Source organism: Garra rufa, chromosome 25, assembly GCF_049309525.1.
Source record: "Garra rufa chromosome 25, GarRuf1.0, whole genome shotgun sequence".
Classification (NCBI taxonomy): Eukaryota; Metazoa; Chordata; class Actinopteri; order Cypriniformes; family Cyprinidae; genus Garra; species Garra rufa.
In genome coordinates this window covers 39,560,916-39,843,409 of record NC_133385.1, presented here as the reverse complement: position 1 = coordinate 39,843,409, position 282,494 = coordinate 39,560,916, and the positions used below count along the sequence as shown (strand labels likewise).

At 43.3% G+C, this 282,494-nt stretch overlaps 76 non-coding genes across 76 annotated transcripts; 30 read left to right on the top strand and 46 right to left on the bottom strand.

Annotated features, from left to right (window-relative positions):
- The first annotated feature begins 2,187 nt into the window (after positions 1 to 2,187).
- Positions 2,188 to 2,269, top strand: trnal-aag (transfer RNA leucine (anticodon AAG)). Its single transcript has one exon. It is a non-coding gene; the product is annotated as a tRNA-Leu (tRNA).
- A 559-nt stretch (positions 2,270 to 2,828) lies between these two features.
- On the top strand, positions 2,829 to 2,913 carry trnal-uag (transfer RNA leucine (anticodon UAG)). The gene has a single exon. It is a non-coding gene; the product is annotated as a tRNA-Leu (tRNA).
- A 90,879-nt stretch (positions 2,914 to 93,792) lies between these two features.
- Positions 93,793 to 93,865, bottom strand: trnar-ccu (transfer RNA arginine (anticodon CCU)). Its single transcript has one exon. It is a non-coding gene; the product is annotated as a tRNA-Arg (tRNA).
- A 1,357-nt stretch (positions 93,866 to 95,222) lies between these two features.
- On the bottom strand, positions 95,223 to 95,295 carry trnar-ccu (transfer RNA arginine (anticodon CCU)). The gene has a single exon. It is a non-coding gene; the product is annotated as a tRNA-Arg (tRNA).
- A 702-nt stretch (positions 95,296 to 95,997) lies between these two features.
- trnar-ccu (transfer RNA arginine (anticodon CCU)) lies at positions 95,998 to 96,070 on the bottom strand. The gene has a single exon. It is a non-coding gene; the product is annotated as a tRNA-Arg (tRNA).
- A 3,680-nt stretch (positions 96,071 to 99,750) lies between these two features.
- On the bottom strand, positions 99,751 to 99,822 carry trnat-cgu (transfer RNA threonine (anticodon CGU)). The gene has a single exon. It is a non-coding gene; the product is annotated as a tRNA-Thr (tRNA).
- A 366-nt stretch (positions 99,823 to 100,188) lies between these two features.
- trnar-ccu (transfer RNA arginine (anticodon CCU)) lies at positions 100,189 to 100,261 on the bottom strand. Its single transcript has one exon. It is a non-coding gene; the product is annotated as a tRNA-Arg (tRNA).
- An 18,663-nt stretch (positions 100,262 to 118,924) lies between these two features.
- On the bottom strand, positions 118,925 to 118,997 carry trnak-uuu (transfer RNA lysine (anticodon UUU)). The gene has a single exon. It is a non-coding gene; the product is annotated as a tRNA-Lys (tRNA).
- A 2,382-nt stretch (positions 118,998 to 121,379) lies between these two features.
- Positions 121,380 to 121,494, top strand: LOC141302246 (U5 spliceosomal RNA). Its single transcript, XR_012342354.1, has one exon. It is a non-coding gene; the product is annotated as a U5 spliceosomal RNA (small nuclear RNA).
- A 338-nt stretch (positions 121,495 to 121,832) lies between these two features.
- trnah-gug (transfer RNA histidin (anticodon GUG)) lies at positions 121,833 to 121,904 on the bottom strand. Its single transcript has one exon. It is a non-coding gene; the product is annotated as a tRNA-His (tRNA).
- Positions 121,905 to 122,392: 488 nt separating this feature from the next.
- trnak-uuu (transfer RNA lysine (anticodon UUU)) lies at positions 122,393 to 122,465 on the bottom strand. The gene has a single exon. It is a non-coding gene; the product is annotated as a tRNA-Lys (tRNA).
- A 2,498-nt stretch (positions 122,466 to 124,963) lies between these two features.
- Positions 124,964 to 125,078, top strand: LOC141302245 (U5 spliceosomal RNA). The gene has a single exon (XR_012342353.1). It is a non-coding gene; the product is annotated as a U5 spliceosomal RNA (small nuclear RNA).
- Positions 125,079 to 125,416: 338 nt separating this feature from the next.
- On the bottom strand, positions 125,417 to 125,488 carry trnah-gug (transfer RNA histidin (anticodon GUG)). Its single transcript has one exon. It is a non-coding gene; the product is annotated as a tRNA-His (tRNA).
- Positions 125,489 to 125,976: 488 nt separating this feature from the next.
- Positions 125,977 to 126,049, bottom strand: trnak-uuu (transfer RNA lysine (anticodon UUU)). The gene has a single exon. It is a non-coding gene; the product is annotated as a tRNA-Lys (tRNA).
- Positions 126,050 to 128,551: 2,502 nt separating this feature from the next.
- LOC141302244 (U5 spliceosomal RNA) lies at positions 128,552 to 128,666 on the top strand. Its single transcript, XR_012342351.1, has one exon. It is a non-coding gene; the product is annotated as a U5 spliceosomal RNA (small nuclear RNA).
- Positions 128,667 to 129,004: 338 nt separating this feature from the next.
- On the bottom strand, positions 129,005 to 129,076 carry trnah-gug (transfer RNA histidin (anticodon GUG)). Its single transcript has one exon. It is a non-coding gene; the product is annotated as a tRNA-His (tRNA).
- A 488-nt stretch (positions 129,077 to 129,564) lies between these two features.
- On the bottom strand, positions 129,565 to 129,637 carry trnak-uuu (transfer RNA lysine (anticodon UUU)). The gene has a single exon. It is a non-coding gene; the product is annotated as a tRNA-Lys (tRNA).
- Positions 129,638 to 132,139: 2,502 nt separating this feature from the next.
- LOC141302243 (U5 spliceosomal RNA) lies at positions 132,140 to 132,254 on the top strand. Its single transcript, XR_012342350.1, has one exon. It is a non-coding gene; the product is annotated as a U5 spliceosomal RNA (small nuclear RNA).
- Positions 132,255 to 133,152: 898 nt separating this feature from the next.
- trnak-uuu (transfer RNA lysine (anticodon UUU)) lies at positions 133,153 to 133,225 on the bottom strand. The gene has a single exon. It is a non-coding gene; the product is annotated as a tRNA-Lys (tRNA).
- A 2,498-nt stretch (positions 133,226 to 135,723) lies between these two features.
- On the top strand, positions 135,724 to 135,838 carry LOC141302242 (U5 spliceosomal RNA). Its single transcript, XR_012342349.1, has one exon. It is a non-coding gene; the product is annotated as a U5 spliceosomal RNA (small nuclear RNA).
- A 338-nt stretch (positions 135,839 to 136,176) lies between these two features.
- trnah-gug (transfer RNA histidin (anticodon GUG)) lies at positions 136,177 to 136,248 on the bottom strand. The gene has a single exon. It is a non-coding gene; the product is annotated as a tRNA-His (tRNA).
- Positions 136,249 to 136,736: 488 nt separating this feature from the next.
- On the bottom strand, positions 136,737 to 136,809 carry trnak-uuu (transfer RNA lysine (anticodon UUU)). Its single transcript has one exon. It is a non-coding gene; the product is annotated as a tRNA-Lys (tRNA).
- Positions 136,810 to 139,314: 2,505 nt separating this feature from the next.
- LOC141302241 (U5 spliceosomal RNA) lies at positions 139,315 to 139,429 on the top strand. Its single transcript, XR_012342348.1, has one exon. It is a non-coding gene; the product is annotated as a U5 spliceosomal RNA (small nuclear RNA).
- Positions 139,430 to 139,767: 338 nt separating this feature from the next.
- On the bottom strand, positions 139,768 to 139,839 carry trnah-gug (transfer RNA histidin (anticodon GUG)). Its single transcript has one exon. It is a non-coding gene; the product is annotated as a tRNA-His (tRNA).
- A 488-nt stretch (positions 139,840 to 140,327) lies between these two features.
- On the bottom strand, positions 140,328 to 140,400 carry trnak-uuu (transfer RNA lysine (anticodon UUU)). Its single transcript has one exon. It is a non-coding gene; the product is annotated as a tRNA-Lys (tRNA).
- A 2,736-nt stretch (positions 140,401 to 143,136) lies between these two features.
- On the top strand, positions 143,137 to 143,251 carry LOC141302232 (U5 spliceosomal RNA). Its single transcript, XR_012342339.1, has one exon. It is a non-coding gene; the product is annotated as a U5 spliceosomal RNA (small nuclear RNA).
- Positions 143,252 to 143,589: 338 nt separating this feature from the next.
- trnah-gug (transfer RNA histidin (anticodon GUG)) lies at positions 143,590 to 143,661 on the bottom strand. The gene has a single exon. It is a non-coding gene; the product is annotated as a tRNA-His (tRNA).
- Positions 143,662 to 144,149: 488 nt separating this feature from the next.
- trnak-uuu (transfer RNA lysine (anticodon UUU)) lies at positions 144,150 to 144,222 on the bottom strand. The gene has a single exon. It is a non-coding gene; the product is annotated as a tRNA-Lys (tRNA).
- A 2,498-nt stretch (positions 144,223 to 146,720) lies between these two features.
- LOC141302236 (U5 spliceosomal RNA) lies at positions 146,721 to 146,835 on the top strand. Its single transcript, XR_012342344.1, has one exon. It is a non-coding gene; the product is annotated as a U5 spliceosomal RNA (small nuclear RNA).
- An 895-nt stretch (positions 146,836 to 147,730) lies between these two features.
- trnak-uuu (transfer RNA lysine (anticodon UUU)) lies at positions 147,731 to 147,803 on the bottom strand. Its single transcript has one exon. It is a non-coding gene; the product is annotated as a tRNA-Lys (tRNA).
- A 2,621-nt stretch (positions 147,804 to 150,424) lies between these two features.
- Positions 150,425 to 150,539, top strand: LOC141302210 (U5 spliceosomal RNA). Its single transcript, XR_012342318.1, has one exon. It is a non-coding gene; the product is annotated as a U5 spliceosomal RNA (small nuclear RNA).
- Positions 150,540 to 150,877: 338 nt separating this feature from the next.
- Positions 150,878 to 150,949, bottom strand: trnah-gug (transfer RNA histidin (anticodon GUG)). Its single transcript has one exon. It is a non-coding gene; the product is annotated as a tRNA-His (tRNA).
- Positions 150,950 to 151,437: 488 nt separating this feature from the next.
- Positions 151,438 to 151,510, bottom strand: trnak-uuu (transfer RNA lysine (anticodon UUU)). The gene has a single exon. It is a non-coding gene; the product is annotated as a tRNA-Lys (tRNA).
- A 2,505-nt stretch (positions 151,511 to 154,015) lies between these two features.
- LOC141302231 (U5 spliceosomal RNA) lies at positions 154,016 to 154,130 on the top strand. Its single transcript, XR_012342338.1, has one exon. It is a non-coding gene; the product is annotated as a U5 spliceosomal RNA (small nuclear RNA).
- Positions 154,131 to 155,028: 898 nt separating this feature from the next.
- Positions 155,029 to 155,101, bottom strand: trnak-uuu (transfer RNA lysine (anticodon UUU)). Its single transcript has one exon. It is a non-coding gene; the product is annotated as a tRNA-Lys (tRNA).
- Positions 155,102 to 157,601: 2,500 nt separating this feature from the next.
- LOC141302235 (U5 spliceosomal RNA) lies at positions 157,602 to 157,716 on the top strand. Its single transcript, XR_012342343.1, has one exon. It is a non-coding gene; the product is annotated as a U5 spliceosomal RNA (small nuclear RNA).
- An 896-nt stretch (positions 157,717 to 158,612) lies between these two features.
- On the bottom strand, positions 158,613 to 158,685 carry trnak-uuu (transfer RNA lysine (anticodon UUU)). Its single transcript has one exon. It is a non-coding gene; the product is annotated as a tRNA-Lys (tRNA).
- Positions 158,686 to 161,311: 2,626 nt separating this feature from the next.
- On the top strand, positions 161,312 to 161,427 carry LOC141302211 (U5 spliceosomal RNA). The gene has a single exon (XR_012342319.1). It is a non-coding gene; the product is annotated as a U5 spliceosomal RNA (small nuclear RNA).
- A 338-nt stretch (positions 161,428 to 161,765) lies between these two features.
- trnah-gug (transfer RNA histidin (anticodon GUG)) lies at positions 161,766 to 161,837 on the bottom strand. The gene has a single exon. It is a non-coding gene; the product is annotated as a tRNA-His (tRNA).
- Positions 161,838 to 163,523: 1,686 nt separating this feature from the next.
- On the top strand, positions 163,524 to 163,638 carry LOC141302239 (U5 spliceosomal RNA). Its single transcript, XR_012342347.1, has one exon. It is a non-coding gene; the product is annotated as a U5 spliceosomal RNA (small nuclear RNA).
- Positions 163,639 to 164,536: 898 nt separating this feature from the next.
- On the bottom strand, positions 164,537 to 164,609 carry trnak-uuu (transfer RNA lysine (anticodon UUU)). Its single transcript has one exon. It is a non-coding gene; the product is annotated as a tRNA-Lys (tRNA).
- A 2,501-nt stretch (positions 164,610 to 167,110) lies between these two features.
- Positions 167,111 to 167,225, top strand: LOC141302230 (U5 spliceosomal RNA). The gene has a single exon (XR_012342337.1). It is a non-coding gene; the product is annotated as a U5 spliceosomal RNA (small nuclear RNA).
- Positions 167,226 to 168,123: 898 nt separating this feature from the next.
- trnak-uuu (transfer RNA lysine (anticodon UUU)) lies at positions 168,124 to 168,196 on the bottom strand. The gene has a single exon. It is a non-coding gene; the product is annotated as a tRNA-Lys (tRNA).
- Positions 168,197 to 170,692: 2,496 nt separating this feature from the next.
- LOC141302234 (U5 spliceosomal RNA) lies at positions 170,693 to 170,807 on the top strand. The gene has a single exon (XR_012342342.1). It is a non-coding gene; the product is annotated as a U5 spliceosomal RNA (small nuclear RNA).
- Positions 170,808 to 171,703: 896 nt separating this feature from the next.
- Positions 171,704 to 171,776, bottom strand: trnak-uuu (transfer RNA lysine (anticodon UUU)). The gene has a single exon. It is a non-coding gene; the product is annotated as a tRNA-Lys (tRNA).
- Positions 171,777 to 174,402: 2,626 nt separating this feature from the next.
- On the top strand, positions 174,403 to 174,517 carry LOC141302226 (U5 spliceosomal RNA). The gene has a single exon (XR_012342334.1). It is a non-coding gene; the product is annotated as a U5 spliceosomal RNA (small nuclear RNA).
- Positions 174,518 to 174,855: 338 nt separating this feature from the next.
- Positions 174,856 to 174,927, bottom strand: trnah-gug (transfer RNA histidin (anticodon GUG)). The gene has a single exon. It is a non-coding gene; the product is annotated as a tRNA-His (tRNA).
- Positions 174,928 to 175,417: 490 nt separating this feature from the next.
- trnak-uuu (transfer RNA lysine (anticodon UUU)) lies at positions 175,418 to 175,490 on the bottom strand. The gene has a single exon. It is a non-coding gene; the product is annotated as a tRNA-Lys (tRNA).
- Positions 175,491 to 178,024: 2,534 nt separating this feature from the next.
- LOC141302228 (U5 spliceosomal RNA) lies at positions 178,025 to 178,139 on the top strand. Its single transcript, XR_012342336.1, has one exon. It is a non-coding gene; the product is annotated as a U5 spliceosomal RNA (small nuclear RNA).
- Positions 178,140 to 178,477: 338 nt separating this feature from the next.
- On the bottom strand, positions 178,478 to 178,549 carry trnah-gug (transfer RNA histidin (anticodon GUG)). Its single transcript has one exon. It is a non-coding gene; the product is annotated as a tRNA-His (tRNA).
- A 488-nt stretch (positions 178,550 to 179,037) lies between these two features.
- On the bottom strand, positions 179,038 to 179,110 carry trnak-uuu (transfer RNA lysine (anticodon UUU)). Its single transcript has one exon. It is a non-coding gene; the product is annotated as a tRNA-Lys (tRNA).
- Positions 179,111 to 181,610: 2,500 nt separating this feature from the next.
- LOC141302227 (U5 spliceosomal RNA) lies at positions 181,611 to 181,725 on the top strand. Its single transcript, XR_012342335.1, has one exon. It is a non-coding gene; the product is annotated as a U5 spliceosomal RNA (small nuclear RNA).
- A 337-nt stretch (positions 181,726 to 182,062) lies between these two features.
- Positions 182,063 to 182,134, bottom strand: trnah-gug (transfer RNA histidin (anticodon GUG)). Its single transcript has one exon. It is a non-coding gene; the product is annotated as a tRNA-His (tRNA).
- A 488-nt stretch (positions 182,135 to 182,622) lies between these two features.
- On the bottom strand, positions 182,623 to 182,695 carry trnak-uuu (transfer RNA lysine (anticodon UUU)). Its single transcript has one exon. It is a non-coding gene; the product is annotated as a tRNA-Lys (tRNA).
- Positions 182,696 to 185,196: 2,501 nt separating this feature from the next.
- Positions 185,197 to 185,311, top strand: LOC141302233 (U5 spliceosomal RNA). Its single transcript, XR_012342340.1, has one exon. It is a non-coding gene; the product is annotated as a U5 spliceosomal RNA (small nuclear RNA).
- Positions 185,312 to 186,207: 896 nt separating this feature from the next.
- On the bottom strand, positions 186,208 to 186,280 carry trnak-uuu (transfer RNA lysine (anticodon UUU)). The gene has a single exon. It is a non-coding gene; the product is annotated as a tRNA-Lys (tRNA).
- Positions 186,281 to 188,893: 2,613 nt separating this feature from the next.
- On the top strand, positions 188,894 to 189,008 carry LOC141302225 (U5 spliceosomal RNA). The gene has a single exon (XR_012342333.1). It is a non-coding gene; the product is annotated as a U5 spliceosomal RNA (small nuclear RNA).
- Positions 189,009 to 189,346: 338 nt separating this feature from the next.
- trnah-gug (transfer RNA histidin (anticodon GUG)) lies at positions 189,347 to 189,418 on the bottom strand. The gene has a single exon. It is a non-coding gene; the product is annotated as a tRNA-His (tRNA).
- A 477-nt stretch (positions 189,419 to 189,895) lies between these two features.
- trnak-uuu (transfer RNA lysine (anticodon UUU)) lies at positions 189,896 to 189,968 on the bottom strand. The gene has a single exon. It is a non-coding gene; the product is annotated as a tRNA-Lys (tRNA).
- Positions 189,969 to 192,593: 2,625 nt separating this feature from the next.
- LOC141302238 (U5 spliceosomal RNA) lies at positions 192,594 to 192,708 on the top strand. The gene has a single exon (XR_012342346.1). It is a non-coding gene; the product is annotated as a U5 spliceosomal RNA (small nuclear RNA).
- A 338-nt stretch (positions 192,709 to 193,046) lies between these two features.
- On the bottom strand, positions 193,047 to 193,118 carry trnah-gug (transfer RNA histidin (anticodon GUG)). Its single transcript has one exon. It is a non-coding gene; the product is annotated as a tRNA-His (tRNA).
- A 1,699-nt stretch (positions 193,119 to 194,817) lies between these two features.
- LOC141302237 (U5 spliceosomal RNA) lies at positions 194,818 to 194,932 on the top strand. Its single transcript, XR_012342345.1, has one exon. It is a non-coding gene; the product is annotated as a U5 spliceosomal RNA (small nuclear RNA).
- Positions 194,933 to 195,270: 338 nt separating this feature from the next.
- On the bottom strand, positions 195,271 to 195,342 carry trnah-gug (transfer RNA histidin (anticodon GUG)). Its single transcript has one exon. It is a non-coding gene; the product is annotated as a tRNA-His (tRNA).
- A 1,699-nt stretch (positions 195,343 to 197,041) lies between these two features.
- On the top strand, positions 197,042 to 197,156 carry LOC141302224 (U5 spliceosomal RNA). The gene has a single exon (XR_012342332.1). It is a non-coding gene; the product is annotated as a U5 spliceosomal RNA (small nuclear RNA).
- Positions 197,157 to 197,494: 338 nt separating this feature from the next.
- Positions 197,495 to 197,566, bottom strand: trnah-gug (transfer RNA histidin (anticodon GUG)). The gene has a single exon. It is a non-coding gene; the product is annotated as a tRNA-His (tRNA).
- Positions 197,567 to 198,054: 488 nt separating this feature from the next.
- trnak-uuu (transfer RNA lysine (anticodon UUU)) lies at positions 198,055 to 198,127 on the bottom strand. The gene has a single exon. It is a non-coding gene; the product is annotated as a tRNA-Lys (tRNA).
- A 2,521-nt stretch (positions 198,128 to 200,648) lies between these two features.
- Positions 200,649 to 200,763, top strand: LOC141302223 (U5 spliceosomal RNA). The gene has a single exon (XR_012342331.1). It is a non-coding gene; the product is annotated as a U5 spliceosomal RNA (small nuclear RNA).
- Positions 200,764 to 201,100: 337 nt separating this feature from the next.
- trnah-gug (transfer RNA histidin (anticodon GUG)) lies at positions 201,101 to 201,172 on the bottom strand. The gene has a single exon. It is a non-coding gene; the product is annotated as a tRNA-His (tRNA).
- Positions 201,173 to 203,698: 2,526 nt separating this feature from the next.
- LOC141302222 (U5 spliceosomal RNA) lies at positions 203,699 to 203,813 on the top strand. The gene has a single exon (XR_012342329.1). It is a non-coding gene; the product is annotated as a U5 spliceosomal RNA (small nuclear RNA).
- Positions 203,814 to 206,748: 2,935 nt separating this feature from the next.
- Positions 206,749 to 206,863, top strand: LOC141302221 (U5 spliceosomal RNA). Its single transcript, XR_012342328.1, has one exon. It is a non-coding gene; the product is annotated as a U5 spliceosomal RNA (small nuclear RNA).
- A 337-nt stretch (positions 206,864 to 207,200) lies between these two features.
- On the bottom strand, positions 207,201 to 207,272 carry trnah-gug (transfer RNA histidin (anticodon GUG)). Its single transcript has one exon. It is a non-coding gene; the product is annotated as a tRNA-His (tRNA).
- A 2,527-nt stretch (positions 207,273 to 209,799) lies between these two features.
- Positions 209,800 to 209,914, top strand: LOC141302247 (U5 spliceosomal RNA). Its single transcript, XR_012342355.1, has one exon. It is a non-coding gene; the product is annotated as a U5 spliceosomal RNA (small nuclear RNA).
- Positions 209,915 to 210,252: 338 nt separating this feature from the next.
- On the bottom strand, positions 210,253 to 210,324 carry trnah-gug (transfer RNA histidin (anticodon GUG)). The gene has a single exon. It is a non-coding gene; the product is annotated as a tRNA-His (tRNA).
- A 488-nt stretch (positions 210,325 to 210,812) lies between these two features.
- On the bottom strand, positions 210,813 to 210,885 carry trnak-uuu (transfer RNA lysine (anticodon UUU)). Its single transcript has one exon. It is a non-coding gene; the product is annotated as a tRNA-Lys (tRNA).
- Positions 210,886 to 213,496: 2,611 nt separating this feature from the next.
- LOC141302220 (U5 spliceosomal RNA) lies at positions 213,497 to 213,611 on the top strand. The gene has a single exon (XR_012342327.1). It is a non-coding gene; the product is annotated as a U5 spliceosomal RNA (small nuclear RNA).
- A 338-nt stretch (positions 213,612 to 213,949) lies between these two features.
- Positions 213,950 to 214,021, bottom strand: trnah-gug (transfer RNA histidin (anticodon GUG)). Its single transcript has one exon. It is a non-coding gene; the product is annotated as a tRNA-His (tRNA).
- Between the last annotated feature and the right edge of the window lie 68,473 nt (positions 214,022 to 282,494).

Genomic DNA, 282,494 nt, shown 5'->3' with positions numbered 1-282,494 from the left:
CCCCTGTGCAGAGGTAGTACAGGGGGTATTTGACAGAAAGGGGAGGGGGAAAATCTTCAATGATAGACTTACTGAAATGTTACAGTAAAACCCACAGTATTAGATTTACATGGGAGGCCTTAATTGCAGCTCCTTTTTCTGCAGCTAACCCTTTTTCTTATTTTATGTAATATTCCTCAAAATAAGGATTATACTGATAATTGCATCATATAGTAAGCCGCAGTTTTTAGGCAAAATGTTGAAGTCAGATAAATCAAATACTTTCATCCTGGATGACCTGGATACACAAATCAGGTAAAGTGGGTACTTAAGCCAAAAAAGTTTGGGAACCACTGCTTAATTGTAAAAAGGTTATAATGATGGACAACCAGTAACTGAGATGTGTGAAACTCCTCCTTCATTAGTCAAGTTCTAGTTTCACCTGACTGTCAATTGCTGTAATAATTTGTAATCAAATGTTCCAATGATTCAACTACTGTATGGTATTCATAGTATTATGGTCTTGACTAATTTTGACAATTGAACAGACTATTGTGCATGTAATGACTTATACAATGAAATGATGCTGACACATTTTTGAGAGAACAACCATTAGACTGAGAATTAACAATCAGTTTCAATCGACAAGATCTATTCACTTGGAAATTGTGCTAAATGTAGGCTATCTGTACTTAATAATGTGCAAAGATGTACTTAGACATTTGCAATTTGATGAAATGAATGAGAAATTCAATTCTGTTGTGAACAATTGCCAAGTGGTTTGGAGGTTTGTCCATGTTGTTTTGAGAATGTAATTTCTGTTTCAAGAAATGAGCCAACCCAATGGAGAAAAACTGTAAAGCATATTAAGCATTTTAATTGATCAGTTAAAAAAAAAAAGACTACAATAAACAATAAACACACTACCAGTCAAAAGTTTGTGATATGGTTTATAAATTTGTTTACAGTTTTTTACAGACGCTAGGACACATTTCTCAATACTTAGGTCACTTTTGCAAAGCTCTTCACACAATTCTCCTAACCGACTTTCAGTTTGGCAAAGCAGTTCATTTCACATTCAAAATGCACTACAACTACCAAAACACTTTATTCAGGTCTCAAATAAACTCATTCTTTTAGAACACTAGCAAAGTTTGACAGCCGACAAACACACTTTGTCACCCACAAAACAATGACCTAAAAAACACTAACAACATGTAGCATTACACAGTGTTTTCTTGTGTAAAACAAGGACACATCTCTGTTTATAATTGCAATATATATTGTTTATAACTGCAATATCTGTTACTGGAATGAATCAGACATGATGCAGAATTCATCAATATTTTATGTCGTTTATTTATTTTTTATTTTTTTGCACTAAGTAATTCCAAAATACAAGAATTTGTATAGACACCATCCACTAATACAGATACAATAGTAATGCTCATCTACTGCATTTTTAGATTTGAAATATGTTTCAATAAAATATTGCTGTTGATTTTGCTGTCTTATTCAGTTTTGCATTATGTTATTGTTTTGAACATAAGTTTAACAGTTTTGAAAACAGTATGTAAACACGTGCAAAATGTCCTGTACGTACAAAGATTTTTGGCAGTTGTTGTGTCTGAGTGAGAAAAGAATTCATGAAATTTGAGAGATGTAGTCATTGAATGCATTTTGTGCCAAAACAATGATAATTGATGCTCAGTTTAGCCCACATAGACTTCTGTTGTGCTCACTGTGTGAAGAGTTTTGCAAAAGTGACCTAAGTATTGAGAAATGTGTCCTAGCGTCTGTAAAAAAAACTGTAATACATGACAAAATAGCAATTAAATTAACAGAAAGCATCTAATTGTTATGAAAGTAATTACAAGGCATCAGCTTGTGGCGAAGCGCGACCCAAATACGGCGGCGATGATCCCTACACCGCTGTTCTGCTCTCCAGAGCAAATACAGAGTGGTGACACTCTCGATAAATGACCGATCAACAACAGACATCTTGTAAAAAGATGGCCGCCAACGGGGGAGTGGGTTCAAATCCCATCGCTGCCAGCAGCCATTTTAACCAAGGCAGGGAGGCCCTCTAAGCCGCTTGGGAGCGGGTTTGTTTCATGCAAACAGGATTAGACTGCAGCCGTTCAGCAGAGTCAGTATTAGGGAGGCCGTTTGACCTGTCGAAAAGACCCGTGGAACACAACACGAAGAGGTAGTGTGGCCGAGCGGTCTAAGGCGCTGGATTAAGGCTCCAGTCTTTTCGGGGGCATGGGTTCGAATCCCACCGCTGCCAGGGAAGCCTTTTGGAAAGCTCCTGAGGCTGCGAAGCGACTGGAGAAGTGACGCTGCATGCTCATCCAAACTTAGCCGCTTTCGCATTCTTTGCTATTTAGCAAAGTCAGTGCTGGAAGCTTGTCCCAGCCTCTGCTCCATTCCAACAGAGGCACACCAATAATTTACAAACATAGGAGAGGTGCAATAAAAAACAAACAAACAATTCAACAAATTTGAAAATTATATTAATGACAAACAATGAGCAGTCTACAAGAATGGAGACAGCCAATGTCACTCATGGTGACAAGTTTTGGGTGAAATAACAGCTGCCTGATCATTTTGATTTTAAATGCAACACAGCTGGCTATCATTTTCACATAAGCCCCAAAGGCCTTGATTAGCGGATTCAGGTGTGCTTGATCAGAGATGGACCTCCACTCCACAGGAAGGGGGCCACCAGGAGTAGGACTGCATACCCCTGTGTAATAGATTCCTTTACGGCGGCGAATTACAAGGCATCAGCTTGTGGCGAAGCGCGACAAGAAAAAAATAAGGGCCCACGAAGGTGAAAGTGCCAGGGTAGCATGGCCGAGTGGTCTAAGGCGCTGGATTTAGGCTCCAGTCTCTTCGGGGGCGTGGGTTCGAATCCCATCACTGCCAGCAGCCATTTTAACCAAGGCAGGGAGGCTCTCTTACCCGCTTGGGAGGGGGATTATTTCACGCAAAGAGGATAAGACTGCAGCCGTTCTGCAGAGTCAGTATTAGGGAGGCCGTTCCACCTGTCGAAGAGACCCTTGGAGCGTAACCCGACGAGGTAGCATGGCCGAGCGGTCTAATGCTACGTTCACACCAAACGCGAATATGCCTGGAGTTCTTGCGGCGCGAATGAGGCGTTTTGCGCAGCGTGTATTGTGCTTTTTTGTGCATCACGCGTTTGACGCGAATTCGCGTCTGCTGCCCGAGATGAAAAATCTGAACTTCTGCGTCAATTCGTGCCGTGTTAACCAATCAGAAGCCTGCTTGATGCTGTGGCGGCAGGCCCGCCCGGAGTCACTCATTCAAATATGAAATATGACTAAATGCCTAGTGCGGTTCTAATGCACAACAAAGCAAGTGTTTTATCGCATATATGACACATTTTCATTTTGTATTGAATGCTATTTATTCCTAGCCTGACAAGCCAGACCCACATAAATGTAGGGTCTGGGCACTCTCCATAGACAGAGCTCAACCAGAGGGGTGGGATAAACGGTTGTCTTTCAAACTCCCTCTCCACGCAATAGGATAGCGCTACAACCAATCAGAGCAACGAAGAAGGTGACGTACTACGTAGTCAGAGCGACGGAAAAGCGAGTTCCTTGCATGTGTGTTGTGGAAAAGCTTAACATCAAGTCCTTCAAAGTGGCGGCCAAAGCCCATTCGAAAGAACGTTGTTCGCTAGCAGCAGCCATCGCTCTATCTCTCACGCGTTATTCACGGAACCAGAGAATGTCTGACGCCTGTTTCACACATACTCCGTCTACAGTGCGTCTGCAGTCCGTGCGTTATGTATGCGGTTCAAAAGCAGCACGGACTCGTTTTGCTTTCACACAGCGTCCGTAACTGATCCGCGGCTCTTTACCACAAACACAACATTTATCCGTTATTTTGATTTAAAATCCAAACATGCTTTTTCAGCATTGTGATCCTCTTTTATCACAGTACACTAATACAATAATACTAGACATATTCACGTTTAAACTCAGTAAATATAAACAACGTATTATTCATCCATTCATCCTCAATAGAGCCATCGCTCTATTGCTCACACATAATTCACAGAACCAGAGAATGTCTGATGGAATTTATCGCACGTCAGTCGTTATCATGTTAAACCCGCCCACCGACTCGTGATTGGCCCGGTCGATTTTGGATTTTTAGAAATCTCAAGTGAACGGAGAGTAACTAGACTGCCCTTAGAAGCAAATGTAATTTGCTGCCGCTAGGGGCGCGTCTAGATTCTAGGCTAATTTATTCCATATCTAAATCTTAATTATATGAAACATTATTATAGTGTAGTGTGTCTACTACAGTATAATAACAGAAGAATAATAACTATAATAGTGTGTATACTTTAGTGTGTCTGGACAGTGTTGTGTGAGGAAAACAAAGAAATCACAGGACAGGTTAAATACTTTTGGCTGGCTCCATTTATCATGAAAACAAAAATAAATAACAGATTTTACAGTAATAACCTGAACAAAGAAATGGCACAGACCAATAGAATTATTATACATGAAAGGAGGAATGTGTCACGTATCTGGTCTATCCTGTCTTCATGAACTCTTGCACCACACTTCATGGACTTCATTCCCCACAAGCCACTGCACTAATCACTGCATTCACCTGCTCTCACTTTACTGATTACCGCTCACAGCTGCACCTCATCACAATGACTGCATTTAAGCTTCTCACACACACAGCCACTCTGCGAAGTCTTATTGTTCCCTATGGTCGTAATTCTAAGCGTTTTCCCTTGTGTTGGATTTCCCGTGTATGACCCTGGACTGTGTATCTCATTTGATTCTCGCTGCCAGCCCCGACCTTTCTGCCTGTTTTGACCACGATTTCTGCCTGTCTCTTAGTGTTTGTTTGGTGTTTGTTTATTCTCATTAAATGCTGCAAATGGATCCGCACGTCTCTGACCCTCCTTGTGACAGAAGACTTCGCCGCACCAGGATCCAGCAGCCTTATCCCACCACCAGCGCAAACATGGACCCAGTCAACCAGCTACTTAATCTGCGACAGGGAGATCTACCCATTGATGAATATGTTCACCAGTTTTGTGAGTTGTCCAAGGAACTACCATTTTACGATGAAGCGTGGCTTAGGGGCCTATTTCATTATGGACTTAATGAACCTGCCAAATCAATGCTGCCTGGAGGGGAATTTAACTGCTCGCTACAGGACTGTATGCAGTATGCGCTGTTGCTATGTGGCTCACCGTTAACTGTGGGTGTTTTAGAGGAGCCACAGCACAAGATGTCTGCCCTTCCAGAGCCTGTACGCAAGGTGGCTGCCGCCACGCCCAAATTTGCACCCAAGACTTATCAAAGATTAATGTCTAGCGTGGAGGACCCACCGCTGCTGTCGGCTCGAGCAGCTGGTCTCCCAACCAGCCTTCCAGAGCCTCCGCTGTTTCAGCCCAGCCTTCCAGAGCCTCCGCTGGTTCAGCCCAGCCTTCCAGATCCTCCGCTGGTTCCGCCCGGCCTTCCAGAGCCTCCGCTGGTTCCGCCCGGCCTTCCAGAGCCTCCGCTGGTCCCGCCCGGCCTTCCAGAGTCTCCGCTGGTTCCGCCCGGCCCTCCAGAGCCTCCGCTGGTCCCGCCCGGCCCTCCAGAGTCTCCGCTGGTCCCGCCCGGCCCTCCAGAGTCTCCGCTGGTTCCGCCCGGCCCTCCAGAGTCTCCGCTGGTCCCGCCTGGCCTTCCAGAGTCTCCGCTGGTCCTGCCCAACCTTCCAGAGTCTCCGCTGGTCCCGCCCGGCCTTCCAGAGCCTCCGCTGGTTCCGCCCAGCCTTCCAGAGCCTCCGCTGGTTCCATCCAGTCGTCCTGAGATTCCTGTCTGCCCGGTTCTGGTCACGGAGCTCATGCATGGACTGTTCCCACCCACCCTCCCTGCTGCTCCAGTCCCGCCACCTCGGTCTCCTGACAGTCCCTCTGCTCACCCACATCCCACCTTCAGTGCAGAGGACTTGCCGTGGGACTGTCAGTCTCCATCGGTGTCCAGACTGAAGGATCCCTCACCATCACCTCCAGTCTCAGAGTCCTGGACTCCACCTCGGCCCTCCGACCCTGCGGCTCCACCCCGGCTCTGTGCTCCCTCGTCTCCGTTGTCAGCCGTCGGCCCACCAGCTCCTCCGGGCTCCATCGTCTCTCCGGCTCCGCCCCGGTCAGTCGTCGCCCCACCTTCGCCTCTGGACTCTACTCCTCCGGCTGCGCCTCGTCACTCCGTCCTGCCGGCTCTGTGGACCTCCTCCCTCCCGTTGGCACAGCCTCGATCCTCTGTCACTCCGGCTCCGCTGCGTACCTCCGGACCTCCATCTCCGCCGGGGTCGCCAGAGCCTTGGGTTCCGCCTTGGTCCTCCAGATCCTCTGTGTCGCCCAGGACCATCGACTCTCCAGTTTCGCCTCGGGCTCCACCGGCTCCACCTCCGTCGGTTGGCCCCAGGCAGGAGCCAACCCTTCCTCCACCATGGCTTCTCCCTCCGTCGGCTCCGCCTCAGTTCGTGGTTCCAGTACCCCTACATGGACCTGGCCCTCCATCCCTCCCCCTGTTCCGCCTCCGCTCCACCCCCCTCCAGGTTGTATTAGGTGGTTAGAGCGTCTGGAAGCCGCTCCTTGGGGAGGGGCTCTGTCACGTATCTGGTCTATCCTGTCTTCATGAACTCTTGCACCACACTTCATGGACTTCATTCCCCACAAGCCACTGCACTAATCACTGCATTCACCTGCTCTCACTTTACTGATTACCGCTCACAGCTGCACCTCATCACACTGACTGCATTTAAGCTTCTCACACACACAGCCACTCTGCGAAGTCTTATTGTTCCTTATGGTCGTAATTCTAAGCGTTTTCCCTTGTGTTGGATTTCCCGTGTATGACCCTGGACTGTGTATCTCGTTTTTGATTCTCGCTGCCAGCCCCGACCTTTCTGCCTGTTTTGACCACGATTTCTGCCTGCCTCTTAGTGTTTGTTTGGTGTTTGTCTCATTAAATGCTGCAAATGGATCCGCACGTCTCTGACCCTCCTTGTGACAGAATGACATTGTTAAAGGAGTAGTTCACTTTTAAAATGAAAATTCTGTCATCATATACCGCTCCAATGCACAGAGGGAAGTTCCACCGCTCCTGAAATCCCTTTGCGATGGACCTCCAGTCTTTGGTGGTGGGCACGGCCATGTAGTCCTCCACAAGGCAGTCACTACCTGGGTGATGATCTGGCACACAGTGGAGACACCAACCCGGTAGCTGGACGCTATCGTCCTGAATGAGTCCCCTGTGGCAAGAAACCTAGAAAACATTTTTATAAATATTATTACAAGTACACTTGTAGTTACATATTCAACTATACAATCAACAGATATACTATTAAATGGTTTATGGTATATTACAATGCCAATAATCAAGCACTACATATTGCATACAGATAGAGATATTTAATTTCTAGGTTAATCTCTAGGTTATAGCTAACTCAGTATCACTAGAAAGATCACTGTGTTTATACAGAGAAACATGACAGTATCACGTCTGCCAAGAGAATAATTTCTAGGTTAATGTCTAGGTTATAGCAGTTAACTCAGTATCACTAGAAAGAGCGCCAACAGTGGTATCTGTACCACAGTAAAAAAAAAAAAAAACATTGATAGCATATGTTAGCATATTGAATATACTGTATTTAAAATATCATATACATTTACTAACCGAAGACAGATGGACAGGCGCTCCGCAGCCGGGATAGAGCGCCTGTAGTGTCCTGGAGGGTGATCCTCACTCCGATGCGGGACAGCAGGTCATCGAACTGGGCGCGGGACAGGCGGAAGTACCGCTGGAAGCTTGTCCCAGCCTCTGCTCCATTACAACAGAGGCACACCAATAATTTACAATCATAGGAGAGGTGCAATAAAAAACAAACAAACAATTCAACAAATTTGAAAATTATATTAATGAAAAACAATGAGTAGTCTACAAGAATGGAGACAGCCAATATCACTCATGGAAAGTTTTGGGTGAAATAACAGCTGCCTGATCATTTTGATTTTAAATGCAACACAGCTGGCTATCGTTTTCACATAAGCCCCAAAGGCCTTGATTAGCGGATTCAGGTGTGCTTGATCAGAGATGGACCTCCATTCCACAGGAAGGGGGCCACCAGGAGTAGGACTGCATACCCCTGTATAAAGGATGCCTTTACGGCGGCGAATTACAAGGCATCAGCTTGTGGCGAAGCGCGACCCAAATACGGCGACGATGATCCCTACACCGCTGTTCTGCTCTCCAGAGCAAATACAGAGCGGTGACACTCTCGATAAATGACCGATCAACAACAGACATCTTGTAAAAAGATGGCCGCCAACGGGGTTCGAAACTTTTTGAAACTTTCCCCTCTGACGCGCGTAAATTTCGCTTCAAACTTTTGTTTTTGTGCGCGTCGATTTCGCTCTTGACGCGCGAATGAACACAAAGTGGTCACGCATATAAATAGAAGCGGCAGGCGGTAATGTAGGCGCGTATTCGCGTTTGGTGTGAACGTAGCATAAGGCGCTGGATTAAGGCTCCAGTCTCTTCGGGGGCGTGGGTTTGAATCCCACTGCTCCCAAGACAGAGTTTTGGAAGGCTATTGTGCGTACACAAAAAAAAAACCTTCTTTGCCCGCATTCCAGAGGCTTTGCAAAGTAGGTCCAGCGGCCGATGTTCTCTCTACACCGTGTTCCAAATTATTATGCAAATTGGATGTAAGTGTCATAAACATTACAATTTTTTGTTTTTCAATTAAACTCATGGATGGTATTGTGTCTCATGGCTCTTTGGATCACTGAAATGAATTTCAGACACCTGTGATAAATAGTTTGCCAAATGAGCCCAATTAAAGGAAAATTACTTAAGAAGTATGTTCCACAATATTAAGCAGGCCACAGGTTTCAAGCAATATGGGAAAGAAAAAAGATCTCTCTGCTGCTGAAAAGCGTCAAATAGTGCAATGCCTTGGACAAGGTATGAAAACATTAGATATTTCACAAAAACTTAAATGTGATCATTGTACTGTGAAGAGATTTGTGGCTGATTCAGAGCACAGACTGGTTCGTACAGAAAAAGGCAGAATGAGGAAGGTTTCTGCCAGACAAATTAATCAGATTAAGAGAGCAGCTGCTAAAATGCCATTACAAAGTAGAAAACAGGTATTTGAAGCTGCTGGTGCCTCTGGAGTCCCGCGAACATCAAGGTGTAGGATCCTTCAGAGACTTGCAGTTGAGCATAAACCTACTATTCGGCCACTCCTAACTAATGCTCACAAGCAGAAATGGTTGCAGTGGGCCCAGACATACATGAAGACTAATTTTCAAACAGTCTTGTTTACTGATGAGTGTTGTGCATCTTTGGATGGTCCAGATGGATGGAGTAGTCAATGGAACATGTCCCAACAAGGCTGCAACGTTAACAAGGAGGTGGCGTTTTGGGCCGGAATCATAGGGAGAGAGCTGGTAGGTTCCTTTAGGGTCCCTGAAGGTGTGAAAATGTATGTAGAGTTTTTGACTGACCACTTTCTTTCATGGTACTGTGACGAGCTTCCACAGAGGGATCAGCGTCGCCCTGGCAACCAACCACATGCACCTGCACGCACTCACCACCGGCTGATCGGTCACAGCTGCACCTCATCAGCCACGGCCTATTTAAGCAGCACATGCTGAAGCAAACAGATTGACTTTGGTCTCGAGTCGAATGCAACGTGGTCTTACCTTTTCTCTCTTGTTCTCCGACACAGCAGCGAGTGACCGATCAGCCCACACGTTTGGAGCACGTTGGACACCCTGTTGTCACTCGGATTGAGCACTTGGAGCACAGAAAGCACCGATCACGCCAGCACTTTTCACCGGCTCACCTACTTTCATCCACCTTTTATTTATTGTAAATAAATCCACCCTCCGGGGCCTTGTTTTCACTAAGCCTGCCTTGTCGAGTGGTTCTTCCCCCGTCACAGTGGTGGAGAATGCGGGCAGATTTGTGAAGAACCACCGGCAAGTTCACCGCCCAGCCCCTAATTTTTTTTCTGTTTGTTTGTGCACCTCAGGATCTGGAAAGCGGCACGCTCGTCCCCAACATGGAGGAAGTGCTGCAGCGCCTCGCTGAAGTCAGCATCCGCCAGCAGCAAATCGTGGAACACCTCGCCACTCGCATGGGCCGGACGGAGGAAGAAATCACCGCCATCCGCGTCTCCGCCGCCCAGCGTGTTTCGCTACCTGACGCCCGCGCCCAGGCCACCCGTCTACTGCCAAAGATGACAGCCGACGATGATGTGGAAGCTTTCCTCCAGGTATTTGAAAACACGGCCCGACGCGAAGCCTGGCCCGAAGAGGAGTGGGCACGCGCGCTGGCACCCCTCCTCACAGGGGAAGCTTATTTTGCACTTCCCTTGACCACAGCGGACGATTATGGCGAAGTCAAGCGGGAGATCCTAGCGAGGCTCGGCCTCTCACCCATCTGCGCTGCACAACAGTTCCACGAATGGGAATTCAAGCCCCGGGTGCCAGCCCGTGCCCAAGCCGCTGAGCTCAGCCGCATGGCTCAACATTGGCTGCTGGAAGGGAACCCCACGGCAGCTCAGGTAGCGGAACGAGTGGTCGTCGATCGCCTCCTCCGCGCACTTCCCTGCGCCCACCGGCAAGCCGTCGGGATGAGGAACCCCACCACCACCCTGGAGCTCGTGGAGGCGATCGAGCTGGCGGATGCTGTCCACCACCGCGAGGCAGGGGATCGAGTGTCGCCGTTTCCCCGGAGGGTGGTCCAGGAGCGGCGCCCGCTCGAAGGCACCCAGCGGCCAGTCAGCAGGCCGACGGTTTCCCCACCACGTGATGAACCGATGCCCAGCGCTGAACCACCGTCACCCCCACGTGCGTGGCTGGCAGGTTGTATCGTACATCAGCGCCTTCCCTCGGGAGCCCCCGAAGCAGACGTGACGATGGAGGGGAAACGGTTCCGGGCCCTGTTAGACTCAGGCAGTGCGGTCACCCTGGTCCAGTCCCGGCTGTGTGAGCGCCGCAACAACCAGAAAACGTACCTCCCCATTACTTGTGTGCACGGGGACACTCGCCAAGTGCCAGCCCAACCGGTCACCATCTCAGCTCCTCAAGGCACCTGGACGGTGGAAGCTGGCCTCGTGGAGGACCTGCCGGTGGCCGTACTGCTTGGGAGGGATTGGCCCGGCTTCGACCGACTGCTCACCGCCGCTACTCAGCCTGCCAGCCAAAAGGGGAACCGTCGAAGACGGCGGCGGCCACGTGGATCTCGTCGCCGCCCAGCCCTGCTCGCCTCCGACAGCGGGAGAGATGGTGAGTCCCCCTCCCAAAATACTAACCTTTTCTATGACGTTTACCAACAGGCTGCTAGAGGGGGCTCTTTCGCCAAGGAACAGCGGGAGGACGACCGTCTCAAGCACTGTTGGTCCCAAGTGCGAGTCATCGACGGGAAGGACGTCCTCCCACGGCCCCATCCTCTCCCGCACTTTGTCGTTGAGAATGGCCTGTTGTACTGTGCCGCTCAGCGGAGGGGGGAGGAGAAGAAATTACTGGTGGTACCGAGAGGGAAAACCGAAACCATCCTGGAGCTGGCGCACTCCCATCCTATGGCAGGTCACCTCGGAGCAGCCAACACCACCCAGCGCATCCGCGACCGCTTCCACTGGCCGGGCCTGGAGGCCGAGGTGAAGCGGTTTTGCCAAGCCTGCCCGACCTGCCAAGCCACGTCGCCCAGGACTCCTCCCCCCAGCCCGCTCATACCGTTGCCCATCATCGAGGTGCCCTTCGAGCGGATTGGAATGGACATCGTGGGGCCGTTGCCAAAGTCTGCCCGTGGCCATGAACACATCCTGGTCATCGTCGACTATGCCACCCGGTACCCAGAGGCAGTCCCCCTGAGGAAAGCTACTGCCAAGTCCATCGCCCAGGAACTGTTTCTGCTGGCCAGCCGAGTCGGCCTCCCCGCGGAGATACTGACTGACCAGGGAACTCCATTCATGTCCCGGCTGATGGCGGATCTCTGCAGGCTGCTGCGGGTGAAGCAGTTGAGGACCACAGTCTACCACCCACAAACAGACGGCCTCGTGGAGAGATTCAATCAGACCCTCAAGCAAATGCTTCGACGTGTCGCCGCGGAGGATAAGCGGGATTGGGATCTCATACTTCCCTACGTGCTCTTCGGAATCCGCGAGGTCCCCCAGGCCTCAACTGGCTTCACCCCCTTTAAGCTCCTGTTTGGCCGGCGACCGCGCGGCCTCCTGGACGTCGCCAAGGAAGCTTGGGAGCAGCAGCTTGCCCCTCATCGGACCATCGTCGAGCACGTCAGACAGATGAGGGAACGGATCGACCGAGTGATGCCGTTAGTCCGGGAACACCTGAGTAAGGCCCAACAAGCGCAGCAACGCCACTACAACAGGGCAGCCCAGCCACGGGAGTTCCAGCCTGGAGACCGCGTCATGGTCCTGGTCCCTAGCTCCGCCTGCAAGTTCCTGGCCTCCTGGCAGGGACCCTACACAGTTGTGGAGAGAATCGGTCCAGTCACCTACCGGTTGAGGCAACCCGGTCGACCGCAGGCGGAGCAACTCTATCACATCAACCTCTTGAAGAAGTGGGTAGTGGCCAAGTGGCCGCCCTCAGTCTCATCGATCCCGTGGTTGTAGACGTCAACCCCCATCTCTCGGCTGCCCAGAAGGCGGAGCTGCAGCACCTGGTCAGTCAGTTCCAGGATGTGTTCTCCTCTCAGCCCGGGCAGACCAATGTGGTGCACCACGACATCAGGACGCCCCCAGGAGTGATCGTCAGGCAACGGCCCTACCGAGTCCCAGAAGCTCGTCGGCAGGCTATTGAGGAGTAAATTCAACAGATGCTAAAGTTGGGGGTAATAGAACCATCCCGGAGTCCATGGTCCAGCCCCGTCGTGATGGTCCCTAAGCCGGATGGCACCCTCCGCTTCTGTAATGACTTCCGCCGCCTGAACGAAGTCTCCGAGTTCGACGGGTACCCCATGCCTCGGGTCGACGAGCTGTTGGACCGCCTGGGAAGGGCCCGGTATATCAGCACCCTCGACCTCACCAAGGGCTATTGGCAGGTACCCCTCACTGAATCAGCTAAACCTAAAACTGCCTTTTCTACCCCCAGTGGCCACTGGCAGTACCGGACCCTTCCCTTCGGCTTGCACGGGGCCCCCGCGACGTTCCAGCGTATGATGGACATCCTCCTGCGGCCCCACCAGGCATACGCGGCCGCCTACCTGGACGACGTGGTGGTCCATTCCGAGGCATGGGGAGAACATCTGGATCGTCTGCGGAGGGTGCTCTCGGAGCTCCGGCGGGCTGGACTCACCGCCAACCCCCGCAAATGCCACCTAGCCCTCTCAGAAGCCAAGTACCTGGGTTTTCAAGTCGGTCGCGGACTCATCCGGCCTCAAGAGAAGAAGGTAGAGGCCGTCCACTCCGCCCCGAGGCCGGAGACCAAAACCCAGGTACGAGCCTTTTTGGGGTTGGCGGGGTATTACCGATGTTTTATCCCCAACTTCTCTTTAGCCGCCCCCCTGACAGACCTGACCAGGAAGGGGCAGCCGGAGAAGGTGTGTTGGACCCCATCTGTCGGAGGAGGCCTTTACCCGGATCAAGACAGCGCTCACGTCCTCGCCGGTACTCCGTGCCCCCGACTTTAGCTGCCCCTTCCTGCTGCAGACGGATGCCTCCGACACAGGACTGGGATCCGTCCTGTCCCAAATCCAGGAGGGTGAGGAGCATCCGATCATTTATATCAGCAGGAAGCTGTCCCCGGCCGAGAGGAAGTACGCCGCCGTGGAGAAGGAAGCCCTGGCCATCAAGTGGGCAGTCCTGGAGCTCAGGTACTATCTCCTAGGCCGCAAGTTCACCCTGGTTACTGACCACACGCCCCTCCAGTGGATGGCCCGCGCCAAGGATACCAACGCCAGGGTGACTCGCTGGTTCCTAGCGCTCCAGGACTTCCACTTCGAGGTGCGACATCGAGCCGGGGCTGCCAACGCGAACGCCGATGGCCTCTCACGGATCTGGACAGCTTATGCAGGTCTGTCGGGGGTCATTCCCCACCCTCCCCTCATTTCACCCCTACTATCTCCGTTTGTTCATAGGACCAGGACGACGCATGGGGGGGGGAGTGTGACGAGCTTCCACAGAGGGATCAGCGTCGCCCTGGCAACCAACCACGTGCACCTGCACGCACTCACCACCGGCTGATCGGTCACAGCTGCACCTCATCAGCCACGACCTATTTAAGCAGCACATGCTGAAGCAAACAGATAGACTTTGGTCTCGAGTCGAATGCAACGTGGTCTTACCTTTTCTCTCTTGTTCTCCGACAGACAGCAGCGTGTGACCGATCAGCCCACACGTTTGGAGCACGTTGGACACCCTCTTCTCACTCGGATTGAGCACTTGGAGCACAGAAATCACCGATCACGCCAGCACTTTTCACCGGCTCACCTACTTTCATCCACCTTTTATTTATTGTAAATAAATCCACCCTCCGGGGCCTTGTTTTCACTAAGCCTGCCTTGTCGAGTGGTTCTTCCCCCGTCACAGTACAAAAAGAAGAACCGTGCCTTCTGTAGCAAAATCATCTTCATGCATGACAATGCACCATCTCATGCTGCAAATAATACCTCTGTGTCATTGGCTGCTATCTGCATAAAAGATGAGAAACTCATTGTGTGGCCACCATCCTCCCCTGACCTCAACCAGATTGAGAACCTTTGGAGCATCCTCAAGCAAAAGATCTATTAGGGTGGGAGGCAGTTCACATCAAAACAGCAGCTGTGGGAGGCTATTCTGACATCCTGCAAACAAATTCAATCAGAAACTTTCCAAAAACTCACAAGTTCAATGGATGCAAGAATTGTGATATCAAAGCAGGGGTCCTATGTTAAGATGTAACTTGCCCTGTTAGGATGTTTTTGATTGAAATTTCAATCTTTTGATTTCAGTAAATATGACCACCTAATGCTGCAAATTCAGCAAATGCCAATTTTCAGTTCTTTACAACCTATAAAATGTTTTAACTCTGTTGTGCATAATAATTCGGAACAGTGCATTATCAGTTTTTTATTTTTGAAATAAATACTGTTATCATTAGGAGGTTTGTTCAATAAAATTCTAATTATACCCTAATGGTTGATGACTTAAAAATTATACTGACTGTCATTTGCATTGACTAATTATGAAAATCAGAGAAAGATATAATTTGCATAATAATTTGGAACACGGTGTATTTCCACCCAGTTGGTGACTACCTGGAGATCGAAGTCCTTATGCTGTTCAATGGCCCATGCTACATTTGAATCAGGCAGCACTTCACAACAGGATGCCTCTGTCTGCATTTTCTTGTCAGCCAGTTTGTGCCCTGTATAACCAGTGAGCCACTCATGCTGTGGCAAATTACCCTACAGATGTTTTTAGTTCTTGTCTTGAAAATATGAATATGAAGTGTGCAGTTATTTTTTCTGTCTCTCTTGGTATGAACTGAGTTTTAAATGTTTATTTCAGAAACATCAAGGGCTTCAACTGGCCACAGCATGGATGTGTTTCCAATGCCCATGTCCAGTAAGTAATTACATTGTCTTAAGTGTAGATAGGCATAAAGCAAACTTTTATCTGCATATGTTGAGACAGCTATATAAAGGTGCAAGTACAAATCAGAATCCACACACCTTATTAATTCATTTTTTATACCTGTAATGACATTTTGATGCCTTTTCAAATGTATTTTTTAATACCTGTAAATGTAATTATTTGATTTTGATTTCTTTTTTTTTTTTTTCTTTTTTGGTTTTGATTTCTTTTTGTGTATGCATAATAAAAAGTTCTTCTGAATATAAAAAGGAGGAAGGTACCAATAGCCTACTGTGTAGAAGCTATAACAGATATAAACTCACAATTAAATTTTCTCCTTAGAGTTTATATTTTACAATTCTGAGAATTAAAGTCAGAATTGCGAGATACAAAGTTTTAATTGTGAAAAAAAGTCTGAATTGCAAGTTTATATCTCACAAAACTAACTTTATATCTAGCAATTCTGGCTTTATAACTCGCAATTGTGCATTTATATGTCACAGTTTATATCTTTCTTTTATTTTTTACATTTTAGATTTTCAGAAATGTGTCCTTAAAAAGCTGGTGGAGATCATGCAGGAGGTCAAAAGAATTGGAACCACAGAACCTAGTAATTCAACATACCACATAAGACAATTGGAGAGGATAGAAGAGCTGAATGCCTTGGAAGAGAAGCTTCAAAATAACGAAGAGAGACATGTTTTGGTATAAAATATAAGTATTTACATATAGCTTAGCATAATGAAGTCCAAACACTTAGGTACTGATGTATGTATGTTGGTATGTATGTAATATTGAAATTGTGTTCCTGGTCCCTCAGTGGTGACAATAGTATAGAAATACTGCTGAAAATACAGAACTGTTTACTTTAGCACTGTTTACACACATTTGGACTTTTTCTGACCAATCATTCACTATGATAAACTACCATGCAAATACTAAAGATGTTTGTTACCAGTATTGTATAGCGATAATAGTATGATATTTACATTTTTCTTCTTAGATCACCCAGTTAAGTAAAGTAGGAGGCAAAAATATCAGGGACTGCACAACAAAGATTCTGGACAGGCATGCCTTGTTAACAAATACACTAAAAAATAAAATAAATACCTGTTGCCTTGACTCATCACTTCTCAAATCTCATCTTTGCCCGCTTTACTGTTTTCTGTTGTTGGTGGGGCTATGTTAGTAGAGGTGGTGACTAGAGGAATCCAGAATACAAAATAATTGGATGGGAGGCAATGTATTCCTCCATTTATCACTGCATCTCTCTGCCTACCCATCTTAACAACCTTTTCCCCTTATATCCATCTCCCCTACCCCCTATTTCTTCCCCTCTCTTCCTGACTGATGACCAACAATCTGATGTCACAGCTCAACATAAAGGGCCATGGCTCAAAAAAAGGCTTTCAATCAACAGGACTGTACACCACTGTGATAGGTATATTCTGAAATTCATATTAGTGATGTAAACAAACCATTCAGAATATAGACATTTTCCATCACCCTGTTTGTATGTGTATTTTGAAGTATAGCAGCAGAAATGAGCGATAGAAACTCCAATTTTTAAATCCCTTAATTCAAACAAAAAGAAAGGTTTTACACTCGCTTGAGGTGTAATTTTGATTTTGCGTGAAAGAGTTTTAATGGGATTGAATAAATTCCTCCATGCCTACTCAAAAAATTGCTTGACTATGGAAGCCCGTTCCCACCAGCTGAGAAAAAAAAAATCCGTAAATCATAATAATGAGAAACTTTTTCGTAATATTGAGTTAAAAAGTAATAATATTCAGAAAAAAATATTTTAATAACAAGAAGCTTTCTCGTAATAATGACAGTTTCTCAATATTACAAGAAAGTTTTTCATTATTATGAGAAAATTTCTCATAATGATACAGTTTCTCGTAATAATGACTTTGATTCTCGTAATAACGAGAAATTTTCTTATAATGAATTGGTATCTCGTAATAACGAGACATTTTCTCATAATAATGAGAAACTCTCAAGATAATGACTTAGTTTCCATTATGACTTACTTCTTCTAATATTGATAAACTTTCTCATAATAATGATTTACTTTCTCGTAATAATGAGAAACTTTCTTATTATAATGAATTAGTATCTCGTAATAATGAGAAGCTTTCTCGCAATAATGACGTTTACTTTTCTGGTTACTACACTTTCACTATAATAAAACCATGGTTAATTTAAAACTAAATGAAACAACAATTGTAATGTCATCAGTGCCATAGCAAATCAGCTCCGAGCCCATATGCAAAAAAATGTTATGGGCCCCGCCAAACGTTATGGGCTCTAACTCGTTTAATTTAACATATTGTTGATTTTTCTGAAGTAAATAACCTTACGTGACTATTTACAAGCTGTTTTATTTACAGTATAAATGGTAAAAAATTCATATTTAACATTTTGAAGTCCATTATTTGTATAATAATTTGCATTATTTTATTGTAACACAAAATCTCAGGCTATAAATTCTGTCAATTTTATGATAAAATACAAACAATAAATGTTTTTTACGCTCTTTAAATTGTAGTGAGATAACTATTCGCCTCAAATTGTTCATTATGTATTTTAACAGTGTTATTCAATGAAACCAAACTTATGATTAATTAACCAGTCGTAATTGCCTCATTCTTTTCATACAATGCATTTTAAGTAATGGAAAGTTGAATAGGGCTGGGTTCTCCGAAACCACCTTAACGCTACGTCGTTCTTAAGTTGTACCTTAAGAAGTACCTTATCGTTAATATGTGTTTTCCGAAAGTTTCTTAGTTAAGTATACCTTCTGTAAGTCATACGTTCGTAAGGTTGGTCTGGAGCGCTCTTAGCTATACCTTACCGCTGCTGACGGTTCATACCGCTAGTGGGAACCACGCAAAAAGCTTTTTTACATCGCAGTTTAATTACAAATAGAAAATTTTATATGAACATTTAATATAAAATCTGATTTAGTATTAAAATTGCATTTTTTACTTTACTTTAAAATTTTACACATAAAATACTTAAGTTGTTATAGCCTACACCCAGTGTCAAGTCAAGTCACCTTTATTTATATAGCGATCATCTTTTATATCATCTATATAAAAGATGATGCGTGGTATTTATACGCATCCTCTCTCCATTGAAGTTAATTGGAAGGATTGGCGTATCATATGCACGCAAAATTGGACTTTGGCTTATGCATTACACGCTATTGCAAAGTCGTGTTATTCTTACGCAAAATGATGAGAATAAGTTGAAACACACACATGTATTTCTGCATGTACATATTTCAATGAGCCCCGATAAATGCAGTTTGTACTATTTCTAAAACGCTTCTTTATAAAAAAAACAAAACAAAAAAAAAACCATTGTTTTCTCAATACTTTACCTATACCGCTGTGAAGGAAAGAGCGCACAATCGATCACCGAGGCATCGATATCAACCTATTCAGCACCTCCACCATGGACAGCACCTGCTAAGGTCGCACTTAAGAAGGTTTACCTTAAGCAATATCCTAAGGTATAGTTTGGAGAACACACGTAGGAAAGGTATACCTGTAGTTAAGGTGTACCTTTTGAGTCTTCGTAGCACGCTAAGAGACAACGTTATCGGAGAACGCAGCCCAGGTTAAATTCAAGTCTGAAATTTTTAGAATAAGGTCGACTTGTTATTATAGATGTCTTTGTAACCACCTGAAAAGGACGTCTTTTAAACTTTCACTTTACAACCTCATTTAGACATAATTTGGACGTCTTTTTACAGACGTCTTTTCGACGACCTGAAAAGGACGTCTTTTCAACTTTCACTTTTCAACCAAATTTTAACGTTGTTTAGACGTCTAGCATTGTCGTCTATTCGACGTCTTTTCGACCTGTTTTTGCTGGGTGGGAAAGGACTAGCGCGTAATGTATGACACATCGGAGTCTAGGCACGCTATTCCGCTATTAGTCCGCTATTGATTCACAAACTCTGATCCTTATATTTTAGCCTGAAATTTCAAAATATTTGCATAGTTGTCAAAATGAATGTCCTGTGAGTGTTTTATGATGGATGCTCACCCATAGAGGTGGATCTTGTAAGGCTCAGTGGTGTTTATGCACATATGAGCACCAGCATCAACAGATTCAGAATGGATTTGCTGTATTTTTCATTTGTATGTATATTTTATAATGGATACAAACAGTAGATATTCAGTCAATCCAGTTCAAACGGACAGGTTTAGTGAGTGGAATCTTGGCATCTCCCTGTTGTTCTGTTTGGCAGGTTCACTTACTTAAGAAAAAGTACTCTGAAGTTGTAAAGAATGTCTGAATTAAACAATTCAGGAGCTTTAAACCTGTATATGTATATTTATGTTAAAAAGTTAGAACTGAACAGAGGGTTTTCTTTTAAATTCAGCTTTGATTAAAGTTTGTTTGTTTGAGTTTTTTTTTATAACATGCAGTAGAAGAATAAGGCAAAACAAATGTTTTGGTTATTAAAAAAAGGTTTAAAAAAATGAAATGAGGAAATGTCAGGCATAGGAGTGCCTTGCAAAATTGACCCGAGAAGGAGGTGGGCCCCGGCGCAAAAAAGGTTGAGAACCCCTGCCCTAGAGTACCCTGATTTGTCATGGCTCCCCAGGCTCACTGATCTGCCATGGCTCTTTGAGGTCCTTGATTTGCCCTAGAGACCTTCTATGTCTCCCTCAGTCAGCAGCCTCCAGGGGGCCAATCCCCCTCCCCAGTTGATTATGATACTGCGTCAGATGTACCCTCTGGGAAAGAGGAGTTATATCAAGTTTACAGACTGATTTTGCCTTATTTTTCACCTTTTTTTGTTTCTGTTTGTCTTAAATGTCTTTAGATTGTATTGGATATATGTTCCCCTGATTACCTGTGTGGATTACCCTTTGTGGATTTTATTGAAGAACTTTCATTTACTGTACTGAGATTGTAGAGGCTGAAAGTGCAAAGAGTGAAAAGTTTTACACACTGTGTGAACAGTGTATGACCGAACTGTGTAATTTGGCAACAGAAAAAATGCTGTGCAAATGAGAATGAAGTGTTTGAAGTATGTGCTTAAAGTGATGAGTTGTAAAATGTAGCTTAGCTGGGTAGCCATAAGAAAATAATATAATGGGCTGATGACAAGCTATTTGTGCATATATGGAGGAGGGGTATGAAAATGTGTTACTGCTGAATACAACTGGTTAATCAATTTTAAAAAGAATACTTTCTTTAATGTATAATTAACAAGAAAATGAATGAAGGCCAACTGCTTAGGATTGTTTATTGTAGCAAATGAATTAGAAAGTAAACAGTACGTATATCTACTGTAAATACAGGCTACTGGAAGCACAACAAAGAATGAACTGCAGATTAAAAAACAGACCTGCACAAACCTAGTATAATATTTCAATGCTTCTCCTGATAAAGTCCATAAATGTAAACAGATATAACAACATTAAATTGAGATTAACTAAACAATAAGCTAAAATACACTTTAAATCAATTTTGTTTAGTTTATGTCAATATATAATGTTCCAGTTACATTGCTTTTCCCAGCAAGGTAAAAGTTTGACTAATATTTTATACAGAGAAATCAACACATGGAATTGAGTGACATACTCGTCATAGTCACACTTTGAGGGAATCTACTGTAATCACTTAATATTTGAAACTACAGTAACGCAGATGATAAGGTATGGCCACAGTTTAAAAAAAAAAAAAAAGAGATGAAGGATGCATGAAAGTGATCAAATGTATCCCACATTTAGCTTCGGTGTGAACATCCTTGATTTCACACAGCTTTTTTCTCATTACACTCTTGAACAAGGAACACAGACAAAGTCTGACATTTGCATGTTTTTTCACATATCTGTAAGTGTGATGGAAAATGTTTTTATTACTTTGACTACACTTGAATGTCTTTCAAAATGAATGTACAGATGATTCTAGAAATTGCTCCTCTTTCTAAACCTCTTCTTGCATTGAAGAAAACAGCAGTTTCTTTCCAGAATGAGTTTGCAAATGACGTTTCATGTTGCTCTGACATGTGAAACTCTTCTCACACTGAAGACACTTGTACGGTTTCTCTCCAGTGTGAACTGTCATGTGAACCTTAAGGTTTACTTTATGCGTGAAAGTCTTTCCACACTGTTCACAGGTGTAAGGTTTCTCTCCAGTGTGAATGCTCAAGTGAACACCAAGACTTGTTTTATGCTTGAAACTCTTTCCACACTGAGGGCAGGTGAAAGGTTTCTCTCCAGTGTGAATTCTCATGTGGTTATCAAGCGTACCTTTCAGTGTAAAACACTTTCCACACTCAGGACATATGAATGTCTTCTTATCGGTGTGAATTATCATGTGAGTCTTAAGAACTCCTTTTCGTGAGAAACTCTTCCCACACAGTTTGCAGATGAAAGGCTTGTCTCCAGTGTGAATACTCATGTGGACAGTAAGGTATTGTTTCTGTGTAAAACTATTTCCACACAGTTTACAGATGAAAGGCTTTTCTCCAGAGTGAGTTTTCATGTGGACATCAAGGTATTTTTTCTTTGTGAAACTCTTTCCGCACTGAGGGCATATTACCGGCTTCTTTTCAATGTGAATTTTCATGTGACTGTTAAGATGTCCACTTAAGATGAAACTTTTCCCACACTGTTGGCAGCTGTAAGGTCTCTCTCCAGTGTGAATTCTCATGTTAGAATTAAGATTTGTACTTTGTGTTTTTTTATTTATTTCTGGTGAGGAAGTTTTTTTATTCTGTGAGCAACTAATTGATTTTTCTTCAGTTTTGAAATCATGTTTCTCATTTTGATCTTTCTCTTCTGTTTCATTGAGTTCTTGACTCTCCTCTATCAGTGCCATCAGGTCTGAGGTCAAATAAGAAAAATGTAAGTTAACAGCAGTTTAATGGCACAAAGCAAAATCACACATTTCCTTCCAATTTTAGCCATTAATACAAAACATAAACATATAAAACAATTATTTGTAACATATATTGCTGTGCTTTTATCACAACTACCATATAATTATAAATAAAAACACTAGCTCCTTAAAAAACAGACCTGCAAACTCATCAGAGGAAAAAAGGTGACAGTGTCCGCGGGGGTGGGGTGGGGAATGGGGGAGTTCAGTATAAATTATATTATACTGAAAAACATTATTTTTTCCTTCTTAGCCTGGACAAGGGTTTCACAAACACACGCACGCAAACGCCATGGAGAGAAACTGAAATACATTCACAAACTATTTAATATATTTTACAGTTCAAGATAAAACTTAAAAGATGTAGTTATTAAATTATATGAAATATTTAAATATATAGGAATTATAGATTCATATTGAGTGCATTATTTAATTTTCATACCATCAATATTTTACGTATTTGTAGTGAACTATATATGTAAGTATTTATAGGCTGTTTGTGTGTGAGCTTAATGTCTTTCTGCACTTGCTATAATATATATATATATATATATATATTAGTGGTGGGCCGTTATTGGCGTTAACGTGCTGCGTTAACGTGAGACTCTTATCGTGCGATAAAAAAAATATCGCCGTTAATCTATTCTCAAATTTGGGTTGGGAGCTGGGTCTAAACTACGCAAGCTATGATGACTTTCACCTTGATAGTTTAACGCGGATGTATACCGAAGACTATAGAATATGGTCGCGCGTTTAAGTCTCCTCCGCCAAAACACAGACGGGGTCGCGTCGTCCTCCATTCATAAAAACCGAATCTACTATAGCGAAATGCCACGTAAATTCGTAGTTTTTTGGATTCATAAATCAAATGTTGGTCAGTCACTTAATTCAAATCGCGATATGGACTATTGTATGTGAAACCTGAAATGCAAAAAGACCGTTTTAATATGAATCCGGTATGTTCCGTTTGCCTAGCTGTACGTATGCATTGCGGAGACGAGCTTTTACTACACGCATACTGAAACACACGTGACGCTCTCGGTAATTTTTGGCATTTTCATCTCACATGAACAGATAAACTCAATCTCCCAAACTGCTGTGAGTGTCACTTTTACCGTTTCATTTGAGAAAACTAGCATCATATCATACTGTATGACACAGAAACTTCACGGCAACCTGTCAAAATAAAAGTACGGTGTAACATGAACGTAGAAGTAGTGGAAACGTAGGGGAAACACTGGCTACCATAGATATACATACGTAGATGTATATTTTTATCACACTGTACAACAATAATACTGTTTTTTTTTTATTACAGTAAGGGCTAAATTTAGGGTTGGGTAGGTGTTGACGTTAAAAAATTACAATCTAATAGGTAGAAAAAATAATTTCATTGTTAGTTAGTTAGTAAACAGTACATCTTATTGAACATAATTTATTTTCATCAACAAATTATCATAGAACAGCTTTATGAGCTTTATGATCCATTCTCAAAGACTTACTTTTAGTCATTATTTGGGTAGCACACATATTCTGAATGCCTTCAGCAGAATTCAAATTAGCCATTTTAATCTAGATTAATCTAGATTAATTCCAAGATTTAATCTAGATTAATCTAGATTAAAAAAATTAATCTATGCCCACCCCTAATATATATATATATATATATATATACACTTAAGGGCGGTAAAAGTACTACAATTTATTATACTTGATATTGTATAATAAATAAAAAAGAAGGCCGTCTTGAACAATATAGGGAGTTTAAAAGGCAGCTGCATAATAAATAATCCTCTGCTGCCATCTATTGGTTATATGGGTCATTCCAGATTATTTTTAAAAAAAGACGTTTTCTGCAAAAAGTCATTTTGTCCGATGCAGTTTTTTATGAATGAAAAATGCGTCCTTGAAGTACATTTTATTTCACAGCTGTAGAGTTGGAAAATAATAAAGGCTTTAAAATATTGTGATAAGATTTTAAAAATGTGTTCATGACTTTGAAGGCAAGTTAGTGATTATCAAGAATATGATTAAGATGTCCTTGGAAGGGAAGTATGGCTTGCTAGCTAACGTTAGCCTTAACACCTTATGATAGTGTTTAGCTGTCAGCATTTAAATGTACAACTGTGCAGATACGGAGAGTACGGGATTACCAGGCTCCGCATTTAAATGATATGTTGTTAAATAATAAGAAAATGGATGATCACGCCGCTAACATAGTTTATTTATAATGTTGCAATTATCATTTTTCTCAGTTTCTGATAAGAACGAGGCAGTAAATCAGTCTCAAGAGTGTCCACCTAATATAAAGCACATATAAAACGAGCTGCTTATCTTTATGCAGAAGTCCTAAAGAACGCTCCGTGCATACGGTCATTTCAATTTCCATCAGAGTTTCCACATTAGGTCAGGTGTCTCTTGACAGGCGCGAACACAGATGGCAGTGTGTTTCAAGATACTGAAGCAAGCGCTGAGATTGGTCCAGGAAAAATGTCATTTATAAGAATTGTCCAATAATGGCCTACATGGCACGCAAGCCCACCCCCACCTCCCTCTCTTGACAGGCGCGAGCTCAGTTGAGATTCCGATCGGCCCAGATGTCAATTAACGCAAGCCCACCCCCCCCCCCCCAAAAAAAAAAACCTCTCCGGTTCTACATGATTCACGTGAATGACCCAATTGACAATGAAAACGACGATTGTCGCCGAAAAGCGACAAGTTTGCAGGTATGAAAAAAACACACACACATAATCTGCCATGTTTATCTTCATGCTAGAGAATTTAAAAGCAGCATTCAAGTAAAAAATATTTTCTAATTAAACCCAGAGAAGTTACGATGAGTTATTTTCAGTTTCTATTTTATTGTTTGGCTCCAGATTTGGAGAGTAACAAAGTACATGTAACATCATTTCATATTTAAAATACAAAATGAGTAACTATTACGGTACATGTTACCAGTTTCAGATGCAGAACAGTTATTTGATGCATTCATGACGTCTAGACTGGACTATTGTAATGCACTACTGGTGGCTCTCCTGCATCTCCAGTTAACAAGCTACAAGCTGGTGTTTCTGAAATATGACTATTTATTGCTTGTTGTAATGAACATTCACTGCTATTTCCGTTTTAATATCACACTTTTGATGACAGCAGAAAAAAATCACTTACAATAAAACAAATGTCAAGTTAAAAAGTGTCAAAAAGTGAAGTGTCATTGTTTGCTTCTAGCTAAGTAAAGTTTTTTGTCAGTTACCGCTTTTATTGTTTTCTAATCAAAAGTAGATACTGTGTTTAATGTTACACTAAATATGTTTTTTTTCTATAGAGCTGTACATTTTAATAAGGATCAAATGAGTGAGTCCAGCTTAGAGATTGAAAACCAACCTGTTTGTTCCTCAGTATCTTCATGTTTGACTCTGAATGTTTCTAAAATCTTAATGTCTTCACTCTCCTCTTTAATAAACGACATCTTTGTTTGTTCCTCAGTATCTTGTTTGATGAATGTTTCTTCAATCTTCATGTCTTCACTCTCCTCTTTAATAAATGCCATCTTTATAATAGTGTGTCACATGGATCTCTGTTGTTTCTCCAGGAGTTTTTCTGTGTGTTTGTCCTGTTTAAGATGAGAATAATTAATAGAAAGAAAAATCTATGCAAACTAGATCTCTATCTGCTTGTCATTCAGCTCCTAGTTCAGTAGTCAGTGCACTGGAAAGACAGTCAGAGAGTTAATAGACTTATATATAACAGGGCTCTCAAGTTTTGGAAAAAGTTTGGAGTGAGATTTATCTGTTAGGGGAGGAGCCACTCAAATATTTGCAGCAGCGGCCCCTCGCACCCCCCACTCCCCCCCCCCCCCCCGCAATTCTCTATTAAAAGTTCAACTATCTATTGTTCATAATTAACCTGCACAAAATAAAAAATATAACAACGGGTAGATCTGATAAGTCAAATTCATGTATCAAAAGTAAAAAAAAGAAATTTGGCCCCAAACGAGCAAACTAAACAGCAGAGCTCAATGTAAACATACAGGAGGATTGCAGAATTTGCTCATAGCATGTATGTCAATCTGTGTGTGTGTGTGTGTGTGTGTGTATGTGTGTGTGTTTGTGAAAGAGAGAGGGTATATTTCAGCTTACTAATGTCATTTTGTATTTCAAGTGTTTATTGCACACTTTGATGCCTTGATGACAGTGGTAGGGGCTTGAACTTAGCTAGAGTAATTAGTTACATGTAATTAGGGCCCGAGCACCGATGGTGTGAGGACCCTATTGGATCTGCTCCGTTTCTTATTATTATTATTCTTCTTCTCCGGAATGAATCGCATTTTTGAGGGCCTAAACATACCCGAAAACTCATGAAACTTTGCACACACATCAAACCTGGCGAAAATGGACATCTGATATGGGTTGCAGAAATGGGTGTGGCAAAATGGCTCAATAGCGCCACCTTTACACGTTCCGCGGTGTGCGCATTCAGCTGTGATTCACGTACATGCACGCAAATCGGTACACACATGTAACTCACCAATACCTACAAAAAAGCCTCCTGGGACAAAATCCGAAACCCAACAGGAAGTCGGTTATTATTAATTTTCTTAGCAAAATTTGTGTCATTTTTGCCATTTTCAGGCGTCATACTTGAACGAACTCCTCCTAGAGATTTATTCGGATCAACACCAAATTTGGTGAGTTTAATCTAAAGCCCTTTGTGACGTTAAATTGCGAAGATCTAGAGTTTTCATCAGAGGGCGTGTCCGTGGCGGCCTCGCAAATTTCGATGTTTCGCCATGAAAAAGGAAGCTGCTATAACTCAGGCATAAAATGCCCGATCTGCCCCAAACTTCACATGTGTGATAACACTCCTGACCTGAAGACATTTACATGCTCATATTCAGTTTTACTCATAGCGCCACCTGCAGGCACCAGGAAGTGTCATGCTGTACTCTGCAACAAATTCCTCCTGGAGATTTAATCAGATCAACACCAAAATCGGTCAGTCTAATAAAAAGGCTTTAGCGATGTTAAATTGCGAAGATCTTGAGTTTTCGTTGAAGGGCGTGTCCGTGGCGGCCTGGCAAATTTCGTGGTCTCGCCATGGATATAAATCTTGTTATAACTCAGCCATAAAATGTCCGATTTGCCTCAAACTTCACATGTTCGATAAGAGTCCTGGCCTGAACCAATCTGAAGGCCTATATTCTATTATAATCACAGCGCCACCTGTTGGCAACAGGAAATGACTTGTACCAAACTCCTCCTAGAGATTTAATGATATCAACATTATATTTGGTCAGTCTGATCTCGAGGCCTTAGAGATGTTAAATTGTGAAGATCTTGAGTTTGCGTTAAAGGGCGTGTCCGTGGCGGCCTGACAAAGTTTGATGTTTCGCCATGGACATAAAAGTTGTTATAACTCAGCCATAAAATGTCCGATCTGCCTCAAACTTCACATGTTTGGTAAGAGTCCTGGCCTGAAGACATCTAAAGGCCAATATAAAGATATTATTATAGTGCCACCTATTGGCAGCAGGATATATCATATCTTGCACTAACTCACACATACCAAGGTCAATCTGCACCAAACTTCATATGTTTGATGAAAGTGCTGGCCTGAACACATCTACATGCCAATAATCAGTTATAGGCATAGCGCCACCAGCTGGCAGCAGGAAGTTTGGCATATTTAAGTGACTTTGATCTATTTTTCCTACATTTACTGTATTAAAAGCATACTGCCCACCGTTTGCTGTGTTCCTAAAGCCACCGGTCGGCGGTGAGCCTGTGTGCGAGGGCCCGTTCATCGCTGCTTGCAGCTTTAATTGAATTATGTAATTTAATTATAAATGACAATTAACTAATCTGTTACAGTTACTGAGAGTTAAATTACAGTTACTTTTAAAAATGTTTACAATTACAAAGGGGGTTACTTGTAAATATTTTGATTTATTTCCCAAATCACATTGACTGCTTTAAAATAAGAGACACCAATGTTTCAGGAGTTAAACAGAGGTGCTAAAGATTTTGTGGTGGCTGTGTTTTAAAATTAAATGATTATAATCTTAATTCAAGTGATGAAGGATTTTGTCAAATTGACAGTTATAAGTGTTGAGTGCTACTGTAAGGTAAACCCGCCTTACAAACGTTTTTAAAAGGATTAACAGTTGAAAACATTCCTTAAAAATTTAGTAATCAAATGTAAGTTACATTACCTCTAAAGCAATTGAAATAGTTACACTACTTTTAAATTACATTTTAAATAGGGAAATTTAATCTGTAGCCTATTACAGCCTATTTCCAAAATAACCTTCCCAACAATGTTGATACATTTGTGTATTGAAATATATAAAACAATTTATTTTATTTGGATGAATTTGTCTGTCTTTTTTAGCAAATTTACCAATTATCTTGTCTTTACCTTAATTTCAGGCCCACAATTAGTTAAAGCTGTTGAAGAACTAATACTTTTGCACAAATTTGGCTGTAATCCCCAACATCAGTTCTCACTATCTTTGATCACAGGCAAGTGATTTTGTCTAGGAATCGTAAAATGGAAAAAATAAATACATAAATAAAAATAAATATGAAAAATGCTGCATTTATTTAGTTTCTAGTAAATACAAATGGCAACGTCCGCTCCGAGACCGCAACGCGACCACCTCCTCAACTGTAGTAAACGCTTTCACTGCGAGAGAAAGCCGCAGCCCCGCAACGATTCCACCGCTGGCCTTGTCCCGTGTGTGCGCGTCTACGTTGCCTAGTGACGAACGTGATTGTAGCGGGAACCACGTAATATACCAGAAAACGTACTCGGTTACTAACGTAACCTCGGTTCTCTCGCGGAAAGGATTTTCCCCAAGCGTAAGCTTAGCTTACGCAGTACGAGAGACCTCTCGTAAGAGAACAGCAAATTCTAATTTTATGGCTGGTAGGTGCCATTTAACTCTCAAGACAGCTATGAGCTTGGCAGATTACTTCTCTCTGCAAAGCCTGCACCTCGTCCATTTACACCATATAGCGAGACAAGTTATCCCTTACTTTTCAGCGTGAGAAATACAAAGTGTGGCGTGAGAGCGTGTGAACTGGTTGAAATGCGTGAGTCTCACGGTGAATGCGTGAGACTTGAGAGCCCTGGAAAGTATAAAATATATACAAATAACACGTGTTATTGTTGTCGTTTGTAGTCCGCGTGCCGCTGATTCGAATCACTGAATCATTTCACAAATGATTCGATTCAAATGATTTGGATTCTCAGTTTCTCTCACCACTTCTCATCATCACACGATTGATTCATGATATAGAGAGAGAAATGAAACTGGATTCACAAATGTGTTGAATTTGAGACGTGTCCTCAATCTCCCCTCTTAACAGCATCAAACACAACAATTACTGCATGTTCTTTCTATACATATAATAAAGTGCATTATTTTACATTATAAAAGCCTATATGTTTCGAAATAGCTTACGCTCAATCTCCGTTCGATAAGGCTCAAATCCCCTCCCCCACCGGAGATCTCTCGCATGCAGCAGCAAAACACTTAGATGCAAAACGAATGCATTCGTCCATATAATCATGAATTATATCCAATTGACAGTTTTATTAACTATTTTCTCCTCTCTTGTAGCTGCTGCTTCTTCTACTAGGGCTCTCTCCGAATCTCACTCTCGTGCATACACTTAAACTCTTAAAGGGGACAGCACAAGTAACTGCATCACGGAGAAATCTTAAAGGGGAAAATCACCAGGATAATTAAATATTGGGCTACTCCTGCCCCGGTTACATTAATACCTTTAGAAAAGCATCATCATAAGGGTACGAAATTCTATTCTATGTGCAACATTTTTATGATATATTTGTGATTCTAGAGAGCAGTGCACGAACGGGACTTTTATTTTGGTCCGGTGCTGTGACGTCATAAAGATGCGCTGCGCTCCTCATCTGTTGTGAGTCACCTGAAGAAAGGTTTGTGGTTTCAACATTTTTGTATCAGTGCACACTGTTACATCATTTAATGCATTTACAAGCTATGTAAAATTAATAAATGCATCATTGTTAAATTTGATGTTGTAATGTTTTATTTAATGTTACTTAAAAGTTAGCCTTTGGTAACAGAGAAGGTGCGTTCTGTTTTGCCCCTATATCATGAATCAATCGAGTGATGATAAAAAGTGATGAGAAAGACTCGAATCATTTGATTCAAATCATTTGTGAAATGATTCAGTGATTCGAAACGGTCGATTCAGTGGCACACGGACTACAAACGACAACAACAAACACAATCGAGTGAATGACAACCGAGAACGATTTCATGAACGTGTAATATACAAATAATATACAAATAATTAAATACCAAATATAAATCAAAATAGCATACGTACATAACGTTCTAATTAACTGTAATTTATTTATATTTTATACATTTTATATATAAGTCTATTAACTCTGTGATTGTCTTACTAGTGCACTGACTAGTGAACTAGGAGCTGATTGAGACTCACACAGAGATTCAGTTTGCATAGATTTTTCTTTCTATTATTTATTCTCATCTTAAACAGGACAAAGTGTACAAACACACAGAAAAACTCCTGGAGAATCAACAGAGATCCACGTAACACACTATTATAGAGATGGCATTTATTAAAGAGGAGAGTGAAGACGTGAAGATTGAAGAAACATTGAAACACGAAGATACTGAGGAACAAACAAAGATGGAGTTTATTAAAGAGAAGAGGGAAGAAGCATTTAAAGTCACACAAGAAGATACTGAGGAACAAACAGGTTGGTTTTTATTCTCAAAGCTGAAATTAAAGATATTAATGAATAATGTCAAACAAGTGTAGAAATGTTGAGACATTCAACAGAAAAAAAGCAAACCTTGAAATGTGAGTAGTCATATTTGCCTAATGCATGCTGTCTATGAACAGAACAAAATAGGAGAAAACAGCGCTGTGAATATAAAGCAAGTCTTACATTAAAAAAAGCACAAAGAAGCAAGAAGCTACATTTACTTGTAATTATGTGAGGTGTAAGATTGTAATGTATAAGTTGTACACCTCTATATCTTGTGTGCGTGTGTGTGTGTGTGTGTGTGTGTGTGTGTGTGTGTGTGTGTGTGTGTGTGTGTATATTTTTTAAAGGAGAGAATAAGGGGGGTGAAGGAGCAAAATATAAAAGAAATAAAGAGATAAAGAGAAGAAATTAAGAAAATAATTCAAATAATATCAATACAATTAAGTAGAAAAAATAGATGACCGCTTTTCAGGAGCATCAGAGGGGAGCAGTAGGTCATACTTATAAAGAAGGTACTGTATTTTACCATGAGAACGGTATAAACCAGTGGTTCTCAAACTGATGCAGGGGTACGTGAACAAAATGCTGAGCTTTATTTCTACCCCAACGTAAAGTAACATTAAAGCAAGTATTTCTGACATGCAAAATGCCACTTTTATTATAAAAACAGTTAAAAGTGAGTAAATGGTCAAATGACATTAAGTTACCTTTGTGCTGGTAAAAGTTTCGTTTGTACTTCTTCGGTTTTTAAATTATTAGATATTACATTATAGGCGATGTCATCACCAAAACTGACCCAAAATATGCTCAATCGCTAGTCGGTGAGTACTTGAACCTACGTACCAATCCGATACCATTTTCTTAAACAAGATATAAGTTATTCCCGCTAGTAAATCAGAATCCAGTTCTTCTTCGCTGCTCAAAAAAAAAAATACAAACATGCTAGCAGTATGTCCGCTGTTTAGCAGTAAGACTAAGACTGGACCAACCAGCCAGTAAAATGGTGACATGTCTCATATGTTACGCAGTGCGGAAAACACAGAAGGAATTGCGGAATCCAGTCATTAAACGGAATTTACAGTTTAACGCGGAATGTCCCAGAATTTGTCAAAGTTTGGATGCATTAATCAAAGGTAGGTCATTACACTCATTATCAAATCGCGATATGGACTAATACTAATCTGCAAACAGAATGTTTAAATATGAATTATGTGTGGCTCTGTGTTAATGATTTCAGATAAGAAACATCAAACGGCATGCAAAACTAACACGATACGTTTGAGCATCTCAGCACATACCGTTTATCAACATGGACCGCAACGCAAACAAACTTCCACGAACCCCGAACAGCTTTATTCGGGAGCTAATGTTGATTTTGCGACACTGTTACTGCTGCGAGATCCAGTGAGAAGTGTTTTAAATTGCCGCACAATGAATAAGGTTGCTGTGAGATCTAGTGAGAATCTTTCAAATTAGTGATGGGAAGTTCGGATCATTTTACCGACTCGGATCTTTGAGTCTCGTTCAGCAAAATGAATGAATCTTTTTTCAAGTCATTTCATTCATTTTACCAAAATATAGTTAAAAAGCTTCCATAACACACGTACTGCTTACACAAACGTTGATCACACTACAAACAAGACAAAACTATAACGCTATTAGAAACAGAAAAGATTAATTCATTGTTAACCTGGATCTTCGGTCTATGATTAGCTCCCTCACCTCTGTCCGGGTTTGAGTCATTCGTTCATCACGTGACAGCCCCATAAGCTTAACCTATGCTGCCTGAGCCGGAAACAGAATTGATTAGTTCATCTCTCGAGTCTCGGGTTCGAGTCGTTTGTTCATCACGTGACAGCCCCATACGCTTAACCTATGCTGCCTGAGCCAGAAACAGAATTGATTAGTTCATCTCTCGAGTCTCGGGTTCGAGTCGTTTGTTCATCACGTGACAGCTCCATAAGCTTAACCTATGCTGCCTGAGCCGGAAACAGAATTGATTAGTTCATCTCTCGAGTCTTTCGGGTTCGAGTCGTTCGTTCATCACGTGACAGCCCCATAAGCTTAACCTATGCTGCCTGAGCCGGAAACAGAATTGATTAGTTCATCTCTCGAATCTTCGGGTTCGAGTCGTTTGTTCATCACGTGACAGCTCCATAAGCTTAACCTATGCTGCCTGAGCCGGAAACAGAATTGATTAGTTCATCTCTCGAATCTTCGGGTTCGAGTCGTTTGTTCATCACGTGACAGCCCCATAAGCTTAACCTATGCTGCCTGAGCCGGAAACAGAATTGATTAGTTCATCTCTCGAGTCTCGGGTTTGAGTCGTTTGTTCATCACGTGACAGCCCCATAAGCTTAACCTATGCTGCCTGAGCCGGAAACAGAATTGATTAGTTCATCTCTCGAATCTTCGGGTTTGAGTCGTTTGTTCATCACGTGACAGCCCCATAAGCTTAACCTATGCTGCCTGAGCCGGAAACAGAATTGATTAGTTCATCTCTCGAATCTTCGGGTTCGAGTCGTTTGTTCATCACGTGACAGCCCCATAAGCTTAACCTATGCTGCCTGAGCCGGAAACAGAATTGATTAGTTCATCTCTCGAGTCTCGGGTTCGAGTCGATTGTTCATCACGTGACAGCCCCATAAGCTTAACCTATGCTGCCTGAGCCGGAAACAGAATTGATTAGTTCATCTCTCGAATCTTCGGGTTTGAGTCGTTTGTTCATCACGTGACAGCCCCATAAGCTTAACCTATGCTGCCTGAGCCGGAAACAGAATTGATTAGTTCATCTCTCGAGTCTCGGGTTCGAGTCGTTTGTTCATCACGTGACAGCCCCATAAGCTTAACCTATGCTGCCTGAGCCGGAAACAGAATTGATTAGTTCATCTCTCGAATCTTCGGGTTTGAGTCGTTTGTTCATCACGTGACAGCCCCATAAGCTTAACCTATGCTGCCTGAGCCGGAAACAGAATTGATTAGTTCATCTCTCGAATCTTCGGGTTTGAGTCGTTTGTTCATCACGTGACAGCTCCATAAGCTTAACCTATGCTGCCTGAGCCGGAAACAGAATTGATTAGTTCATCTCTCGAATCTTCGGGTTTGAGTCGTTTGTTCATCACGTGACAGCTCCATAAGTTTAACCTATGCTGCCTGAGCCGGAAACAGAATTGATTGGTTCATCTCTCGAGTCTCGGGTTCGAGTCGTTTGTTCATCACGTGACAGCCCCATAAGCTTAACCTATGCTGCCTGAGCCGGAAACAGAATTGATTAGTTCATCTCTCGAGTCTTTCGGGTTCGAGTCGTTCGTTCATCACGTGACAGCCCCATAAGCTTAACCTATGCTGCCTGAGCCGGAAACAGAATTGATTAGTTCATCTCTCGAATCTTCGGGTTCGAGTCGTTTGTTCATCACGTGACAGCCCCATAAGCTTAACCTATGCTGCCTGAGCCGGAAACAGAATTGATTAGTTCATCTCTCGAGTCTCGGGTTCGAGTCGTTTGTTCATCACGTGACAGCCCCATACGCTTAACCTATGCTGCCTGAGCCGGAAACAGAATTGATTAGTTCATCTCTCGAGTCTCGGGTTCGAGTCGTTTGTTCATCACGTGACAGCTCCATAAGCTTAACCTATGCTGCCTGAGCCGGAAACAGAATTGATTAGTTCATCTCTCGAGTCTTTCGGGTTCGAGTCGTTCGTTCATCACGTGACAGCCCCATAAGCTTAACCTATGCTGCCTGAGCCGGAAACAGAATTGATTAGTTCATCTCTCGAATCTTCGGGTTCGAGTCGTTTGTTCATCACGTGACAGCTCCATAAGCTTAACCTATGCTGCCTGAGCTGGAAACAGAATTGATTAGTTCATCTCTCGAATCTTCGGGTTCGAGTCGTTTGTTCATCACGTGACAGCCCCATACGCTTAACCTATGCTGCCTGAGCCAGAAACAGAATTGATAAGTTCATCTCTCGAGTCTCGGGTTCGAGTCGTTTGTTCATCACGTGACAGCCCCATAAGCTTAACCTATGCTGCCTGAGCCGGAAACAGAATTGATTAGTTCATCTCTCGAGTCTCGGGTTCGAGTCGTTTGTTCATCACGTGACAGCCCCATACGCTTAACCTATGCTGCCTGAGCCGGAAACGGAATTGATTAGTTCATCTCTCGAGTCTCGGGTTCGAGTCGTTTGTTCATCACGTGACAGCCCCATACGCTTAACCTATGCTGCCTGAGCCGGAAACGGAATTGATTAGTTCATCTCTCGAGTCTCGGGTTCGAGTCGTTTGTTCATCACGTGACAGCTCCATAAGTTTAACCTATGCTGCCTGAGCCGGAAACAGAATTGATTGGTTCATCTCTCGAGTCTCGGGTTCGAGTCGTTTGTTCATCACGTGACAGCCCCATAAGCTTAACCTATGCTGCCTGAGCCGGAAACAGAATTGATTAGTTCATCTCTCGAGTCTCGGGTTCGAGTCGTTTGTTCATCACGTGACAGCCCCATACGCTTAACCTATGCTGCCTGAGCCGGAAACAGAATTGATTAGTTCATCTCTCGAGTCTCGGGTTCGAGTCGTTTGTTCATCACGTGACAGCCCCATAAGCTTAACCTATGCTGCCTGAGCCGGAAACAGAATTGATTAGTTCATCTCTCGAGTCTCGGGTTCGAGTCGTTTGTTCATCACGTGACAGCCCCATACGCTTAACCTATGCTGCCTGAGCCGGAAACGGAATTGATTAGTTCATCTCTCGAGTCTCGGGTTCGAGTCGTTTGTTCATCACGTGACAGCCCCATACGCTTAACCTATGCTGCCTGAGCCGGAAACGGAATTGATTAGTTCATCTCTCGAGTCTCGGGTTCGAGTCGTTTGTTCATCACGTGACAGCTCCATAAGCTTAACCTATGCTGCCTGAGCCGGAAACAGAATTGATTAGTTCATCTCTCGAGTCTCCGGTTTGAGTCGTTTGTTCATCACGTGACAGCCCCATAAGCTTAACCTATGCTGCCTGAGCCGGAAACAGAATTGATTAGTTCATCTCTCGAGTCTCCGGTTCGAGTCGTTTGTTCATCACGTGACAGCTCCATAAGCTTAACCTATGCTGCCTGAGCCGGAAACAGAATTGATTAGTTCATCTCTCAAGTCTCGGGTTCGAGTCGTTTGTTCATCACGTGACAGCTCCATAAGCTTAACCTATGCTGCCTGAGCCGGAAACGGAATTGATTAGTTCATCTCTCGAGTCTCGGGTTCGAGTCGTTTGTTCATCACGTGACAGCTCCATAAGTTTAACCTATGCTGCCTGAGCCGGAAACAGAATTGATTGGTTCATCTCTCGAGTCTCGGGTTCGAGTCGTTTGTTCATCACGTGACAGCCCCATAAGCTTAACCTATGCTGCCTGAGCCGGAAACAGAATTGATTAGTTCATCTCTCGAGTCTCGGGTTCGAGTCGTTTGTTCATCACGTGACAGCCCCATACGCTTAACCTATGCTGCCTGAGCCGGAAACAGAATTGATTAGTTCATCTCTCGAGTCTCGGGTTCGAGTCGTTTGTTCATCACGTGACAGCCCCATAAGCTTAACCTATGCTGCCTGAGCCGGAAACAGAATTGATTAGTTCATCTCTCGAGTCTCGGGTTCGAGTCGTTTGTTCATCACGTGACAGCTCCATAAGCTTAACCTATGCTGCCTGAGCCGGAAACAGAATTGATTAGTTCATCTCTCGAGTCTCCGGTTTGAGTCGTTTGTTCATCACGTGACAGCCCCATAAGCTTAACCTATGCTGCCTGAGCCGGAAACAGAATTGATTAGTTCATCTCTCGAGTCTCCGGTTCGAGTCGTTTGTTCATCACGTGACAGCTCCATAAGCTTAACCTATGCTGCCTGAGCCGGAAACAGAATTGATTAGTTCATCTCTCAAGTCTCGGGTTCGAGTCGTTTGTTCATCACGTGACAGCTCCATAAGCTTAACCTATGCTGCCTGAGCCGGAAACAGAATTGATTAGTTCATCTCTCGAGTCTCGGGTTCGAGTCGTTTGTTCATCACGTGACAGCCCCATAAGCTTAACCTATGCTGCCTGAGCCGGAAACAGAATTGATTAGTTCATCTCTCGAATCTTCGGGTTTGAGTCGTTTGTTCATCACGTGACAGCTCCATAAGTTTAACCTATGCTGCCTGAGCCGGAAACAGAATTGATTAGTTCATCTCTCGAATCTTCGGGTTTGAGTCGTTTGTTCATCACGTGACAGCCCCATAAGCTTAACCTATGCTGCCTGAGCCGGAAACAGAATTGATTAGTTCATCTCTCGAATCTTCGGGTTTGAGTCGTTTGTTCATCACGTGACAGCTCCATAAGTTTAACCTATGCTGCCTGAGCCGGAAACAGAATTGATTGGTTCATCTCTCGAGTCTCAGGTTCGAGTCGTTTGTTCATCACGTGACAGCCCCATACGCTTAACCTATGCTGCCTGAGCCGGAAACAGAATTGATTAGTTCATCTCTTGAATCTTCGGGTTTGAGTCGTTTGTTCATCACGTGACAGCCCCATAAGCTTAACCTATGCTGCCTGAGCCGGAAACAGAATTGATTAGTTCATCTCTCGAGTCTCGGGTTCGAGTCGTTTGTTCATCATGTGACAGCCCCATACGCTTAACCTATGCTGCCTGAGCCGGAAACAGAATTGATTAGTTCATCTCTTGAATCTTCGGGTTTGAGTCGTTTGTTCATCACGTGACAGCCCCATAAGCTTAACCTATGCTGCCTGAGCCGGAAACAGAATTGATTAGTTCATCTCTCGAGTCTCGGGTTCGAGTCGTTTGTTCATCACGTGACAGCCCCATAAGCTTAACCTATGCTGTCTGAGCCGGAAACAGAATTGATTAGTTCATCTCTCGAATCTTCGGGTTTGAGTCGTTTGTTCATCACGTGACAGCCCCATAAGCTTAACCTATGCTGCCTGAGCCGGAAACAGAGTTGATTAGTTCATCTCTCGAGTCTCGGGTTCGAGTCGTTTGTTCATCACGTGACAGCCCCATACGCTTAACCTATGCTGCCTGAGCCGGAAACAGAATTGATTAGTTCATCTCTCGAGTCTCGGGTTCGAGTCGTTTGTTCATCACGTGACAGCCCCATACGCTTAACCTATGCTGCCTGAGCCGGAAACAGAATTGATTAGTTCATCTCTCGAGTCTCGGGTTCGAGTCGTTTGTTCATCACGTGACAGCCCCATAAGCTTAACCTATGCTGCCTGAGCCGGAAACAGAATTGATTAGTTCATCTCTCGAATCTTCGGGTTTGAGTCGTTTGTTCATCACGTGACAGCTCCATAAGCTTAACCTATGCTGCCTGAGCTGGAAACAGAATTGATTAGTTCATCTCTCGAGTCTCGGGTTCGAGTCGTTTGTTCATCACGTGACAGCCCCATACGCTTAACCTATGCTGCCTGAGCCGGAAACAGAATTGATTAGTTCATCTCTCGAGTCTCGGGTTCGAGTCGTTTGTTCATCACGTGACAGCCCCATACGCTTAACCTATGCTGCCTGAGCCGGAAACAGAATTGATTAGTTCATCTCTCGAGTCTCGGGTTCGAGTCGTTTGTTCATCACGTGACAGCCCCATAAGCTTAACCTATGCTGCCTGAGCCGGAAACAGAATTGATTAGTTCATCTCTCGAGTCTCGGGTTCGAGTCGTTTGTTCATCACGTGACAGCCCCATAAGCTTAACCTATGCTGCCTGAGCCGGAAACAGAATTGATTAGTTCATCTCTCGAGTCTCGGGTTCGAGTCGTTTGTTCATCACGTGACAGCCCCATACGCTTAACCTATGCTGCCTGAGCCGGAAACAGAATTGATTAGTTCATCTCTCGAGTCTCGGGTTCGAGTCGTTTGTTCATCACGTGACAGCCCCATAAGCTTAACCTATGCTGCCTGAGCCGGAAACAGAATTGATTAGTTCATCTCTCGAGTCTCGGGTTCGAGTCGTTTGTTCATCACGTGACAGCCCCATACGCTTAACCTATGCTGCCTGAGCCGGAAACAGAATTGATTAGTTCATCTCTCGAGTCTCGGGTTCGAGTCGTTTGTTCATCACGTGACAGCCCCATACGCTTAACCTATGCTGCCTGAGCCGGAAACAGAATTGATTAGTTCATCTCTCGAGTCTCGGGTTCGAGTCGTTTGTTCATCACGTGACAGCCCCATAAGCTTAACCTATGCTGCCTGAGCCGGAAACAGAATTGATTAGTTCATCTCTCGAGTCTCGGGTTCGAGTCGTTTGTTCATCACGTGACAGCCCCATAAGCTTAACCTATGCTGCCTGAGCCGGAAACAGAATTGATTAGTTCATCTCTCGAATCTTCGGGTTTGAGTCGTTTGTTCATCACGTGACAGCCCCATAAGCTTAACCTATGCTGCCTGAGCCGGAAACAGAATTGATTAGTTCATCTCTCGAGTCTCGGGTTCGAGTCGTTTGTTCATCACGTGACAGCCCCATAAGCTTAACCTATGCTGCCTGAGCCGGAAACAGAATTGATTAGTTCATCTCTCGAGTCTCGGGTTCGAGTCGTTTGTTCATCACGTGACAGCCCCATACGCTTAACCTATGCTGCCTGAGCCGGAAACAGAATTGATTAGTTCATCTCTCGAGTCTCGGGTTCGAGTCGTTTGTTCATCACGTGACAGCCCCATACGCTTAACCTATGCTGCCTGAGCCGGAAACAGAATTGATTAGTTCATCTCTCGAGTCTCGGGTTCGAGTCGTTTGTTCATCACGTGACAGCCCCATACGCTTAACCTATGCTGCCTGAGCCGGAAACAGAATTGATTAGTTCATCTCTCGAGTCTCGGGTTCGAGTCGTTTGTTCATCACGTGACAGCCCCATAAGCTTAACCTATGCTGCCTGAGCCGGAAACAGAATTGATTAGTTCATCTCTCGAGTCTCGGGTTCGAGTCGTTTGTTCATCACGTGACAGCCCCATAAGCTTAACCTATGCTGCCTGAGCCGGAAACAGAATTGATTAGTTCATCTCTCGAGTCTCGGGTTCGAGTCGTTTGTTCATCACGTGACAGCCCCATACGCTTAACCTATGCTGCCTGAGCCGGAAACAGAATTGATTAGTTCATCTCTCGAGTCTCGGGTTCGAGTCGTTTGTTCATCACGTGACAGCCCCATACGCTTAACCTATGCTGCCTGAGCCGGAAACAGAATTGATTAGTTCATCTCTCGAGTCTCGGGTTCGAGTCGTTTGTTCATCACGTGACAGCCCCATAAGCTTAACCTATGCTGCCTGAGCTGGAAACAGAATTGATTAGTTCATCTCTCGAGTCTCGGGTTCGAGTCGTTTGTTCATCACGTGACAGCCCCATAAGCTTAACCTATGCTGCCTGAGCCGGAAACAGAATTGATTAGTTCATCTCTCGAATCTTCGGGTTTGAGTCGTTTGTTCATCACGTGACAGCTCCATAAGCTTAACCTATGCTGCCTGAGCCGGAAACAGAATTGATTAGTTGTTCATCACGTGACAGCTCCATAAGCTTAACCTATGCTGCCAGAGCCGGAAACAGAATTGGCACAATTGTTCATCACGTGACAGCCCCATACGCTTAACCTATGCTGCCTGAGCCGGAAACAGAGTTGATTAGTTCATCTCTCGAGTCTTGGGTTCGAGTCGTTTGTTCATCACGTTACAGCCCCATACGCTTAACCTATGCTGCCTGAGCCGGAAACAGAATTGGCACAATTGTTCATCACGTGACAGCCCCATAAGCTTAACCTATGCTGCCTGAGCCGGAAACAGAATTGATTAGTTCATCTCTCGAGTCTCGGGTTCGAGTCGTTTGTTCATCACGTTACAGCCCCATACGCTTAACCTATGCTGCCTGAGCCGGAAACAGAATTGATTAGTTCATCTCTCGAGTCTCGGGTTCGAGTCGTTTGTTCATCACGTTACAGCCCCATAAGCTTAACCTATGCTGCCTGAGCTGGAAACGGAATTGATTAGCAGAGGTGGGTAGTAACGAATTACATTTACTTCGTTACATTTACTTGAGTAAATTTTTGGGGTAACTAGTTCTTTTAGAGTATATTTAAAGATTTGTACTTTTACTCTTACTCAAGTACATTTATAGTGAAAAAACTTTACTTTTACTTCACTACATTTGATGGCGTTCCTCCGTTACTGTCCTCAGAAACGTGTCGTTGGAATTTTCATTTCATGTCTGATAAAACTGCGTTAATACTGCTGTGTATTCAGCTGTTACTATGGAAAGCATAATATTTCAGCGCTCCAAAAATACTATTTTATTAATAAATAATTTGAATATCTCAAACTTTTCCCCTCACATTCATGGTAATTACTTTAGCTGGGGCTTTGCGGCCAGTTTAAGCTTACTGCGTGCATTAGAACGCGGAACTCTGCTGAAGGCACTTGAGCTTGCTGCTGCTGTTAGCGGGACACTAAACACCTCCACGGCGGAATAAATAGCAGAAACACTGTATTTTATGCTTGTTAGTGTGTTTTTCTTCAGATATTTGTATTTTCTCTTTATTACGACAGGTGAATTGTTGTAAATTGTTAAGCACTGTGTTTTCATAGCATTCAAAATGTGGAGTCGTGTGATTTAAAAAATAAATTTTGCGAAATTAGTGGTGTTAGCGCCTTTTGATAGCACTGCTCTGTAGCAACTCTTACATATTGACTTGATTGTGTACTTCGGCTTTCCATGTTCATTTGTTTCATATCCTAAATATTTCCAGATAGCACTCCTGCTGTGTTCTTTATCAAACAAAGGCGGTCGCGGGGCGCCGTGCTCGCCTTTCTGTTCGCTTCACTTGAATAAGAGACAGGCACTGCGGTCACGTGTGGTGTAGAAGTGAAAGTGACATCTCGGCAGAGCCGTTTGAAGGAATTTGGGGGCCCCAAGCAAAATGGACATGGAGGCCCCCCCGCACGCATGCAAAGGAACCACAGCATAGCCATACAGTTTAAATTCACTCACACTTTATGCATATAAAAAAGGTTTACAGTGCAAATACTGCTGTTGCATATACTGTGCATAAATAAAAAAAATTTAGAGTGCAAATACTGCTGTTGCATATAAAGTGCAATTTGAACATTTTCAACAATTGAAAATTTGCAAAAAACACCACTGTACCATAAAATCATATATACATTAAAAAGTGCACAATAACTAAATCCATTTTTATTATTTTAATTTATCTTATGTAAAGCACTTTGAATTGCCATTGTGTATGAAATGTGCTATATAAATACACCTTTTAAATTAATGAAATTATAATTAAATGTTTACTAATTATTAGTAGGGGTGGGAGAAAAAATCGATGCATCGATGCATCGCGATTCTCTCTTCAACGATTCTGAATCGATTCCTAATATTTCAGAATCGATTCTGAGCTTTTTTTTTCTTCTGCATATGGCACGTGTGCGCGCTAGAGACGCGGCTGGCTACAGCGCACAGAATCTGCACTGTGAGACACGTGCGCATTGCTTGACAGTGTGCTTCCATCCGCCGTGTTTTACTTTAGATATGCGTTCATTTCTGCCGTCTGGAACGCAAGAAACTGTTGCACTGACAGACTCACGTGCGCTTTGTGTTTGTTCGTCCTAAAGCTCGATTGCGGACGCGGTTAAATGCACTTGCATTTTGGAATAGTTTTAAACGAAACTGTACATACAGTCAGTTATGTTTTCAGAGCAGGACAAAACATCTGATATATTGAAATAGATCTGTGCATCATTGGCGTTCCGTCCATATACAGTAAGCTGCTAATGCTCTGCATATCCAGGCTGTCAGAGAGAATGCGTTCACGTGTTAAATAATATAAACATGCTTATAAATGAATCCCTTATTTGAATCTTCTGGGCAAGCAGATTCTCCGCATCTTCCTTGACTCCTCAGAATGAATGCGCATTCTGTTTTGCTGTCGTGCGCGTGATTACATTCGTGGGGTAAGCTGTCCGCGAAGCGCTCGCCCAAGCGGAAAAACGCGATGTTGCTGCTAGATCCTGATTGCCAAAAATGTATTGTATTTTTGTATATTATATATAATATGTATATTTTCATAATTTCTCAACAATTCAAAAGTTTAAAGTCCACAGAAAAAAATAACCTATATAAAATGGATATATATTTTTTTTAAAAAATAATAATAAACAGGAAAAAGAGGAAATATTAAAATATGATTTCGTCTCTGATTTTATTGGTGTCTAAATAATGTAAAGATATTATTATTTTTGGTATTACTGGTGGTTTTAGCACTCAGCATACCTGGTAAATAAAAGTGTCACCTCTCGCCACTGCTGTGCATTAGTTTGAATGCAGCCTGTTAAAGTTCCCTTTCTATGATCTCATCAGTAATAATAAAATGGCAGTAATGCTAAGGAAAAAAGAAAAACTATTGTCTGTAAACTTTCGGATACCTGAAGAAAACTTATTTTAAATAAGTAATTGTTTTAAAAAGTACCTTGCTTACATAATTTAAAAAATAAAGTAAAGTTGGCCCAAATTAAATTTGATATAAAACAAATATGAAAATGTAGCCATGTGCAGTATTGAAAACTGAGAATGTGACCATCGTGATATTTAGTTGTTAATGAAAACAGTAATTAAATTAAATTGAATCTTGAAACCAGTGAAGATTGACACACCTACTTTTACAGAGATTCCAACTATAAACAAAAAGCATAGAAACTGCAATTTTACATGTTTTTAAATTTGTAAAGTTGTATTTGCACAGCAGAAGAATTAATTGGGGAAAAAATGTAGATCAAGAATCGTTTTGGAATCGGATCGTGACTCCCAGAATCGGATCGGATCGTGAAGTGCCTGAAGATTCCCACCCCTATTATTTTGGTAACCCAACGCTGGGTCAAATATGGACAAACCCAGCGTTGGGTTATTTTAACCCAACTTGTTGGGTTAAATCTTTGACCCAACACGTTGGGTTGTTTTATTTACCTAGACTATTGACAAAAAAATATATACTACGTTGCTGGTGGAAAACAAACCTGAAATATTTAATAATAAAGAAAATAAACAATAATCAAAGAGAATTACTTAAGGGTTGTTTTTTTACCCAACTGCTGGATTAACCCTGTTGGGTCATTTAGTTGGGTTGTTTTGCTCAGTGTTGGGTTGTTTTTGTGTAACCCAACATTGGGTTACTGATTTTATCCAATCAAGTGACAGTTAAGAGAGTAAGCCACTCCCCCTACTCGACGAGCCAAGCCCTACACTCAAAAAAAAAAACAACAAAAAAAAAAACGCTGGGTTAAAATAACCCAACGCTGGGTCAAATATGGACAAACCCAGCGTTGGGTTATTTTAACCCAACTTGTTGGGTTAAATCTTTGACCCAACACGTTGGGTTGTTTTATTAACCTAGGTTGATTTGTGTAACCCAACATTGGGTTACTGATTTTATCCAATCAAGTGACAGTTAAGAGAGTAAGCCACTCCCCCTACTCGAAGAGCCAAGCAATACCTTTGCGGCCATTTTGAATCACCTCAGAAATCGCCTCAGGAACAACCGTCCTTCAGCGACGACAGAAAAGGTATGTTTGTGGGTTTTTAATGTATGAAACTAATATTGTACACCAGGGTTCCTCAAATCTTACCCTGGAGGTCCAATGCACTACAGAGTTTAGCTCCAACCCTGATTAAACTCACACAGCAAAATCCCCAGTGTTAATTTAACCCTCTGAGTGTGGACACATATAGACACTGAAGCAGTGTTGAAGTTAACGAGATAATTAGGTGATTAACAAAGTGATGATTTATCATTTTTGAAGACACCTGATGTTAATAAGCAGAATCACCAAAGGAGAAAACCAACATTTTTAAGCAACCATTATAGCGGTCAGTGTTTGCATTAGTTGGGCTCTTGACCCCTTAAGTCTTCAATATTAGGGCTTGTTTGGCTGTAATTACTGAGTTATAACAGCCAGAAAAATCCAAGAGCAGAAGTCATCAGGTGGCATTGACTGTGCTTAACATGATCATCATATAGAGACTTGAGTGTTTGACATAAGATTTCCTTACAGACTACAAGAAACTGTGAACAAAAGAGCAATCAGTTTTGGCATAATCAGACAGATGATAAAAAAAAAGAGACAGACATGAAGAATCAGCGTGAGAATCACAACAACGGTGACCATCAAAAAGCGTGTTGTAACCAATCAGAACTCATCCATGACTCCCATCATGCATTGCGGCATGAATAAATGATGAGAGTTCAGAGTTGATCTGTTTATCTGAATATGCCGTTTGTCACCATTGTTGAGATTCATGGGCTGGTTCTTGATGTCAATGTGTGCCGACATGAATCACGTTTACTTATTTGTAACAGGTTGTAAAAAAAATCTTTCCAAAATGTATAAGAAGCACTGGCTCTTCTGTGGATTTTCAAGGCTATAACAATTAGCAAAAAATAAAAAACAAACAAAGAAATTAGACATGTGATTAAGTGATTCATGTCAAACAATGAACATGTTAAAACATAATCATCACCTGATGACATGAGCTTATTTATGGCTGTTTTAACTCAATTACAGCAGCCAAACAAAATCTAGTATTAAAGATTTAAGGGTCAAGATCCTAACTAATGCAAACACTGACCGCTATAATGGTTGCTTAAAACTTTTGGTTTTCTCCTTTGGTGATCTGAGGATTTTGCTGTGTGGGTTTAATCAGGGTTGGAGCTAAACTCTGTAGTGCATTGGACCTCCAGGGTAAGATTTGAGGAACCCTGGTGTACAATATTAGTTTCATACATTAAAAACCCACAAACATACCTTTTCTGTCTGAAGGACGGTTGTTCCTGAGGCTATTCCTGAGGTGATTCAAAATGGCCGCGAAGGTAGCGCTTGGCTCGTCGAGTACGGGAGTGGCTTACTCTCTTAACTGTCACTTGATTGGATAAAATTAGTAACCCAATGTTGGGTTACACAAAAACAACCCAACACTGAGCAAAACAACCCAACTAAATGACCCAACAGGCTTAACCCAGCAGTTGGGTTAAAAAAACAACCCAACATTTTTTAGAGTGTAAACAAAAAAGAGCTCAAACTACAGGAACTAGGAGTTGTTTTGTTTGCATTCAGTGTGGAAACAGTTTCACTCAAAAAGGAAGAATTCACACTGGAGAGAAGCCTTACACATGCAAACATTGTGGAAAGAGTTTCACTCTAAAAGGACACCTTAACATGCACATGAGAATTCACACTGAAGAAAAGCCATACACATGCAAACAGTGTGGAAAAAGTTTTGCTCCAAGTCGAAACCTTAAAATCCACCAGAAAATACAAACCATGGAGAACCCTTTTACCTGCCAACAGTGTGGAAACAATTTCACTCAAAAAGGAGACCTTAACAGACACATGAGAATTCCCACTGGAGAGAGGCCTCACACATGCAAACAGTGTGGAAACTGTTTTAGTCTAAAAGGAAGCCTTGACAGGCACATGAAGATTCATAATAGAGAGTAGCCTAACAGATCCCCTTAGTGTAGAAAGAGTTTCAAACAAAATGTACAGAGTGGAGCATTCTAATTCACATTTTAAAGCATTATGTTTTGTCCATAGTACACTTTAAGCTCAGTCCAACACAATATAGCTAGTTGACATGGTAATGCATAAAAGAGCCAGGAATAATATGGATTATGGACAATGTGTTCGCTCTGTCTACAGTGTAAGAACTTCACATTTGTATATCATGAATTGAAAAGAGATCTCACAGGAAGTGCAGTTTTTTGGTTGAAACACAAAAAAGGACATTGTTAGCATTTTTAACATCACCGTTTCGGGTTACAACTAACCCTTGTTCCCTGAGAAAGGGAAGGAGACACAAGGACTTACAGAGACAGGCTCCTTCCTCCGTCGTCTCCACCTTGGACTCTGTTCATCATCCTCCTCCCGGATATCCATTCTTCTCCTTCTGTTGTTCCATCAGTGCAAGGACGCGCCTTCCAGAAGGGGGATGATATGCCAGGAATATGGACCTGTTTTTGTTTCTGTGTGCCCTTTTTTGGTCAAGCTCCTTTCCTTTAGTCCAGTTAGTCATTCTGTGCACCTGTGTTCCCCAGTTACCCCATATATTAAAAAGTCTGTGCATTCTGTCTCTGTTGGGTCTCTATTGTCAAATACGTGTATCTACACCCCCCCCCCCCCCCCAAATTCTGGTATCACTGTCTCCAGTTACCCACTATGTGTGTTTATAGTGTTAGCCAGTTTGTAGATTATGTATTGTTATTACTTGTATCTGTGTCTCACGCAAAAATAATTTTGTTAATTTTTATTAATCTCAGATTTTATATGATTAGCTGGCTTTGGGATAACCAACAATTTTTGATCTTGATCTTTATGTACTTTATATATTTTATGTAGTTTTATATGCTTGGCTTAACACTTCAATTCTTCTTTACTCTTAACTTATGATCTGTCTCTGCCTTCTATGTACCATTCTTACTGTCTATTGTAACAATGTGCAAAAAACAACAAAAAAGCTGATTGTTAGTGTTTTTAGTATTGACTTTTGACTTTGCTGCACAAAAACTCAGAGAAAATAGCTCATGTCTCTGTTAAGCAGGATCTCAGCCTAATTGAAAATCACCAGACTCCCTTTCCCTATCAAAGAGGCTTAATTCTTGATTTGTGAAGCTGCTGATCTTCAGCATCACAGACAGCAGCCGATCCAGAGCTCAGAGCAGGGGTCTGTTCTTCGTACGTCGCTAACTCAGTTAGCTGGATTTGATTGTTGTGGATTTGTCCTGATCTTGGATTGTTTCGTTCTTCGATGCGCATCTCGGACTTGCTGTCATAGTAACAGGTCCGTAAGCTTAAACCTGTTCGGGAGCAGATTTATTTCATGTAAACAGGATTTAGGCTGCGCTCCTGGTGGGTTATGATTGGTTGAAATGGCGAGGTCACATCTGATTGGTTAAAGAGCACGACTGACGCGGACTGACTCACGTGGGAAAAGAAAAGTATCTTGCAAGAAATTGTAGAAAATAATTGCGACGATTCACACACGAATGATGACCACAGCTACACACACACACACACACACACACACACACACACACACATATATGTATACACTACCGTTCAAAAGTTTGGGGTCAGTAAATTTGTATTGTTTTTTTTTGTTTGTTTAAGAAATTAATACTTTTATTCACCAATGATGTATTAAGTTAGCAATTAATTTATTAAAAGTTAATAATAAATAATTTACATTGTTATAATTAAAATATAAGTTTTGAATAAACACTGTACTTTTAAAACTTGTTATTCATGAAAGAATCCTGGGGGAAAAAAATCACTGGTTCCAAAAGATATTTGGCAGCACAACTGTTGATAGGAAGGATCATGTGACAGCTTTTCATCACAAGAATAAATTCTATTTTAAAGTATGTTAAAATAAAAAACATTATTTTATATTGTAAAAACATTTTGCAATATTACTGTTTTTTTCTGTATTTTTAATCAAATAAATGCAGCCTTGATGAGTATAAGAGACTTCTTTAAAGACTATTACAAGTCTTACTGACCCCAAACTTTTGAACGGTAGTGTATAAAAAAATAAAAATATAAATAAAATAACATATCAAGGAAAAAACATGTAACATGGGCAGCACTAACGCATTTAATGTGTTCACTACTTTTTGCCAGCCCTCTCTCCTTGCCTTTGCAGTGTCCCCTTGCATTTTAATTAAACTCTGAAACTCCTGAAATCCCTCAATCAAGAGTTCTTGCTCTGCTGCAGAAAAATACCTTCGACATGTTCGCCGACCAATCAAAGAGTTGCCGATCAATGTTTCTACTATCGATACGTAGCCCCTTTTAAGCCACCCAGTGATCTCAAATAACTTCATCCAGCTATACTAATCATCAACAACAGGTGCATTTGGAGAACCGGAATAGCGAGCTCATAGTTAGCGCGATGATTTGATCTTGGATGTAGTAAGCGAGGTACGAAGAACGGACTCCAGCAGTGGATGTGACGACTACCAAAGCAACAACAGACATCCATACACTACAGTTAAACTTAGCTACTAATAGTTTTTCATTAATGTATTCAATTATCTAAAAAGCTTCAGCAATATCTGTGTTAAATAACAAGGTTTCTAGGCAGTTCTAACTTGTCTTCAATGTTGAGAATTTCCTGTGACATTTCTGAATCAGTAAATACATTAATAAACAAAACATTGTCCAGTTGTCAGGTGTTCAAGTGAAATGTTGTTGTATAGGGGAGACCAATACACACATAACTCATAATTATTTACAGGTATAACACAGCAACAGGGCAGAGGTCAGACTAGTGAAGCACATCAACATGGTCCTGCTGCTGACCAGACAGGGTCCGCTGTGAGCCCTCCAGCTGAAGATCCTGAACCTCTTCATGAGTGGCATGAAATGAACTGGCAGCAAACCTTTTTCTTCACTTTAATGATAATACAGCAAGGCCAGCCAATGACACTGACAGGCTGTACAAAAGTCTGCCCTGTCTTAAATCACCTCTTGTCCAAATTCTGTGAAGTGTATCAGCCTAACATTGTTGCAAAACATTGCAACCATACATCAATTTGCATTGATAAGAGTATTCTTCTGTGGCGTGGGCGCCTCGCTTTCAGGGTGTACATTCCTCAAAAACCCATCAAATATGGAATAAAACAGGGTACAGTCAAAAAGGCTGGCAGTTTCTGGCAACTTCTAAAATTCTAAAATACTTTGTAAAAATACGTTTGAAATTGTATCAGTTCCTTAGAAATGTTTGCACTGTAGTAATAGATACAATGAAAAAACAGTATTCTTCAACATTTTTAAAAGATTCAAGATACAATTTTATCCAATTAAAATCATATAGAAATGATCCTACAGGACATTTTATGTCTTGTCCTATAAAATGATCTAGAAGACAATTCCTAATGGAATCCTAGGAACACTTCCAAAATATGACAGAAATTCTAATTTGAAATCTTTTAGGATTTTAGGCAATATTTTGTAGATTTTGAAAAGGAAATGTAAACTGTTGACCTCAACTGTAATTTCTCACAAATAGTTGTTGCAAATTAGCTCAAGAGGGAAATGCACATAAATAATAAATTTATGACGAATTATGAGTAAATACAATTATTTATATCAGCTGCCAGTATTAACTGTAGCGGAATTAAATATGGCCATTGACTAATCTGTTCATCCAGCAAACATTCAGGGTAATTTCACATTAACTCTAAGCAATGGTATTTTCTTGGCCGCAAAAAAAATTACATTCTTACAGTAATAATGCATTAGAGCATGTAGCTTGATCAGAATCATAAAGGGACATTAATTTACAAGACAGAATCAGAAACTCATGTAATTTGTGCACAAGAGTTTTATTAATTAAGGACTAACACATAACTAATCTAAACATCAAACATACAATCATTTATTCATGGAGGAAGGGCAAGTCAGATTGGATAAATGGAGCCATTAGAGAAACAAGAAAAATGACGCTATGAAAAGAGTCAGTTTTACAACTTAAACTTAACCTGTTTGTTTAGTTAAATGTATGATTCTTGCATTGCCTAGGTTGTTGATGAGTGTCTGGATGCAGTCTTGGATGTAAGTCTTGATGGTTGAAGTCTTGATGAAGTTTTGGACTTGCAATTACATTTTTGAAGAGTAATGAATTCCAAAGGTGTCCAGACTCTGTGGTGATTGGGAGTTTCTTTCAAGGTGGAAAGTGAAGAAGAATGATAAGCTGACAGACAGAGAGAGAGAGAGGGACCCAGCTGAAATCCTGTGATCTTTGGTGAATGAAAAGACAAGGGCTGGTGCAGGCTTAGGGTCCTGGAAAGTTCTAGCTCAGTTTCCTCATCTTCCTAGGAGTTCAAGGCCTGCCAGGCACAGGGGACTCCTGCCAGGCTCTGGGACTTAACCCTTTGAGCGGTACAGTCCCACATATGGGATTCTAATTTCTGTGCCCCTGGGAGTACGGTCCCACATTTGGGATTTAGAACGTTCGGTGACGTCACGCAGCTGACAAATTCAAACTGCGCTTTGGCGCGCTGGCTGGCGCTGAGCCAGAGACGGACAAGCTCTGCACTTGTCATATAATCACAACTATGCAGTGTTTTTAACCACATAACGCTTATTTTAGGTTTCAGACATTTAAATACACATTAGTACTAGTAAAACGAGACATTTAGAGTTTGTAAAATACACACATAGGTCTATGGAAGCAGCAAATAACAATCCATTCAAATATAATTTGCCGATAAGTTTTATTTCTATCACATACACATAGGCAAAGTAACTAAAAGGTTCACTCTATTCCTCTTCTAGTTCACGAGCCACTTACTTGCATGTATTTCGGGAGAAACGGATGAATTTACGCGATAATGAGTTAACATGATTTATGAGTAAACGCGGCTGACAGGACTCTCTGAACCGCAGCACAAACAAACATGGCCGCGCCCATCTCACATTACAAATCACGATCCAGATCATTTATATAGGGGTTTAAACGACGAAACATACTAATTCACACATATTTGTGAATCGGAGTATTAGATAGTTCATGGCATGGCAAGCAAGTGTGTGAGTATTCTGGATAAAAAAGGAAAAACGAAATAAAAGCGATCTGTCATACAGTGTTATTGTGTCTGTGTTGTGTCACGTGACAAGCTTGATGCGTCGCCATGGAAACAATAAGGACGAACGTTCTAAAATAACGGTCGCTTAAAAAAAAACTCACTCTCGGGGGTCCACTAGATAGAATATTTTAAACTCACCACTGAAAGGGTTAACAACCAGAAGATTGGAAAGGTGATGAGACACGTGACTAAAAGAACTGAGAAAGTCTCTGATCATTTGTTAATCTAATGAATAATTGATAAATCTAAATGAACAACTGTGTGACTGATTGGTCCAGATGCTAAATTGTGGTTGCCGAGCAACATGCAGGCAACAAACAAAGAAGTGTCGGTTTGTAGAGTAATTTACAACAGCTTCAGATGTGGCTCAAACAATCAGAATCAAGGACGGAGAGTCGTTTTATACATTTTGTTTTGAAACTCTTTCCACACTGAGGTGTCAGCCTTCTCTCCAGTGTGAACTCTCATGTGAATGTTAAGCTATTTTTTTACAAGTGAAACTCTTTCCACACTGTTGGCAGGTAAAAAGGCTCTCTGTAATGTGAATTTTCTGGTGGAGTTTAAGTTTTCCACTTTGATTGAAACTCTTTCCAGACTGAGGGGATCTGTAAAGATGCGTTCACACCGGACGCGACTTGCGCTTGAACCTTTGAGTTTACTCGGGTCATTCGTGCATGCAAATCACCTCACAATAGACGTGAATTTGCATCATGGGAGGGGCTTCTGCCTTCTAAAAAAGGATGTTGTATTGTACAACTCTGGGTGTCCGCACACAGCACAAATTTTCTCCTCCATCTTTGTTAAAAATTTCAGGCTCTTCTCACTAATCACGTCACTACTAGAGCGAGCTCCTGAGGTGCAGAATTTCGCAAAAGTTCTGATTTCAACTTGCACAAAGGGCGTGGCAAACGCTTGATAAGCTGAATGGCTATTCGCGTCTTTGCATTGATTTAACATGTAATTCACTCGCGCTTGCCACTTCATTCGCGTCCAGTGTGAACGCACCATAAGGCTTTTCTCTATTGTGAATTTTCATGTGACCTTCAAGGTGTGCTCGTTGACTGAAACTCTTTCCACACTAGTTGCATGTGTGAATTTTCATGTGTCTATTAAGGCTTCCTTTTTGAGTGAAACTCTTTCCACATTGTTTGCATGTGTAAGGCTTTACTCTATTGTGAATTTTCATGTGACCATCAAGATGTCCTTGTCGACTGAAACTCTTTCCACACTGGTTGCATGTGTAAGGCTTCTCCCCAGTGTGAATTTTCATGTGTCTGTTAAGGCTTCCTTTTTGAGTGAAACTCTTTCCACACTGTTGGCAGGTAAAAAGGCTCTCTGTAATGTGAATTTTCTGGTGGAGTTTAAGGTTTCCACTTTGACTGAAACTCTTTCCAGACTGAGGGGAACTGTAAGGCTTTTCTCTATTGTGAATTTTCATGTGACCTTCAATGTGTCCTCGTTGACTGAAACTTTTTCCACACTGTTTGCATGTGTGAGGCTTCTTTCCAGTGTGCATTTTCATGTGTCTGTTAAGGCTTCCTTTTTGAGTGAAACTCTTTCCACACTGTTGGCAGGAAAAAAGGCTTTCCAAAGTGTGAACTGGCCTGTGGGCATAAAGGTATCGTTTTTGCTTGAAACTTTTCCCACAGAGATGGCAGGTGAAGGGCATCTTTCCAGTGTGAAGTTTCATGTGGTATTTAAGTTTAAATTTTTTACTGAAACTTTTTCCACACTGTTTGCAGGTGTAAGGCTTCTCTCCAGTGTGAATTCTCATGTGCCTTTTAAGGTTTTCTTTTAGAGTGAAACTTTTTCCACACTGTAAACAAGTTAAATAACTTCTTGTTCCCATCTTTTGAGCTCTTTTTTGTTTAGAAATCTTTTCAGACTCGAAGAAACAAAAAGAATTTTCTTCAGACACGAAAACATGAAGATTCTCAAACTGATCTTTCTCTTCAGTGTCATTCAGATCTTCTCTCTCTTCTTTTAGCGCTGTTAGGTCCAAGGTGGAAAAACAAAGAAATAAAAGTTAAACCCAGTTTAATGGCACAAAGCAATAAACATCAAAACATGTAGATATGTAATACATGTGTGTTAGATCCTATTCCAGGGTGTCCAAACCTGATCCTGGTCGTCCAGTACCCTACAGAGTTAAAGCTGGCCGTTATACAATTATTTAAAGAAAATATCATCCTCAAGGGGGTGCTACGGGGAACGATTATACCTACACTGCCATGCTGAGGGGAGTGCATGCTATTAGAGTGAGCACTAAGTACCAACTTCCTTAAGTTTTAAGGAAATTGTCCCTGGGATGTTAGTGACGGCTGTCAGTGACGTTATCCCCCTCGGCCAAATGCCCGAGCTGTTACCCACTTAACTGCATGGGGTCAGAAGGCTGGACCCAGGGTAGAGCTCCAGGCTTGGAATAAAGATACCTAGGATAACCTAGACCTGCCTTTCATGTAGGAGCTACCACTAGCTCTGAATGGGTCCGTACCCTCAGGAACTGACTCACAGAACAAGGGAAGTAGTTCCTGTGGACTCTGCCTCAACACGTCCAATGTAGCAGATGGTCAGGAGGTATCTGCGATGACACCTAAGTGAAGTTGGACCCAAGGAGACCGGGATTTTAAACCATCTCAGAAAAGGTAACGAAGTCTAGCGTGTAACCTATACCATACAGGACTTTAGAATAGTGTACAAAGACTTGGTGCGCACTTACCACTCTTGTGGATTTTAGAAAGTGCCCAGAGACTAGTGTGCACACTTACCATAACATGGATTTGAGAAAGGTGTGCCAGAGAGGTCACACTCGACAGGGCTCCAGATGGTTGTCACATGACGTGCAACACCAGGGGTCAACCCTCACTGTGAGGGGAGCAATACTGCACCCAACCAGGACAGGCAGTTCACAAACTGCTAATCGACTAATGGTATTACCATGGAGCTAGACTTGACCATCTTTCCAACAGTGGATATAGAGGAGGACAGGCCCCTAACCCCGAGAGACAGGGAGGAACACTTGACCCGCCAAGAGGTGGTGCTCTATAAGTGACCTCTCCGCAGAAATGCCATTATCCATGAGGCTTCAGAAGTGGGAATCAACCTGGACATTGGAAAGGACAGGCTCCTAACCCTGAGGGACAGGGAAGAAAACCTTACCCAGCAGACTCTGCAAGACCAGGAAGCCTGAGAAATGTTACCCCTCAAAGTCAACACTCAAGGGAGCTGATTTTGCTTATTCCTCACCACATACACAGCTCGAGCCATATGAAAGCTGCGGCTATCAGAACGTGCCTTTTCCACAAGAAACAAGGAATGAATGCGGTCCCTCAGGAGCTGAAAGGGCTTGCTCTTCACCACACACAAGCCGTTATTTTAAAACCTCAGGTGAGAGAACATACACTCAGACAAAAAGTCAAAGATGTTGTTCTATCGACACCCCTTTATACTGTGGTCGCACCGGTAGTGACGCATCGGTAGCGACGAGTCATAGGCTGTTGCCAGCCAAACCCATTGTCATTTTTGTATGTATTCTTCATACATGAGTCACACTGATTCACTGATGTAGTAGTGGTGGGCCGTTATCGGCGTTAACGTGCTGCGTTAACATGAGAGTCTTATCGGGCGATAAAAAAATATAGCTTGGTCTATACCAAGTGGGTCGCGGGAGATTTTCTATGGGTCGCCAAGTCGAGCACTATTTTTCAGTGTGCTATATACTCTTGATTAAAATTTATATGTGTAGTTCACCTATTAGCTGCACGAGGGAGCTCGTCGTTTTTTTTTTGTTGTTGTTCTTTAGCTGTGCTCTGCACTCATAGATTAAAGAATTCTAAAAAAACAAGCAGGCCCATCTCTACCATTAGCCGGGTAAACTGCCTTGATTTGGTGAAACAATGATGATAAGGACTGGTGCACTTAAACATTACTCTTGTTCTGCCTGACCAACATAAAAAAATAAAAAATAAAAAGGCATGTTTCTGATAGCTCTGAAGGTTCATATTACTATTGTTCTAAAGATGGTTTGCATACATATTTTTGTTTTGAGAGGAAAAAATGAGAGCCTGTCATACTGTGCACTTTAGAAAATGTGTATATTATGCTAGTGAGGATAAACAAAGTGAGATGACCTGTTAACCATTCCTGAAAGCATGTAAGCATTGAAAGCATTTTGCCTCAAAGTATCTTACTTGAGTAAATGTGGTCACAGTGGGTATGAATTTAATGTTCATATGTGACCCTGGACCACAAAACCAGTCATAAGGTTAAATTTTACAAAACTGAGATGTATACATCATATGAAAGTTCAATAAATAAGCTTTCTATTGATATACAGTTTGTTAGGATTGGATTATTTGGCCGAGATACATCTGTTGGAAAATCAGGAATCTGAGGATGCAAAAAAATCAAAATCCTGAGAAAATCTCCTTTAAAGTTCTCCAAATTAGGTTCTTAACAATGCATATTACTAATCAAAAATTACATTTTGATACATTTATAGTAGGAATTTTACAAAAAAATCTTCATGGAACATGATCTTTACTTCATTTCCTAATGATTTTTGGCATAAAAAAAATCAATAATTTTGACCTATACAAAGTATTTTTGGCTATTGCTACAAATATACCCCAGCGACATAAGACTGGTTTTGTGGTCCAGGGTCACATATTATTCTGGTAGATGTGCAAAGCATTGAATGTTATATGAAAGGCATGCATTGATTCTGTCTGGTTTTATTGATGATAGGAAGAAAAACAAATGACTAACTGCCCTATTTTGCACTTTTTTCTCATTAAGCATAAATTGTGAACACTGTAATGATGAGAATATGAAAACAATGAGATGCCCTGTCAACTCTTCCTTTCTCATTTCACCTCTGCATTTTACTTATTGTCAACAACAGGTAAATAAAAAAATGTGCTTTGTCAAATATCTGTATCTCTTTTAAATAGTTAAGTGGAAGCTTAACTGACCTTAAAAATGGTTATACATATTTTGTTATTGCATAAATTCTCTTCGTGATATATGAACTATATGGGCCTAATGTTTATTGGGTCACAAGGATTTATTGACTTTAAAATGTGGGTCCCCAGAAAAAAAGTTTGGGAAACACAGGTCTATACTACGCAAGCTATGATGACTTTCACCTTTATAGTTCAGTGCGGATGTACACCTAGCCGAATTGCACTGTAGAAGGCGAGAACGAGTCTTCAAACCTGTGTGTATGCCTACTGTGGAATTACCACTTCGAAGAGACGTGCTAATGGATGCAGCTATGAAGCCGCCGGGTTTGCTTCAGGGCAGATGCGTTGCTAGACCCTTTTTACTTGCTAGACCTTTTTACACATACCCCAGTGAAAATCTGCTGTGCCCCAGTAAAATCTCAAAATTGAGTTATAATTTACTTTAATAATCCCGAAATAAAGACATTAAACTATATGCAACAACTGAATTGACGCATTTTGGAAACAGGGGATGAAAACCCCTGGTCAAATCGCCACCTGGCTTGAGAAACCCGTTCTCAAAGACTTGCTTGTAGTCATTATTTGGGTAGCACACATATTCTGAATGTCTTCGGCAGAATTTAAATTAGCCATTTTAATCTAGATTAATTCCAAGATTACAGAGAGATTAATCTAAATTAAAAAAATTAATCTATACCCACCACTAATATGTAGTATATATGCCAGTTAAGTATGTAGCGCTGTAATTCTGCCACATACACTAAAAAAAGGAGACATTGGCTAATGACAACATCGTTTTAGAAAATATATATGGCATTACAGATGGTGTCTTTTTTGGACTACTGTCAAAGCACTCAGCAAAAAGATGGATGCAGTCATAAAAGAAAAGTAAAAAATAAAAGAAATCATGCTGGATATTCACACCGGAAGTATACATGATAACCTGATTTTCTCCGGCATCCCCAAACACCCTTGCTGGGTGGAAACATTATGCTTTGCGAGTGTTAAAGAGACGATGGACAGGGCCATGTACCATCATATCTTGGGTGAGAACCATTGAAAATGGGTATTCCAGCAATGACTCAAAACACACAGCCAAATCGACAAATGAGTGGCTCAAGAAGAAGCACATTAAGGCCTGGTTTCACAGACAGGGCTTAGACTAAGCCAGGATTAAGTCATAGTTCAATTTAAGAGACATTTAAGTCATTTTTATAAATATGAGTTAGAATAAAACTGTCACGGGTGCGTGCAGGAGTTGACGAGACGGACGACAGGAATTACAAAATACAATATATTTAATATAAATCTTCGACTGGAACAAGGCAGGAACAAGTCAGGAACATCACACACATCTATTCACACAGAAGGACCGACAGGGAACTGAAATCAAACACATGCTTATAAAGACAGACTAATTACGGGGACACAGGTGATACAGATGACAAGGACTAAACCAAAGCAGACAGATTAACGGGGGGAGACAATGGGAGAAACCAAATACATGACATGACTAAGACATAAACTGACAGAACTGTAACATTACGCCCCCCTCCGGAAAGGCGCGTCCTCGCGCCGTAGAAAAAACGAAAAAACGAGAGGGGCGGAAAACCAGGAAAACAGAGTCAATAAGGGAGGGGGCTCCGGCGGAGGACGCAACCCCCGGAGGAGGACCAGAACACAAGTCCAGGAAACAAAAAGGATAGTCCAAGGGGGCGACGACGGTGGGAGGAGCCAGGGAACACACAGGAGGGACCTGGAGCAGGGGAGCAGGACCCAGATCGCAGCCAGGATGACGGCCCACGGAGGAGCCGACGGAGGGAGGAGCCATGGTGGAGGACGGACCGCCGACTCCGTGGGGCCGACCGACAGAGGCAGAGCAGCTGGCAGAGGAACCCGAGGCGGAGATGGAGAGCCGAAGATCCAGGGCGACACCGCGGATCCGGAGGGCCAAGGCGGAACGGGCTCTGGCGGCCGAGGCGGAGGCGGAGTCCCGGAGATCCGCGGCGGAGCCGGAGCGACAGAGGATGGAGGCTGTGCCCGCAGGAAGGAGGAGTCCCAAGGAGCCGGTGGGACGGCGTGACGAGGCGCAGCCGGAGGAGCAGAGTCCTGAGGATCCGATGGGGTGACGACTGACCAGGGCGGAGCCGGAAAGACGATGGAGCCCGGTGGAGCTGGTGGACCGACGGGCGACGGTGGAGAGGAGGGCGCTGAGAGCCGTGGTGGAGCCGCAGGGTCGGAGGACCGAGGTGGAGGTCTGGATTCGGAGGCTGGAGGCGGAGCTGAGGGAACCTCCAGCCTTGCCACCGAAGTGAGCAGGCATCCCTGCGGCGAGCCCACTGCAGAGATGGTGGGCTGAGGGTGAGCAAGGGGACTGACTGCTGACTTGGGGAACTTAGGACGGCTGGGCGGAACCAGCGGGAACTCAGGGCGGCTGGGCGGAACCAGCGGGGACTCAGGGCGGCTGGGCGGAACCAGCGGGAACCAGGCAGATTCGGACAGATGAGGGCGGGTGGGAGGGAAGTCAATGCGCGTCAGTGGCTCAGAGAAAAAGTCTATTAAATCCGGCGTGTCAATATCCACAGTCTCAGAAACAAAGTCAATTAAGTCCCCAGAGATATCCAGCTCACCCCCAGCGGAGTTGCAGTGGGCAGGGCTCTCCATTTCCCTCCCTAGCTCCACGTCGCAATCCACCGTCAGAGATGTGGAATCCGACTCACGCACCTGATCAGCCGGAGAGGACTCTGGCTCTGTCGCTTGCGGCTCTAGTCCTGCATCCGCGGTGCGCTCGGGTTCCCACTCTGCATGTCGGGGCGATGGTTGGCTGCTCTCTGGGTTGTGAGCGGGGCTGACGTCCACCTCAATGAAATCGACAGTCCAGGAAGATCCATTGGACGCCAGCACCCACTCGACGAATCCGGCAAAGCTCTCTCGAGGACCCTCCCCGGACAGCTGCATCTTGATATGGTCATTAAGTCCGTGGTGGAAGAACGTGCACAGGCAGCTGTCCGGGTAGTGAGTTGATGGAACGAGAAACAGAAAGTCTCTGGTGTGGTCCTCGAGAGAGCGTCTCCCCTGCTTCAGGAGAATGATGGCAACGTTGGGGTCATCCATGAGGAAAAAATTATAAAACAAACACTGATACAAAAACGAAAAATAAACGCAGGGAAAGACGCCAGGTACACTTTTGTTGGTCGGTCCTTATGTCACGGGTGCGTGCAGGAGTTGACGAGACGGACGACAGGAATTACAAAATACAATATATTTAATATAAATCTTCGACTGGAACAAGGCAGGAACAAGTCAGGAACATCACACACATCTATTCACACAGAAGGACCGACAGGGAACTGAAATCAAACACATGCTTATAAAGACAGACTAATTACGGGGACACAGGTGATACAGATGACAAGGACTAAACCAAAGCAGACAGATTAACGGGGGGAGACAATGGGAGAAACCAAATACATGACATGACTAAGACATAAACTGACAGAACTGTAACAAAAACATTAATGGTGTGTATCTTGAGACAAAACAAAGGCACTGATATATTTTAGGATTAGTCAGTGCAAGTTTCTTTCAGCTGCTCAGACTTGAATTTTAGTCTGGGACTAGGCTTAAGCATTTTCTGTGAAACCGGGGGTAAGGTTTGTAGTATCTTAGCCAGTCTCCAGACCTTAATCCCATAGAAAATCTGTGGAGGGAGCTGAAGGTTCGAGTTGCCAAATGTTAGCCTTCGAAACCTTAACATCTTGGAGAGGATCTGGAAAGAGGAGTGAGACAAAATTCCTCCTGAGATGTGTGCAAACCTGGTGGCCAACTAGAAAAAAAATCTGACCTCTGATATTGCCAAAAAGGGTTTTGCCACCAAGTACTAAGTCATGTTTTTCGAAGGGATCAAATACTTATTTCACATTAAAATGTAAATCAACTTATAACTTTTATAAAATGAGTTTTTCTGGATTTTTTTGTTGTAATTCTCTCTCTCACTGTTAGGAAAAACCTATTAACATTATTGACTGATTATTTCTTTGTCAGTGGGCAAACGTACAAACTCAGCAGGGGATCAAATAATTATTTTCCCCACAGTACTAATTTTGACATTTAGGCCACTCAGAAAGCATAGTTCATTAAATCTTGAGTATTAAATTCATGTGATAGACAGAGAGAGATCAGGGCAAAATAGAGACTGAAAAGGAATATGGAAGTGAAGGTACAGTTCAGGAGATGTTGCATAGCCTAACAATTTAAACATTTTTGAAATGGCCATACAAAAATATGGTTTTCCGTTTTTCAGAGATTGTTGTGGGTGTATGGGATGGCCTGAGTGTGAGGTGAGATTTCCTGGCCTGAAATTTTGTCCCCTTGGGCTCCAGCTTCAGGGAGCTAAGGTAGGGAGTTAGTGTTAGTATAGCACTGCAAACTAACGCCGGTTTCACACTGCAGAAGCAGCGCGCATCCATTGGGCTTTCACACTGGCAACGTTTGTCGCGCGCAGCTTGTGTACTGCAAATACAGACGAGTATCGTTCATTCGGTCACGCATTTCAGGTGTTCTCCGACAACTGTCTGTCATGTGCATTGAATTGTGATATGGTTGTATGTTGTAGATTTCAGTAGCAAATGAGAAACGCTAAAATATTGAATATATTTTTAGACAAAGGTCTTAATGATTACCAGTTTGGTTTAAGATGATTAAAGTTTTTCAATAACAAAAAGAATATGTAAAAGTATGGTATTTGGGGTACAAATCACCCCAGCTGTTGGGGCTAAAGGCACAATAATTTACAAGATAAGTAATAGATGACTGACTTTTAAATTTGTTGACTCATATGGTATATATCGAGTGAAATCGAGTGAAATTAAAACATTCTTTTGTACACCAGGCTGTCCTAGAGCTAAATAAGATCCATGTAAAATGAAAGCTCCAGTGTTTTTTTTTTTCTTGATTATATTGAATGTTTTTTGTAAATTGTGTTCTGTCTGTTTGTAAAGAGTGACAACATACTGTTACGCAAGAAAAATTTCAGATTCGGTCTTCAGAACGGTCTTTTTGCATTTCAGTTTTCACATACACTAGTCCATATCGCGATTTGAATTAAGTGACTGACCAACATTTGATTTATGAATCCAAAAAACGACGAATTTACGTGGCATTTCGCTATAGTAGATTCGGTTTTTATGAATGGAGGACGACGCGATCCCGTCTGTGTTTTGGCGGAGGAGACGTAAACGCGCGACCATATTCTACAGTGTTCGGTATACATCCGCGTTAAACTATCAAGGTGAAAGTCATCATAGCTTGCGTAGTTTAGACCCAGCTCCCAACCCAAATTTGAGAATAGATTAACGGCAATATTTTTTTTATCGCGCGATAAGAGTTTCACGTTAACGCAGCACGTTAACGCCGATAACGGCCCACCACTAGTGATTACTCACATTTCAATCTTTGCTTTGCACAAAATAAGTAATTTTCTTACTTTTGCATAATTAGCCAAAGTGCTAGAATTAAATGGTTTTAATATTTGAAGCAAATATTGGGTTTAATGTTACAAAATTGATAATATATACACCGATACATATTGTTTCTGTTAATTCTATATTATTGTTACAATCTTAATGCATGATGTCATTATAACAACTGGCCAGTGTGAAAGCAAGATATTCAGTGTTAGTGTTTGTCATGTGATCAACACTTCTGTCCGGTGTCTCAACATTTCTACACTCCTGTGATATTATTCATGAATACAATTCATTTCAGATTTGAGAATAAAAACCAACCTGTTTGTTCATCAGTATCTTCATGTTTGACTCTGAATGCTTCTTCAATCTTCATGTCTTCACTCTCCTCTTTAATAAACACCATCTTTGTTTGTTCCTCAATATCGTCATGCTTGAATGTTTCTTCAATCTTAATGTCTTCACTCTCCTCTTTAATAAAATCCATTTTTATGTGTCTCTGTTGATCCTCCAGGAGTTTTTCTGTGTGTTTGTACACTTTGTCCTGTTTAAGATGAGAATAATTAATAGAAAGAAAAATCAAAGCAAACTAAATCATTGGGTGCGTCTCAATCAGCTCCTAGTTCAGTAGTCAGTGCACTAGTAAGACAGTCAGAATGTATATAAAAAGTATAAAATACATACAAATTACACAGATACATTTTAATGCATCAGTTAACCTCTCGAAAAACTGGCCAGTAATGGTATTTCATGAAGCGTGTTACAGTTAATTTTTGTTAGATAATAAACAGTTATACTGTAATTGCAGTTAGATAATGTGAGAAACACTGTAATAGTGGCCATAACCAGATACTAGCTGTCATATTTTTAAGTTTTTAGTCTTTCTTTCTCTCCCTGTAGGAGGTTGAATGCGTTTCAGTAAAGACTGCATTCAAGAAACACGATAAAAATGTATGCTGAATGCAATTGGTTTATTTTCATCTTTTCTATTATGTTAAGTGCCATATTTGCTTGCCTTTTATAATATTCACTTAGGTTGTATATTTGAATATGATAAAATAAAACGAGTAAATTACTTTCTATTATTTAACATTAAATCATTAAATTGAATGAGTGTTTCTCATGTCCAAATACACATTCAACTGTATTTAACCTTAAATATTACACTAACTATAATATAAATACTATATTAGAAAATGTTATATTTCAAATGGTCAGGATCATTATTGCACATATTATTTAGTACATAAAACTCCTGCAAATATTAACTGAATATGACTGAACTATATATTAAAATAATTAAATTGAATAAAAGTTACCCTTAAGGTGTTTGGTCACATTTGACTGCCAAAGAGTATGAGAACATATTAATGATGTCTCTTTATCACTCCCCAGAATAAAATGCGATTGTAAAGCGTATTCAGAGTAGTTATCAATACACAATCAATGCACATTATGTGTTAATACTTAATAATTACTCCAAATTGCTGCAAATATAGTAAAACCGCTGTCTATCCTACTTAAACCCATTCAAACACATTGAAAGCGCGGAGTTGTTTGGAACTATTGAGAGCTCCATGAACCACGTGACCGCGCGGCGGCGAGATCAAAGAGTGTCGCAACTCTGATTCTAAACGGCTCTGGTGTTTGTTGTTGTCGTTTGTAGTCCGCGTGCCGCTGAATCGAATCACTGAATCATTTCACAAATTATTTGATTCAAATGATTCCGATTCTCAGTTTCTCTCATCACTTCTTATCACTCGATTGATTCACGCACCTTCTCTGTTACTAAAGGCTAATGTTTTTTTTAAGTAACACTAAATAAATCATTACAACTTTATATTTAACAATAACGGATGTATTTATTTTACATAGCATGTAAATGTTTTAATTGATATAATAGTGTGCATTAGTTTAAAAACTTTAAAACCACAAACCTTTCTTCAGGTCACTCACAACAGATGAGGAGCGCGCAGCTTTATGACGTCACATCACCAGAGCAAAATAAAAGTCCCGTTCGTGCACTGCTCTCTAGAATCACAAACACACATAATAGAAATGTTGTATATAGAAAAAAAGTTCGTACCCATGTATGGTGATGCTTTTCTTAAGTTATTAACATCGTAAATCTTGGAATACTTTTCTCTACTTTTTTTATTTAATGTACATTTAAAACACTATTGTTATGTCACACATTAGTTTATTTTTTAGCACCATCTTGTGGCAGTTTGGTGTAACAACAAAGAACATTGATAATTATGAGCTATTTTCTTAGTGGTTGATTTAAACCATGTGACTCTTAGGTTAGAGGTTAACCAGGAAGCAATTGCAGTGTTCTACATTCTTTCCATGCAATTGTCCAGGACGTTTCTTTACTCTGTTTCCTTTAAGTTTGTGCCTTAGAAAGGCTTTGCCTGTAAGTATGCTATCTTTCTTTAGTGTTTGAATGAATGTATATGCATATACAAATGTGAAATTCATAAGTTAGAGTTTAAAACGAACTACTTTTCAGTAATAACGATACTAAGCAGAGCATTACTTCAGGCCTTTGTTATATTTGTTCAGACAACATTATAAATAATGTAAATTCATTTGCACATATTTGTGAACCCTCTGTAACAAGACATTTGTAATTGTATGTTTCAGTTTTACAAAATAGAAGAGAATAAAAACGGAAGAGGAAAGAACATAACAGTAAAACGTTCAACTTTACTTCTGCGTCTGCCCTTCTTCTGACTTCTGACTGTTAGCTATCTGTCAGTTTTGCGTAGAGGAAACACGCATCTAGGACAGAATAGTAAAAAGGCATCCATACGACAGGCACTACGGTTCAAGGAAAGCAAACTCCACCTCCATTATTCCCTACTCATCATCACGTCTTACACTTCTAGACAGTATCGGCGATACATGATGTCGGAGAAAGCTACAGAGGTTGAGGAAGCTACAGAGCAAAGCCAAGCATTAGAAACAAGATCCATAGCCTCTGTTTCAAGTAATAGATCAAAAAGCTCATCAGCTAGTGTAGCTGCCGCCAAAGCTCGTGCTAAGTTGGAAGCTGCACGGGCCAAGGCTGAATTCCTTAAAAAAGAATCTGAAATCTTAATAGAAAAGGCTCAACTAAAGGTGACAGAGGCTCGCATGGAAGCATCCTTAGCAGCACTAAAGCAAGAGAGTGAGGTAGCAGCAGCCCTCGCTGAGGCGAAAGTGTTGGAGGCAGCAGCAGAAAGTGAGCTTGGAGAAAGGATTTCCGATGTAAAAGAGATTTCTGATCGCACTCATGACTATGTCATGCATCAGTCCCAACTCAAGTTAGCGCTACCTGTTGGAGACGAACCACATCAATCACCTATAGAGCCCATTGTCCATGTGTTGGAGTCAGAAACACCACCAAGGCAGCATCGCTTTATGGCTAGTGATGTCAGAGATTTCTACAATAAACCTGATACTGAGAATATGACGCAGCGGCCTCAGAGGTCAGTGCAAACCCCTTGCCATAAATTCCAGGTGCCGCCATTCACCTCTTCACCGTATAAAACAACACCACAGCCATCATTCAATAACGACGCCAATGTGAGTGAGATAGCCAGGTATTTAGCACGCAGAGAGCTCATTAATTCGGGTCTTTTCAAGTTTGACGATCGTCCTGAGAATTATTGGGCGTGGAAGTCATCTTTCTTCAACGCGATTGAAGGGTTACATCTGTCAGCCACTGAGCAGTTAGACCTTCTCTCGAAATGGCTGGGAGAACAGTCTTCACATCATGTGCGAAGGATTCGAGCTGTGCATACGAGTAACCCAGACACAGGCTTAAGAAGGGCTTGGGAACGTTTGGAAGATTGTTATGGCTCTTCAGAGATCATAGAAAAATCTCTCTTTGACAGAATCGACAGCTTTCCTAAGATAGGCAATAGAGATGTGAAAAAGCTTCGGGAACTCGGCGACCTTCTACAGGAAGTAGAGTCTGCAAAACAAGAAGGCTATCTACATGGACTTTTCTATCTTGACACTGCTCGTGGTGTAGCTCCCATTGTGGAAAAGTTACCTTATAATCTGCAAGAGAAGTGGATGACTCAAGGTTCCCAGTATAAAATTACACATCAAGTCGCCTTTCCCCCATTCTCATTTTTCTGTGATTTTGTCTGCAGAGAGGCTCGAACGCGCAATGATCCAAGTTTTGCTCTGTCTTACGGAATACATAATGTGCTGAAGCTGGAGCAGCCAGTGAAGAAACAAGCGAAAAGCCAAATCTATACTCACAAGACTGAAGTCTTCTCAGGAGCTGAGACTCAAACATGCAGCTCAAATGGTGAATTGGAGGATGTGGATAAAACCTGTCCAATTCATAAGAAGCCACACCCTCTCAAACGTTGCAGAGGTTTTAGGATTAAACCTTTAGAAGAGCGCAAAACTTTCTTAAGAGAGAAAGGGGTTTGTTACAGGTGTTGTGCTGCTACCACTCATCTGGCCAGAGACTGTAAAGCATCTATTAAGTGTAAGGAATGTGGCAGTGAGGCTCATGTTGCAGCACTTCACCCAGGACCGCCATCTTTAATCTTACCCGAGCACGGCGGGGAGAGAGGGATAGATGAAGCTCAACCTGATGTCACTTCCAAGTGTACCGAGGTTTGCGGTTACGGTAAAAGCTCACGGTCTTGCTCTAAGATTTGTCTGGCCAAGGTCTACCCAGAGGGCCGTCCAAAAGAAGCAATCATGCTTTATGTGGTCATGGATGACCAAAGCAATAGATCACTTGCGAGAAGTGAATTCTTCAACTTGCTGCATGTGAAGGGAGAATGCTCAGCATACACCTTACGCACCTGTGCAGGTGTGACAGAGACGGCGGGGAGAAGAGCCACAGGTTTCATTATAGAGTCTTTAGATGGAGTGACGAAATTGAAATTACCCACTCTGATCGAATGCAACAACATGCCGGATGACAGGGATGAGATACCAACACCTGATGCAGCACTCTGTCATTCGCATCTAAAGCCCGTCGCCCATTGCATCCCTCCTTTGGATCCAGGAGCCCAAATTCTTCTTCTTTTGGGTCGCGACATCCTACAAGTTCATAAAGTACGGGAGCAACGTAATGGACCTAGTAACGCACCCTATGCACAAAGGCTAGACCTAGGCTGGGTCATAGTAGGGGACGTCTGCTTGGGATCAGTACACAGGTCAGCATCACTTAGTACCTACCGTACTCACGTACTTGATAATGGACGTCCATCTCTACTCCCTCCATGTCCCAATAAAATCAGAGTCAAAGAGAAGTTTGACATCAAGCCTCTGCTTGAGGTATCTTTGGGGTGCGACACATTTGTTTTCGATGACTATGCCGTAGGAGATACTATCTTCAAGAGGTCAAAGGATGACAACAAAGTTGGATTGTCTATTGAAGATAGATGCTTTCTGGAAATCATGGATAGAGAGATGTTCATGGATGAAAGCAATAGTTGGGTCGCACCACTCCCGTTCAGGACACCTCGCCAGCGACTCCCTAATAATAGAGAGCAGGTATTAGCCCGCCTAACCTCTCTTTTGCGCACACTGGAGAGAAAGCCTGAGATGAAGTCTCATTTTGTTGCCTTCATGCAGAACATCTTCGATCGTGACCATGCTGAAGTAGTCCCTCCTCTTCGAGAAGGCCAAGAATGTTGGTATTTACCTATTTTTGGAGTGTACCACCCGCAGAAACCTGGTCAAATCCGAGTTGTCTTCGACTCCAGTGCGCAAACACAGGGTATCTCCTTGAACGATGTTCTTCTCTCGGGTCCAGACTTAAATAATAGCCTCTTAGGTGTCTTACTGCGTTTCAGAAGAGAGCTGGTCGCTGTAACTGCGGACATCGAACAGATGTTTCACAGCTTCGTTGTGAAAGAGGAAGATAGAGACTTCCTTCGTTTCTTCTGGTTTAAGGATAACGACACCAGCAAAGAGATCATCGAATATCGCATGAGAGTGCACATATTCGGAAATAGTCCATCTCCGGCTGTAGCTATATATGGACTCCGACGCGCAGCAGCGTATGGTGAACAGGAGTGTGGTTCAGATGCCAGACACTTTGTAGAGAGGGAATTCTACGTCGATGATGGACTTCTGTCAAAGCCTACTGCTGAAGGAGCTATTGACCTGCTGACACGAACTAAGGAGATGCTAGCTACTTCGAATCTGAGACTGCACAAGTTTGCCTCTAATAGTAAAGAAGTAATGAATGCATTCCCGGTTGAAGATCATGCAAAGGGGTTTAAAGATCTCAACTTGGATGTTGACCCTACTCCCATTCAACGTAGTCTCGGACTTTGCTGGGATGTGAAGAGAGACACATTCACCTTTCAGGTAACCGATATCAAGAAACCTTTTACTCGTAGAGGAATACTTGCTACTGTAAACAGTCTCTTCGACCCACTCGGGTTCGTAGCCCCTATCAGTATCGAAGGGAAATTCTTGTTAAGAGAACTTTCAGGTGAAGCCCTTGATTGGGACTCTCCTCTCCCTGAAGATAAAGAAGAAGCATGGGAGCGCTGGAGAAAATCATTACAAGATCTCAAAGAGCTGGAGATTCCAAGACCGTATGTGGAGAGTACCCTCTCTACAGCTCTGAGAAGGGAACTACATGTTTTCTCAGATGCTTCTGTCAGAGCGATAGCAGCAGTGGCATATCTTCGTGTCATCAGTGAGAAAGATGTATGTCATACTGGGTTCGTCCTAGGAAAGGCGAAGTTGGCTCCACAAGCTGCTCATACAATTCCGAGATTGGAATTGGGAGCTGCGGTTTTAGCTGCTGAGTTAGCAGAGACAATCATGGATGAGCTGGACTTCTCTCTAGATGCTGTGGAGTTTTACACGGATAGCAGAGTCGTCCTTGGATATATCTATAACCAGTCGAGACGTTTCTACGTGTACGTTGCCAATAGAGTACAACGTATCAGGAAGGTGTCAAGCCCAACACAGTGGCATTATATCTCCACAAAGCATAACCCTGCAGACCATGCCACTCGCTCTGTACCAGCAGATTTGTTGGGCACCACCACTTGGCTTACAGGACCTGCCTTTCTGTTACAAGGTGAACAAAGTCCATCTTCGGAGGAGAAGAGGTTTGATCTCATCGAGCCAGACTCAGACATAGAGGTTCGCTCTCTTGTCACTACTCTCTCCACTAATGGTTCTTACCTCAAATGCCAACGCTTTGAGCGATTCTCTTCTTGGAGGTCCCTAGTCAGAGCCATTGCTTCCCTTATTCACATTGCCCAGGCTTACAAGGCAAATGATCATCACAATACCTGTAGATCATGGCACCACTGCTCAAAGCCTCGCTCAGTGGAAGAACTGATACAAGCAGAAGCAGTCATAATAAAGGGTGTGCAGAGAGAAGCCTACAAAGAAGAACTTACCTGCATTGTCGAGAGAAATGACATCCCAAGGAACAGTCCTCTGAAAAAGCTGAGCCCTTATCTGGACGATGGAGGGTTTCTCAGGATAGGAGGTCGGCTTAAAAATGCAACACTGGATCTTAATGAGAAGTTTCCTTTGATTATTCCAGGCCGCAGTCATGTTGCGAGATTGCTTGTAGAGCATTACCATGATCGAGTCAAGCACCAGGGTCGCATGTTCACTGAATCCGCTATCCGCAGTGCAGGGTATTGGATTGTAGGTGCCAGGAAGCTTATCAACAGTATCCTACACAAGTGTGTCATATGCAACAAGCTTCGTGGGAATGTAACTGAGCAGAAGATGGCAGATCTACCCATCGATCGCTTGAGCACTGAACCACCATTCACGTACATTGGTCTCGATGTTTTTGGACCATGGACAGTCGTTGCAAGGCGCACACGAGGAGGACAAGCTCAAAGCAAAAGATGGGCTGTCCTTTTCACTTGTATGGCCACTCGTGCAATACACATCGAGGTGATCGACTGCATGGACTCGTCCACCTTTATAAATGCCTTGAGAAGGTTTTTTGCTTTGCGAGGACACGCAAAACAGATCCGTTCTGACTGTGGGACCAATTTTGTAGGAGCCTGTAAGGAGCTGGAAATTGTGCTAGCTGACTCTCAAGAGCCTAACGTGAAGAAGTACCTTAGTGGAGAAGGTTGCACATGGGTCTTCAATCCTCCCCACGCGTCCCACATGGGAGGTGCCTGGGAGCGGATGATAGGAGTTTCCAGGCGAATACTGGATGCCATGCTTCAACAGATTAGTCCTTCTTGTTTGACACATGAAGTGTTGTCTACTCTGATGCCAGAGGTCACAGGAATTGTTAACTCAAGACCTCTTGCTCCTATTTCCACAGACCCGGACTCACCCTTCTTGTTGACGCCAGCTATGCTTCTAACTCAAAAGGGTCACACTCTCCTCCCACCTCCTGGTGACTTCGAGGAAACCAATCTCCATAGACAGCAATGGAGACGAGTACAACATCTCGCCAACACTTTCTGGAACCGATGGAGGCGTGAATACCTCGCAACACTGCAAAGCCGAAGCAAATGGCAAAAGGAACAACGAAACTTAAAAGAAGGTGATGTAGTCCTTCTTAAGGATGTTCAAGCCAAGCGCAATGAATGGCCTATGGCTCTTGTAACCAAGACTTTCCCCAGCGGGGACACAAAGGTGAGAACAGTCGAACTGAGAGTTGCAAGGAATGGGACAATCAAGACGTTCCTTAGACCTATATCAGAAACAATTCTTCTCATGCCAGTAGAGGACTGAAACTTCGAGGTATTTTTCTGTCGACATTCCCTGTGTCATAGCTGATAATATAGTGGTATCTGAACAATACCAGGCGGGGAGTGTTATGTCACACATTAGTTTATTTTTTAGCACCATCTTGTGGCAGTTTGGTGTAACAACAAAGAACATTGATAATTATGAGCTATTTTCTTAGTGGTTGATTTAAACCATGTGACTCTTAGGTTAGAGGTTAACCAGGAAGCAATTGCAGTGTTCTACATTCTTTCCATGCAATTGTCCAGGACGTTTCTTTACTCTGTTTCCTTTAAGTTTGTGCCTTAGAAAGGCTTTGCCTGTAAGTATGCTATCTTTCTTTAGTGTTTGAATGAATGTATATGCATATACAAATGTGAAATTCATAAGTTAGAGTTTAAAACGAACTACTTTTCAGTAATAACGATACTAAGCAGAGCATTACTTCAGGCCTTTGTTATATTTGTTCAGACAACATTATAAATAATGTAAATTCATTTGCACATATTTGTGAACCCTCTGTAACAAGACATTTGTAATTGTATGTTTCAGTTTTACAAAATAGAAGAGAATAAAAACGGAAGAGGAAAGAACATAACAGTAAAACGTTCAACTTTACTTCTGCGTCTGCCCTTCTTCTGACTTCTGACTGTTAGCTATCTGTCAGTTTTGCGTAGAGGAAACACGCATCTAGGACAGAATAACTATACTTTCTGTTTTTATATCTTGCCATTAAATTCACATAAAACAAGTTAATGCTGCTGTATCAAGTTTTTAATAATATTTGCTGTTTTGTCTTATTTTCTTAGGTTGGTCTGGTGAAGGTGTAGACATACTGTGCGGTAGAGAGACAGATGTGACTGTGGTGACCGACGTGAAGTTTTCGTGGAAGAGGACGGGGCTGAAATCCAAAAAATGTGTGCAAGGCAACATGTAAGTCATTGTTTTTATATATATTTTTTTACAGCTGTCATGAGTAATATGATTTGTGTTTCATTTTTACTTAGTGTACTTTTTGTTAATAATTTTTAAAATTGGTGAGTTCGCTGGGTGCATTGTGCATTTAAAGGCCGGGTCGGACAACGTTAAATTTCAAGGCAGACATCTGGAAACACGGAGCGTCACTGTGGAGGATGCCGGCGGAAAGATTCGACTGCAGTTGTTGGAACCACACATTGGTGTCGTGTTTTTTGGAAAGACTAATAAATTCTGCAACTTAAGCATGAGGGAGTTTAATGGTGAGTTTTTTCCATACGTCAGACGACCTATATATGTATAATTCCTCTATGATTTTTTTCCCTCCGGAGGAAACAACCAGCTAAGATTGATCAGTACCATGACATCAAAAAAGCAGCATGTGCTTTATTGTCTGTATCTTGTCTGATTCAGCAATTAAGGATAATTCAAAAAATACCACCAGCTTAAAAGTAGTAAGTACTCTGAGTATTTCTTATAGTCATTTGTAATTTTACTTGAGTACTTTTTTTAACACCAGTACTTATACTTGTAAATGAGTACAATTTCAGCAACGTAACGGTACTTGTAATTGAGTATAAATTTTCAGTACAACATATCAGTGTGCAAACACGACTTTTATCGTTTTTTGTTTTTTTCAAAGGTGGGTAGAGTACCCAAAATCTGTACACAAGTAAAAGTACAAGTACTTATGGAAATATTTACTCAAGTAAGAGTAAAAGTAACAGTCTTAATAGTTACTTGAGTAAGGCTGATGATACACTGGGCAACTTTTTGAGCAATGTTGCCGGGCAACTTTGGCAAATGTTGCTGTCAATGGGCAACCAGGTGAGATACAGGGCCCACGATTGATCTAAATTATCCAGATAGAAATCTGTTACCCATTTTCAATGGGAAAGTGCCCAAACAATATTGCAAAAAAAAAAAAGTTGCCCCTTGTATCATCAGCATAAGAGTAAAAAAGTATCCGATGGAAAAAGTACTCAAGTAGCTAGTTACAAGTTACTTCTGATCTGATTGATGTAAGGGATTAATTACATTTAATTTAGCTCAAAGGGAATCGAATATGATTCAATAGGGAATTTGAACAGAATCGCTGTTTTACGGCTGTTCAGAGTCGACCCGCGATTCATTCACAAGCCGTGTAACAGAAACTCTGCAATGGATATTAATATCCAGAATATAGTGAAAACACTATATATTAGCACAGTAGCAAAATCAGCAGTTTAAGACATTAACTTGTAAGCACAAAACACAAGATACTTATATTTTCTAATAAAAATATGATTTTATTGGATAAACCTAACACACAAACTAATCTAACATAAACACACGCATTCACACAGGTTGCAGAAAGAGAAAGTGAGGAAAGAATGAGTTTAAAGGAATGAAAATATGAAGTCCCAAGTTTATAGCAATATGTGCAATTGCTTAGACCTGAACAACCATCAATCACTTAATTAACCCTCGTATTGAGTCTCTCAAAGAGGTTATTAAACTTTATATCAAAATGCACCAGTTCAGTGAGAACCTGGAGGTTGTACTTGCGTTGCCTTTTTCTGTGCCGAGGGAATTCCTTTCGCGAGTCGCTCCAGAAAGGGCCTTCCCGAGGTTACTGATTGGTTGGTTCTGTGGTCCTTTGTGAAGTCTTGGGCGTTGGCTTGGCTGAGGATGCGAGTTGTGTGCTGTTAAAGTTGAGGTCAGCGAAGACGTTTGGGTCGGTCGCGGCTTGCACAAAACTTAACAAGAACACGAAACTCTCAAAGGAAAGAAATAAAAGAATTAAAGTAAAAGACAGGAGTGTAATGATCTCCTCATGTTTCCTTTAGAGGAGCAACTGGCATGCAGGCCAGGCAGCGTCGAAACGCAGCGGCACGAAGCCGTAAGAGATTGAGAGCATAAGAGTAAGGAGTAAGAGAGAGATTTGAGGGTGTCCTGGGTATTTAAACTCAGCTTTTAGACACATCCCAAATGGTGTCTTGACCAATTAGAACATTGTCCTAATTCGGGGTACTGCTGGTTCCTCTTCCCAACCATAAATCACAATGTTATCTTATCAGTCCCGTGGTCCCCAACTTTCCCGCTCTTGGCAAAGTAGAATTTGGATATGATTTTGATAACAAGACTAAAATACATTTTACAAAGAATTGAATTATAGAAACATTTCAAGAATGCAATTTCAAGAATATGTATATCAAACACCAATATAAACCATTAAACTATTCAATAGTTATCAAAGGGGGCATACACAATAAGTGATTAAAACATAATAGACAAATGTTTGAGTTACATATATGATAGGAAATGTGCATAGAAATGATGAGTTGCTCCTAAGTTCTTTAGCACATTTTAGCTGTATACACCGCGTTCCAAATTATTATGCAAATGGTATCTTTCCCTGATTTTTATAATTAGTCAATGCAAATGACAGTCAGTATAATTTTCAAGTAATCAACCATTCGGCTATAATTCAAATTTTATTGAACAAACCTCCTAATGATCACAGTATTTATTTCAAAAATAGAAAAAACTGAAAATGCACTGTTCCAAATTATTATGCACAACAGAGTTAAAACATTTTATAGGTTGTTAAGAACTGAAAACAGGCATTTGCTGAATTTGCAGCATTAGGTGGTCATATTTACTGAAATCAAAAGCTATTTCAATCAAAAACATCCTAACAGGGCAAGTTACATCTTAACATAAGACCCCTTCTTTGATATCACCTTCACAATTCTTGCATCCATTGAACTTGTGAGTTTTTGGAGAGTTTCTGCTTTAATTTGTTTGCAGGATGTCAGAATAGCTTCCCAGAGCTTCTGTTTTGATGTGAACTGCCTCCCACCCTCATAGATCTTTTGCTTGAGGATGCTCCAAAGGTTCTCAATCTGGTTGAGGTCAGGGGAGGATAGTGGCCACACCATGAGTTTCTTATCTTTTATGCCCATAGCAGCCAATGACACAGATGTACACTTTGCAGCATGAGATGCATGAGTGCGTTGTCATGCGTGAAGATGATTTTGCTACGGAAGGCATGGTTCTTTTTTTGTACCATGGAAGAAAATGGTCAGTCAAAAAATCTACATACTTTGCCGAGGTCATTTTCACACCTTCAGGGTCCCTAAAGGGGCCTACCAGCTCTCTCCCTATGATTCCGCCCAAAACACGACTCCACCACCTCCTTGTTGAAGTCGCAGCCTTGTTGGGACGTGGATCATCCACTACTCCATCCATTAGGAACATTCAGGGATGCACGACACTCATCAGTAAACAAGAAGACTGTTTGAAAATTAGTCTTGGTGTATGTCTGGGCCCACTGCAACCGTTTCTGCTTGTGAGCATTAGTTAGGAGTGGCCAAATAGTAGGTTTATGCACAACTGCAAGCCTCTGGAGGATCCTACACCTTGATGTTCGCGGGACTCAAGAGGCACCAGCAGCTTCAAAAACCTGTTTGCTACTTTGTAATGGCATTTTAGCAGCTGCTCTCTTAATCCGATGAATTTGTCTGGCAGAAACCTTTCTCATTCTGCCTTTACCTGCACAAACCGTCTGTGCTCTGAATCATCCACAAATCTCTTCACAGAACAATGATCACGCTTAAGTGAAATACCTAATTTCGTGAAATATCTAATGTTTTCATACCTTGTCCAAGGCATTGCACTATTTGACGCTTTTCGGCAGCAGAGAGATCCATTTTCTTTCCCATATTGCTTGAAACCTGTCGCCTGCTTAATAATGTGGAACGTCCTTTTTAAGTACTTTTCCTTTAATTGGGCTCATCTTGCAAATTATTTATCACAGGTGTCTGAGATTTATTTCAGTGGTCCAAAGAGCCATTAGACACAATACCATCCATGAGTTTAATTGAAAAACTAAAAAATGTATGTTTATGATACTTACATCCAATTTGCATAATAATTTGGAACACGGTGTATATATGGAAAGGCAGTTTCCTTTGCCATACTGTGACCATAAGGATGTGTTCTGTGAGGAACAAAGAGGTCAAGAGGGCGTAAAAGGAGTTTCAGGCTCTGTCCTCTGTGGTGGAGCCCACCAACCAATAATGACTTTACTCATGTGATGTTCATGATGTGCATTTCTTTGAGCATTAATCTTGGTTATTTGCCCCAAATTTGTGATTGTCAACAAGGGTCCTTTTGTGTCAATGTTTCAAGTTCCTACTTTTAAGCTTCTAGTTTAAATGGTTGCTTCAAACTGGCTGGCACCAGGGTATCAAACGTCATATTTATGACGGGGCCTCTTGTGGAATTTGAGTCTGTAGAAGTGGTTTAACTTCTAATCGAATCTCCTGAATTGTCCGATTCGCGCTGAGATCCTACCCACTTGTGAAAAAATGCTGTAAAATGAGGACACTGTCAAAAATAATGTCACTTCTATTAACTGAACTTGGTGTGAACATCCTTTGCGTTTAAAGCAGCTTCTGCCCTAGGTACACTTGCGCATAGTTTTTCAGGTAGCTTTGGTAGTAGGTCTCTTGAAGCATCTTGGAGATGTTGCCACAGATCTTCTGGATTTAAGGTCATTGCACACTTAGTTAGAAATTTTCGTATGCGTTTTTTCGTATTCGTCACACTTTACTATCAAAATGCTTCCTATGGATGCTAAAATTCAGAAAATTGAACCTGATTAAAACATTTTTATGACAGATGAACGTTTCGGAGGCAATGTGTAAATGTGATTGACCCAACACAATGTGATTGACTCAGTGTCCCTGCTGAAAACCCCCCAGCTAAAATCAGCCTAGGCTGGTTGTCTGGTTTTAGCTGGTTTAAGCTAGTCTCCAAAATCCCTCTAAAAACAGCTAAAACCAGACAACCAGCCTAGGCTGGTTTTGACCTATTATAGTCTGTCTCAGTTTGTTGTTTCATCATGTCATTCAGACAGAATGGATGATGATGAGACTGTTGTCAGACAAAAATCTCACTGGATTACATATAAATGGCAGTTTAAACAGTAACAAAGTGGCAGAGTAGTCCATTAAAGAGGCATTTATGACAAAGTAGTATATCCCAAAACTTGCCTAATCTTCTGCTACACACTCTAAAGCAGCGGTTCTCAATTCCAGTCCTCGCGCCCCCCCCGCTCTGCACATTTTGTGTGTTTCACGCATCGCTTCCGACGTTTGTTCTATTCCAACGTTACTGCCCTTCGAAGTGGACATCACGAGATATTCCGCCATTATTCATTAGTTCGAAGCGAGCGTATGTGTTCCATTTGAAGGTCATTAAAGCGTGCGAGACGTAAATTTAAAATGCATTTATTTACAGATGCACTTATGTCACACTTCTCTAGTAAGTTTCATCTGTGTGTGAAGACGCTACATGCGGTGGCGTAGCGCAAATATGTGAATGAATGTTTCGAAGTATAGTAAACAGATTTCCCCCGCTTAGGGAGCAATGAACACTTTGCAGGCAATGTCAATCGGAACACATCCTGCACGGACCTCACTTCTAATGAGCTCGTTATCTGAATCAGGTGTGTTAACTAAGCGAGACATGCAAAATGTGCAGAGCGGGGGGGGCGAGGACTGGAATTGAGAACCGCTGCTCTAAAGCATGTACTTTTAGTTCGCAAAAAGAGTACATACTTTTAGGGCATAGTACAAGTAGGTGAATTGGGATACAGTATAAATTTATGTTATACTATTTTATATTTATATATTTCCTTTTTTTCTCTGTAAAACTTACAGATTGCTGAAGGGAGGGTCCAAGAAACCGAAGCACAAATAATCAGTGTCTCGGATATCCATGACACATGCCACTTCTTGGCCAGTGACTCTGTGGTCTAAGTCATTCTCCAATATCTCTATGTTGGTAATGAGGAAAACCTGATCTCCAGGCTGCCCATGAGGCTGATCCTAAAATATATTAACCGCTGTGTTTTAGAAATTCAAGGACTAAAATGTAAATAGCTATGTCCTTTGGGGGGTGCCAGTTGCTTTTATTTAACCCACTATTTTTAATACACTACAAATATATGTGGGACTATTAGCAGAAATCATACCTTGTGTCATACTTGCGGGGATAGTATGCTTGGAAATAATATTTAATGTATTTGTTATTTGTAACATTAAAAGTCTCAGCTTTCCAAATCAGTTTTAAAGTGAAATACAATCAATGTGCCTTACAATAATGTGTTTTTCAAGCACTTTAATGTGGCATGATAGATTGCTGTATCCATGTGTATCAGTTCATTAAATTATACTGTATCCTTTATGAAAATTCCACCTCCTACTCCACAAAAATGCAGCATCCAACCTTTTATTCCTCACAAGTATTTAATTAAAACAACAATAAAATGTTCTAAAGGTTGAAGTGGGCTTGTTATAACATACATTATATTGTTGTCTTTTCTGAGGTATATAACATTAAGTGACTATTCACAAGATGTTTTGTTCACTGTATAATACAGTAAATGACTGAACATAATATTTAACGTCTTCCATTCATTATTTGGAGCATGTCAGCCACCCAGTAATCGCAATAATTTTGTGCTTTGTTGCTTTTAATATAACACATCAAACTAAACAGGTAGCAAGATGCAGAGATAGTTGATGTCATCTATTAACCAATGTCTTATGGGTTTGGAAAGTAATGAGGGAAAGTAAATGGTGACAATTTTCATTTTTGGGTTGAGTATCCCTATAAGCAACAGAGAATTTAATTCTTCACTAACTTTACTACAGAATTTAAAACTATTTTTCCTACCACTAGAAATTACAATGCAATATTTGGATAATCTGAAGAGAATAAGCCACTGTGTCATTATTCACACTCATATTATAAGTTACAAATAAAAAAACAAACAAAAAAAAAAAACACACACTATATACAACCCTCAGCATTTGCCATAGAGTCCCCTAAACTGTGCATTTAGTTTCTTTTTTTATATTGCTAACTCTTTTTACCAAGAAACATACAAATACACATAATATACAAATAAAACAAATAGTGCTTTATTTTTCAGGTACAGTAGGTGTGTTTAGCAGTAACATTGAAGGAATTGAATGAGTATAAAAATAAAACACTATATAAACATAACTATAAATTATAAACTGGTTCTTAATAAAGCATGTATTAACATTCTTCAATCAAGAGCAGTGAGTGATTTTTCTTTGTGTTTTGTTGTTTAATTAACATTAAAGTTAGTTATATTAGTCTACTGTCACTTTAAGAGCTGAGATGCAGTTGTGCTCAAAACTATTCATACCCTTGGTGAATATGGTAGAAGTAGGCTTTGAAAATAAATCTGTATCATTAATCCTTTTGATCTTTTATTTTAAAAATGTACAAAAAAAATTTCCCTTTCATTGTAGAAAAACAATTTAAAATAGTAGCGAAATCTCATTGAGTTTTTCCCTCTAATTTCCTCACATTGGCCACAATTAATTACACCCTCATATTCATTGATTTAGCAGCCTCCATTTGCCACGATAACAGCTCTGAGATCAGAGATCAGAGGCTATTCCTTCACATAGAATCTCTCCAGAGCCTTCAGATTTCCAGCTCTATGTTGGTGCTTCTCCTCCTCAGTTCACCCCACTCATTTTCTACAAGGTTCAGGTCAGGGAACGTCTAGGTTACGAAGGTAACCCTCGTTCCCTGAAGGAGGGAACGGAGACGTTACATTGGGAATCGCCTGAGAGACCAATCATCTCTGAGCCTTATTCAAAAGGCCAATGAAAATTGGCGAGTGGCATTTGCATGCCAAGCCACTCCCTCGTACATACAGGTATATAAGAGGGCGGCATGCAGCCAGTCAGTCAGATTTTCGCTTTCAGAGCCTCTACATGCTCGAGCCGACTTCTAAGAAGAATTGTTCCTGCGAGTTCATACTCTCTCCCTGCTGGTGTGCTGCCTGACTAAAAGAGCAATATCAGAGGCAAGTTCGCCATACAGCAGGCCTACACCCACCCGGATCACCTGTGTGGACAATCGGACAAACCGTCAGGCTAAGTCATACCAGGTGTCCAAAAATGAAATTAAAATAGCGTCATACAAAACCACTACAATAAGTGCCCTCAGCGATGGCGTGAGGGCATTTATTGCTCCTGTGGATGAGGAAAATCTCACTGTTTGGGACTGGGAGGGCGTACATCATAAATTACACCCTGTCCCACAAATTTGGACGGGAGTGTTTATTTCTCAACCCCAACTCGAAGAAATTCCAAACTGCTTCCTTCGAGTTGCCAGAGGCGGCAGAAAGGTCAGCGAAATACCTCCTGAATTCACCAACTGCCCTGCTGTCTGGGGAAGAGCAGGACCTATTCACAAGGGGAGGGTTCATCTCGCTGAAGGGAGAAATTGAAAAAAAGTGAGCAAATTTACCAACATTATTCAATAAATTCAACTTTTTTTTTTTAAAAGAGTCCCTCTCCCAAACTGTATTTCTATAGCCACAAATACGTTAATTTTTATTAATATTAAGATATTCTCTGCAATCATTTCATTGCATTTTTTGTGCGATTAAGGTTTTAATACAGGTTGAATTAAGGTAATGTTTTGTTTAAAGACGCATTTTAATCAGATTCACAGCCAATGTTATTTTGATTATGTCTAAGCACTAGTAACTGTATTCACTTGCATTGCATTAACAATCCTACCCTTGTGATCATGCAGTTGCAGGTCCCCAGGATGACCCGAGTGGCTGATGGAGAGGTCCCCATCAGAGACCTGTCTCTCCGGTGTGGCCAGGCGGTGGTGGTGGAGGTGTCCCTGTGGCGTGACGGGGCCCTGGTGGAGTTCAGCCTGGGAGATCACATTGAGATTTCGTGCCTCAAACCTTCTCCCAAGCTGAACTCATCCAGCCATTCAGCTGTGGAGGTACACAACATTATTGGTAACACTTTAGAATTAGGCACTATTAGTTAATATTACAGTTTTTTTCAATTGTTTACACACAATTTTGAAAACCGGGTTCTTTTTTTCAAAATATAATCACAATTATCCAAATACCACACTCAATTTGTTTGCAAAATGACACATTTCAGTCAAAACATATACACATATTTGTGAAAATGCTATTAGTTTTCATTTAACCAACACAGTCCTCAATGATCAGACACTATTGCAGACAGTTTCACACTGCTGTGATAAATAAAAAACACATTTGTAAAAAAAAAAAAAAAAACTAATTTCAGGAAATAGCATGTGCTAGATTTTTGGGCAGACATTGTTATGTAAGGGATCATTTCGATGACAAAACAAAATAGTGACAAACCCACAACATTCATCATGATTAGTTTGCGATATAGGGAGAATGTACACAAATAGGCCTACTATAAACTTACCAAGCACTGCACAACACTGATGCTGCAGACTGAATATTTCAAGTATTTATTTCAATTCAAGAAATACAGTATTTCTTACCATAATCAGTCACAGTAATCAACCAACAATGAAATCAATGAAACAAATAAAATCTGTAGACAAATAAAAATTACTGCATGAAGTACGTACAGTTTGACTCTGAAAAAAAAGCAACACAACTACTGTAACTATTCCTCATCTCTCCGTCTGGCTGGATCAGGCCATAAGATTTCATCCACATCATTTTTGATGAATACAGGTGAACTCACCTGCTGCCTTTCATAGCACACCTGAGTGCTGCGTTTTCAAATTAGCACATGTGTGCTTCCACACCTTGTGGATGTGTTTATCCAGTTTGTCCATTAGTGTGGTCATTGGCAATCCGGGGCTTTGTAATGACAAGGAAGTTACCTCACAATCCTTATCTGTGTCTAAGGTGTTGAAATGTGTGTAGAGTTTTACAAATCACTGTGTGTAATGTTTTGCAAAAAGAGTGAAGCAGACATTGTGTGTAATGTTGTGCAAATCTGTGGCGGTGTTTTGCTCCTTGGAGTAGAATTGTGCAAATTGTGTGGAAATTTTTATTTTAGAGTTTAAACAATCGTAAAAAACTGTAATGCATTTACCAAGTACAGTACTTGTCAATCTGTGTTACACATAATGTTAGTTAATAAAATAAAATTTTATACAATTTTCATAACGTTTTAGTTAATGTTGAAATTAACAAAGATAAATAATATATTCTTCAGAATCATTTTTCTTTCTAGATCATGTGGTCAACTAACATTAATAGTGTTCATGTAATGACTTTCCTTTGCTGAGACTTCCGTTCATGTTATTATATTTCAGAAGACTGCAGCTGAGCCAGTAGAGGTGGAGCTCACCTTCATCGGGGTGTTGGAGGGAGACGGAGGTGCCACAGTTCTGCTGTCTGACACATATGAGGAGTACACAGTCGTCCCGGCAGCACTGGCCCTCGACATCGCTGCTGATGACCTGCCAATAAAACTTACACTAACTCACCCAAACAAAACTGTTCAGAGCATTGAACCACTGGGGGAGATGTTTGAGGGAATGTTTGAAGAAGTTTGACTTTGTTTTGTTTTTTAATAGTTAAATTTTATATTAATTGTTTTATCACTTATTGTTAAATTTTTTTATTAGTTTTTTTTCCATTCAGGAATTGTTCCTTTTAATTAATAATAAAAAGTGTTTAATACATTTTGCTTTAAGTTTTTCTATGCTCTCCGTAAATGTAAATTAAATAATCATTAACCTAAGTCTGATGCATTGTATCACCATTCCCTACCATAAACAAATGCTTAATGTTGCTCTGATCTTAATGCTACCATGTTAACATTTGGCAGGGAGGTGATAAAATGCATCAGGCTTAGGCTAATGATCATTTAATTCTTAATTACTTATACAACCGTTTGTAGAAATTGTTACTCTTAAAGGTTGCATACGGAATAATAGAGAGTATTTAATTACATAACATTAACTCATTATAACAGTTCATTTTATATTGATATAATACTTATATAGAGAAGTACACACACTATTTTCTTAAAGTGTTGTTTGTTTTAAACATCACACTTAAAATTGACATGACAAACTCCTGGGGGGTGTTCCATAAAACAAGTTTACCAAATAAGCCAGGCTTATTTCAGTTAGTCTGACTTATTGTCACTTAATTTGGCTCAAAATAAGTCAGACTAACTGAAATAAGCCTAACTTATTTGGTAAACTTGTTTTATGGAACACCCACCTGGAGGGCAACAGCCCTGCAGAGTTTAGCTCCTTCAACCCTAATTAAACACACCTGATCAGCTAATCAAGTCCTTTAGGCTTATTTGAAAACTGCAGGTGTGTGTGTTGAAGCCATAGACTGTAAAAAATAGGTTGAAGCAGAATTGGAACCAACTCTGTAGGGCGGTGGCCCTCCAGGAACTTGAGTTTGACACCAGTGATATTTGCCAACCCCCCAAAAAAAAAAAAAATTAGGTGTTGATTACCCATTGGCAAATTTTTAAAAGCAATTTTTATACCCATTATTAAATACGCTGTCCTCTGTCAAATAGTTTGATTCAACCTAATCTAAATAGCTTTCACAAAATATTTATTACAGCTATTTAAATTAGGTTGAACCAAACCATTTGTCAGAAAGGACAGCAGATTTAATAATATGTATAAAAATTGCTTTTAAAAATTTGCCAATGGGTAATCAACACCTAATTTAACTAATTAATAAACTTATATATATCCCATGGAGGTCATTTCAGAGTACGGTTTAAATATAAAACAAATGCACATCATTATAGTCGAGCATTGCTCATGAAACTAATGATTGATGTCGATTAAAAGATACATTAATCCTTTTAAGGCAATCATGTATGCCTGGTAAGTCAACAACCGTTTATGAATTAGGTGATTGCTTTATAAGCATTAGAAAATCAAGACATTGTTATTTTAGTAAGATGAAAAACAAAACGATTATAAATAAAATCTTACCTGCTGCAGTATTTGATGAGAGAATTGGTATCACTCTGTGTATCGCTGCCGCACTGTCATGAGCTGAGCACATGGCATGAACGCGGTAAAATTTCCGCTAATCCGCAGTTCTTTTATTCACCAGCCATCTGATTGGGTATTGAGCTCAATACACGTGTGTGATTGGTTGTAGCCTAATGCTCAATGTATGCCAGAACACTTTTAATTTATTTTCAAATTTTACTTTGAGATAGTGACATTCCTAAAGTATTTATTTTGATTCTGTAGGGGGGATTTTAATTTTTTTACCCACATGTCTTGAATTTTTTTCCATTTTGGAAAGAGCAGGGCATATTGTGTCTCATAATAGCAATTTAATTTACTCATTATCTTCACATGGTTACTGTACAACCATAGACTGTAAAAAATAGTGTACAACGCATATCCAGGGCCAGATTAGCTGTTCTCAAAATATAAATGCCCTACTTTTACTAGTTGTTGCAATAAATAAATGTTATGATGAAGATTTTAAAATGTGCTCATGTAAACAAACCCTTGTTATTACTGTTTAAATTACAGTTCAAAGTTGGGATTTAGAAAAGTTTTTTGTTATTGTGTTAATATTAGAAAGACAGACGGATGGATGGATGGATATAAAGTTTAGTTAGAAATAAATTAAAAAGAATTAGGAAAAAGAAAAAGAAAGAAGGAAATAAAGTTTAGTAAGAAAGAAACAGATTATTTAGAAAGAAAGATTAGAAACAAAAAAATTAGTTAGAAAGAAAGAAAAAAAGATTAGTTAGAAATAAAAAAGGTTGAAAGAAAAAGGATTAGTTAGAAAGAAAGAAAGAAAGAAAGACAGACAGATAGATAGATAGATAGATTAGTTAGAAAGAGATAGACACAACAGACAGACAAACAGATAGACAGATTAGTTCAAAACTAAACTATCTATCTATCTATCTATATATCTATCTTCAAACCTTATCTATCTATCTATCTATCTATCTATCTATCTATCTATCTATCTTCAAACCTTATCTATCTATCTATCTATCTATCTTCAAACCTTATCTATCTATCTATCTATCTATCTATCTATCTATCTATCTATCTATCTATCTATCTATCTATCTTCAAACCTTATCTATCTATCTATCTATCTATCTATCTATCTATCTATCTATCTATCTATCTATCTATCTATCTATCTATCTATCTATCTATCTATCTATCTTCAAACCTTATCTATCTATCTATCTATCTATCTATCTATCTATCTATCTATCTATCTATCTATCTATCTATCTATCTATCTATCTATCTATCTATCTATCTATCTATCTTCAAACCTTATCTATCTATCTATCTATCTATCTATCTATCTATCTTCAAACCTTATCTATCTATCTATCTATCTATCTATCTATCTTCAAACCTTATCTATCTATCTATCTATCTATCTATCTATCTATCTATCTATCTATCTATCTATCTATCTATCTATCTTCAAACCTTATCTATCTATCTATCTATCTATCTATCTATCTATCTATCTATCTATCTATCTATCTATCTATCTATCTATCTTCAAACCTTATCTATCTATCTATCTATCTATCTATCTATCTATCTATCTATCTATCTATCTATCTATCTATCTATCTATCTATCTATCTATCTATCTATCTTCAAACCTTATCTATCTATCTATCTATCTATCTATCTATCTATCTATCTATCTATCTATCTATCTATCTATCTATCTTCAAACCTTATCTATCTATCTATCTATCTATCTTCAAACCTTATCTATCTATCTATCTATCTATCTATCTATCTATCTATCTATCTTCAAACCTTATCTATCTATCTATCTATCTATCTATCTATCTATCTATCTATCTATCTATCTATCTATCTATCTATCTATCTATCTATCTATCTATCTATCTATCTATCTATCTATCTATCTATCTATCTATCTATCTATCTATCTTCAAACCTTATCTATCTATCTATCTATCTATCTATCTATCTATCTATCTATCTATCTATCTATCTATCTATCTATCTATCTATCTATCTATCTATCTTCAAACCTTATCTATCTATCTATCTATCTATCTATCTATCTATCTATCTATCTATCTATCTATCTATCTATCTATCTATCTATCTATCTATCTATCTTCAAACCTTATCTATCTATCTATCTATCTATCTATCTATCTATCTATCTATCTATCTATCTATCTATCTATCTATCTATCTATCTATCTATCTTCAAACCTTATCTATCTATCTATCTATCTATCTATCTATCTATCTATCTATCTATCTTCAAACCTTATCTATCTATCTATCTATCTATCTATCTATCTATCTATCTATCTTCAAACCTTATCTATCTATCTATCTATCTATCTATCTATCTATCTATCTATCTATCTATCTATCTATCTATCTATCTATCTATCTATCTTCAAACCTTATCTATCTATCTATCTATCTATCTATCTATCTATCTATCTATCTATCTATCTATCTATCTATCTATCTATCTATCTATCTATCTATCTATCTATCTATCTATCTATCTATCTTCAAACCTTATCTATCTATCTATCTATCTATCTATCTATCTATCTATCTATCTATCTATCTATCTATCTATCTATCTATCTTCAAACCTTATCTATCTATCTATCTTCAAACCTTATCTATCTATCTATCTATCTATCTATCTATCTATCTATCTATCTATCTATCTATCTATCTATCTATCTATCTTCAAACCTTATCTATCTATCTATCTATCTATCTATCTATCTATCTATCTATCTATCTATCTATCTATCTATCTATCTATCTATCTATCTATCTATCTATCTTCAAACCTTATCTATCTATCTATCTTCAAACCTTATCTATCTATCTATCTATCTATCTATCTATCTATCTATCTATCTATCTATCTATCTTCAAACCTTATCTATCTATCTATCTATCTTCAAACCTTATCTATCTATCTATCTATCTATCTATCTTCAAACCTTATCTATCTATCTATCTATCTATCTATCTATCTATCTATCTATCTATCTATCTATCTATCTATCTATCTTCAAACCTTATCTATCTATCTATCTATCTATCTATCTATCTATCTATCTATCTATCTATCTATCTATCTATCTATCTATCTATTTATCTATCTATCTATCTATCTATCTATCTATCTATCTATCTTCAAACCTTATCTATCTATCTATCTATCTATCTATCTATCTATCTATCTATCTATCTATCTATCTATCTATCTATCTATCTATCTATCTATCTATCTATCTATTCACATTCAAACTATTTGTATCTATCTAGCCTATCTATCTTCAAACTTTATCAATCAAACTAAAACTATTTCAAACTGAAAACCTTTAAACTTTCTTTAAACTAAAAGCTTTTAAAACTACTTAAAACTTACTGGCTAGGCTTTCTCAAGCCAACTTAAAGTTTGCTAACAAAATTTTTATCTAGTTATGTTGGCTTGGAGAAGCCAACATATTGTTATGCTATTTAAACTTATTATTATTATATCGTTCTTTAAGTATAAACACAGTCTTACTATAAATAAAAATATGAATGAAAAAAACCCAAGTCATTTACCATGCTTTTACTATAGTGAAAGTGTAGTAATCATGTTTTGTTTCCATGATTTGCCTATAATCTTATATATAAAACACCATTTGCCTGTAATTTTGCATAGTAAACACATCTATTCTATTTAAAGTTTGATTTGGATTTAAAAAATGTTTATTTGTAGACATTGTCATTTCTAATTAACATTTAATGTGATTTTGCTGTGTGAATGTAGTAATCAAGTTTTGTGTTTGCAGATGGATTACTATTTATATAAACACAGATGCAAGTGCTACAAATAATAATTTAAATGAAAATGCAATGTTATATAGACATCCCTTACAAAATTAACCATGGTTTAAGTAAAGTGTACTTACTATGTTCTTTGTTTTTTTTTTTTGTTTTTTTTTTCTCAGATTGATTATCATATGTATAACCACAGCTTTTAACTAACAATGTACTTTATTTTACATTGTCATTAATACATGCTATATGTAGTTACTATAGTAATAACAGTAAATTATGCATAATTGGATGCAACTAACTGTAAACCAAACAAAACAATAATCTTATCCCTATCGTAACTGCATGTAGTAATTTCATATTCAAATACTTATATGTATAATTGTAGTGTAACACCTTTAATTAAATGTGTAACCTTGTTTTGCTTTATTAGCAATAAAATAATGTTTAATTGTTGTAATGGGTGCCATTATTTAGTCAGCTTGAATATATATTGTTGTATCATTATAAAAAAATTAAAAACATTTGTGTAGTTGTCCAATACTTGCAAAAATGCACATTACTAACTATTTTTATTTTTTTTTCCCTAATATATTTAGATGAGCACTAAGCCAAAGAGCCACAAGGTCATGGGTGATGGCGAGTGGATGGCCAGGTTGAGGACTTTTGCCAGCTCTGGGGTTTGTCCGTCTGGAGGCAACAGACCAGCACCACGGCAGCGGAAGTGGTACAACCTCTACCAGAAGGTAAAGTTACCTGTCTCTCATTGTAGAATATGAATGTGTACATTATTTGTCAATTTTTTTTACACATGACTGTGTTTAATGTTTTTGAAAGAAGTGCCTTTTGCTCATTCAGCCTGCATTTATTTGATCAAAAATACAGAAAAAACAGCAATATAATTTGTACTGCATATTTGTATTTATTTTTTTATTTTTTAATGAAAACTGTGATACGTTTTGCAGAATTCATTGATGAATAAAAAGTTAAAAAGAACAGCATTAATTTCTTAAAAAAACTTTTGAACAGTATATTGTTACAGAAGATTTTCTATTATATTTCTAATGCTGTTCTTTATTTAACTTTTTAATGATTTCTAAAATGATTGCTAAATATATTCAGCGTTGATGACAGAAATAAATTAAATTTAAAGTATATGTAACTGTAAATTTAAACTGTATTAACATTTTATAATATTATTCATGTTTTTTGTATTTTTTATTAAATAAATGCAGGACTGATGAGCATATAAGACACTTCTTTCAAAAACATTAAATAGTAATGTGTCCAAACTTTTGAATGATCCTATATTTGTGTGTTTTCTTTTATTAATTTTTTTTTCATAGGAGAGCTGCTTGGTGTTGACTACTTCCTGGGTCAGACTGGACAGCCCCTGGTAGTGGACCCTGACTCAGAAGAGACAGAGAACATGCTGGAGGATGTGGATGAAGGCGAGGATGAAGAAGACGAGGGCTTTGAGGAGGACCAAACATTTGACATTACTGAGTCGAGTCTTACTGATGACCCAAGCTTCTCTCTGTCCTCCACTCAGCCTGATGCCTCCTTCACGCCAGGTGCCTCAGCATCTCCTGACGAGTCTGTGGTATGTAAATATCTCATTTAATGTATGTATGTAATTATGTTTTATGTAAGATTGTTACATTTCTAGGGAAAAAATATAATTTGTGCTGACCTGTAGCTTTTTGTCTGAAGTTGACAAAAAAAATCTAGAAAAATATTTATATTTATTAGTGGTTTTTTTGTCCCACTTCACTTTACTCATAATGTTGTTTATTTAATTTTTTTTTTTTTTTTTTTTGTCACAGGGTTTGCATAGTGCTGGTGTGCTGGACAAAGTGGACAGCCTTGCGGAGTATCTTGTGGAGCTCAGGAATCAGCCATCTCTGGCTCTCACCAACCATTCAGGTCAATTTCTCTTCTTGACCTGTCATATGTTAACACTACCACTTGTTTTGTTTTCTCATTTGCCATGTATTATATGCTCTCTCTGCTTAGGTGAGCAATATAGTTGGCAGAACCTGCTGGATTACGATAAGAGGAGAGTGATGTTTGCTGCCAGACACCAGAGCAGGCTGGACACAGGTTCACTCCAGGAGTGGAGAGCGTGAAGAGGCAGACATTCACCACCGCTGTCCAACTTGCTCAGTGGCCAGATTGTTGTCGCCTGATAGAGACCATTTCAAGCCCTGTGCCATCCATAAGAGTCCAAAAAATAAAGGGGATAAAGTTTTATTTATGTGTATTGTTTTCTGCTTTCTGTTCTTTTGCATTTGCAATGAATGCACTAGTGCCACGGACATTAAGACAGTTTTATTTAATAGTATAGTTTTGTTTTCTGTTCTTTAGCACTTGCAAAACATGCACAGGAGTCATTAATATTTTAAAGTTTTATTCATTTGTATTGTTCTGTGCTTTCTGTTCTTTTCACTTGCAGTTAATGCACAAGAGCCATGGACATTGGACAGTTTTATTTATATGTATAGCTCTGTTTTCTGTTCTTTTGCACTTGCAAAAAATGCACAAGAGTCATGGACAATAGAAAGTATTATTAAGAGATATTATTCTGTTTTCTGCACATGCAACATAACTATAAGAATAAAAATGTAAAAAAAAAAAAAAAAAAAAAAAAAAAGAATAATGAATAATTGGCTATGACTGATTGAAAAATAAAAGTTTGGTCATGATTAAATAACTCTTTTTGTATGTCTTTGTTACAGTATCATTTAACGGTTATAGGCCCTTTTAAAAATGTTGATAAATTTGGGGATTATTTAATAAATAAATTTACAATTTTTTGTACTATAAGTTTTAGAACATAACTACAGCAGAAATATATTTAAAGTGCAAAACCTTTGAATAAGATATCAATAATCAGTAATATAAATCTAATAAAATATTATTTAAATTCATTAATTCAAATAATTTCATTCATTTGGACATCATTTATGTGATAATTACTGATAAATAAAACATTCAGTAAACACTTCAGTGTATGGCAACACTAATATGAACTGGAAAGCTTGTGATCATACTTACTCCCATATAAATGTACAGGAAAATAGAGAAAACATTTTTTTTCCAGATAATTTATTGTAAATATACACTCCATAAACATTGCTTTGAAGTTCAAAGAGATAAAATTCCCTTTCATTTCTTTTCTCCTCATTTGTTCCTTTTTTTTTTTCTTTTTTTTTCTCTTTTCCCCCCTTCTTCCCCCTCCTTCCTTTTCTTCACCCCCTTAACAGACTATTGTTCCCCATCTTTTATTAGGCCACTGGGGCTGTCATGCAGCTGTTTACTTTTTCTTTTAGTTCTTCATCTCATTTAGCTTCTGGATGAACAACTATTGTGAGAGGACCAAGTGACTTTAGGTTTTCATGAACAGGCTCTGAACATTTCTCTTTTTTGGGGGCTCTGTCATATATACAAGCTCAGGGCCCGTATTCACAAAACATCTTAAGGCCAAAAGTAGCTCATAACTTGCCGATTTAGGAGAAAAACTTTAAAATAATGGGCGTGTCAGTCCTAAATTTAGGACTCATAAGTTTTTGATCTAAGAGTGTTTCACAAAGCGTTTAGCGCTAAAACTAGCTCCTAAATCTGTGCAACGTAATTTTTAAAGCTGTTTTGGCTGAACAGGTACGCCTGTACAAACATCTCTATAATCCATCAATGCGTGACCATAGAACCACTATAGGAAAGGACGAAAACTTTTGCAAAAAAGTTTGTGAAACTGTACATTTTAACACTGTTGTGTTGGTTTTACTGTTGAAGCCTGCTGCAATAAAAATATTTCTCATAATTGCTTTTGTTAGTGTTTCACATTACTTATTTTCATAGGCGTAATTCACGGGTGGGATGAGTGGGACACTTTTTGCAAAGCTCGATATTGTCCCACCACTTTTTTGAACATCTCGCAGCATGGACGTATCTAATGCTAATGAAACATTACTTTCTGTCAAATAAGGTGCTGACGCTGGAATCTGTAGGTTTTTTTCTTCTGAAATCATGCTTAATGTTCGTTGCGATGTTAATTAGCGACGCAACTTTCTCAATGCGGCTCGTGCTCATTGTTCACATGCGAGCACTTCAATCCCTCACTTATGACTCATTGCGGTTAAAAATCAAAACAAAATAAACACAAATGTGTCTCTGAAATAGGATCACTGATAAACATACTTAATTTTATTAAGGGATGAAAAATTTGTGTGACGGTGGATTAGATCCGAAACTCTCTGACTCATCTAACGAACATTCTACCACTAGACTATTGGACATTACTACTAATTGTTGCATATATATGGGTTTATTCACTGCAACATTTATCTCGAGGCTAATAACATATTATTAAAGTACATGTAAGAATAAAATTATCATGTTAAAAACTAGTTTAATGTCAATACATTATGTACACATGATCAGAGCCTGTAACCACAAAACATTTCATCTTACCACTAAAAGTTCTCCTAAATGCTAGTAAAAGTTTTTAGCTAAGAGTTTTCTCTTAAAACCTATTCACAAAGCTGCTGAGACAAACTTTTACTAAGGAATAGAGAGAAGTCTTAAGCTAAAAGTAAGGGCGGGGTTGACCTCGTTACTATGGATGATTTCGGCATGCTTATTAACTATGCACACAATGATTGGCTGGTAGGGGAGGGGTCTCTGTCAGACATTCATTCATAGAAATATTGTAACATGCAATATTATATCATATTTAAATAAAGGTTTTAAAATAAAAATGTTGCAATATTCAAATAAAGATTTTAAAATGCAGGCTAAGTGCAGGCTAATTAAACGTGTATCTTCAGCCTCATGTGCGCTCCTCGTATGCATATAAACAGCCTTTTAATTAAAAGGGTAGAATAATAGGTGATAGTAAGGCAAGTAAATGTAAAATACAATTTTGCGTTCTCTTACTTCTTACCCAACTTGTTTGTGAAAACAAAGTTGGGGTAACCTCAAAAGATGTGTTGGAAAATATATGTGTGCAATTAAATGCAGCTTTCCCAATTCCCACTTTTGTCCAGAAGCAAATATGACTGTAAAAAGCGCTGATATTCTTCGCAAAGTCAGGCAAATTAAGGCAGAGATTGCAGAAGATAAGTGACAAACAACTGCTACAGCTAAACGGACATTACTTTCAAGTTGCCGATAATGTTTTCATGTAACCTTTTTATGCTTTTGCAGATTAAAATCCTTAGCCTCATTAAAATATTTATTGCATTCATAGGAAGCTGCCATTTGAGTCCTTTGCGATTAAGACCGCACCTTCTGAAAAGCTCATTATCATCCAATGCTTCTAAAATGCTTCTGTTCCGAGGCAGACAGCCGGCAACAGCCATTATAGGATAGTTTTAGGACTTGATCTTAGTGACTTAGGACCACTACCCATAACATTTCGCAGATTTAGGAGCTAGTTTTAGTGCTAAAACGCTTTGTGAAATACTCTTAGAGCAAAAATTAGGAGTCCTAAATTTAGGATCGTTTTAAGCATTTCTTTTAAGATTTTCTCCTAAATCGCTAAGTTATGAGATAGGCTACTTTTATCCTTAAGATCTTTTAGGAACAGGGGCCAGAATTTGGTGATGTTCGCGTGCAGGCAGCACATGCAGAAGAACTAAATTGGCCTAAATCATGCTTAAATCACAAGATCAAATCCTAATCTTCCTAAAATTGATGTTGCTGGCGATCGCTTCGGAACTTAAATGTTTTAGAAACACTCTGCATGTATATGCACACATATTCCTACACAATTTTTTTTTTAAGTCTTGGAGGTTATTCCAGCTCCAAATTTTCATTTGATTATAACCTATTTTGGGCAAGAAGTAACAGCTGTTCTTGCGTCCAGTTTGGTTTTGTTTTACGATTGTGTATCTCGCTATCAGCCATGATTATTCTATCATGAATAGAAAAAGCCTTTTACGTCGGCACCGATATCCTAGCCCATCGACTTCTGGGCCCAGCACGCTTTCGCTGTGCCACTCTGCTGAAAGTCACCCCAGATGGGACTCGAACCCACAATCCCTGGCTTAGGAGGCCAGTGCCTTATCCATTAGGCCACTGGGGCTGTCATGCTGCTGTTTACTTTTTCTTTTAGTTCTTCATCTCATTCAGCTTCTGGATGAACAACTTTTGTGAGAGGACCAAGTGCCTTTAGGTTTTTACCAACAGGCTCTGAACATTTCTCTTTTTTGGGGGCTCTGTCATATATACAAGCTCAGAAGTCTTAACAGAGGATGGTTTCGATCCATCGACCTCTGGGTTATGGGCCCAGCACGCTTCCGCTGCGCCACTCTGCTTGACTTGATGTGGAGCTCGTGCACTGGTCTTTTCAACATAACATGATTCTTGCACAAATTTCTAACTTGTCTTGAAGCACTTGGGCACAAATAAAAGTGAAACAAGCTTAGCAGAGGATGGTTTCGATCCATCGACCTCTGGGTTATGGGCCCAGCACGCTTCCGCTGCGCCGCTCTGCTTGTCTTGATGTAGAGCTCGTGCACTGGTCTTTTCAACATAACATGATTCTTGCACAAATTTCTAACTTGTCTTGAAGCACTTGGGCACAAATAAAAGTGAAACAAGCTTAGCAGAGGATGGTTTCGATCCATCGACCTCTGGGTTATGGGCCCAGCACGCTTCCGCTGCGCCACTCTGCTTGACTTGATATGGAGCTCGTGCACTGGTCTTTTCAACATAACATGATTCTTGCACAAATTTCTAACTTGTCTTGAAGCACTTGGGCACAAATAAAAGTGAAACAAGCTTAGCAGAGGATGGTTTCGATCCATCGACCTCTGGGTTATGGGCCCAGCACGCTTCCGCTGCGCCGCTCTGCTTGTCTTGATGTAGTGCTCGTGCACTGGTCTTTTCAACATAACATGATTCTTGCACAAATTTCTAACTTGTCTTGAAGCACTTGGGCACAAATAAAAGTGAAACAAGCTTAGCAGAGGATGGTTTCGATCCATCGACTTCTGGGTTAAGGGCCCATCACGCCTTCGCTGCGCCACTCTACTGAAAGTCACCCCAGATGGGACTCGAACCCACAATCCCTGGCTTAGGAGGCCAGTGCCTTATCCATATAGACCAAGTGACTTTAGGTTTTCATGAACAGGCTCTGAACATTTCTCTTTTTTGGGGGCTCTGTCATATATACAAGCTCAGAAGTCTCAGCAGAGGATGGTTTCGATCCATCGACCTCTGGGTTATGGGCCCAGCAAGCTCCCGCTGCGCCACTCTGCTTTCCTTGACGAGAGTACCATACGCCGGTCTTTTCAAAACCACTTGATTCTGGCACACATTTCTAACTTGTCTTGCAGCACCTGAGCACATATAAAAGTGAAACAATCTGAGCAAAGGACGGTTTCAATCCATCGACTTCCGGGCCCAGCACGCTTTCGCCACGCCACTCTGCTGAAAGTCACCCCAGATGGGACTCGAACCCACAATCCCTGGCTTAGGAGGCCAGTGCCTTATCCATTAGGCCACTGGGGCTGTCATGGACCAAGTGACTTTAGGTTTTCACAAACAGGCTCTAAACATTTCTCTTTTTTCAGAGCTCTGTCATATATACAAGCTCAGAAGTCTTAGCAGAGGATGGTTTCGATCCATCGACCTCTGGGTTATGGGCCCAGCACGCTTCCGCTGCGCCACTCTGCTTGACTTTATGTGGAGCTCGTGCACTGGTCTTTTCAACATAACATGATTCTTGCACAAATTTTTAACTTGTCTTGTAGCACTTGGGCACAATTAAAAGCGAAACAAGCTTAGCAGAGGATGGTTTCGATCCATCGACCTCTGGGTTATGGGCCCAGCACGCTTCCGCTGCGCCACTCTGCTTGTCTTGATGTAGAGTCTGTGCACTGGTCTTTTCAACATAACGAATCTTGCACACATTTCTAACTTGTCTTGCAGCACCTGGGCACATATAAAAGTGACACAAGCTTAGCAGAGGATGGTTTCGATCCATCGACCTCTGGGTTATGGGCCCAGCACGCTTCCGCTGCACCACACTGCTTGTCTTGATGTAGAGCCTGTGCACTGGTCTTTTCAACATAACTTGAATCTTGCACGCATTTATAACTTGTCTTGCAGCACCTGGGCACATATAAAAGTGACACAAGCTAAGCAGAGGATGGTTTCGATCCATCGACTTCTGGGCCCAGCACGCTTTCGCTGCGCCACTCTGCTGAAAGTCACCCCAGATGGGACCCGAACCCACAAACCCTGGCTTAGGAGGCCAGTGCCTTATCCATTAGGCCACTGGGGCTGTCATGCAACTGTTTACTTTTTCTTTTAGTTCTTCATCTCATTCAGCTTCTGGATGAACAACTTTTGTGAGAGGACCAAGTGACTTTAGGTTTTCACGAACAGGCTCTGAACATTTCTCTTTTTTCAGAGCTCTGTCATATATACAAGCTCAGAAGTCTTAGCAGAGGATGGTTTCGATCCATCGACCTCTGGGTTAATGGGCCCAGCACGCTTCCGCTGCCCCACTCTGCTCCCCTTGATGTAGAGCCCGTACACTGGTCTTTTCAACATCACTTGATTCTGGCACACGTTTCTAACTTGTCTTGCAGCACTTGAGCACATATAAAAGTGAAACAAGATTAGCAGAGGATGGTTTCGATCCATCGATTTCTGGGTTATGGGCCCAGCACGCCTTCGCTGCGCCACTCTGCTGAAAGTCACCCCAGATGGGACTCGAACCCACAATCCCTGGCTTAGGAGGACAGTGCCTTATCCATTTTTTTTTTTATTAAGAAATTTCAAACATTAAAAATACAAGAAAAGTAAAAGTTTTTCATAAACAAAACATTTTCACTTCACATTCCTTATACATACATTCAGAATTTCAGAATCTTCTGTCAGTTTCCACATCAAAACTTTTAAGCCACAACAAACGTGTGGAATAAAAACATGAGAGAAAAAATAAAATAAAAAAATAAAAAAATAACTGTTATTGTAAACACAAATCATTTAATCAGAAAATAAATACAATCATTTTCACGTTTAATCGTTTTCACGTTCTGGCAGCGTCCACAAAAGATCCTTTAAAACTTGATAAACTTGAAGTGTAAAGACATGATAAAATTCATTCAATCTGTTTTCACATTTAAAATACCCATGCAGTGTTTTAATGTACAGTTCTGTTTTTCTTTTAAACAAAGTCCAAACATCTAAAACCACTTTTTCTTTTTTAGCCACATTTCTTCTTTCCCATATTGCACTTTTCATTAAACTTATCCATAAGTTTATTAACTTTTTGTTTTTTCCCTTCTTTTCCCATCCAAACATCATCACTCTGTCCCATTCCATTACATTTTCGTCCCACCCCTCTGTCAAACCTTTAACCACTTCTTTACATTTCTTTAAAAATCCCTCCAATTCTTTACAGTATAAAATCATGTGTAAAATCCATTCCACTTCTTTTTGGCACACTTTACAAACAGCAGTTTGTTCTCTTTCAATCTTATATAAAACAGAGTCAGTGAAAATCACTTTATGTCTTATAAAATTGTCTAAACATTCCAACTTTATCTCCACACATTTCCCTCTCATGTTTCTCCATATACATTCTTTCTTTAAATCTTTGAATTTTCTTTCCCAGTACTTATTTACAATCGGTTCTTTAAACAAATCATCTCTAAAAACAGCATATAAGATCCTGACAGTACAATCTTTAAACACATGCAGATTTTCCCCCACTCTTACAGAAATGTTTTTGTCTTTTGAGTCTTCTTCTGCATTGTTAACTCTTTCAATCCATTCTTTAGGTATTGCATTCTTTATATCTTCATACTTATTTTCTAATTCCTGTACATTGTATTCTTCCTTTGCTTCCTCCATCGTGTCCACAATATATTGTGTACTTAAAAAACCTTCTTTAAATTCATATAAGACATCTCTTATTTTTGTGATACCTACTCCCATCTATTTCCTAAAAAACAGTTCTTTCCCTTGTTTTAAAACGTTTTGATTTCAAAACAAAGGTTGGTTTAAAATTGCTTCTCTTCAGCGTGGTTCATACTTAATTTTCGATAAAAACTTTCCCCATGCGCTAAACATTTCTCGGTAAAAATTTGGTAATCCCTCAGTCATCCACATTTTAGTTTTCATCCACAATACGTCGTCTCCCATTTTAAAATCCCCACATTTGTTCAAAAAGTATTTCATTGTTTTCTTCCATTCTGTTTTATTCTCTTCGTTTAAGTATTTTTTTACAACTTTCACTCTTAAAGCATTTTTCCGCTGCTCCACGTCCATTAAATTCAAACCTCCCTTTTCCACCTCTCCTAGAATCGTATTATATGCAATTCTTGGCGGTTTTCCGTCCCATAAAAAATTCATAACACATTTCTTCAGCCTCTTTTCAATCCACAACTATTGTGAGAGGACCAAGTGACTTTAGGTTTCCATGAACAGGCTCTGAACATTTCTCTTTTTGGGGGGCTCTGTCACATATACAAGCTCAGAAGTCTTAGCAGAGGATGGTTTCGAACCATCGACCTCTGGGTTATGGGCCCAGCAAGAGCACCATACGCCGGTCTTTTCAAAACCACTTGAGCCTGGCACACATTTCTAACTAGTCTATTATGTATGAATTTTTTTGCAAATTACAACAAGTTTAACAGTTGCATCGTTGTTTCTTTAAGCAGCACCTGGGCACATATAAAAGCGAAAAAAGCTTAGCAGAGGATGGTTTCGATCCATCGACCTCTGGGTTATGGGCCCAGCACGCTTCCGCTGCACCACTCCGCTTGTCTTGATGTAGAGGTCGTACACTGGTCTTTTCAACATCACTTGATTCTGGCACACGTTTCTAACTTGTCTTGCAGCACCTGAGCACATATAAAAGTGAAACAAGCTTAGCAGAGGATGGTTTCGATCCATCGACCTCTGGGTTACGGGCCCAGCACGCTTCCGCTGCGCCGCTCTGCTTGTCTTGATGTAGAGTCTGTGCACTGGCCTTTTCAACATAACATGATTCTTGCACACATTTCTAACTTGTCTTGCAGCACCTGGGCACATATAAAAGTGACACAAGCTTATCAGAGGATGGTTTCGATCCATCGACCTCTGGGTTATGGGCCCAGCACGCTTCCGCTGCGCCACTCTGCTTGTCTTGATGTAGAGTCTGTGCACTGGCCTTTTCAACATAACATGATTCTTGCACACATTTCTAACTTGTCTTGCAGCACCTGGGCACATATAAAAGTGAAACAAGCTTAGCAGAGGATGGTTTCGATCCATCGACCTCTGGGTTATGGGCCCAGCACGCTTCCGCTGCGCCGCTCTGCTTGTCTTGATGTAGAGTCTGTGCACTGGCCTTTTCAACATAACATGATTCTTGCACACATTTCTAACTTGTCTTGCAGCACCTGGGCACATATAAAAGTGACACAAGCTTAGCAGAGGATGGTTTCGATCCATCGACCTCTGGGTTATGGGCCCAGCACGCTTCCGCTGCGCCACTCTGCTTGACTTGATGTGGAGCTCGTGCACTGGTCTTTTCAACATAACATGATTCTTGCACAAATTTCTAACTTGTCTTGAAGCACTTGGGCACAAATAAAAGTGAAACAAGCTTAGCAGAGGATGGTTTCGATCCATCGACCTCTGGGTTATGGGCCCAGCACGCTTCCGCTGCCCCACTCTGCTTGACTTGATGTGGAGCTCGTGCACTGGTCTTTTCAACATAACATGATTCTTGCACAAATTTCTAACTTGTCTTGCAGCACCTGAGCACATATAAAAGTGAAACAAGCTTAGCAGAGTATGGTTTCGATCCATCGACCTCTGGGTTATGGGCCCAGCACGCTTCCGCTGCGCCGCTCTGCTTGTCTTGATGTAGAGTCTGTGCACTGGCCTTTTCAACATAACATGATTCTTGCACACATTTCTAACTTGTCTTGCAGCACCTGGGCACATATAAAAGTGACACAAGCTTAGCAGAGGATGGTTTCGATCCATCGACCTCTGGGTTACGGGCCCAGCACGCTTCCGCTGCACCACTCTGCTTGATTTGATGTGGAGCTCGTGCACTGGCCTTTTCAACATAACATGATTCTTGCACACATTTCTAACTTGTCTTGCAGCACCTGGGCACATATAAAAGTGACACAAGCTTAGCAGAGGATGGTTTCGATCCATCGACCTCTGGGTTATGGGCCCAGCACGCTTCCGCTGCCCCACTCTGCTCACCTTGATGTAGAGCCCGTACACTGGTCTTTTCAACATAACTTGATTCTGGCACACGTTTCTAACTTGTCTTGTAGCACCTGGGCACATATAAAATTGAAACAAGATTAGCAGAGGATGGTTTCGATCCATCGACTTCTGGTTTATGGGCCCAGCACGCCTTCGCTGCGCCACTCTGCTGAAAGTCACCCCAGATGGGACTCGAACCCACAATCCCTGGCTTAGGAGGCCAGTGCCTTATCCATTAGGCCACTGGGGCTGTCATGTAGTTGTTTACTTTTTCTTTTAGTTCTCCATCTCATTCAGTTTCTGGATGAACAACTACTGTGAGAGGACCAAGTGACTTTAGGTTTTCATGAACAGACTCTGAACATTTCTCTTTTTTGGGGGCTCTGTCATATATACAAGCTCAGAAGTCCTAGCAGAGGATGGTTTCGATCCATTGACCTCTGGGTTATAGGCCCAGCACGCTTCCGCTGCCCCACTCTGCTCACCTTGATGTAGAGCCCGTACACTGGTCTTTTCAACATCACTTGATTCTGGCACACGTTTCTAACTTGTCTTGCAGCACCTGAGCACATATAAAAGTGAAACAAGATTAGTAGAGGATGGTTTCGATCCATCGACTTCTGGGTTATGGGCCCAGCACGCTTTCGCTGCGCCACTCTGCTGAAAGTCACCCCAGATGGGACTCGAACCCACAATCCCTGGCTTAGGAGGCCAGTGCCTTATCCATTAGACTACCTGGAGCAGGATCGTCTGTTTCCGCGGCCGTCTGCTCGTCCAATCGCCGAGCTCGCTGTCCATTGTGAGAATGGACGAGGTGCCAATCGCATCGCACGCGCTCCATTGTTGAGAGCCAATCGCGTTGCCGAATGAGAATGGACGCAGCCACCCACCGCGCTTAGCTTCATTCTAATTCATGTAAAAAATCAGATGAACGGAACATCTAATAACTTTTCAAAGTAAGTAATAAATGTTTGCTTCTTTCTTCATATCTGTTTACAGTGTTCTAAATTGGTAACTCGTTACGTTTTCGTCCGTTGTTCATCCGTTTTTGTGTTCATAAACTTTTGACTCGCGACTTGTGAATGAAACATAATGTTAGTTTGTCTCTAATTCCTTATTAAACTCCATTTACACGTTCTGAAGTTCGATTTAAATGGGGGAAAAAACGTGTTTCAGCTGTAAATGTAGTCATTCTTTATGACAATTTACCGTGTTTTTACTATAGTGAAGTGTAGTAACCATGTTGTGTTTTTGACCGATATAAAGTTGGTTCGACGTTTGACGTTTGACATTTGTCAGAGATTCAGCCTTGGAAATCTTCAATAGTTCTTTAACGATTGAGCACAATGACAAGAAACATATTATGTTCTAACTGTTTGCAAATGTAGAAGAGAACACACAATATGTTTTATTTGTTTTAATCTGCCTTAAGGAATTGTAACTGATAGAGTTTATAATGTAATAGTGCAGGATAGGGACCGTCTGCAAAGTGCAAAACGCAGAGCAAAAAGCACAATTATTTCATCTAAATGCTTCACTTGTGAAATGTATAAAACATAAATTTCAAATTTAAGGGTTGTGTCTTATTACTGGTTCATAAAAGAACATTTAGATATATATTTTATTCACAGATCTATAGCGCAACAAAAGTTATTGAAATGAAACCATTGAGTAAAAGCTCCTAAAGCATGACAAATATTGTGCAGTTTACCGCCCCCTAGAGGAAGATACCGAACTTGTTTTGACCAAATTTGACATTCAGGAGTTTAAATGAATTAATTTTAGAATGCACACAGTTTGATATGTAAACTCCAGGTGGTGTGTCTGGTTACTTGTTCAAAGATCAATATTTACAGCCATCTTTCACTATCAAATGTAAATCAGGATGTACGCTATTGAATTCAATTTGAATCTGTTAACACATTCATTCTTGAAACATACAGTTTTGCCAGATCAATTTCAAAGGTTGTGTCTTATTACTGGTTCATAGACCAACAATTCAATGTTGGTTTTATTCACAAAACTACAACACAGCACATGATATTAAAATATCAACGAGTAGGTCAATCAATGTAAAGTACATATGTTCTTCCATCTTAACTTCAAAGAATGTGTCTTATTACTGATTCATAGGAGAACATTTTGGTGTTGTTTTCAGTCATGTAACTATAATAGAACACATACTATTGAATATGAAAGCACTACATAATTTAGTTAAAAATAAATACAAGCTTCTGTCTCAGCTTCAAAGGGTGTGTCTTGTTACAGATTTCATAAAGAACATTTTGCAGTGGTTTTCATTGTCAAAAGTGATGCAGAAGTCACGCTATTGATAATAAAAAATCACTTGTGAAACCTTCCAAAGAGTGTCCTGTATTACTGCCCCCTAGAGGAACATACTGCTGTTTTGACTGAGTTTGACATTCAAACTTAAAAATTAATTTAAAATCAGTACTGTCTTCTATCCTAACGTCAAAGGCTGTGTCTTGTTACAGATTTTATAAAGAGCATTTTGCAGTGGTTTTCATTCTCAAAAGTGAAGCAGAAGTCACGCTATTGATATTAAAATATAGCTTGCCAAACCTTTAAAAGAGTGTCCTGTATTACTGCCCCCTAGAGGAACATACTGCTGTTTCGACTGAGTTTGACATTCAAACTATTTAAATAAATTCATTTAAAATGCATACAGTTTTCTGTCTCGACTTCACAGGCTGTGTCTTGTTCCTTGGGTCTAAAAGAGCATTTCCATGCAAGTTTTACTGTCATATGTAAATCAGGATACATGCTATTGAATTCAATTCAAATCTGTAAATAAATTCATTTAAAATGATTGCAGTTTTATTTCCTCAAATCTTAAGGGTGTGTCTTATTACTGATTCCTAGAAGAACATTTTGGTGGTGGTTTCAATCTTGTAACTATAATAAGACACATTCTATTGAACATGAAACATTACATAATTTAGTTTAAAATAAATACAAGCTTCTGTCTCAGCTTCAAATGGTGTGTCTTGTTACAGATTTCATAAAGAACATTTTGCAGTAGTTTTCATTGTCAAAAGTGATGCAGAAGTCACGCTATTGATATTAAAATATAGCTTGTGAAACCTTTAAAAGAGAGTCCTGTATTACTGCCCCCTAGAGGAACATACTGCTGTTTCGACATTCAAAATAATAAATTAATTATAATCAATATAGTCTTCTATCCTAACTTCAAAGGCTGTGTTTTGTAACTGGTTTCTAGAAAAACATGTTGATGGTAGTTTTAGTCACAGAACTATAATAGAACACATACTATTGAAAATTAAACCAATGCAAGAAGTAGTTTAAAATAAATAGTTTGACATTCAAACTTATGCATTTATTTAAAATCAATACAGTATTCTATTTCAACTTCAAAAAGTGTGTCTTGTTTATGATTCCCAAATTAACATTTTAAATTCAGGTTTTACTGTCATACGCCATTCAGGACACACGCTATTGAGTTAAATCTTGTAAATTCCTTTTTTTCCCTTTATTTGTCTTGAGTAGTTAAACTGTCCACTATTCTTAAACATATAAACATCTACATTCTACAGGTCTCATAAACTCTTTGGGTAGTAATTTTGTCTTCTGGGAAACATAGTTTTTTTTTTTCTTTTTCTTTTTTTCTGAAGCTTCTGACATAATTCAGCTATTACTTTGTGTTGTGGACTATATGTAAACATCTTTGATGCAAAATGTTTTACTTTGGTACTTTAGAACAGTTCTAAAAAATAAAATGCATTTTGTGTGATCCCTCTTATTTTGGTTAAAAAAAGTAATAAAATAAAAACATTTAGCAGAGTCTGCAAGGGTTGTGTAAACTTTTGACCACAACTGTGTATATTCATAGAACTGTAAGTCAGACTAAGTCCTAGTAGTGAAGTCAAATGAACCCTTTGTACTCTACGACAGTGAGCAAATGTTTATATTTATTTATTGTTTACCAACTGTTACTTAGAATAAAAAATAAATAAATGTTACCCTCCAAAATAAACAATTTAAATAGATAAATAAATATATTAATTCATTCATTAATTTAAAAAAAAAATCAGTAATTCTTATTTTTCATGTTTGTCAGTTGCACTCATCCAGTAATTGTAATTATTGAACATGATTTTTTGTTGTTTAAATACCTTCTGTAATGGTTTATTATTATTATTGTTATTGTTATTGTTATTATTATTATTATTATTATTATTATTATTTATTAATATCAGTGTTCATTGAGCAGTATCATTTCCTGTTTGAATACATTTTCTATATTACATATCACTGAAATAACATATGTGACCCTGGACCACAAAACCAGTCTTAAGTCGCTGGGGTATATTTGTAGCAATAGCCAAAAATACATTGCATGGGTGAAAATTATTGATGTTTCTTTTATGCCAAAAATCATTAAGAAATTATGTAAAGATCATGTTCCATGAAGATTTATTGTAAAATTCCTACTGTAAATATATCAAAATGTAATTTTTGATTAGTAATATGCATTGTTAAGAACTTAATTTGAACAATTTTAAAGGCGATTTTCTCAGTATTTAGATTTGTTTGCACCCTCAGATTCCAGATTTTCAAAAAGTTGTATCTCGGACAAGTATTGTCCTATCCTAACAAACCATACATCAATAGAAAGCTTATTTATTGAATTACAGTTTTGTAAAATTTAACCTCATGACTGGTTTTGTGGTCCATGGTCACATATGGGGCCATCCTCAATATTTTACTCAAAAGTATAGTAACTTTCAAACAACAACAACAACAACAACAAAAAATAGAATAATATACTGCTTCTCTAAGAGTGCTAGACTGTACTATCTAGGTGGTGGTAATGCATAATGAACTATTTATGTATGTTTGTTTATTTATATCTAGAGCTACATTGTAATTTGCTACATTGTAATTTGTATTGTTCCATACTCATATGATAAAATGTATTATGTATCAATAAAATAATATACTATATATGGACTTTTTTTTCAAACAGAAAAAAGTGTTTTTTTTAAGAAACAAAACAGACTCTTTTGTGCTCAATTTTTTTTCTAATTGATGTATTGAATTAGAAATTCAGTTTCAGTTGCATGTGTTCACTTATAATTCTGTGACTAAAACCAACATTGAAATATTCTTCTAGAAACCAGTAACAAGACACAGCTTGTTAAGTTGTGATGGAAACTGCATGCAATTCAATTAATTTCTAAAATAGTTTGAATGTCAAACTCATTCAAAACAGCAGTATGTTCCTCTAGGGGGCAGTAATACAGGACACTCTTTTAAAGGTTTCACAAGCTATATTTTAATATCAATAGCGTGACTTCTGCATCACTTTTGACAATGAAAACTACTGCAAAATGTTCTTTATGAAATCTGTAACAAGACACACCCTTTGAAGCTGAGACAGAAGCTTGTATTTATTTTAAACTAAATTATGTAATGTTTCATGTTCAATAGAATGAGTCTTATTATAGTGACATGATTGAAACCACCACCAAAATGTTCTTCTAGGAATCAGTAATAAGACACACCCTTAAGATTTGAGGAAATAAAACTGCAATCATTTTAAATGAATTTATTTACAGATTTGAATTGAATTCAATAGCATGTATCCTGATTTACATATGACAGTAAAACTTGCATGGAAATGCTCTTTTAGACCCAAGGAACAAGACACAGCCTTTGCAGTTAAGATGGAAAACTGTATGCATTTTAAATGAATTTATTTAAATAGTTTGAATGTCAAACTCAGTCGAAACAGCAGTATGTTCCTCTAGGGGGCAGTAATACAGGACACTCTTTTAAAGGTTTCACAAGATATATTTTAATATCAATAGCGTGACTTCTGCTTCACTTTTGACAATGAAAACCACTGCAAAATGCTCTTTATGAAATCTGTAACAAGACAAAGCCTTTGAAGCGGGGATACAAGCTTGTATTTATTTTAAACAAAATTATGTATTGCTTTATTTTCAATAGTATATCCCAGCTAGAAAGGTTTCCTATTCTGGAAATGTTTTCAAGCTTTATTTTAGTTCCCATAATATTCAACTAAAAGGTAGGATCACATTCCCTAAAAAACATTCTCCAAATGTTTATTGATAACATTGTTAGAACATTATCCTCTAGCAATCTAATAGAGATTCCCACCACACTAGATGAGGACTTACATTGCTCAGATGTCAAATTCTGGTTGAAAGTGAAAACCCAATCTTTGTTTGATGTCAAGCTCCAGCGTCATTAAATAACTCCAAAAACCGCATTACCAGCTTCACTTATTAGAAACCAGAACGTCATACATTTACACAAGTTTATTGAGATGAACAGAGGTTTAGATGTTGATTGAAAGTAATGGTTTGGTTTGATGTCACCATTATGGTGAAAAGTGTTTGCTTTAGTTGGGCAATTTCACTCTTTTATTTTTCTTTCTTGGTGGCTGTAACTGTGATTGTTATGGCAAAAACAGCAAGAGAAAATGTGATCAGATTATGCTTATATTAACAATATCATCTCGTGCTGATCTGATCACATCTAGAGTTTATTCTCTGCTATACAAAGTTATGTTATATTTAATAAATATCCATCAGAAAAACTGTATTTTTACAACACACCATTCATGAATCACTTCAAGCTTTTGAAAGCTTGGACACACAAACATCAAGAATCAGTGTATGAATCTCAACAACGGTGACATGCTTCATGCCGCAATGCATTCTGGGAGCCCTGCATGAGTTTTGTATGATGCAGCCAGAATACTTTGCAGCGTAAAGCATGTCACCATTGTTGAGATTCATACACTGATTCTTGATGTTTGTGACAAAAAGATTTGTTTATTTTTAAAATTCCGGTGAACTTCTGTCTTCAGAACTATCAAGTGCAAGCATGTCAGACTACCTAATAATCAGATCATTATTACCCAACCATATTTACTCAGCTTTTGCCATAACACATAACTACAGCAACTACAGAAAAATATAAAATAAAATCAGGGAAAATAAGTTTACCAAGTTTACCAATTGTCATTTGATTTGTCACAAAATAAGTCAGACTAACTAAAATAAGCCTGACTTATTTGGTAAACTTGTTTTATGGAACACCACCCTGGAGTCCAATTTTGCTCAACTAAAGCAAACACTTCTCACCATAATGGTAACATCAAACCAAACTATTACTTTAAAATAGACATCAAAATTTAAACCTCTGTTAAACTCAGTAAGATCTTTTGTAAAACAAAGTTTGGGTTTTTACTTTTGACCAAAAATTTGACTTCTGAGCAACATTTGAGTGTGCATCCAATATCCTATGTGAAGGTTCCCACTTAAATCTATGAAAATGTTAGAGGATAATGTTATTAATAAACATTTGTAGATTGTTTTTAGAGAATGTTATTCAGCCTTTTATGAGAATATTCTGGGAACTAAAATAAAACTTGCCACTGAAAACATTACCAGAACATATAGCATAATGTTCTCTGAGTATTATTACAACAATAACATTCCTAGCTGGGGTGTTCTGTTATAGTTCTGTGGCTAAAACCACCACCAAAATGTTTGATAATCTGTAACAAGACACACCCTTTAATGTAGTCATATAAAACTGTGTCATAAATATTTTTGGTTACTTTTTTAATATTTTAGATATATTTTCAAATTCAAGTCAATACAATGGCAAAACAACACTTTTGCCAGCTTTGACTGAATTGTTGAATTTCTATGGCACGTGTTCTGTTACTGTTGTCTGACCAAAACAAATGAAAAAACAAAAAACAACAAAAAAATGTTCTAATAAAAACATAAATAAGAGACACACCATGAAGGTGATAGAGAAGTGTGTTTATATGAATTTATTTATTGGTTTATTTCAATAGCAACTTTTTGGTGTCACAGTTCTGTGAATACAATGAACATTAAAATGTTCTCACAAGGAGCTGGAATAATCCTACTGCATAACCACTGGATTATGGAATGATAATGATAATTAATATTGTTTAGTTTTTATTCATTTTATTTATTTATTAATAGTAATAGTATATAACCACAATTACATATCTTGTTTACAGTATTTCTTATTGAAATGCAAGTGAGCATCATAAGCGTTTGTCTTTATATCTTTCAGAGACATTGGTGCTAAAATTGCTCTTGTTTTGTTAACTAAAAAAAAAAACACAAACAAAAAAAGATTCTAATGGGAAACCATTAATGTTTTTATCCTTTTATGTGTACTCTGTAGACGGTCCCTAGCTGGCCTAAACACGAACTCGCTGCTGCTAGAGCCTTTATGCGTTACAACATATCGATGAGGATTTAAACAAATAAACTGTCAGCTGTGTCAAGTTCTACGTTTATATATTTTACAAATAAGCTCATTTTTATACAGTTAAACTCATCCACTAAGGATCTATTGACGTTTTTCGCGGCTGAATATCTGTCAAACATCCAACGTCAAACGTCGAACCAACTTTATATCGGTGTGTTTTTGGCTGATCGATTACAACTGTATGAACACATGTCTTACTATAAATTAAAATCTGAATGAACAAAACAAACAAAACCCATTTTCCTTGTGTTTATCTTTATTTACCATGGTTTTACTATAGTGAAAGTGTAGTAATCATGTTTTGTTTTCATGAATTGCCTATAATCTCGCATTTTAAACACAGTTTGCCTGTAATCTTACTCATTAAACTCAATTTACTCGTTCTGAAGTTCGATTTATTTTTCAGCTGTAAATATAGTCATTCCTTATGACAATTCACCATGTTATTACCATAGTGAAACCTAGTTGTGTTTTTGGCTGATCGATTACAACTGTATGAACATAGTCTTACTATAAATTAAAATCTGAATGAACAAAAAAACGTTATGCTTGTGTTCGTCATTTACCATGGTTTTACTATAGTGAAAGTGTAGTAATCATGTTTTCTTTTCATGCCTTGCCATAATCTCACATATTAAACACAGTTTGCTTGTAATCTTACTTATTAAACTCAATATAAACAGTCTTACTATAATAAAATCATGAATGAAAAATCACCATGGTTTTACTAATGTGAAAGTGAAATAATCATGTTTGGTTTTCATGACTTGCCTAAAATCTCACATATAAAACACCATTTGCCTGTAATTTTGCATAATAAACACATGTATTCTTTTTTTTCAGTTTGATTTGGATTTTAAAAATGTTTTGTTGTAGAAATAGCCATTTCTAATTAAAATGTAATGTGATTTTGCTATGTGTGACTGTAGTAATCAAGTTTTGTGTTTGCAGATGGATTACCATTTGTATAAACACAGATGCAAGTGCTACAAATAATAATTAAAATGAAAACGCAACGTTAAATAGACATAAAGGGAGGGTAACACTTTAATTAACATTGTCATTATACACGCTATATGTAGTTACTATAGCAATAACATTAAATTATAAATAATTGGATGCAACTAATTATAAACCAAACAAAACACTAGTCTTATCCCTATAGTAACTGCATATGGTAATTTAATATTCAAATACTTATATACATAATTGTAGTTTAACACCTTTAAATAAAGTGTAACCTTGTTTTGCTTTATTAGTAATAAAACAACGTTTAATTGTTGTAATGGGTGCCATGGTTTAGTTAGCATGAATAGATATGATTGTATCATCGTAAATAAATTAAAAACATTAGTAGTGTTGGCCTGGTGTTAATGTCAGAATGATTAATGACTTTGACCTTTGACCTTTCCCCCTCCCCCTTCGTGACCTTTTGTGCCCTTTCCCCTCCCCCTCTGTGACCTTTTGTCCCCTCTGACCTCTGTCTCGTGACCCCGGATATGTATGAATAGCCATAATTAAAATTCCTGAGACGACCCTGTGACCTGCTAATGACGTCTTTAGGGGTTTTTATGAAGATTAATGATGGTTGAACTATGACCGGTGAAATTGTAGCAATGAGGGGTCTATTATTTGAAGTTTTCAGACATCCGGCGATCACACAGCGACCACATGACAGGATCACATTTCTTCACAGGGTAAGAGACAATAAATATATATTAAATTATATATACAGGAATAAATACCAATTCATATATATATTCAATGGTCTGTCTGGTTATATGATTTATCAGAACACAGTTTTGTATGCTTATATGATTTTACGCGGTTTATGAGGATATCTTTTGAGCCATTTAAATTAAAACACTAACAATTAATTTAAATATTTTATTTAAAATATAAATATGAACTGTAATCATTACATCTATGGATCACCCTTATAAAAGTCATTACAGTGTGTAAAGAAAACCAATATCTATGAGCATATACATAAAACACCACAGTCATTATAAAACAAGCAAATTCAATCAATTAAACTTTAAAGTTAAAGTTAAAGTCTCTTACATTTTTTCCAGAGAATAAAACACATCTTAATGTTACAAGCATCCTATGTCAAATGGACTGCTCTCAAAATGCACACGAGTTAAGTTAAATTAGATCCAACACTATCCCTCTCTCTCTCACATACTCTGAGTCTCTGCCGGTTGTGTGTGTGTGTGTGTCTCAGATGTGGTAGTTATTATTTAACTTAAATATCCATTGCGAGAACAGAGATACTTTCTTTAAAGCAGAACCGTAAGCACAATTGACTTCTATGAAAGCTTCTCTGTCTCTCTCTCTCTCTCTCTCTCTCTCTCTCTCTCTCTCTCTCTCTCTCTCTCTTTCTCTCTCTCTCTCTCTCTCTCAATTCAATTCATATTGCTTTATTGGCATGACATACTTGGATACATATTGCCAAAGCATTCTATACATCAGAATAGAATCAAAACAAAAATACATATAATATACATCCATAAAAAATACATTCATATATATATTTATATAAACATCAATGGTTCTACTAATACAGATGCGTTCACTCTTTACTTCTTATTTTATGACATTTGTAAATATGTTGTGCTACCAAAGAGGAAGTAGGTCCTTCACCAAGTAGTATTTTTAGTTTGTTATTTTCATGGAGTGACTGGAACTCAGGAATAATCTGCTGTATTTGACTGTACAGTGAGTCTCTTAGGGATGTGTATTTGTCACAGTGGAGGAGAAAGTGTTCCTCTGTCTCAACTGCTCCTGATCTACATTCGTTACAGATTCGCTCTTCTTTAGGTAACCATGTCTTTTTATGCCGTCCTCTTTCTATGGCTAGCTGGTGGTCACTCAGTCTGTATTTGGTCAGTAAATGTCTGTGTGTTATATTCCTGACTGAGACCAGATACTCAGCTAGACTGTACTCTCTGTTGAGTTTCACATAACATTGGAGACGACTTTGGTCTTTGGTCTGTTCTTTCCAATGTTGTATGTATGTCTCCTTTTCTTCATTTAGAATTTCTTTGATTCTTCCATGTTTCTCAAGTTTGGTGATATTGAGTGCCTTGTTAGTCAGATTGGACACCATTACACAAAGATGACTTTTTTGAGCACACATTTTTTGTGTTTTTAGTGCTTTAAAATGAAGAGAATCCTCAGAACTAGAGTTTAAGTGGATCCAAAACTTTAAAACTCTTTTTTTAATGATTAGATTTAGGGGAAGACTCTCTCTCTCATTCAATCATCCAAGTCTTATTCTCTGTTATATGTAATGAACATAAATAAATAATTTGATCACACACAATAAAAAACAAAACATTTACACTAGTTTTAGGTTGTTAAAAAAAAAAAAAAAAAAAAAAAAAAAATGTACATTTTTTTCCAGGAGCAGGAAAAAGAGATTAAGATTATAAACACCAAATGTAAGAAATAAAAAATAAAAAAGCTTATATATTTTAACAAGCCAAATGATAAGGGATATTCTTACCCCCGACATGTCTGGACATGTCAAATGTTTTATGGAGGTTTTCCATAGACATAATTCAATTCAGTTTACCGTTTTTATTTGTTATACGCTATTCGCAGAAAATTTAAGTTTCTACATTATAATGAGAAATTATTAAATTTACATTATTGTAATATATTTTATACTGTATCTCCCTCTAAACATACCCATCACAGTGACACTTTTAGCGCTTTTATTCTTCATAAACAACAATTTCTTTAATGTATAATTTAAGAAGCTGTTATGTGCATCAGATATGGGTAATAGTTTGGCACCAGATGCAACTCCTAATGTTTTGCTCTGTTTAAAATGCACAATAGGTATTCAGTGTGGGTGCCTTACATTTGTGTCTTTCAAGAAGAAGCCCCCATCCATGATGCCTTTGGGGCGTGCATGCTGGGATATTTCCTCACAGAGGACAGCAAGCACAGAGGCCATTGTTCAAAATACTGATTCAACAATTAATGTAAAGTGAGAAATTTAGATCAAATATAAAATCTCAAAGTGTTTGTCATGTAAGTTTATAAACATTAATGTCAAAATAAGTACAGGAACCTTTTTTATTTTAACAGACCAAACCATAAGGATTATTGTGATTATTGTATTATGATTCAGTATCAGCCCCTAAACCTGCTCAATCACAGTAAACTTTCTCTAGTTCTCTATTTTTAATAAACATCATTTAGTATATTTTTATAACATTTTTACTGTACAAACTCCATGTTTATAAAAATAAACATTTACAATACTTTAAGGTGATCATAAATATAAAACATAGTATCAAACATATTACTACAGCAAAACAAATCACTCATCGTACATCTTAAACATGTATTCAACATTTATTTAGGTTTTTGAACTTATAAAATACATCAGTCGCTTCTTTTTAAAGATGAAACTAAACATTTCCATGTTTATAAAAAGAAACATTTAAGTCCTATAAACATTTCAAGGTAAAAAGTGACTTGATTAAAAGACAAAATCTTTTTGTGTTAGGTTACAAACATGTCATTGTAAATATACTAATCATTGTTTAACATTTATATTATTAAGTTTATTGAAGTTCTAAAACATCAAAGTAACAAATATGATACTACAGCAAAACAAATCACTCATTGTACATCTTAAACATGTATTCTACATTTATTTAGGTTTTTGTTCTTATAAAACACATTAATTGCTTCTTTTAAAGATGATACTAAACATCTCCATGTTTATAAAAATAAACATTTACAATACTTTAAGGTGATCATAAATATAAAACAGTATCAAACATGTTACTCCAGCTAAACAAATCATTATTCAGCTTTTATATTTTTACGTTTATTGATGATATACAACTTCAAAGTAACAAACATGTTACTAAAGCAAAACAAATCATTCGTCGTACATCTGAAACATGTATACAACATTCAAGGTTTTTGAACACACATCAGCCGCTTCTTTGTAAAGATGATACTAAACATCTGCATGTTTATAACAAGAAACATTTACATTAGTTTTAAGTTATCTTAAAAAAAAAAAAAAAATGTTTACATTATTTTCTTTGAACAATGATGTCCATACATGGATGAGTGATTTACAAAATCAATAAACAAACAAAAACATTTAGCTTAAGGTGAATTAATAATAAAAATTAAATAAAAACTCACAGTACCATGTCTTGTCCATTGTGAAACTGCAAACGAGTCTGCCACAGACCCTCACAGGATGGGGCGAGGGAGGAGGCGGGAGGGGCGAGGGAGGAGATATGCTCTGTGAAGTTGGTCTGTTAACTTTTTCTAAGTGAATGTTTTGAATGCTCAACATTTATTTCAAAGTGGAGCATTACTTCAAAGTATAAATAAATACTACTACACCTGATATCCTTTGGTAGAAATGGCTCAAACTATAATTTATATTTTGTTTCAAACACTTTAGATTGCTTAAAAGTTTACAGTAGGTTCTTTAAGTTTATTCTTTCTACAAGGTACTAACAAATAAGAGTGTTTTAAAATAGACCTGAGCTAGACATTTTTGACTACATGTTAAAAATGACACATATCCTAAAACAAGACCAGTCATTAAAAACAGCTGCAGCTATTTTTGTCTAATGTCATTATCTGATTCTCTTTAATTTATAAGACTTACTTTTTTTCTTTTTTCTTTTTACAAATGTTGATGCTGCCTTTATCAGTCTAATCAATATTGTGTATGTCCAGATACTGTTTCTAAACCAAACAAAGAAAACATAATATATTTTATTTAATTATTTTGCGCAAGTACCATGGTTTCGTGTTTTTAAAGGCTTGTCAATGCTTTAGATGCAATGCAACATCAAATGAAAGAGTTGTATTAGTTGAGCTTGATTCAACTGTTTATAGTCAATTTAGAGTAGAGTAATAGAGTCAACCTTATCGTCCTTGCTATTCTCCACATACAAACCGTAAGCAACAACCTAAATTCAATAAAACCAATTACACATCATGTAAGAAAGGTATCATAATGCATACAGTCAAGCAGTATCCGCAACTTCTCTTGATTTGTTGTCATCGCTCTTACATTTGCAATTGATTCACTGGGTAGGCCAAGATTATCAGTAATGTCCTTCACTTTTGAACTAGCTTACTGTTTTTTCCTTTTAGGATGATCTGATAACCTGAGAATACGAAAAGAAAAAGGATAATGGAAAAAAATATATAGAATAGTAAGAAAAAAATTACTTCAACCTTGTACTGACCTCTGTTCACAGTCTTTATCAGGCTTCTGATCTGAAACATTAGGGAAACAAAGACTGTTAAGGACAATCCATGCGCTACAACATGCTATCTTATTCGGTGTACAGTTTGCCTTCAGCGGTTATGTGGATGTGTCCAAAATATGAGGCCCTCATAAAAATACAGCCCCATAAATAAATAAAACAGCTTATATAAAATTTACTTTGGGGCTTTACTTTAGACTCCAGATGTACACGATCAACATTATCTAACGGTTAAGCAACTCCATCTAATTACCATTTTTAATAGTTTCACATACCAACATTTATTTGCTTGTTTGTTTGTTCGATGTAGACGATGTACATGTATTACACTTACAATATACCATCACATTTGATTTGCCAGACGTTGCAGAAGTCATAGTCATTGTAACAGAGCCTAGACTTGATCCAGTTATGACAGGAGCATATATAATACCACCATTAGACGTGGAGCTCCTGCCTTTTTACAGAAAATGGGTCAATTCATATATTAGTTAATTGTACATCTGATAATGATTCTCCATTATTAATATATAAATCACACTAACATTTTACATGGATGCATGATGGTCCTTGTCTTGAAGTCTCTGTTGAATTAAAAAAAAAAAAAAAAAAAAGTGTTATTTTGAATGGAAAAAGTCAGGCAAACATCCTATGGACTGTATTGCAATCCACCTACTTTACTGTGATATGTATTTAAAAGTAGTCCTATTCATAGCACAGGTCTTTACTATACAAGGCAGTTCAGTTACCTGTCACTAAAGTTGAACTAGGGCCTATCTAAAGACTACTTGTGGCCACCCAGCTACAACTCAGGACTAAAAATACATCCTTCTTCTTTAGATCATATTGTATCTGTATCAAAACACTGTTAATGTCCACAGATTTCACACAAGGTTGTATGACATTTTTCAGTAGACTGAATATGTTTGTATGTTTTAGCTTAAATGAAATGTTTCATATATACCCCTAGGTTCACTTTATAAATTGACTTTCATTTTTATGAAGGTATGCAGTAGGCCTTATGCACCCATTACGGTGCAAAAAACGCACTTTTGCAAACCAACTTGACTGTAGTGCCCACGTTTTTGATCCATTTTTGGCCAGGAGAAAATTCATTTACATCATCTTCTTTCAGCAAATCTAGAAAATTTCGACACATAGAAATAAAAAAATTAATAAAATTGCTATAACCTTTTATTGGCCCCGGTTTAGAGTCTCTATCAGGCTTCTGATCTGAAACATTAGGGAAACAGAGTTTATTACTAAGGACGCATGTTACGTCCCACACAGGGTCTAGGGGGTAAAGAAACGTAGCATTATGCAAATGAGCTTTTAAGTCGGGGGTCCTGCCGCCGTACCACAAAGACAACAATTATCTTTATAATCTTTTTTTTATTTCAACAAAGTAATCAAACAAGGAGGGGAACATAAGTTCAGGAGCAGCCAGGCAAGAAAACAACAAACAAAAATTCCCCTCTATCTTAGGAGTGGTTCGACTTAATAATCTCACAAAACAAAAACAAATCAACAACAAAAGTTTACACTCACTCCCTGACTAACTGAAAAAACAGGAGAAAAATGGGGGTTACAATAAATAAAAAGGCCGGGCACCTCCTTACGGTTCCCCTGAGAAGAACAAAAAGAGAAAACAATCTTCAGTGACAATATAACACATACAAGAAGAAGAGGAATGATACTGATGTACCATAAGCTGAAGGCATGTCAGTATCTACCTGCACATGAGTATGAATCTGCAACACTCAAAGCCACAGTGCTTTGGGTAGGAAGTTAAGCTTGTTAATTCAACTTTAACCTTTACACATTCAGCAACAATCTTAGCAACTAATAGAAATGGAAAGTAAGGTACAACCGGTTATGGTGGTAAAGGTGAAGCTCAACAACAAATTGTACTAAGCAGGACACCCGACAGCTCTGGAGAACTTCTCATCAGCTGACTGTTGATCTCTGCTTTTAAGCTGCTTCCCTCCTTGGTGTTAACCTTCTGCAGCTGGAGCTGCAATCAGCGCCCTGGTAGAGCGAGAGAGAGAGAGGGAGAGAGAGAAACCTGGAGAGCAGAAGACACAGAGCATAGAGAACAACTACCCCAGACACAATAACAAATTAATACGTCCTTGGACGTAACAACGCACAATACATGCACTACAACAATCTCACCTCTACATGCAGTCATCATCATACCCAGAATTTCCCTAGTGGTCACGCTGATTGTCTCTTTGCTGTTAACACAGACGTCTGTCACATCAGGCCGTGTTTCCTTTTTCAGGCTTCTTACAATCTTCATTTCGTTCTTAAGGTTTGTTTTACGTTTAGTATCCCCCGTACAATCATGATTCGGATGGCACTCATCGTCGATGACCTTGTTCGTCGGTTTGATCATTTGTCCTTTGTAATACGGTTTAAACATAGAGTCTACGACGACTTTTACACCGCACATTTTTTCTGTGGCACAGCTGCACTCTGATTGATCATCCTCCATCAGGTTTGGCGTAGTTTCAGACATTCTTTTCAGAATTCAGTTTTCTCCAAGACGTAGCCGTTTCCTAGAATTTCGGATTTGACCGTTTACTCCGCGAACCCCCAAAGTGTAATAAGCAGAAATTTTGCAGCAGAGCCGTGGTTCAGTAAAAAGGGGTTGTTGATCAACAAGATGTTGCAGTAGCCCCGTCGTCCAAACCTGGTTATGTTCACAGTGTCGGTTGAACTCAGTTACTGCCGAGTTGATGAGGAACGCAGTTGTTGGTTTTACTGATAGGGTCCACCCTCACTCTAGTTGTAAGGCCTAAGAGGGTTGTAGCTGGAAGGCTTGAAAATCAGTCAAGCACCCAAGATAAGATTCGCTCAAGCTAGTTATAATATTTTGATTAAAGATTATAGGCTCAAAAAATAAGATCCATGAACCAAGTGGTAACTATTATACCAAAGATAATGTTAGGTTGTTAAAGATTTTAGTGCCAATTCCATAATAAAATGTTTCAAATAAATTTACAAACGTGATAAATAATATATACAACACTAGACAATAAATGTTTATTAAAACAATTAAACATATAGCAAGAAACAGAGGAAAAGACTCAGTGCTTTACAATTTTGTTGTGCAAATGGAGAACATAGATCTCCAGGCTGATATACATCCAATACATATTGTTGCATAACCACGATAAAACGCTGACTGCGAAATTGGTATAACTTGACTGAAACAGCTTGTCAATTGTTGAGAAAACAGTTTTTAACACAGGTTCGTCGCTCGGCCATAAATATAGATTTGTTGTGCAGCATCCAAAAGGGTTGTCCTCAATAATAGGCCAGGCATCATCATGCTCATACTCATCATCAGAGTCATCATCAGACTCGTCCTCAGAGTCATCATCGGAGTCAGAGTCGTCGCTGCTTTCAGACAAAACTTTTCTTTCAGATTCCTCCCGCTGTTTATTTGCACATATGAGATGATTTTGATCATGATGCATTTTGTTCCAACAGGCAGATAGGCGTACGTATTCTGGTCTCATTGACGCAAGGTACCGCATACCAGCCGTGACAGCATCCCACTGATAAACGTACCTGATTTTTCCACCAAAATTAATTTTTGTCCAAATTTGATTGTAGAAGTACGTCCAGTCTATGGCCGTCAAAAGCAGATAACTACATTCAGGTATACGTAGATCATCATAATCCAAAACGTAGAGTTTCACAGTCTGCAATGTCTTGTCAAACACAAATCTCCCCACACGATCCTCAGACACTGTGAATTCTTGTTTCACAAAATCTTCATCGTCATCGAGAATCTTTATCTGACCATGACTTTCCTGGTGCATGTCTGTTTCAACAGAATTTCTTGCCCATGTGACACACATTGAACTTGTTTCAGGGGTGTTTGGAGCATAGGTGGCCATTGTAACAATGTAGAAAATGTCGACTGCGTCAAACCGAGTGTATCTAAACTCTGAATTTAGGTTGGGGGTGCGTCAAACAACCAAGGATGTGACAATATTTACACAAAAACACACCTCCCCAATGTCCAGACCAATGGGTATGACTGTTTTATTTACCACCTAGCCAACGGAAAAATACGTCACAATATCTAGCCATGAACTGGCTACCGCTTTGCTGAACTCGCCTAGCGTAAAACTCCTAAAGGGGAAAAAAGCCCACCTCAAGCAACAAAACACTCATGAAGGGGAAGCATAGCAAACACTGTATGTGAAGTCTGTCACATCTTTAAGCGTACGCCGCCACACGGCAGAGCTGGACCTGCACGACAGCAACCTGAGGCCGCCGACAAGAAGACGGCCCTTCGCCTGAACAGGGACTTGAACCCTGGACCCTCAGATTAAAAGTCTGATGCTCTACCGACTGAGCTATCCAGGCTCTTGTGCTTTGCGCGCCTCTTACGTTTTATATGAGAACACTTTCTCCACAAGCCGCCCGGCAGAAGAAAAAGCTGAAGAAAAAGCTGGTGAGTCCACCAAATTGGCCATAGGCTCCGGACGGACGCCTGTAGGGGCACCCTGGTGCCACGAGGAAGGCCACAAAAGGCATTTGGATGCACCTAACCGCCTAGTCTTCCTCACAGCCTTCCTCAGTGCCACGGAACGCCTATTTCGCCCACTAACCACCTAAACTTCACCACAGCCTTCCCCAGTGCCGCGAAATGCCTATTTCGCCCACTAATCACCTAAACTTCACCATAGTCTTCCTCAGTGCCACGGAACGCCTATTTCGCCCACTAACCACCTAAACTTCACCACAGCCTTCCCCAGTGCCGCGAAATGCCTATTTCGCCCACTAATCACCTAAACTTCACCATAGTCTTCCTCAGTGCCACGGAACGCCTATTTCGCCCACTAACCACCTAAACTTCACCACAGCCTTCCCCAGTGCCGCAAAATGCCTATTTCGCCCACTAATCACCTAAACTTCACCACAGTCTTCCTCAAAGCCCGCAAAGTGCCTATTTTGACCCCTAACCACCTAAACTTCACCAAGGTCTTCCCCGGTGCCGTAGAGTGCCTGTTTTGACCCCTAACCACCTAAGCTTCGCCACGGTCTTCCTCGAAGCCTGCAGAGTGCCTATTTTGACCCCTAACCACCTAAACTTCATCTTTCCACTATCGTGGCCGGTCGACCGTATGGGCATGGCCACGAGGTGCCTTTCGTGCCCGCTAAACACCTATTTTTGACCCAGAGAGAGGTCACTCTAAATCGTTCCCGAAAGATCGCAGGACCTCGAAATTCGACACGAGGGTAGCCGAGGGCGTCCCGAGTTGCGGTCCAGAGTTTGAAATTTCTGCTTCCTTCCTAAGTGCGCGTTTCGGCAGTTCGGCATGATCCATACGCGATTCGGCTTTCTCCATCCTCTGAGGGGCGACAAGCGCAACTTATTCCATTGACTTTTTATAGGCGCTTCGTGGATGGTGGCCGATCGGCCCAAAATCGGCATATACGGCACGTCACGGTCCCCCGGGGCGACCCCCAAAGTTCCGTGTCCGTATCTGCTCGATCGGCTGAAAAAGACCCCCTTGACCGCGAGACACCTGTAAAACTTCCATTGAATAAGTTGGGAGGCCCAGTCAAGTAAGTTACAGGTGGGACTTTCCCTCTTGTGTGGTCCGTTTTTGCGGTCAGACATCAAAGAATCCACCAAGAAAGCTATTGGGTGGCTCCTAGCCTCCTCCTGAAGCACCCAGAGGTGCTCAATCCTCAGAATTCTACTGACCACGAACAGCCTATTTTTTATAATGGGATAGATTATACGTGGGACATCCAGATCTCAGCTTCTGGACGTGCTATCAAGCTGAAACCTGCGTTCCTGCGCTGGCCTGGACATGCCCTGATGACGGTGAGAATTTGAAGAAGATTGGAGAAACTTGAAAATTTTGCCAAAAACAACCTCCCCTTTGAGGTTTTTCAAGCCAGATTTTCAAGTTTCTCCAAACTTCTTGAAATTCACCACAGGAGCTGGGAATGTCCAGACTAGCGCAGGAACTCGGTTTTCAGCTTGATTGCACGTCCAGAGGCTGAGACGTCCCACGTACAATCTATCTCATTATAAAAACACAGGCTGTTCGTGGTCAGTGGAATTCTGAGGGTTTAACACCTCAGGGTACTTCAGGAGGATGGGGAGCCACCTCAATAAGTTCTTTAGTGTATTAATTGATGTTTGACCACAGAAGCGGACCACAGAAGAGGGAACATCCCACCTGTAACTTACTTAACAGGGCCTCCACAGGCTTTCCGTGGACAGTGCATTTTTAAGCATATTAAGCCGTTTTAGGTGATCTAATGTACATAGAACTGCTGGGTAGTGTTCCCTGAGCACTGTACTGTAGAAATGTGTCCATAAAACCACTGTAGTTATGAAATATGATTTACTACTGTACCGTCCACAGAAAGCCTGTGGAGGCCCTGTCAAATAAGTTCTCCATGAAATACTCCATGAAATACCAGATTGACCCGCCACGAGCTAAAGTCTCTCAATATCTTGAATGCTACACATTACAGAGGGTCATTATTTGGACCGCTTTATTTCATTTCATTTTTTTGTCTAATACGGGGGCATGAAAAAAGAGATGACATTGCCTTGATCGGGATTGTGAATACTGGGTGAGGGAAGGGACTTTCGTAACTCCTCCCATTTGGAGTGAGGGGGGTGACGAAAATCATGTTGGCAAGTGTCGGCACCCTAGATTACCCTTGGTGAGCGTAGTGCTTTACCACAGTGTGCGCACAGGTCCAAGGGCGTAGAGACACATCTCGAGTTTCTCTTCATCAGCGCATAAATCTTTTGCCTTTTACTAAAGATTTCCATGGAGGGGAACCTTTGCGAGTGACCTGTATTTTTGGGGGCTCTGCTCACAGCAGAGCTACACTAGAGTGTCAAGAGCAGAGTCAATCTGGCCACCCGCCAGCGTGCAGTGGAACGAAGCTTGCCTCGTCATGGACTGTGTTTGCAGCCTTTGTGCTTCCAGCTTCGCAACTTCAAATTACTTTAGCCAGCATGGAAAGACAGCGCTCTCTCGTCCATGACGGGCTCAAACAAAGATGGCTTCAGCTTTTTTGGCCCTATCAGTGACTCGTGCGCTTCGAGCCTTCTTTTTTGACCCCCCGAAAGCCAGCGTCTGCTGCCTGCGTTGTTGGTATAGTATAACTGGCACCCGTACGAAAAATGGAGGTGGCAGAAAGGAGCTCAGTGCACAAAAAGCCTGCCGTGACCCGGATTCGAACCGGGGTTGCTGCGGCCACAACGCAGAGTACTAACCACTATACGACCACGGCGTGCCACTGACTCACGGCTGGTGGTGCCGGCCGTCCGAATGCAAAAAGGGCCAGCGGCGTGTTTTATTCCTGTTGGAGAGAGGGCACACAAATCCCTGCGAGGGACGCGGAAGAAAAGGGGCCGGCCGCTTCTCCTCAGCGCCGGTGAACAGCGTAGTCGGCAGGATTCAAACCTGCGTGGGGAGACCCCAATGGACTTCTAGTCCATCGCCTTAACCACTCGGCCACGACTACGATGTCTTCTGTCCCGTTGTCGACCTCAAAGTTGGGTGAAAAAGCCATGAACTGGCTACCGTTTTGCTGAACTCGCCTAGCGTAAAACTCCTAAAGGGGAAAACAGCCCACCTCAAGGAACAAAACACTCATGAAGGGGAAGCATAGCAAACACTGTATGTGAAGTCTGTCACATCTTTAAGCGTACGCCGCCACACGGCAGAGCTGGACCGGCACGACAGCAACCTGAGGTCGCCGACAAGAAGACGGCCTTTCGCCTGAACAGGGACTTGAACCCTGGACCCTCAGATTAAAAGTCTGATGCTCTACCGACTGAGCTATCCAGGCTCTTGTGCTTTGCGCGCCTCTTACGTTTTATATAAGAACACTTTCTCCACAAGCCGCCCGGCAGAAGAAAAAGCTGAAGAAAAAGCTGGTGAGTCCACCAAATTGGCCATAGGCTCCGGACGGACGCCTGTAGGGGCACCCTGGTACCACGAGGAAGGCCACAAAAGGCATTTGGATGCACCTAACCGCCTAGTCTTCCTCACAGCCTTCCTCAGTGCCACGGAATGCCTATTTCGCCCACTAACCACCTAAACTTCACCACAGCCTTCCCCAGTGCCGCGAAATGCCTATTTCGCCCACTAATCACCTAAACTTCACCATAGTCTTCCTCAGTGCCACGGAACACCTATTTCGCCCACTAACCACCTAAACTTCACCACAGCCTTCCCCAGTGCCGCAAAATGCCTATTTCGCCCACTAATCACCTAAACTTCACCACAGTCTTCCTCAAAGCCCGCAAAGTGCCTATTTTGACCCCTAACCACCTAAACTTCACCAAGGTCTTCCCCGGTGCCGTAGAGTGCCTGTTTTGACCCCTAACCACCTAAGCTTCGCCACGGTCTTCCTCGAAGCCTGCAGAGTGCCTATTTTGACCCCTAACCACCTAAACTTCATCTTTCCACTATCGTGGCCGGTCGACCGTATGGGCATGGCCACGAGGTGCCTTTCGTGCCCGCTAAACACCTATTTTTGACCCAGAGAGAGGTCACTTTAAATCGTTCCCGAAAGATCGCAGGACCTCGAAATTCGACACGAGGGTAGCCGAGGGCGTCCCGAGTTGCGGTCCAGAGTTTGAAATTTCTGCTTCCTTCCTAAGTGCGCGTTTCGGCAGTTCGGCATGATCCATACGCGATTCGGCTTTCTCCATCCCTGAGGGTCTTTCTGGTCCCCAGTGACTACCGGCAGGCCAAGTTTGGGGCCGAACGGCAGAGCATCCCACATACCACTTATCCCATGCAGTTTCACAGTTGTTTCGTGGACAGCAGAGCACGAGGGCTGTTTTGCGTAGCAAAAAATTGCCGACTCGGTATGTCGTCGAGGGCCACGTGACACCGCGTTCGGTGAAATTTGGGGCCCCTCAGACACCCAAGGGCCGAAGGGGGGGGGGGGGGGCGACAAGCGCAACTTATTCCATTGACTTTTTATAGGCGCTTCGTGGATGGTGGCCGATCGGCCCAAAATCGGCATATACGGCACGTCACGGTCCCCCGGGGCGACCCCCAAAGTTCCGTGTCCGTATCTGCTCGATCGGCTGAAAAAGACCCCCTTGACCGCGAGACACCTGTAAAACTTCCATTGAATAAGTTGGGAGGCCCAGTCAAGTAAGTTACAGGTGGGACTTTCCCTCTTGTGTGGTCCGTTTTTGCGGTCAGACATCAAAGAATCCACCAAGAAAGCTATTGGGTGGCTCCTAGCCTCCTCCTGAAGCACCCAGAGGTGCTCAATCCTCAGAATTCTACTGACCACGAACAGCCTATTTTTTATAATGGGATAGATTATACGTGGGACATCCAGATCTCAGCTTCTGGACGTGCTATCAAGCTGAAACCTGCGTTCCTGCGCTGGCCTGGACATGCCCTGATGACGGTGAGAATTTGAAGAAGATTGGAGAAACTTGAAAATTTTGCCAAAAACAACCTCCCCTTTGAGGTTTTTCAAGCCAGATTTTCAAGTTTCTCCAAACTTCTTGAAATTCACCACAGGAGCTGGGAATGTCCAGACTAGCGCAGGAACTCGGTTTTCAGCTTGATTGCACGTCCAGAGGCTGAGACGTCCCACGTACAATCTATCTCATTATAAAAACACAGGCTGTTCGTGGTCAGTGGAATTCTGAGGGTTTAACACCTCAGGGTACTTCAGGAGGATGGGGAGCCACCTCAATAAGTTCTTTAGTGTATTAATTGATGTTTGACCACAGAAGCGGACCACAGAAGAGGGAACATCCCACCTGTAACTTACTTAACAGGGCCTCCACAGGCTTTCCGTGGACAGTGCATTTTTAAGCATATTAAGCCGTTTTAGGTGATCTAATGTACATAGAACTGCTGGGTAGTGTTCCCTGAGCACTGTACTGTAGAAATGTGTCCATAAAACCACTGTAGTTATGAAATATGATTTACTACTGTACCGTCCACAGAAAGCCTGTGGAGGCCCTGTCAAATAAGTTCTCCATGAAATACTCCATGAAATACCAGATTGACCCGCCACGAGCTAAAGTCTCTCAATATCTTGAATGCTACACATTACAGAGGGTCATTATTTGGACCGCTTTATTTCATTTCATTTTTTTGTCTAATACGGGGGCATGAAAAAAGAGATGACATTGCCTTGATCGGGATTGTGAATACTGGGTGAGGGAAGGGACTTTCGTAACTCCTCCCATTTGGAGTGAGGGGGGTGACGAAAATCATGTTGGCAAGTGTCGGCACCCTAGATTACCCTTGGTGAGCGTAGTGCTTTACCACAGTGTGCGCACAGGTCCAAGGGCGTAGAGACACATCTCGAGTTTCTCTTCATCAGCGCATAAATCTTTTGCCTTTTACTAAAGATTTCCATGGAGGGGAACCTTTGCGAGTGACCTGTATTTTTGGGGGCTCTGCTCACAGCAGAGCTACACTAGAGTGTCAAGAGCAGAGTCAATCTGGCCACCCGCCAGCGTGCAGTGGAACGAAGCTTGCCTCGTCATGGACTGTGTTTGCAGCCTTTGCGCTTCCAGCTTCGCAACTTCAAATTACTTTAGCCAGCATGGAAAGACAGCGCTCTCTCGTCCATGACGGGCTCAAACAAAGATGGCTTCAGCTTTTTTGGCCCTATCAGTGACTCGTGCGCTTCGAGCCTTCTTTTTTGACCCCCCGAAAGCCAGCGTCTGCTACCTGCGTTGTTGGTATAGTATAACTGGCACCCGTACGAAAAATGGAGGTGGCAGAAAGGAGCTCAGTGCACAAAAAGCCTGCCGTGACCCGGATTCGAACCGGGGTTGCTGCGGCCACAACGCAGAGTACTAACCACTATACGACCACGGCGTGCCACTGACTCACGGCTGGTGGTGCCGGCCGTCCGAATGCAAAAAGGGCCAGCGGCGTGTTTTATTCCTGTTGGAGAGAGGGCACACAAATCCCTGCGAGGGACGCGGAAGAAAAGGGGCCGGCCGCTTCTCCTCAGCGCCGGTGAACAGCGTAGTCGGCAGGATTCAAACCTGCGTGGGGAGACCCCAATGGACTTCTAGTCCATCGCCTTAACCACTCGGCCACGACTACGATGTCTTCTGTCCCGTTGTCGACCTCAAAGTTGGGTGAAAAAGCCATGAACTGGCTACCGTTTTGCTGAACTCGCCTAGCGTAAAACTCCTAAAGGGGAAAACAGCCCACCTCAAGGAACAAAACACTCATGAAGGGGAAGCATAGCAAACACTGTATGTGAAGTCTGTCACATCTTTAAGCGTACGCCGCCACACGGCAGAGCTGGACCGGCACGACAGCAACCTGAGGTCGCCGACAAGAAGACGGCCTTTCGCCTGAACAGGGACTTGAACCCTGGACCCTCAGATTAAAAGTCTGATGCTCTACCGACTGAGCTATCCAGGCTCTTGTGCTTTGCGCGCCTCTTACGTTTTATATAAGAACACTTTCTCCACAAGCCGCCCGGCAGAAGAAAAAGCTGAAGAAAAAGCTGGTGAGTCCACCAAATTGGCCATAGGCTCCGGACGGACGCCTGTAGGGGCACCCTGGTACCACGAGGAAGGCCACAAAAGGCATTTGGATGCACCTAACCGCCTAGTCTTCCTCACAGCCTTCCTCAGTGCCACGGAATGCCTATTTCGCCCACTAACCACCTAAACTTCACCACAGCCTTCCCCAGTGCCGCGAAATGCCTATTTCGCCCACTAATCACCTAAACTTCACCATAGTCTTCCTCAGTGCCACGGAACACCTATTTCGCCCACTAACCACCTAAACTTCACCACAGCCTTCCCCAGTGCCGCAAAATGCCTATTTCGCCCACTAATCACCTAAACTTCACCACAGTCTTCCTCAAAGCCCGCAAAGTGCCTATTTTGACCCCTAACCACCTAAACTTCACCAAGGTCTTCCCCGGTGCCGTAGAGTGCCTGTTTTGACCCCTAACCACCTAAGCTTCGCCACGGTCTTCCTCGAAGCCTGCAGAGTGCCTATTTTGACCCCTAACCACCTAAACTTCATCTTTCCACTATCGTGGCCGGTCGACCGTATGGGCATGGCCACGAGGTGCCTTTCGTGCCCGCTAAACACCTATTTTTGACCCAGAGAGAGGTCACTTTAAATCGTTCCCGAAAGATCGCAGGACCTCGAAATTCGACACGAGGGTAGCCGAGGGCGTCCCGAGTTGCGGTCCAGAGTTTGAAATTTCTGCTTCCTTCCTAAGTGCGCGTTTCGGCAGTTCGGCATGATCCATACGCGATTCGGCTTTCTCCATCCCTGAGGGTCTTTCTGGTCCCCAGTGACTACCGGCAGGCCAAGTTTGGGGCCGAACGGCAGAGCATCCCACATACCACTTATCCCATGCAGTTTCACAGTTGTTTCGTGGACAGCAGAGCACGAGGGCTGTTTTGCGTAGCAAAAAATTGCCGACTCGGTATGTCGTCGAGGGCCACGTGACACCGCGTTCGGTGAAATTTGGGGCCCCTCAGACACCCAAGGGCCGAAGGGGGGGGGGGGGGGGCGGCGACAAGCGCAACTTATTCCATTGACTTTTTATAGGCGCTTCGTGGATGGTGGCCGATCGGCCCAAAATCGGCATATACGGCACGTCACGGTCCCCCGGGGCGACCCCCAAAGTTCCGTGTCCGTATCTGCTCGATCGGCTGAAAAAGACCCCCTTGACCGCGAGACACCTGTAAAACTTCCATTGAATAAGTTGGGAGGCCCAGTCAAGTAAGTTACAGGTGGGACTTTCCCTCTTGTGTGGTCCGTTTTTGCGGTCAGACATCAAAGAATCCACCAAGAAAGCTATTGGGTGGCTCCTAGCCTCCTCCTGAAGCACCCAGAGGTGCTCAATCCTCAGAATTCTACTGACCACGAACAGCCTATTTTTTATAATGGGATAGATTATACGTGGGACATCCAGATCTCAGCTTCTGGACGTGCTATCAAGCTGAAACCTGCGTTCCTGCGCTGGCCTGGACATGCCCTGATGACGGTGAGAATTTGAAGAAGATTGGAGAAACTTGAAAATTTTGCCAAAAACAACCTCCCCTTTGAGGTTTTTCAAGCCAGATTTTCAAGTTTCTCCAAACTTCTTGAAATTCACCACAGGAGCTGGGAATGTCCAGACTAGCGCAGGAACTCGGTTTTCAGCTTGATTGCACGTCCAGAGGCTGAGACGTCCCACGTACAATCTATCTCATTATAAAAACACAGGCTGTTCGTGGTCAGTGGAATTCTGAGGGTTTAACACCTCAGGGTACTTCAGGAGGATGGGGAGCCACCTCAATAAGTTCTTTAGTGTATTAATTGATGTTTGACCACAGAAGCGGACCACAGAAGAGGGAACATCCCACCTGTAACTTACTTAACAGGGCCTCCACAGGCTTTCCGTGGACAGTGCATTTTTAAGCATATTAAGCCGTTTTAGGTGATCTAATGTACATAGAACTGCTGGGTAGTGTTCCCTGAGCACTGTACTGTAGAAATGTGTCCATAAAACCACTGTAGTTATGAAATATGATTTACTACTGTACCGTCCACAGAAAGCCTGTGGAGGCCCTGTCAAATAAGTTCTCCATGAAATACTCCATGAAATACCAGATTGACCCGCCACGAGCTAAAGTCTCTCAATATCTTGAATGCTACACATTACAGAGGGTCATTATTTGGACCGCTTTATTTCATTTCATTTTTTTGTCTAATACGGGGGCATGAAAAAAGAGATGACATTGCCTTGATCGGGATTGTGAATACTGGGTGAGGGAAGGGACTTTCGTAACTCCTCCCATTTGGAGTGAGGGGGGTGACGAAAATCATGTTGGCAAGTGTCGGCACCCTAGATTACCCTTGGTGAGCGTAGTGCTTTACCACAGTGTGCGCACAGGTCCAAGGGCGTAGAGACACATCTCGAGTTTCTCTTCATCAGCGCATAAATCTTTTGCCTTTTACTAAAGATTTCCATGGAGGGGAACCTTTGCGAGTGACCTGTATTTTTGGGGGCTCTGCTCACAGCAGAGCTACACTAGAGTGTCAAGAGCAGAGTCAATCTGGCCACCCGCCAGCGTGCAGTGGAACGAAGCTTGCCTCGTCATGGACTGTGTTTGCAGCCTTTGCGCTTCCAGCTTCGCAACTTCAAATTACTTTAGCCAGCATGGAAAGACAGCGCTCTCTCGTCCATGACGGGCTCAAACAAAGATGGCTTCAGCTTTTTTGGCCCTATCAGTGACTCGTGCGCTTCGAGCCTTCTTTTTTGACCCCCCGAAAGCCAGCGTCTGCTGCCTGCGTTGTTGGTATAGTATAACTGGCACCCGTACGAAAAATGGAGGTGGCAGAAAGGAGCTCAGTGCACAAAAAGCCTGCCGTGACCCGGATTCGAACCGGGGTTGCTGCGGCCACAACGCAGAGTACTAACCACTATACGACCACGGCGTGCCACTGACTCACGGCTGGTGGTGCCGGCCGTCCGAATGCAAAAAGGGCCAGCGGCGTGTTTTATTCCTGTTGGAGAGAGGGCACACAAATCCCTGCGAGGGACGCGGAAGAAAAGGGGCCGGCCGCTTCTCCTCAGCGCCGGTGAACAGCGTAGTCGGCAGGATTCAAACCTGCGTGGGGAGACCCCAATGGACTTCTAGTCCATCGCCTTAACCACTCGGCCACGACTACGATGTCTTCTGTCCCGTTGTCGACCTCAAAGTTGGGTGAAAAAGCCATGAACTGGCTACCGTTTTGCTGAACTCGCCTAGCGTAAAACTCCTAAAGGGGAAAACAGCCCACCTCAAGGAACAAAACACTCATGAAGGGGAAGCATAGCAAACACTGTATGTGAAGTCTGTCACATCTTTAAGCGTACGCCGCCACACGGCAGAGCTGGACCGGCACGACAGCAACCTGAGGTCGCCGACAAGAAGACGGCCTTTCGCCTGAACAGGGACTTGAACCCTGGACCCTCAGATTAAAAGTCTGATGCTCTACCGACTGAGCTATCCAGGCTCTTGTGCTTTGCGCGCCTCTTACGTTTTATATAAGAACACTTTCTCCACAAGCCGCCCGGCAGAAGAAAAAGCTGAAGAAAAAGCTGGTGAGTCCACCAAATTGGCCATAGGCTCCGGACGGACGCCTGTAGGGGCACCCTGGTACCACGAGGAAGGCCACAAAAGGCATTTGGATGCACCTAACCGCCTAGTCTTCCTCACAGCCTTCCTCAGTGCCACGGAATGCCTATTTCGCCCACTAACCACCTAAACTTCACCACAGCCTTCCCCAGTGCCGCGAAATGCCTATTTCGCCCACTAATCACCTAAACTTCACCATAGTCTTCCTCAGTGCCACGGAACACCTATTTCGCCCACTAACCACCTAAACTTCACCACAGCCTTCCCCAGTGCCGCAAAATGCCTATTTCGCCCACTAATCACCTAAACTTCACCACAGTCTTCCTCAAAGCCCGCAAAGTGCCTATTTTGACCCCTAACCACCTAAACTTCACCAAGGTCTTCCCCGGTGCCGTAGAGTGCCTGTTTTGACCCCTAACCACCTAAGCTTCGCCCCGGTCTTCCTCGAAGCCTGCAGAGTGCCTATTTTGACCCCTAACCACCTAAACTTCATCTTTCCACTATCGTGGCCGGTCGACCGTATGGGCATGGCCACGAGGTGCCTTTCGTGCCCGCTAAACACCTATTTTTGACCCAGAGAGAGGTCACTTTAAATCGTTCCCGAAAGATCGCAGGACCTCGAAATTCGACACGAGGGTAGCCGAGGGCGTCCCGAGTTGCGGTCCAGAGTTTGAAATTTCTGCTTCCTTCCTAAGTGCGCGTTTCGGCAGTTCGGCATGATCCATACGCGATTCGGCTTTCTCCATCCCTGAGGGTCTTTCTGGTCCCCAGTGACTACCGGCAGGCCAAGTTTGGGGCCGAACGGCAGAGCATCCCACATACCACTTATCCCATGCAGTTTCACAGTTGTTTCGTGGACAGCAGAGCACGAGGGCTGTTTTGCGTAGCAAAAAATTGCCGACTCGGTATGTCGTCGAGGGCCACGTGACACCGCGTTCGGTGAAATTTGGGGCCCCTCAGACACCCAAGGGCCGAAGGGGGGGGGGGGGGGGGGGCGACAAGCGCAACTTATTCCATTGACTTTTTATAGGCGCTTCGTGGATGGTGGCCGATCGGCCCAAAATCGGCATATACGGCACGTCACGGTCCCCCGGGGCGACCCCCAAAGTTCCGTGTCCGTATCTGCTCGATCGGCTGAAAAAGACCCCCTTGACCGCGAGACACCTGTAAAACTTCCATTGAATAAGTTGGGAGGCCCAGTCAAGTAAGTTACAGGTGGGACTTTCCCTCTTGTGTGGTCCGTTTTTGCGGTCAGACATCAAAGAATCCACCAAGAAAGCTATTGGGTGGCTCCTAGCCTCCTCCTGAAGCACCCAGAGGTGCTCAATCCTCAGAATTCTACTGACCACGAACAGCCTATTTTTTATAATGGGATAGATTATACGTGGGACATCCAGATCTCAGCTTCTGGACGTGCTATCAAGCTGAAACCTGCGTTCCTGCGCTGGCCTGGACATGCCCTGATGACGGTGAGAATTTGAAGAAGATTGGAGAAACTTGAAAATTTTGCCAAAAACAACCTCCCCTTTGAGGTTTTTCAAGCCAGATTTTCAAGTTTCTCCAAACTTCTTGAAATTCACCACAGGAGCTGGGAATGTCCAGACTAGCGCAGGAACTCGGTTTTCAGCTTGATTGCACGTCCAGAGGCTGAGACGTCCCACGTACAATCTATCTCATTATAAAAACACAGGCTGTTCGTGGTCAGTGGAATTCTGAGGGTTTAACACCTCAGGGTACTTCAGGAGGATGGGGAGCCACCTCAATAAGTTCTTTAGTGTATTAATTGATGTTTGACCACAGAAGCGGACCACAGAAGAGGGAACATCCCACCTGTAACTTACTTAACAGGGCCTCCACAGGCTTTCCGTGGACAGTGCATTTTTAAGCATATTAAGCCGTTTTAGGTGATCTAATGTACATAGAACTGCTGGGTAGTGTTCCCTGAGCACTGTACTGTAGAAATGTGTCCATAAAACCACTGTAGTTATGAAATATGATTTACTACTGTACCGTCCACAGAAAGCCTGTGGAGGCCCTGTCAAATAAGTTCTCCATGAAATACTCCATGAAATACCAGATTGACCCGCCACGAGCTAAAGTCTCTCAATATCTTGAATGCTACACATTACAGAGGGTCATTATTTGGACCGCTTTATTTCATTTCATTTTTTTGTCTAATACGGGGGCATGAAAAAAGAGATGACATTGCCTTGATCGGGATTGTGAATACTGGGTGAGGGAAGGGACTTTCGTAACTCCTCCCATTTGGAGTGAGGGGGGTGACGAAAATCATGTTGGCAAGTGTCGGCACCCTAGATTACCCTTGGTGAGCGTAGTGCTTTACCACAGTGTGCGCACAGGTCCAAGGGCGTAGAGACACATCTCGAGTTTCTCTTCATCAGCGCATAAATCTTTTGCCTTTTACTAAAGATTTCCATGGAGGGGAACCTTTGCGAGTGACCTGTATTTTTGGGGGCTCTGCTCACAGCAGAGCTACACTAGAGTGTCAAGAGCAGAGTCAATCTGGCCACCCGCCAGCGTGCAGTGGAACGAAGCTTGCCTCGTCATGGACTGTGTTTGCAGCCTTTGCGCTTCCAGCTTCGCAACTTCAAATTACTTTAGCCAGCATGGAAAGACAGCGCTCTCTCGTCCATGACGGGCTCAAACAAAGATGGCTTCAGCTTTTTTGGCCCTATCAGTGACTCGTGCGCTTCGAGCCTTCTTTTTTGACCCCCCGAAAGCCAGCGTCTGCTACCTGCGTTGTTGGTATAGTATAACTGGCACCCGTACGAAAAATGGAGGTGGCAGAAAGGAGCTCAGTGCACAAAAAGCCTGCCGTGACCCGGATTCGAACCGGGGTTGCTGCGGCCACAACGCAGAGTACTAAACACTATACGACCACGGCGTGCCACTGACTCACGGCTGGTGGTGCCGGCCGTCCGAATGCAAAAAGGGCCAGCGGCGTGTTTTATTCCTGTTGGAGAGAGGGCACACAAATCCCTGCGAGGGACGCGGAAGAAAAGGGGCCGGCCGCTTCTCCTCAGCGCCGGTGAACAGCGTAGTCGGCAGGATTCAAACCTGCGTGGGGAGACCCCAATGGACTTCTAGTCCATCGCCTTAACCACTCGGCCACGACTACGATGTCTTCTGTCCCGTTGTCGACCTCAAAGTTGGGTGAAAAAGCCATGAACTGGCTACCGTTTTGCTGAACTCGCCTAGCGTAAAACTCCTAAAGGGGAAAACAGCCCACCTCAAGGAACAAAACACTCATGAAGGGGAAGCATAGCAAACACTGTATGTGAAGTCTGTCACATCTTTAAGCGTACGCCGCCACACGGCAGAGCTGGACCGGCACGACAGCAACCTGAGGTCGCCGACAAGAAGACGGCCTTTCGCCTGAACAGGGACTTGAACCCTGGACCCTCAGATTAAAAGTCTGATGCTCTACCGACTGAGCTATCCAGGCTCTTGTGCTTTGCGCGCCTCTTACGTTTTATATAAGAACACTTTCTCCACAAGCCGCCCGGCAGAAGAAAAAGCTGAAGAAAAAGCTGGTGAGTCCACCAAATTGGCCATAGGCTCCGGACGGACGCCTGTAGGGGCACCCTGGTACCACGAGGAAGGCCACAAAAGGCATTTGGATGCACCTAACCGCCTAGTCTTCCTCACAGCCTTCCTCAGTGCCACGGAATGCCTATTTCGCCCACTAACCACCTAAACTTCACCACAGCCTTCCCCAGTGCCGCGAAATGCCTATTTCGCCCACTAATCACCTAAACTTCACCATAGTCTTCCTCAGTGCCACGGAACACCTATTTCGCCCACTAACCACCTAAACTTCACCACAGCCTTCCCCAGTGCCGCGAAATGCCTATTTCGCCCACTAATCACCTAAACTTCACCACAGTCTTCCTCAAAGCCCGCAAAGTGCCTATTTTGACCCCTAACCACCTAAACTTCACCAAGGTCTTCCCCGGTGCCGTAGAGTGCCTGTTTTGACCCCTAACCACCTAAGCTTCGCCACGGTCTTCCTCGAAGCCTGCAGAGTGCCTATTTTGACCCCTAACCACCTAAACTTCATCTTTCCACTATCGTGGCCGGTCGACCGTATGGGCATGGCCACGAGGTGCCTTTCGTGCCCGCTAAACACCTATTTTTGACCCAGAGAGAGGTCACTTTAAATCGTTCCCGAAAGATCGCAGGACCTCGAAATTCGACACGAGGGTAGCCGAGGGCGTCCCGAGTTGCGGTCCAGAGTTTGAAATTTCTGCTTCCTTCCTAAGTGCGCGTTTCGGCAGTTCGGCATGATCCATACGCGATTCGGCTTTCTCCATCCCTGAGGGTCTTTCTGGTCCCCAGTGACTACCGGCAGGCCAAGTTTGGGGCCGAACGGCAGAGCATCCCACATACCACTTATCCCATGCAGTTTCACAGTTGTTTCGTGGACAGCAGAGCACGAGGGCTGTTTTGCGTAGCAAAAAATTGCCGACTCGGTATGTCGTCGAGGGCCACGTGACACCGCGTTCGGTGAAATTTGGGGCCCCTCAGACACCCAAGGGCCGAAGGGGGGGGGGGGGCGGCGACAAGCGCAACTTATTCCATTGACTTTTTATAGGCGCTTCGTGGATGGTGGCCGATCGGCCCAAAATCGGCATATACGGCACGTCACGGTCCCCCGGGGCGACCCCCAAAGTTCCGTGTCCGTATCTGCTCGATCGGCTGAAAAAGACCCCCTTGACCGCGAGACACCTGTAAAACTTCCATTGAATAAGTTGGGGGGCCAGTCAAGTAAGTTACAGGTGGGACTTTCCCTCTTGTGTGGTCCGTTTTTGCGGTCAGACATCAAAGAATCCACCAAGAAAGCTATTGGGTGGCTCCTAGCCTCCTCCTGAAGCACCCAGAGGTGCTCAATCCTCAGAATTCTACTGACCACGAACAGCCTATTTTTTATAATGGGATAGATTATACGTGGGACATCCAGATCTCAGCTTCTGGACGTGCTATCAAGCTGAAACCTGCGTTCCTGCGCTGGCCTGGACATGCCCTGATGACGGTGAGAATTTGAAGAAGATTGGAGAAACTTGAAAATTTTGCCAAAAACAACCTCCCCTTTGAGGTTTTTCAAGCCAGATTTTCAAGTTTCTCCAAACTTCTTGAAATTCACCACAGGAGCTGGGAATGTCCAGACTAGCGCAGGAACTCGGTTTTCAGCTTGATTGCACGTCCAGAGGCTGAGACGTCCCACGTACAATCTATCTCATTATAAAAACACAGGCTGTTCGTGGTCAGTGGAATTCTGAGGGTTTAACACCTCAGGGTACTTCAGGAGGATGGGGAGCCACCTCAATAAGTTCTTTAGTGTATTAATTGATGTTTGACCACAGAAGCGGACCACAGAAGAGGGAACATCCCACCTGTAACTTACTTAACAGGGCCTCCACAGGCTTTCCGTGGACAGTGCATTTTTAAGCATATTAAGCCGTTTTAGGTGATCTAATGTACATAGAACTGCTGGGTAGTGTTCCCTGAGCACTGTACTGTAGAAATGTGTCCATAAAACCACTGTAGTTATGAAATATGATTTACTACTGTACCGTCCACAGAAAGCCTGTGGAGGCCCTGTCAAATAAGTTCTCCATGAAATACTCCATGAAATACCAGATTGACCCGCCACGAGCTAAAGTCTCTCAATATCTTGAATGCTACACATTACAGAGGGTCATTATTTGGACCGCTTTATTTCATTTCATTTTTTTGTCTAATACGGGGGCATGAAAAAAGAGATGACATTGCCTTGATCGGGATTGTGAATACTGGGTGAGGGAAGGGACTTTCGTAACTCCTCCCATTTGGAGTGAGGGGGGTGACGAAAATCATGTTGGCAAGTGTCGGCACCCTAGATTACCCTTGGTGAGCGTAGTGCTTTACCACAGTGTGCGCACAGGTCCAAGGGCGTAGAGACACATCTCGAGTTTCTCTTCATCAGCGCATAAATCTTTTGCCTTTTACTAAAGATTTCCATGGAGGGGAACCTTTGCGAGTGACCTGTATTTTTGGGGGCTCTGCTCACAGCAGAGCTACACTAGAGTGTCAAGAGCAGAGTCAATCTGGCCACCCGCCAGCGTGCAGTGGAACGAAGCTTGCCTCGTCATGGACTGTGTTTGCAGCCTTTGCGCTTCCAGCTTCGCAACTTCAAATTACTTTAGCCAGCATGGAAAGACAGCGCTCTCTCGTCCATGACGGGCTCAAACAAAGATGGCTTCAGCTTTTTTGGCCCTATCAGTGACTCGTGCGCTTCGAGCCTTCTTTTTTGACCCCCCGAAAGCCAGCGTCTGCTACCTGCGTTGTTGGTATAGTATAACTGGCACCCGTACGAAAAATGGAGGTGGCAGAAAGGAGCTCAGTGCACAAAAAGCCTGCCGTGACCCGGATTCGAACCGGGGTTGCTGCGGCCACAACGCAGAGTACTAACCACTATACGACCACGGCGTGCCACTGACTCACGGCTGGTGGTGCCGGCCGTCCGAATGCAAAAAGGGCCAGCGGCGTGTTTTATTCCTGTTGGAGAGAGGGCACACAAATCCCTGCGAGGGACGCGGAAGAAAAGGGGCCGGCCGCTTCTCCTCAGCGCCGGTGAACAGCGTAGTCGGCAGGATTCAAACCTGCGTGGGGAGACCCCAATGGACTTCTAGTCCATCGCCTTAACCACTCGGCCACGACTACGATGTCTTCTGTCCCGTTGTCGACCTCAAAGTTGGGTGAAAAAGCCATGAACTGGCTACCGTTTTGCTGAACTCGCCTAGCGTAAAACTCCTAAAGGGGAAAACAGCCCACCTCAAGGAACAAAACACTCATGAAGGGGAAGCATAGCAAACACTGTATGTGAAGTCTGTCACATCTTTAAGCGTACGCCGCCACACGGCAGAGCTGGACCGGCACGACAGCAACCTGAGGTCGCCGACAAGAAGACGGCCTTTCGCCTGAACAGGGACTTGAACCCTGGACCCTCAGATTAAAAGTCTGATGCTCTACCGACTGAGCTATCCAGGCTCTTGTGCTTTGCGCGCCTCTTACGTTTTATATAAGAACACTTTCTCCACAAGCCGCCCGGCAGAAGAAAAAGCTGAAGAAAAAGCTGGTGAGTCCACCAAATTGGCCATAGGCTCCGGACGGACGCCTGTAGGGGCACCCTGGTACCACGAGGAAGGCCACAAAAGGCATTTGGATGCACCTAACCGCCTAGTCTTCCTCACAGCCTTCCTCAGTGCCACGGAATGCCTATTTCGCCCACTAACCACCTAAACTTCACCACAGCCTTCCCCAGTGCCGCGAAATGCCTATTTCGCCCACTAATCACCTAAACTTCACCATAGTCTTCCTCAGTGCCACGGAACACCTATTTCGCCCACTAACCACCTAAACTTCACCACAGCCTTCCCCAGTGCCGCGAAATGCCTATTTCGCCCACTAATCACCTAAACTTCACCACAGTCTTCCTCAAAGCCCGCAAAGTGCCTATTTTGACCCCTAACCACCTAAACTTCACCAAGGTCTTCCCCGGTGCCGTAGAGTGCCTGTTTTGACCCCTAACCACCTAAGCTTCGCCACGGTCTTCCTCGAAGCCTGCAGAGTGCCTATTTTGACCCCTAACCACCTAAACTTCATCTTTCCACTATCGTGGCCGGTCGACCGTATGGGCATGGCCACGAGGTGCCTTTCGTGCCCGCTAAACACCTATTTTTGACCCAGAGAGAGGTCACTTTAAATCGTTCCCGAAAGATCGCAGGACCTCGAAATTCGACACGAGGGTAGCCGAGGGCGTCCCGAGTTGCGGTCCAGAGTTTGAAATTTCTGCTTCCTTCCTAAGTGCGCGTTTCGGCAGTTCGGCATGATCCATACGCGATTCGGCTTTCTCCATCCCTGAGGGTCTTTCTGGTCCCCAGTGACTACCGGCAGGCCAAGTTTGGGGCCGAACGGCAGAGCATCCCACATACCACTTATCCCATGCAGTTTCACAGTTGTTTCGTGGACAGCAGAGCACGAGGGCTGTTTTGCGTAGCAAAAAATTGCCGACTCGGTATGTCGTCGAGGGCCACGTGACACCGCGTTCGGTGAAATTTGGGGCCCCTCAGACACCCAAGGGCCGAAGGGGGGGGGGGGGGGGGGGCGGCGACAAGCGCAACTTATTCCATTGACTTTTTATAGGCGCTTCGTGGATGGTGGCCGATCGGCCCAAAATCGGCATATACGGCACGTCACGGTCCCCCGGGGCGACCCCCAAAGTTCCGTGTCCGTATCTGCTCGATCGGCTGAAAAAGACCCCCTTGACCGCGAGACACCTGTAAAACTTCCATTGAATAAGTTGGGAGGCCCAGTCAAGTAAGTTACAGGTGGGACTTTCCCTCTTGTGTGGTCCGTTTTTGCGGTCAGACATCAAAGAATCCACCAAGAAAGCTATTGGGTGGCTCCTAGCCTCCTCCTGAAGCACCCAGAGGTGCTCAATCCTCAGAATTCTACTGACCACGAACAGCCTATTTTTTATAATGGGATAGATTATACGTGGGACATCCAGATCTCAGCTTCTGGACGTGCTATCAAGCTGAAACCTGCGTTCCTGCGCTGGCCTGGACATGCCCTGATGACGGTGAGAATTTGAAGAAGATTGGAGAAACTTGAAAATTTTGCCAAAAACAACCTCCCCTTTGAGGTTTTTCAAGCCAGATTTTCAAGTTTCTCCAAACTTCTTGAAATTCACCACAGGAGCTGGGAATGTCCAGACTAGCGCAGGAACTCGGTTTTCAGCTTGATTGCACGTCCAGAGGCTGAGACGTCCCACGTACAATCTATCTCATTATAAAAACACAGGCTGTTCGTGGTCAGTGGAATTCTGAGGGTTTAACACCTCAGGGTACTTCAGGAGGATGGGGAGCCACCTCAATAAGTTCTTTAGTGTATTAATTGATGTTTGACCACAGAAGCGGACCACAGAAGAGGGAACATCCCACCTGTAACTTACTTAACAGGGCCTCCACAGGCTTTCCGTGGACAGTGCATTTTTAAGCATATTAAGCCGTTTTAGGTGATCTAATGTACATAGAACTGCTGGGTAGTGTTCCCTGAGCACTGTACTGTAGAAATGTGTCCATAAAACCACTGTAGTTATGAAATATGATTTACTACTGTACCGTCCACAGAAAGCCTGTGAAGGCCCTGTCAAATAAGTTCTCCATGAAATACTCCATGAAATACCAGATTGACCCGCCACGAGCTAAAGTCTCTCAATATCTTGAATGCTACACATTACAGAGGGTCATTATTTGGACCGCTTTATTTCATTTCATTTTTTTGTCTAATACGGGGGCATGAAAAAAGAGATGACATTGCCTTGATCGGGATTGTGAATACTGGGTGAGGGAAGGGACTTTCGTAACTCCTCCCATTTGGAGTGAGGGGGGTGACGAAAATCATGTTGGCAAGTGTCGGCACCCTAGATTACCCTTGGTGAGCGTAGTGCTTTACCACAGTGTGCGCACAGGTCCAAGGGCGTAGAGACACATCTCGAGTTTCTCTTCATCAGCGCATAAATCTTTTGCCTTTTACTAAAGATTTCCATGGAGGGGAACCTTTGCGAGTGACCTGTATTTTTGGGGGCTCTGCTCACAGCAGAGCTACACTAGAGTGTCAAGAGCAGAGTCAATCTGGCCACCCGCCAGCGTGCAGTGGAACGAAGCTTGCCTCGTCATGGACTGTGTTTGCAGCCTTTGCGCTTCCAGCTTCGCAACTTCAAATTACTTTAGCCAGCATGGAAAGACAGCGCTCTCTCGTCCATGACGGGCTCAAACAAAGATGGCTTCAGCTTTTTTGGCCCTATCAGTGACTCGTGCGCTTCGAGCCTTCTTTTTTGACCCCCCGAAAGCCAGCGTCTGCTACCTGCGTTGTTGGTATAGTATAACTGGCACCCGTACGAAAAATGGAGGTGGCAGAAAGGAGCTCAGTGCACAAAAAGCCTGCCGTGACCCGGATTCGAACCGGGGTTGCTGCGGCCACAACACAGAGTACTAACCACTATACGACCACGGCGTGCCACTGACTCACGGCTGGTGGTGCCGGCCGTCCGAATGCAAAAAGGGCCAGCGGCGTGTTTTATTCCTGTTGGAGAGAGGGCACACAAATCCCTGCGAGGGACGCGGAAGAAAAGGGGCCGGCCGCTTCTCCTCAGCGCCGGTGAACAGCGTAGTCGGCAGGATTCAAACCTGCGTGGGGAGACCCCAATGGACTTCTAGTCCATCGCCTTAACCACTCGGCCACGACTACGATGTCTTCTGTCCCGTTGTCGACCTCAAAGTTGGGTGAAAAAGCCATGAACTGGCTACCGTTTTGCTGAACTCGCCTAGCGTAAAACTCCTAAAGGGGAAAACAGCCCACCTCAAGGAACAAAACACTCATGAAGGGGAAGCATAGCAAACACTGTATGTGAAGTCTGTCACATCTTTAAGCGTACGCCGCCACACGGCAGAGCTGGACCGGCACGACAGCAACCTGAGGTCGCCGACAAGAAGACGGCCTTTCGCCTGAACAGGGACTTGAACCCTGGACCCTCAGATTAAAAGTCTGATGCTCTACCGACTGAGCTATCCAGGCTCTTGTGCTTTGCGCGCCTCTTACGTTTTATATAAGAACACTTTCTCCACAAGCCGCCCGGCAGAAGAAAAAGCTGAAGAAAAAGCTGGTGAGTCCACCAAATTGGCCATAGGCTCCGGACGGACGCCTGTAGGGGCACCCTGGTACCACGAGGAAGGCCACAAAAGGCATTTGGATGCACCTAACCGCCTAGTCTTCCTCACAGCCTTCCTCAGTGCCACGGAATGCCTATTTCGCCCACTAACCACCTAAACTTCACCACAGCCTTCCCCAGTGCCGCGAAATGCCTATTTCGCCCACTAATCACCTAAACTTCACCATAGTCTTCCTCAGTGCCACGGAACACCTATTTCGCCCACTAACCACCTAAACTTCACCACAGCCTTCCCCAGTGCCGCGAAATGCCTATTTCGCCCACTAATCACCTAAACTTCACCATAGTCTTCCTCAGTGCCACGGAACGCCTATTTCGCCCACTAACCACCTAAACTTCACCACAGCCTTCCCCAGTGCCGCGAAATGCCTATTTCGCCCACTAATCACCTAAACTTCACCATAGTCTTCCTCAGTGCCACGGAACGCCTATTTCGCCCACTAACCACCTAAACTTCACCACAGCCTTCCCCAGTGCCGCAAAATGCCTATTTCGCCCACTAATCACCTAAACTTCACCACAGTCTTCCTCAAAGCCCGCAAAGTGCCTATTTTGACCCCTAACCACCTAAACTTCACCAAGGTCTTCCCCGGTGCCGTAGAGTGCCTGTTTTGACCCCTAACCACCTAAGCTTCGCCACGGTCTTCCTCGAAGCCTGCAGAGTGCCTATTTTGACCCCTAACCACCTAAACTTCATCTTTCCACTTTAGTGGCCGGTCGACCGTATGGGCATGGCCACGAGGTGCCTTTCGTGCCCGCTAAACACCTATTTTTGACCCAGAGAGAGGTCACTCTAAATCGTTCACGAAAGATCGCAGGACCTCGAAATTCGACACGAGGGTAGCCGAGGGCGTCCCGAGTTGCGGTCCAGAGTTTGAAATTTCTGCTTCCTTCCTAAGTGCGCGTTTCGGCAGTTCGGCATGATCCATACGCGATTCGGCTTTCTCCATCCCTGAAGGTCTTTCTGGTCCCCAGTGACTACCGGCAGGCCAAGTTTGGGGCCGAACGGCAGAGCATCCCACATACCACTTATCCCATGCAGTTTCACAGTTGTTTCGTGGACAGCAGAGCACGAGGGCTGTTTTGCGTAGCAAAAAATTGCCGACTCGGTATGTCGTCGAGGGCCACGTGACACAGCGTTTGGTGAAATTTGGGGCCCCTCAGACACCCAAGGGCCGAAGCGGGGGGGGGGCGGCGACAAGCGCAACTTATTCCATTGACTTTTTATAGGCGCTTCGTGGATGGTGGCTGATCGGCCCAAAATCGGCATATACGGCACGTCACGGTCCCCCGGGGCGGCCCCCAAAGTTCCGTGTCCGTATCTGCTCGATCGGCTGAAAAAGACCCCCTTGACCGCGAGACACCTGTAAAACTTCCATTGAATAAGTTGGGAGGCCCAGTCAAGTAAGTTACAGGTGGGACTTTCCCTCTTGTGCGGTCCGTTTTTGAGGTCAGACATCAAAGAATCCACCAAGAAAGCTATTGGGTGGCTCCTAGCCTCCTCCTGAAGCACCCAGAGGTGCTCAATCCTCAGAATTCTACTGACCACGAACAGCCTATTTTTTATAATGGGATAGATTATACGTGGGACATCCAGATCTCAGCTTCTGGACGTGCTATCAAGCTGAAACCTGCGTTCCTGCGCTGGCCTGGACATGCCCTGATGACGGTGAGAATTTGAAGAAGATTGGAGAAACTTGAAAATTTTGCCAAAAACAACCTCCCCTTTGAGGTTTTTCAAGCCAGATTTTCAAGTTTCTCCAAACTTCTTGAAATTCACCACAGGAGCTGGGAATGTCCAGACTAGCGCAGGAACTCGGTTTTCAGCTTGATTGCACGTCCAGAGGCTGAGACGTCCCACGTACAATCTATCTCATTATAAAAAAACAGGCTGTTCGTGGTCAGTGGAATTCTGAGGGTTTAACACCTCAGGGTCCTTCAGGAGGATGGGGGGAGCCACCTCAATAAGTTCTTTAGTGTATTAATTGATGTTTGACCACAGAAGTGGACCACACAAGAGGGAACATCCCACCTGTAACTTACTTAACAGGGCCTCCACAGGCTTTCCGTGGACAGTGCATTTTTAAGCATATTAAGCCGTTTTAGGTGATCTAATGTACATAGAACTGCTGGGTAGTGTTCCCTGAGCACTGTACTGTAGAAATGTGTCCATAAAATCACTGTAGTTATTAAATATGATTTACTACTGTACTGTCCACAGAAAGCCTGTGGAGGCCCTGTCAAATAAGTTCTCCATGAAATACTCCATGAAATACCAGATTGACCCGCCACGAGCTAAAGTCTCTCAATATCTTGAATGCTACACATTACAGGGGGTCATTATTTGGACCGCTTTATTTCATTTCATTTTTTGTTCTAATACGGGGGCATGAAAAAAGAGATGACATTGCCTTGATCGGGTTTGTGAATACTGGGTGAGGGAAGGGAATTTCGTAACTCCTCCCATTTGGAGTGAGGGGGGTGACGAAAATCATGTTGGCAGGTGTCGGCACCCTAGATTACCCTTGGTGAGCGTAGTGCTTTACCACAGTGTGCGCACAGGTCCAAGGGCGTAGAGACACATCTCGAGTTTCTCTTCATCAGCGCATAAATCTTTTGCCTTTTACTAAAGATTTCCGTGCAGGGGAACCTTTGCGAGTGACCTGTATTTTTGGGGGCTCTGCTCACAGCAGAGCTACACTAGAGTGTCAAGAGCAGAGTCAATCTGGCCACCCGCCAGCGTGCAGTGGAACGAAGCTTGCCTCGTCATGGACTGTGTTTGCAGCCTTTGCGCTTCCAGCTTCGCAACTTCAAATTACTTTAGCCAGCATGGAAAGACAGCGCTCTCTCGTCCATGACGGGCTCAAACAAAGATGGCTTCAGCTTTTTTGGCCCTATCAGTGACTCGTGCGCTTCGAGCCTTCTTTTTTGACCCCCCGAAAGCCAGCGTCTGCTGCCTGCGTTGTTGGTATAGTATAACTGGCACCCGTACGAAAAATGGAGGTGGCAGAAAGGAGCTCAGTGCACAAAAAGCCTGCCGTGACCCGGATTCGAACCGGGGTTGCTGCGGCCACAACGCAGAGTACTAACCACTATACGACCACGGCGTGCCACTGGCTCACGCCTGGTGGTGCCGGCCGTCCGAATGCAAAAAGGGCCAGCGGCGTGTTTTATTCCTGTTGGAGAGAGGGCACACAAATCCCTGCGAGGGACGCGGAAGAAAAGGGGCCGGCCGCTTCTCCTCAGTGCCGGTGAACAGCGTAGTCGGCAGGATTCAAACCTGCGTGGGGAGACCCCAATGGACTTCTAGTCCATCGCCTTAACCACTTGGCCATGACTACGATGTCTTCTGTCCCGTTGTCGACCTCAAAGTTGGGTGAAAAAGCCATGAACTGGCTACCGCTTTGCTGAACTCGCCTAGCGTAAAACTCCTAAAGGGGAAAACAGCCCACCTCAAGGAACAAAACACTCATGAAGTTGCAGCATAGCAAACACTGTATGTGAAGTCTGTCACATCTTTAAGCGTACGCCGCCACACTGCAGAGCTGGACCGGCACGACAGCAACCTGAGGTCGCCGAAAAGAAGACGGCCCTACGCCTGAACAGGGACTTGAACCCTGGACCCTCAGATTAAAAGTCTGATGCTCTACCGACTGAGCTATCCAGGCTCTTGTGCTTTGCGCGCCTCTTACGTTTTATATAAGAACACTTTCTCCACAAGCCGCCCGGCAGAAGAAAAAGCTGAAGAAAAAGCTGGTGAGTCCACCAAATTGGCCATAGGCTCCGGACGGACGCCTGTAGGGGCACCCTGGTACCACGAGGAAGGCCACAAAAGGCATTTGGATGCACCTAACCGCCTAGTCTTCCTCACAGCCTTCCTCAGTGCCACGGAATGCCTATTTCGCCCACTAACCAACTAAACTTCACCACAGCCTTCCCCAGTGCCGCGAAATGCCTATTTCGCCCACTAATCACCTAAACTTCACCATACTCTTCCTCAGTGCCACGGAACGCCTATTTCGCCCACTAACCACCTAAACTTCACCACAGCCTTCCCCAGTGCCGCAAAATGCCTATTTCGCCAACTAATCACCTAAACTTCACCACAGTCTTCCTCAAAGCCCGCAAAGTGCCTATTTTGACCCCTAACCACCTAAACTTCACCAAGGTCTTCCCCGGTGCCGTAGAGTGCCTGTTTTGACCCCTAACCACCTAAGCTTCGCCACGGTCTTCCTCGAAGCCTGCAGAGTGCCTATTTTGACCCCTAACCACCTAAACTTCATCTTTCCACTATCGTGGCCGGTCGACCGTATGGGCATGGCCACGAGGTGCCTTTCGTGCCCGCTAAACACCTATTTTTGACCCAGAGAGAGGTCACTCTAAATCGTTCACGAAAGATCGCAGGACCTCGAAATTCGACACGAGGGTCGCCGAGGGCGTCCCGAGTTGCGGTCCAGAGTTTGAAATTTCTGCTTCCTTCCTAAGTGCGCGTTTCGGCAGTTCGGCATGATCCATACGCGATTCGGCTTTCTCCATCCCTGAGGGTCTTTCTGGTCCCCAGTGACTACCGGCAGGCCAAGTTTGGGGCCGAACGGCAGAGCATCCCACATACCACTTATCCCATGCAGTTTCACAGTTGTTTCGTGGACAGCAGAGCACGAGGGCTGTTTTGCGTAGCAAAAAATTGCCGACTCGGTATGTCGTCGAGGGCCACGTGACACCGCGTTTGGTGAAATTTGGGGCCCCTCAGACACCCAAGGGCCGAAGGGGGGGGGGGCGGCGACAAGCGCAACTTATTCCATTGACTTTTTATAGGCGCTTCGTGGATGGTGGCCGATCGGCCCAAAATCGGCATATACGGCACGTCACGGTCCCCCGGGGCGGCCCCCAAAGTTCCGTGTCCGTATCTGCTCGATCGGCTGAAAAAGACCCCCTTGACCGCGAGACACCTGTAAAACTTCCATTGAATAAGTTGGGAGGCCCAGTCAAGTAAGTTACAGGTGGGACTTTCCCTCTTGTGCGGTCCGTTTTTGAGGTCAGACATCAAAGAATCCACCAAGAAAGCTATTGGGTGGCTCCTAGCCTCCTCCTGAAGCACCCAGAGGTGCTCAATCCTCAGAATTCTACTGACCACGAACAGCCTATTTTTTATAATGGGATAGATTATACGTGGGACATCCAGATCTCAGCTTCTGGACGTGCTATCAAGCTGAAACCTGCGTTCCTGCGCTGGCCTGGACATGCCCTGATGACGGTGAGAATTTGAAGAAGATTGGAGAAACTTGAAAATTTTGCCAAAAACAACCTCCCCTTTGAGGTTTTTCAAGCCAGATTTTCAAGTTTCTCCAAACTTCTTGAAATTCACCACAGGAGCTGGGAATGTCCAGACTAGCGCAGGAACTCGGTTTTCAGCTTGATTGCACGTCCAGAGGCTGAGACGTCCCACGTACAATCTATCTCATTATAAAAACACAGGCTGTTCGTGGTCAGTGGAATTCTGGGGGTTTAACACCTCAGGGTACTTCAGGAGGATGGGGGAGCCACCTCAATAAGTTCTTTAGTGTATTAATTGATGTTTGACCACAGAAGCGGACCATAGAAGAGGGAACATCCCACCTGTAACTTACTTAACAGGGCCTCCACAGGCTTTCCGTGGACAGTGCATTTTTAAGCATATTAAGCCGTTTTAGGTGATCTAATGTACATAGAACTGCTGGGTAGTGTTCCCTGAGCACTGTACTGTAGAAATGTGTCCATAAAACCCACTGTAGTTATGAAATATGATTTACTACTGTACCGTCCACAGAAAGCCTGTGGAGGCCCTGTCAAATAAGTTCTCCATGAAATACTCCATGAAATACCAGATTGACCCGCCACGAGCTAAAGTCTCTCAATATCTTGAATGCTACACATTACAGGGGGTCATTATTTGGACCGCTTTATTTCATTTCTTTTTTTGTCTAATACGGGGGCATGAAAAAAGAGATGACATTGCCTTGATCGGGATTGTGAATACTGGGTGAGGGAAGGGACTTTCGTAACTCCTCCCATTTGGAGTGAGGGGGGTGACGAAAATCATGTTGGCAAGTGTCGGCACCCTAGATTACCCTTGGTGAGCGTAGTGCTTTACCACAGTGTGCGCACAGGTCCAAGGGCGTAGAGACACATCTCGAGTTTCTCTTCATCAGCGCATAAATCTTTTGCCTTTTACTAAAGATTTCCGTGGAGGGGAACCTTTGCGAGTGACCTGTATTTTTGGGGGCTCTGCTCACAGAAGAGCTACACTAGAGTGTCAAGAGCAGAGTCAATCTGGCCACCCGCCAGCGTGCAGTGGAACGAAGCGTGCCTCGTCATGGACTGTGTTTGCAGCCTTTGCGCTTCCAGCTTCGCAACTTCAAATTTCTTTAGCCAGCATAGAAAGACAGCGCTCTCTCGTCCATGACGGGCTCAAACAAAGATGGCTTCAGCTCTTTTGGCCCTATCAGTGACTCGTGCGCTTCGAGACTTCTTTTTTGACCCCGAAAGCCAGCGTCTGCTGCCTGCGTTGTTGGTATAGTATAACTGGCACCCGTACGAAAAATGGAGGTGGCAGAAAGGAGCTCAGTGCACAAAAAGCCTGCCGTGACCCGCATTCGAACCGGGGTTGCTGCGGCCACAACGCAGAGTACTAACCGCTATACGATCACGGCGTGCCACTGGCTCACGCCTGGTGGTGCCGGCCGTCCGAATGCAAAAAGGGCCAGCGGCGTGTTTTATTCCTGTTGGAGAGAGGGCACACAAATCCCTGCGAGGGACGTGGAAGAAAAGGGGCCGGCCGCTTCTCCTCAGCGCCGGTGAACAGCGTAGTCGGCAGGATTCAAACCTGCGCGGGGAGACCCCAATGGACTTCTAATCCATCGCCTTAACCACTCGGCCACGACTACGATGTCTTCTGTCCCGTTGTCGACCTCAAAGTTGGGTGAAAAAGCCATGAACTGGCTACCGCTTTGCTGAACTCGCCTAGCGTAAAACTCCTAAAGGGGAAAAATCCCACCTCAAGCAACAAAACACTCATGAAGGGGAAGCATAGCAAACACTGTATGTGAAGTCTGTCACATCTTTAAGCGTACGCCGCCACACGGCAGAGCTGGACCTGCACGACAGCAACCTGAGGCCGCCGACAAGAAGACGGCCCTTCGCCTGAACAGGGACTTGAACCCTGGACCCTCAGATTAAAAGTCTGATGCTCTACCGACTGAGCTATCCAGGCTCTTGTGCTTTGCGCGCCTCTTACGTTTTATATAAGAACACTTTCTCCACAAGCCGCCCGGCAGAAGAAAAAGCTGAAGAAAAAGCTGGTGAGTCCACCAAATTGGCCATAGGCTCCGGACGGACGCCTGTAGGGGCACCCTGGTGCCACGAGGAAGGCCACAAAAGGCATTTGGATGCACCTAACCGCCTAGTCTTCCTCACAGCCTTCTTCAGTGCCACGGAACGCCTATTTCGCCCACTAACCACCTAAACTTCACCACAGCCTTCCCCAGTGCCGCGAAATGCCTATTTCGCCCACTAATCACCTAAACTTCACCATAGTCTTCCTCAGTGCCACGGAACGCCTATTTCGCCCACTAACCACCTAAACTTCACCACAGCCTTCCCCAGTGCCGCGAAATGCCTATTTCGCCCACTAATCACCTAAACTTCACCATAGTCTTCCTCAGTGCCACGGAACGCCTATTTCGCCCACTAACCACCTAAACTTCACCACAGCCTTCCCCAGTGCCGCAAAATGCCTATTTCGCCCACTAATCACCTAAACTTCACCACAGTCTTCCTCAAAGCCCGCAAAGTGCCTATTTTGACCCCTAACCACCTAAACTTCACCAAGGTCTTCCCCCGGTGCCGTAGAGTGCCTGTTTTGACCCCTAACCACCTAAGCTTCGCCACGGTCTTCCTCGAAGCCTGCAGAGTGCCTATTTTGACCCCTAACCACCTAAACTTCATCTTTCCACTATCGTGGCCGGTCGACCGTATGGGCATGGCCACGAGGTGCCTTTCGTGCCCGCTAAACACCTATTTTTGACCCAGAGAGAGGTCACTCTAAATCGTTCACGAAAGATCGCAGGACCTCGAAATTCGACACGAGGGTAGCCGAGGGTGTCCCGAGTTGCGGTCCAGAGTTTGAAATTTCTGCTTCCTTCCTAAGTGCGCGTTTTGGCAGTTCGGCATGATCCATATGCGATTCGGCTTTCTCCATCCCTGAGGGTCTTTCTGGTCCCCAGTGACTACCGGCAGGCCAAGTTTGGGGCCGAACGGCAGAGCATCCCACATACCACTTATCCCATGCAGTTTCACAGTTGTTTCGTGGACAGCAGAGCACGAGGGCTGTTTTGCGTAGCAAAAAATTGCCGACTCGGTATGTCGTCGAGGGCCACGTGACACAGCGTTCGGTGAAATTTGGGGCCCCTCAGACACCCAAGGGCCGAAGCGGGGGGGGGGGGCGGCGACAAGCGCAACTTATTCCATTGACTTTTTATAGGCGCTTCGTGGATGGTGGCTGATCGGCCCAAAATCGGCATATACGGCACGTCACGGTCCCCCGGGGCGGCCCCCAAAGTTCCGTGTCCGTATCTGCTCGATCGGCTGAAAAAGACCCCCTTGACCGCGAGACACCTGTAAACCTTCCATTGAATAAGTTGGGAGGCCCAGTCAAGTAAGTTACAGGTGGGACTTTCCCTCTTGTGCGGTCCGTTTTTGAGGTCAGACATCAAAGAATCCACCAAGAAAGCTATTGGGTGGCTCCTAGCCTCCTCCTGAAGCACCCAGAGGTGCTCAATCCTCAGAATTCTACTGACCACGAACAGCCTATTTTTTATAATGGGATAGATTATACGTGGGACATCCAGATATCAGCTTCTGGACGTGCTATCAAGCTGAAACCTGCGTTCCTGCGCTGGCCTGGACATGCCCTGATGACAGTGAGAATTTGAAGAAGATTGGAGAAACTTGAAAATTTTGCCAAAAACAACCTCCCCTTTGAGGTTTTTCAAGCCAGATTTTCAAGTTTCTCCAAACTTCTTGAAATTCACCACAGGAGCTGGGAATGTCCAGACTAGCGCAGGAACTCGGTTTTCAGCTTGATTGCACGTCCAGAGGCTGAGACGTCCCACGTACAATCTATCTCATTATAAAAAAACAGGCTGTTCGTGGTCAGTGGAATTCTGAGGGTTTAACACCTCAGGGTCCTTCAGGAGGATGGGGGGAGCCACCTCAATAAGTTCTTTTGTGTATTAATTGATGTTTGACCACAGAAGCGGACCACACAAGAGGGAACATCCCACCTGTAACTTACTTAACAGGGCCTCCACAGGCTTTCCGTGGACAGTGCATTTTTAAGCATATTAAGCCGTTTTAGGTGATCTAATGTACATAGAACTGCTGGGTAGTGTTCCCTGAGCACTGTACTGTAGAAATGTGTCCATAAAATCACTGTAGTTATTAAATATGATTTACTACTGTACTGTCCACAGAAAGCCTGTGGAGGCCCTGTCAAATAAGTTCTCCATGAAATACTCCATGAAATACCAGATTGACCCGCCACGAGCTAAAGTCTCTCAATATCTTGAATGCTACACATTACAGGGGGTCATTATTTGGACCGCTTTATTTCATTTCATTTTTTGTTCTAATACGGGGGCATGAAAAAAGAGATGACATTGCCTTGATCGGGTTTGTGAATACTGGGTGAGGGAAGGGAATTTCGTAACTCCTCCCATTTGGAGTGAGGGGGGTGACGAAAATCATGTTGGCAGGTGTCGGCACCCTAGATTATCCTTGGTGAGCGTAGTGCTTTACCACAGTGTGCGCACAGGTCCAAGGGCGTAGAGACACATCTCGAGTTTCTCTTTATCAGCGCATAAATCTTTTGCCTTTTACTAAAGATTTCCATGCAGGGGAACCTTTGCGAGTGACCTGTATTTTTGGGGGCTCTGCTCACAGCAGAGCTACACTAGAGTGTCAAGAGCAGAGTCAATCTGGCCACCCGCCAGCGTGCAGTGGAACGAAGCTTGCCTCGTCATGGACTGTGTTTGCAGCCTTTGCGCTTCCAGCTTCGCAACTTCAAATTACTTTAGCCAGCATGGAAAGACAGCGCTCTCTCGTCCATGACGGGCTCAAACAAAGATGGCTTCAGGTTTTTTGGCCCTATCAGTGACTCGTGCGCTTCGAGCCTTCTTTTTTGACCCCCCGAAAGCCAGCGTCTGCTGCCTGCGTTGTTGGTATAGTATAACTGGCACCCGTACGAAAAATGGAGGTGGCAGAAAGGAGCTCAGTGCACAAAAAGCCTGCCGTGACCCGGATTCGAACCGGGGTTGCTGCGGCCACAACGCAGAGTACTAACCACTATACGACCACGGCGTGCCACTGGCTCACGCCTGGTGGTGCCGGCCGTCCGAATGCAAAAAGGGCCAGCGGCGTGTTTTATTCCTGTTGGAGAGAGGGCACACAAATCCCTGCGAGGGACGCGGAAGAAAAGGGGCCGGCCGCTTCTCCTCAGCGCCGGTGAACAGCGTAGTCGGCAGGATTCAAACCTGCGTGGGGAGACCCCAATGGACTTCTAGTCCATCGCCTTAACCACTTGGCCACGACTACGATGTCTTCTGTCCCGTTGTCGACCTCAAAGTTGGGTGAAAAAGCCATGAACTGGCTACCGCTTTGCTGAACTCGCCTAGCGTAAAACTCCTAAAGGGGAAAACAGCCCACCTCAAGGAACAAAACACTCATGAAGTTGCAGCATAGCAAACACTGTATGTGAAGTCTGTCACATCTTTAAGCGTACGCCGCCACACTGCAGAGCTGGACCGGCACGACAGCAACCTGAGGTCGCCGAAAAGAAGACGGCCCTTCGCCTGAACAGGGACTTGAACCCTGGACCCTCAGATTAAAAGTCTGATGCTCTACCGACTGAGCTATCCAGGCTCTTGTGCTTTGCGCGCCTCTTACGTTTTATATAAGAACACTTTCTCCACAAGCCGCCCGGCAGAAGAAAAAGCTGAAGAAAAAGCTGGTGAGTCCACCAAATTGGCCATAGGCTCCGGACGGACGCCTGTAGGGGCACCCTGGTACCACGAGGAAGGCCACAAAAGGCATTTGGATGCACCTAACCGCCTAGTCTTCCTCACAGCCTTCCTCAGTGCCACGGAATGCCTATTTCGCCCACTAACCAACTAAACTTCACCACAGCCTTCCCCAGTGCCGCGAAATGCCTATTTCGCCCACTAATCACCTAAACTTCACCATACTCTTCCTCAGTGCCACGGAACGCCTATTTCGCCCACTAACCACCTAAACTTCACCACAGCCTTCCCCAGTGCCGCAAAATGCCTATTTCGCCAACTAATCACCTAAACTTCACCACAGTCTTCCTCAAAGCCCGCAAAGTGCCTATTTTGACCCCTAACCACCTAAACTTCACCAAGGTCTTCCCCGGTGCCGTAGAGTGCCTGTTTTGACCCCTAACCACCTAAGCTTCGCCACGGTCTTCCTCGAAGCCTGCAGAGTGCCTATTTTGACCCCTAACCACCTAAACTTCATCTTTCCACTATAGTGGCCGGTCGACCGTATGGGCATGGCCACGAGGTGCCTTTCGTGCCCGCTAAACACCTATTTTTGACCCAGAGAGAGGTCACTCTAAATCGTTCACGAAAGATCGCAGGACCTCGAAATTCGACACGAGGGTAGCCGAGGGCGTCCCGAGTTGCGGTCCAGAGTTTGAAATTTCTGCTTCCTTCCTAAGTGCGCGTTTCGGCAGTTCGGCATGATCCATACGCGATTCGGCTTTCTCCATCCCTGAAGGTCTTTCTGGTCCCCAGTGACTACCGGCAGGCCAAGTTTGGGGCCGAACGGCAGAGCATCCCACATACCACTTATCCCATGCAGTTTCACAGTTGTTTCGTGGACAGCAGAGCACGAGGGCTGTTTTGCGTAGTAAAAAATTGCCGACTCGGTATGTCGTCGAGGGCCACGTGACACAGCGTTTGGTGAAATTTGGGGCCCCTCAGACACCCAAGGGCCGAAGCGGGGGGGGGGGGGGGCGGCGACAAGCGCAACTTATTCCATTGACTTTTTATAGGCGCTTCGTGGATGGTGGCTGATCGGCCCAAAATCGGCATATACGGCACGTCACGGTCCCCCGGGGCGGCCCCCAAAGTTCCGTGTCCGTATCTGCTCGATCGGCTGAAAAAGACCCCCTTGACCGCGAGACACCTGTAAAACTTCCATTGAATAAGTTGGGAGGCCCAGTCAAGTAAGTTACAGGTGGGACTTTCCCTCTTGTGCGGTCCGTTTTTGAGGTCAGACATCAAAGAATCCACCAAGAAAGCTATTGGGTGGCTCCTAGCCTCCTCCTGAAGCACCCAGAGGTGCTCAATCCTCAGAATTCTACTGACCACGAACAGCCTATTTTTTATAATGGGATAGATTATACGTGGGACATCCAGATCTCAGCTTCTGGACGTGCTATCAAGCTGAAACCTGCGTTCCTGCGCTGGCCTGGACATGCCCTGATGACGGTGAGAATTTGAAGAAGATTGGAGAAACTTGAAAATTTTGCCAAAAACAACCTCCCCTTTGAGGTTTTTCAAGCCAGATTTTCAAGTTTCTCCAAACTTCTTGAAATTCACCACAGGAGCTGGGAATGTCCAGACTAGCGCAGGAACTCGGTTTTCAGCTTGATTGCACGTCCAGAGGCTGAGACGTCCCACGTACAATCTATCTCATTATAAAAAAACAGGCTGTTCGTGGTCAGTGGAATTCTGAGGGTTTAACACCTCAGGGTCCTTCAGGAGGATGGGGGGAGCCACCTCAATAAGTTCTTTAGTGTATTAATTGATGTTTGACCACAGAAGCGGACCACACAAGAGGGAACATCCCACCTGTAACTTACTTAACAGGGCCTCCACAGGCTTTCCGTGGACAGTGCATTTTTAAGCATATTAAGCCGTTTTAGGTGATCTAATGTACATAGAACTGCTGGGTAGTGTTCCCTGAGCACTGTACTGTAGAAATGTGTCCATAAAATCACTGTAGTTATTAAATATGATTTACTACTGTACTGTCCACAGAAAGCCTGTGGAGGCCCTGTCAAATAAGTTCTCCATGAAATACTCCATGAAATACCAGATTGACCCGCCACGAGCTAAAGTCTCTCAATATCTTGAATGCTACACATTACAGGGGGTCATTATTTGGACCGCTTTATTTCATTTCATTTTTTGTTCTAATACGGGGGCATGAAAAAAGAGATGACATTGCCTTGATCGGGTTTGTGAATACTGGGTGAGGGAAGGGAATTTCGTAACTCCTCCCATTTGGAGTGAGGGGGGTGACGAAAATCATGTTGGCAGGTGTCGGCACCCTAGATTACCCTTGGTGAGCGTAGTGCTTTACCACAGTGTGCGCACAGGTCCAAGGGCGTAGAGACACATCTCGAGTTTCTCTTCATCAGCGCATAAATCTTTTGCCTTTTACTAAAGATTTCCGTGCAGGGGAACCTTTGCGAGTGACCTGTATTTTTGGGGGCTCTGCTCACAGCAGAGCTACACTAGAGTGTCAAGAGCAGAGTCAATCTGGCCACCCGCCAGCGTGCAGTGGAACGAAGCTTGCCTCGTCATGGACTGTGTTTGCAGCCTTTGCGCTTCCAGCTTCGCAACTTCAAATTACTTTAGCCAGCATGGAAAGACAGCGCTCTCTCGTCCATGACGGGCTCAAACAAAGATGGCTTCAGCTTTTTTGGCCCTATCAGTGACTCGTGCGCTTCGAGCCTTCTTTTTTGACCCCCCGAAAGCCAGCGTCTGCTGCCTGCGTTGTTGGTATAGTATAACTGGCACCCGTACGAAAAATGGAGGTGGCTGAAAGGAGCTCAGTGCACAAAAAGCCTGCCGTGACCCGGATTCGAACCGGGGTTGCTGCGGCCACAACGCAGAGTACTAACCACTATACGACCACGTCGTGCCACTGGCTCACGCCTGGTGGTGCCGGCCGTCCGAATGCAAAAAGGGCCAGCGGCGTGTTTTATTCCTGTTGGAGAGAGGGCACACAAATCCCTGCGAGGGACGCGGAAGAAAAGGGGCCGGCCGCTTCTCCTCAGTGCCGGTGAACAGCGTAGTCGGCAGGATTCAAACCTGCGTGGGGAGACCCCAATGGACTTCTAGTCCATCGCCTTAACCACTTGGCCACGACTACGATGTCTTCTGTCCCGTTGTCGACCTCAAAGTTGGGTGAAAAAGCCATGAACTGGCTACCGCTTTGCTGAACTCGCCTAGCGTAAAACTCCTAAAGGGGAAAACAGCCCACCTCAAGGAACAAAACACTCATGAAGTTGCAGCATAGCAAACACTGTATGTGAAGTCTGTCACATCTTTAAGCGTACGCCGCCACACTGCAGAGCTGGACCGGCACGACAGCAACCTGAGGTCGCCGAAAAGAAGACGGCCCTTCGCCTGAACAGGGACTTGAACCCTGGACCCTCAGATTAAAAGTCTGATGCTCTACCGACTGAGCTATCCAGGCTCTTGTGCTTTGCGCGCCTCTTACGTTTTATATAAGAACACTTTCTCCACAAGCCGCCCGGCAGAAGAAAAAGCTGAAGAAAAAGCTGGTGAGTCCACCAAATTGGCCATAGGCTCCGGACGGACGCCTGTAGGGGCACCCTGGTACCACGAGGAAGGCCACAAAAGGCATTTGGATGCACCTAACCGCCTAGTCTTCCTCACAGCCTTCCTCAGTGCCACGGAATGCCTATTTCGCCCACTAACCAACTAAACTTCACCACAGCCTTCCCCAGTGCCGCGAAATGCCTATTTCGCCCACTAATCACCTAAACTTCACCATACTCTTCCTCAGTGCCACGGAACGCCTATTTCGCCCACTAACCACCTAAACTTCACCACAGCCTTCCCCAGTGCCGCAAAATGCCTATTTCGCCAACTAATCACCTAAACTTCACCACAGTCTTCCTCAAAGCCCGCAAAGTGCCTATTTTGACCCCTAACCACCTAAACTTCACCAAGGTCTTCCCCGGTGCCGTAGAGTGCCTGTTTTGACCCCTAACCACCTAAGCTTCGCCACGGTCTTCCTCGAAGCCTGCAGAGTGCCTATTTTGACCCCTAACCACCTAAACTTCATCTTTCCACTATCGTGGCCGGTCGACCGTATGGGCATGGCCACGAGGTGCCTTTCGTGCCCGCTAAACACCTATTTTTGACCCAGAGAGAGGTCACTCTAAATCGTTCACGAAAGATCGCAGGACCTCGAAATTCGACACGAGGGTCGCCGAGGGCGTCCCGAGTTGCGGTCCAGAGTTTGAAATTTCTGCTTCCTTCCTAAGTGCGCGTTTCGGCAGTTCGGCATGATCCATACGCGATTCGGCTTTCTCCATCCCTGAGGGTCTTTCTGGTCCCCAGTGACTACCGGCAGGCCAAGTTTGGGGCCGAACGGCAGAGCATCCCACATACCACTTATCCCATGCAGTTTCACAGTTGTTTCGTGGACAGCAGAGCACGAGGGCTGTTTTGCGTAGCAAAAAATTGCCGACTCGGTATGTCGTCGAGGGCCACGTGACACCGCGTTTGGTGAAATTTGGGGCCCCTCAGACACCCAAGGGCCGAAGGGGGGGGGGGGGGCGGCGACAAGCGCAACTTATTCCATTGACTTTTTATAGGCGCTTCGTGGATGGTGGCCGATCGGCCCAAAATCGGCATATACGGCACGTCACGGTCCCCCGGGGCGGCCCCCAAAGTTCCGTGTCCGTATCTGCTCGATCGGCTGAAAAAGACCCCCTTGACCGCGAGACACCTGTAAAACTTCCATTGAATAAGTTGGGAGGCCCAGTCAAGTAAGTTACAGGTGGGACTTTCCCTCTTGTGCGGTCCGTTTTTGAGGTCAGACATCAAAGAATCCACCAAGAAAGCTATTGGGTGGCTCCTAGCCTCCTCCTGAAGCACCCAGAGGTGCTCAATCCTCAGAATTCTACTGACCACGAACAGCCTATTTTTTATAATGGGATAGATTATACGTGGGACATCCAGATCTCAGCTTCTGGACGTGCTATCAAGCTGAAACCTGCGTTCCTGCGCTGGCCTGGACATGCCCTGATGACGGTGAGAATTTGAAGAAGATTGGAGAAACTTGAAAATTTTGCCAAAAACAACCTCCCCTTTGAGGTTTTTCAAGCCAGATTTTCAAGTTTCTCCAAACTTCTTGAAATTCACCACAGGAGCTGGGAATGTCCAGACTAGCGCAGGAACTCGGTTTTCAGCTTGATTGCACGTCCAGAGGCTGAGACGTCCCACGTACAATCTATCTCATTATAAAAACACAGGCTGTTCGTGGTCAGTGGAATTCTGGGGGTTTAACACCTCAGGGTACTTCAGGAGGATGGGGGAGCCACCTCAATAAGTTCTTTAGTGTATTAATTGATGTTTGACCACAGAAGCGGACCATAGAAGAGGGAACATCCCACCTGTAACTTACTTAACAGGGCCTCCACAGGCTTTCCGTGGACAGTGCGTTTTTAAGCATATTAAGCCGTTTTAGGTGATCTAATGTACATAGAACTGCTGGGTAGTGTTCCCTGAGCACTGTACTGTAGAAATGTGTCCATAAAACCACTGTAGTTATGAAATATGATTTACTACTGTACCGTCCACAGAAAGCCTGTGGAGGCCCTGTCAAATAAGTTCTCCATGAAATACTCCATGAAATACCAGATTGACCCGCCACGAGCTAAAGTCTCTCAATATCTTGAATGCTACACATTACAGGGGGTCATTATTTGGACCGCTTTATTTCATTTCTTTTTTTGTCTAATACGGGGGCATGAAAAAAGAGATGACATTGCCTTGATCGGGATTGTGAATACTGGGTGAGGGAAGGGACTTTCGTAACTCCTCCCATTTGGAGTGAGGGGGGTGACGAAAATCATGTTGGCAAGTGTCGGCACCCTAGATTACCCTTGGTGAGCGTAGTGCTTTACCACAGTGTGCGCACAGGTCCAAGGGCGTAGAGACACATCTCGAGTTTCTCTTCATCAGCGCATAAATCTTTTGCCTTTTACTAAAGATTTCCGTGGAGGGGAACCTTTGCGAGTGACCTGTATTTTTGGGGGCTCTGCTCACAGAAGAGCTACACTAGAGTGTCAAGAGCAGAGTCAATCTGGCCACCCGCCAGCGTGCAGTGGAACGAAGCGTGCCTCGTCATGGACTGTGTTTGCAGCCTTTGCGCTTCCAGCTTCGCAACTTCAAATTTCTTTAGCCAGCATAGAAAGACAGCGCTCTCTCGTCCATGACGGGCTCAAACAAAGATGGCTTCAGCTCTTTTGGCCCTATCAGTGACTCGTGCGCTTCGAGACTTCTTTTTTGACCCCGAAAGCCAGCGTCTGCTGCCTGCGTTGTTGGTATAGTATAACTGGCACCCGTACGAAAAATGGAGGTGGCAGAAAGGAGCTCAGTGCACAAAAAGCCTGCCGTGACCCGCATTCGAACCGGGGTTGCTGCGGCCACAACGCAGAGTACTAACCGCTATACGATCACGGCGTGCCACTGGCTCACGCCTGGTGGTGCCGGCCGTCCGAATGCAAAAAGGGCCAGCGGCGTGTTTTATTCCTGTTGGAGAGAGGGCACACAAATCCCTGCGAGGGACGTGGAAGAAAAGGGGCCGGCCGCTTCTCCTCAGCGCCGGTGAACAGCGTAGTCGGCAGGATTCAAACCTGCGCGGGGAGACCCCAATGGACTTCTAATCCATCGCCTTAACCACTCGGCCACGACTACGATGTCTTCTGTCCCGTTGTCGACCTCAAAGTTGGGTGAAAAAGCCATGAACTGGCTACCGCTTTGCTGAACTCGCCTAGCGTAAAACTCCTAAAGGGGAAAAAAGCCCACCTCAAGCAACAAAACACTCATGAAGGGGAAGCATAGCAAACACTGTATGTGAAGTCTGTCACATCTTTAAGCGTACGCCGCCACACGGCAGAGCTGGACCTGCACGACAGCAACCTGAGGCCGCCGACAAGAAGACGGCCCTTCGCCTGAACAGGGACTTGAACCCTGGACCCTCAGATTAAAAGTCTGATGCTCTACCGACTGAGCTATCCAGGCTCTTGTGCTTTGCGCGCCTCTTACGTTTTATATAAGAACACTTTCTCCACAAGCCGCCCGGCAGAAGAAAAAGCTGAAGAAAAAGCTGGTGAGTCCACCAAATTGGCCATAGGCTCCGGACGGACGCCTGTAGGGGCACCCTGGTGCCACGAGGAAGGCCACAAAAGGCATTTGGATGCACCTAACCGCCTAGTCTTCCTCACAGCCTTCTTCAGTGCCACGGAACGCCTATTTCGCCCACTAACCACCTAAACTTCACCACAGCCTTCCCCAGTGCCGCGAAATGCCTATTTCGCCCACTAATCACCTAAACTTCACCATAGTCTTCCTCAGTGCCACGGAACGCCTATTTCGCCCACTAACCACCTAAACTTCACCACAGCCTTCCCCAGTGCCGCGAAATGCCTATTTCGCCCACTAATCACCTAAACTTCACCATAGTCTTCCTCAGTGCCACGGAACGCCTATTTCGCCCACTAACCACCTAAACTTCACCACAGCCTTCCCCAGTGCCGCAAAATGCCTATTTCGCCCACTAATCACCTAAACTTCACCACAGTCTTCCTCAAAGCCCGCAAAGTGCCTATTTTGACCCCTAACCACCTAAACTTCACCAAGGTCTTCCCCGGTGCCGTAGAGTGCCTGTTTTGACCCCTAACCACCTAAGCTTCGCCACGGTCTTCCTCGAAGCCTGCAGAGTGCCTATTTTGACCCCTAACCACCTAAACTTCATCTTTCCACTATCGTGGCCGGTCGACCGTATGGGCATGGCCACGAGGTGCCTTTCGTGCCCGCTAAACACCTATTTTTGACCCAGAGAGAGGTCACTCTAAATCGTTCACGAAAGATCGCAGGACCTCGAAATTCGACACGAGGGTAGCCGAGGGTGTCCCGAGTTGCGGTCCAGAGTTTGAAATTTCTGCTTCCTTCCTAAGTGCGCGTTTCGGCAGTTCGGCATGATCCATACGCGATTCGGCTTTCTCCATCCCTGAGGGTCTTTCTGGTCCCCAGTGACTACCGGCAGGCCAAGTTTGGGGCCGAACGGCAGAGCATCCCACATACCACTTATCCCATGCAGTTTCACAGTTGTTTCGTGGACAGCAGAGCACGAGGGCTGTTTTGCGTAGCAAAAAATTGCCGACTCGGTATGTCGTCGAGGGCCACGTGACACAGCGTTCGGTGAAATTTGGGGCCCCTCAGACACCCAAGGGCCGAAGCGGGGGGGGGGGGGGGGGGCGGCGACAAGCGCAACTTATTCCATTGACTTTTTATAGGCGCTTCGTGGATGGTGGCTGATCGGCCCAAAATCGGCATATACGGCACGTCACGGTCCCCCGGGGCGGCCCCCAAAGTTCCGTGTCCGTATCTGCTCGATCGGCTGAAAAAGACCCCCTTGACCGCGAGACACCTGTAAACCTTCCATTGAATAAGTTGGGAGGCCCAGTCAAGTAAGTTACAGGTGGGACTTTCCCTCTTGTGCGGTCCGTTTTTGAGGTCAGACATCAAAGAATCCACCAAGAAAGCTATTGGGTGGCTCCTAGCCTCCTCCTGAAGCACCCAGAGGTGCTCAATCCTCAGAATTCTACTGACCACGAACAGCCTATTTTTTATAATGGGATAGATTATACGTGGGACATCCAGATCTCAGCTTCTGGACGTGCTATCAAGCTGAAACCTGCGTTCCTGCGCTGGCCTGGACATGCCCTGATGACGGTGAGAATTTGAAGAAGATTGGAGAAACTTGAAAATTTTGCCAAAAACAACCTCCCCTTTGAGGTTTTTCAAGCCAGATTTTCAAGTTTCTCCAAACTTCTTGAAATTCACCACAGGAGCTGGGAATGTCCAGACTAGCGCAGGAACTCGGTTTTCAGCTTGATTGCACGTCCAGAGGCTGAGACGTCCCACGTACAATCTATCTCATTATAAAAAAACAGGCTGTTCGTGGTCAGTGGAATTCTGAGGGTTTAACACCTCAGGGTCCTTCAGGAGGATGGGGGGAGCCACCTCAATAAGTTCTTTAGTGTATTAATTGATGTTTGACCACAGAAGCGGACCACACAAGAGGGAACATCCCACCTGTAACGTACTTAACAGGGCCTCCACAGGCTTTCCGTGGACAGTGCATTTTTAAGCATATTAAGCCGTTTTAGGTGATCTAATGTACATAGAACTGCTGGGTAGTGTTCCCTGAGCACTGTACTGTAGAAATGTGTCCATAAAATCACTGTAGTTATTAAATATGATTTACTACTGTACTGTCCACAGAAAGCCTGTGGAGGCCCTGTCAAATAAGTTCTCCATGAAATACTCCATGAAATACCAGATTGACCCGCCACGAGCTAAAGTCTCTCAATATCTTGAATGCTACACATTACAGGGGGTCATTATTTGGACCGCTTTATTTCATTTCATTTTTTGTTCTAATACGGGGGCATGAAAAAAGAGATGACATTGCCTTGATCGGGTTTGTGAATACTGGGTGAGGGAAGGGAATTTCGTAACTCCTCCCATTTGGAGTGAGGGGGGTGACGAAAATCATGTTGGCAGGTGTCGGCACCCTAGATTACCCTTGGTGAGCGTAGTGCTGTACCACAGTGTGCGCACAGGTCCAAGGGCGTAGAGACACATCTCGAGTTTCTCTTTATCAGCGCATAAATTTTTTTGCCTTTTACTAAAGATTTCCGTGCAGGGGAACCTTTGCGAGTGACCTGTATTTTTGGGGGCTCTGCTCACAGCAGAGCTACACTAGAGTGTCAAGAGCAGAGTCAATCTGGCCACCCGCCAGCGTGCAGTGGAACGAAGCTTGCCTCGTCATGGACTGTGTTTGCAGCCTTTGCGCTTCCAGCTTCGCAACTTCAAATTACTTTAGCCAGCATGGAAAGACAGCGCTCTCTCGTCCATGACGGGCTCAAACAAAGATGGCTTCAGGTTTTTTGGCCCTATCAGTGACTCGTGCGCTTCGAGCCTTCTTTTTTGACCCCCCGAAAGCCAGCGTCTGCTGCCTGCGTTGTTGGTATAGTATAACTGGCACCCGTACGAAAAATGGAGGTGGCAGAAAGGAGCTCAGTGCACAAAAAGCCTGCCGTGACCCGGATTCGAACCGGGGTTGCTGCGGCCACAACGCAGAGTACTAACCACTATACGACCACGGCGTGCCACTGGCTCACGCCTGGTGGTGCCGGCCGTCCGAATGCAAAAAGGGCCAGCGGCGTGTTTTATTCCTGTTGGAGAGAGGGCACACAAATCCCTGCGAGGGACGCGGAAGAAAAGGGGCCGGCCGCTTCTCCTCAGCGCCGGTGAACAGCGTAGTCGGCAGGATTCAAACCTGCGTGGGGAGACCCCAATGGACTTCTAGTCCATCGCCTTAACCACTTGGCCACGACTACGATGTCTTCTGTCCCGTTGTCGACCTCAAAGTTGGGTGAAAAAGCCATGAACTGGCTACCGCTTTGCTGAACTCGCCTAGCGACAAGCGCAACTTATTCCATTGACTTTTTATAGGCGCTTCGTGGATGGTGGCCGATCGGCCCAAAATCGGCATATACGGCACGTCACGGTCCCCCGGGGCGACCCCCAAAGTTCCGTGTCCGTATCTGCTCGATCGGCTGAAAAAGACCCCCTGGACCGCGAGACACCTGTAAAACTTCCATTGAATAAGTTGGGAGGCCCAGTCAAGTAAGTTACAGGTGGGACTTTCCCTCTTGTGTGGTCTGTTTTTGAGGTCAGACATCAAAGAATCCACCAAGAAAGCTATTGGGTGGCTCCTAGCCTCCTCCTGAAGCACCCAGAGGTGCTCAATCCTCAGAATTCTACTGACCACGAACAGCCTATTTTTTATAATGGGATAGATTATACGTGGGACATCCAGATCTCAGCTTCTGGATGTGCTATCAAGCTGAAACCTGCGTTCCTGCGCTGGCCTGGACATGCCCTGATGACGGTGAGAATTTGAAGAAGATTGGAGAAACTTGAAAATTTTTCCAAAAACAACCTCCCCTTTGAGGTTTTTCAAGCCAGATTTTCAAGTTTCTCCAAACTTCTTGAAATTCACCACAGGAGCTGGGAATGTCCAGACTAGCGCAGGAACTCGGTTTTCAGCTTGATTGCACGTCCAGAGGCTGAGACGTCCCACGTACAATCTATCTCATTATAAAAACACAGGCTGTTCGTGGTCAGTGGAATTCTGAGGGTTTAACACCTCAGGGTACTTCAGGAGGATGGGGAGCCACCTCAATAAGTTCTTTAGTGTATTAATTGATGTTTGACCACAGAAGAGGGAACATCCCACCTGTAACTTACTTAACAGGGCCTCCACAGGCTTTCCGTGGACAGTGCATTTTTAAGCATATTAAGCCGTTTTAGGTGATCTAATGTACATAGAACTGCTGGGTAGTGTTCCCTGAGCACTGTACTGTAGAAATGTGTCCATAAAACCACTGTAGTTATGAAATATGATTTACTACTGTACCGTCCACAGAAAGCCTGTGGAGGCCCTGTCAAATAAGTTCTCCATGAAATACTCCATGAAATACCAGATTGACCCGCCACGAGCTAAAGTCTCTCAATATCTTGAATGCTACACATTACAGAGGGTCATTATTTGGACCGCTTTATTTCATTTCATTTTTTTGTCTAATACGGGGGCATGAAAAAAGAGATGACATTGCCTTGATCGGGATTGTGAATACTGGGTGAGGGAAGGGACTTTCGTAACTCCTCCCATTTGGAGTGAGGGGGGTGACGAAAATCATGTTGGCAAGTGTCGGCACCCTAGATTACCCTTGGTGAGCGTAGTGCTTTACCACAGTGTGCGCACAGGTCCAAGGGCGTAGAGACACATCTCGAGTTTCTCTTCATCAGCGCATAAATCTTTTGCCTTTTACTAAAGATTTCCATGGAGGGGAACCTTTGCGAGTGACCTGTATTTTTGGGGGCTCTGCTCACAGCAGAGCTACACTAGAGTGTCAAGAGCAGAGTCAATCTGGCCACCCGCCAGCGTGCAGTGGAACGAAGCTTGCCTCGTCATGGACTGTGTTTGCAGCCTTTGCGCTTCCAGCTTCGCAACTTCAAATTACTTTAGCCAGCATGGAAAGACAGCGCTCTCTCGTCCATGACGGGCTCAAACAAAGATGGCTTCAGCTTTTTTGGCCCTATCAGTGACTCGTGCGCTTCGAGCCTTCTTTTTTGACCCCCCGAAAGCCAGCGTCTGCTGCCTGCGTTGTTGGTATAGTATAACTGGCACCCGTACGAAAAATGGAGGTGGCAGAAAGGAGCTCAGTGCACAAAAAGCCTGCAGTGACCCGGATTCGAACCGGGGTTGCTGCGGCCACAACGCAGAGTACTAACCACTATACGACCACGGCGTGCCACTGACTCACGGCTGGTGGTGCCGGCCGTCCGAATGCAAAAAGTGCCAGCGGCGTGTTTTATTCCTGTTGGAGAGAGGGCACACAAATCCCTGCGAGGGACGCGGAAGAAAAGGGGCCGGCCGCTTCTCCTCAGCGCCGGTGAACAGCATAGTCGGCAGGATTCAAACCTGCGTGGGGAGACCCCAATGGACTTCTAGTCCATCGCCTTAACCACTCGGCCACGACTACGATGTCTTCTGTCCCGTTGTCGACCTCAAAGTTGGGTGAAAAAGCCATGAACTGGCTACCGTTTTGCTGAACTCGCCTAGCGTAAAACTCCTAAAGGGGAAAACAGCCCACCTCAAGGAACAAAACACTCATGAAGGGGAAGCATAGCAAACACTGTATGTGAAGTCTGTCACATCTTTAAGCGTACGCCGCCACACGGCAGAGCTGGACCGGCACGACAGCAACCTGAGGTCGCCGACAAGAAGACGGCCTTTCGCCTGAACAGGGACTTGAACCCTGGACCCTCAGATTAAAAGTCTGATGCTCTACCGACTGAGCTATCCAGGCTCTTGTGCTTTGCGCGCCTCTTACGTTTTATATAAGAACACTTTCTCCACAAGCCGCCCGGCAGAAGAAAAAGCTGAAGAAAAAGCTGGTGAGTCCACCAAATTGGCCATAGGCTCCGGACGGACGCCTGTAGGGGCACCCTGGTACCACGAGGAAGGCCACAAAAGGCATTTGGATGCACCTAACCGCCTAGTCTTCCTCACAGCCTTCCTCAGTGCCACGGAATGCCTATTTCACCCACTAACCAACTAAACTTCACCACAGCCTTCCCCAGTGACGCGAAATGCCTATTTCGCCCACTAATCACCTAAACTTCACCATACTCTTCCTCAGTGCCACGGAACGCCTATTTCGCCCACTAACCACCTAAACTTCACCACAGCCTTCCCCAGTGCCGCAAAATGCCTATTTCGCCCACTAATCACCTAAACTTCACCACAGTCTTCCTCAAAGCCCGCAAAGTGCCTATTTTGACCCCTAACCACCTAAACTTCACCAAGGTCTTCCCCGGTGCCGTAGAGTGCCTGTTTTGACCCCTAACCACCTAAGCTTCGCCACGGTCTTCCTCGAAGCCTGCAGAGTGCCTATTTTGACCCCTAACCACCTAAACTTCATCTTTCCACTATAGTGGCCGGTCGACCGTATGGGCATGGCCACGAGGTGCCTTTCGTGCCCGCTAAACACCTATTTTTGACCCAGAGAGAGGTCACTCTAAATCGTTCACGAAAGATCGCAGGACCTCGAAATTCGACACGAGGGTAGCCGAGGGCGTCCCGAGTTGCGGTCCAGAGTTTGAAATTTCTGCTTCCTTCCTAAGTGCGCGTTTCGGCAGTTCGGCATGATCCATACGCGATTCGGCTTTCTCCATCCCTGAAGGTCTTTCTGGTCCCCAGTGACTACCGGCAGGCCAAGTTTGGGGCCGAACGGCAGAGCATCCCACATACCACTTATCCCATGCAGTTTCACAGTTGTTTCGTGGACAGCAGAGCACGAGGGCTGTTTTGCGTAGCAAAAAATTGCCGACTCGGTATGTCGTCGAGGGCCACGTGACACACCGTTTGGTGAAATTTGGGGCCCCTCAGACACCCAAGGGCCGAACCGGGGGGGGGGGCGGCGACAAGCGCAACTTATTCCATTGACTTTTTATAGGCGCTTCGTGGATGGTGGCTGATCGGCCCAAAATCGGCATATACGGCACGTCACGGTCCCCCGGGGCGGCCCCCAAAGTTCCGTGTCCGTATCTGCTCGATCGGCTGAAAAAGACCCCCTTGACCGCGAGACACCTGTAAAACTTCCATTGAATAAGTTGGGAGGCCCAGTCAAGTAAGTTACAGGTGGGACTTTCCCTCTTGTGCGGTCCGTTTTTGAGGTCAGACATCAAAGAATCCACCAAGAAAGCTATTGGGTGGCTCCTAGCCTCCTCCTGAAGCACCCAGAGGTGCTCAATCCTCAGAATTCTACTGACCACGAACAGCCTATTTTTTATAATGGGATAGATTATACGTGGGACATCCAGATCTCAGCTTCTGGACGTGCTATCAAGCTGAAACCTGCGTTCCTGCGCTGGCCTGGACATGCCCTGATGACGGTGAGAATTTGAAGAAGATTGGAGAAACTTGAAAATTTTGCCAAAAACAACCTCCCCTTTGAGGTTTTTCAAGCCAGATTTTCAAGTTTCTCCAAACTTCTTGAAATTCACCACAGGAGCTGGGAATGTCCAGACTAGCGCAGGAACTCGGTTTTCAGCTTGATTGCACGTCCAGAGGCTGAGACGTCCCACGTACAATCTATCTCATTATAAAAAAACAGGCTGTTCGTGGTCAGTGGAATTCTGAGGGTTTAACACCTCAGGGTCCTTCAGGAGGATGGGGGGAGCCACCTCAATAAGTTCTTTAGTGTATTAATTGATGTTTGACCACAGAAGCGGACCACACAAGAGGGAACATCCCACCTGTAACTTACTTAACAGGGCCTCCACAGGCTTTCCGTGGACAGTGCATTTTTAAGCATATTAAGCCGTTTTAGGTGATCTAATGTACATAGAACTGCTGGGTAGTGTTCCCTGAGCACTGTACTGTAGAAATGTGTCCATAAAATCACTGTAGTTATTAAATATGATTTACTACTGTACTGTCCACAGAAAGCCTGTGGAGGCCCTGTCAAATAAGTTCTCCATGAAATACTCCATGAAATACCAGATTGACCCGCCACGAGCTAAAGTCTCTCAATATCTTGAATGCTACACATTACAGGGGGTCATTATTTGGACCGCTTTATTTCATTTCATTTTTTGTTCTAATACGGGGGCATGAAAAAAGAGATGACATTGCCTTGATCGGGTTTGTGAATACTGGGTGAGGGAAGGGAATTTCGTAACTCCTCCCATTTGGAGTGAGGGGGGTGACGAAAATCATGTTGGCAGGTGTCGGCACCCTAGATTACCCTTGGTGAGCGTAGTGCTTTACCACAGTGTGCGCACAGGTCCAAGGGCGTAGAGACACATCTCGAGTTTCTCTTCATCAGCGCATAAATCTTTTGCCTTTTACTAAAGATTTCCGTGCAGGGGAACCTTTGCGAGTGACCTGTATTTTTGGGGGCTCTGCTCACAGCAGAGCTACACTAGAGTGTCAAGAGCAGAGTCAATCTGGCCACCCGCCAGCGTGCAGTGGAACGAAGCTTGCCTCGTCATGGACTGTGTTTGCAGCCTTTGCGCTTCCAGCTTCGCAACTTCAAATTACTTTAGCCAGCATGGAAAGACAGCGCTCTCTCGTCCATGACGGGCTCAAACAAAGATGGCTTCAGCTTTTTTGGCCCTATCAGTGACTCGTGCGCTTCGAGCCTTCTTTTTTGACCCCCCGAAAGCCAGCGTCTGCTGCCTGCGTTGTTGGTATAGTATAACTGGCACCCGTACGAAAAATGGAGGTGGCAGAAAGGAGCTCAGTGCACAAAAAGCCTGCCGTGACCCGGATTCGAACCGGGGTTGCTGCGGCCACAACGCAGAGTACTAACCACTATACGACCACGTCGTGCCACTGGCTCACGCCTGGTGGTGCCGGCCGTCCGAATGCAAAAAGGGCCAGCGGCGTGTTTTATTCCTGTTGGAGAGAGGGCACACAAATCCCTGCGAGGGACGCGGAAGAAAAGGGGCCGGCCGCTTCTCCTCAGTGCCGGTGAACAGCGTAGTCGGCAGGATTCAAACCTGCGTGGGGAGACCCCAATGGACTTCTAGTCCATCGCCTTAACCACTTGGCCACGACTACGATGTCTTCTGTCCCGTTGTCGACCTCAAAGTTGGGTGAAAAAGCCATGAACTGGCTACCGCTTTGCTGAACTCGCCTAGCGTAAAACTCCTAAAGGGGAAAACAGCCCACCTCAAGGAACAAAACACTCATGAAGTTGCAGCATAGCAAACACTGTATGTGAAGTCTGTCACATCTTTAAGCGTACGCCGCCACACTGCAGAGCTGGACCGGCACGACAGCAACCTGAGGTCGCCGAAAAGAAGACGGCCCTTCGCCTGAACAGGGACTTGAACCCTGGACCCTCAGATTAAAAGTCTGATGCTCTACCGACTGAGCTATCCAGGCTCTTGTGCTTTGCGCGCCTCTTACGTTTTATATAAGAACACTTTCTCCACAAGCCGCCCGGCAGAAGAAAAAGCTGAAGAAAAAGCTGGTGAGTCCACCAAATTGGCCATAGGCTCCGGACGGACGCCTGTAGGGGCACCCTGGTACCACGAGGAAGGCCACAAAAGGCATTTGGATGCACCTAACCGCTAGTCTTCCTCACAGCCTTCCTCAGTGCCACGGAATGCCTATTTCGCCCACTAACCAACTAAACTTCACCACAGCCTTCCCCAGTGCCGCGAAATGCCTATTTCGCCCACTAATCACCTAAACTTCACCATACTCTTCCTCAGTGCCACGGAACGCCTATTTCGCCCACTAACCACCTAAACTTCACCACAGCCTTCCCCAGTGCCGCAAAATGCCTATTTCGCCAACTAATCACCTAAACTTCACCACAGTCTTCCTCAAAGCCCGCAAAGTGCCTATTTTGACCCCTAACCACCTAAACTTCACCAAGGTCTTCCCCGGTGCCGTAGAGTGCCTGTTTTGACCCCTAACCACCTAAGCTTCGCCACGGTCTTCCTCGAAGCCTGCAGAGTGCCTATTTTGACCCCTAACCACCTAAACTTCATCTTTCCACTATCGTGGCCGGTCGACCGTATGGGCATGGCCACGAGGTGCCTTTCGTGCCCGCTAAACACCTATTTTTGACCCAGAGAGAGGTCACTCTAAATCGTTCACGAAAGATCGCAGGACCTCGAAATTCGACACGAGGGTCGCCGAGGGCGTCCCGAGTTGCGGTCCAGAGTTTGAAATTTCTGCTTCCTTCCTAAGTGCGCGTTTCGGCAGTTCGGCATGATCCATACGCGATTCGGCTTTCTCCATCCCTGAGGGTCTTTCTGGTCCCCAGTGACTACCGGCAGGCCAAGTTTGGGGCCGAACGGCAGAGCATCCCACATACCACTTATCCCATGCAGTTTCACAGTTGTTTCGTGGACAGCAGAGCACGAGGGCTGTTTTGCGTAGCAAAAAATTGCCGACTCGGTATGTCGTCGAGGGCCACGTGACACCGCGTTTGGTGAAATTTGGGGCCCCTCAGACACCCAAGGGCCGAAGGGGGGGGGGGCGGCGACAAGCGCAACTTATTCCATTGACTTTTTATAGGCGCTTCGTGGATGGTGGCCGATCGGCCCAAAATCGGCATATACGGCACGTCACGGTCCCCCGGGGCGGCCCCCAAAGTTCCGTGTCCGTATCTGCTCGATCGGCTGAAAAAGACCCCCTTGACCGCGAGACACCTGTAAAACTTCCATTGAATAAGTTGGGAGGCCCAGTCAAGTAAGTTACAGGTGGGACTTTCCCTCTTGTGCGGTCCGTTTTTGAGGTCAGACATCAAAGAATCCACCAAGAAAGCTATTGGGTGGCTCCTAGCCTCCTCCTGAAGCACCCAGAGGTGCTCAATCCTCAGAATTCTACTGACCACGAACAGCCTATTTTTTATAATGGGATAGATTATACGTGGGACATCCAGATCTCAGCTTCTGGACGTGCTATCAAGCTGAAACCTGCGTTCCTGCGCTGGCCTGGACATGCCCTGATGACGGTGAGAATTTGAAGAAGATTGGAGAAACTTGAAAATTTTGCCAAAAACAACCTCCCCTTTGAGGTTTTTCAAGCCAGATTTTCAAGTTTCTCCAAACTTCTTGAAATTCACCACAGGAGCTGGGAATGTCCAGACTAGCGCAGGAACTCGGTTTTCAGCTTGATTGCACGTCCAGAGGCTGAGACGTCCCACGTACAATCTATCTCATTATAAAAACACAGGCTGTTCGTGGTCAGTGGAATTCTGGGGGTTTAACACCTCAGGGTACTTCAGGAGGATGGGGGAGCCACCTCAATAAGTTCTTTAGTGTATTAATTGATGTTTGACCACAGAAGCGGACCATAGAAGAGGGAACATCCCACCTGTAACTTACTTAACAGGGCCTCCACAGGCTTTCCGTGGACAGTGCATTTTTAAGCATATTAAGCCGTTTTAGGTGATCTAATGTACATAGAACTGCTGGGTAGTGTTCCCTGAGCACTGTACTGTAGAAATGTGTCCATAAAACCACTGTAGTTATGAAATATGATTTACTACTGTACCGTCCACAGAAAGCCTGTGGAGGCCCTGTCAAATAAGTTCTCCATGAAATACTCCATGAAATACCAGATTGACCCGCCACGAGCTAAAGTCTCTCAATATCTTGAATGCTACACATTACAGGGGGTCATTATTTGGACCGCTTTATTTCATTTCTTTTTTTGTCTAATACGGGGGCATGAAAAAAGAGATGACATTGCCTTGATCGGGATTGTGAATACTGGGTGAGGGAAGGGACTTTCGTAACTCCTCCCATTTGGAGTGAGGGGGGTGACGAAAATCATGTTGGCAAGTGTCGGCACCCTAGATTACCCTTGGTGAGCGTAGTGCTTTACCACAGTGTGCGCACAGGTCCAAGGGCGTAGAGACACATCTCGAGTTTCTCTTCATCAGCGCATAAATCTTTTGCCTTTTACTAAAGATTTCCGTGGAGGGGAACCTTTGCGAGTGACCTGTATTTTTGGGGGCTCTGCTCACAGAAGAGCTACACTAGAGTGTCAAGAGCAGAGTCAATCTGGCCACCCGCCAGCGTGCAGTGGAACGAAGCGTGCCTCGTCATGGACTGTGTTTGCAGCCTTTGCGCTTCCAGCTTCGCAACTTCAAATTTCTTTAGCCAGCATAGAAAGACAGCGCTCTCTCGTCCATGACGGGCTCAAACAAAGATGGCTTCAGCTCTTTTGGCCCTATCAGTGACTCGTGCGCTTCGAGACTTCTTTTTTGACCCCGAAAGCCAGCGTCTGCTGCCTGCGTTGTTGGTATAGTATAACTGGCACCCGTACGAAAAATGGAGGTGGCAGAAAGGAGCTCAGTGCACAAAAAGCCTGCCGTGACCCGCATTCGAACCGGGGTTGCTGCGGCCACAACGCAGAGTACTAACCGCTATACGATCACGGCGTGCCACTGGCTCACGCCTGGTGGTGCCGGCCGTCCGAATGCAAAAAGGGCCAGCGGCGTGTTTTATTCCTGTTGGAGAGAGGGCACACAAATCCCTGCGAGGGACGTGGAAGAAAAGGGGCCGGCCGCTTCTCCTCAGCGCCGGTGAACAGCGTAGTCGGCAGGATTCAAACCTGCGCGGGGAGACCCCAATGGACTTCTAATCCATCGCCTTAACCACTCGGCCACGACTACGATGTCTTCTGTCCCGTTGTCGACCTCAAAGTTGGGTGAAAAAGCCATGAACTGGCTACCGCTTTGCTGAACTCGCCTAGCGTAAAACTCCTAAAGGGGAAAAAAGCCCACCTCAAGCAACAAAACACTCATGAAGGGGAAGCATAGCAAACACTGTATGTGAAGTCTGTCACATCTTTAAGCGTACGCCGCCACACGGCAGAGCTGGACCTGCACGACAGCAACCTGAGGCCGCCGACAAGAAGACGGCCCTTCGCCTGAACAGGGACTTGAACCCTGGACCCTCAGATTAAAAGTCTGATGCTCTACCGACTGAGCTATCCAGGCTCTTGTGCTTTGCGCGCCTCTTACGTTTTATATAAGAACACTTTCTCCACAAGCCGCCCGGCAGAAGAAAAAGCTGAAGAAAAAGCTGGTGAGTCCACCAAATTGGCCATAGGCTCCGGACGGACGCCTGTAGGGGCACCCTGGTGCCACGAGGAAGGCCACAAAAGGCATTTGGATGCACCTAACCGCCTAGTCTTCCTCACAGCCTTCTTCAGTGCCACGGAACGCCTATTTCGCCCACTAACCACCTAAACTTCACCACAGCCTTCCCCAGTGCCGCGAAATGCCTATTTCGCCCACTAATCACCTAAACTTCACCATAGTCTTCCTCAGTGCCACGGAACGCCTATTTCGCCCACTAACCACCTAAACTTCACCACAGCCTTCCCCAGTGCCGCGAAATGCCTATTTCGCCCACTAATCACCTAAACTTCACCATAGTCTTCCTCAGTGCCACGGAACGCCTATTTCGCCCACTAACCACCTAAACTTCACCACAGCCTTCCCCAGTGCCGCAAAATGCCTATTTCGCCCACTAATCACCTAAACTTCACCACAGTCTTCCTCAAAGCCCGCAAAGTGCCTATTTTGACCCCTAACCACCTAAACTTCACCAAGGTCTTCCCCGGTGCCGTAGAGTGCCTGTTTTGACCCCTAACCACCTAAGCTTCGCCACGGTCTTCCTCGAAGCCTGCAGAGTGCCTATTTTGACCCCTAACCACCTAAACTTCATCTTTCCACTATCGTGGCCGGTCGACCGTATGGGCATGGCCACGAGGTGCCTTTCGTGCCCGCTAAACACCTATTTTTGACCCAGAGAGAGGTCACTCTAAATCGTTCACGAAAGATCGCAGGACCTCGAAATTCGACACGAGGGTAGCCGAGGGTGTCCCGAGTTGCGGTCCAGAGTTTGAAATTTCTGCTTCCTTCCTAAGTGCGCGTTTCGGCAGTTCGGCATGATCCATACGCGATTCGGCTTTCTCCATCCCTGAGGGTCTTTCTGGTCCCCAGTGACTACCGGCAGGCCAAGTTTGGGGCCGAACGGCAGAGCATCCCACATACCACTTATCCCATGCAGTTTCACAGTTGTTTCGTGGACAGCAGAGCACGAGGGCTGTTTTGCGTAGCAAAAAATTGCCGACTCGTTATGTCGTCGAGGGCCACGTGACACCGCGTTCGGTGAAATTTGGGGCCCCTCAGACACCCAAGGGCCGAAGCGGGGGGGGGGGGGGGGGGCGGCGACAAGCGCAACTTATTCCATTGACTTTTTATAGGCGCTTCGTGGATGGTGGCTGATCGGCCCAAAATCGGCATATACGGCACGTCACAGTCCCCCGGGGCGGCCCCCAAAGTTCCGTGTCCGTATCTGCTCGATCGGCTGAAAAAGACCCCCTTGACCGCGAGACACCTGTAAAACTTCCATTGAATAAGTTGGGAGGCCCAGTCAAGTAAGTTACAGGTGGGACTTTCCCTCTTGTGCGGTCCGTTTTTGAGGTCAGACATCAAAGAATCCACCAAGAAAGCTATTGGGTGGCTCCTAGCCTCCTCCTGAAGCACCCAGAGGTGCTCAATCCTCAGAATTCTACTGACCACGAACAGCCTATTTTTTATAATGGGATAGATTATACGTGGGACATCCAGATCTCAGCTTCTGGACGTGCTATCAAGCTGAAACCTGCGTTCCTGCGCTGGCCTGGACATGCCCTGATGACGGTGAGAATTTGAAGAAGATTGGAGAAACTTGAAAATTTTGCCAAAAACAACCTCCCCTTTGAGGTTTTTCAAGCCAGATTTCCAAGTTTCTCCAAACTTCTTGAAATTCAACACAGGAGCTGGGAATGTCCAGACTAGCGCAGGAACTCGGTTTTCAGCTTGATTGCACGTCCAGAGGCTGAGACGTCCCACGTACAATCTATCTCATTATAAAAAAACAGGCTGTTCGTGGTCAGTGGAATTCTGAGGGTTTAACACCTCAGGGTCCTTCAGGAGCATGGGGGGAGCCACCTCAATAAGTTCTTTAGTGTATTAATTGATGTTTGACCACAGAAGCGGACCACACAAGAGGGAACATCCCACCTGTAACTTACTTAATAGGGCCTCCACAGGCTTTCCGTGGACAGTGCATTTTTAAGCATATTAAGCCGTTTTAGGTGATCTAATGTACATAGAACTGCTGGGTAGTGTTCCCTGAGCACTGTACTGTAGAAATGTGTCCATAAAATCACTGTAGTTATTAAATATGATTTACTACTGTACTGTCCACAGAAAGCCTGTGGAGGCCCTGTCAAATAAGTTCTCCATGAAATACTCCATGAAATACCAGATTGACCCGCCACGAGCTAAAGTCTCTCAATATCTTGAATGCTACACATTACAGGGGGTCATTATTTGGACCGCTTTATTTCATTTCATTTTTTTGTCTAATACGGGGGCATGAAAAAAGAGATGACATTGCCTTGATCGGGATTGTGAATACTGGGTGAGGGAAGGGACTTTCGTAACTCCTCCCATTTGGAGTGAGGGGGGTGACGAAAATCATGTTGGCAAGTGTCGGCACCCTAGATTACCCTTGGTGAGCGTAGTGCTTTACCACAGTGTGCGCACAGGTCCAAGGGCGTAGAGACACATCTCGAGTTTCTCTTCATCAGCGCATAAATCTTTTGCCTTTTACTAAAGATTTCCGTGGAGGGGAACCTTTGCGAGTGACCTGTATTTTTGGGGGCTCTGCTCACAGCAGAGCTACACTAGAGTGTCAAGAGCAGAGTCAATCTGGCCACCCGCCAGCGTGCAGTGGAACGAAGCTTGCCTCGTCATGGACTGTGTTTGCAGCCTTTGCGCTTCCAGCTTCGCAACTTCAAATTACTTTAGCCAGCATGGAAAGACAGCGCTCTCTCGTCCATGACGGGCTCAAACAAAGATGGCTTCAGCTTTTTTGGCCCTATCAGTGACTTGTGCGCTTCGAGCCTTCTTTTTTGACCCCCCGAAAGCCAGCGTCTGCTGCCTGCGTTGTTGGTATAGTATAACTGGCACCCGTACGAAAAATGGAGGTGGCAGAAAGGAGCTCAGTGCACAAAAAGCCTGCCGTGACCCGGATTCGAACCGGGGTTGCTGCGGCCACAACGCAGAGTACTAACCACTATACGACCACGGCGTGCCACTGGCTCACGGCTGGTGGTGCCGGCCGTCCGAATGCAAAAAGGGCCAGCGGCGTGTTTTTTATTCCTGTTGGAGAGAGGGCACACAAATCCCTGCGAGGGACGCGGAAGAAAAGGGGCCGGCCGCTTCTCCTCAGCGACGGTGAACAGCGTAGTCAGCAGGATTCAAACCTGCATGGAGAGACCCCAATGGACTTCTAGTCCATCGCCTTAACCACTCTGCCACGACTACAATGTCTTCTGTCCCGTTGTCGACCTCAAAGTTGGGTGAAAAAGCCATGAACTGGCTACCGTTTTGCTGAACTCGCCTAGCGTAAAACTCCTAAAGGGGAAAACAGCCCACCTCAAGGAACAAAACACTCATGAAGGGGAAGCATAGCAAACACTGTATGTGAAGTCTGTCACATCTTTAAGCGTACGCCGCCACACGGCAGAGCTGGACCGGCACGACAGCAACCTGAGGTCGCCGACAAGAAGACGGCCCTTCGCCTGAACAGGGACTTGAACCCTGGACCCTCAGATTAAAAGTCTGATGCTCTACCGACTGAGCTATCCAGGCTTTGTAAAAGGTGCTTACTATATACTATACCAACAACGGCACGTCATATACTCTTACGTTTTATATAAGAACACTTTCTCCACAAGCCGCCCGGCAGAAGAAAAAGCTGAAGAAAAAGCTGGTGAGTCCACCAAATTGGCCATAGGCTCCGGACGGACGCCTGTAGGGGCACCCTGGTACCACGAGGAAGGCCACAAAAGGCATTTGGATGCACCTAACCGCCTAGTCTTCCTCACAGCCTTCCTCAGTGCCACGGAATGCCTATTTCACCCACTAACCAACTAAACTTCACCACAGCCTTCCCCAGTGCCGCGAAATGCCTATTTCGCCCACTAATCACCTAAACTTCACCATACTCTTCCTCAGTGCCACGGAACGCCTATTTCGCCCACTAACCACCTAAACTTCACCACAGCCTTCCCCAGTGCCGCAAAATGCCTATTTCGCCCACTAATCACCTAAACTTCACCACAGTCTTCCTCAAAGCCCGCAAAGTGCCTATTTTGACCCCTAACCACCTAAACTTCACCAAGGTCTTCCCCGGTGCCGTAGAGTGCCTGTTTTGACCCCTAACCACCTAAGCTTCGCCACGGTCTTCCTCGAAGCCTGCAGAGTGCCTATTTTGACCCCTAACCACCTAAACTTCATCTTTCCACTATAGTGGCCGGTTGACCGTATGGGCATGGCCACGAGGTGCCTTTCGTGCCCGCTAAACACCTATTTTTGACCCAGAGAGAGGTCACTCTAAATCGTTCACGAAAGATCGCAGGACCTCGAAATTCGACACGAGGGTAGCCGAGGGCGTCCCGAGTTGCGGTCCAGAGTTTGAAATTTCTGCTTCCTTCCTAAGTGCGCGTTTCGGCAGTTCGGCATGATCCATACGCGATTCGGCTTTCTCCATCCCTGAAGGTCTTTCTGGTCCCCAGTGACTACCGGCAGGCCAAGTTTGGGGCCGAACGGCAGAGCATCCCACATACCACTTATCCCATGCAGTTTCACAGTTGTTTCGTGGACAGCAGAGCACGAGGGCTGTTTTGCGTAGCAAAAAATTGCCGACTCGGTATGTCGTCGAGGGCCACGTGACACAGCGTTTGGTGAAATTTGGGGCCCCTCAGACACCCAAGGGCCGAAGCGGGGGGGGGGGCGGCGACAAGCGCAACTTATTCCATTGACTTTTTATAGGCGCTTCGTGGATGGTGGCTGATCGGCCCAAAATCGGCATATACGGCACGTCACGGTCCCCCGGGGCGGCTCCCAAAGTTCCGTGTCCGTATCTGCTCGATCGGCTGAAAAAGACCCCCTTGACCGCGAGACACCTGTAAAACTTCCATTGAATAAGTTGGGAGGCCCAGTCAAGTAAGTTACAGGTGGGACTTTCCCTCTTGTGCGGTCCGTTTTTGAGGTCAGACATCAAAGAATCCACCAAGAAAGCTATTGGGTGGCTCCTAGCCTCCTCCTGAAGCACCCAGAGGTGCTCAATCCTCAGAATTCTACTGACCACGAACAGCCTATTTTTTATAATGGGATAGATTATACGTGGGACATCCAGATCTCAGCTTCTGGACGTGCTATCAAGCTGAAACCTGCGTTCCTGCGCTGGCCTGGACATGCCCTGATGACGGTGAGAATTTGAAGAAGATTGGAGAAACTTGAAAATTTTGCCAAAAACAACCTCCCCTTTGAGGTTTTTCAAGCCAGATTTTCAAGTTTCTCCAAACTTCTTGAAATTCACCACAGGAGCTGGGAATGTCCAGACTAGCGCAGGAACTCGGTTTTCAGCTTGATTGCACGTCCAGAGGCTGAGACGTCCCACGTACAATCTATCTCATTATAAAAAAACAGGCTGTTCGTGGTCAGTGGAATTCTGAGGGTTTAACACCTCAGGGTCCTTCAGGAGGATGGGGGGAGCCACCTCAATAAGTTCTTTAGTGTATTAATTGATGTTTGACCACAGAAGCGGACCACACAAGAGGGAACATCCCACCTGTAACTTACTTAACAGGGCCTCCACAGGCTTTCCGTGGACAGTGCATTTTTAAGCATATTAAGCCGTTTTAGGTGATCTAATGTACATAGAACTGCTGGGTAGTGTTCCCTGAGCACTGTACTGTAGAAATGTGTCCATAAAATCACTGTAGTTATTAAATATGATTTACTACTGTACTGTCCACAGAAAGCCTGTGGAGGCCCTGTCAAATAAGTTCTCCATGAAATACTCCATGAAATACCAGATTGACCCGCCACGAGCTAAAGTCTCTCAATATCTTGAATGCTACACATTACAGGGGGTCATTATTTGGACCGCTTTATTTCATTTCATTTTTTGTTCTAATACGGGGGCATGAAAAAAGAGATGACATTGCCTTGATCGGGTTTGTGAATACTGGGTGAGGGAAGGGAATTTCGTAACTCCTCCCATTTGGAGTGAGGGGGGTGACGAAAATCATGTTGGCAGGTGTCGGCACCCTAGATTACCCTTGGTGAGCGTAGTGCTTTACCACAGTGTGCGCACAGGTCCAAGGGCGTAGAGACACATCTCGAGTTTCTCTTCATCAGCGCATAAATCTTTTGCCTTTTACTAAAGATTTCCGTGCAGGGGAACCTTTGCGAGTGACCTGTATTTTTGGGGGCTCTGCTCACAGCAGAGCTACACTAGAGTGTCAAGAGCAGAGTCAATCTGGCCACCCGCCAGCGTGCAGTGGAACGAAGCTTGCCTCGTCATGGACTGTGTTTGCAGCCTTTGCGCTTCCAGCTTCGCAACTTCAAATTACTTTAGCCAGCATGGAAAGACAGCGCTCTCTCGTCCATGACGGGCTCAAACAAAGATGGCTTCAGCTTTTTTGGCCCTATCAGTGACTCGTGCGCTTCGAGCCTTCTTTTTTGACCCCCCGAAAGCCAGCGTCTGCTGCCTGCGTTGTTGGTATAGTATAACTGGCACCCGTACGAAAAATGGAGGTGGCAGAAAGGAGCTCAGTGCACAAAAAGCCTGCCGTGACCCGGATTCGAACCGGGGTTGCTGCGGCCACAACGCAGAGTACTAACCACTATACGACCACGGCGTGCCACTGGCTCACGCCTGGTGGTGCCGGCCGTCCGAATGCAAAAAGGGCCAGCGGCGTGTTTTATTCCTGTTGGAGAGAGGGCACACAAATCCCTGCGAGGGACGCGGAAGAAAAGGGGCCGGCCGCTTCTCCTCAGTGCCGGTGAACAGCGTAGTCGGCAGGATTCAAACCTGCGTGGGGAGACCCCAATGGACTTCTAGTCCATCGCCTTAACCACTTGGCCACGACTACGATGTCTTCTGTCCCGTTGTCGACCTCAAAGTTGGGTGAAAAAGCCATGAACTGGCTACCGCTTTGCTGAACTCGCCTAGCGTAAAACTCCTAAAGGGGAAAACAGCCCACCTCAAGGAACAAAACACTCATGAAGTTGCAGCATAGCAAACACTGTATGTGAAGTCTGTCACATCTTTAAGCGTACGCCGCCACACTGCAGACCTGGACCGGCACGACAGCAACCTGGGGTCGCCGAAAAGAAGACGGCCCTTCGCCTGAACAGGGACTTGAACCCTGGACCCTCAGATTAAAAGTCTGATGCTCTACCGACTGAGCTATCCAGGCTCTTGTGCTTTGCGCGCCTCTTACGTTTTATATAAGAACACTTTCTCCACAAGCCGCCCGGCAGAAGAAAAAGCTGAAGAAAAAGCTGGTGAGTCCACCAAATTGGCCATAGGCTCCGGACGGACGCCTGTAGGGGCACCCTGGTACCACGAGGAAGGCCACAAAAGGCATTTGGATGCACCTAACCGCCTAGTCTTCCTCACAGCCTTCCTCAGTGCCACGGAATGCCTATTTCGCCCACTAACCAACTAAACTTCACCACAGCCTTCCCCAGTGCCGCGAAATGCCTATTTCGCCCACTAATCACCTAAACTTCACCATACTCTTCCTCAGTGCCACGGAACGCCTATTTCGCCCACTAACCACCTAAACTTCACCACAGCCTTCCCCAGTGCCGCAAAATGCCTATTTCGCCAACTAATCACCTAAACTTCACCACAGTCTTCCTCAAAGCCCGCAAAGTGCCTATTTTGACCCCTAACCACCTAAACTTCACCAAGGTCTTCCCCGGTGCCGTAGAGTGCCTGTTTTGACCCCTAACCACCTAAGCTTCGCCACGGTCTTCCTCGAAGCCTGCAGAGTGCCTATTTTGACCCCTAACCACCTAAACTTCATCTTTCCACTATCGTGGCCGGTCGACCGTATGGGCATGGCCACGAGGTGCCTTTCGTGCCCGCTAAACACCTATTTTTGACCCAGAGAGAGGTCACTCTAAATCGTTCACGAAAGATCGCAGGACCTCGAAATTCGACACGAGGGTCGCCGAGGGCGTCCCGAGTTGCGGTCCAGAGTTTGAAATTTCTGCTTCCTTCCTAAGTGCGCGTTTCGGCAGTTCGGCATGATCCATACGCGATTCGGCTTTCTCCATCCCTGAGGGTCTTTCTGGTCCCCAGTGACTACCGGCAGGCCAAGTTTGGGGCCGAACGGCAGAGCATCCCACATACCACTTATCCCATGCAGTTTCACAGTTGTTTCGTGGACAGCAGAGCACGAGGGCTGTTTTGCGTAGCAAAAAATTGCCGACTCGGTATGTCGTCGAGGGCCACGTGACACCGCGTTTGGTGAAATTTGGGGCCCCTCAGACACCCAAGGGCCGAAGGGGGGGGGGGGGCGGCGACAAGCGCAACTTATTCCATTGACTTTTTATAGGCGCTTCGTGGATGGTGGCCGATCGGCCCAAAATCGGCATATACGGCACGTCACGGTCCCCCGGGGCGGCCCCCAAAGTTCCGTGTCCGTATCTGCTCGATCGGCTGAAAAAGACCCCCTTGACCGCGAGACACCTGTAAAACTTCCATTGAATAAGTTGGGAGGCCCAGTCAAGTAAGTTACAGGTGGGACTTTCCCTCTTGTGCGGTCCGTTTTTGAGGTCAGACATCAAAGAATCCACCAAGAAAGCTATTGGGTGGCTCCTAGCCTCCTCCTGATGCACCCAGAGGTGCTCAGTCCTCAGAATTCTACTGACCACGAACAGCCTATTTTTTATAATGGGATAGATTATACGTGGGACATCCAGATCTCAGCTTCTGGACGTGCTATCAAGCTGAAACCTGCGTTCCTGCGCTGGCCTGGACATGCCCTGATGACGGTGAGAATTTGAAGAAGATTGGAGAAACTTGAAAATTTTGCCAAAAACAACCTCCCCTTTGAGGTTTTTCAAGCCAGATTTTCAAGTTTCTCCAAACTTCTTGAAATTCACCACAGGAGCTGGGAATGTCCAGACTAGCGCAGGAACTCGGTTTTCAGCTTGATTGCACGTCCAGAGGCTGAGACGTCCCACGTACAATCTATCTCATTATAAAAACACAGGCTGTTCGTGGTCAGTGGAATTCTGGGGGTTTAACACCTCAGGGTACTTCAGGAGGATGGGGGAGCCACCTCAATAAGTTCTTTAGTGTATTAATTGATGTTTGACCACAGAAGCGGACCACAGAAGAGGGAACATCCCACCTGTAACTTACTTAACAGGGCCTCCACAGGCTTTCCGTGGACAGTGCATTTTTAAGCATATTAAGCCGTTTTAGGTGATCTAATGTACATAGAACTGCTGGGTAGTTTTCCCTGAGCACTGTACTGTAGAAATGTGTCCATAAAACCACTGTAGTTATGAAATATGATTTACTACTGTACTGTCCACAGAAAGCCTGTGGAGGCCCTGTCAAATAAGTTCTCCATGAAATACTCCATGAAATACCAGATTGACCCGCCACGAGCTAAAGTCTCTCAATATCTTGAATGCTACACATTACAGGGGGTCATTATTTGGACCGCTTTATTTCATTTCATTTTTTGTTCTAATACGGGGGCATGAAAAAAGAGATGACATTGCCTTGATCGGGTTTGTGAATACTGGGTGAGGGAAGGGAATTTCGTAACTCCTCCCATTTGGAGTGAGGGGGGTGACGAAAATCATGTTGGCAGGTGTCGGCACCCTAGATTACCCTTGGTGAGCGTAGTGCTTTACCACAGTGTGCGCACAGGTCCAAGGGCGTAGAGACACATCTCGAGTTTCTCTTCATCAGCGCATAAATCTTTTGCCTTTTACTAAAGATTTCCGTGCAGGGGAACCTTTGCGAGTGACCTGTATTTTTGGGGGCTCTGCTCACAGCAGAGCTACACTAGAGTGTCAAGAGCAGAGTCAATCTGGCCACCCGCCAGCGTGCAGTGGAACGAAGCTTGCCTCGTCATGGACTGTGTTTGCAGCCTTTGCGCTTCCAGCTTCGCAACTTCAAATTACTTTAGCCAGCATGGAAAGACAGCGCTCTCTCGTCCATGACGGGCTCAAACAAAGATGACTTCAGCTTTTTTGGCCCTATCAGTGACTCGTGCGCTTCGAGCCTTCTTTTTGACCCCCCGAAAGCCAGCGTCTGCTGCCTGCGTTGTTGGTATAGTATAACTGGCACCCGTACGAAAAATGGAGGTGGCAGAAAGGAGCTCAGTGCACAAAAAGCCTGCCGTGACCCGGATTCGAACCGGGGTTGCTGCGGCCACAACGCAGAGTACTAACCACTATACGACCACGGCGTGCCACTGGCTCACGCCTGGTGGTGCCGGCCGTCCGAATGCAAAAAGGGCCAGCGGCGTGTTTTATTCCTGTTGGAGAGAGGGCACACAAATCCCTGCGAGGGACGCGGAAGAAAAGGGGCCGGCCGCTTCTCCTCAGCGCCGGTGAACAGCATAGTCGGCAGGATTCAAACCTGCGTGGGGAGACCCCAATGGACTTCTAGTCCATCGCCTTAACCACTTGGCCACGACTACGATGTCTTCTGTCCCGTTGTCGACCTCAAAGTTGGGTGAAAAAGCCATGAACTGGCTACCGCTTTGCTGAACTCGCCTAGCGTAAAACTCCTAAAGGGGAAAACAGCCCACCTCAAGGAACAAAACACTCATGATGTTGCAGCATAGCAAACACTGTATGTGAAGTCTGTCACATCTTTAAGCGTACGCCGCCACACTGCAGAGCTGGACCGGCACGACAGCAACCTGAGGTCGCCGAAAAGAAGACGGCCCTTCGCCTGAACAGGGACTTGAACCCTGGACCCTCAGATTAAAAGTCTGATGCTCTACCGACTGAGCTATCCAGGCTCTTGTGCTTTGCGCGCCTCTTACGTTTTATATAAGAACACTTTCTCCACAAGCCGCCCGGCAGAAGAAAAAGCTGAAGAAAAAGCTGGTGAGTCCACCAAATTGGCCATAGGCTCCGGACGGACGCCTGTAGGGGCACCCTGGTACCACGAGGAAGGCCACAAAAGGCATTTGGATGCACCTAACCGCCTAGTCTTCCTCACAGCCTTCCTCAGTGCCACGGAATGCCTATTTCGCCCACTAACCAACTAAACTTCACCACAGCCTTCCCCAGTGCCGCGAAATGCCTATTTCGCCCACTAATCACCTAAACTTCACCATACTCTTCCTCAGTGCCACGGAACGCCTATTTCGCCCACTAACCACCTAAACTTCACCACAGCCTTCCCCAGTGCCGCAAAATGCCTATTTCGCCAACTAATCACCTAAACTTCACCACAGTCTTCCTCAAAGCCCGCAAAGTGCCTATTTTGACCCCTAACCACCTAAACTTCACCAAGGTCTTCCCCGGTGCCGTAGAGTGCCTGTTTTGACCCCTAACCACCTAAGCTTCGCCACGGTCTTCCTCGAAGCCTGCAGAGTGCCTATTTTGACCCCTAACCACCTAAACTTCATCTTTCCACTATCGTGGCCGGTCGACCGTATGGGCATGGCCACGAGGTGCCTTTCGTGCCCGCTAAACACCTATTTTTGACCCAGAGAGAGGTCACTCTAAATCGTTCACGAAAGATCGCAGGACCTCGAAATTCGACACGAGGGTCGCCGAGGGCGTCCCGAGTTGCGGTCCAGAGTTTGAAATTTCTGCTTCCTTCCTAAGTGCGCGTTTCGGCAGTTCGGCATGATCCATACGCGATTCGGCTTTCTCCATCCCTGAGGGTCTTTCTGGTCCCCAGTGACTACCGGCAGGCCAAGTTTGGGGCCGAACGGCAGAGCATCCCACATACCACTTATCCCATGCAGTTTCACAGTTGTTTCGTGGACAGCAGAGCACGAGGGCTGTTTTGCGTAGCAAAAAATTGCCGACTCGGTATGTCGTCGAGGGCCACGTGACACCGCGTTTGGTGAAATTTGGGGCCCCTCAGACACCCAAGGGCCGAAGGGGGGGGGGGGGGGCGGCGACAAGCGCAACTTATTCCATTGACTTTTTATAGGCGCTTCGTGGATGGTGGCCGATCGGCCCAAAATCGGCATATACGGCACGTCACGGTCCCCCGGGGCGGCCCCCAAAGTTCCGTGTCCGTATCTGCTCGATCGGCTGAAAAAGACCCCCTTGACCGCGAGACACCTGTAAAACTTCCATTGAATAAGTTGGGAGGCCCAGTCAAGTAAGTTACAGGTGGGACTTTCCCTCTTGTGCGGTCCGTTTTTGAGGTCAGACATCAAAGAATCCACCAAGAAAGCTATTGGGTGGCTCCTAGCCTCCTCCTGAAGCACCCAGAGGTGCTCAATCCTCAGAATTCTACTGACCACGAACAGCCTATTTTTTATAATGGGATAGATTATACGTGGGACATCCAGATCTCAGCTTCTGGACGTGCTATCAAGCTGAAACCTGCGTTCCTGCGCTGGCCTGGACATGCCCTGATGACGGTGAGAATTTGAAGAAGATTGGAGAAACTTGAAAATTTTGCCAAAAACAACCTCCCCTTTGAGGTTTTTCAAGCCAGATTTTCAAGTTTCTCCAAACTTCTTGAAATTCACCACAGGAGCTGGGAATGTCCAGACTAGCGCAGGAACTCGGTTTTCAGCTTGATTGCACGTCCAGAGGCTGAGACGTCCCACGTACAATCTATCTCATTATAAAAACACAGGCTGTTCGTGGTCAGTGGAATTCTGGGGGTTTAACACCTCAGGGTACTTCAGGAGGATGGGGGAGCCACCTCAATAAGTTCTTTAGTGTATTAATTGATGTTTGACCACAGAAGCGGACCATAGAAGAGGGAACATCCCACCTGTAACTTACTTAACAGGGCCTCCACAGGCTTTCCGTGGACAGTGCATTTTTAAGCATATTAAGCCGTTTTAGGTGATCTAATGTACATAGAACTGCTGGGTAGTGTTCCCTGAGCACTGTACTGTAGAAATGTGTCCATAAAACCACTGTAGTTATGAAATATGATTTACTACTGTACCGTCCACAGAAAGCCTGTGGAGGCCCTGTCAAATAAGTTCTCCATGAAATACTCCATGAAATACCAGATTGACCCGCCACGAGCTAAAGTCTCTCAATATCTTGAATGCTACACATTACAGGGGGTCATTATTTGGACCGCTTTATTTCATTTCTTTTTTTGTCTAATACGGGGGCATGAAAAAAGAGATGACATTGCCTTGATCGGGATTGTGAATACTGGGTGAGGGAAGGGACTTTCGTAACTCCTCCCATTTGGAGTGAGGGGGGTGACGAAAATCATGTTGGCAAGTGTCGGCACCCTAGATTACCCTTGGTGAGCGTAGTGCTTTACCACAGTGTGCGCACAGGTCCAAGGGCGTAGAGACACATCTCGAGTTTCTCTTCATCAGCGCATAAATCTTTTGCCTTTTACTAAAGATTTCCGTGGAGGGGAACCTTTGCGAGTGACCTGTATTTTTGGGGGCTCTGCTCACAGAAGAGCTACACTAGAGTGTCAAGAGCAGAGTCAATCTGGCCACCCGCCAGCGTGCAGTGGAACGAAGCGTGCCTCGTCATGGACTGTGTTTGCAGCCTTTGCGCTTCCAGCTTCGCAACTTCAAATTTCTTTAGCCAGCATAGAAAGACAGCGCTCTCTCGTCCATGACGGGCTCAAACAAAGATGGCTTCAGCTCTTTTGGCCCTATCAGTGACTCGTGCGCTTCGAGACTTCTTTTTTGACCCCGAAAGCCAGCGTCTGCTGCCTGCGTTGTTGGTATAGTATAACTGGCACCCGTACGAAAAATGGAGGTGGCAGAAAGGAGCTCAGTGCACAAAAAGCCTGCCGTGACCCGCATTCGAACCGGGGTTGCTGCGGCCACAACGCAGAGTACTAACCGCTATACGATCACGGCGTGCCACTGGCTCACGCCTGGTGGTGCCGGCCGTCCGAATGCAAAAAGGGCCAGCGGCGTGTTTTATTCCTGTTGGAGAGAGGGCACACAAATCCCTGCGAGGGACGTGGAAGAAAAGGGGCCGGCCGCTTCTCCTCAGCGCCGGTGAACAGCGTAGTCGGCAGGATTCAAACCTGCGCGGGGAGACCCCAATGGACTTCTAATCCATCGCCTTAACCACTCGGCCACGACTACGATGTCTTCTGTCCCGTTGTCGACCTCAAAGTTGGGTGAAAAAGCCATGAACTGGCTACCGCTTTGCTGAACTCGCCTAGCGTAAAACTCCTAAAGGGGAAAAAAGCCCACCTCAAGCAACAAAACACTCATGAAGGGGAAGCATAGCAAACACTGTATGTGAAGTCTGTCACATCTTTAAGCGTACGCCGCCACACGGCAGAGCTGGACCTGCACGACAGCAACCAGAGGCCGCCGACAAGAAGACGGCCCTTCGCCTGAACAGGGACTTGAACCCTGGACCCTCAGATTAAAAGTCTGATGCTCTACCGACTGAGCTATCCAGGCTCTTGTGCTTTGCGCGCCTCTTACGTTTTATATAAGAACACTTTCTCCACAAGCCGCCCGGCAGAAGAAAAAGCTGAAGAAAAAGCTGGTGAGTCCACCAAATTGGCCATAGGCTCCGGACGGACGCCTGTAGGGGCACCCTGGTGCCACGAGGAAGGCCACAAAAGGCATTTGGATGCACCTAACCGCCTAGTCTTCCTCACAGCCTTCTTCAGTGCCACGGAACGCCTATTTCGCCCACTAACCACCTAAACTTCACCACAGCCTTCCCCAGTGCCGCGAAATGCCTATTTCGCCCACTAATCACCTAAACTTCACCATAGTCTTCCTCAGTGCCACGGAACGCCTATTTCGCCCACTAACAGCCTTCCCCAGTGCCGCGAAATGCCTATTTCGCCCACTAATCACCTAAACTTCACCATAGTCTTCCTCAGTGCCACGGAACGCCTATTTCGCCCACTAACCACCTAAACTTCACCACAGCCTTCCCCAGTGCCGCAAAATGCCTATTTCGCCCACTAATCACCTAAACTTCACCACAGTCTTCCTCAAAGCCCGCAAAGTGCCTATTTTGACCCCTAACCACCTAAACTTCACCAAGGTCTTCCCCGGTGCCGTAGAGTGCCTGTTTTGACCCCTAACCACCTAAGCTTCGCCACGGTCTTCCTCGAAGCCTGCAGAGTGCCTATTTTGACCCCTAACCACCTAAACTTCATCTTTCCACTATCGTGGCCGGTCGACCGTATGGGCATGGCCACGAGGTGCCTTTCGTGCCCGCTAAACACCTATTTTTGACCCAGAGAGAGGTCACTCTAAATCGTTCCCGAAAGATCGCAGGACCTCGAAATTCGACACGAGGGTAGCCGAGGGCGTCCCGAGTTGCGGTCCAGAGTTTGAAATTTCTGCTTCCTTCCTAAGTGCGCGTTTCGGCAGTTCGGCATGATCCATACGCGATTCGGCTTTCTCCATCCCTGAGGGTCTTTCTGGTCCCCAGTGACTACCGGCAGGCCAAGTTTGGGGCCGAACGGCAGAGCATCCCACATACCACTTATCCCATGCAGTTTCACAGTTGTTTCGTGGACAGCAGAGCACGAGGGCTGTTTTGCGTAGCAAAAAATTGCCGACTCGGTATGTCGTCGAGGGCCACGTGACACCGCGTTCGGTGAAATTTGGGGCCCCTCAGACACCCAAGGGCCGAAGCGGGGGGGGGGGGGGGGGTGTGGGCGGCGACAAGCGCAACTTATTCCATTGACTTTTTATAGGCGCTTCGTGGATGGTGGCTGATCGGCCCAAAATCGGCATATACGGCACGTCACGGTCCCCCGGGGCGGCCCCCAAAGTTCCGTGTCCGTATCTGCTCGATCGGCTGAAAAAGACCCCCTTGACCGCGAGACACCTGTAAAACTTCCATTGAATAAGTTGGGAGGCCCAGTCAAGTAAGTTACAGGTGGGACTTTCCGTCTTGTGCGGTCCGTTTTTGAGGTCAGACATCAAAGAATCCACCAAGAAAGCTATTGGGTGGCTCCTAGCCTCCTCCTGAAGCACCCAGAGGTGCTCAATCCTCAGAATTCTACTGACCACGAACAGCCTATTATTTATAATGGGATAGATTATACGTGGGACATCCAGATCTCAGCTTCTGGACGTGCTATCAAGCTGAAACCTGCGTTCCTGCGCTGGCCTGGACATGCCCTGATGACGGTGAGAATTTGAAGAAGATTGGAGAAACTTGAAAATTTTGCCAAAAACAACCTCCCCTTTGAGGTTTTTCAAGCCAGATTTTCAAGTTTCTCCAAACTTCTTGAAATTCACCACAGGAGCTGGGAATGTCCAGACTAGCGCAGGAACTCGGTTTTCAGCTTGATTGCACGTCCAGAGGCTGAGACGTCCCACGTACAATCTATCTCATTATAAAAACACAGGCTGTTCGTGGTCAGTGGAATTCTGGGGGTTTAACACCTCAGGGTACTTCAGGAGGATGGGGGAGCCACCTCAATAAGTTCTTTAGTGTATTAATTGATGTTTGACCACAGAAGCGGACCACAGAAGAGGGAACATCCCACCTGTAACTTACTTAACAGGGCCTCCACAGGCTTTCCGTGGACAGTGCATTTTTAAGCATATTAAGCCGTTTTAGGTGATCTAATGTACATAGAACTGCTGGGTAGTGTTCCCTGAGCACTGTACTGTAGAAATGTGTCCATAAAACCACTGTAGTTATGAAATTTGATTTACTACTGTACCGTCCACAGAAAGCCTGTGGAGGCCCTGTCAAATAAGTTCTCCATGAAATACTCCATGAAATACCAGATTGACCCGCCACGAGCTAAAGTCTCTCAATATCTTGAATGCTACACATTACAGGGGGTCATTATTTGGACCGCTTTATTTCATTTCATTTTTTTGTCTAATACGGGGGCATGAAAAAAGAGATGACATTGCCTTGATCGGGATTGTGAATACTGGGTGAGGGAAGGGACTTTCGTAACTCCTCCCATTTGGAGTGAGGGGGGTGACGAAAATCATGTTGGCAAGTGTCGGCACCCTAGATTACCCTTGGTGAGCGTAGTGCTTTACCACAGTGTGCGCACAGGTCCAAGGGCGTAGAGACACATCTCGAGTTTCTCTTCATCAGCGCATAAATCTTTTGCCTTTTACTAAAGATTTCCGTGGAGGGGAACCTTTGCGAGTGACCTGTATTTTTGGGGGCTCTGCTCACAGCAGAGCTACACTAGAGTGTCAAGAGCAGAGTCAATCTGGCCACCCGCCAGCGTGCAGTGGAACGAAGCTTGCCTCGTCATGGACTGTGTTTGCAGCCTTTGCGCTTCCAGCTTCGCAACTTCAAATTACTTTAGCCAGCATGGAAAGACAGCGCTCTCTCGTCCATGACGGGCTCAAACAAAGATGGCTTCAGCTTTTTTGGCCCTATCAGTGACTTGTGCGCTTCGAGCCTTCTTTTTTGACCCCCCGAAAGCCAGCGTCTGCTGCCTGCGTTGTTGGTATAGTATAACTGGCACCCGTACGAAAAATGGAGGTGGCAGAAAGGAGCTCAGTGCACAAAAAGCCTGCCGTGACCCGGATTCGAACCGGGGTTGCTGCGGCCACAACGCAGAGTACTAACCACTATACGACCACGGCGTGCCACTGGCGGTGCCGGCCGTCCGAATGCAAAAAGGGCCAGCGGCGTGTTTTATTCCTGTTGGAGAGAGGGCACACAAATCCCTGCGAGGGACGTGGAAGAAAAGGGGCCGGCCGCTTCTCCTCAGCGCCGGTGAACAGCGTAGTCGGCAGGATTCAAACCTGCGCGGGGAGACCCCAATGGACTTCTAATCCATCGCCTTAACCACTCGGCCACGACTACGATGTCTTCTGTCCCGTTGTCGACCTCAAAGTTGGGTGAAAAAGCCATGAACTGGCTACCGCTTTGCTGAACTCGCCTAGCGTAAAACTCCTAAAGGGGAAAAAAGCCCACCTCAAGCAACAAAACACTCATGAAGGGGAAGCATAGCAAACACTGTATGTGAAGTCTGTCACATCTTTAAGCGTACGCCGCCACACGGCAGAGCTGGACCTGCACGACAGCAACCTGAGGCCGCCGACAAGAAGACGGCCCTTCGCCTGAACAGGGACTTGAACCCTGGACCCTCAGATTAAAAGTCTGATGCTCTACCGACTGAGCTATCCAGGCTCTTGTGCTTTGCGCGCCTCTTACGTTTTATATAAGAACACTTTCTCCACAAGCCGCCCGGCAGAAGAAAAAGCTGAAGAAAAAGCTGGTGAGTCCACCAAATTGGCCATAGGCTCCGGACGGACGCCTGTAGGGGCACCCTGGTGCCACGAGGAAGGCCACAAAAGGCATTTGGATGCACCTAACCGCCTAGTCTTCCTCACAGCCTTCTTCAGTGCCACGGAACGCCTATTTCGCCCACTAACCACCTAAACTTCACCACAGCCTTCCCCAGTGCCGCGAAATGCCTATTTCGCCCACTAATCACCTAAACTTCACCATAGTCTTCCTCAGTGCCACGGAACGCCTATTTCGCCCACTAACCACCTAAACTTCACCACAGCCTTCCCCAGTGCCGCGAAATGCCTATTTCGCCCACTAATCACCTAAACTTCACCATAGTCTTCCTCAGTGCCACGGAACGCCTATTTCGCCCACTAACCACCTAAACTTCACCACAGCCTTCCCCAGTGCCGCAAAATGCCTATTTCGCCCACTAATCACCTAAACTTCACCACAGTCTTCCTCAAAGCCCGCAAAGTGCCTATTTTGACCCCTAACCACCTAAACTTCACCAAGGTCTTCCCCGGTGCCGTAGAGTGCCTGTTTTGACCCCTAACCACCTAAGCTTCGCCACGGTCTTCCTCGAAGCCTGCAGAGTGCCTATTTTGACCCCTAACCACCTAAACTTCATCTTTCCACTATCGTGGCCGGTCGACCGTATGGGCATGGCCACGAAGTGCCTTTCGTGCCCGCTAAACACCTATTTTTGACCCAGAGAGAGGTCACTCTAAATCGTTCACGAAAGATCGCAGGACCTCGAAATTCGACACGAGGGTAGCCGAGGGTGTCCCGAGTTGCGGTCCAGAGTTTGAAATTTCTGCTTCCTTCCTAAGTGCGCGTTTCGGCAGTTCGGCATGATCCATACGCGATTCGGCTTTCTCCATCCCTGAGGGTCTTTCTGGTCCCCAGTGACTACCGGCAGGCCAAGTTTGGGGCCGAACGGCAGAGCATCCCACATACCACTTATCCCATGCAGTTTCACAGTTGTTTCGTGGACAGCAGAGCACGAGGGCTGTTTTGCGTAGCAAAAAATTGCCGACTCGGTATGTCGTCGAGGGCCACGTGACACAGCGTTCGGTGAAATTTGGGGCCCCTCAGACACCCAAGGGCCGAAGCGGGGGGGGGGGGGGGGGCGGCGACAAGCGCAACTTATTCCATTGACTTTTTATAGGCGCTTCGTGGATGGTGGCTGATCGGCCCAAAATCGGCATATACGGCACGTCACGGTCCCCCGGGGCGGCCCCCAAAGTTCCGTGTCCGTATCTGCTCGATCGGCTGAAAAAGACCCCCTTGACCGCGAGACACCTGTAAACCTTCCATTGAATAAGTTGGGAGGCCCAGTCAAGTAAGTTACAGGTGGGACTTTCCCTCTTGTGCGGTCCGTTTTTGAGGTCAGACATCAAAGAATCCACCAAGAAAGCTATTGGGTGGCTCCTAGCCTCCTCCTGAAGCACCCAGAGGTGCTCAATCCTCAGAATTCTACTGACCACGAACAGCCTATTTTTTATAATGGGATAGATTATACGTGGGACATCCAGATCTCAGCTTCTGGACGTGCTATCAAGCTGAAACCTGCGTTCCTGCGCTGGCCTGGACATGCCCTGATGACGGTGAGAATTTGAAGAAGATTGGAGAAACTTGAAAATTTTGCCAAAAACAACCTCCCCTTTGAGGTTTTTCAAGCCAGATTTTCAAGTTTCTCCAAACTTCTTGAAATTCACCACAGGAGCTGGGAATGTCCAGACTAGCGCAGGAACTCGGTTTTCAGCTTGATTGCACGTCCAGAGGCTGAGACGTCCCACGTACAATCTATCTCATTATAAAAAAACAGGCTGTTCGTGGTCAGTGGAATTCTGAGGGTTTAACACCTCAGGGTCCTTCAGGAGGATGGGGGGAGCCACCTCAATAAGTTCTTTAGTGTATTAATTGATGTTTGACCACAGAAGCGGACCACACAAGAGGGAACATCCCACCTGTAACTTACTTAACAGGGCCTCCACAGGCTTTCCGTGGACAGTGCATTTTTAAGCATATTAAGCCGTTTTAGGTGATCTAATGTACATAGAACTGCTGGGTAGTGTTCCCTGAGCACTGTACTGTAGAAATGTGTCCATAAAATCACTGTAGTTATTAAATATGATTTACTACTGTACTGTCCACAGAAAGCCTGTGGAGGCCCTGTCAAATAAGTTCTCCATGAAATACTCCATGAAATACCAGATTGACCCGCCACGAGCTAAAGTCTCTCAATATCTTGAATGCTACACATTACAGGGGGTCATTATTTGGACCGCTTTATTTCATTTCATTTTTTGTTCTAATACGGGGGCATGAAAAAAGAGATGACATTGCCTTGATCGGGTTTGTGAATACTGGGTGAGGGAAGGGAATTTCGTAACTCCTCCCATTTGGAGTGAGGGGGGTGACGAAAATCATGTTGGCAGGTGTCGGCACCCTAGATTACCCTTGGTGAGCGTAGTGCTTTACCACAGTGTGCGCACAGGTCCAAGGGCGTAGAGACACATCTCGAGTTTCTCTTTATCAGCGCATAAATCTTTTGCCTTTTACTAAAGATTTCCGTGCAGGGGAACCTTTGCGAGTGACCTGTATTTTTGGGGGCTCTGCTCACAGCAGAGCTACACTAGAGTGTCAAGAGCAGAGTCAATCTGGCCACCCGCCAGCGTGCAGTGGAACGAAGCTTGCCTCGTCATGGACTGTGTTTGCAGCCTTTGCGCTTCCAGCTTCGCAACTTCAAATTACTTTAGCCAGCATGGAAAGACAGCGCTCTCTCGTCCATGACGGGCTCAAACAAAGATGGCTTCAGGTTTTTTGGCCCTATCAGTGACTCGTGCGCTTCGAGCCTTCTTTTTTGACCCCCCGAAAGCCAGCGTCTGCTGCCTGCATTGTTGGTATAGTATAACTGGCACCCGTACGAAAAATGGAGGTGGCAGAAAGGAGCTCAGTGCACAAAAAGCCTGCCGTGACCCGGATTCGAACCGGGGTTGCTGCGGCCACAACGCAGAGTACTAACCACTATACGACCACGGCGTGCCACTGGCTCACGCCTGGTGGTGCCGGCCGTCCGAATGCAAAAAGGGCCAGCGGCGTGTTTTATTCCTGTTGGAGAGAGGGCACACAAATCCCTGCGAGGGACGCGGAAGAAAAGGGGCCGGCCGCTTCTCCTCAGCGCCGGTGAACAGCGTAGTCGGCAGGATTCAAACCTGCGTGGGGAGACCCCAATGGACTTCTAGTCCATCGCCTTAACCACTTGGCCACGACTACGATGTCTTCTGTCCCGTTGTCGACCTCAAAGTTGGGTGAAAAAGCCATGAACTGGCTACCGCTTTGCTGAACTCGCCTAGCGACAAGCGCAACTTATTCCATTGACTTTTTATAGGCGCTTCGTGGATGGTGGCCGATCGGCCCAAAATCGGCATATACGGCACGTCACGGTCCCCCGGGGCGACCCCCAAAGTTCCGTGTCCGTATCTGCTCGATCGGCTGAAAAAGACCCCCTGGACCGCGAGACACCTGTAAAACTTCCATTGAATAAGTTGGGAGGCCCAGTCAAGTAAGTTACAGGTGGGACTTTCCCTCTTGTGTGGTCTGTTTTTGAGGTCAGACATCAAAGAATCCACCAAGAAAGCTATTGGGTGGCTCCTAGCCTCCTCCTGAAGCACCCAGAGGTGCTCAATCCTCAGAATTCTACTGACCACGAACAGCCTATTTTTTATAATGGGATAGATTATACGTGGGACATCCAGATCTCAGCTTCTGGATGTGCTATCAAGCTGAAACCTGCGTTCCTGCGCTGGCCTGGACATGCCCTGATGACGGTGAGAATTTGAAGAAGATTGGAGAAACTTGAAAATTTTTCCAAAAACAACCTCCCCTTTGAGGTTTTTCAAGCCAGATTTTCAAGTTTCTCCAAACTTCTTGAAATTCACCACAGGAGCTGGGAATGTCCAGACTAGCGCAGGAACTCGGTTTTCAGCTTGATTGCACGTCCAGAGGCTGAGACGTCCCACGTACAATCTATCTCATTATAAAAACACAGGCTGTTCGTGGTCAGTGGAATTCTGAGGGTTTAACACCTCAGGGTACTTCAGGAGGATGGGGAGCCACCTCAATAAGTTCTTTAGTGTATTAATTGATGTTTGACCACAGAAGCGGACCACAGAAGAGGGAACATCCCACCTGTAACTTACTTAACAGGGCCTCCACAGGCTTTCCGTGGACAGTGCATTTTTAAGCATATTAAGCCGTTTTAGGTGATCTAATGTACATAGAACTGCTGGGTAGTGTTCCCTGAGCACTGTACTGTAGAAATGTGTCCATAAAACCACTGTAGTTATGAAATATGATTTACTACTGTACCGTCCACAGAAAGCCTGTGGAGGCCCTGTCAAATAAGTTCTCCATGAAATACTCCATGAAATACCAGATTGACCCGCCACGAGCTAAAGTCTCTCAATATCTTGAATGCTACACATTACAGAGGGTCATTATTTGGACCGCTTTATTTCATTTCATTTTTTTGTCTAATACGGGGGCATGAAAAAAGAGATGACATTGCCTTGATCGGGATTGTGAATACTGGGTGAGGGAAGGGACTTTCGTAACTCCTCCCATTTGGAGTGAGGGGGGTGACGAAAATCATGTTGGCAAGTGTCGGCACCCTAGATTACCCTTGGTGAGCGTAGTGCTTTACCACAGTGTGCGCACAGGTCCAAGGGCGTAGAGACACATCTCGAGTTTCTCTTTATCAGCGCATAAATCTTTTGCCTTTTACTAAAGATTTCCGTGCAGGGGAACCTTTGCGAGTGACCTGTATTTTTGGGGGCTCTGCTCACAGCAGAGCTACACTAGAGTGTCAAGAGCAGAGTCAATCTGGCCACCCGCCAGCGTGCAGTGGAACGAAGCTTGCCTCGTCATGGACTGTGTTTGCAGCCTTTGCGCTTCCAGCTTCGCAACTTCAAATTACTTTAGCCAGCATGGAAAGACAGCGCTCTCTCGTCCATGACGGGCTCAAACAAAGATGGCTTCAGGTTTTTTGGCCCTATCAGTGACTCGTGCGCTTCGAGCCTTCTTTTTTGACCCCCCGAAAGCCAGCGTCTGCTGCCTGCATTGTTGGTATAGTATAACTGGCACCCGTACGAAAAATGGAGGTGGCAGAAAGGAGCTCAGTGCACAAAAAGCCTGCCGTGACCCGGATTCGAACCGGGGTTGCTGCGGCCACAACGCAGAGTACTAACCACTATACGACCACGGCGTGCCACTGGCTCACGCCTGGTGGTGCCGGCCGTCCGAATGCAAAAAGGGCCAGCGGCGTGTTTTATTCCTGTTGGAGAGAGGGCACACAAATCCCTGCGAGGGACGCGGAAGAAAAGGGGCCGGCCGCTTCTCCTCAGCGCCGGTGAACAGCGTAGTCGGCAGGATTCAAACCTGCGTGGGGAGACCCCAATGGACTTCTAGTCCATCGCCTTAACCACTTGGCCACGACTACGATGTCTTCTGTCCCGTTGTCGACCTCAAAGTTGGGTGAAAAAGCCATGAACTGGCTACCGCTTTGCTGAACTCGCCTAGCGACAAGCGCAACTTATTCCATTGACTTTTTATAGGCGCTTCGTGGATGGTGGCCGATCGGCCCAAAATCGGCATATACGGCACGTCACGGTCCCCCGGGGCGACCCCCAAAGTTCCGTGTCCGTATCTGCTCGATCGGCTGAAAAAGACCCCCTGGACCGCGAGACACCTGTAAAACTTCCATTGAATAAGTTGGGAGGCCCAGTCAAGTAAGTTACAGGTGGGACTTTCCCTCTTGTGTGGTCTGTTTTTGAGGTCAGACATCAAAGAATCCACCAAGAAAGCTATTGGGTGGCTCCTAGCCTCCTCCTGAAGCACCCAGAGGTGCTCAATCCTCAGAATTCTACTGACCACGAACAGCCTATTTTTTATAATGGGATAGATTATACGTGGGACATCCAGATCTCAGCTTCTGGATGTGCTATCAAGCTGAAACCTGCGTTCCTGCGCTGGCCTGGACATGCCCTGATGACGGTGAGAATTTGAAGAAGATTGGAGAAACTTGAAAATTTTTCCAAAAACAACCTCCCCTTTGAGGTTTTTCAAGCCAGATTTTCAAGTTTCTCCAAACTTCTTGAAATTCACCACAGGAGCTGGGAATGTCCAGACTAGCGCAGGAACTCGGTTTTCAGCTTGATTGCACGTCCAGAGGCTGAGACGTCCCACGTACAATCTATCTCATTATAAAAACACAGGCTGTTCGTGGTCAGTGGAATTCTGAGGGTTTAACACCTCAGGGTACTTCAGGAGGATGGGGAGCCACCTCAATAAGTTCTTTAGTGTATTAATTGATGTTTGACCACAGAAGCGGACCACAGAAGAGGGAACATCCCACCTGTAACTTACTTAACAGGGCCTCCACAGGCTTTCCGTGGACAGTGCATTTTTAAGCATATTAAGCCGTTTTAGGTGATCTAATGTACATAGAACTGCTGGGTAGTGTTCCCTGAGCACTGTACTGTAGAAATGTGTCCATAAAACCACTGTAGTTATGAAATATGATTTACTACTGTACCGTCCACAGAAAGCCTGTGGAGGCCCTGTCAAATAAGTTCTCCATGAAATACTCCATGAAATACCAGATTGACCCGCCACGAGCTAAAGTCTCTCAATATCTTGAATGCTACACATTACAGAGGGTCATTATTTGGACCGCTTTATTTCATTTCATTTTTTTGTCTAATACGGGGGCATGAAAAAAGAGATGACATTGCCTTGATCGGGATTGTGAATACTGGGTGAGGGAAGGGACTTTCGTAACTCCTCCCATTTGGAGTGAGGGGGGTGACGAAAATCATGTTGGCAAGTGTCGGCACCCTAGATTACCCTTGGTGAGCGTAGTGCTTTACCACAGTGTGCGCACAGGTCCAAGGGCGTAGAGACACATCTCGAGTTTCTCTTCATCAGCGCATAAATCTTTTGCCTTTTACTAAAGATTTCCGTGGAGGGGAACCTTTGCGAGTGACCTGTATTTTTGGGGGCTCTGCTCACAGCAGAGCTACACTAGAGTGTCAAGAGCAGAGTCAATCTGGCCACCCGCCAGCGTGCAGTGGAACGAAGCTTGCCTCGTCATGGACTGTGTTTGCAGCCTTTGCGCTTCCAGCTTCGCAACTTCAAATTACTTTAGCCAGCATGGAAAGACAGCGCTCTCTCGTCCATGACGGGCTCAAACAAAGATGGCTTCAGCTTTTTTGGCCCTATCAGTGACTCGTGCGCTTCGAGCCTTCTTTTTTGACCCCCCGAAAGCCAGCGTCTGCTGCCTGCGTTGTTGGTATAGTATAACTGGCACCCGTACGAAAAATGGAGGTGGCAGAAAGGAGCTCAGTGCACAAAAAGCCTGCCGTGACCCGGATTCGAACCGGGGTTGCTGCGGCCACAACGCAGAGTACTAACCACTATACGACCACGGCGTGCCACTGGCTCACGGCTGGTGGTGCCGGCCGTCCGAATGCAAAAAGGGCCAGCGGCGTGTTTTATTCCTGTTGGAGAGAGGGCACACAAATCCCTGCGAGGGACGCGGAAGAAAAGGGGCCGGCCGCTTCTCCTCAGCGACGGTGAACAGCGTAGTCAGCAGGATTCAAACCTGCGTGGAGAGACCCCAATGGACTTCTAGTCCATCGCCTTAACCACTCTGCCACGACTACAATGTCTTCTGTCCCGTTGTCGACCTCAAAGTTGGGTGAAAAAGCCATGAACTGGCTACCGTTTTGCTGAACTCGCCTAGCGTAAAACTCCTAAAGGGGAAAACAGCCCACCTCAAGGAACAAAACACTCATGAAGGGGAAGCATAGCAAACACTGTATGTGAAGTCTGTCACATCTTTAAGCGTACGCCGCCACACGGCAGAGCTGGACCGGCACGACAGCAACCTGAGGTCGCCGACAAGAAGACGGCCCTTCGCCTGAACAGGGACTTGAACCCTGGACCCTCAGATTAAAAGTCTGATGCTCTACCGACTGAGCTATCCAGGCTTTGTAAAAGGTGCGTTGCGCGCCTCTTACGTTTTATATAAGAACACTTTCTCCACAAGCCGCCCGGCAGAAGAAAAAGCTGAAGAAAAAGCTGGTGAGTCCACCAAATTGGCCATAGGCTCCGGACGCACGCCTGTAGGGGCACCCTGGTACCACGAGGAAGGCCACAAAAGGCATTTGGATGCACCTAACCGCCTAGTCTTCCTCACAGCCTTCCTCAGTGCCACGGAATGCCTATTTCGCCCACTAACCACCTAAACTTCACCACAGCCTTCCCCAGTGCCGCGAAATGCCTATTTCGCCCACTAATCACCTAAACTTCACCATAGTCTTCCTCAGTGCCACGGAACGCCTATTTCGCCCACTAACCACCTAAACTTCACCACAGCCTTCCCCAGTGCCGCAAAATGCCTATTTCGCCCACTAATCACCTAAACTTCACCACAGTCTTCCTCAAAGCCCGCAAAGTGCCTATTTTGACCCCTAACCACCTAAACTTCACCAAGGTCTTCCCCGGTGCCGTAGAGTGCCTGTTTTGACCCCTAACCACCTAAGCTTCGCCACGGTCTTCCTCGAAGCCTGCAGAGTGCCTATTTTGACCCCTAACCACCTAAACTTCATCTTTCCACTATCGTGGCCGGTCGACCGTATGGGCATGGCCACGAGGTGCCTTTCGTGCCCGCTAAACACCTATTTTTGACCCAGAGAGAGGTCACTCTAAATCGTTCCCGAAAGATCGCAGGACCTCGAAATTCGACACGAGGGTAGCCGAGGGCGTCCCGAGTTGCGGTCCAGAGTTTGAAATTTCTGCTTCCTTCCTAAGTGCGCGTTTCGGCAGTTCGGCATGATCCATACGCGATTCGGCTTTCTCCATCCCTGAGGGTCTTTCTGGTCCCCAGTGACTACCGGCAGGCCAAGTTTGGGGCCGAACGGCAGAGCATCCCACATACCACTTATCCCATGCAGTTTCACAGTTGTTTCGTGGACAGCAGAGCACGAGGGCTGTTTTGCGTAGCAAAAAATTGCCGACTCGGTATGTCGTCGAGGGCCACGTGACACCGCGTTCGGTGAAATTTGGGGCCCCTCAGACACCCAAGGGCCGAAGCGGGGGGGGGGGGGGGGGGGGGGGGGGCGGCGACAAGCGCAACTTATTCCATTGACTTTTTATAGGCGCTTCGTGGATGGTGGCCGATCGGCCCAAAATCGGCATATACGGCACGTCACAGTCCCCCGGGGCGGCCCCCAAAGTTCCGTGTCCGTATCTGCTCGATCGGCTGAAAAAGACCCCCTTGACCGCGAGACACCTGTAAAACTTCCATTGAATAAGTTGGGAGGCCCAGTCAAGTAAGTTACAGGTGGGACTTTCCCTCTTGTGCGGTCCGTTTTTGAGGTCAGACATCAAAGAATCCACCAAGAAAGCTATTGGGTGGCTCCTAGCCTCCTCCTGAAGCACCCAGAGGTGCTCAATCCTCAGAATTCTACTGACCACGAACAGCCTATTTTTTATAATGGGATAGATTATACGTGGGACATCCAGATCTCAGCTTCTGGACGTGCTATCAAGCTGAAACCTGCGTTCCTGCGCTGGCCTGGACATGCCCTGATGACGGTGAGAATTTGAAGAAGATTGGAGAAACTTGAAAATTTTGCCAAAAACAACCTCCCCTTTGAGGTTTTTCAAGCCAGATTTCCAAGTTTCTCCAAACTTCTTGAAATTCAACACAGGAGCTGGGAATGTCCAGACTAGCGCAGGAACTCGGTTTTCAGCTTGATTGCACGTCCAGAGGCTGAGACGTCCCACGTACAATCTATCTCATTATAAAAAAACAGGCTGTTCGTGGTCAGTGGAATTCTGAGGGTTTAACACCTCAGGGTCCTTCAGGAGCATGGGGGAGCCACCTCAATAAGTTCTTTAGTGTATTAATTGATGTTTGACCACAGAAGCGGACCACAGAAGAGGGAACATCCCACCTGTAACTTACTTAACAGGGCCTCCACAGGCTTTCCGTGGACAGTGCATTTTTAAGCATATTAAGCCGTTTTAGGTGATCTAATGTACATAGAACTGCTGGGTAGTGTTCCCTGAGCACTGTACTGTAGAAATGTGTCCATAAAACCACTGTAGTTATGAAATATGATTTACTACTGTACCGTCCACAGAAAGCCTGTGGAGGCCCTGTCAAATAAGTTCTCCATGAAATACTCCATGAAATACCAGATTGACCCGCCACGAGCTAAAGTCTCTCAATATCTTGAATGCTACACATTACAGGGGGTCATTATTTGGACCGCTTTATTTCATTTCATTTTTTTGTCTAATACGGGGGCATGAAAAAAGAGATGACATTGCCTTGATCGGGATTGTGAATACTGGGTGAGGGAAGGGACTTTCGTAACTCCTCCCATTTGGAGTGAGGGGGGTGACGAAAATCATGTTGGCAAGTGTCGGCACCCTAGATTACCCTTGGTGAGCGTAGTGCTTTACCACAGTGTGCGCACAGGTCCAAGGGCGTAGAGACACATCTCGAGTTTCTCTTCATCAGCGCATAAATCTTTTGCCTTTTACTAAAGATTTCCGTGGAGGGGAACCTTTGCGAGTGACCTGTATTTTTGGGGGCTCTGCTCACAGCAGAGCTACACTAGAGTGTCAAGAGCAGAGTCAATCTGGCCACCCGCCAGCGTGCAGTGGAACGAAGCTTGCCTCGTCATGGACTGTGTTTGCAGCCTTTGCGCTTCCAGCTTCGCAACTTCAAATTACTTTAGCCAGCATGGAAAGACAGCGCTCTCTCGTCCATGACGGGCTCAAACAAAGATGGCTTCAGCTTTTTGGCCCTATCAGTGACTCGTGCGTTTCGAGTCTTCTTTTTTGACCCCCCGAAAGCCAGCGTCTGCTGCCTGCGTTGTTGGTATAGTATAACTGGCACCCGTACGAAAAATGGAGGTGGCAGAAAGGAGCTCAGTGCACAAAATGCCTGCCGTGACCCGGATTTGAACCGGGGTTGCTGCGGCCACAACGCAGAGTACTAACCACTATACGACCACGGCGTGCCACTGGCTCACGGCTGGTGGTGCCGGCCGTCCGAATGCAAAAAGGGCCAGCGGCGTGTTTTATTCCTGTTGGAGAGAGGGCACACAAATCCCTGCGAGGGACGCGGAAGAAAAGGGGCCGGCCGCTTCTCCTCAGCGCCGGTGAAAAGCGTAGTCGGCAGGATTCAAACCTGCGTGGGGAGACCCCAATGGACTTCTAGTCCATCGCCTTAACCACTCGGCCACGACTACGATGTCTTCTGTCCCGTTGTCGACCTCAAAGTTGGGTGAAAAAGCCATGAACTGGCTACCGCTTTGCTGAACTCGCCTAGCGTAAAACTCCTAAAGGGGAAAACAGCCCACCTCAAGGAACAAAACACTCATGAAGTTGAAGCATAGCAAACACTGTATGTGAAGTCTGTCACATCTTTAAGTGTACGCCGCCACACGGCAGAGCTGGACCGGCACGACAGCAACCTGAGGTCGCCGACAAGAAGACGGCCCTTCGCCTGAACAGGGACTTGAACCCTGGATTAAAAGTCTGATGCTCTACCGACTGAGCTATCCAGGCTCTTGTGCTTTGTGCGCCTCTTACGTTTTATATAAGAACACTTTCTCCACAAGCCGCCCGGCAGAAGAAAAAGCTTAAGAAAAAGCTGGTGAGTCCACCAAATTGGCCATAGGCTCCGGACGGACGCCTGTAGGGGCACCCTGGTGCCACGAGGAAGGCCACAAAAGGCATTTGGATGCACCTAACCGCCTAGTCTTCCTCACAGCCTTCCTTAGTGCCACGGAACGCCTATTTCGCCCACTAACCACCTAAACTTCACCACAGCCTTCCCCAGTGCCGCGAAATGCCTATTTCGCCCACTAATCACCTAAACTTCATCATAGTCTTCCTCAGTGCCACGGAACGCCTATTTCGCCCACTAACCACCTAAACTTCACCACAGCCTTCCCCAGTGCCGCAAAATGCCTATTTCGCCCACTAATCACCTAAACTTCACCACAGTCTTCCTCAAAGCCCGCAAAGTGCCTATTTTGACCCCTAACCACCTAAACTTCACCAAGGTCTTCCCCGGTGCCGCAGAGTGCCTGTTTTGACCCCTAACCACCTAAGCTTCGCCAAGGTCTTCCTCGAAGCCTGCAGAGTGCCTATTTTGACCCCTAACAAGCGCAACTTATTCCATTGACTTTTTATAGGCGCTTCGTGGATGGTGGCTGATCGGCCCAAAATCGGCATATACGGCACGTCACGGTCCCCCGGGGCAGCCCCCAAAGTTCCGTGTCCGTATCTGCTCGATCGGCTGAAAAAGACCCCCTTGACCGCAAGACACCTGTAAAACTTCCATTGAATAAGTTGGGAGGCCCAGTCAAGTAAGTTACAGGTGGGACTTTCCCTCTTGTGCGGTCCGTTTTTGAGGTCAGACATCAAAGAATCCACCAAGAAAGCTATTGGGTGGCTCCTAGCCTCCTCCTGAAGCACCCAGAGGTGCTCAATCCTCAGAATTCTACTGACCACGAACAGCCTATTTTTTATAATGGGATAGATTATACGTGGGACATCCAGATCTCAGCTTCTGGACGTGCTATCAAGCTGAAACCTGCGTTCCTGCGCTGGCCTGGACATGCCCTGATGATGGTGAGAATTTGAAGAAGATTAGAGAAACTTGAAAATTTTGCCAAAAAAAACCTCCCCTTTGAGGTTTTTCAAGCCAGATTTTCAAGTTTCTCCAAACTTCTTGAAATTCACCACAGGAGCTGGGAATGTCCAGACTAGCGCAGGAACTCGGTTTTCAGCTTGATTGCACGTCCAGAGGCTGAGACGTCCCACGTACAATCTATCTCATTATAAAAAAAACAGGCTGTTCGTGGTCAGTGGAATTCTGAGGGTTTAACACCTCAGGGTCCTTCAGGAGGATGGGGGGAGCCACCTCAATAAGTTCTTTAGTGTATTAATTGATGTTTGACCACAGAAGCGGACCACACAAGAGGGAACATCCCACCTGTAACTTACTTAACAGGGCCTCCACAGGCTTTCCGTGGACAGTGCATTTTTAAGCATATTAAGCCGTTTTAGGTGATCTAATGTACATAGAACTGCTGGGTAGTGTTCCCTGAGCACTGTACTGTAGAAATGTGTCCATAAAACCACTGTAGTTATGAAATATGATTTACTACTGTACCGTCCACAGAAAGCCTGTGGAGGCCCTGTCAAATAAGTTCTCCATGAAATACCAGATTGACCCGCCACGAGCTAAAGTCTCTCAATATCTTGAATGCTACACATTACAGGGGGTCATTATTTGGACCGCTTTATTTCATTTCATTTTTTTGTCTAATACGGGGGCATGAAAAAAGAGATGACATTGCCTTGATCGGGATTGTGAATACTGGGTGAGGGAAGGGACTTTCGTAACTCCTCCCATTTGGAGTGAGGGGGGTGACGAAAATCATGTTGGCAAGTGTCGGCACCCTAGATTACCCTTGGTGAGCGTAGTGCTTTACCACAGTGTGCGCACAGGTCCAAGGGCGTAGAGACACATCTCGAGTTTCTCTTCATCAGCGCATAAATCTTTTGCCTTTTACTAAAGATTTCCGTGGAGGGGAACCTTTGCGAGTGACCTGTATTTTTGGGGGCTCTGCTCACAGCAGAGCTACACTAGAGTGTCAAGAGCAGAGTCAATCTGGCCACCCGCCAGCGTGCAGTGGAACGAAGCTTGCCTCGTCATGGACTGTGTTTGCAGCCTTTGCGCTTCCAGCTTCGCAACTTCAAATTACTTTAGCCAGCATGGAAAGACAGCGCTCTCTCGTCCATGACGGGCTCAAACAAAGATGGCTTCAGCTTTTTGGCCCTATCAGTGACTCGTGCGTTTCGAGTCTTCTTTTTTGACCCCCCGAAAGCCAGCGTCTGCTGCCTGCGTTGTTGGTATAGTATAACTGGCACCCGTACGAAAAATGGAGGTGGCAGAAAGGAGCTCAGTGCACAAAAAGCCTGCCGTGACCCGGATTCGAACCGGGGTTGCTGCGGCCACAACGCAGAGTACTAAGCACTATACGACCACGGCGTGCCACTGGCTCACGGCTGGTGGTGCCGGCCGTCCGAATGCAAAAAGGGCCAGCGGCGTGTTTTATTCCTGTTGGAGAGAGGGCACACAAATCCCTGCGAGGGACGCGGAAGAAAAGGGGCCGGCCGCTTCTCCTCAGCGCCGGTGAAAAGCGTAGTCGGCAGGATTCAAACCTGCGTGGGGAGACCCCAATGGACTTCTAGTCCATCGCCTTAACCACTCGGCCACGACTACGATGTCTTCTGTCCCGTTGTCGACCTCAAAGTTGGGTGAAAAAGCCATGAACTGGCTACCGCTTTGCTGAACTCGCCTAGCGTAAAACTCCTAAAGGGGAAAACAGCCCACCTCAAGGAACAAAACACTCATGAAGTTGAAGCATAGCAAACACTGTATGTGAAGTCTGTCACATCTTTAAGTGTACGCCGCCACACGGCAGAGCTGGACCGGCACGACAGCAACCTGAGGTCGCCGACAAGAAGACGGCCCTTCGCCTGAACAGGGACTTGAACCCTGGATTAAAAGTCTGATGCTCTACCGACTGAGCTATCCAGGCTCTTGTGCTTTGTGCGCCTCTTACGTTTTATATAAGAACACTTTCTCCACAAGCCGCCCGGCAGAAGAAAAAGCTTAAGAAAAAGCTGGTGAGTCCACCAAATTGGCCATAGGCTCCGGACGGACGCCTGTAGGGGCACCCTGGTGCCACGAGGAAGGCCACAAAAGGCATTTGGATGCACCTAACCGCCTAGTCTTCCTCACAGCCTTCCTCAGTGCCACGGAACGCCTATTTCGCCCACTAACCACCTAAACTTCACCACAGCCTTCCCCAGTGCCGCGAAATGCCTATTTCGCCCACTAATCACCTAAACTTCACCATAGTCTTCCTCAGTGCCACGGAACGCCTATTTCGCCCACTAACCACCTAAACTTCACCACAGCCTTCCCCAGTGCCGCAAAATGCCTATTTCGCCCACTAATCACCTAAACTTCACCACAGTCTTCCTCAAAGCCCGCAAAGTGCCTATTTTGACCCCTAACCACCTAAACTTCACCAAGGTCTTCCCCGGTGCCGCAGAGTGCCTGTTTTGACCCCTAACCACCTAAGCTTCGCCAAGGTCTTCCTCGAAGCCTGCAGAGTGCCTATTTTGACCCCTAACAAGCGCAACTTATTCCATTGACTTTTTATAGGCGCTTCGTGGATGGTGGCTGATCGGCCCAAAATCGGCATATACGGCACGTCACGGTCCCCCGGGGCAGCCCCCAAAGTTCCGTGTCCGTATCTGCTCGATCGGCTGAAAAAGACCCCCTTGACCGCAAGACACCTGTAAAACTTCCATTGAATAAGTTGGGAGGCCCAGTCAAGTAAGTTACAGGTGGGACTTTCCCTCTTGTGCGGTCCGTTTTTGAGGTCAGACATCAAAGAATCCACCAAGAAAGCTATTGGGTGGCTCCTAGCCTCCTCCTGAAGCACCCAGAGGTGCTCAATCCTCAGAATTCTACTGACCACGAACAGCCTATTTTTTATAATGGGATAGATTATACGTGGGACATCCAGATCTCAGCTTCTGGACGTGCTATCAAGCTGAAACCTGCGTTCCTGCGCTGGCCTGGACATGCCCTGATGATGGTGAGAATTTGAAGAAGATTAGAGAAACTTGAAAATTTTGCCAAAAAAAACCTCCCCTTTGAGGTTTTTCAAGCCAGATTTTCAAGTTTCTCCAAACTTCTTGAAATTCACCACAGGAGCTGGGAATGTCCAGACTAGCGCAGGAACTCGGTTTTCAGCTTGATTGCACGTCCAGAGGCTGAGACGTCCCACGTACAATCTATCTCATTATAAAAAAAACAGGCTGTTCGTGGTCAGTGGAATTCTGAGGGTTTAACACCTCAGGGTCCTTCAGGAGGATGGGGGGAGCCACCTCAATAAGTTCTTTAGTGTATTAATTGATGTTTGACCACAGAAGCGGACCACACAAGAGGGAACATCCCACCTGTAACTTACTTAACAGGGCCTCCACAGGCTTTCCGTGGACAGTGCATTTTTAAGCATATTAAGCCGTTTTAGGTGATCTAATGTACATAGAACTGCTGGGTAGTGTTCCCTGAGCACTGTACTGTAGAAATGTGTCCATAAAACCACTGTAGTTATGAAATATGATTTACTACTGTACCGTCCACAGAAAGCCTGTGGAGGCCCTGTCAAATAAGTTCTCCATGAAATACCAGATTGACCCGCCACGAGCTAAAGTCTCTCAATATCTTGAATGCTACACATTACAGGGGGTCATTATTTGGACCGCTTTATTTCATTTCATTTTTTTGTCTAATACGGGGGCATGAAAAAAGAGATGACATTGCCTTGATCGGGATTGTGAATACTGGGTGAGGGAAGGGACTTTCGTAACTCCTCCCATTTGGAGTGAGGGGGGTGACGAAAATCATGTTGGCAAGTGTCGGCACCCTAGATTACCCTTGGTGAGCGTAGTGCTTTACCACAGTGTGCGCACAGGTCCAAGGGCGTAGAGACACATCTCGAGTTTCTCTTCATCAGCGCATAAATCTTTTGCCTTTTACTAAAGATTTCCGTGGAGGGGAACCTTTGCGAGTGACCTGTATTTTTGGGGGCTCTGCTCACAGCAGAGCTACACTAGAGTGTCATGAGCAGAGTCAATCTGGCCACCCGCCAGCGTGCAGTGGAACGAAGCTTGCCTCGTCATGGACTGTGTTTGCAGCCTTTGCGCTTCCAGCTTCGCAACTTCAAATTACTTTAGCCAGCATGGAAAGACAGCGCTCTCTCGTCCATGACGGGCTCAAACAAAGATGGCTTCAGCTTTTTGGCCCTATCAGTGACTCGTGCGTTTCGAGTCTTCTTTTTTGACCCCCCGAAAGCCAGCGTCTGCTGCCTGCGTTGTTGGTATAGTATAACTGGCACCCGTACGAAAAATGGAGGTGGCAGAAAGGAGCTCAGTGCACAAAAAGCCTGCCGTGACCCGGATTCGAACCGGGGTTGCTGCGGCCACAACGCAGAGTACTAACCACTATACGACCACGGCGTGCCACTGGCTCACGGCTGGTGGTGCCGGCCGTCCGAATGCAAAAAGGGCCAGCGGCGTGTTTTATTCCTGTTGGAGAGAGGGCACACAAATCCCTGCGAGGGACGCAGAAGAAAAGGGGCCGGCCGCTTCTCCTCAGCGCCGGTGAAAAGCGTAGTCGGCAGGATTCAAACCTGCGTGGGGAGACCCCAATGGACTTCTAGTCCATCGCCTTAACCACTCGGCCACGACTACGATGTCTTCTGTCCCGTTGTCGACCTCAAAGTTGGGTGAAAAAGCCATGAACTGGCTACCGCTTTGCTGAACTCGCCTAGCGTAAAACTCCTAAAGGGGAAAACAGCCCACCTCAAGGAACAAAACACTCATGAAGTTGAAGCATAGCAAACACTGTATGTGAAGTCTGTCACATCTTTAAGTGTACGCCGCCACACGGCAGAGCTGGACCGGCACGACAGCAACCTGAGGTCGCCGACAAGAAGACGGCCCTTCGCCTGAACAGGGACTTGAACCCTGGATTAAAAGTCTGATGCTCTACCGACTGAGCTATCCAGGCTCTTGTGCTTTGTGCGCCTCTTACGTTTTATATAAGAACACTTTCTCCACAAGCCGCCCGGCAGAAGAAAAAGCTTAAGAAAAAGCTGGTGAGTCCACCAAATTGGCCATAGGCTCCGGACGGACGCCTGTAGGGGCACCCTGGTGCCACGAGGAAGGCCACAAAAGGCATTTGGATGCACCTAACCGCCTAGTCTTCCTCACAGCCTTCCTCAGTGCCACGGAACGCCTATTTCGCCCACTAACCACCTAAACTTCACCACAGCCTTCCCCAGTGCCGCGAAATGCCTATTTCGCCCACTAATCACCTAAACTTCACCATAGTCTTCCTCAGTGCCACGGAACGCCTATTTCGCCCACTAACCACCTAAACTTCACCACAGCCTTCCCCAGTGCCGCAAAATGCCTATTTCGCCCACTAATCACCTAAACTTCACCACAGTCTTCCTCAAAGCCCGCAAAGTGCCTATTTTGACCCCTAACCACCTAAACTTCACCAAGGTCTTCCCCGGTGCCGCAGAGTGCCTGTTTTGACCCCTAACCACCTAAGCTTCGCCAAGGTCTTCCTCGAAGCCTGCAGAGTGCCTATTTTGACCCCTAACAAGCGCAACTTATTCCATTGACTTTTTATAGGCGCTTCGTGGATGGTGGCTGATCGGCCCAAAATCGGCATATACGGCACGTCACGGTCCCCCGGGGCAGCCCCCAAAGTTCCGTGTCCGTATCTGCTCGATCGGCTGAAAAAGACCCCCTTGACCGCAAGACACCTGTAAAACTTCCATTGAATAAGTTGGGAGGCCCAGTCAAGTAAGTTACAGGTGGGACTTTCCCTCTTGTGCGGTCCGTTTTTGAGGTCAGACATCAAAGAATCCACCAAGAAAGCTATTGGGTGGCTCCTAGCCTCCTCCTGAAGCACCCAGAGGTGCTCAATCCTCAGAATTCTACTGACCACGAACAGCCTATTTTTTATAATGGGATAGATTATACGTGGGACATCCAGATCTCAGCTTCTGGACGTGCTATCAAGCTGAAACCTGCGTTCCTGCGCTGGCCTGGACATGCCCTGATGATGGTGAGAATTTGAAGAAGATTAGAGAAACTTGAAAATTTTGCCAAAAAAAACCTCCCCTTTGAGGTTTTTCAAGCCAGATTTTCAAGTTTCTCCAAACTTCTTGAAATTCACCACAGGAGCTGGGAATGTCCAGACTAGCGCAGGAACTCGGTTTTCAGCTTGATTGCACGTCCAGAGGCTGAGACGTCCCACGTACAATCTATCTCATTATAAAAAAAACAGGCTGTTCGTGGTCAGTGGAATTCTGAGGGTTTAACACCTCAGGGTCCTTCAGGAGGATGGGGGGAGCCACCTCAATAAGTTCTTTAGTGTATTAATTGATGTTTGACCACAGAAGCGGACCACACAAGAGGGAACATCCCACCTGTAACTTACTTAACAGGGCCTCCACAGGCTTTCCGTGGACAGTGCATTTTTAAGCATATTAAGCCGTTTTAGGTGATCTAATGTACATAGAACTGCTGGGTAGTGTTCCCTGAGCACTGTACTGTAGAAATGTGTCCATAAAACCACTGTAGTTATGAAATATGATTTACTACTGTACCGTCCACAGAAAGCCTGTGGAGGCCCTGTCAAATAAGTTCTCCATGAAATACCAGATTGACCCGCCACGAGCTAAAGTCTCTCAATATCTTGAATGCTACACATTACAGGGGGTCATTATTTGGACCGCTTTATTTCATTTCATTTTTTTTGTCTAATACGGGGGCATGAAAAAAGAGATGACATTGCCTTGATCGGGATTGTGAATACTGGGTGAGGGAAGGGACTTTCGTAACTCCTCCCATTTTGAGTGAGGGGGGTGACGAAAATCATGTTGGCAGGTGTCGGCACCCTAGAATACCCTTGGTGAGCGTAGTGCTTTACCACAGTGTGCGCACAGGTCCAAGGACGTAGAGACACATCTCGAGTTTCTCTTCATCAGCGCATAAATCTTTTGCCTTTTACTAAAGATATCCGTGGAGGGGAACCTTTGCGAGTGACCTGTATTTTTGGGGGCTCTGCTCACAGCAGAGCTACACTAGAGTGTCAAGAGCAGAGTCAATCTGGCCACCCGCCAGCGTGCAGTGGAACGAAGCGTGCCTCGTCATGGACTGTGTTTGCAGCCTTTGCGCTTCCAGCTTCGCAACTTCAAATTACTTTAGCCAGCATGGAAAGACAGCGCTCTCTCGTCCATGACGGGCTCAAAGAAAGATGGCTTCAGCTTTTTTGGCCCTATCAGTGACTCGTGCGCTTCGAGCCTTCTTTTTTGACCCCCCGAAAGCCAGCGTCTGCTGCCTGCGTTGTTGGTATAGTATAACTGGCACCCGTACGAAAAATGGAGGTGGCAGAAAGGAGCTCAGTGCACAAAAAGCCTGCCGTGACCCGGATTCGAACCGGGGTTGCTGCGGCCACAACACAGAGTACTAACCACTATACGATCACGGCGTGCCACTGGCTCACGCCTGGTGGTACCGGCCGTCCGAAAGCAAAAAGGGCCAGCGGCGTGTTTTATTCCTGTTGGAGAGAGGGCACACAAATCCCTGCGAGGGACGCGGAAGAAAAGGGGCCGGCCGCTTCTCCTCAGCGCCGGTGAACAGCGTAGTCGGCAGGATTCAAACCTGCGTGGGGAGACCCCAATGGACTTCTAGTCCATCGCCTTAACCACTCGGCCACGACTACGATGTCTTCTGTCCCGTTGTCGACCTCAAAGTTGGGTGAAAAAGCCATGAACTGGCTACCGCTTTGCTGAACTCACCTAGCGTAAAACTCCTAAAGGGGAAAACAGCCCACCTCAAGCAACAAAACACTCATGAAGGGGAAGCATAGCAAACACTGTATGTGAAGTCTGTCACATCTTTAAGCGTACGCCGCCACACAGCAGAGCTGGACCGGCACGACAGCAACCTGAGGTCGCCGACAAGAAGACGGCCCTTCGCCTGAACAGGGACTTGAACCCTGGACCCTCAGATTAAAAGTCTGATGCTCTACCGACTGAGCTATCCAGGCTCTTGTGCTTTGCGCGCCTCTTACGTTTTATATAAGAACACTTTCTCCACAAGCCGCCCGGCAGAAGAAAAAGCTGAAGAAAAAGCTGGTGAGTCCACCAAATTGGCCATAGGCTCCGGACGGACGCCTGTAGGGGCACCCTGGTACCACGAGGAAGGCCACAAAAGGCATTTGGATGCACCTAACCGCCTAGTCTTCCTCACAGCCTTCCTCAGTGCCACGGAATGCCTATTTCGCCCACTAACCACCTAAACTTCACCACAGCCTTCCCCAGTGCCGCGAAATGCCTATTTCGCCCACTAATCACCTAAACTTCACCATAGTCTTCCTCAGTGCCACGGAACGCCTATTTCGCCCACTAACCACCTAAACTTCACCACAGCCTTCCCCAGTGCCGCAAAATGCCTATTTCGCCCACTAATCACCTAAACTTCACCATAGTCTTCCTCAGTGCCACGGAACGCCTATTTCGCCCACTAACCACCTAAACTTCACCACAGCCTTCCCCAGTGCCGCAAAATGCCTATTTCGCCCACTAATCACCTAAACTTCACCACAGTCTTCCTCAAAGCCCGCAAAGTGCCTATTTTGACCCCTAACCACCTAAACTTCACCAAGGTCTTCCCCGGTGCCGCAGAGTGCCTGTTTTGACCCCTAACCACCTAAGCTTCGCCACGGTCTTCCTCGAAGCCTGCAGAGTGCCTATTTTGACCCCTAACCACCTAAACTTCATCTTTCCACTATCGTGGCCGGTCGACCGTATGGGCATGGCCACGAGGTGCCTTTCGTGCCCGCTAAACACCTATTTTTGACCCAGAGAGAGGTCACTCTAAATTGTTCCCGAAAGATCGCAGGACCTCGAAATTCGACACGAGGGTGGCCGAGGGCGTCCCGAGTTGCGGTCCAGAGTTTGAAATTTCTGCTTCCTTCCTAAGTGCGCATTTCGGCAGTTCGGCATGATCCATACGCGACTCGGCTTTCTCCATCCCTGAGGGTCTTTCTGGTCCCCAGTGACTACCGGCAGGCCAAGTTTGGAGCCGAACGGCAGAGCATCCCACATACCACTTATCCCATGCAGTTTCACAGTTGTTTCGTGGACAGCAGAGCACGAGGGCTGTTTTGCGTAGCAAAAAATTGCCGACTCGGTATGTCGTCGAGGGCCACGTGACACCGCGTTCGGCGAAATTTGGGGCCCCTCAGACACCCAGGGGCCGAAGGGGGGGCGGCGACAAGCGCAACTTATTCCATTGACCTTTTATAGGCGCTTCGTGGACGGTGGCCGATCGGCCCAAAATCGACATATACGGCACGTCACAGTCCCCCGGGGCGGCCCCCAAAGTTCCGTGTCCGTATCTGCTCGATCGGCTGAAAACGACCCCCTTGACCGCGAGACACCTGTAAAACTTCCATTGAATAAGTTGGGAGGCCCAGTCAAGTAAGTTACAGGTGGGACTTTCCCTCTTGTGCGGTCCGTTTTTGAGGTCAGACATCAAAGAATCCACCAAGAAAGCTATTGGGTGGCTCCTAGCCTCCTCCCGAAGCACCCAGAGGTGCTCAATCCTCAGAATTCTACTGACCACGAACAGCCTATTTTTTATAATGGGATAGATTATACGTGGGACATCCAGATCTCAGCTTCTGGACGTGCTATCAAGCTGAAACCTGCGTTCCTGCGCTGGCCTGGACATGCCCTGGTGACGGTGAGAATTTGAAGAAGATTGTAGAAACTTGAAAATTTTGCCAAAAAAACTCCCCTTTGAGGTTTTTCAAGCCAGATTTTCAAGTTTCTCCAAACTTCTTGAAATTCACCACAGGAGCTGGGAATGTCCAGACTAGCGCAGGAACTCAGTTTTCAGCTTGACTGCACGTCCAGAGGCTGAGACGTCCCACGTACAATCTATCTCATTATAAAAAAACAGGCTGTTCGTGGTCAGTGGAATTCTGAGGGTTTAACACCTCAGGGTCCTTCAGGAGGATGGGGGGAGCCACCTCAATAAGTTCTTTAGTGTATTAATTGATGTTTGACCACAGAAGCGGACCACACAAGAGGGAACAACCCACCTGTAACTTACTTAACAGGGCCTCCACAGGCTTTCCGTGGACAGTGCATTTTTAAGCATATTAAGCCGTTTTAGGTGATCTAATGTACATAGAACTGCTGGGTAGTGTTCCCTGAGCACTGTACTGTAGAAATGTGTCCATAAAACCACTGTAGTTATGAAATATGATTTACTACTGTACCGTCCACAGAAAGCCTGTGGAGGCCCTGTCAAATAAGTTCTCCATGAAATACTCCATGAAATACCAGATTGACCCGCCACGAGCTAAAGTCTCTCAATATCTTGAATGCTACACATTACAGGGGGTCATTATTTGGACCGCTTTATTTCATTTCATTTTTTTTTCTAATACGGGGGCATGAAAAAAGAGATGACATTGCCTTGATCGGGTTTGTGAATACTGGGTGAGGGAAGGGACTTTCGTAACTCCTCCCATTTGGAGTGAGGGGGGTGACAAAAATCATGTTGGCTGGTGTCGGCACCCTAGATTACCCTTGGTGAGCGTAATGCTTTACCACAGTGTGCGCACAGGTCCAAGGGCGTAGAGACACATCTCGAGTTTCTCTTCATCAGCGCATAAATCTTTTGCCTTTTACTAAAGATTTCCGTGGAGGGGAACCTTTGCGAGTGACCTTTATTTTTGGGGGCTCTGCTCACAGCAGAGCTACACTAGACTGTCAAGAGCAGAGTCAATCTGGCCACCCGCCAGCGTGCAGTGGAACGAAGCGTGCCTCATCATGGACTGTGTTTGCAGCCTTTGCGCTTCCAGCTTCGCAACTTCAAATTACTTTAGCCAGCATGGAAAGACAGCGCTCTCTCGTCCATGACGGGCTCAAACAAAGATGGCTTCAGCTTTTTTGGCCCTATCAGTGACTCGTGCGCTTCGAGCCTTCTTTTTTGACCCCCCGAAAGCCAGCGTCTGCTGCCTGCGTTGTTGGTATAGTATAACTGGCACCCGTACGAAAAATGGAGGTGGCAGAAAGGAGCTCAGTGCACAAAAAGCCTGCCGTGACCCGGATTCGAACCGGGGTTGCTGCGGCCACAACGCAGAGTACTAACCACTATACGATCACGGCGTGCCACTGGCTCACGCCTGGTGGTGCCGGCCGTCCGAATGCAAAAAGGGCCAGCGGCGTGTTTTATTCCTGTTGGAGAGAGGGCACACAAATCCCTGCGAGGGACGCGGAAGAAAAGGGGCCGGCCGCTTCTCCTCAGCGCCGGTGAACAGCGTAGTCGGCAGGATTCAAACCTGCATGGGGAGACCCCAATGGACTTCTAGTCCATCACCTTAACCACTCGGCCACGACTACGATGTCTTCTGTCCCGTTGTCGACCTCAAAGTTGGGTGAAAAAGCCATGAACTGGCTACCGCTTTGCTGAACTCGCCTAGCGTAAAACTCCTAAAGGGGAAAACAGCCCACCTCAAGCAACAAAACACTCATGAAGGGGAAGCATAGCAAACACTGTAATTCGCAAAATAACCATTTTGAATAGCCGCTATACCCACAATCTCTGTGCTCTGTGTAAACAATGAGTGTCGTATACATGCGACAGATCGCTTCCGGCGTTTGCGTATTCTACACCAGAGCGCGTTCACATGTCACGTGACTGATGCCGAACGCGTGCTCAGGAGAGATGGACGTGGCTGTGTATCAAAGGTAAAAAATGATATAAATACTGTTCAGTTTCTCACAAAAACCGATCGTTTCGTGTCTTAGGACATCAATGTATCATCATGAGCCGCAGGGTGTAATTTGGATTTGTCTGTGCATGTTTTTGTTTAGTTTTAAAGGTCTGGTGCCCATTCACGTCCATGATAAGGCTGGCAGACTGCACCAGTTTTCGTAAAAAATCTTCGTTTGTGTTTTTCTGAGGAAACAAAGTAACCTACATCTTGGATGCATTGGGGGTAAGCAGATAAACATCAAATTTTCATTTTTGGGTGAACTATCCCTTTAATATCTTCATTCTCCTCTTTGATTAACACCATCTTTATGAAAGTGTCTCGTGGATCTCAGTTGCTTCACCAGTAGTTTGTCTGTGTGTTTGGACAATCTGTTTAAGATAAAAAATAATTAATAGAAAGAAAAATAAATCCTAACTAACTAACTCCCTGTGTGTCTCAATCAGGTCCCTAGGTCAGTAAGACAGTGGACTTGCAAAAGAGAGTTAAAACGCTGCTACTAATACTACTGACACTACAAACTAATAAAATAATGAATACACTACACAGAAACTTACTATTTGTCATTTATATTTGGTATTAAATAAATTGTTGATTATATTGAGTGAAATGAGATGTGCCTTTTCTGTTATTCGCACTTTACTTACATAAATAATGTTAGTTACTGTTAGAGTATTACAATGCTACATTTAGTATTAGGTAATACACTTTACATATCTTTTAAATCAAATCTATAATGTAGATTTAACGGTTTATATCTAATTATATATTTCAAATCACAAACCTTCGTTGATCTGAACCACAGATGCAGGAGCACGCGCAGCCTCATGACGTCACCACCAGACCAAAATAAAAGTCCCATACGATGCATGTAAATTTACATACGTACATAGAGATATACACATTAAAAGAACAATAATAATACAGATAGTGAAATGCGTTTAAAAACATGCTGACTAATGAGATTGTGTCTAAAAGGCTAAATATTGTTTGCAAAAAAGTATTTTTCCCTTTTTCTTCCATAAACTGCTTTATTTATTTACCAGTGTCACAGCAAAAAATATTATTTAAACAAGACAACTTTAAAAGGGACAGATTATAAAAATGTAACTTATTGCAGTATTGAAAATGTGTGTGACGTTCAGAAATTTGGGATCAGTAAGATATTTATTTTTTAAAGACATTTCATCAAGGCTGCATTTATTTGATCAAAAATACAGAAAAGAATGTAATATTGTGAAATATTACTATAATAAAGTTTTTCTATTTTAATACACATTAAAATATAATTTATTGCTGGGATCAAATCTGAATTTTCAGCATCATTACTCCAGCCTTTAATGTCACATGATGCTTCAGAAATCATTCTAATAAACTGATTTACAGAAAAACCCTGAATTATAGATAAGCTGATAGCCCACCATACTGCCTTTGAAGAAGTATTCTTTAAAAGCACTGTCAAACTTAGTGAACAAAGAGTGCTGGAACTTTGTAAGCTGTTTGCATCACACTGGTTCCCTCGACAAAACCCAATAGGATTTTTCCACAGACTTTAGGATTTTCGCGAAACATAAAGCCCTGTTGACACTAGCAGCGACTTCTGTCTTTTTCTGATTTTGGAGTTCAATTGCCACAGTGGGCTCCCCAACTCCCTGGGACATGTTTCCACTTGTGCTTCGGTACTCTATAAATGGCTTAAGGAAGCCCATACCTCCAAGGTTTTACTGGACAAGCAGCTGAGCCATTTTTTCTTTCTTTTATTTTGTTTAACTCTCTTCTATATATATCACAAAGGTTTTTCCATTTTTTTTTTTTTTTGCATTCTTCAACTAAAAAAAGGGAAAAATAATATTCACACACACACAAACACAAGATAAATATTTCTGTTATTACCATTTATTGACAATTTATGAACAAATGTAATGAGACTACATAGTATGTATTGTTTATATACATTTATATACATGTATACATATATATATATATATATATATATATATATATGCAATGTATATAATGTATGTGTGTGTGTATTTATGCACTCTAAAATGTATACTGTAGCCTATATTGCACTGAATACATGAATACATATAGCTTATTGTATTAATATAAAGTTTGCTTATGTACACAGTGCATTACTCCAGTATTAATTTAATTGCATTAATTTATGTAGTATACATAATTAAATGCATTTTATACATTGTGTGAGTAGGAGTGTAAACGGTAGTGTTTCTATACAATTACATTTACATTTAATCATTTAACAGACGTTTTTATCCAAAGCAAGACAAGCAAGTTACAATTCATTTTAATGCAGTTAATATTATTTTTAATATGGTACGTTTACTTGCTATCTAATCATTTATGATTTTGTCTGTTGTCATACATTTAACACATTTTGGTTTTGATTTTTTAAGATCACTGCTGGAGCTGAAAGGAGAATGATCACATGAGCACTATCGTCTTCTTTCCTATTGGCTGTCGCTCCCGAAAGTCGCTCTTCATTTTGCGTCCTTCGTTTGAAAAATATCCTATACACAAGAAAGGATGCATAAGTGTAGCCTTCGCTCTCTACAATCACCCACAATCCTATGCGCGCAGCTTTGCTATCTTGTTCAAAAATACAAAATGTTGGACGTTAGCGGAGTCGGAGCGCCAACGTGGCAATATGCTTTCAAATGTAAGTACATTTACAAATTACTTAAAAAACATTTTTGTATTAAACAGTACAGATTACTGTCAGTATTTTGTCCTGTCCTGTTCTGTTTTCCCAATGTTTTTCCCCTTCTGTTTCTAGTCCATATGGTTTAGTCCTTGTCTCCCCCTTTTGGTTTGTTCTTAGTTGGTTCAGTCTATGCCCATATTTGTATTTCCCCCTCATCATCTCGTTTGTAACCACGCCTTGTTTTCTGTGTATTTTAGTCTGTGTCTGATCACTCCCAGCTGTCCGTCATTAACGTTACATGTTCTCAATTCTTGCTCCTGGTTTTGATTTGTTTGTTTGTAATTTCAGTATTTTTGTTTAATAAACTTTATATTACATTTAATCCGGTTCTCCTCCTCCATCTCCACTCCTCAACCCGCCTGACTATGACAATTACTACCGTATTGGTATTACAAATTACGTTATTGATGGCTAACTGAACTGGACCATCATGTCATTTCACAATTGTTAGCCTTCACCGGCATTTCTTTTGTAAATTACTAACTTAGTTAAGTTGTCCAAAGTAATTTAACGTTAATATTATACCATTCACAGCGTTATTCATAGCTTTCTCGTCTTTTTTAACAGGGACCAAGGACCAAACGGAGGCGTTCATTCGTCTCCGTGTGGAAAAAAAACAACTCTTTACCGGGGGGAGAGACACCGCGGCGAACCGATATCGGTGAGAAGTCAATTATTTAATGTTCAGAAGTGATAGCTGTGTAATCTTCTTTTTATTTCTCCCCGTCATTCACATATAGGCTTATTTTGGAGAAGATGGGGCTCGAAGGGAGGGTTTCCCATGCCCAGGCCAAAAAAAAGTGGGACAATTTAAAAACCAAGTACAAGGTGGGAGACAAGTATGGAAATAATTGTTTATCCACATTTTAATGTTACTTGTTATTTTTGAAGTAAGTCTTGAATGTTAATCTGACAGACTTGGGCCTGCTTCCGGTAAGTATATGCAGTGTAGTGTACAATAGTACTAATACACTACCATTCAAAAGTTTGGGTTCAGTGAGAATTTCATTTATATTTTTTTGGAGGAAAGAAATCAATACTGTACAAAACAAATGCTGTTATTTTGAACTTCCTATTAATCAAAGAATCCTGGGGGGAAAAAAACTGTTCAACTGACAGACAAACAACTGTTTTCAACATTGATAATCATAATGTTTCTTGAGCATCAAATCCTCACATTATACTGATTTCTGAAGGATCATGTGACACTGAAGACTGGTGATGCTGAAAATTCAGCTTTGATTACAGGAATAAATTCCACTTTACTGTATATTCACATAGAAAACAGCTGATTTACACTGAAATAACAATTAATACTATAACTATGATTTTTGAAGTATTTTTAATCAAATAAGCGCAGCCATGGTTATCAGAAGAGAATTCTTTTAAAAACATTTAAAATCGTACTGACCCCAAAACGTTTGAACGGTAGTGTAAAGCATCGCAACTTTTTGGTCTTCACTGTTTAGGAATGTAAGTGTCCTGCCACAGGTCAAGGGACAGAGGATGGCAAGGCGACAGCAGGAAATTGCCTTTTTTTTTTTCTGCTGAACACAAAAGAAGATATTTTGAAAAATGTCTGCAACCAAACAGTTGATGGACCCCATGGACTTCAATAGTATTTTTCTTCCTACTATGCAATTCAATGGGGTCCATCAACTGTTTGGTCACAGACATTTTTCAAAATATCTTCTTTTGTGTTCAGCAGAAAAAAGAAATTCATACAGGTTTGAAACAACTTGAGGGAGAGTAAATGATGACAGAAGTTTGGAGTGAACTATCCCTTTAATGTACTTTTTTGGTCAGTTAAGACCATAACACCGTACATCACTGGTACATTAAGCATATTTCATTTACCTTCTTGACTATGGGTATTTACCAATGGTGGTGTTGTATGTACTTGGATGTAAGCACAGCAGGTCATAGTCCACACTTAATTATTCACCTGACAAAAATAGTCATGGTCAAGAGGTGCCTCGCGGGGTGCAGACACCTCGTTGGTCAGCGACACCCGGCTCTCCCCACCATTAAGCTCCACAGGTGGCTGGTTGTTCTCCTCCACAACCTCTTCCAGCACGTCCCTGACACCAACACAAATGTTGTGCAAAATTACACAAGCCGTCAACACCTATGCGCAAGGCAGAGCAAAACAAGACTGTTGAGTTATGAAAAAACATGAACACATACAGTAAGGTAGTGTGACTATCATTAATAGGGATGCACCGAAATGAAAATTCTGGGCCGAAACCGAAAATTTTGGATGCACTTGGCCGAAAACCGATACCGAAACCGAAAATGGCTTCATTAAAAAACATGTTTAAAATATTTTCTTTTTGTTTGTATTAAAAAAACTACAAATTAATTAAGCAATCAAACTTTTATTGATAATAAATAACGGTAATAAGGCTGTTTAACAATAACAAAACTAAATAAAATTTCTTTCTGTAACAAAATTGTGCAAAAAAAATGCTAGCTGCTTTTTTACTTCAATTTTAAATTACTGTACCAAACAACAGTGCACAAACAGAAGAAAAATAAATAAATCCAACCTCTTACTGTAAACAACATAACTATACACACTAAATTGGTCTGCTTTTAATTTAAGCAAAAGAAGCAGGTTTATCTTTATGAACAAAAGTTTTTCAGTTTTCTGGTTGAAGACACAGTTCCTCTTCTCATGAAGAACTGAATAAAATCACTCAGTCTGTACTAGCTTATAGTGCCTTTACGAATTGTGCAAAATATTACCTGCATTAAACGTTTTACTTCAATTTTAAATTACTGTGCAAAACAACATTGCAATAACAGAATAAATAAATCAAACCTTTAACTGTAAACAACATCAAATTAGGCTGCTTTTATTTTAGCAAAAGTGGCAGATTTCTCTTTATGAACAAAAGTTGTTCAGCTTTCTGGCTGGAGAGACGATTTCTCTTCTCATCAAGAACATGAGATGCTGCACTGAATAATCTCTCACTGTCTGTGCTGGTGCTTGGGGCAGATAAGGGCTGCATCCGAAATCGCATACTTCAATACTATTTAGTAGGCAAAAAGCAGTAGGCGAAGAAAAAGTATGCATGAAATCTCAAACACCACAAAAGAGTAGGCGAGATTTACCAGGATGAAGCACTATTTCTCGCGAGATTCAGGTGTACGTATACCTAAGTATCGTTCGAATATGCCTACTTACCTACTATATAGTAGGCGAAATGGGTACGTGAGAAGAGTAACCACAAAAGAGTAAGCGAGAGATCCCCGGATGCCTACTGCGTCCCGCCCAGATTTCGAAGTGCCGATCGAGGGATACTTTTCTACTTTTCTATCCCAGAAGCCCACGGGAGATCAATAGCCTACGTCATCATCGAACGTGATGGAGAACAGCAACAAGGGTGTTTTCAAAAGTGAGTAACCTTACGCTGTTCCTTGTGTCACAATCGCGCAGAACAAACTGTTAAAGGTGTAACATTATAGTATATTTGTGACTGTTCTGTAAAAACATGTTTCATATGTATAGCAAAGAGGGGAGATCCAGTAAACACACGTATATCTCCAAAGTGAATGTACATAACCATATACATCTGAAAGACCATTGTTAAATGTCTACAGTATTTAATATGTGACAGAAAAAGTTCGCAAACAATTGCAGATGAGCACGTAATAGACATCTGAGTGTTGTGTGCTGTTACAGTAGAATTCACTGTTGTCAACACCGTTTACTTTATATGAATGGAATGTAAATAAACGCATGTACATAGTAACTAAACATAACTGATCTTTTTTATTAATATAAATAAATAGAGGAGCATTTGTGTTGGATAAAATGCGAATGTAAATGCAGTGTTGAGCACATGAATCACAGAGGTGACTTGAAACTTTTCTGGATGTTACAGGGACGTGATGGACGGCAGAGACAGGTGAAGGTGGACACGGTGGTCAGCTGCTTCATCAGAATAAAGCTGCAGAATTGGCACAGCTGTTGATGGCAGTTGTTATTTACAGGCTGTGAACACATGATTGTCAGAACAATTACTTTGAATAAAGCTTTGTTTTATGTGTCTTTGACTTGTATTTATTTAACATCAAGGTTACTTTTATTCTTTTACAAATTTATTCATGTTTTTTGTTGTCAGTTAATAAAATATAGCATTTATTCATTACTTGACTGAGAATTGAGATGTATTCACATTGACTGCATAGTCATGAATATGTCATGCATATGGCGTATAAAAAAGTGCATGTAGTTCATTTTACTAAAAATATAATTAATTAGTGGTTAGCATTTATCAGTATTATTGTTCATAAGAGTTGGTGTTGTCTAGCAATGCATTCCGAGGTCATCTTTAATTTCTAAGTAATACTTAATTCTTTCGAGTGTAAAATCAAAAGTCTTCTCCAAAGATGTGATCTTCCAGCAGCTGATTGACGTCTCCTTTGTGCAGATATTGCAAACATTGCAAACAAGGAGGGCAACGTACTAGGTAGGGTTGTCGTGATGCCATTGGGTGTTCTGTGCACCCGTCTCCTTTATTTTATTTTATTATCACTGCAGAACTTATAAGTACATACAACCGCAGGAAAAGGCTGTTTTATCAGTAAAAAATAATGACAGAAAAAAAACTGTAAAGGGTTTGCATACATGTGATTCTCTACACGTGAAAAAAAGATTAAATATCTTTAAATTATCGTAATATTCATTTAATCATAATGCATTAAAATTGCATGTGTTGTTTTTTGTTATTTATAATCCTCGGGGATGAAACAAGAGAAATCCCACAATAAAAAGGAAAACAAAGGAGATTTTAAGCCAGTTTTGGGTGTGGATAAACAATTTTGCACATAAATAAATTAAAAACATATTAAAGTGGTTACGATTTTAGGTTTTCGTAATAAAAAATAACATCTTTAAGGATTAAACTGGGTTATAGCTTAAAAACGTACTAAAAACATAAAGGTATCTGTTTCTTCTGGAAGATCACAAAATGAGAAATTTGATCAACATCAATATATACAAATAGATAATATATACAAATAGATGAATTAAACCTGTCGCTCATATCTTTTAAATTGTTGCTCTTGTTTTAACGTCGTAGATCACACGATAACGTCCTCATGGCGGATCGCATTCATACTCAACGAGATTTGGCTGTAGAGTAGGTACTCTTTTAGCGCTTGTGAAGTACCTACTTATTGAAATTAAGTACCTACTCATGAAGTATGCTATTTCGGATGCAGCCAAGTACTTGCGCGCAGTCCATGCAAGCAAAGAAAAAGCGATCTTTGTTCGCGCGCCAGTAGTCAAGTGGATCGTCACTTCTGCCAATGGGTAGTTCAGCTAGATAGGTTGCTACTTGTTGTGAGGCTGCGCTTGCTCTTACACCGCTGTGGGTTGGGACGCTTTCCTGTAAAATTTCGTCAAACATATCAGAAAGCGAAGGAATGTGCGCCTCATCACTTGTACGTGACCGTTTCTCAGGCACAGTTTGCTCTGTTCTCCCCGTCACGGCTTGTGCTTCACCAGAGGTTTCAAGAGCCGTGAGCTCTGTTTGCACCATTTCGCGTACATCCTGCCTTTTCTCATCGTCAAAGTAATGGTCTTTAAAGCGTGGATCTAATATTGTTGCAATGCCGTAAAGAGGGTTTGACTCAGTGTCTTGGAAGCGTTTGTTAACAGCCTCCAGTAGAGTTTTTTTAGCTGTTTTTACGCCATGATCTGTTTCCGCCTCTTTTCCAAGCAGGCGCTTCAGTGCTGCGATCAGTGGAATAACTTCAGCAACAGACGCTTGAGCTGAGCTTATTTCCTTGGTTAACTGTTCGAACGGGGCGAGAAGAGAGACAATGTTTTCCACCAACATCCACTGATGTGCACTCAAAGTTGCTGGCAGGTCGTGATCTGTCATGTATGCAGCTAAAACCCGCTTCTGTTCAAGTAATCCTTGCTACATATAGTATGTACTGTTCCAGCGAGTGGCCACATCTTGCTGTAGTCGTTTTGTTGGCATCCCAAACTGTTTTTGCAAATCTTGTAGTCTGGAATAAGCAAGCGGAGAATGCTTAAAATGTCCCACAATTTTTCTCCCAGTTGCTGTGATTTCTGATATGCTGCGCTGACTGAGCACTCCCTCATTCACAGCCAACTGCAGCGTGTGTGCCATGCAAGGTATGCTCTTTAATCCACTGTCATCCATAGCCTTTATCATGTTCCGTGCATTATCTCTCACAATCACATGCACTTTAGACTTGTCTATGTTCCAAGTTTCAAACATGTTAGCCAAAGCATCGGATATTGCTGCTGCAGTGTGTGAGCCGACAAACTCCTGTGCATGAAGCAGAATGTTTTGCAATTTAAACTCCGCGTTTATCCACTGCGCTGTCAAACTGAGCATGCTAGTTGGACTAACGTCAGAGCTCCATATGTCTGTGGTAAAACTTAGAGCAGAGATATCTGTGGTCATGAGCTCATGAACATGTTTTGCAACACGGTCATACATTTCAGGTAGAGAGGTCTCTGCAAAATACCGTCTGCTTGGCAGTGTGTAACGCGGCTCAATGTGGTGTATTAGCCTACGAAATCCGATGTCCTCCACGACTGAAAACGGCTGGTCATCTAAAGCAATGAATTCCATTACTTTCTCTGTTATGTCACGTGCTTTAGCACTGTCATTTGCAAATTTCTTAATTTTTTCGAAAACTGTGGCAACCGAGGGTGTTGGTGTGCTAGTTGGCTTAGTTTTAACCAACGTTGTTTGACAGTATTCCTCAAATTCAATTGCGTGTCTTGACTTAAGGTGGTGTATTAAACCTGTAGTCGAAAATGTCTTTGCTGTCGAACCCCCTCTTGAAACATTTGCAGAGCAAATGTTGCATATTGCAATTTTGCTGTCCTCATCTGAAACTTTGAAGTGCTTCCAAACCGCCCACATACTCCGTGTTTGATGCGTAATGACAGCGCGAACGAGACAGGAGGATGGGAGAGGCGTGGCGACAATTTCGGCTTTTATTTTCGGCGCTTTCTTACGTTTCGGCCGAAACCGATAATGCTATTTCGGCCGAAAATTTTCGGCGGCCGAAATTTCGGTGCATCCCTAATCATTAACTGTCATTTTGAGTAGGATACTACGATTTGCTTAAGAAAGCCACTACAGAAGTATTGCAATGATGTATTACCTTAGGGACAAACAGTGTATGTACTTCAAGTGCTTCTAAAAAGATGCACCTGAAGCGGGTTCACACTCAATGATCGTGCGACCTTTGGAATGATGGTAGTTGAACCTTTGCTCAGCCATGCCTCTCACTGGCCTCTTATATGGTGTGATAAGGGCCAGGGGTTCCTGTAGACATGGGTAGCCACCGTCAGCTAGGAGAAAATACCCAGGCAGAGGGTAAGTCCCCCTAGTGTAGATGGGGCTGTTCTTGATAATGCGTGCATCATGCACACTTCCTGGGTAACCCACAAAGATGTCAATAAAACGGACTTGATGGTCACAGACTCCCTGGAGCACCACTGAAGGGAAAAGCTTTCTGTTGTTGTAATCGTGACCATCAGGGCCGCCGGGACATTTTATTCTAATGTGGCAGCCGTCTACTGCCCCTGCTGCCTTGCCAAATGCTTGGTGATTAGCCAATCGAGCAAAACCATCCCCAACCACTTGGAGCTCCTCCTGTGTGTGAGGGAAGTGGACAAATTGGGGGAGCACAGCCACCACCTCATCTGCCATCTTGTGGACAACTCTGTGCACTGTGGGAAGAGGCATGCTAAAGACCCTGGAGACAACTCTGTTGGCTGAACCGGTTACCAGCCAGAACAGGAACACGAGTGTCTCCAGGGTCGGGCCCCATCCGTGCTGCCTGTCAGTCTTCAGGACCACCATCAGCTGCTGCATGGCCTCTCTGCCCAGCCTGAAGTCTGGCCGAGTGTCCTCCCCTCCATAGTACCGCTGCAGTACTGGCACTGTGGCATTGATGGCACAGTAGTGCCGAGCCTGTACAACATGTAGAAGAGAGGAAGGTTTAAGTATAATTTCAGTTTTGCCATTTATTTAATGTTTATTAATCTATTAAACATATCGGCTCAACTGATTTCCAGGGGGGACTTGTTTGTGAGATAGGACAAGTCTTTAACAAATAGTTGTTAAATTATAAATATTTTTCAAATATCAAATATTATTACAATGGCTTGGTTGAATTCAGGTCTGTTATTTCTTGATAACAGACCACCGTGAAGTATACGGCACACTGTTGCCATGGAAAACAGAGCGTTGCTATGGTCGCAGTTCTGTTCACTCAGGCAATATAATCGTTTTTAAATCAATAAACTCCTTTTTAATCATATTGATTCTTTGACTGTCAAGTGTGTTTAAACAGTGCGGGTCAATTTGACATAATGGATGTAATTATTTTTAAATGAATGATAAGAGCGTTAACGTTACTTACCATCCCACGTCGGCAGAGGTGGCGACAAATTTAAATTCTCCTCCTTCGAGCCTGACGCCGATGCTGCCTCACCATCTCCATTTTCATATCAGAAAAAATGCTGTACAGCAACCAAACCAGTAATGGTTGCACTTCCATTTTTCAGCGCCGAAAGCGGACCTTTTCACTCACATAATGACGCAATAACGTGCACTTGCTAGCCTGTTCCATTTACTTGTTCTCCGAATGCTTAAGAGGAGCCTCGCCTAGCCTCTGAAGGAAGTGACTTGGAAGGACCAGTCCTGCCAAGGACGTATCCTTGACATTGAGAAACACCTGTTGTTTGATAACATCATAAATCCAAGATGGCTGACAGCGGATGGATAGCCATGTGCTAAATGCCCAGACATATCTGTGAAAAACTTATAGAAGGAGGTCAGTTGAGATAAAAAATATATTAGCGTGTACAGTAAAGTATGATGAACATGTTAGTATTTTATTAACTAAAATTCTGAGTAAAATTATTTTTTTTATTCACCAAAAACCAACTGTCCACGTATGTGGACGTCATGCAACAGGAGTCAGATTGCATAAAGTCTCATTTCTGTAATCTGCTAGTATGTATATTCTATTTTTTTAAAGATGTTATGAATTGTGTGATATTTTAATAAAACAGATATTTAACAAATATAACAACATAAATAGCAATTTAAATTAATTATTATAGCATTAAATGGCAACTTAACACATACAAATTTGTATTTTGCCTTCAAACAAGGGCAGCACAGGTCAAGGTCAAGAATAATAGAGAATATTCCAGAGGACAGTGGAAGTTAGATGAGGACGAAATTATAAGTTGTTACAATCAACAGTGAATGTTTTCCATGATTTGCCCATTTTGCTAATAGGTTTCCGCATATATAACTACTGTTGTTGTTCCTACAATATGTGTTTTATTGTTATTATTTAGTAATATTATTGTTTTTAATAACTGAGCTGATGTAAACAGCATAGCATGCCATTAAAACTAAATATTTAATATTGTCAGCTGTGGTTTTATGTCCAATTTCATCGTGTCCACATACGTGGACAGTTAAATAATTTAAAAAAAATTGTATTTTGTAAAAATTAAAAAGGATTTCAATTTAGCATCATATTAAAGTAATGAAAAATAATATTAAAATATTTTTTTTTTATAATTCATGCATGAAAGGGTTAAAATCTCCTTAAAAATGTCTCTCGTAATTATCAATTATTTTATATGTGTTTAATTTTATATTCTCAAAGTTGTTGCGATTCCACATTTTCATAGTTAGGTTTATTTTCAGTGGCTGGTGTAATTGTTAAATGTGGTACGTGGCTCCTATAAGTGTTGTGTACCGGTTCCGCCTTTTCTCTCTTAGGTCGCGGCAAACGCGATTGAGGAGAGGTGAGTTGCACTGAAGCTCTGTCTAAAAAGTATTATATGAGTTTTGTTTATCGTAACAAATTTAATTTTGTTCTAAAAAGCACTTTACTCTTATTTGAACATTAATGAAGTTTGTGTGGATAATATGAAGCATGTATTTTTAAAGAAAGTTCGTGAGTTCATAAGCATTAGTGTGCAAGCTTCCTGGTTAAAATAATTCCTTTAACTGATAGATTGATGTAACAAATGTCATGAAAGACGGCCACAGATTCAAGCTTGTTTTAATTTATTTTATTCATGCAGGTATGTTCTCATTCCTGCTTCTGTTAATAAGTATAATGTTGTATTTTGTAAATGAAATATGTTAAACACTATTCATTACTATTCCATTCACGCTGACAAATGATGCTTTACAGCTTGGTATTTAAAAGCGACAAATATGTTTGACCATATTTCTGCAAATTTGAGCTCAACTGTCACGATGAAACTCGACACTTGTATTACAGTGTGTTCACGTGAAGCGTTGCCTAAAAAGAATTGTGGATCCGTCGGCGGCGCTTCACTGGCTGAGAATTTTTCAACTTCTGCCGTGAGCAACGCCAGTGAAGCACCGCCGACAGAAGCGTCAGCCAATCAGGATCGCTCTACGCAAATACAGTAGCCAGGCGGCAGCCAATCACGTTCATCCTGTTCAAGAGCAGCAAACTGAGGATAAATTTTAAAATGGAGGAGAAAGTCATTATTGCGGTGGGCAATCACCCGGTCCTTTATGACCAATTGCTTTTTATGTATTCATACCAGTTTTCCCATCCTGCCTTGCACAGCGCGATTTTATTCACGCTGCTAGTCAGTCTGGAAACCATGGACCTAATTTTCACCTCAGATAGGGAACCAATCACAGAACGGGGAGGGAGCAGCAAGACGATGACGCCTTCTATGCGACTCACCGAAGCAGTTTGTTAATAACTATGGATCCAGCATGGCAGCAGACGCGAAGTTATCTTTCGATGCAGCATTACACTGTGTCTACTCCGGACGCGACGCGACAAATGACATTAGAACCTATTATGCTGTCTACACTGGATGCGGCGCGACACGGCAAATCCTCTATTTATGACATGCTCACACAAAGTTTGAATGATTTGCAACGGTCGCCTTGTTGCGTCCAGTGTAGACAGACTTTAGCTGTTGCGGCACGGCAACTGTCGCGTCCGGTGTAGACACAGTGTATAGTGTTCTAAGTAGTTTAGAACGCAAGTTTATTTTGAAAATAGAGCAACTTTTGGCGTTCGCTCTACATACATCATCCGGTATAATTGAAAAGATTGGCTATGAGCTACGCACAAGCACATTTGATAGACATTCGTATCGCCCAATAAACGGCTCTGGGCATTCGTAAACCACGCCTCAAATACGAGAAAATGAACATGTGGTTCCCAGACCACGAATCACGACGAAGTCATAACGTGATCTGGCGTTAGCCAGGCTAACCGGAGAGACCAGGCATGGAAGGAGGTGGCAGAGGACGTTGGTGAATCTGGTGTGTATTGGACCTGTGAATGACAACTACCAAGAATAGAATGTACCGCCAAGAATAGCGTGCCATCAGAAATTTAGGTTAAATTTCATATAAAAATTTTAAACATGATCAGAGTGGTGGGTGATTTTTTTACTATTTATTATATATAATAAATATACAAATATATACAGGGTTTTTATATTATTAACGTTATTAAACTGTTCTTTTCCCCAATATTCATATTTATTTCATAACTACATGTTTTATAAATAATTGACAAACACGTGAATATGAAGGAACTGTTTATTTCTCTTTTTTGCATCTCAGAGGACATATGCAAGACCAGGTGGAAGTCTTTGAGAGACATAAAAAACAAAGAAAGGGAGATGAGAAGGAGTGGAGCAGGGTCCTCGGTCACACAGCCATGGTGATTTATGGCCGTGATGGGGTTTCTCACGCCATTTATCACTGATAGGGAGGCATAGACACTGTGTCCAAATTCAGGGTCTGCATCCTTCAGAGGACTCATTTGAAGGATGTTACGTCACAGCGCTGCGACAAAGGCTGTCCAAATTCGTAGGATCCTTCAAATGCGGCCCACAAATACGTCCTCCTTTTCCCTGAATTGGAAGGATGGGTCTGGTGGATCCTTTCCTGTCCTACCTAACCCATAATTCCTTTCGGCAGAGTGTAATGGCGGACGAAGTGAGCGGTAGCGGAGCGAGAGAGGAGTATGCTTTTCGATATAAGTTTTTTAAAAACTGGCATTTCAAAAAATTATTTTTTTTACAGAGGTTGTCTAGTTAGGCCTTTGGATTTAGCGTTAAGCATTTTTTTTTTTACATTTGTATGTTTATATGTTAAAAAAAACTTTCAAAAACTAGCTTCTTTCTCATTGCCTGAATATCCCCTTACACACAGCTCACTTCTTGTTAGTGATTGAAGCTGTTTTTAACGCTTTTAGGGACGAGAGAGAGCAGACTGAACAGTTTATAAAGCTCCGGGGAGACAGCGACGAGCTCTTCACGATAGTAAAGAACTCTGGCACTGTGGGATGGGATACAGGAATAAATCTATTTAGAAATCCCATTGTAATATCAAGGCAGTTTAGTTTCTTTTGTTTTGTGCAGTACAGATAACTTTACTGCAGTCATTAAACAGCTGAAATATTTTCCTACTTCTCTTGTTTTGTCCTGTCGTAGAATAATACTGTACAGTATTGTTCCACAATTGTCGTTTTGATATCTGTGATTAGCACAATTACAATATTTTCTCTTTTTCTCCTACATGAGGATAGTTCTGGAGAAGAAGTCTTGTAAAGTGACACCAGCCCAAGCAAAGAAAAAGTGGGACAATTTAAAAAAGAAATATAAAGTATGTCCATATATAGAAAATAATACTTTTGTTAGTAACAGTTAAGATTTTTACTGGTGTTTAGGAATGCAAGTTTCCAGGGTCAGGAGAGGGAGTGAGTGGGAAGCCCACTGCTGCTACTTGCCCCTGGTTTGTCCAAATGGATGAGGTTTTAGGACAAAGGCCTTCAATTTGCCCCCCTGTCCTTATTGCCTCCGTCCCTATGGAAGAGAGATGAAGAAGAGAGGGAAGGAGATAGGCAGCCAGCAGTCAAGAAGAGGAGAAGGGACAGTGACCAGGAGCTGTTAGACCTCATCAGGAAGGACAGCAGAGAAAGGCTGAAGAGAGGAGGGCACAGGAGAGCAGGGAAGCGTTTATATTTCAGGCTTGAAATCGCTGAAACAACCTTTAAGTCAACTTTTTTTTTCAGTTTTATTGTCCACTTAACGAATAGATTAAAATTATTCAAACTGTTTGCAAGTTAGATATTTTACAGTGCAAAAGCTTGAAGGTAGGCTACTTGATTACCAGACTGCCACAACACTTCAAAACGAAGAGAAAGCTTCAACATTGGTGAGTCCTGCTTAATCTGCTACAGAGCCTACATAAACAAGAAATAATTAATAAAGTTAGAAGGGAGAGCCAAATGTACTTTTCGATATCTCCAAATCATTTATGATTTATTTCTTTATCTACTTGCAAATGTAGGCTGTAGGTTTATTGTTGAAAGAATATGCAGATTTACATGGTCTTGTTTTTTAAATTATTCATCTTTTTTTAAAGGTATTCATTGCTTGTGCAGGTTTCATCCTGATTTGAATGCCAGGATGAAAAACAGCTGAGCATCCAATCAACCAAACACTCTAAAATGCTGTAGAATGATACACAGGTGAATTGTACAAATAGGACAAAGACAAGCTGCTGTGATTTCTGCAGTAAAGCTGGTTTGATACAAAGCCAATTTTGCACAGTTTTAGTAGCTATTCAGAAGATATGAAACTACATAATCCAAAACATTTTAAATATCTATACTCACAGAATGATTACAGAATATTTAGAATATACAGGTTTAATTTTTTCTAATACAGCTTTTGATAGTCTTGTCGAAATGTATATAATTGTTCTTGTATAAATCATACTCACTTTGACATTTTAGGTGACAGGCAATTGGAGAGAGATATGTGGAGCAGGGTTTTTGTGAGACTTATGTGAGATGCAGTGCCTTCTGGATATTGCTCAGATTAATTCTCAGTCTATTTTTCAGAGTCAGCACTTTCAAAACATTTGGAAAGGCAAGTGTTACAGTAAATTCACATAATACTCTACAAACGTTGCATTTCCCTGTGTGAAATTATTTTATTATACCTGCATGTAACATATTCATGAAACCTCCTTTTCTGATGGATCATGATATATTGCCCTAAAGCATAGTGTTTTCCAGCATTTTTTTTTTTTGTTTATTTCTTTACAAAGGGATGGAAACTTTTAAAACTCTGGAGGAAATGACATCAGCAATTAAAAAATTTGCTGGCCCTGCAACTAATATAAAGGAGTACAGCGCTCGCAATCCTGCTGGGTTTTGGAGCAGTGTCTGTAAAGAGTTGCAAGTGCCGAATACATTGAAAAGTCGCCAGAAAATTGTTCAGGGATGCCTACTTCAATTCAAGGTAATTTATCCAATTTATAGATTGGATAGTGTCTCTACAAACTGTCCTTCTTTGGTTCACAATTGTTACTGACATTAAAAATTTAAGCTATTGCTAGGTAACAGATTAACGTGAACTATACAAATTAATTCATTTGACATGCATTTTACTTCGGATATTCTTCAAATAATTACAAACACTCCAATTCACCAGAACTATCAAGGTTATATTTAAGGAAGTAATATTTGCATTCACTAATGATTGTAATATTTGTTAGCTGATATTATCATAGCTTTTGATTCCAATGTGAGTATCTTTTTTGTTTGTTTTCTGGCATTTTGCTTCTGATATCATTATGCTCAACATTAATGCCAAATGTAAATGGTATTGCCTGTGCAATTCTTAGCATTTTTGGGGAAACGAGATATTTACTGATTTTTTTTTTCAAACAATTTTCAAATACTTAGGACGGTCATTTGTCTCCATATGCCGTAAAGAAGAGCTTGAATGTCCATCTTTGAATCTGGTGACTTTTTATCTTCAATCTGCTTGCCATTTGGTGTGTAACACAGACTTTGTTTCAGAAATGACCCCACCCTCTCTTTCTTTCCAGTAGTGATGGGAAGTTCGGTTCTTTTCCGCGAACCGGTTCTTTCGGACAGTTCGTTTCAAAGAACCGGTTCAAAAAGCCGGTTCACCAGTTCTTTTACGCTATGACGTAATGACGTCATTAACGTAATTACTATCGCATCGTCCCGCACCCATATACAGTTACATGCAGTGATCATATAAGTTTAATAAGTTCATATAAGATCATAAGTTTTACAAGTCTTGATTTAATAAATTATAAGATAAATTAGTTATAATCAGAAACACGATCAGCTTACTGAACATGCACAATCCATAAAGACTTATTTGTTATAAACATAAGTTTCACCAGATCCCCTCATTCAAGTCCTCAGTTAACTGCTCATAGTTCGGTTCAGATGGAGTCAGTCATAGCAGGAGCTTGTTTGTTTGGCAGCTGCACGAGTCACGCATGCGCACAGTATCAGCTCATCGACACGTCCGAAAGAAATTGGTTCTCGTTCAGTGTGCTGGTGATCCGACAACCGCTTCAACCGCTTCTTGAGTCGAGAATGAGATTGGAGAACTCACAGAGTGACTGAAACGTGCCGCTTGGTTTGCTTGTGCAGTAGTTTGATTACGTCATTTTTATCATTATACCACCGTTTAAAAGTTAAATAAAAAATTTTTATAATAATTTTTGTTTGAACATGGTTCAGATTATAGTTGTTTATAGTTTCATTAAAACATTGTTCATTTAATACAAACACAATTTGTGTATGTCATCATTATCTTTTGTTACAGTATGTGCAGCTAATTCATAAATCACATGTTTTCTTTTAATCAAACATCTCATTTATTATGGTACAACGGCACGTCCCTGATCAAGATCACAAAAACCCTTTTAGCCAATAACCTAACAGAATCCTTAAGTAAACTTTTAACAAAACTTTTAACAAAATAGACCAACTTGACTGACGTGCTTCATTTCATCCGCTTGAAAAATGACACGCATGCGCACAGTATCAGCTCATCGATTCTCAACTCGGACGCGTCCGAAAGAAGCCGGTTCTCGTTCAGTGTACTGGTGATCCGACAACCGCTGCAACCGATTCATGACTCGAGAACGACAACCGCTCTGGCAGCTGCTCTGCTCATGCGCATCAGCACAGCCGTTCAAACACTGTTTGAGTAACTGAATAACTCGGGAAATTGATTTATTTTGAATCAGAGGGAGTGTCGGGCACGTTAAAAAGTAAAAACCTTTTAAGTAATTTGTGGATTAGTGCTTACTGGAGACGCGAACCGTTTCAAACGATTCAGTTCGATTTGGTGAACTGGTTCAACCGGTTCACTAAGAAGATCCGGTTAAATAGAACGATTCGTTCGCGAACCGGACATCACTACTTTCCAGGATGTGCAGGACACAAAGGCTGACAGTGATGCAGACTCCTGTCCTGTGACAGATAACTTGGAATCAAATTGTGCTTCTGTACGTGAAAAGTTTAACCATACTTGTTCTATTAAATGTAACAAATAACAAAATGAGAATACAAAAGCAATTAAGCAAAAATGTCAGCTTGTTTGGATCAAGCCATTTATCTATTGCATAGGGAATATTTTGTAAAATAATGTTTTCATGGCTACTGGAGAAAAAAACCTTTCTTGTTTGAATATAATTACTGCAATGTAGCCTGTGTTAGCATTCACTGGGAACTTTCATTTACCTTTTTAACACATAGCCAGTTGCTTATCTCTGTCCACGGAGGCGTTAATGTTCCAACTTGCATTAATTGAATTTTTAATTTGTGGAGTTATGATGTTACAAGACATTTGTGATATTAATATATAGAATGACACCTAATTAACAGGGAAAAGGTAAAGACATAAAGTAAAGGATAGTTGTGAGTAAACAGGTGTAGGGTTAAGATATTACAAACATGTAGTCTATATCTACTAATCTGTAAATGTTTTTCCTTTTATGTATTCCAGACACCTGACAAGGATATAGACAAAAATAAATCACCATGCATCTCTGCACAGAGCAGTGAGGAGGAAATTAGATTCTTCACATGTTCTTTGCCACGTCAGCTATGTTTCTTTTTTTATTGAAAGCAAAGACTGGCAAGTGCTAAGACAACACCAGAAAGGCAGACTTTTTCAAGGACTCCAATGGACAAATGTAATTGCCAGTGGAATCAAATTAATTCATCCATACTGCAGCTTTGCTTTTAAGCGACACAGAAGACTGCGTCGAATAGTCCGGACTGCTGAACGAATCATTGGTACAACCCTCCTTACCCTTCAAGATCTCTACTTATCCAGAGTACGACAAAGGGCTGCCAAAATTACTCTGGACCCCTCACATCCAGCACACTCACTTTTTGAACTGTTACCATCCGGTCGGCGCTACAGAGCACTGAGCACTAGAACGACCAGACACCGAAACAGTTTCTTTCCTCAGGCAATCCATCTCATGAACACTTGATCGTGGAACATACAACACTATACACTCTTTACTCATTTTTCCGTTATTTATTTAAAGCACATACTTACTTCCATTCAAATGTCTTTGCTATTTTTGCACATTGTCTGTCTTGTATACTTGTATATTGTTCTTTTTATAATATGTATCGTCTTGTCACTGTCATTCTGTAGCACTGTGGAGCTCTGTCACAAAAACAAATTCCTAGTATGTGTAAACATAACTGGCAATAAAGCTCATTCTGATTCTGATTCTGATTTTACATGTGAGGGGTACTGTCGTTTTGAACACTGCCCAGTAGAAGTAAAAGTGGAAGTTGCTGATGAGAGCTCCCTGAAAGCAGCAGTGGTTTTCGCTGGAGGCGATGTTTGCCACAACAGCAAAGAACTGCAAAGAAGGCCAGTGTGTGCAGCTGCACGACAGGCAACTGCAGAAGTCCTAGAAACCAAATTACCACGGAGTTTTTAAAAGTCCATGCAAAAGATTAAACCAGTGGTCATCGATTCAGGGTGCAGGGATGATGCCCCAACTGCAAACGTGCTAAAAAAACATCTCATGGAGTGAAAGGAAAAAAGCCCGATCTCATGCTGATGAGCTTCTAAGTTTAAAAGCACTGATTGATAAACAATGTGGCACAGACAATGATGTCCTGCAGAAAGTAATGATGCACCCCAAAGGAGTTATGCTGTGGTCAAATAAGGCACTTTCTGTCTTCTACAAAAGGTGCAAGAATGACATAGTGTACTTGGATGCGACAGGGAGTGTAATTAAAAAAAAAAAAAAAAGCAGAAAGTCCATTTTATGTTTATGAGATCTTTGTTAGAAATCCATCCAGGGGTGCATCACCTTTACCTGTGGCAACTTATGTTACATGCGACCACACCACAGCGTCTGTGACATATTTCTTGCAGGCTTTTCAGACTGATGTCATAAGGATGTATGGAAATGTGGCAATCAAAAGACCTCTAATGATAATATTAGATGGATCCCTTGTGCTTATGCAGTCAGTTTCCATTACATTCAGCAGAACAGGCCTAGAGGATCTGCTGCAGAAATACTTTCTGTTAACCACTGGACAGCATCCAACAGAAACATTTGACCTCCCCATCCTTCACAGATGTTTGAGTCACATCATGAGGAATACCAAGGCTCTTTGCAAAAAACACTGTATTTATGGGGTTTGACATTAAATGCACAATAATAATGATTGTGTTGTTCTTGGCTTTTTTGTAGAATTCCCAAACACTACAAACTGGCAATGCACATCTTTGGCCTCCTTGCATGTTATTCAATGCTGAAAGAGATGGATGAGGTGCTTTCTAGTTCAACAGTACTATTTTGGGTAACACTTTACAATAACAGTACATGAATTAGCAGGTACTAATACATGAATTAGTAATTTAATTTCTTGACTATGAACTAATGATAAGTTAAGACATGTATTAATCAAGAACTAATGAAAAACTAACATAACTACGACATGAGTCATATGAACTATTGCATGAATAGCAGCACCTTAATTCATGTTAGTTCCTGGATGTTAGTTAATGTATTAATTAACATTTTGCGGTAAACTAAATCGAACATGTTCTAGAAGAAAGATGGCACAATGGAAAATTGTTTAGAAATTTGTCACCTGCAGCTGTCGCAAACATCAGTGAATGATTTCACTTGACTCATCCAACATACAATGATGCACTCACAATTAAAAACAATTGTCTCATCCTGTTTTGAGTGATTCAACTGTTGCCGTGCTACAATAATGCATTCATTAAGCAGATGCAATTTTCTAATTTAAAATCAGTTTAAGCATAGGGATGCTGGTTATCGCTTTGGTTATGTTATGGATCGGTTTACTGTCATTATATCATCATAATGCACTGAAGTCAGATGTTTGTCTTGTGTGCTTGCTCTTCTTTTGGGACACAATTGCCCCTTCCTCCTACCGTTCAATTCCTTCTCCATCCAAATGCAGCCACAGAACCTCTGATCTTCTACGTCTTTACAATCCACCAAAAGGCACCAAAAATCTTATTTAGATGAGCTTATAAAACATGTGTAATTGATACTTGTTTAAAGATGTCAGGGTTAGATTAGGGTTACTCATAAAGTCATGACATGATGATCCATTAACTAGTCATGAATTCATGTTACTTTATAAGAAATTAATAATGAGTAAACAATGATGTGCCCCCCCAAGTAAAGTCATGACATGATGATACATTAACTAGTCATGAATTCAGGTTACTTTATAAGTAATTAATATTGAGTTAGCAATAATGTGCCTTATTTTGCACCAGTATATCCAAGATCATCAGTTTAAATTACATACTCATTAGCATGTAAAAAAAAATATATATATATATTTTTTGGTATTATTAATATTATACCAATAACTGCTTCTAATATTAAAACCATTGATTACTAGCACTTAGGCTAATTATGCAAAAGTATCTAAGAAAATTATTTATGTTAAAATTATTTGCGCAAACCTTGAAATGTAAGTCAGTCCCTCCAGAAATTCGCTATGTTGCGATCGCGCCAATTCACGCAAATTCAGCCAATCCCCGCGATTTATTTGCGGCCTTGCAATTTCATCCAATCACTGCGACTTTACCGCAAATTACCTGTAAATATCACTGCGAAAGACCGCGCAAAGCAATTCAGGGCTCGAAATTGCCACCTTTTTTTACCGCCTTTGATGCCTAAATGTATCTTTATGAATTAGGCATATAGATAATGATAGAGTTTTGTTTTTGATTTGAATTATTTAAATTATTTCTTTACAGATCCGGATGATATATTACTCTAACCTTTATGAGCAGAAATGAAGTTTCACATCACACCGGCGCTTCCATGTCCTGCAAAGCGAGCTTCAGCATTCACTCTCTGCACAAACGACTGGATATGCGCCTAATATAGCACACATTTAGGTTAAACGATTAAACTAATATTGTGATATGCTTTAAGTTTTAAAATTAATTGAAATCGTGATTACTTGAGACGGCTAAATTAATCTGCCACTTGGTCGTTACTTTAAAAAACAAAAACTTGAATTCAACAAGTAAAAAGTGTTCCAAATATATTTCTAAATTTACTTTATAAACTAAATAAACGAAAATAAATGTAATCACTTTGCTATTAAAAACAGCAGCTGTTTAATAGGAAAGAGAAAAAAGGTCCAGTCGGACTCGGGACAGTAATTCTGATGAGCTGTCGGACAAGGTCCAGGCGAGGTTGTACACATTTTTGCAAAGAATGTTTGTTTAATAGCCTATTTAACATTATTATTTAGGCTAGTTACATATTTAAATGTATTATTTATTTGATTTATTTTAGCGTTTTGTAGGCTGCTTGTTCACTGACGGAAGTGTCCAAATAAACACGCATGTTTGTTAATAATGTTTGAGCCTCATTTATTTTGGGTTTCAAAATAATATATGCATTTTATATATAGACATATATACACAAACGTTATATATAATGTATATGTAATATAAAATATAAATATTGCGCCATTTTTTTCGTTCGTCTTTTATTTAAATAGCCTACCTTTTAGGTGTCAGTAATTACTGTGCTGCTAATTTCTTATTTGGGAGTAATTTGTTTGAACGAATATTCGGTGTTGCGCTGATGCTCTCATCTGTTGACATTCCCGAACACCTTCCTGCAGTTGCTTAATAAAAGCGGGCTTTCTTCACAAAAAAGTGCATGTGTCATTAGTATGAGAAAAAAAATTGTCGGGCTGGGATCGGGCTCGGACATAAATATCTTAATGCCTGTCGGGTTCGGTTACTGCTCTGTTGGACGGGGGCCGGGTTCAGACAGAAAAATGCGGCCGATCCGCACTCTAGAATGCACGTTCAGCACCGCCGAGAGTTTCGTGCGGTTGTTAAAACGAAACCAAAAAGTAAAATGCGTACACACATTCAAAAGCAATTTTAATACCCTGCGTTTGAAGAGCGACTCCCCAACGCGCTCAAATTAGGTTATATAAAATATCTAGGCTGTTATTAGTCTATTTAGTATATCCCTCTATTTGCACTTTGAATATTGAAAGAGTAGCCTACTTTGATGATGGCTGCATATATTGTCTACATGATTAAGTAAGAGATGTGTTGTTTGTTTTTTGTTATTTATAGGCTACTGTAATTGTTTAACAATGCAGTGGTTGCCTCTAATTTAAATGGCTGTACCTATAATAGGGAAAATAAACATCTTGTTCATGTACTCATTTTCCTTCATTCTTGTCCCTTGCTTTAGGCATGAAATAAATATATAAAAAAGGTTTTCAGAATCAGCCCATTTGCTTGTAAAACAATCAGAATCGGGCATGAAGAATCTAGATCGGCAGATAACTAAAAAGAAATTGGGTGCTCGTAATTTTTTTTTTGGTGCTCCTAACTTTTTGAAACAACAAAACTTCATAACGTTTGTAAAACTAGGTCTGTGGTGTTTTGCTTTTGTCAGATGTCAGGCAGGCCTTGCGTGGGCAAAGGTGATAGTGCTAGCGAGTTTGAGAGGGGCAGTTAACAAAACTATTTTTCATGCTTTCACACAGTAGTTTCATCAATCATTTATTCCAGTGTTTACACTACATAGACTTAGCCGTGTCGCCGCGGCAACAAAATGCTAAAAGTCTAAATATTTTACGGGGACAACATGATTTTGTCTTAACTGAACCTGCGCTGCAGCCTCCTGAGGAAGCAGCGATTGTCTGCTGTCCGATCTGCATGTGATCAGAGCGTGCAGAAAGCCGAATTTTTGAATTCCTGTGCTTTGGGGGAGTAAGCTTGCAAAGAACACTTAAAAAATTCATAACATGTTTGTGAAATCTGTCTAAAAAAATCGCAACTTTTCCCGCAACTTTTTGAAAAAGCTGCCGCAAAATCTGGCATTTTAGGCCGCAACAATCACAAAAAAATCCTGCGAAATCCTGGAGGGACTGAACTACTTTGAATAAAACAAATACAACACAAGCGTGTGGCGTCTTTCTTAATAAACTACTTTCAATAAGACAAATACAACACAAGCATGTGGCATTTTTCTTAATAAACTAGTTTCAATAAAACAAATACAACACAAGCGTGTGGCGTCTTTCTTAATAAACTACTTTCAACAAAACAAATACAATACAAGCGTGTGGCATTTTTCTTAATAAAGCAAACACAATACAAGTGTTATATAAAAGAAAGGGACATACTTGCAACAGTACAATTGCGTATTACTTTCATCACTTGGAAAGTGAGGTAAGTCCACTTCTGACACCATGTTGTGGTATTAAAAAGAATGGATCAGCCACGATGTGCTCATTCATGCAGCTTACTGAACTCTTAAGTCTCAGTGCTCATGCATGCACACCTTACACATCCAAACATCCTACTACTACAATACAAAGCTTGTGTGGTCTTTTCCTAAATCACTATTTATTATTGGTCTTTCAATTTGGCCCTTTTAAAAGCTCATTTATCAGCTCAAAAGTTATAGGCCCTATATATATATTTTGTGGCATATTCCCAACTTTTTCTGTAAGGAAATTCAATGTCAAATACTCAAGTCACTATATGATGATTATGTCAAGCACAGTCAATGCCACCTGATGACTTTTGCTCTTGGCTTGTCTGCCTGGTGTAACTCAGTAATTGCAGCCATACAAGGCCTAATATTGAAAATTTAAGGGTCAAGAGCCCAACTAATGCAAACACTGACCGCTATAATGGTTGCTTAAAAATGTTGGTTTTCTCCTTTGGTGATTCTGCTTATTAACATCAGGTGTCTTCAATAATGATCAATCATTACTTTGTTAATCACCTAATTATCTCATTACCTTCAACACTGCTTCAGTGTTAACTTTAACACTCTATAGTGTGGACACATATAGACACTGAAGCAGTGTTAAATTAACACTGGGGATTTTGCTGTGTAGTTATTTTTTCCCAATATAGTTAATTTAGAGTTAGTTTCATTTCTACAAATGGTGCAAACTCTGCTAGATTATAGATCAAAGATTCCCATTCCCCTGCCATTCTGTGATCGGCAGTGATCGGTAATCGGCAGATCATGATCTTGGTGATCGGTAATCGGTGATCGGCCCCAAAAATGCTGATCGGAGCATCTCTAATATATATATACACACACACACACACACACACACACACACACACACACACACACACACACACACACACACATAGGCTAATAGTTACGAAAAAGTGCTGCAGATCTTGCAGATGTATTTAGAAGAGCTCAAATAATTGTAGCACTTGGCTATCATAAAATCTGACGTTTTACCATTATTGTTCAATGGGTAACAATGGGTCATCATTCGGAGGGTCAGGGCTACTACAAATCTTTAAATCACGTAAGAACAACAATGGTTCACTACCAAGATTCAGACTGTACTGCCACAGGTATGCATTTCCATATGGCGGCACCGTTAATGATAGCTCCTCTACCTGTTCAGTCATCTTTTCCCAGCTTTCTTTGTTAGTGTCCATAAATGAACCTCCATATTCTGCAGCCAAGGATATCTGACATTTTGCTAATAACCCCAGGAGGTCTGCAGTTTCTCCGTTCCCTGACAGATTTATCTTCCAGTTATGTGTGACCTGTGTCATCTTCTCTTTATTGTATCCCACCTTTCTAGTAATAATTTGCTTCCATTCCATTGGTATGTCGCTCTCATTGGTTATAGTTTTAATACACATCCACTGACCAACTATTTCGCCCTGAGTTATCGACAGCCCGCCAGGCAGGAAGTTCAGGATATCAGGATGAACAGAATTGCAGGTATCAGTGGTTTGTTTACTGAAGTTGCTGCCTTTGTGATATTCAATTCCCCAGTCTTTGTTTAACTTCATCATGTAAAAATGGAATGTACGGCCCCAATAATAGAGGCCGTCACTAAATTCAGGAAGCAGTTTGTATTCTTTCTCATCTGAGTCGGAAGTGAGATGTGATGTCCTTAGGTAAACTCCCCTTTCTTTGAATATGACATAAAACTTTCCCATGGTTGAGAAGTAATGGTCTCCACCACGATAGTTGGGATGAATTATTTTACGCTCACTTCTGCTGTCTGCTGTCAGGTCTGTGACTCTGCGGTAGGAATCACCCTTTATGATGTAGATGGAGTTATTTTTTTTACCAATATAATGGTCTCCATCTTTGCAGGATGGGTTCAATTTATTGATAACGAGGTTTGCGCCAGTTTTTAAATCAGTTGTCTTCATGTAGCAGTCGAGATCAGAGCGGATTATATAAAAGGAGAAGTTCATTCCACAGATATCAAAACCCTTAAGTTTGCCCTTAGGAGCAATACCCTTCATTGTGTCTTAACCTGAAACACAGAATAACACAGACATTATTGTTCAAATACTGCTATACAGTATATAGTATGTGTGTGTGTGTGTGTGTGTTTGCACCTGGTATTCATCACGACCAAATGTCCCCACAAGGATAGGAATACCAGTAGATTTTGACCTTGTGGGGACATTTCTCAGTGTGCACAATCTCCTGTGAGGGCTAGGTTTAGGTGTAGGGTAGGTGTAAGGCGATAGAAAGTACGGTTTGTACAGTATGAAAACCATTACGCCTATGGAATGTCCCCATAAAACATGTAAACCAGTGTGTGTGTGTGTGTGTGTGTGTGTGTGTGTGTGTGTGTGTGTGTGAGTGTGAGAGAGTGTGTGTGTGTGTGTGTGTGTGTGTGTGTTTTGAGTGTGCTGAGTGTTAGAGCGAGTGTGGGGAGGGGTGTGAGGGAGGGAGAGAGAGGCAGTAAAATGTGCTTTTTTGTTTTGTAAAAGACCATCTTTGAGGAAGAAATGCACATTTGTGTAGTGTGACCTACATAAATATTTCCGATCTTTGAGAGTCTGATTATTGAAAAAATATAAAGGGTCACTAACTTAGTGAAGTCTTTCATTGTTTTTTTTTTTTTTGCAGTTTTTTTTACTGAACTGTACCATGAACTTGTCCTATGCAGTCACATAGCAAAATAAAACTTTTTATAATAAATAAATAGCATGAGAGATTTATCTTCATTGTTAGACATTTATTTACATAGTGTTATTCATTAAATATGAATTTATAAATAACAATTTCAAAACAAACTGACAAGACAACCTTTGCTGTTATCTGTTCAAAACTTCAGAAAATTATACCATTTTAAGGTGAGTTATATTTATATCGCCCCATTGCAATACTTAACTACTTTTTTTTAAAGATATTTTGAAAGAATGAGGAATTTAAATAGCACTTTATTGTTAATTGCCATACACCCAAAGCACTTTTATGCATTAACTAACATGAACTAACAATGAACAAAATATTTTTACAGCATTTATTAATATATAGTTTTTTTAAATATTAAAAAATATGTAAAAAATGTTACAAATATTCATGTATATGTTAATTAACAGTACATAAACTAATGTTAAAAGATGCAAATTTACATTTTAATAATGTATGAATACTTTTTTAGCTTAATATTACTTAACATTAATAAATGCTATTTATTAAGTGCAGTGATGGGAATAACGGCGCTATAAATAAACGGCGTTACTAACGGCGATACTTTTTTCAGTAACGAGTAATCAAACAAATTACTTTTCCCCCCGTTACAACGCTGTTGCCGTTACTGACAATAAAATGCGCGTTACTATAACTGAGAACACTGAAGCGGTTTTCATGCGAGCTGCGTCTCTCTTAGAGCCACCGGACTCTCTTTCTCTGTGGGGTGTTTGTGTGTGTTCGGGGCGGGACACATAACCAGCGATGATGACTGGTGTGTCTGTAAACGTGGTGTAACTGAGAACGCGATGATTGGCTTATATTGAGTAAATTTCCACTGTTTGCCAATCAGAGGCAGAGTAGTGTGGGAGTTCACACACAAGAACGGTCAGGCGCATACACCAACATCCACAACATCACAACGATGGCAAGTCCAATAAGTTCAAAGGTAGCTTTTGCAAACTGGAAGTATAAGCACTACTACCAAACTGCATGTTTGATAAAAGTACTGGCCTGAAATCACCTACATGCTAGTAATCAATTATAGGCATAGCGCCACCAGCTGGCAGCAGGAAGTTTGGCACATATATCTGACTTTGACATTCCTGTCAAATAATGCCCACTGTTTGCTGTTTTCCTAAAGCCACTGGTCGTTTTAATTATTTTTGTAATCTAAGGGTGCACTTTTCCACTGTTTTTGTTTTACTAACAAATAGTACTTACAGTTTGCTGTTTACATAACTTGAGATTGTTCGTTGTATGTTGCTGCAGTAACATTGTATACAACATGAGAGATGATTTTTGCAGCACACAACATTAGTGCAAAAGGTCACACTTTATATTAGGTGACCTAATGAAAAAATGAAAGACAAAGTTACTTGTTGCTTGGACTGACATTAACGACGTAGTTGGTTGCTGATGTTGATGCACCATTTTCCTTTTATTTGATGATCGTGCCTGATGCGCCTGCGCCGTCCGGGAAGCGAGTGGTAAATTAATAATTATTCTTGATTACTAATTTTAATCAGTACATTATAACTAAAACAATACCTTAAAATGAAAACTTAATTTTACGATATGAAATTACTTATACTGGTGAACCCCTTTTAGTCCAAGAATCCAGTATGTGTTCATATAGTAAGTTCAGAACGGCTCTAAAATAGAGAAAACCTGTGTCAGTTAACGTTATTCTTTTCAGCGTGGATTTGGTTTAAAAGCACGAGTTATTAAGCGTATATAAGTGTGTGCAGCGATGTGCATATCAGCTGTTAAAATGAACCATATTTTATTCAAGAATTAGAATAATTGTGGGTCATTCCAGAATTGGAGGACATTTCATGTCCCACCTATGAAATTTCAAATAATCTATGTATAATATACAAAAAAAATAGTCACTGTGTAAAAAACACTTGTCCTGAAACTAAATATATATAGACTTGAAGATTTTTTTTCTCCTAAATATTAATAATAATAAAAAAAGTCTCTAGTACCCACTTAAATGCCATTTTTCTCTTGTCCCACCTTCTAGATGACCAAACTGAATGTTAAATATAACTGTTAAAATACATTTTAAATATCCTTTTTTTGTATGATTTTGTTTATATATGCCTCTTTTAATTGTTAAAGCATTTTTTTAATTGATATAAATATGTTAAATAATTGAAATGTTGCAAAAAAGTTATGTCCCCAACATCGTGCAACCCTGTTACCAAAATATTTAGACTGGCAGAAGAAGAAGAAAAAAACAGCGATTGACATGATACACAGGGAATTACATCACTAAGCAGTTTGCTGCCAGAATGGGTAGAACAAAGGTATATTCTCTCTTCGATTTTTCATGTTATTATACAATTTTTACCCTTTATTGAATGTGTCACTCTAACAAATGCAACCCTGTTACACTTATTATCAGAATAAGACAAATTAATTTGAAGGTTTTCTTCTTCTTTTTTACATAAGTAAGTTTGTCCTAAATATGACAGTTAGAGCTAGCTAAACAGCTAGTTTCTATTCATGAGAAAAAGCTAACATTAGCATTAATTTGCAACCCTGTTACTCGCAACCCTGTTACCATAATTAGAGTAACAGGGTTGAATCTCCTTCAGTCCACTCATAAGGGACGATCTATCATCAAATAGTTAAATGTTATTTAACAATGTGCCTGTGTTTCCTGAGCATTTGTCACATTGTTGACCTGATCTTTTATCAAAAGTAATCTATCTATCAATCCCTGTAGCTTTTTGCAACCCTGTTACTTAAATTTCAACCCTGTTACCGTATAATTTTTATTAAAATAATAATAAATTACCTTTTTTAGCTCACAGGGGCTTGAGCTATTGTCCTTACTGTAGTTTGAAGGATTATATGCATTATGCATTTTAGCAAATACTTGAAAATATATACTTTTTTCAGGTTCCTGAGTATTGGTAACAGGGTTGCATCGAGCACCAAAAAAATAAAATAAAGAGTATTATAAAAAATGTGCCTTTGATACCTGAGCTGGACGAATCAAATTATTTAATGGTATATTGCCTGTTTTTATGAAATACATAATAAAAAATAGTAAAATAAAGGGCCAATTTTTCAAAATTATGGATGCCTAAATGTCCTCCAATTCTGGAATGACCCTTGTAATAGGAAAATCAGGTACAGTTAGCTAAATCAGAGAAATATATAGGTGCGGTAGCTGTGGATTTGGGTGACGTTTGAGCTCATCTGCGCATCTCTAGTACGTATGTATATGTGTGTATGTCAAACCTAATGCATTACAAATGCATTCTAGATTTTTATTTGTTAAAGTTCTCATTTCTAGTGGACAGTTCATATCCAAAGTATTTTTTCATTAGAATTAACCTTTTTTTTTTTTTACATATAAGCTTTTGAGTTGTAAAATATGTTAAAGGCAGTTTTTTTTATTGTGAAGTGCTTTATATTTAATGTAAATGTCTGTACACATAATCTTCAGCATTTGTTATTTCTTATTTTCTCATTACTAAAAAGTATCTGACAAATAATATTAATGTTCAAAGGAAAGGGTTTTGCCTGCCATTACTTAAACTACTTTGTTTTCCCAAAAAGGAATAAGACTGTTAATGAATAGCTTCTTAGGACTTATTAAATGCAATTTTACAGAATATTGTGCCTTTCTAGTGAGATTCGGCCCACACCCTAAAATGAGTTTGACACCCCTGGGTTAGGGTGTAAGGAATGGGTCAAAAGTGGTAATTACAGATATTAAATACAAATGTAATTACAGCTGCAAGCAGCAAAGATAGGGTCCATGCACCAGGGCTTACAACCTAGCGGTGGCTTTAGGAAAACAGTGAATGGTGGGCAGTATGCATTTAATATAGTAAATTTAGGTCAAATAGGTCAAAGCCATTTATATGTGCCAAACTTCCTGCTGCCAGCTGGTGGCGCTATGACTATAACTGATTATTGGCATGTAGATGTGTTCAGGCCAGCGCTTTAATCAAACTTATGAAGTTTGGTGCAGATTAATGATAGTATATTTAAATTAGTGTAAAGCATGATGCATCCCATTGCCAAGAGGTGGTGCTATGATTATAACTGAATATTGGCCTTTAGATGTCTTCGGGCATGGACTCTTACCAAACCTCTGTCAGGCTGCCACGGACACAGACCGCGGCACAACTGTGCACTCGATGTGCTCGCCGGTGTGCAAGCAGCCATTAGAACAGCTCTCAGGAATGGCTGGAAGTGGTCGTGGTGGTGGATTCCCACAGCGGCAGCAGCAGTGGCTTTTCAATTTCCAAAAGTGATCAATGAGGAAGATTTTTATTGATCAGAATTTGAACGATTCAAGAATAATCAATGTGACTATAGCCATTTATGCATCAAGTTATTTCACTATTATAATCACGTGTTGCCGGTGTTTAAGGAGGAATTCAGTAGAAGAGTTAGCCATCTGGAAATGTGCAGACATACCTTATATGCTTAAGCTGCATATCCTGTTTTGTCACTAGACAAGGATGGCCTCCAGCAGACTGGAGGCACAGCCAATAAAGTGAACAATAGCCATATGTATGAAATGTATTGTATGTTTGGCTGAGAATGTAAAGAGGGATGCTACAGTAATATGTAAGGGATAATCAACGGTTTGCCGTGCGTTAAAGGATTTTAAATGCACGACGTGGAGGCTAATAACCAATAAGGTTGCCTCCGCGAAGTGCATTTTAAATCCTTTAACGCACGGCAAGCCGTTGATTATCCCGCTTATTCCATGGTTATAGACAAATTAAAACTAGGATTGATATTTGCAGCGCAAAATTTGACTGAATGGATAAAAAAGACGGTTATTTTCGTCAGTTATGACACGCAGCTCTAGCATTCTGCCCGCTTCAAATCAGACTCGGAGATTAAATAGTCCGGTAAAATCACATTTATTTGAATGAAAAAAAGCATTTGTTTCAGTAGATTGTCGATCGACCAAGAGAGAGTGTGAAGGCAAGAGAGATGACAGTTGCGTGTGTGTGTGTGTGTGTGTGTGTGTTTGTGTGTATTTGAATGTGCGTGCGTACCTGCATGCTGTGCGTCTCTCTCTACAAACAACAATTCATTCAAAAACAGCAGTTTTACCACCCCGTTGCTGAGGAATATAATGTAGCGATCTACTATCTATGCTATTTTAATAAGGATTGCAGGCAAACGCTGACAAGAAGTTTATGTATGTGCGCAGCACAATGCGATCTCTCTCTCTCTCTCTCTCTCTGTGCTTTTGCGTGCATCAATTAAAGCAGCGCATTAATATAGAACGGTGATTAAACTGACTTGGAACTACCTGTGCATTAAACGGTTTTACTGCACACCTGCCAGCCAATCAGAATCCAGTATCCAGACATTCCATGGAATAATAAGTGTTATGGATTTATAGGACCCTTTTTAGTAAAAGAAAAAAAAGTGATTTGTAGTCAATAACTAATTGTCTGAGTTTTGTGGGTTTGTCATTGTGAGTTTGTGATTAAGTCAAGAATGTTGCATTTTGCTTTATTTAAAAGCACTAATGATGTAATACTGTGAATGTGTTATTCACAGTATTACATAATCAATGCAAAAAACATTGACACATTAGGCAGTTTAAAAATCACCAAATTGTAAATCTGACATTACTTACACTGATAATTGTATATCAACTAACAAATATGGTGCAGAGCACCCCTCTCATCTGAAGAACAAGCGCATGTTGTGCAGTCATAAATAAAATGAGAATAAATAGCTTATTTTACACACAATTAGTCTAGATGTATTAAAAGTATGGGGGCTGGAACTAATAGCTAAAGGTCACAATAGCTGGGTTTTCATCTAAATGTAAATCTTTTCAAAATTTGCATAAACATAAAGAAATATTAATGTGAAATTTAAAAAATGGTAACACCATCACTCTATTCAATCATTACATTTTTTAAGTTGATGTTAAAAACAAAGAATATTCACGTACAATGAATAATATATATTTTTAAACGGATTAGTTTATGTGCTCAAATATAATTTTTTTTTTTAATTTTTTAAGCATTTATTTGGGTATGTCTAGCTCCAAAAATCATATAAAGTCATTAAGTTAATTAAGTTAAGTGCCTGTTAATTATTTTGATATTTAGAAAGCAACTGATATATATATAGCGAGAGAGAGGGATAGATAGATATGTACACACATACACACTTACTTTATAATGATATAAATGATATATAATGACATGTTATATAAGGATTCTGCGATCACATTAAATACAATATTGACATAAACATAAATGATTTCTATTTAAACATACTTACTTGGAAAGGTGTGTAGCACAGCACTGGTTCTGATGGACAGCTCTTTTGTACTCAGTCTGAGAGAGACAGAGAAATACTCCAGAATGCTGCTTTAAATACAATTCCAAAAGGGCTGGCTGTAAAAACTGAAAAACACACCCAAACCTCAAAGAGCTGCCCATTTTGAAGTACTGTAGACCAATAGTACAAGTCAGCAGCCCCTGCTATCTTTTCTTGGGATGAGCAGTGAAAAGACCAAAGCAATTTCAAAAATTAAATATGGAATTCACGGCACTTGACGACCAGCCATTCTCCGTAGTCGAGGACAGAGGTTTCAGAAATTTGATGAATTACCTCAGTCCAAAATACATTATACCGAGCCGGCGGTACTTTTCCGATGTTGCCTTACCCGAGTTGTTTAAGCTTGTGTCAGAACACACACAAAGCCTGTTACAAGCCGATCCTGAAGCATCCATAAGTTTTACTACTGATATTTGGACATGTAACGTTAGCTTAATGTCAATGATGAGCCTGACTGCTCACTGGGTTGACAAAGATTTTCAGCGACAACAATTACTTCTGCACTGTCAAGAAATTAAGGTATCCAATTCTGCTGCCAATTTAGCGGCAACGTTTGACAAAATGTTGCAGCGATGGGGTTTGGGCAAGGACAGGGTTCACGTCGTGCTTCGAGATAATGCACGAAATATAAGCAAAGCACTTGATGAGGCCAACCTGGCAAGTTTGCACATACATTATAGTGAACGAGGGTGTGCTGTCGCAGCGAAGCATCACCGATTTGCTTGCAATTGCCAGAAAGATCGTCGAACATTTTAAACACTCAACCCTCGCTTATTCGCATCTTTATGACATTCAGGCACAGATGGGTCAGCCCAGTAAAAGACTGCAGCAAGACGTTCTAACCCGATGGAACAGCACCTACTATATGCTGCAGTCGCTGGTGGAACAGAGCTTTGGGGGCATACGCAGTGGAGCACGAGCTGCCGGCCACACTCAGCGCGCATCAGTGGGGACTTATTGAGAGCGTCCTGAGAATGCTTGAGCCTTTTGAGGAACTTAAAAAGGAAATTAGCTCCTCGACAGCAACAGCCGCAGACGTCATTCCAGCCATCATCGTTCTTAAACGGCTTTTGGAGAAAAAGACAGATGCAGATCGTGGAGTGGGCACTGCAAAAACTACACTGCTGGAGGCGGTTCAGAGAAGGTTCGGCAACATTGAAAATGAGCCACTATATACTTTGGCCACTATTATTGATCCCAGGTAGGTTAAATAGACAGCTTACAGCTTGTTACATAAAGTTTCATGATGATGATTATTAACCCATTTAATCCCACTGGTCACAATTGTGACCACAATTTTGGCTTGCATATTTATCTGTAGTATTAAAAAGCAACTCTTATTATAAAGCACATGTTCATATATACTGAAAATTTAAGATGTCTAAATGAGTTCAGGGCAGGTCTAACATGATTGGGTAGTTTGGCCATGTGACCATAAACATTCATTTCCTAGTACTGCCATCTGAATGGAAGGATAATGTCAAAGCTCAGAAATGACAGGTAAGTTATCTAAGTTAATTTTTAAATAGCCAATACATCTTTTGCATGCATCATCATGAAAGGGTTATCTATACATACATATTAAAATTATATTATTACATTGTTTTTTTCTGTTGTCAAATGGCTGATAATTGAAGACGGTCACAATTGTGACCGGTGGTATAACACATGGAGTCTATGTCCCCCATATGTCATTCTGTGTTATTCTGATGAACTCTCTTTCAGACTGACCTTAAGTCAAGTTTTGGATTTACTTGATGCTGATGATCCAGAGCTTGCAATTTGCAATATAGCAGTGGTCCCAAAGACAGAGAAGGATGCAATAGAAAGTGACTGTGATAGTGATGCATCTGACATGGACTTTACTTTTAGTACTGCACCAAAAGGTCATGGGAGGCCATCCTCAATGTTGGTTGCTGTGACTGATATTCACAGGTTTGATGGTGTTGCTTACTGGCCAATAAACACAGGCAAGCAGATTGCGTATATGTTATCTGAATCATAACTAATAAATCTGCATGGAGGAATGGGCCAAAATACCAGCAACAGTGTGTGAAAACCTTGTGAAGAATTACAGAAAACGTTTGACCTCTGTCATTGCCAACAAAGGGTGTATAACAAAGTATTGAGATGAACTTCTGTTATTGACCAAATACTTTTACCCCCATAATTTGCAAATAAATTCTTTAAAATCAGACAATGTGATTTTCTGGATTTTTTTTTTTCTTTCTCATTTTGTTGAGGTATACCTATGATGAAAATTACAGGCCTCTCTCATCTTTTTAAGTGGGAGAACTTGCACAATTGGTGGCTGACTAAATACTTTTTTGCCCCACCGTATTTCCGTTTATAATGAAGTTTATGATAATTTCCTCTATGTTCCTATAATTTGTCATTTTGTCATCATTTCATTTGAATATTTGTGTTGAACTGCTGCATAAGATTGCTATTTTGTTATTTTTGAAACTGAGCCAGACAATGTTTACTTCTTGTTAATGGAATAAAACAGATTTCAACAAGTTAAACCAGTCTTTAAACTAATTGCTGGCTGGAGATTTTTAATTTTGTAAATGCATTTACACTATAGACCTAGACTCCCTGTGTTCTACTACCGGTCACAATTGTGACCAGAGATGAAACCCATTTTTTCATGGACTTTTCAATTATTTTTTATAAAAAATTGACATTGATTGTTTGATATCCTTACAAATACCACACAAATTCATATATGTCATCTCTAGGAAAAATTTGGGATTAAATGGGTTAATAATCAGTTGACAATAATAATAATCAGTGTCAACATTTTGATAACATATAATATAACTTTATATATGAGTTTCATGTGACCAGTCCTTCTTGTCTATTTGTCTGTTTATGCAAAAGGTACAGGAATCGCTACTTTTCAGCAGATGGTAAAGACCAGGTTCCGGGTTAGCACGATTAGCATTGTGTGTTATCGCATGTGCTGCGCCTGTGCCTCCTTGATGTCTACCTTCGATTTCCAAGGCATCCGTGTTAGTTTTCCTGCTCTTCTCTCTTGTTTCCATTGTCATCCCACTATTACAGACTGCTTTAACTAAAGTTTTTAATTGTTCTCAACTTTCATGAGATTTTACTGAAGAATTTAGCAGAAAATTAATGGCAAATTCTGTCACTATGCATAATAGCACTGATTAATTCTTCACATGATTCAAATTCCTTCATAGTTACCATGAAAATCTCTATACTTCTTCAGAATACACAAGGCTCTGTTTGTCAACTTTCATGAGAATTTACTGAAGAATTTAGCAGAAAATTTATTTCTGTCACTATGCATAACAGCACTGATCAGTTCTTCACATGATTCAAATTCCTTCATAGTTACCATGAAAATCTCTATACTTCTTCAGAATACACAAGGCTCTGTTTGTCAACTTTCATGAGATTTTACTGAAGAATTTAGCAGAAAATTTATTTCTGTCACTATGCATTTTAGCACTGATCAATTCTTCACATTTATGATTCAAATTACTTCATAGTTACCGTACAGACATTATTGTGCATACCCAAGTAATCAGGAACTTTCTTCAAACATCCACATATGAGGTGCTTTTATTGTACTACAGGTTTCATACATTTTTTTCTATTGGTAAATGTGAAAAATAAAGTAAACTGTCAATTGGTCATGTTCAGGAGAGGCCCTAATAACCTAAGAAGAGTAAATGTATGTAATTCTATGCTATTCAACGTTTACATTAGAAACTCAAAGAGCTGTATCCCCTCTATGTAGAATAAATGTACTTTATATTGCATTAAATGCAAACATTTTAATGCAGCAACCTGCACAAAGCAGAGCAATTGGAAACAACACCTTCAATGGAAGTCTCTGGCCTTGGTGCAGTGCCTGACTGGGACTAAAAACAGCCCTGGACTTTGACTCGGCTCAGCCCACAACAACAGATGTGTGTGAAAGCTAATCAGCAACAGACACGGGCCTCAAAATACTTAAATCTTAACCCATGATGTTTTACCTTCCAAATTATAGCATTATCTCTGATGTTGACTAAAAGATGTGTTAAAAGCATAGTGTAGAATACTCACAGAAATAAACAGCCCTCTTTTAATGTCTCTCTGTTGAAAAATATGCAGGTAAAAAAATGGGGTTTATGTATTACGTCATCTATTCCATGCAATCTTAAACTATATTTATTACTTACTAATCTCTTAATTAATTTGTGCAAAAAAATACGGCACTGCAAAAACTGTTCATCTAACCAAGTCAAAAATCTTGTTTCCAGCTAAAAAGTATTTTTGATCTTGTTTTGACACTTATATACTAAGCAAGAGCAGAAGATGTTATATTATTAATCTTATTTTGAGTGTATTTGTCTTATTTTGAGAATTCTTAGCAAGTGCAATTTGTTTTATTACATTGGCAGATTATTTCACTTAATTTAAGAAGCTTTCGACTAACCTAACCCTTAAAATACTTGATTTTAGTAGTTAAATTAAGTAAAATAATCTGCCAATGAAACAAGACAAATTAAACACTTGGTAAGAATTCTAAAAATAAGGCATATATACTCAATATAAGATTAATAATCTAACACCTTCTACTCTTGCTTAGTATATAAGTAACAAGGTTAAAAATACTTTTTAGCTGGAAACAAGATTTTTTGGACTTGATTAGATGAAGTTTTTGCAGTGTGCACAAAAACGGTTTAATTACTTATTAAATATTTCTTCTGCCTTCAGTGTTAATGCTGCGGCATGTTTATATCGTGTTTTTTCCCCCTCACCTTCTCAGCCCCACCCTTTTCTTTCGTATTACCAACACCTGCAGTATCCATGTTCTTTCTCCCATCTGCACTTCACTTGTAAACGGATGAGTGACAAGCATTGACGAGTGAGCTTGCGCATCTATGGGCTTGTAGGCGCATTGTTGCCACCTATTGGTCTTGACATGGAACAACAGTAAACTATAAGCAAGAAAAAAACTGTGATGGCTGCACAGAGGCCGATGGCCGTCCTGCTGCAGCGGCCGTTCTGGTATTCTCCAGAATGTCCAGACGGCCAGTCCGCCACTGCCTTGGTGGATTGCTTCTTGAACACATGGAACAATTGTTTTCTGTGAAAAACACTAATAAACATTTTATACTCTGAGTTTATGACAACCCAATAGAAATGTAAAAAAAATTAAGCTTGAAGTATTTCCAGTGCCAAAGCAATTGCCCAATTTAGATTTTAGGTAATTTAGAAAATGCCTCCATGACTGTCTTTGCCATCTAAATAAATAAAAGCAAGCAGACAAAGAAGACAGAAAGAAAATATGTGATGTACACAAAATAAATATTGTACAGTATTGTGGAAAATATGATTTAGGCTACACATAATTACATACATGGAATGCATGGTATATGATTAGATTGAATAAAGTAAATTGCATAAGTACATGAAGGCAAAATAATCCAGAAGAAAACATGAACAGGACGTTTTACCAGGTTGATGATAAAATACTGTAACTGACTGGTATCATCTAACTGTCACAAACTGTAGAGGAGTGGAGCCAGGAGAAAACTTGCAGGAAACCGGAATAATAATAATAATAATAATATGGATATTTATTGAAAACAAAAGCAACATAGGACAAAAACCAGGAAAAGCAAGGGAACAAGTAACATTATTGACGGACAATGGGAGTGACGAGACAAAGACCTTAAATGTACTGAAAACAGGGTGTGGTAATACAAAAAGATAACAGGATAACGAGGGGGAAGTACAAATATGGGCAAGACTAAACCAAATGAACATGAACCAAAAAGGGGGAAACAAGGACTGAACCATTTAGACTAGAAACATGGGAAAAACACTGGGAAGACAGGACAGACAAGACTAATAATCCTGACATTACCCTTCCCACTCCCGAAGGCGCGTCTCACGCCTAATAACATCCATAGGGGAGGGAGGGTGGGACCGCTTAAACAGAGACACAGGAGACACAGGATACAAGGGTGGTCTCCAGGGCGGATCTGGGGGGTTCAAGAGACCATGGTCGGGCAGACAGTCCAGTAGGCCATGGTGGATCTGGGGGATCAGGAGGCCATGGCAGAGTAAACAGTCCGGGAGGCCATGGCGGATCTGGGGGCTCAGGAGGCCGTGGCCAGGCAAATAGTCCAGGAGGCCATGGCGGATCTGGGGGCTTGGCAGACCATGGCCGGGCAAACAGTCTGGGAGGCCATGGCGAATCTGGGGGCTCAGGAGGCCATGGCGGCCATCTTGGCCAGGGATTCATGCTTGACGGCCATCTTGGCCAGGAACTCAAGAATGGAGGCCCTCTTGGCCGGGAGCACAGGAGCAACATCTCTAAGTTGGCTTGACTCAGGAAACACAGGGGCTGCTTGACTTGACTCAGGAGGTGCTGCCTGACTTGACTCAGGAGGTACAGCAGCTGTGACTTGACTTGACCTTGCTGGGACAGCAGCTGTGACGTGACTTGATCTTGCTGCGACAGCAGCGGTGACGTGACTTGACCTTGCTGGGACAGCAGTGGTGATATGACTTGACCTTGCTGGGACAGCAGTGGTGACGTGACTAGACTGAGCAGGAACAACAGCTTGCCCTTGCTGGAACTGCTGCGACTTGACTTGACTTAGGAGGTGCTGCTGTGTCTTGGCCAGACTTAGGGTGTGAAATTGTGTCTTGGCTTGACTCAGGTGCCTCTCTGGACGGTCATGATCGCTGCCTCACGTGCCTGGGCCGAGATCACGCTGAGGCTGCGATCACGGATGGTTCATGCGTTCATTGCAAACACGTTCATGGCTACGTTGAGATCCCGACTCTCATTCGCGAGACGGCGCCCCTCGTTGTCTTCCTGCGGTAGTTAATTGAGCCGTAAAGGCTTTACAGCTGCTGCGGCAAGGGGCTTGGGGGATCTCAGGGTGACTGTGCAGAATGTTCCGCCGGGCAGAAAAACCCACGGACTTCTGCTCCACCACATAGTCCCGTTGTGCTGCCCAAGCAGACTGCTTCCCCGCCACACAGGCTGAGCGTCTCCTTCGGTGCGCCCCAGAGAATAAAATGTTTATCACTGCATCAGAGTGTGAAAAGTCGGCTGATGAGGTGGAAGGCTCGTCCACGGTCGCTGCTCCTCCGGGCCGCCAAGGGGATCGGGCTGGAGGTTCCTCAGGTTCCCTCACCCAGTCCTTCGAGGTTGGATGATTGGTTCCTGGGGGCGGGGTCCGCGGCACCACTGCGCTACTCCTCCCCCCCCGTGCCTTTCTTTCCGGAGGTGCACAAGGAACTAACCAGGTCGTGGCGGGCCCCTTTCTCGTCCCACCCGCGCCCTGGCTCCTCGGCCCTCGCTACCCTCGATGGCAGGGCAGCCAAGGGTTACGTGACGATCCCCCAGGTTGAGCGCGTGGTCGTGGCCAGGCTGCCACCGCCCTGCATGCCATGGCCACCCTGCAGGTATATCAGGCCAAGGCACTAAAACAACTGCATGAGGGTAGTTCCGACCAAGCAGTAATGCAGAAGCTGTGTGCAGCGACTGACTTCGCCCTTCGGGTGAAGAAGGTCACGGTGCAGTCCCTTGGTCAGGTGATGTCCACACTTGTGGTCCAGGAGCGACATCTCTGGCTGACCCTGGCCCAAATGGCAGACGCCGACAAAGCACGCTTTCTCAACGCTCCCATCTCCCAGGGCAGCCTCTTCGGCGATACTGTGATAAACACATCTTGCCCTGGCGTGAGACACCCAGGAAGTCCCCGGGTGCCCAACCTCCGCCTGCCCGTTGACGAGGGCGCCCCCCTGCGGCCCCAAAACAATCTTCTCCGGCTGAGGCCCATGACGATGTTCTTGCATTCAGACGTCGAGCCGGCCGTAGGAGAGTGGCGCTGCCCGCTGCCCAGGGACCAGTTAAGAACACCTGCAGGTCTGTGAAGCATCCCTGACACAGGCAACCAGGAGATGGAGGAAGCTGCTCTTCGGGGGACGTCTCGGCTATGCGATTCAGTTTTCCAGGCGCCCACCCAAGTTCAGGGGCATCCTCTTCACTTATGTCCGCTCGGACGAGGATGCCTCTGTCCTGCGTGCGGAGATTGCAGTCTTGCTGGCAAAGACGCAATCGAGCCTGTCCCTCCAGCTGAGATGAAGTCAGGGTTTTACAGTCCCTACTTCATCATGCCCAAGAAGAGCGGTAGGTTACGGACCTTCAAGCCCTGAATCGGTCCCTTCTCAGGCTGCTGTTCAAGATGCTCGACCTGAAGGATGCCTACTTTCACGTCTTGATATTGCCTCGACACATACCCTTTCTACGGTTTGCCTTTGAGGGTTGAGCGTATCAGTACAAGGTGCTCCCATTTGGCCTGTCTCTGTCCCCCCGCGTCTTCACCAAAGTTGCGGAAGGCGCCCTGACTCCCCTTTGGCAGAAGGGCATTCGAATCCTCAACTATCTTGATGACTGGCTCATTATAGCCCACTCGCGAGATCTGTTGTACGAACACAGAGACCTGGACGTTCTAAGAATGCTCTGGGAACATTACATTTTTAGCAGAGAAATCCATACAGGTGCTAGTCATATAAATAGAATATTTTCAAAAAGTTGATTTATTTCACTAATTCCATTTAAGAAGTGAAAGTTATATAATGTATATATTCATTCCACACAGACTGATATATTTCAAGTGATTGTTTCTTTTAATTTTGATGATTATAACTGATAACTAATGAAAACCCCAATTCAGTATGATGTTAGGGTTGGGGAGGACACTTAATCAAACGACCAATCAAAATTCAACCTTGCCTATCAGACTCTCCTTATCTAAAATATCGCTATTTTAGCCTATTGTTCACGCTAGGAAACAATGCACTTCTCAAATGTGATTTCTAAATAGTACATTTTATCATTAAAATCCAATTTAACTTTAATGGTGATCTGAGGGGGCGGGATAGTGCAGAAATTAAAAGGAAATAAATCAAGTTTAGAAGAGAAACAGTTTAGTTTTGGTGATCACAAACAATGTAAATGTCCTGATTGCTTGTTTTTCTTTTTATGAAAAACACATTTAATTATAGCCTCTTAAGGCATAGTTCAGCCTTATATAATGTGACTTTCTGGAAACCGCTGTTATTGCAGAAAATCGTCTGTCATTACCTGTCAGCGATCATCTGCTTCCTAATTCCTACTAATTCATTCTTCTCATTTTCTTAAAGGCTCGTAACTACACAAGTACGCGACACACTGTTTTGATAGTTCTGGGCAGCCCCAGGCTCAGAAACCTGTTGACACAGTAATCTTTCAAGACTTACTGTTGTGTGAAACCATGAAGAGAGTTGACAGTACAAACTGGATTTCTCACATTCTGGCCATTTACTGTTGGTGACTATGAGAGCAAGTCAGGATTATGAAATGTCTCATAAACAAGGCAACAACATCTGGTTTTGGGTCTTTATAGTAAATACTTTTCTTTTAAAATTTCAGTGGTCATAGACATTTGTTCATTGAGCATGTTTACATGCACATTCTTAGGCCAGATATGCTTAATAAGCCGAAAAAGTGGTAACCTGTTTTCTTTTATTGGAGTAAGGTCATAAATGGCATAGGCATAAACCAACACATTTAGTTTTTTGCCTCTTACCTCAATTTTGTGTGCCATGTAAATGCAATAACCTGCTTTTTGTGGGTTTATCGAAGTGTGCATGTCTAACGTGACAGGAACACATCATCAGTGCACATTTAACCCCATCTACACAGAGCAAATGCATTGATATAAATAAAGAAGGAAATATATTACAAAAGAAGACTCTTTCATGACTCAGAAAATGATAAAAGTGTTCTTACCTTGTGCAACAGAAGTAGAAGTCAAAACACTGCATTTATAACTGCATGAGAGGATAATATGATCTGTAAGATTCAAGCTGGTGTTGCAAGTTTCAGCTCCGGAAACTCGACAGCCAGATTACTGTGAATACAGGAAACAAACAAGAGAGTTGGGAATTGCTTGTCTTCTCTGCCTGCTCCTCTGTATGTGTGTTTATTGACTAACATTTAATATTCAATGTTCACAAACAATTGTTTTTTTTTTTGTCAAAAGATAAAGTCTCAGTATTACTTTTTCAAATAGTCTTTTTCTTTCATACTTTCCAACATTTATCTCTTGCATTTAGTCTGTTTTAACATTCAAAAATCCCTTATTTACATTCTTTTATGCAACAACAGTTAAATCTACTGACAGTTTACTCAAATAATGCATATAAATGCAAAATTTAACTGTTTCAGTTTAAAACATTTGTGACACTTGTTTTAATTTCAGTTCGTCATATACAGCATTAACCGCTATACGGCCCGCCATTACTCGTCTCTCTGCACGAGCTGATCACGTGATCGGTAAACGTGCCAAGCGCAAGTCCAGAGTGAGCCGTAAAGCGATGGTTCGGAGTAGATTTAACTAGATTGCTATGCACTCCAAAGCCCATCTAAATACCCTATCCGAAGTTTTTTTTACCTTAGTCGAACATTGACGGAGATATTCGAGCTTGTCGAATGGCACTCCACGTATGACTCACGAGTCCCAGATCTACACATTACAAAAAAGCAGAAAGCATTAGTGTGGTACACCTGACCAAACATTGTATATGTTATAAGAGAGGCCTTGGTGGTAACTGATTACGAATCACATCATATTAAATTACTGCAGTATTATAGCAACTCTTAATTTATAACCATTGTGACAGTTTCCTTCAAAACTATGCTGTTACTGTAATCACACCTAGGCTTCCATGTTGAAGTACATCACCAGGGCACTTAAAGATGGCTGTAATTACCATATAGCACGAGTTTTCAAAACTGTCCTGGAGCCTCCCCTGCCCTGCACATTTTATATGGCTCCCTTATTAGGCAAACCTAATACAGGTCTTGCACTCTCTACTAATGAGCTGATGAGTTAATTCAGGTGTATTAGATGAGAGAGGCATGAAAAATGTGCAGGGCAGGAGAGGCTCCAGGACAGGTTTGAAAACCCCTACCATTTAGTTTAAAATAAGCACATTGAACTCCTACTTTGACTTGTAGAACTGAATCAGCTTGATGATGTAGTCCATTTTCCATCTACAGACAGTGTCTGGAGAACAGATAAATACATTATTACTGCTCCAATAAAGTGCTTCATTTCATTGACAGTGTCAGTCAGAGGAATAATCAGGATTACAGTGAATACGCTGCTGTTAATTACCTCACTGCGTGACGAGCCACAGCAAAAAAATAAATAATAATAATTTGAATTTTATAATATATTTGGCATTAAGTTAATTTTAGACAGTGCAGGGTCAGGCTTTACATAAATAAGTACTGAATATTTCAGAGACAAAAGTGTGGAATGAAAGCAGAATATACAGCTGTACTCAGTTGTTTAACTACAAACTTTTAGTTCTTGTAAAACTCTTATTAAGGCTTAATTTTAGTACATAAACTCTTATTTCCCCCTTCCATGCTTATTTGAACACCCTGAAAACAAAACTCAATTAATTTGGTATGAATAGACTATAAGCTGAAATGCAGAAAAAACACAACGCCTGACTTTCTGGAGTGTTTTGTATATATATTTTTTTCTTTGGTAGGTTCATTAACTGTGCGCTCTGGACTAGTGTTGTGTGTTTTTGTTGAGCACCTGGCCTGTTAGTTTGATTGGACTCTTGTTTTTGTTTGGTGTCACCACATTCATGTTTGTGTCTAGTGTCCTGACCCCACCCAGCTTGTTGATTATTCATTCATTTACCCCACTTGCCCTTCTTCGTTACTCTCATTGTTTGTCTCCCTGTTAATTTCCCCCTGTGTTCTTTGTCCTTTTGTGAGAACAGTTTTTGCATGTGCCTGCATCATCAGTGTTCACTGACTTGTCCTGTCTTTTCCTGGCCAAATCATGCTGCCAGATTGTGTTTTCCTCTATGATAGTGGTTTTCAATCCTGGACCTGGAGACTGATTATGAATGATGATGAAATTTTATTGGATTGAGTTAGAAATCATCAGCATGCGCCATCTAGAGTTTCATGACAGAACTTTGTGTTTAACACACTTGACTCAAGTCATCAGTTCATTGGGAGAGAGCTCCATGAACTGAACAGTCAGATAAGAGACCTCTTACCTCCCCTTGTCCCTCCCCCACTTCTGACTGCAGACTTCCAAATCCATTTTAGAAATCAGCTTTAAAGTATCCAGACATGTTGAAGGTCAAATATTCAGCATTATGAGATTCTTCTGATTTTCATGATGATGAGAACAGAAGCTCATCTGGACAGATTGTGTTTGTGATGAATCTCAGCTGCTGTCCGTGGTGTTGAGCACACATCGAGAGCTTGGTTTTAAGCAATTGCAATATTGTTTGACAGCAAACATATGGGCATTGCTGAATCAAAAGCTTGAGATAGCAGATTAGCTTATGCTTTTTGCTTTTAAATCATTTGAGTGACTATCATGAAGTAGTCTTTCTTTGGTTTACTGACTGATTCAAAATCTGCACATAGAAATGAATTTTAGGTGTAATCAGTCCAACGCCTGATCACTATCTCAACATGTAAAAACAGTTAATACCTAATCACTGCACAGCACTGATCTCATTGCTTTATAACACCACATGCAGCACGCAGTGTTACGGAGACAGATCTAACACAGAAAATCAAGGATCGAGAGCCCAATTAAAGCAAACACTGATGGTGGCATCATTTTAACCAATAAAACATCAACATCTGATCCTCTGTAATTCTCAATAACAACAGGTGTTCATCACTAACTTTAACTCTTTGAGGACTTGGGATATGACTTGAGACTCACTTGTGACTTGAAAGGAATGAATTGGTTCCACCTCTGGCGAAATCAGCTGTCTGAGTTCATTGGTGGAATAAACATATGGCAGAACTTTTACTTTCTGACCCCTGAATAACCCACCTCTGTGAATTAAAGCTGTAAACCCCAGTTAAATGACATAATAAAATAAATTTGATGAATTCCAAAATTCCTGCTTAAACACTATAGCCTATAAATATGAATATTAAGCAATTTACACGAAAACTTGTTTAAAAGTGACTCAAACAGCAGGCCTATGTCATATTATATGTACATTTTCTGAAAGGAAATAATTGGAAATTAAGGGAAATCACTTTATGGATTTTATTATGCAAAACAAGACAACAAATGCATTGAACATATATTCTGCGAAAACACAAATGTCTTATTAAAACCTCATCTTTGGCTCCAACTAAAGGTAAATATGTGTTAATGCTTGTTAATGTTTTTGGTTTTGCTGAAATAGTACTATAGCTGATAGAGTATGTGCCTGTTTCTTATTCTTCTGTTCTGTTTTGAGGAATTATAAATCACTCTGATGATTTACTTGAGTTTGAAATGAAAGAGTCTATCTCGAAAAATGAAACTTGCTTTGACTCAGTGTTCATGAAGATGTTTTTGTTGTTGTTGTTGTTGTTGAAAGTGAAAGATGAAGCAAAACAAGCAGATAAACCCAATTCTCAGCATTTCAAAAAAAAAAAAAAAAAGTGCTTCATTTCATGTTACTTCTTCACATAGCTTACAGCAGGGCTGCCCATTTCTGTTCCTGGATCTACCATCCTAAGTTCAGCTCCAACCCTTATCAAACACACCCGAACCAGCTAATTAATCTCTTAGATAGCACTTGATCATTAAAGACAGCTGCGTTGGAGCAGGGCTGGAACAAAAGTCTGCAGGTAGGTAGGTAGTCTACAGGAATGGGCAGCCCTGGCTTACAGGATTGTATTTCATCACTGTACATGAAAAGGTAAGTATAACACATTTGCAATATTCTTTGCCAATAATATTCATGACCGACTTACAGTATTCAAGACATTCACACATTCACTTCAGTTGCTTACATATTGGTTTCTGTTTCTTTTGGGCTAGCTCCATCTCCCTTTTCTTCCATTTCACCATGTCTCCCTCAGAAACCAACACTAAACAACAAAAATAACAGGAAACAAGACAACATCAATGCTACATACTTTGTGCACAATGTGCTTGTAAATAGAATCTAAAATTCTCCCATTTACAACTATTGTTACCTGCTTCTTATGTGCTTTGTTTACCTGGTGCCTCTCTGATGACAGATGAGATCTCTTCTTGAGCAAGAATCAATATCTTCTCTGCTTTGTCTAGTCTTTGCAGGAGCTGCATCTCTGCAAAGACAGTTTAATGTACTTATACTGACCAATTTGTGTGTGATCAACTTCACTCCAGAAAATATAAAATGTATAAATAGTGAACCACCAGCACAGAATTTTGACAGGATATGCAGCAGTGGACAAACCTAGGTCAGTTGATTGCCTCCGTCCATAATGCAAAAGGGCATCCGTCAACAGGTCAAGGCGGTGAGATGGAGTCATCTCCTTTGTGACTCTGGCAAATCTTCGGAGGAAAGACCACACCCTTCCCATTCCTTCCCCATCTGTGAGCCCAAACCCATCGAGCCGCCTGGTGATTGATCTGTGATTAAAGCAAAGTGGTAGAATATCACAGACACTGACATTGAGCATGACCCAAGTGCAGTGAAAACTGCTTATAGTGATCATGGTTACAGTGATCCACCACTTATTATTCCTATAGAAATGCTGTGTAAACAAGTTTATAGTTTAAAGTAGTCAATAAGTGTCACGTACTTGTAGAGATGAGACTGCAAACAGAGGTAAGTAAAACGTAATGGTTGTTTATTAAACAGATTGTGTTTGAAGACAGGAAACAATGGCAATGATGGCAGGTAAGGCTTATCTGACGGTCCTTTAGCAATCGTGGTAATAGTGTCCTTAGTAATTTCAATCGAGGGGAAGAATATCCAGGAGATGGGTCTGAAGTCCGTGGTTGACATCGGGATGTGAACGGTAGACCAGACAAAGAGTCTCTGAAGGTTTGGGCTATATAAAGGGTGTGGTGATGGAGATCAGGTGTTAGAATTCGGGTGATGATGATCTGGTGGGTGGAGCTTCTGTGACAGGTGAAGGTGGCTGCTGTGAATGCCTGACATTACCCCCTCCTCCAGGGGCGGCTCCCGACACCCTAACACGACGTCGAGGACGACATTGAATCCAAGATCTCATGAACCGTGTAGATGGAAGGTTGGTCTAAGATCTCGCAAGGAGGAGGTTCAGCTTCAGCTCTCATGGGATCTGTGGCAGAGGGAGAGAAAGGTTTAAGCAGGGAGACATGGAATGTGGGATGAATTCTGTACCTTGGGAGGGAGCTGAAGCTGAAAGGTAACGTCGTTGATCTGCCTCAGGATTTTAAATGGACCAATATAGCGGGGACTCAGCTTACGGCAGGGTAGTCGCAGACAGATGTCCTTAGTGGATAACCAGACCTTGTCTCCTGGTTGAAATGGAGGTGCCATTCGACGTCTGGCGTCTGCGAATCCCTTGTGTCGTCGTATTGCCCGTTGTAGATGTTGTTGAGCTGAGTCCCACACTCTCTCGCTTTCGCGGAACCAGTGGTCTACCGCGGGGACATTGGAGGGTTCCTCCGTCCAGGGAGTACGCACTGAAATACAAAAATACAAAAATTCAGCAACTTAATAAAATTATTACAAAAAAAGGTCTTCTACTTCAAAATAAAATCTGTTACTTCCATTCCCTGGTTGTCTCTCCTTCCTCCCTTACAGAGGCAACCTTCTGGGGGCCATGTCCCTGTAGATGTTTATTACTTGATTGTTTGAATTAAACTTACCAAAATAATTGAGAAAAATTGTATTTGTGGTTGTATGGAATATTATTTTATAAAGGTTTAGAGGAAATAAAAAAAAAGTTAAATTACTCATAAATAAAAAGTTAATTTATAAATATTGTTATTTTTAATGTTTAATGTTAACTTATTTCTACTCAGTTTTATTGATTAATGTACCAGATGCAGTTACTCAGATTTACTACATTTTTAATGGTGCGTTCACACCGGACGCGACTTGCGCGGAAAAAACGCGCTATTCGCGCGTAGTTGAACGCTTGAACATTTGAGTTTACTCGCGCCATTCGCGCGGTAAAATTCGCGTCATTCGCGCGTGACATTTTCTTCACAACAGACGCGAATTCGCGTCAAGGGAGGGGCTTCTGCCACTCGTCAGCGGGAAAGTAGTTGTAAAATAGGTGAATGAGCTCAATTTGCCAGCTTTAGCTTGCTTGTAGTCTCAATATGTATTTATATGTAGGTCAAATTGAGTAAAGAGCGATTTTTAAAACTAACCAGATTGTCCGACCTCTTCACTCACTTTCTTCCTAGCAAGATCCCTTTTATTCCTGTTTCTACAAAAGTCCAAAGATGTATCGTACAGCTCCGAGTAACCACAGACAGCAACGGTGATTTTGTCCGCCATTGTTGTTTCGGATTTCTGCCTCCGTCACTACTAGAGCAAGCTCCTGATTGGTTAACGCGGTGCGGATTTTCGCCAAAGTTCAGATTTTTGAACTCGCGCGTTTCGCGCGGCAATCGCTTGAAACGCTCAATGCGCTTCGCGCCGCCTCATTCGCGCGTTTCGTTTCAGAACTCCTGACCTGATATTTAGATATACTATTCTTCAATAAATATATTTGTTTGACAGGGAAGCTGTGCGCAAACAGGAATATATATTATTTTTCAAAAAAAAAAAAAAGAAAAAAGGGCACTTTCTCTCCAGGAATAAAAAGGGCAGGTGCTCAAGCCCCCTTTGATGTCTATGTGTGCACGTGCCTGCCTGACAATAAGTTTATAGTAATCAAGTAGTCTGCTTACCGTGTTCATATTGTGTGTGTGTTTGGTGTGTGTGTATACGCTTGCTCCGTGCAGTTGCATGTCATGTGAGGTTTTCCTTTAGTCACACTGTTGTGGTCTACTGAGTTATTTTGCCCTTCCGTTCCTGCTCTGCTGGCTTTTTTGGGACTTTTATGGTGCATAATTATCATCCCCACTCTCTCACAACAGCAGGTAGGCCTACTGTATGTTAGGTGAGTAGAGTAGCTTTTACCCTGACCATTCAGACAGGGCTTGGAGCAGAAGAGGGCCTTGGTGCAACTTGAATTATTTTATCTTTAAATCAGTAAAAATAGCGAAGGTGTTCATTTTATCACTTTATATTTATGTAATAATTATACAAATGTAATCTGCATAAAAAAATAAAGAAAAAGAAAACAAGGTTGTAACAATCATCTGCTTATAGTTATTATTTTGACCCACACAGATTTGAGATAAGAGGTTTCCACTTTATTGTCCTAAACGGTGCAACTTTTCAGCATATCTCCTTAATTTCAGCTGTGCAGTTGACAGACAGGAAAATGGAGGCCAAACAAGGAGAGAATGATGTGTGACACAGGTCCTGATGTCTCTATAAAGTCAATGAATTACCTGGCAGGGCAATTTGTGTCCATAAACATGAAATGCTGGTATGGCCAAAGAGATGCTGATTTCTGATTGAACACAGTATGGCACAATTTTGAGTTAATGTGTCTTTTCTCCAAACAATAATTTAGTTTTACACAGAAAAAAGTACTTACGTGCAAATGTGAGACAACAACACAGGCAATGTCATTGACTACTCGCAGGTGTATGTTCTTGTCCTCACATCTTCGAAGTAGCTCATCAATGACGTACAGGGTAACACAAACTGCGAGACAGGTACAGGTAATACCAACCATATTTTGATCTATGCTCCCCAATGTCAGCATCAGGGCAGCCTGTCACAGGTCTATGAGGAAAATGGAGAAGCCACACAGCCTGAGAGTAACGTTAGGGATGGGTTGGGTGTTCTGTTCAAGTTCTCAATATGTTCCAGTTCAGCGACAGTATTTACCAAGCCTCTCATAAAGACTAATCAGTGATCACGACTGGGTCCCCTTTACTATCTAATCACCATGGTGAGAAAGGCAAGAGCTGTCATATTCTGAGATGCTTGGTCAATGCATGCACAGTTGTTCCAAGTTCAGTGTTGTTTTTTATGTACTTGTTATAGAGCTAGGATAGTGAGGTCACTGGGGTATAGTTTACTGACTGTAAATCCTTGATCTTGAGTGCCAGCCATCGTTCATTAATATTCATAATCAGGCCTACCAAGATTTTTTTTTAACTATTACAGTAATAACAAATTCTGTTATTGTATTAATGTCATTGCCAATCTTGCCCCAGCGACCTTAACTAGACTGCTACTCAAATCAGTGGCATTGTTTTGGACCACTAATTAAGAGTGATAAATTAAAGCTTAACCACATTTTCAAATCAGTGTCAATGTTTGTAAAACAATATATACTTTTTGTACAGATTACTTTTCGGGATTCTGACCCTGTCATGCTCATATCAAACCAGTGCTCATGTGTAGCTGGCACTGCAGTGTGTAACCACACAGTTGCTTTGCTCTTCCAAACTGCACACTATTCTGAGCTGAATGTGCAGGTTGTGCCCCCGGTCCACACCTGCACTGAGACAGAGCAGCAATGGCACAAGCCCAGATCAGCGGTAAGTGTTGAGATGCAATTTCTTAGGCCTAATATTTATTTTATTTGTGATGTACTTAATTATAAACAATGAGACAACCGTTTTGGAAGCATGATCTGTTTATGTACAACTTGTGAAGGATCAGATGGAGAGCGATGTATTATTGAATGCAGTTTTTTTTTTTTTTCTTTTACACGGACAGTTGCATAGTAATCTCACATACCTTGCCTGACTGGTTAGTTTTTTTTCCCCTTTTAATTTTCTTGTCTCTCATGGTTGAGATTCTGTGCATGTTGTTTGTCTTTTCTCAGTCAGGGAGTGAAACCTGGGCCTATAAACAACATGGTCATCACCAGACCAAGACTTAACCGGCTTATGGAAGGAGGAATTAGGTGATGTAGTGAGCTGTGATTACTGTAAAAAAAAAAAAAAGAAGGGAATTCTGAAAATTCTGTCAGTAATTACTCACCATCATGTTGTTCCAACCCCGTGAGACTTTCATTCATCTTCGGAACACAAATTAAGATATTGTTGATTAAATCTGAGAGCTGGATCACTCCTCCGTAGGCTTCTAAGGGATTGAAACTTGCCAGCCCAGAAAAGTTCCTGTTAATATAGTCCAAGTGACTCCAGTGGCTCAACCTAAAGTTTATCAGAAACACACAACATAACACACGACATAAGACAATGCAGCCAGAATGAGTAGTGGGAAATGAGAGTTCTTATAGACCAGATAATTGTGAGCAGGTGTGAGTGTAATCAGTGCTAATGACAAGACAGGAGTGTACAATTAGGTTAAGTGCAGTGGAGGGAAGGGAAAACAGCGACCTCAGGTGGCTGAGGGAAACCCCACAGCCCAGATCATGACACAATTACAGTCTTTTCTAAGTACTTCTGAAGATTTTTTCAGTCAGATTTTAAGTCCATTCATAGCACTGAGTCTGCTTTGCAGAGTTCTGACTCTGATGCTTTTACACAACTTTCTATGCAATCATGTAAATAAAAATATTTTGATATTTTAATCAAAGATTTAATGAACATGTTCAAATTATCTAAATATCTTTCATTCCTATTTTTCATAAATAGTAATTTAGTAAAATGCATTCTCCAGTTGACTAAGTTTGAGTATAAATAAAGATGTACACATTTGCCTTTATGTATAAAGAATCTTGAAGAATTAATGTAACTTATATAATCACTATCTATATTTTTAAATAATAAATATTTACTGTTTAACACAGGTACATCAAGTAATTTATTAATGCACTCAAATATTCTTTTCCAAATTTAGGACTAGATATTTACTATTTATTATTATCATTTCAATATCATTGTAATTTTTCTTTGGATCAGGGAACAAGGAGATGAGGAAACGTAGGAGTGAACTTAAAACAAAACAGTCTTTAACAGACAGACTGAAACACAACTCAGGAGTACAACAGGAAGACATTCACTCAGATGACGTAAGTCATCGGAGGAGAAAACCAGGAACAGAACACTCTTGAATACTCAACTAAACGAAGAAAAGACAAGACACACCTGAAATCAATGGAAACGGGAACTGGAAAACCAAATATTGGCATTAGAGAACACCAGGAAAAACAAGGACAAGGAGCACATGGGAACAAAAACAAACACAAGGGGTGCTTTTCATTTCTTATTTTTGCATCCTTGTTTCCTTTCCTTACTTCCTTTCCTCTCGTCTTAGCTCCACCCCCTTGGGATACGATGGAAGGATTTAAGGAAAGGAAATGAGGACAGAGGAATCAAAGGCTGAACATTGGAATATTCTTGACCACTCAAGCGTCACTTCAAAGCGTCATCAGCTGCGCTAAAGGGATCTGCCCATATGCTGTTAAAGTTCGTTATTTAAGGCATTCATAATAATTATTAACAAAGCAAGATGCCCTGTTGAAATATATGACATTATTTACACTGCAAAGGTAAAATATAAATGTTAATTATTATGACATATCTGAAGGGGGAGGAGTGCGTCACGTTTAGTTGATAAAACACTTCCGCATAGGAAACACCTGTGTATCCTCGCTCAAGACTCCTCAGGAAGCCTCCTCACTCCTCGATCCTTGCCTCCTCACGGTCCAATTAAAGAATTGAGATGTCCTACAAGATGGCTGAGCTCGATCGGTTTCCGGGTCATAGGATGGAGGAGCGAGGAAATGAGGAGGGATATTGAAAAGCACCCAAAGACAGTCCATAGGTGTGACAATCATTACAACAAAGAAGAAAAGAAATTCAGCAGAAAGATGAATGTTGAGTTCTAAATGAATATCTTTTGCTTTAGGTGTGTGTGAATACAAATGTAAAGTGAGACTGTCATCTTTAATCTGTGATGCTCTTGATGCTTCTGCCTCATTTCTTTAATTGTTGTCATTGTTAATGCTAACGGACACTTGAGTTTTGTGTGAATGTGTCTTTCCCTGATCTCTGTGATCTTGAGTGCTATAATAGTTCTGTTGATTGTTTTAGAGATGCTGAAATGCGATTGAACTAGAACTGATCACATCCCTTGAGTACTGTGTTTAAGCTCGTGATCTGAGAGATTTGTCTCCAGAACGGCCTCCTGACGTAAGAATACTTAGAATTGTGTCAATAGTAATTCAGATAGTTGGCAAACCCCAGAAGCTCTTAACTCAACTTTTTTACATAAAGGACCAGGAATAAATTGAGGAGTAGACTGGCAGAAACCGTCCTTCTGGCAAATAAAAATTATTAAGGACATCCTTCATCCCAAATTCTTAACTCTGCAAGTAGCTGACAAAATTCATGCAAAGATTGGCATGAACCTTTTTTCTTTACATGACTGTATATAGTCTGTATATAGACCCTCTTCACATTTATGGGGCTCTCATAAATTGAAGTAGCCATAGTTTTTTAAACTTCTGTAGTGGTAAATAGAAACTGTGACAAATATATTGTTTTTGATAAAAATAGATAAAATAGATAAAAATATTAATAGATTTACGATGTTAATAACTTTAGAAATGCATCATCATATGGGTACGAAATTCTATTCTACATACAACATTTCTATGATGTGTTTGTGATTCTAGAGAGCAGTGCAACAATGGACTTTTATTTTGGTCTATTGGTGTGACGTCATAAAGATGCGCGGAGCTCTGTTGTGATTCGCCTGGAGAAAGGTTTGTGGTTTTAAAGTTTTTAAATCAATGCAAACTTTAACGTTAGTTAAATAATTTACAAGCTATGTAAAAAATGTTTTGTTAAATATAACATTCTAATGCTTTATTTAGTGTTACTTAAAGTTAGCCTTAGTATAACCTTAGTGTATTGCATGAATTAATCGTGTGATGATAAGAAGTGATGAGAAAGACTCATGATTTGAATCAAATCATTTGTGAAATGATTCAGTGATTCGATTCAGCGGCACGCGGACTACAAACGACAACAACAAACACAAACGAGTGAATCACAACCGAGAATGATTTCATGAAAGTGTAATATCCCAGATAGCACGTCTATGCGACGTCGTCTTTTTCATCTGGCAGATGTCTGGCAGAGGGCGTTTGCTCATCTGGCAGACGTCGCCGAGACGTCCGTGCCAGATGTCAGAACGACGCTCAGCCTACTTATTTAAGATGTACGTGAATTAAAATGTCCCTAATCCGCTCTTTAGACGATGTTAATCAGATGTTTATACATCTGCCAAATGTCTGATTCATGTCGGATAGCCGTCGTTTTATTAAAACACCCCCTCCCATTATTTGAATTAAATACCCTCCACCACGTCTATAATCCTCCCGAATGCATGTTACAATGACCAAATATGATGATAATAAATAAACCACACTCTCAACTAATAATAAAACACACATTCGTTGATTTTATTAAACAAAATACATTTAATAAGCAAAGCAAATGTAGCGGCGTGTTAGTTTGAAATGGGCATAAATTTGAAAATTTACACCAAGGAGAGAGTTGCCTCACCTCCAAGATACCCGACTACGCCACCCCGGAGGCCAGTTTACCAGGGAAAAATCGCATGATAAGATTAACTTAAAGCACACAGATCCAGTTGCGGCTGAGATAAGACCAGAGACAGATGGAATACAAAATGACAATTTTTATTTGGGCACCATTAATACATGTATAAATATATGTAGTAAAATACACACAAACACTTCAACCTCCACTCCAGAGCTGGGGACTACTCACTCATTATCTGAAAATGACACAACAAACACTCGTGCACTCACACTTCAGACCACAATTGTGGAACACTGCAAATCGGAAGAGACCACCACCAAGCAAAGAGAGAGAGACTCGTCCACACAGACACGAGTCCTAATCACCCCGACAACTGGAGAGGAAGCAGAATTACACAGTTAGACACAATCACATATATACACACACACACACACACACACTCATTCTTATAAAGCTGAGTACTCAATGAATTAAAAGCAATTACACACATATATGGTTGCCATCCACTAATGAGCCAGTTCACTGAAACTGGTGGATGCAAAAAAAAAAAAAAAAATACAAATTCACAAGTCTAAATCAAACAAAAGAAAATGTTCAGTTAACCAGTTCACAGGAACTTGGTTGACAAGAAAATAATAAATTCAAAAAAAAAAAAACAATCCACAACAAAAAAATAAATGTTTTAAAGCAATGAGTTCACATACACAAAGCAAGAAAGCAAAGAAAACAAGCAAAAAAATAAATAAATACAAATTATAGAGCGTTACACCACTCAAAAAGGAACCAGATCAAAATAATGACTGCTGGATGGTTAAACCCAGGCATGTGATTGGCTAAGGACAAAAAAGCAGGAAAATATACTAAGACAGGAAAATATACCCCCCCCCCCTTCAAAATCGATCATCTAATCAAGGGGTCTTCAACTAAAACAGCTCGAGGTCCAGTAATGAACCCTGCGCACCAGCCGAGGTCCGGACAATTATATATAAAAACTTTTTTTTTTTTTTTTTGCGAGACCAGGGTATCTGCAGCATATTTTATCTTAAATTCTACACATTTAAATACTTTTTAAAGACCTGAACAAAATGTAATTAATAAATAAATTATTAAAATGACTGTAAAAAGCATGATTTACAATTGAGATGCAGATTTCACAAAACAAAAAAGATTTCTTAAATTATAAAATTCACATTTCAGCCTTCAAGAGTCCTTCAATTCTTATATTAATTTAAACAATTATTGTCAATCAAGTATCATATTAATTAACATATATTTTATTTCCTTAATTGTTTAAATTTGTATAACACATGATCTAGTCGATCCATCAGATAACATTTACAACTGTACGTGTTTGGTGCTTAAAACCATGGACTGATTTGTTTACATTGGTCTTTTTGACAACAGCAGACGTACGAGCTGATTAAAAATGTCAGATCATTGTCTTCCAGCAGGAGGCGCTATCAGAATGATACACAAAGCAGCGCCGCAGATGACTTTGAAACGCGCAGCGCTCATATTTATTCAATGGATAACCTTATAAAGTTCCATCGCAATTCTTGCCTTTTAGTCCCTACATTTAAGACCACCTCAAATAATTAAGTCTTTCTTAACCCCTAATAACACTACAGTCATCAATAAAAATGAAGAGCTTTATTTTAAGAACCGACTTTCAAAAACCCTTAGCCTACACAAAATACGTTTATTTTCATTTTGCAGAAGAGAAATATTAGGGAAGTAAATTAATATCAGCATATGAAGTATATATTCGTCTATCATTGTCTCAGAGAATGTGCACATTAGATGCTGAAAGCGCTGTTTTTACTTTCACTTTAATATATGCAGTTTTCACGTTGCTTGTGTGATATCCATTGGCTCACCGTCGTGGTTTAAAATATAAATATGTATGAAAATACAGTATAAAAATTATATTTACAATATTTTGCGACGTAACCCCAAAATAATGCATTTTCCATCTACGTTTTTCACTCACTGAAAGCTACATCTGTCTGCCGATCTCTACTTTTCTCACTGCACAGATTGCACCCAAACGCTGACCCTAGTGTGCTTGATATAAATGTATTTATTAGAAATAGCGTTTGGCATTTTTTTTATTATGTCAAAAGCTTTCACGGTCCGCATGGACGCATCTTGCGGTCCGGAATACTTCGCCATCCGCCATTTGCGAACGGTCGCAAATACGTGACAGGTCACATTTTCAGGTCGAAAAATCCGGAATTCCGGATTAATCCGGAAAAATCACATCCCTGTAAACCATTTGATGCCTCAAAGCGAGAGTTACGTTAGGCCATCGTATCGAATCTGCGGCACGCCAGACTACCAGACAGCTGATGTTACAAGTGTCCAGCTTTAAACAGAAATCAACACGTATAACACAGCAGCACGTGAATGCAGTTCGCGGGAAGGTTGCGCATCCACCTCTTGCAGTCAAGTCAGCAAAGCCCCGCGAGAAGGAAGTCTGGAACGTGACCATGCAGCACAATATTGAACAATAAGTAGTATAGCAGTTAGCATATACGAAGACATCCACAAAAACCCCGACAAGAAACCCACTGCAATGTTTCTCCCTCCGTCTGTAACTAGAAAAATAAATACAAATTTAAAATGGTCAATCCAAACCGTGAGCACAACAAACAATACATTAGTACAACCTACCGGTTTAAACTGCTTGTGATACACACAGGGCATTTAAACTCCAGGACGTAAAAGCAATCGGGCACCACATGCGTTGTACCGCAGGCTTCCTCAGTCCACACTAGAAAGATACGCGAGTCAAAACATAAAACCCAATTCAATTCCAACATTCAGGGACACAGCCGCGACCGCAGCTCCTTACCAGACAAAACACTCCCGCGACACACCGGAAATGGATGACGTCACCCGTGACTATTGCTGCCTTCATGTGATATGGAAAAGATGATGCTTTCCACTTGTGAAGTGGAAATTACCAGTGTGTCGTATTCAGGTGCTTTTGTTGTCGTAGTGAAGAGAAACATGGCGAACTCGGAATTTGTCCTCACATGCTACTTAGGTAAAAGTTTTAAAACGGTTATAAACTCCCTAATGCATCTGCTACAGAATGCATCAAAATGCAAACGGTAGGCTGTATCTTATTGATCATGAATAGTAGAGTTGTTTTAAAGACAATACTAACTAATGGTTCTTTTAGCTAGCCTATATACGTTTTTATATAAGCCTGTATATAGTATATATATAGCCTATATACGTTTTTTTTTTTTTTTTGTTTTGTTTTTTACATCATGCAATGTTTACCATTCATTATAGTTTCGTTGCTGTCCGCCATGTGGAAAGGTCAAAGTTTATCCCATCTCGGCAACTCGGGTATCATAAAAATTTTCGAGCTTTCCAGTGGAAATTACAACGTGAGTGGGTGTTCATGTGCAATTTTGATGTCGGATTTTGGTATTTACCATAATTACGATAGCACATGAAGGCAGCATAAGAGACGCACCTTCCTACCACACCTAATCTTTATAGGCCACGTAAAATAAGGCACGCCCAAAGAGAGATTATAATCATTGGCTACACAAACATTTATTTATACAAAAACGAGATAGAAAACTTTATGCAGACAAAATGATACACTTTATATTTATAACATACATGCATACAAAAAAAAAACAATAAAAAATTACATCCTCCCTGGGGCCAAGCGAAGGAAATCTTTGATGTATTTTTCCGCATCTGATTCCGTCGGAGACTGGAGGATCGGATTCCTCATAGCTGAAGCTGTAAGTTAAAATAAACAATTACAATAATTTCATAAATATAAACCAATCTTTTCCCACTTACACTTAATTAACGTCAGATATTTTTTTCTTCATCTAGTTCTTCTGAATAAACCGGACAAAGTTATCCAATGAGCATAACAAACACCTAAAGCTAGTTTGCCAACCTGCTAATTAACAAGAAGAGTGCGCACGTGAACTACGCACGTGAGTTGAGGTGAGACAAAAGCTCTACCCGCATATTTCAACTTAACCATGTGCTGTGCAGAAGACACAAAAAATGGCGAGGGAAGATTTGATTAGGGTAGGTGTATATTTCAAAACTAATTGTGCGATGTCTGCGATCGGTTTTATAATAACTTCCAAATTCATTTTGTGTTGATTACGATGACTCTCACCTGTTAGCTAACGTTAGCGAGATACCATGCGTTTTGGTTGCAACTAAATTTCTAACGGATTTAACAGATTTTTAAAATCTCATTTAAGTTATTAACATTTCTAAATATTACATATTACAGAACACGGCTGATGCCACGTTATTTGACCAGTTTGAACCCTGTTATAAATCATTGCAGTACTTGACTAATGCTGTAATAACAGCTCCGCCATTAACCCTTTTATGTGGACAGTTATTTAACTTAATTTAATATGTTAGTATTTTATAAACTAAAATTGAGTAAAATGTAGGTTTTATTCACCAAAAACCAACTGTCCACGGCATGCAACAGTGGAGTCAGATTGCAAGTCGGATTTCTGTAATCTGCTAATAAATCTACTCTCTTTTTTTTCAAGAGATGCTATAAATTGTATTAAATTGTGATATAACAAATATATAAACAATTTTTTATAACATTAAATGGCAACTTTACATATGGAGACAAAATTGCATTTTGCCTGCCAAACAGGTACAGCACAGGTCAAGGAGTCAGTACAGAAGTAAGATAAGGATGAAAATATAATAAATTCTTAATATCAGCAATTTTTTATTATATTTTTATGATTTACCTATATTCCTAATAGGGTTCCGCATATATATAACTAACTAACTAACTAACGTTACCTATTATTGTTCCTACAATATGAATTTCATCGTTATTATATTGTAATATTGCTTTTAATAACTAAACTGATATAAATAGCATAACATGGCATTAAAAAACACAATATTCCATATTGTCAGCTGTGGCTTTATGTCCCAATTTACTCCTTTGTTGCATGGTGTCCACATACGTGGACAGGTAAATATTTTTATAAATAAAACTGGATTTCAATTTTAGCATCATATTAAAATAAAAAAAAAATCATAAAAAAGCTAGATAATGTTTTCTAGAATTCATGCATGAAAGGGTTAATTATGTTACTTGTATTTGTACAACATTATAGAACTTACCTAATATGAGCGCTCCGACGTTAGATCTCCTGATTCTTCGCTTGTCTCCCCTCCCGCACCAGTTCAGTTGCCGGGCCACGTCAGTGGAGAACACCTTGGAGCATATCCTCCAAACAGTTTTCTTCATGTTCGGCCCGCCACTGATGGATAATCTGTTCACCTTTAACAGGTAAATTTTGAAGTAATATTTTAGCATTAAATTGACCTGTATTTTGTACAATTCAGATTTTAATGTTTTTGAAAGAAGCCTCTTATGTTCACCATAGATGTTGTATTTGAATAAAACAACAACATAACAGCAATATTATAAAATTTATGGGAACTTTTCTGTTTTAAAATCTAGTTTGTTTTTGTGATGTAAAGCTAAATTTTCAGCATCATTACTCCAGTCTTCAGTGTCACATCCTTCAGAAATCATTCTAATGCTGATTTGCTGCTTAACAAACATTTATTTTTTATTAAACATCTGTTGAGACACTCCAATTCCGAAAGCAAATCGCAGTTTAAAATGAGTAAAATAATAAAACAAGTAACTGAGAAGTGTGCTGTGCAAAACGTTTATCTGATGAAATTGAGGTTTGACAAAACAGCACAGGTTCACGAAAACAGTGACAGCTTGCATGTAAAATGTAACCCTTCTGAAAATCTCAAACTCAAGCATAATAATTGGGCATATAAGTTATAGCACCTAATGTAGATACATTTTTATTTGCCTTTTTTTGGATATAATATATACAGTAGTCAAACATTTGAAGTGGATCAAAACCTTTAATCAAAGTTCTCCTAAAACCAGAGCAATAGCCGTGTTCTTGTTTTAGGACAACTTTAATTCTTGATCCACTTTAAAAGTTGACTACTATATTTTAAGATTTCTATAAAAACCAAGTTTTTTACTGTGGTGGTAAGAATAAAAAAAGCAAACAAAAAAAGCAAAAAACAAACAAACAAAAAAACGCACATTCTCACATAACCTGACAACAGCTCAAAAGTGCATTTTAGTATCCCTATACTAAAATTACAATTTCAAAAACGTGATTTTATTTATTAGTCTTCACTTGGTCATGTGCCATTGGTTTTTGGACCCTAAGGACTGCTCTATTGTGGTATTATGTTTTTTGGAATTATAGTCATTTTGAAAAGAGACTATTTGATGGGTTTTTTTTAACAAATATTTTGCAGTTGGTTAATAAAATGGTGACTTTATATCTATTGTTCCCTTTTGAAAGCTACAGTCGATGCTGCGCTGCTAAGCGCATTGGGAACGTCTTTAGAAGTGACCAGCTGTGAATATTGTATGTAAAACGTCAATATAATTGACTAAACGGCAGTATAAATAGATGAGCCACAGGTGCATCGTCAGGTCTTTTGTCTTCAGATCACTCTGTGTGTGTGTGCGTCTAAGAACTCTCTCTTACTCATCCTTGATCTTTGTTAGGAGTTAGTTTGGCTAGGCAGTGTGCAGAAGTTTCACTCTTTTTCTATCTTTTCTCTATTCAAAGAGTTTAAAAGGAAAAAGAGCGAGAATGAGTCAACAAACCGGTAAGCGCTGTTTTCCTCCTTGCTTATGACTAGATGGATACACACGATTACTGCTTTGTTTGTTTGGGGGAAGAGCAAGCGGTTCTGGCTATAGAGAAAGGCGGGTGTGAGCACTGTGACCAGCTCACAGTTAAGATGCTTCACTCCCGTCTGGACTATTTCCAGTCCGCACCCGCATTCCATCGCGGGGCTCTCGTATGGATCTAAATGACGAGCAAGAGACGGGTTAGTCCTTTTCGCTTGCCGCGTCACCAGATCCTAATATCCCCTCTCGTGATCTCGAAGCGCGCTCCGGTGCTTCTTCGGTTCTCGAGGGGGATAACATATCTCTTGGCTCGTCAGAGCACGAGCAGCCAGCCTCTAAGCATTCCTCTCGCGGAAAGAGATCTGTCGAGGAATTGTTAGAGGTGGTTACTCGCGCGGTGGACAGGTTGCAGCTTGACTGGCCACGCGAACAGGAGATCCCCAAATACAGTAAATTTGATGATTATACTTCTCATGTACTTCTCGTGTCTTTGTGCCTTCGACGTCGACTTTTCGACTATCGTGGGTGCGAAGTCGCGGGGATATATGGAGTTGTCGGGTGAAAGGGACGCTTGCGAGCTACCTCTCGCCCGAATTTACATCGTCTATAAAGAAACCTACCCTGCCCACTAAACCATGTAGCACAACATCAGCTTAGTGGGTAAAGTTTATCAAGCTGCAGGTCAGGCTGGTGCTGCGTTGCACACTATGGCAGTGTTACAGGCGTACCAGGCTGATTTATTGAAGGATTTGAGTGTCTCTCTCCGTGCAACCAAGCAAACGGCTCGCGCCTTCGGCCGTGCTTTGATCAGCGCGGAGAGGCTACTGTGGCTGAATCTGACAGGAATGAAAGAAAACTGTTTTTTCCTGTTAGATTCCCCCGTTTCTCCCTCCGGTTTATTTGAAAACCTGGTTAATACCATTGTTGACATATATAAGGAGGTAAAGAAACAAGAGGAAGTATTTGTGCAATTTCTTCCTCGCCGCACTCAAGGGGAGGGGCCGTCTATCACAGTCCCGCCCCGGTCCTTCAACATCTAGGGAGGTTAAAAAGCAGAGCGTGGCTTAGCGTGTTTCCCCTCGTAGAGACTGGGAACAGGCTCGCTGCGCTCAGCAACCTTCCAAGCCAGACCTCAGGACTATTATTAACAAAAATAGAAAGTCCTGATGGTCTGGTATCTACGGTGAGGGTAGTTCCCCGCGGGATGTGGCGTGTTCAACATCTTCGCCACTTCCCGATACCCTCATAAAACCTCTCCATCCCCGCCACTTCTCGTGCCTCGGGGGGCAGCGGTTTCCAGCGAAATGTTAGATGTTCTGTCGTTTTCAGCTGTCATTCTGGACATTGAACATCTAACATGCCCTCAAAAGGAAGTATTAAAACTAAAGTAATACCACTCTCAGAGTCTGGCAGCGTGTAAAGCTTCTGCCAGGCATCTCTTTGTGGGGTTTAAGCACAGTACAGATAGGATATAAAATCCAATTTATCAGTCATCTTCTGCGTTTCAACGGCGTGTTTTACACTTCCGTGAAACCGGAACTGATGCACATACTGTCACAACAGCTACAAAATCTTCTGAGCAAAGAGGCCATAGAGCATGTTCCTCTTTCAGTAAGAGAGTCGGGCTATTAAAGCAGATACTTCCTGGTTCCCAAAAAGAATGGGGGGCTGCGTCCAATCTTAGATCTTCGAGGCTTAAACCATGCAGTTAAAGCGCTCAAGTTCAAGATGTAAACTGTCAAGACGTTCGTGACGCAGATTCAACATCACGATCGGTTCGTCACGATCGATCTGAAGGACGCATATTTTCGCATAGAAATATTGCCACAAGGAAATACCTGAGGTTCGCTTTCGGGGGCGAAGCGTACCAATTTCGGGTTCTTCCATTCGGCCTAGCCTTGTCACCCGCACAGGGCTCCATTACGACTCCAGAGGCATTCGCATTTTGGATTACATAAACAATTGGTCAATTCTGAGCACAATCGCGAGAGATGGAGATCCATCACGAGACATCGTGTTAGCTCATCTGGTTTCTCTAGGGTTGAGACTCAACACCAAGAAAAGTGTTCTTCTCCTGCCTTGAGAATGACTTATTTCGGAATCGTTTGGGATTCGATCACGATGCGGGCGCAGCAGTCTCCCGCTCGAATCGAGACCATTTGGCAGACCATGACCAAAGGCAGGCCAGGCCAAGAATGCACTGTTCGTCAGTGCCAACAATGTTAGGTTTCATGGCATCAGCATCCACGGTGATTCCTTTGGGGCTGTTGCACATGAGCCAGTTTCAGTTGTGGTTAAAAGCCGGAGGATTTTATCCAAGAGCCAATCCTTTAGGCAAATAAAAGTGGCGCGCCGCAATGGCTTCGTACACTATCTCCGTGGTTCAGACCCCGGTTCCTCACCTTGGGTCCCACTCTAGAGGCTCCATGTCGTCGCAAACTGCTAATGACGGATGCCTCCCTGATGGGCTGGGTAGCGGCCTTAAATGGTCGTCCAGCTTAAGGGGCATGGGAGGGCCATCAGCTCGTTTGGCACATCAGCTGCCTCGAGTTGATGGCTATATTTCTGGCTCTGAAATATTTTCTCCCTCAATTAGGGGGCTGTCATGTCCTAGTGCGGGTGGACAACACAGCATACATAAATCACCAGGGAGGTCCGCGCTCTCGCAACCTGTATGGGTTAGCAAGACAGATTTTACTCTGGGCCCAGAAAAAGTTCCTGTCACTCAAGGCAGTTTACATTCCAGGGCACTTGAATGTGGGAGCAGACTTACTGTCCAGACAGACATTACCGACGGGCGAGTGGGAACTCCACCCGGAAGTAGTGAATCTGATATGGACCAGATTTTATCAGGCGGAAGTGGACCTCTTCGCCTCCGAACAGACAGCGCAATGTCCCCTTTACTTCTCTCTGAGTCACCCAGCTCCGTTGGGTCTGGATGCGATGGCGCACTCATGGCCAATATGCGCCTGTATGCGTTTCCTCCAGTCTCTCTGCTCCCGGGGGTTCTAGCCACAGTTCGCCAGCAAGGGTCTTGCCTCTTATTGATAGCGCCGCGTTGGCCGAACAGAGTATGGTTCTCGGAGATAATATCTCTCCTCGACGGCTCGCCTTGGGCGATTCCGGAGAGGAGGGACCTTCTATCTCAGGCGGGGGGACGATATTCCATTCCAGGCCCAACCTGTGGAATCTTCACGTTTGGCCCCTGAGGGGAACCAACTGAGGGACACTGGGCTTTCACCTGCCGTTATTGAGACCATCCTAAGTGCTAGGGCTCCCTCCACTAGGAGGATTTATGCCGTTAAATGGGGTATTTTTGAAAGGTGGTGTGCTGCACACAATGTAGATCCAGTTAACTGCCAGATTTCTTCAGTGCTGGACTTCATGCAAGAGAAATTATCATCAGGCACTTGCCCCGCTACTCTTAGGGTATATGTGGCCGCTCTTTCGGCTTGCCACGCCCTGATTGATGGGGAACCGCTTGGGAGGCACCCTCTGCTCTCCCGCTTCCTTCGTGGGGCCAGGAGACTGAGGCCTCCAGTCAAAACCAAGATCTCTTCTTGGGACTTAGCTATAGTCCTTGAGGGTCTGGTTGAAACCCCGTTTGAACCTCTAGAATCAGCGTCTGACAAACTTCTGACTCTTAAAATGGTTTTTCTAATGGCAATAACTTCCTTAAAAAGAATTGGGGACATGCAGGCTCTGTCTATCGCGCCATCCTGCTTAGACTTTGCCCCAGGAATGGTGAAAGTGATTTTGCATCCTCATCCTGATTATCTGCCCAAGGTGCCATTCTCGGCTGTACATCCGGTCATTTTAGAAGCCTTCTGTCCTCCACCGTTCACAACGCCGGAGCAGGAGAATTCTCATAGACTGTGTCCAGTCCGCGCTCTTCAGGCTTACATCCACCGCACTAGCCAGTGGCGTAAGTCGGAGCAACTCTTCGTCTGTTATGGCCCCCATAACAGAGGAGCAGCTGCCACCAAGCAGACCATCTCTCATTGGGTCAGGGATGCTATAGCTCTTGCCTATGAGGCGCGCGGTCAAGCTTCGCCTATAGGCCTTAGGGCTCACTCCACCAGGGGGGTCGCCTCGTCCAATACGTTGGCAAGGGGTGCTCCCCTACAACAAGTTTGTGATGCGGCAGGCTGGTCCTCTCCGCACACATTCATAAGATTTTATAGCTTGGATGTTCATGCCACTCCGGGCTCTCATGTCCTTGAGTCGACATCACAAGCTAATGTCTAGGCCTTCTTGCGTTCTTG